Raw genomic sequence first — 269,211 nt, 5'->3', positions numbered from 1 at the left:
GGGACTTCTCCGCTCCTGCGTTCAGAAATTAGAATTAAACGTTTTTTCTCTAGCAACTCTTTCAGTTCAGCAGTTTCGTAATATTTCATTCGCTTCTCTGAGTCTTAATTCATAATCTTTACAATTTTTTGAGATTTACAGAAAAGAACATTAGCAGTATATTAGGCTTGGATTTCCTTCATTTGTTGTTAAGAGCCCATTGTCTTCCTAGCAGCGCGAAGGCTGCAAAATACAATTTTTTGTTTGTTTTAAATAGTAACTTCTTTGGAGGACGATTTTTTTTTCTTTTTTTCTTGTAAAGGAAAGGGACTTCTGATCAAAGAGAATTTTCTCAAATTCGTCATGAAGTATTTTTAATTATCTTCTATTTATCAAAGTAAGGAGTTATAATACTTGTTAAATCGATGACAGTCACTGAAGTTTTTGTTTTGTTTAGGTATAGATTTTATTTATTTTTTTAATATTTCTCTCAATGTAAGTGTAATCTAAATCCCAAGGGCCAGTCTGAGAATAATGCTTCCATGACACTCAATAACCTCACTGAATAGATTCTGGATTCTCTTACAGTTTAATTCTGCCACGTAGCTCATATATTAAAGTCAGAAGGAATTTAAGAGGCTGCTAATGGGGAAAGAGTGTGGGTGACAAGAAATATCCCGGACTGGATTCTATGCTAATATCGCCAATACTTTGATTCATCCGTAGGTGAATTTAAAAACCACATGGTTACTTCTCATATTTCTTTGCCTTCCCTTATCCTTGGTTATTCTTCTCTTCCTTCTAAGAAACTCAAGAAGCAAATAGCAAAGTAAAGTTGAGTAGAAAAGGTCTCTTTCCCATCATTTGACGTGTAACAAAAATAAGTGTTGCATGGTTTTGTTTCACAAAGTCACAAGAGGGAAAGAGGTGGTAAGTGAACACTATGTCTAAAATAAAAAGAAAGAAGAGATGATGTATAATGTCCAGTGGTAGAAACACAAGCCTCATTTGTAACAATCAACCAGACCAATCAACTGCTGGAACTGAGAAAAAGGAAATCAGAAATGTAGAAAGCTGTGAAAAAGTAAATATAAGAGGTCCAGAGGGCACAGTCAGGGTAAACATAACCCATTTAATTGAGTAAATGAAATTTTGTTCAGTATTATTATTAAAAACAACTCAATAACCCAGGAAAGTAAACTTGCTATTTTTGCTCAAGTTAATTTGTATATTAGAAAGGGAAAAGACATTTGGGATTTTCCCAACTGGTAATTGATGACATAGGTTTTTGGCACTGTTCAGAATACATGTTTAATAGAGTCTTTGCCTTTTGGAAATTCACAATCTAATATTAAATATAATCATGCCTCTGACATTAAAGTATTGAGAAGACTAATTCTTCCTAGCACACTGCCTTTACAGAGAGTACATGACTGGCATTAAAAAGCAGAGCATGTATTCACAAAAAATAATTACCAGTTTCATAAGCACCTATGGATTACAAGCCACCGAGAAGTCTAAGATTTTAAGAATTTATATTCCTGTATTAAAAATGTATGAACTTGACACCAGTGAAGTTATACGACCTGCCCTACGAGTCATTGCTTGTTCTTAGCCTCAGATATCCTGCCACAGGACACAGCTGGAATGTCAGGTTTCTCAGTGGCTGTGTTGCTTAAGAAACATGAATCAGATAATGGGTGTTTCATTCATTCAATTATTTAGTAACCATTTTTGGAACACATACAATGTGCCAGAGACAGTCTTAGCAATGGATTCAAAGATAAGAAAAAACATAATTACTGCCCTCAAGGAGCTCATTGTCTAGTGCAGTGGTTTCCAAAACTTTTGATCAAGTACCTCTTTCAGCTTAAAAAAAATTATTTTTGAGCACATAGCTCTGATATATGTATATGTATTTATTATTCATAAGTACTATCAAACTAATATGTAGAGTTAAAAACATGTCAAGTAGAACATTTCAAAGGATGAGAAATAATTATAAATAGAAGCACTGACTATCCATCTGGACGAAAATAAAATTGTATCTATATATTACATCATTTACCAAAAAATTAAATTCCAGATGGATTAAAAACTCAAGTGTAAAAACTAAAATATCAAAAATCTTTTAGGAATATCTTGGAGACCACAAGTAACAACATAGAAGTAGGGGAGACCTTAAACAAGACTGGAAACCCAGAAGTTAAAAAGTAAAGAAATGGACATATTTGACTTGTTTTAAAAAGCAATTTTTTTTGTCTGGCAAAAAGATACATAAGTAATGTCAATGGGCAACAGGTTTGGGGGTAAATTTGCAACTCACTGGGCAGATAGAAAGTAACATTCAAAAATCAGTTACAAATTGTTAAGAAGGGAATAAACAACCCTATAGGAATGTGGTAAAGAATATAAATTGGTATTTAATCAAGAGAAAATCCATGTGGGCAATAAACATGAAAAGATGCCTAAACTCACTTATAATAAGGGAATGCAAATTAAATTAACAATGAAAATAATCACTTGATGCTGATCAGAGTGGCAAAAATCAAAATGACACAGTTGCTGACAAGTAAGAAGAGGACTGTCAGATATTGCTGTGGAATGGAAATTATTACAACCTTTTAGAAAGCAATCCAGGGGCCAGCCTGGTGGCATAGTGGTTAAGTTCACGCACTCCACTTTGGTGGCCCAGGTTTGCGAGTTTGGATCCCAGGCGCAGACCTACGCACCACTCATCAAGCCATGCTGTGGTGGCATCCCGTATACAAAATAGAGGAAGATGAGCACGGATGTTAGCTCAGGGCTAATCTTCCTCAGCAAAAAGATGAAGTTTGGCAATGGATGTTAGCTCAGGGCCAATCTTCCTCACCAAGAAAAAAAAAAAGAAAGCAATCCAGGAAAATCTAGTATAACAAATATATCTTTTGATGCAGCAGTCTCGTTCTCAAGAATCTAAACTATAGAAGTAATAAAGCACCAGTATATAAAGATATAAGAACAAAGACGTTTATTGCAGCATTGTTCATATTGGCCAAAAAAACCCAAAACAACACCAACAAAAAAAACCCAACATCAAATGAATGTATATCAATAGTGGAATGTTTTAGTAAATGATGGTATATCTAGAGGCCATGGACTATTATGAAAAATATATTAGAAAGCCATTATGAAAAGGAAATTAGAGCTATAGGAAGAGACATTGAGGAATTTCCACAATGTTAAGTGATAAAAGTAAGATGCTTAAAAGTATATATATTGTGTTCTGATTTTTGAAAACAATAACAAATCATATCCTACACCTATTTATGTAAGTATATATCTTTGTATATTATTGTATGAGCATGGAAAATATATAGAAAGATACAATCTAGGTTTTCAGCATATATACCCAAATAGGTAGGATAGGAGGTGGGAGACTAGAAGCCTACTACACAAAGAAAGGTTAGAAATAAATAAACTAACTTTACTGAGAGGGTCTAAGTACAGTTTTATATATAATGTGATAAATTTGCCTTAAGTAAAGTCATACATGTAAATGTTATAAAATCTATTCAACAAAAATCTGTGTGTTTATAAAGCAAGAAGAGTGTTGAGCAGTTCCAGGGAACTGCTTTTGCAAGTATAAGAGTGACAAACTCAGGGTCACGGAACAGTTATGTCTGAGGAGGATATATGATAAGAGACAAGACAGGAGGCTGGTGGGGTAACCAGTGAGCCCTACTTAGTGACTCAGTGTCTGTAGGATCTCATTCAGAATAGCTACACGGTGCCATGTGGGTCAGACAAATCTGAGTTTGACCACTTGCTGGCTGTATAACTTAGTACTAGTCACTTTGCTACCGAGGATCTCAGTTTCCTCTAAAAAACAGAGATCATGGCACCTGCCTTCCAAGACTGCTGTGGGAATTAAATAAAATAAGTGAGAGCACCTAGCCTAATGTCTAGATGTTCCATAAATGTACATTTAGTCCCACTTCTCTCTGTATAAAAATCTACTGTCCAGAAAAGATCTGATAAAAGCTAATTTATAATGATAAAATTCATGAGTGCTTACTGATACTGGGGGGAAAAAGAAAAGAAATATCACTGGTCACCTTTAGAGAATTTGAAGGAACCAACTCAATTTTTGTGAAAACTGGTAAATAGAGAATCAAACCAAGCATTAAACTTGCCTTTTTTACATGTACTACACTTCAGGTTAAGAAAATAGTTGATGTGGAATAATCATTCTTAAAACTGGTACATATTAAGAAACAAGCATTCAACCGGCTTTTCTTTACAAACATGCCTCAAGGTAACCAATTAGCTAATAAATGAAAGGGAATGAGAGAACATCACCATTCTGCAAACCCTTAATGAGATCATAGATATGGGCAATGATCATCAATAGCTGTTAATGCTACCAAGAAGAGAAACATGAACATTATGTAGCTCTTGATGGCAAAAATTGAACCTGAATCAGATCAAGCCTTTATATCTAACCACCAGTTTACAGAAAATAAAAGGAGCCAAAGGGATTTGTTAAATGTCACCACAGGAGTGCAATCAGCAGAATCTTGAATGTGGGAAATTTTGACAGGCCAAAAATTTCAGTTTCTTCACCAAAACAAAACAAAAAAAGGATGGGGGGGCGCTATGTAGATTTCTAAGACACGTCCACCAAATGTAATGTGCGGCTCTTTTTAAGATGGTGATTCAAAGAAACCAACCGTAAAAAAATAAAAAATAAATGAGACAACTGGGTAAATCTGAACACTGAATTGATGATATTAAGAAACAAATATTAATGTTTTAAGCCTGATAATGTTATTATAGTTATGTTAAAAAAAACTCATCTTTTAATGATACACACTGAAATATTTATGGTTGAAATGACATGCCTGAGATTGGCTTCAGAGCCGGCCCTGATGACCCAGTGGTTAAAGCCTGAGGCACTCCACTTTGGTGACCTGGGTTCGATTCCAGCTTGGAAGCACACCACTCGTCTGTCAGTAGCCATGCTGTGACGGCAGCTCACATAGAAGAACTAGAAGGACTTACAACTAGAATGTGCAATTATGTACTGGGGCTGTAGGGAGGTTAAAAAAAAAAAGAGAGAGAGGAACACTGGCAACAGATATTAGCTCAGGGTGAATCTTTCCCAGGAAAAAAAAAAAAGAGAGATTGGCTTCAAAAGAATCAAAGAGTTTGCTTGTATGAGGCCCCAGTGTTCATTCCCCAGCATCTCTACAAAAAAAAAAAGAATCAAAGAGGCCAGGTAAGGGGCTCGCCTGGTGGTGTAGTGGTTAAGTTCATGCACTCTGCTGTGGCAGCCTGGGGTTTGCAGGTTTGTGTCCCAGCGAGGACCTACACACCACTTATCAAGCCATGCTGTGGCAGCATCCCACATATAAAGTAGAGGAAGATGGGCATGGATGTTAGCCCAGGGCCAATCTTCCTCAGCAAAAAGAGGAGGATTGGCAATGGATGTTAGCTCAGGGCTAATCTTCCTCACCAAAAAAAAAAAAAAAAAAGAGGCCTGGTACGGGTATGGAAGAAACCAGTAGCTATGAGTTGTTGATTGCTGAAGCTGTATGATGGATACATGAGGATTCATTGTGAGGTACTATGCTTTTTATTTTTGTGTATGCTTGACATTTTCCATAATTATAATTAAAAAAAAAAAAACATAAAAAAGAGCTGTGCAGGTCAGGGTCTAGCCCAAGAGCTGGTTTGTAGAAAGACATGTCACAATCTCTGAAAGGCCGTAATCTTTTGACCTGTTTGGATATACATCTTTTTGGATACACATCCATCAGATCACTTTGTATACTGATCTGAAAGGAAGAAAATAGCTTCATAACTCAGAACCACCAAATATACCCAAAAATGTATGATTAAATCAAAATAGCTTAACAATTCTTCATTGAGCACCATGGTAAAAACATCCATTTGCACGAATTTACATGACTGAAGCAGATTTAAACAGTACACTCTCCCCAAAGTATTTGCCTTTAATAGCGTTCAGAGCCTTAAAGCCAATGGGCCTGAACTATTAGGCATTAACCTGCATCTTTGTTTTGTTTTTTTTTTTTTAACTTATTTATTTATTTTTTGGTGAGGAAGATTGGCCATGAGCTAACATCTGTGCATCTTCCTCTACTTTGTATATGGGATGCCACCACAGCATGGCCTGATAAGCAGTGCATAGGTCTGTGGCTGGGATCCGAACTTGCAAACCCCTGGCTGCCAAAGCAGAGCGCATGAACTTAACCACTACACCACCAGTCTGGCCCCTAACCTGCATCTCTGAACTTTCACCTCAAGTGAGATGATGTTGGCCCACCAATTAGCTTGACCAGCTGTCCTGTAGCTGAACTTCTTCCAGACACATCCAGTCTCACACCTTGTCTTAAAGTGCCCCTCACATGGGCACTTCGCTGTCCTACCCAGTGGTCTTTTTACCAGCTCAGTTGTCTTGAATTCTAACTTAGGACCTCTTGAGGCCCATTTCAGTGTGTGATATTTTCTATAGACAGGCAATCACAGCTGGAGAAAAAGTAGAACTAGAGAGAAAGGGTCTTGATTACCAAGGAAAATACTGTGTGAGACTTGCAGATTAATCAATTTATCTCACCAAATGGGATTGCTGTTAAATTTGGGAAACATGGGGGCTGGCCACTGGATCACAACCACATGAGCTGACTGTATGTCCTTCATGGATATTATTTATTGGGCCCTTACGATAAACCAGGCATTGGTCTTAGTATTTTACAAATGTTACACAATTGGTCCTCAGGGCTAACCTTTGAGGTGGCTATTTTCCCCACGGTGCAGGTCAGGACATTGAGACCCAGGGAGGCAGACTGGCTTGCCCAAGGCCACACAGCTGGTAAGTGGCAGAGGCATATTTTGAATAAGGGCCTGTCTGACTTGGAAGCCCACATTCTTTCTACAATAGAATTCAGCCACACCATCTACCAACATGAACAAATGGGAATCTGAGTTAAACCTCTACGAGGAAGCTGGCCCACAACCAGCCTTGGTCACCTTTCTATTGCCTAATATACACTTTAAGAATGGATAAATCTCTTTGCCTAAATAATGGCATTATAATCCTTTAATTTCCTGTTAGGGATCTGGAGGCAAAGAAAGGTCAAGGGACTTTTTCAAGGCTACACAGTCAGTAAGAGAGAGCTCTGAGTCTTTCTCCTCTATTCAATAAATACTGCAACTAGCAGATGAAGTTTCAGTTATTCTAAATTCTGCCAAGAAAGCTGAGCCATTAATTTGGGTAAAGAACTCCAGGATCAGATACACTAAAAAGAAAAGAAAAAAAGAGTCTGTTTTCTTGTAAAATCCCCAAATGGGGATTGCCCTGTAACCTTCTATATTAGTTTCTAAACTTACCTATGCAGAATGATCACCCAAGATTCTGGGAAGGGGCCTGGACATATACATTTTTAAACAAGCTCCAAAGTGAAGTTTAAGAACCATCAATCTTGTGGAGGAGATAGAAATTGTATTAGTTACCTATTGCTTCCTAACAAATTACTCCTGAACGTAGCAGCTTAACACAATAATCATATATTATGTTGTAATTTCTGTGCATACGGAATCCATGTGTGGTTTAGCAGGCTGTCTCTGGCTCAGGGTCTCCCAAGGCTGCAGTCAAGGTGTCAGTGGGGCTGCAGTCATCTCAACGCTCAAGAGGCAGTCGATCTTTTTCCAAGTTCACTTACACGGCTGTTAGCAGGATTCAGTTTCTCATAGGCTGATGGCCAGAGGGCCTCAGTTCCTTGCTAGCTGTTGGCCAGAGGCTTCCCTCAGTTTCTTGCCACGTGGTCCTCTCCATAGGGCAGCTCACAATATGGCAGCTGGCTTCTCTCAGAGCAAGTGAAGGAGAGACCACAAGAGAGTAAGCAAGATGGAAGCCACAATCTTTCCAATTTTGGAAATGACATCCCATCACTCTTGGTGTATAGTATTCCATTCATTAGAAGGAAGTCACCAGGTCCAACCCACCCTGAAAGAGAGGATTACATAAGGGCGTGAATTGCAGGAGGCAGGGAGCATTGGGGGTCATCTTAGAGGCTGCCTATCTCAGAGCTGTAAACAAAGAATTAAAAAACAAGGTGGTGGGGCTGGCCCCATGGGGTAGCAGTTAAGTGCGTGTGCTCCGCTATGGTGGCCCAGGGTTTGGATCCTGGGCGCGCACCAATGCACCACTTGTCAGGCCATGCTGTGGCAGCATTCCATATAGAATGGAGGAAGATTGGCACGGTTGTTAGCCCAGGGCCAGTCTTCCTCAGCAAAATAGGAGGATTGGCATGGATGTTAGCTCAGGGCTGGTCTTCCTCACAAAATAAATAAATAAATAAATAAAAATAAAAAACCAAGGTGGTAATATATTTCCTAGCCCTGTCCACTGAAAGGCTAGACTCAATGACACCCCAGTAGCAACGAGTACACCCAGTACCTAAATCTTGGTTTTTAAACACCATTCCAGGACTCCTTAGAGAAATAGCTGACTCTAATGCTGGGGCAGGAAAAATAAAAGATCAGCCTGGAGCCTTGTGTAGTTTAAGAAAAAGGAGATGTTCCCAAAAAAAAAGGGACACAGGAGCCAACCTAAAAGAGCTCCCAATGGCCAAAGCTGGAACAATTTGAGCAACAAAATAAAAATCATAATATAAAATATAAAACAAAGTATAAAATAAATATACATGAGTTTTATAAATAAATGATTGAATATAAATAAATAAATGGAGGAGGGGAAGAGACGAATATTCCTTACAGGAGAATTCCAAATAATTTATGTAGATATTCCACTCCAGGAGTTGAAGCTCAATCTACTATTCCCCTCGAGTGTAGGCAGGATTTAGATACTTGCTTCCAAAGAAGAGAATATGGAAAGAGGGGGGAAAAAATGCAACTTTACAGTGGAGAAACTGGCAAACACTACCATAGTCAGGTGATTGTAGGGGAGCAGAATTTGCTACCCCAAAATGTGTCTCTTTGACTTTATTATTATTATTATTATTATTGCTGAGGTTTGCCCTGAGCTAACATTTGTGCCAATTTTCCTTTACTTTGTATGTGGGTTGCCGCCACAGCATGGCTGCCCACAAGTGGTGGAAGTCCGCGCCCGGGAACTGAACCTGGCCCCCCGAAGTGGAGCACGCCAAACTTAAACACTAGGCCATGGGCTATTTTTAAGAACAAAAGACTCAGGAAGAAACTTTGACCTTCCCCTTAACTGCCTAAAAGAATTTAAGACAGACAGCCTGTTTCAGGAAGGAGCTACCACCATAGATAAACATAGTATAATATGAACTAAGTGTGGTAGACAGGGAGGAACTTAGCAAGGGTTATTCAATCAAAGTCCTCTCCATGTCCCATGTCTTTGCAAGGCATGGAAAACATTTGTTTACCAAACATTTGCTTTTCCATCTCCATGTGAATTGCCTTCCTCCCCTTTGAAGTCCCAAGTCACTAGCCCCAACATCCTCTTTGGTCTTTAGCTGAAGATAGTATTAAGGTGGTGGCTTTGGCCATTTTGTCGAGTTACTCAGTTTTCCTGGGTTTCTCCCATGTATACATGTTATTAAACTTTGATTTTCTCCTATTATTCTGTCTCATGTCAACTTAATTCTTAGACCAGCAAGAAGGGCCTAGAGGGTAGAAGAATAGTTCTTCTTCCCCTACATGAGCAGGGTTAACATCAGCAGTAACAAGTCATGCTGATACCATGTATCCCCTGATGTGATGAGAAGGGCATCTCACCATGTGGTATTTTTCCCAAACCATATAATCCCAGTCTAATCAGAAAAACATCAACAGCAACTAGAAGGATGTGCAGCTATGACATACAACTATCTACTGGGACTTTGGGGGAAAAAATAAATAAATAAATTAATTAAAAAAAAAAAAAAAGGAAAAACATCAGACAAATTCAAATTGAGGGACATTTTACAAAATACTTGACCAGACTACTCAAAACTGTCATGGTGGGCCGGCCCTGTGGCTTGGTGGTTAAGTGCGCGCGCTGCGATGCTGGTGGCCCGGGTTCGGATCCCGGGTGCGCATCGAGGCGCCGCTTCTCCGTTCATCCTGAGGCCGGGTCCCACATGCAGCACCTGGAGGATGTGCAGCTACAACACACAGCTATCCACTGGGGCTTTGGGGGGAAAAATAAAATAAATAAAATCTTTAAAAAAAAAAAAAAAAAAGTCATGGTCACGTCAAGGTTATGGAAAATAAGGAAAGACTGAGAAACTCTCCCAGACCAGAGGAGTCTATGGAAACATGATGACTAAATGCAATGTGGCATCCTGGATTGGATCCTGGAACAGGAAAATGACATTAGTAAATCCTGAATAAAGTCTGGAGTTTAGTAAACAGTAAGGTACCAATGTTGGCTCCTTAGTTTTATAAAGGCATCATGGTAATGTAAGATGTTAGCATTAGGGGAAACTGGGTGAAGGGTACACAGGAATTTTCTGTACTATCTTTGTAAGTTTTCTGTAAATCTAAAATTATTCTAAAATAAAGTTTATTAAAAACAAAAAGTGAAGCACCTTGCTTACAGTAACTTTAAAAGCGTGATGACTGGAAGGTTTTCCCCTAGATTAGCTTCTGGCTCAGCACATTTCAAACTCTCTTTCTCCCTCACCAGCCACCCACATACTTCTAGCGCCAGGTGCCATGGGACACATCCATTGGCCCTTTGTGAGATAGAATAGAGCATGGCTTGGAGTTTTCCTGGAAGCCATTCCAACACCAGGAGAGCCAGCAATAACTTATTATGTAAGTGGCTCAAGTTTAACTTAACTCTCTTTCCCTTACCCAGATCCCAAAAATGCCCAGGGCCACTCTAGGGCACCTAGCATGAAGAGAAGTTGGAATGGAAAAAAGACAGGTCTTAACCAATTCCCGTTTGAGAGCTGCCTTATGACATCATTTTTTTTTTATAGAGTGGAAAACAACATAAGACCATGGGAGCTGCGTGCTAGGGTCCCTCCTTGGGTCTTGGTAAAGGCTGGTGCAAGTCATGGGGCCAGAGCACAAGCTTTATTAGCTTTGCAGTAAATCCACCCTGGAAAGATCTCAGAAGAAGAAAGTGAACTGTGCCAGAAATGCCGTCATCCTTTGCCCCCACCCTTTAGCTCAGAAGCTCCAGCTCTTTCATCAAGCCTCAGCCCAAGGACTCAACTCCTCCCGGATGTGTTCCCTGAGCCCCCCGGCGGGCTGAGGGCAGGTCTCCCAGGCTCCCTCCACACTTCCATTATAACATTTGGTCATACAGTTTGTGTTTCTATCTCCCTGTTAGCTTGTAGGCTCACTGAGGGCGTGGTTCAAGGCTTTTACAAAGCCTTGTACTGTCATAGTGGGCTCTCCAAAAGTCCTTGTTGAGTAAATGAATTAACGCTTTTGCTGAACGAGGAAAGCCCTCTCCAGGGACTTGGGCACACGGGATAATAACATCAGAGCTCGGGTGCCCGCCCAGTCACCTCTGGGATCAGTTACAATGGGAGGGTAAGAGAGACAGCCAATCAGCAACAGCCTCTTGAAAGGCCATACAGAAATACTGACAGGTTTTTCACTCTACTTACGTATCTTTTATCAGGCCTACACACGTTACCATGCGGAATATATTGCTAGCTATAAATGTAATGATCATATTTTCATGACAGAATTATTTAAAATCCAGAGTGTCCTAGAATATCCAACTATTAAAAAGCATGTGTCCCAATGAATCAGAGTAAACATGCTGGAACTGAAGACGGTAACTTAAAATCCCATCAGGCAGTTCGTACAACCCCGCACCCTCATTCCTCCTAAACTCAAGCACAGCCCTGATATGAGGTCCGCATAGGCAGATCTGCCGGGCGAACAAGTCCCTAGAGCGTGGGATGAAAGGGCTCAACCTGTGTTAGGTTAACAGGGCTTAAGACTCACAGCTCCTTTCAAAGTCATACACACTTGCGGCTACAATCAGAATGTGGGTCTTCCTACACACCTAGGGCATGAGGTTCACAAACAAAGTACTTCCCAGAGCAGAGAAGTGAGGACACAAAGCCAGGTCCGAGGGAAAGCGCACGCCCAGCGCCGAGCCCCGCGCGTGCGCACACTAGCTGCGACAGCGACCACAGGCGCGTGGGCCGGGGGCCTCGCCTTCCGCTCCCGGCTCTCAGTGCCCGCCTCCGGGCCAGAGGAAGCAGCTGATTGGTCAGTCTGGTCCGGCTCGGGGCGGAGATGCGATGATTGGCGGCAACACCCTGGGACAGCCAAGCTGGAAGCCGGAGTAGCTGAAGAAGGCACCTGGTTGCCGCGCGGCCGAGGTCAGTGGGGCTAGGGGCCGGGGAAAGCGGTTGGTGCGGGGTGGAGGAGGCACCCCCGGGCCTGACGGCGGCGGGAAGCCCTGGTAACAGTGGGGGCAGGAGCTGAGGAGCCCGGTTCGGGCTTGCGGGAGGCCGGCGGGCTCCGTGTCCTGGTTGGGTGTCTGCGCCGCGGCTGAAGGGAGGCGGAGACGTTCTCGGGCTGCCGGGGTGGCTCAGGGCCCTGGTGGGGCTGGAGCTTTGGCGGAGCGGAGGGAAGTCGGGCGACTTGCCCTGGAGGCTGGGACTCGCCCACCCACCCGTTTACCCCCCATCTCCCCCCTCCCCCGCCCTTCGGTCCATCCTCCGGCGCCCGCAGTTCGCGCGCCGGCCGCCAGGCGGCGGTCCCAGGAGGGCCGCCCTTCGCGGCGGTCCCCTTGGGTGTCGCGCTCTTTCCCGGGACTGGGCGGGCGGGACTCCGCGGGCGCACCTCCAGGAGGGCCTCGGGGATTCCGGGAGGAGGAGCAGACGTGCTGGTCGGCCTGCGAAGTTTCACTACTCAGCTTGCCTTGTGTTGCTGTTTCACTTTTCGCCCCCCACAACTCCCATTGTTTCTTCCCGACCATGACCAGGCTGTGCACTAAGCCCCAAAGAAGAGATTGACCTTTGGACTTAAAACACATTTTCTTGTGGAAATCTTCCAACTGTACAGAGGTGGAGAGGATGGTGTAAAGAACTCGGTGTACCCATCACCCAGTTTCAACAATTGGCCAGGCTTGCTCCTTCTCCCCGGGTTATTTTGAAGTAAATCCGAGACACATTATTTCATCTCTTTTACATATTTCTACGGCTTTGGCACCATCAATACTCATAGCTCTTTTCCTATCGTTTGCTTTCTGGAGAGGTTGAGTCAAGTAAGGCACACTTGAAGGTGTAGACGGTGCTAATTTAATTTGCGCTACAAAAATGTGGGCAGTTCTCCCACGATGCAGTTGCACTACTCTGTGCTCAGGTTTTCGAAATCGCTGAGAACAAAGGTACCGAATAATCTAGTCTTGGCAGTAGCGTTACTGCTTTTGAGCAGTAATAGTAGTATTGATAATTTCTATTTACGGAGTTCTTAGTATGTATGAAGCACTGTGAAATTGTTTCCGCCTATTAGTTGGTTTAGTTTTTACAACAGCCGTGTGAATCAAGTATTATCCCATTTTCCAGGTGAGGGAAAAAGAGGCTCAGAGAAGTTAAGCAGTTTGCCTCAGGTCACACTGCCGTAGAGGGGAGGGTGCGCCTGGGATTTAGGATGCTTATCCTGGTTACTGCAAAGTTCTTGCTCTTTTAACCATAATTGAATGTCCTAAGAATTGTAGAGTAAATGTTACTGCTGCAGAAAATTATTTTTATTGAGTTACAAATCCATAATGGAAAAAAAAAAAAACCCTGGAAATTTACAAGAGTACAATAGTAAGATAGGCAGTTTTGTTTCTTTGAAGAAGTAAAAGGTTAGTACAATTGAATTTCAAGTTATAAGCAGAGTATATAAGTGCAGTTCAATAAGTACAAGTGTTAAAATTTTTTTTCTATAGTATATAGCCAGTTAAAAGGGAAAGAAAAAGTGAAAAAATATACATCAATGCATAGTCTCTTTTTCTATAGTATATAGCCAGTTAAAAGGGGAAGAAAAAGGGAAGAAAATATACATCAATGAATAGTGTCTGCCTCCTTTGGCACTTAGCATACTGGCTATTTATACTGAATACTTTCATCTGTACTCTTCATCTTCTCAATCTTTACACTACTTCTAAGACAGAATCTTCACTCAAATTGTGTTAGAGGTGGAAGGATCTGAAAGGAGACAGCTGGGCTTATTCGAGGACAGTAGAGAAGACCTGTGAAATTGGAGTTCAGGATTCCTACAGTAGGGGAGTAATTCAGAAGTTTAAAAGTAAGATGAGACTCACTTGTGAAGGAGCTTGAGTGCCAAGTTTGAGTTTCAACTTGAGCAAAGATGTGACATGATCGCAGCCATCTCAGGAAGATAGTGATCTGGCACTGTCAAAGACGGCTGCACCTGAGTGAATTTACTGGTGAATATGGAGGAAATAGATGTAGGTCGTTCATGAAGTTATGGATATAAGGAAGGGAATGGCGGAAAAATAGTCTGAAAAAGAAAAAAAGACAGTGGCGCAGAAGTTGCTGGTAAACTTCAGTTTCCACAGGTTTGTTTTCTTAGGCAGTGTTGGTGATGAGTATTATTACTGTGTTACTGCTCTTTGAAATGTTAACTACTGCTCGGCTATTCAACTCTTCTTTTTTTGTTTATTATATACTGATGATACAAATTACACAATTTAGATAAGCAACGAAAAATGACACTGTCATCCAACCATTTAAGGGTAAGCCACTGATGATACTTGAGTGTATGTCCTAGACAGGGGATTGGTAAACTAAGGCCCCAGGGCCTAGAGTGGCCTGAGGCCTGTTTTTGTGTGCACCGTGAGCTAAGAATGGTTTTTACGTTTGTAAGGGGTAGGAAAAAAATTTTAAAAGACTATTATGTGACATGTGAAAATTACTATATGAAATTCAAATTTTAGTATGCATAAATAATATACATATATTTTTTTGTGAGGAAGATTGGCCCTGATCTAACATCTGCCAATCCTCCTCTTTTTTTGCTGAGGAAGACTGGCCCTGGGCTAACATCCGTGCCCATCTTCCTCCACTTTATATGGGACGCTGCCACAGCATGGCTTGCCAAGTGGTGCGTCGGTGCACGCCCGGGATCCGAACCGGCGACCCCCGGGCCACCGCAGCGGAGCGCGCGCAGTTAACCGCTTGCACCACCGGGCTGGCCTCAATAATATTTTTTTGGAATCCAGCCACGCTCAGTCATTTACGTATGGTCTGTGGCTACTTTCTGATTACAAGGATAGAGTTGAGCAAGTTGTGACTGAGACCATATGACCTGCAAACCTAAAATATTTATTATGTATTTTGCCCTTTTCAGAAAAAGTGCCAACTCCTGTGCTGGGCCTTTTTAATGAACGTGCCTGTACACATTTTTTACAAAAATGAGATTATAGGCAGTATTTTATAACCTGGATTATATGCTGACCATCTTTCTTTTTCAGACCTAAAACTATCTTTTTAATATCTGTTCAGTCTTTCAAGGTATGCATGAGATACCATTGTGTATTTAAGCGATCCTCTTGTTAGATGTTTTGGTTTCTTTTCCAATTTTTTAAGCTATTATTCATAATACTTAAGAGGACAGCTTTTTCTATTCAGATTTTTGTCAGTGTCAGATTATTTCTTTAGGACAGATTTCTAGGAGTGGAATTGCTATTATGTACATATGGCCAGGTTGCCCAGAGAAACATTGCACTTTGCCTGTGCCTTTACCAATATTAGGTTGTCTTCCTTTTCATCTTTGCTAATTTGATAGGAAAAAAGAGAGAACAGTTTTAATTAGCATTTATTTGACTACTAGTGAGATCGTTCAACATTTCTTCATATTTATTATCCATTTATGTTTCCACTTATGAAATGCCTACCCATGTCCTTTTCCTGGGTTTCCCTTGGGCTTCTGATCTTTTGCTTCTTGATTTGCAAGCACTTCATATTCATTAGGAATGGTAATCATTTGTTATAGGCAAGTTGCAAATAGGATTCTCAATTACTTACCTGTTCTCTCTTAAAACCTGCAGAGTGACTAATAAAATGAACTATGTGTGTCGGCTAGGAGAGGACTCAGGGCTGCAGTTTTAGGGACCAGCACACGCCACCTCTGAAACAACTCTGTCATTAATGATTGTTGCCAGCCAGTCAACCTGCAAGTCATTATCGCCAAATACGTCATATTGTATAAGTATTTGATACCATTTAACAGATTATATAACTGGATTTGACTGGTGTGAGTTGGTTGTGGATTAAAATGTAAAAAGTCAGGCAACTTAAGTAGGAAAGTTAAGTCTCCATGACTGAAAAAAGCATACATCGTAATACATTCTTTAATATGTAAGTATATTAATATATAAAACAGTATAACTAAGATTTTTTTTTCCTTTAAGAAATTTTATTAGTGACTTTTTGAAATGGAATTCTTGTATGCTGATGAGAACTGATTTGATATATAATGTGTACTGGCAATATAGTAGGCTAGTTTCCTAGAGAGATGATTTTAGATAAAACAGGAATCAACTTTGTACTTATTTTAGTCAAGGTATCTCTTTTTATCCCAGTCTGTGTGGGCTCAGATAGGGAGTGCAAGCTATAGTTTAAGTTTTTTAAAGTGTATTGAGAAAAATATCCTGAAATAACAAGCTTTGATTGTATAGATATTATTGCTTGCGATGAGGTTACATTTATTTTTATTTATTTATTTATTTTTTTTGTGAGGAAGTTCAGCCCTGAGCTAACATCCGTGCTAATCCTCCTCTTTTTGCTGAGGAAGACTGGCTCTGAGCTCACATCTATTGCCAATCCTCCTCCTCCTTTCCCACCCCCCCCCCCCAAAACCCCAGTAGATAGTTGTATGTGATAGTTGCACATCCTTCTAGTTGCTGTATGTGGGACGCGGCCTCAGCATGGCCGGAGAAGCGGTGCGTTGGTGCGCGCCCGGGATCTGAACCTGGGCTGCCAGTAGTGGAGCGCGTGCATTTAACCGCCAAGCCACTGGGCCGGCCCGAGGTTAAATTTATTTAATTTTTTTAAAACTTAGTTGATTTAAACTAAACCATTAAGAGCATCCAGATACGACAAAAATCATAAATCATAAAAATAACCCCATAAATCATAATGTGTGAAGTTGGGAAATACTGTTTCCTCAAAGTTTATATATTGTTAATGTTTATTATTTGCTTACATTGTCCAAAGTTTGAGTAATTTTTATATCTCTACTTTTTAGATTTCATTTATTTAGTTTAAAAAATGTTATTGGTCTTTAAAAATTATGTAAGTAGTATATCTTTTTGAAAAAAACCATATTAACAATACAGAAGTACATAATTGTAAAAAAGAAAGAGTGGAGGATTCCATCACCAGGCCTCAGACACAGCCAATGTTAAGCTTTGGTATCTTTTTAAATTTTTTTCTGTATGTGTATACATAAAATATCTACTTCACCACTATTTCTATGCTTTGTTTTAGTTTTTAAAAAATGGAATCATGTATTTATGTTAGCTTGCAACTTTTTTTCATTTATTTTTTATTATTATTTTTTTTTTTTGGTGAGGAAGATTGGCCCTGGGCTAACATCTGTGCCTATCTTCCTCTGCTTGATATGTGGGACGCCTGCCACAGCATGGCTTGATAAGCGGTACATAGGTCTGCGCCTGGGATCGGAACCCGCGAATCCCAGGCCGCTGAAGTGGAGCATGTGAACTTAACCACTACGCCACTGGGGTGGCCCCCTCATTTAGCTTTTTATCACGAGGTCCTTTCATGTATGGCTGTATCTTTTTTGTTTTAATGGCCATAAACCTTGGAGGAAGATCAGCCTTAAACCTTGGAGGAAGTTTGCCTCTAGATTTTCTCTTACAACTAATGCTTCAGTAAGTACCCTTACCAGCTTTTAAAAACTATACATCTTGGGGGCCGCATCCTACATATAAAGTGGAGGAAGATGGGCATGGATGTTAGCCCACGGCCCGTCTTCCTCGGCAAACAGGAGGATTGGCATGGATGTTAGCTCAGGGCTAATCTTCCTCACCAAAACAAACAAACAAACAAAAAAAAAACTAAACATCTTCATTTACAAAGGTATAATTTAATGAGTTTTGCCAGTAAGGCATTTTTTTTACACACATAATATGCAGGGGACAGTACTATTACACAGCTTACCAAGATCGTTTTAATAGTGAATTTTCATCACTTTGCTGGGCCCCATGGAAAGCACTTGTAGTCAGTGAAAATTATTGACTTCCAAGTAGTGTGTGTATTTGTTTCTACTGATGTTCAGAATCACTTAAGATATTTGAACAGTCTTTTCAAAAGATTATTTTAAAGTTGATGCCAGAGTACTTAATTCATTTGCATGGGAATGCTTAAAATAAAAATACTTGAAGGAGAAAATACCTATGTCATTCACTGTAAGGTGGTAGGTATTTCAGAGATCGTTGCATGAAAATGGCAGATCTTTAGTTCAAATGGCAGTTCTAATTTCTTTTATATTATAGTTTTTTTTTTTTCTTGCTGAGGGAGATTTGCCCTGAGCTAACATCTGTTGCCAGTCTTCCTCTGTTTTGTATGTGGGTTGCCACACAGCGTGGCTGACAGTGGTGTAGGTCCATGCCCAGGAACCTAACCTGGGCCGCCAACACAGAGCACACTGAACTTAACCATTAGGCCACTGGCGGGCCCTAACCTCTTTTATATTGTAGAGAAAGTTGACCTCTAAAAATGTGACAGAAAATGTCCTTCAGAAGTTTTGTTTTCATATCTAAAACCCATTAACTTGAAAGAATTTTCATTAAGTTTTAATTAGCTTGTGTTCTTAGACTTCTTATCTAAACAATTTTTTTGTTGAGAGATGTAGTATAGATCATGAGGTTTTTTTCATTTTTGGACCAAAACAATGGCACTTAGATGTAAGATTCTGTGCCGGGCCCTGGGAATATAGCAGTATACTTAATTTTGCATGAACCATTTAGGATAATGCTAAATTACTCCCAGTAAATTATACCCATAGATCGAATACTGTATCCTTGTTTTATAGTGTGGTAAAGTGTTCTGACTTAAAATCTCAATCCGACTGATATGAAATGTAGCAGTGGTCACTAGACTTGAATTTCAAGTTTAACTTCCAGAAAGTAGGGTAAGGTGTTGACATAAGGTCGACAACTTTTCATTGTCACAAGTAAGGACATTTTTAAAAAAATTAGGTAACATTTTTACACCAAAAAGGTAAGAAGATTATATTCTCAAAATAAAGGGCAGTGACTTTAAATTGACTAAGTTTTTGTTTTTCACTTCATGGTCCGTATTTTTCTTTTGTATCATCATTTGACACCAGAATGTAGACTATCATTTGAGATGCACTGATACGATTTACCTAATCTCTTAGTATTCTGAGAACAAAAAACCTTATTCTAATAATTTAGCCGACTGAATAACTATGAATGTTCTATTAATCTTCTTAGACTCCCCCACAGCCCCTATAAAATGGTGATACTCCTCTCTAATACTGTGAAGATAATTAATGGCCACTTCCTTGAATAGTTCCCAAAGACCTTATAAAAGTGGGCCCTACCGTATTGTTGTAGCTTTTAAAGTTTTTGTTATTTTAAATTTAATGACAACTTTGTTATTACTGCTAACGGGGTTATTGTGAAACTATTTACTGCTAATAACTTTTAAAATTATTATAACTGTCTCAAAAACATATATCTCATTAGTTGAAAGCAGTATTGTTATGTATTATCTTTTTTTTTTTTTAATTTTATTTATTTATTTTTTCCCCCAAAGCCCCAGTAGATAGTTGTATGTCATAGCTGCACGTCTTGCTGTATGTGGGACACGGCCTCAGCATGGCCGGAGAAGCAGTGAGTCAGTACGCGCCTGGGATTCAAACCCGGGCCGCCAGCAGCGGAGCGTGCGCACTTAACCGCTAAGCCATGGGGCCGGCCCTGTTATGTATTATCTTTGATTTGATTGCTATAAACTTGAATCAGTCCAACTATACACTATTGTATATTTTCATAGTATTTGTGGAGGGAAAAGAAAGTCTGTTTTCAAAGTTCATCTGTTTCTCATTTAGTCTTGGTTTTCTCTTCTACTGCCCTGCCAACCACCCCTCCCCACAAAAAGTAATTTACTATTTCTTTTTTTTTTTTTTTTTTTTAAAGATTTTATTTATTTATTTTTTCCCCCCAAAGCCCCAGTAGATAGTTGTGTGTCATAGCTGCACATCCTTCTAGTTGCTGTATGTGGGATGCGGCCTCAGCATGGCCGGAGAAGCAGCACGTCGGTGCGAGCCCGGGATCCGAACCCGGGTCGCCAGCAGTGGAGCGCGCTCACTTAACCACCAAGCCACGGGGCCGGCCCCTACTATTTCTTATAGTCTATGCTGGAGTAGACTAGACTAGACTATAAGCCTATGCCATTATCATAAAATTTCTAGAAGTTAAATTATATGTATAGTCATATAGTACCTAGAAAACAAAATGCAGACTGATTCTTAGCCATCTTTTCTTTAAACCTTTTTTATTTTGGAGTATAACACACATACAGTGTAACAGAAAAATGCACAAACGTAAATGTACAGTGCAATAGATTATCACAAAGCAAACATTCACGTAATGACCAGTGACATTAAAAAATAGAAAGTTGTTTGCACTCCAGAAAACTCCTTTATGCTCCCTTCCAGCTATTACCCACCCCTATCCAAAGGTAAGCACCATTGTAACTTCTTACGCTATAGCTTTGTTTTACCTTTTGTGCTTTTCTTAATGTCTATTGGATCTGTAGTGATGTCCCCTTTTCATTCCTGATACTGGTAATATGTGCCTTCTCTCTCTCCTTGATAAATCTCATTAGAGGTCAATCCTTTCTGTTAGTCTTTTCAAAGAACCAACCCTTGGCCTGGTTATACATCTCGGCCTTGGTAGTTCTCAGATGCTGTCAAATAGATGATTTATTTTTTCTTTTTTTATGAGGAAGATCAGCCCTGAGCTAACATCCATGCCAGTCCTCCTCTTTTTTTGCTGAGGAAGATTGGCCCTGAGCTAACATCTGTGCCCATCTTCCTCCGCTTTTGTATTGGACGCCGCCACAGCGTGGCCTGACGAGTGGTGCGTCGGTGCGCGCTCGGGATCTGAACCTGGGCTGCCAGCAGCAGAGCGCGTGCACTTAACCGCTACGCCACGGGGCCGGACCTAGATGATTTCTATATTTTGTCTAACTAGTTTACCTGTCCTCACTGGGAGGAGGATTTGTCTGAAATTATCTAGTTTGCCTGTAGATGGAAGCAAAATTCCTCTTAGATATCTGTTTACAATTGAGGTAGTGTAGAAGAGGCACTGGCCTGAGGCTTAGATGCCTGTCATTTAATTCAAATATGAGTTGAGCAACTGTTTTACACTGTGCTAACTGCTGGGATCACTGTGGTGAATAAGAGTTTTTGCTTTTAAGAGTTTTGCTCTTGAGGTCATTGAAGCACAGTGAAGGAGGTAGGCAGTTTAGGTGCATTGTTTTAATGTGTTGTGTAGGGGAATACGTACAGGATGGCCCTGATCCTGGTTGATTAGGAAGGACTTCTTGGAAAAGGAGAGGGCTAAGCTGAAGCAAAGGATTAGCAGGAGGTAGCTTGGTATAGGGCTGCAGGAGGGAGGTGGAATACTGCATAAAAGAAAGGTCCAGAGAGCATGTTGAATTTCTGGAATTATGTGTATGACTGGATCAAAGAGTAGAGTGTCAAAGATGTGGAGGATAGGAAAGAAGAGACTAAATGAGAAAAGACCTACTTCAATATTGAGAATGAACAGAAAGGGAACCAAAACTGGGGGGTAAGTAGTCTACTTTATACATTTTTTACAATGGTACAGGCTTAGAATAGCAGTAAGGGAGTGGAAAAGGAATCTGATATACTTAGGAGGGAAAATAGAGCTTGATTGACTGTAGACAATGAAAGAGAAAGGAATAACTGACGGCGTGGATGCCATTTTCTGAGGTAGGGAACATACTTGCGGCAGATTTAGGAGGAATGTTAAGGAGTTCAGTTTTGGATTTCTTTAATTTAAATGCAGACGGTAGAAACCGGAAGATGGCATTGATTGGAGTTAACGGGAGAGGTGAGAGAATTTATCTAATACAGGGTAGAGCTGATGTAATGAAACGTGTGAGGCGAGGGGGTGTAATCCTGGGCACTTAGTTGGAAGGAGGGGCAGGAGAGAATGGGGGACAGAACAGATGCAGATGCAGATAAGCTTACCACAGGTGGAGTGGCAGGACACTGAGGGATTTCCTGTCAGATGACTTCTCTGTTATTTGAAGCAGTATGCTTGGTCATCTGCTGAGAAATGATGGAGGAAGGGCTGGAGAGATTTGGATAGCATGGATAATGCTTGAAATAGCTGCTCTGGAGAATGGAAGGAGAGGAGTGAGAAGGTAAGGTTTTCCTAAAATACTAGGCAGCAGTGAGGGCCCAGTTGAGACTGGAGGTAGTACATTTGGAGCCACATCAAATGTGAGGTTTAGTAATTTGTCTACAGCCCAATTGTAGGAAATGTAGGCTTCTGGGTTCATCAAGTTCTGGCTTATAGAATAAACAAGACGGTAGAACAAGGAGTTGAAAAAACTGACAAAGCAGTGGTTCAAGTGATTTTTGGCTGTGTGGGGTAGAAGAAGGTGAAGGTGGGAAGGGATTGATTAGGTTGACAAAAATTGCTGGGGAGAAGAGACTGAAGGTCTCGATATGGTCAAAGGGGGTAGGTCAGAGGAGTATCTGAGTGAAAACTGGAAGGTGAGATAATTTGTTTTTTTTAACTTCTAGATTTTGTTTTTAAATGAAAAGTAAAACATGCTTTGTAGCTAAAGTACAAACCATACGAAGAAAAGTTTACTTCTACCCACTCTGGCCAGTTTTAATAGCTTGATGTTATCTTTCTATAAATAAATAGGCTGAGAATTTTTGTTTTTGTTTCACAAATGAAATGAAATTGTACTTATATATTACTCTTCCTGCATCATGTTTACACCATCAAGCCATTATATAGACTGTAACTCACTTTTAATAGATGCATATTTTATAATGAGTATATTGTAATACAATTAAGTTGTTTTATTGATGAACATTAAAGTTGATCCCAGTTTCATCAGTAAAAAAGCACTGCAGAAAATGCCTTTATACGCGTGTCTTTATGTTTAATACTTTTATTTCTGTGAGAGAAATTCCTAAAACTTGCATAACTTGGTCAGAAGTTATGTGTGTTTTTAAAACTTTTATTTGAAACATAACTTACATTAATAAAAGTGTGAAGTATATATCTTAATAAGTTTTTACAGGGGCCGGCCCCGTGGCGTAGCGGTTAAGTACGTGCACTCTGCTGCTGGCGGCCTGGGTTCGGATCCCGGGTGCACACCAACGCACCGCTTGTCAAGCCGTGCTGTGGCGGCGTCCCATATAAAGTGGAGGAAGATCGGCAGGGGTGTTAGCCCAGGGCCAGTCTTCCTCAGCAAAAAGACGAGGATTGGCATGGATGTTAGCTCAGGGCTGATCTTCCTCACAAAAAAAAAAAAAAAAGTTTTCACAGAGTAAACACACCCAAGTATCTATGTCAAGAAATAGAACATTGCCAGCACCCTCAGAAATCCCTCCCAGGCCTCCTACCAGTCACTACCCCTGTCTCCAAAGATAAAAAACTTTAAATTAAAAAAAAAAAAAACCCTAATCTATGATTAGCTTACTTTTAGTTTTGCCCGTTTTAGATCTTTATATAAATGGACTTACACAGCACTCTGTTCAATGCATCATCTCTGTGAATGTTAGAATCACCTAGCACTGGCAAGAATATAAGATATATTTATTGATTTACTAGTACTAATGAGGCTAAAGGGTAGAATTCCGTTTAGGGAAGGACTCCAAGTAGAGAAGACTCAGCTGAAGTCATAGCTGAGTGATATGGAATGACTGAAGTGTCCTTAAGTCAACCCTAATGAGGGGCAGAGGTGGTAAAGCAGTGCTTTCAAAGGAGAGTTTTGGTTTTTTTTTTTAAATGAAGGTATAATTTACATACAGCAAAATTCACTCCTTTTGGCGAACATTTCTTTGATGAACACAGTCGTGTAACCAACACCACAATCAAGATATAGAATAGTTCCATGTTCCCAAAGCTTCCCTTAATGTTCCTTTGTAGTTAACCCCTCCACTGCCAGCCCCTGGCAACCATGATCTGTTTCTTTGTTCCTTTAGTTTTGCGTTTGAGGAAGGGTTTTTAAAATAGCTTAGAGAAGTAATTGATTGGATTGCTTTGATATAACGTGTGAGAGAATAAGCAAGTGGGAACCCTTTGAAGCAGCATCTAAAGGGAGAACCAAGTTTCAGTTCAGGAAGGGAGGGGACATTCATCTTCAGACAGGGTTCCAGAGAGCACAGTGGAGAAGATTGGAGGAGAGGGTAACAGAAGGAGGCCACCAACTAACTGTGTGACCTCTCTTCTGTGTTTTCCTGTTTAACAAGGATCGTTTCCTTTCTTGAAATATCCTTTTTTTTTTGGTGACAACACCATTTTCATTGTTTTTGTACTACCTCTTTGATCATTTTTTCTGAGTGCCTTTTATTTTCTCTGCTTGTTCCTCAAGTATTTCCTGAGGTTTCTATCCTGGCTTTTCTTACTCTGTATGAGTTAGCTCATTCACTCTTAGGTTCCATCTCCTTTTTCTAAGCTGGTGCTCACTAATCTTTATTGCCAGCCCAGACTTGCAAAACACCACTTACTGGCAAAAATAATTTTTTTGTTTTTGTTTTTGTTTTTTGGTGAGGAAGATTGGCTCCGAGCTAACATCTGGGCCCATCTTTCTTTACTTTGTATGTGGGACACTGCCACAGCATGGCTTGATGAGCAGTGTGTTGGTCTGCGCCTGGGATTCGAACATGCGAACCCCGGGCTGCTGAAGCGCAGTGTGTGAACATAACCAGTGTGCCACCGGGCCAGCCCTGGCAAAAATGATTAAAAACTTTTTTCTTAAAAAAGCTATACACTTAAAAAACAAGCAAAAGACACTTCACAAAAGAAGGTATCAAAATGCCCCCAAAACGTGTGAAGAACCCACTAGAATTGCTAGAATTAAAAAGAGCAGCAATACCAAGTATTGACAAAGATTTTAGAACAACCAGAGCTCTTTTATTTAGTTGCTTGTGGGAATGTGATAGGTACAACAACCTTGGAAAAGTGTTAGTTTCTATTAAAGATACAACTATATATCTCTATATCTTATGTTGTAGCAGTTTTACTCCTGGGTATCTACTCAAGAGAAATGAGTTCTTATGTGTACCTTACTATGTTATGTGCAAGAATTATTTTAGCAACTTAATTTGTAATAGCTAAAAACTGGAAACAATCCAAATATTCATGAACAGTAAATTGTGGTATAATAATACAATGAAATACTACACAGCAATGAAGATGCTTCACATCTTCACAAATGACATAAATTAGTCTCACAGACAATGTTGATTAAAAGAATTCAGATAGAAAAGAGTAAATATAGCAGACAAAACTAATATATACTTGTAAAAGTCAGGATAACTGTTAGACAGGTGAGGCATGGATATTGACTGGGTAGAGGCCCAAGGGAGATTTTGGGGTTCTGGAAATGTTTTATATCTTGATCTGGGTGATGGTCACACAGGTTTATACATAAATAAAAATTCATCAAGATGGACACTTAAAATTTGTGCGCTTTTCTGTGTAAGTTATATCCCAACTTAAAAAAAGTGACAGATTTTTCAAATCCTACGTAAAACCATCCTTTTTCTCTGATCAGTTTTTTTGTCAGTCATTTCCAGCTTTGACATTATTTTTGGCCCTTTGCTCTTTTTATTCCCATTAACTCTCAGAGTATTATTCATTCTTAAAAGCAATAATAAATGTTGATGACATTAAAATGTATCTGTCTCACCAAAGTTCTAGTCATGACCATTTCATAGTTATCGCTAAATTATATATTCCTGCCAGTGCTTAAAACTCTATTACATACTTTCTTCTGTTGTTGGGGCCTGGCTCTTTTCAGTTCATATTTCACCCAGTGTCTGGCATATTTGTGGCACCTTTATTTTTCTCCCCATTTTCTGTAATTGTTCATAAAGTTCTTCTCAAAATGTAGGCCACGAACTCTTTGTTTCTGGTCCATGATGAGATGAGCTTACATCAGAATGTAAATCAAGTATATCGCTAAGTACACTGTTTTGTTTGGCTGGTTTTTTGTTTGTTTTTGGTGAGGAAGATTCATCCTAAGCTAATATCCTTTGGCGGTCTTCCTCTTTTTTTGCTTGACGAAGATTAGCCCTGAGCTAACATCTGTGCTGATCTCCCTCTGTTTTGTTTGTGGGAAACCTCCACAGCATGGCTGATGTGTGAAGTAGGTCCACACCCAGGATCTGAACCCCAGGCCGCTGAAGCGGAGCACGCGGAGCTTTAACTGCTCAGCCATAGGGCTGGCCCCTCTTCAGCTATGTTTTTTGTTTTGGTGAGGAAGAGCAGCCCTGAGCTAACATCCGATGCCAATCCTCTTTTTGCTGAGGAAGACTGGCCCTGAGCTAACATCTGTGCCCATCTTCCTCTACTTTATATGTGACGCCGCCACAGCATGGCTTGACAAGTGGTGCGTCAGTGCGCACCCGGATCCGAACCCGCAAACCCTGGGGCGCTGAAGCGGAGTGTGCCCACTTAACCGCTGCACCACTGGCCGGCCCCTGTTCAGCTGTTTTTTCAAGCAAGCTTGACTGCCTTGATGAGGAAGCAGCACATTGATTTATAGTCTGGTGCAAACTCCTTGCCTCATTGGAGACCAACATTTTCAGTAAACTGGTTTATACCATACGAGTTCACAATTTAATTCTATCAGATGTACAGTATACAGATGAGGAGAGGGGTGAGTGGCAGGGGTTATAGTGCCAGTGAGTGTAAAAGGACTTTTGTTGTTCTTTTTGACTTTCTAGCATCTGAATTCCTGTTCCATATTTCTGGAATTCCTGTGTGATTTTTGGTGGGAGGCAAAACCTGCTTGTAACTATAGCCAAGTAGATTCTGCCAAGCAAATGCCACCAGTATGGACAGCACCTCAGGAGCTAGTGAAACAGCAAAGGGGAACTGACAGACTATTCTGTCAGGGGTGGCAGTAGCAGTTTTGGTGGTATCTTCCCAGGACCGATTCTGCTGCAGTTTTGGATATCTTTCCTGGCTGTGTAGCCTATAAGTCAGGTTCTCCTAATATTGTTCTCTACTAGATATCTTTTCATAAATATGTTTTCTACTTAAATTAGCCACAGTAGGTTTTTGTTGCTTCCAACTAAGCAACAAAAATTACTTGAAAAAAATATTAAATATATTTTGGAAAAAAATACTTACAAAAATATTGTACTACTTATTCAAAACTGATCACAAGCAAAATTTGTTTTCTCTTAAGTAAATTTACGCACCAAGTTTGAAATGTTTTAGATTTGACTTACTTTGTGAGACATGTAGCAAATAGTAAAGATTCTAGATAATTTCATTTTAGTATTTGCATTTTAAAATTTTAGTGTGCTGTATGGACCATGTGCTGCTATGTATGCCTGAAGTGCTTGAAATGCGCATTTGGAGAGACTTTGCCGTCTAAATGCTGGGCTGGATGAAGCGCCTCGTTAGGATGCTTTTCCAGCAGGTTGGAGTAACCATGCAGTCGGTGAGTACTCAAAATCCAGACATTTAGATGTTTTAAGAATGTTTTCTGAGAAAGTAAAAGGAATCTATATATGACCAACATTTTGAATTCATTTTGTTTATGTACTATTTAATTTGCCTACATTTAAATTGTAAAAGTGAATCTTTACCCAGCTCCTAAGTAAGTGAGTAATTTTCTGGGTTACATTGGAAACTGAGCTATATTCATGTGACTGTTGAAAGCAATGCACTTGTTAGTGAGGAAGAGGCTTAAATATATCTAGAAATCATTGGCTAAAATATGTCTGACTAACCCTTGACAGCTCTGAATGTTGTAGAACTATTAATATTGAATGCTGTTATAATGTGGTTTATCACACAACTGTTTAAAGTAAAAGGTAAGTCATGTCTCCTAAAATATAACAACTATAGATATGAAGAAAAAGAATTACTATAATATGGTTATTCTATGCCAAAGATGTTCTGAACGTGACTTTTTTTTTTTTTTTTTTTTTGGTGAGGAAGATTAGCCCTGAGCTAACATCTGTTGTCAATCCTCCTCTTTTGGCTGAGGAAGATTGACCCTGGGCTAGCATCCGTGCCCATCTTCCTCTAGTTTATATGTGAGACGCCTGCCACAGCATGGCTTGACAAGCGGTACTTAAATCTGAGTCTGGGATCTGAACCTGCAAACTCTGGACTGCGGAAGTGGAGCACGCGAACTTAACCACTATGCCATCGAGCCAGCCCCTGAACTTGACATTTTTTTTGAAATCTTTTTTTAAAATTATTTATTTATTTATTTTTTGTGGGGAAGATCAGCCCTGAGCTAACATCCGATGCTAGTCCTCCTCTTTTTGCTGAGGAAGATTGGCCATGAGCTAACAGCCGTGCCCATCTTCCTCCACTTTATATGGGACGCCGCCACAGCATGGCTTTGACAAGTGGTGCATTGGTGCGCACCCAGGATCTGAACCTGTGAACCCCAGGCCACTGAAGCGGAGCACGCGCACTTAACTGCTTGCACCACCCGCCGGCCCCGGAACTTGACATTTTTGAAAGTGTTCTCTACTGATCCAATAATAGTTGTGCAAACATATTTTGTGGAATATTTTTTTTTCATTTTCAAATTCAATGTTTTGTTACTGGTAACATGGAATTAAGTTTTATTTATTAAAGATATGGTCAGGTTACATAATTTGAATATGGTATACTTTTTAATGCACTGCTTTTACTTTTTTGTTTTTATTTTGTGTCTTTTCGTATCCTCAGAGAAAGTTGAATGAATCCCCTCTTATGCCCCAAAGTTACATCTATTTTCTTTGGAGATAAAAAATAAACAACCAAATAAAATTACCTTTTTCATAGCTGCATAATTTTGAGAATATTAGCTTGAAGATAAGCAATAGGAAAATGGTTTGTAAAGTGAATAATATTTTCATCTTTTTCACTTACATCATGCTGTGGTTTAGTCGTGACTTAGTGCAGTGATACCACCTTTCTCATTCTTTGTTTAGCACCATTTGACTATGTAGTGTAGATTAACATTCTAGTACTGACAGCGAAAGAATTTCTTTTGCTTTCAGAAAGACAGGAAGCTTTTGTTATTTATGATTCTTAAAAAGTGAAGCTTTACATTTATGATTCCTACATATTTGCAGTTTTGGTAAAAAGTATAGTTTGGTGGAAAGATTGTAGGTCCTGGATTCAAACAGACCTGGATCTGAAATTGATCTCTGCCAGTTACTTGCTTCATCCACCAATTACAGATAAGAAGACCTGCTGCTGCAGAGTCAGCCTGCGGATTAAGTGACAGTGTCTGTAAAACACCTAGCATAGTGGCTTACATACCAATTACATAGGTACATTCAATATTGGTTAGTTTCCTATGATTTTGCTCTGTCATCCCCCGCCCCATGTCAGTCAAATGTGACTAGTGTTGATTGAGGCCAAAGTGCAGAATTCTGTCTCAGGAACAGATAACACACTTTATTTAGCTTGTTCATTTTGTTTAGCTTTGTTCATTTGGAGCTGTAAAATGGGTGCCTTTCATCAAAGAATGGACCAGGTGAGAGAGCATTAACTTACTCCCACTATGGTAATCACAGCTGAGGGCCTGTCCTACTAATAGCAAATGAACAAGATCATTTTTTTTATGTATTGAGGGAAATGTAATCATCAAATTTAATCTGTTAATTGAAAGTCTTTATAAAAACAAGTTTTTAAATAACATATAGCAGTTTGATCCTTTGGAGTTATTTTCCGTCTTATTGTCCAAGATCTCTTAGCCTGCTGCCTAAGAGTAAAAACATATAGTTTACCAAGATTTTACCTTTCAGCATCTGAAAATAAAAACTTTTTAGCTCCACCTTTCAATGATAAATACGTATTTTCTCACTGGTTTGATATATAAATGAACTTGGTACTGTATTTGAAAGTATTCCAAGAGCAGAAACTGCCTTCATCCTTGACGTATTTTATCTGCTTTAAAAAAAAAAAAAAGTACATCAGGGTTTTGTTTTTGCCATTAGCACAATTGGTGATGATGAGCTCTTGGTATTTTACTATACTGATCAGCACCACCGTAGTAGCTATCACTGACTGGCTTACTATGCCCAGTTCTTTCACATATATTATGTGTGTTCACTGGAACAGCACTTTTTTACAGATGAGGAACTGAGGTTCAGAGTGTTTAACAGACTTGACCAAAGTTACCTGGCTAATAAGTGGCAGAGCTGTAATGTGAACCCAATTCTGATTCTAAAATCTTTCCTCTTTTTAGTGTGCTTTGTTACCTCTTACAGTAGAAGGGGATGAAGACTTAATATTTATTAAAGACTTATTAAATATAAATACCTTAATTATTTAATGCTCATAGGCTCATGAAGTAGATATTGTCCCCATTTTGTAGATGAGGACATGGAGACGTCCAGCTTTATACAGGCAGTAAATGATGGAGCCTACCTTTAAAGCCAGGCCTGTATGCTGCCATGACTTCTGTGTTTTCTCTTCACTGCCTTCCATTTTGCCTCAACATTTGTTTGATTTAAAACCATATATTCACAAGTGTCCAAACTGTCTCCTCAGTCTGTTATAATATTTATATCTTAAGCAAAAATGTTTTTAAACGAGAGAAAGCAAGAATAATATGAAGCTAAGGTGATTCTGGTTAATCTCAGTATTTTATATTGAAAAAAGTTATAGCAAGTATCTAATTTGTATTAGTGATGTATTTCCAGTAATACTTAAGAATTATACCCTTGTTGTCCTTTTGTGCTTTGGAGAAAGAATGTGAATGTGGCTCGGAGTCTAGAGTAAGGAAGAAGAGAATTGAGGGAAGTGTTATCTTCAGTTGGAGATTTTGAAATTGAGTTTCATCTTCCTATCTCTACCCCTCCTCTTCCCAACACATACTTTTTATTTGACCCTGGCTCCCTTGGAATTAAAAATTTACACTCTGTTGGGTTCTAGACTCCCTGAAAATTTTATTAATGGTATGGACCTTCTTTCCAGAAAAATGTCATATATACACACAGTTTGGCATGGAATTTCAGGGGTATGTGAACCCCAGAATAAGAACCCTTGTGTTAATATTACATAGTTTATCTTGAGAAAAATGTGTTCCTTTCAAATTAAATTTATACTTTTCCCTCCTAAATGGTGCCTCTCAAATAAAAATATAGATTAAGGCAATCTATAACAAATGAATTAGCACATAAAGCTTGAGTGTAGTCATCATGACGAGAGAGATGACAGCTTCAGATTCCAGCCTCACACTTCAACACTTCTACAGTAGCTTTTCACAATGTTAACAAAGAACAAATTGCTTTCCTGTTGTCATCCTCCTCCTTGCTGTCATCACTTTCAAACACTGTTGCTAAATGTTATGGACTGTCATTACTTGACACAGGTGTGCAAACACACATACACCACATACACACACACACACACAGATTTATTATTAGATTATTTATCAGTAGTTCTTATAAATAAAGCAAAGCAGAGTTTTTCTGTTTAATAATAATTATTATTTAATTACTTCTTAATAGAATTGAATTCTTATTCTTAGTGAAATCTAATTGTCTAGTAATGACAGTCTTCTCCCTGCCCTCTCTTTTACATCTGAAAAAATATTAATGACAGTTTATCTTTAGAGGAAGTCTTCTCTCCAAACAAGCATACAGACAAGACACAGTTCAGCCACCAGTTAGGATAGGAGATGCATTGGGGCCACACAGCCGCCTAGTGCACAGATGGTGACTTTTCACTACCATCTGTTCATTGTTTCTTCACAGCCATTTACAATTTCTCCCCTTCCATGAGGGCTGAATGGAAAAAATAAAGTAAGACCTCGTTTAGAGTTTCTGGAAGTTAGCTGCTCTTTCCCCTCGCTTTTTTCTACAATCCCGTCAAGGTTATGGCTCTTCTTTCTAAATATTCCAGTCATTAGCTTACATAGACCCTTGCTTCATATTTCTTGGTGCTAAGTGCTTTGCAATTCATGAGTAACAGAACCACAACATTATGTTAGTCTACTGTGTATACTTGAAAAAGTAATCTCATAAAGCAATATGTCCTTTTATTTCCTTTCAATTTGTTTAAGAAGCCTAAACAGTCTACTTATTCCTTATAAGTAAAAGCTGAATCTTTGGCTACCTTCTCTTGTAGAAGGCACCTGGTATTCTTTCCTTCTGATATTAAGCAGATGGAGAGAGAATAGTTGAAACTTAGCCCTGAAAGCACGCATAGTGAGGAATGCTAAAAGCTGGCAGAAACATAGTTCCTGACCTTGGCAAATCCTTTCTAAATTTTTCTCTGTGAGTTTTTTGTCCTCTTCATCTCCAGTTAAGATCTTTGTTTACTGAAGGGGTTGGAGATTCACTTTAGACTATGTAATTGTCACATTGTGATGCATAAATAGCATTCCACTACCCCTACATCATAGGAGAGTTTTGACTTGTGACTGGATAGAAAGCTCAAGAAGAGAAATGACTGAATGGTGTAGTTACTATTGCCCTATAGCTTTACTTTTAAAAGATTAAGACCTATTAACATGTATAAGGTAAAGAGTTTGCTTAAACACTGTCTGTTTTAGTATTTGCCCATGTTATTTTTGTTGGCTTCTTATGTTGAATTTGTAAAGCTGTGATGCTTCCCATTTTCCTCTAGTCAGATGGTTCTCTTTCTCTTAGTCTTCACGTGTTATTAACACTGTTCGTGTGATAATCCTCTGTGTCGTCATTGGTGTGTATGATTTCCATTCCTGAACTACAGGTAATTCTCTTCTAAGCTTCACAGTAACTTTGCCTCTTATATTCTTTGTTTAATATTCGTATTTCAATACTGATGTCTTCTTATCTTTCTATTGACCAATTTTCCAATCTGTGCCATCCTTTTTATTTAAATTTCCAAAGCAAGAGTTATAGTTTTTGTTGATTATAGTAGCCAGTGTAGGTTATAGTACTTTCTGAGACTCTCCCAGGTAACAGTCAGTATAACTTTGAACATATTGATGATGAGCGTTATATAAAAGCTGAGGCAGGTGTCAGAGGTATTATATATACCCCCGTGATCCTCACTTTAACTCCTACTGTTATCCCTAAATGGTATTTGGTTGCTAAATTCTAGGAAGTCAGATTGCTTCTACGCTCATTTTACAAGCTGTGCATGCTTTAAAATAGTAAGGTCTACTTTGGAGCCACTACTGTTTACAATAACATTTGTTGCTTGGTCATACTGTTTATATTATGGTAATTCCATTCTTTAAATTAGAAGGGCCGTAGACTGACTTTAAAAAGGGTTCAGTGTCCATTGCTCAGAAGACATGCCATCTGATTTGGTACTGTTTATTTAGTTTTAGGATATAATCGAATGTTAAAGTTTAATGAATTAAGTGTAATAGTCATATCGTTCTCATTCTTCTCTTTTAAAATTGCTTTTAATAGCATACCACCTCTCTTTACCTCTTCTGTCCAGGCTTTCAAGTGTAGCACTCAAAACAGAGGGATAGTTTTTCTCTTTAAGGAAAGATCATGTACTTGGAGAGAAGTTCCAAGGTATAATCTGTAATAATTTAACCTTCTACGTGTGCGTTTTTTGTTTGCTTTTTTGCTTTGGGGGTTTGTTTTTGCTTTAAGCTCAGCATGATATCCTGTGTGTATTATGATTTCATCTGAGAAATTGTGCTCATTAGGGCCACCACCAGCCCATTTAGTCCCTTTGTGTAAATTAGGAATAGACACCTTTCCTCGGGGACAAAACCTCACGAGAAGATATAGTGCAACTGTGTTTTGGCCCCCACTCACCCTTGGCCAGACGTTCTTGTGTAGCAAACCAAGTGCAGCACCCTGCATGGTACAAATTCAGATTCTGGACTTTGTACTGATTTGGATTTGTTTTGAAAAGTCCATTATAACAAAAGTAGTTCATACTTTTAAAAAATTTATGTGTATATAAAATTCTAAAACTAAAAATATAGCAGAGGAGGTAAAATAGTATTTCCTTTGCAGAGCAGTATGCAGATCTAATGAAAATAAAATTTTTAGTCCAAATATAGTATTATTTTACAGTTATTAGTTATTCATCTATATTTTTTATGTAATGCCTTACATTAAACTTCATTGCGTTAATAACCAGCTATATGTATTCTTTAATTTCTAATTGAGAAATATTAGCTCATTTCCCATAACGTCTAGAGCATCCTGATCCCTCAATTAATGCGTCAGCATGTCATGCAAGTAATTGTCTAGTGCTTTGTATTAACAGTTCTATAAGTCTTGTAATTAAACTTTTGATTTTTCCTACTTCCTCAGATACTTTGGTCTGGGAAGCCATATGGTTCATCTCGAAGTATCGTAAGGAAAATTGGTACTAATTTATCTTTGATCCAGTGTCCAAGAGTTCAGTTTCAGGTACGGTATTTTATAAATTTCAGAATTTTATATTAATATGTGCATTAGAAATATAAATAGGTGAGACAGCTTTAAAAGTATCTTTTGAACCTCTTCCCCTTATTGATGCCACTATCAATAAAATGAAAGAGGATAAAAACCACAGTAAAGTCTTTCTAATTTTAGTTTCTCTGTGAAGTGATTATTCAACTCTTTAAGACATTTATCCTTCTTAAGAATACATATGCAAAGATTTAGAAGCATGTAATAAGCCAAGAAGTTTTAATTCCCAGGTGACCTCAAACCTAGGCCTTATATTACTTTAGGAGGCTTCAGGTACCACCATTATTTTCTTTAGTTATTACACCTTCCTCTTTGGACAGACACTCTGTTCCCCTAGTTTATTTTTAGATGTCTTTGTGGATGCCATGTAAGTTGCTTTCTCCATCCTTGGTTAAAAGCTTAGCATTAATTGTAGGAAACCATTGCCTTGGCAACGACGGTGTCAAGACAAAGGTAATTGTGGTATGAGTGATAGTCAAACCCTGAATTAGGAATACTTTGTACACTCAGCTCTTAGTGTTCTCTTCTAGCACCAAATCAGGAGCAGCTCTACTCTTTGCTTGCGGATAAATTGCTATTTTGTTGATTTGGGCTTTTGTTCCTTGTTGTTATAGTGTTAGACATGTAGCACATTTTTTTTTTTTTTTTTTTGTGAGGAAGATCAGCCCTGAGCTAACATCCATGCTAATCCTCCTCTTTTTGCTGAGGAAGACCGGCTCTGAGCTAACATGTATTGCCATTCCTCCTCTTTTTTTTCCCCAAAGCCCCAGTATATAGTTGTATGTCATAGTTGCACATCCTTCTAGTTGCTGTATGTGGGATGCGGCCTCAGCATGGCCAGAGAAGCGGTTCGTTGGTGCACGCCTGGGATCTGAACCCGGGCCGCCAGTAGCGGAGTGCGTGCACTTAACTGCTAAGCCGCGGGGCCGGCCCCTGTATCACATCTTTTTGTTCTTGTTTTTCAGTAATTCTCTACAGCAGTAATACAACAAAACCTTTCATTTCAACATTTAAGAGTATAAACCTCAGCAGATATCTATACCAATTTTAAATAATAGATTAGCATGTGAAATGTAGAAGATGTATTTAACTCATAATAGAAAAGCTCAAAAGTGGGCTTCTTTGATATTATGTCTTACTCATAAATCACTCATTCTGTTAGATAGAGGTAAAAATATGGTCCTGAGTAGGTGGTAGAAATTAGTGTTTGCTCAGGTTGACTAACAAGGTTGTTCATTGTTGTGCTCATAATCTTGCAGATTTTTTTTTTTAGGTTTTTATGAATGTTCATTTAATTTTATTCTCATTAGGTTACTATACGTGATGTTAGAATGGCAGGCCATTTTAATCCAAATAATTATTTGCATAATAGTAACCAAACATGAACAACAGAAATAATCTGAAAAAAAACTAAGTAAACATTTTTTTTTGTTTTTTGTTTTTTGTTTTGTTTGTTGCAGTAACATTGGTTTATAACATTGTGTAAATTTCAGGTGTACATCATCTCGCTTGCAGATTGACTGGCAAAACCTTTGTGCATCATCTAGAAATTGACAGATTGAAATTTTCCTTTTGTCTATTTATCTAGCTACTTGACCTAGTTGCAGAAGAACTTGCTTCAGCATTTGTATTCATGTAGCTGGAGACATGTAAAAGGACATGGAGATAGCTAGCATTTTGTGGTAGCAATTCAAATCTGCCTTGACAGTCAATGGGCCGAAGTACTAGAGCCAAGTATATTTCCTTGGAAGGATTCCCTTTCTCAGTGTTATCACTCATTTAAAAGGGTATGAGTGGAATAAGAATATTAGATTTAGTACAGCAGCTGCATTTGAAAAGAGGTGGATTAACATAAGGAGAGAAGTAAGGTAAGAGAAATATTGGTGACCTGCTTGAGAGTGTAGTGGAAGACAGGAGACATTTGTTTATAGTGAGATTTTTACTTCCAGGCAGTTTTCTAGCATACTGAGTCTTTTCAAATTCAACATCAATATTAAAACCAGTATTTTATCTGCTACTTAGATATTTTAAATCTGCCACTATTCCTCTGTATCTTCTTTTTTTTTTTTACTACATCTATCAGAAATATAAGAAATGTAGAGTCTTCAAAAAATATAGAGGATGGAGTTTAGAGTAATAAAATTAAAAGTGCATTTTTGCTATTTTTCTGGCTCATTGGGGGTTTGATTGATACGGAATGTGTTTGGACTGACTAGGCATCCAACATGAGTAAATACTACTGTAGAAAGTCTGGAACTGGGGAATCGCAGTTGGACCCAGGGAGGGTAGACACCATCATAGGGCCATATTCAGGAGACAAAAGTTGAAATGGATTAAACTTGAGAATAGGACATTCGTGGGTCAGCTCAGAAGCAGGAGTTAGGTAGTCAAAACCAGTCCTTCCGTTGTCCTGGGTGATTTCACTGTCCTTTGGAGGACCTGAAACTTAGCCTCATAGTTTCTTTATCTCCTCAACTCCTGTTGACTCTCACTTCCATTCCTTTTCTAGTCCCCACACTCACAGGCAACACCTCAACTCTGTCACCCTCAAAACAGTTTCACCTCTGAAATCTTAAGCCTCAGTATGTTTCTTCTAGATCACGCTGTCTTTTCACTGTTATCACCTGACCCATGTATCTGTGGACAAGTAAGACTCTTATATAAATGATAGGCAAGACGGGTGTGTTATTTTATGTTGTGAGGTTTAGACAAGGTAATCCATGTGAAGCCATGAGCCCCCAGTGTAATAACTGGTACATAATTAGTGCACAGTAAACGGGTGCTAGCGGTGGTGATTTTGTTGTTATTACTGCCTCCTTGCAGTTAAATAGCAAATTAACTTACTTGGTTCTCCGGTTCAACTCCCTGATTTTACAAATTGGGTGTCTGTATATTTATAAGGTCACAAATCAGAACACAGACCAACACATTTATCGACACCTTCATCCAGTTAATGGGCACAATGAATAAAATGAGGTAATAAATGTAAAAAAAGCATATAAAAGCACTCAGTGTTTCTTTGCTGTGTGATTTGAAGAAGACCTGCCTGTAACCTTGTGGACTTTATTGGCTTTCCCTGTACTTTATTTCGTGAGCGCTAGAAATGAGTTGGCTACTTTACACTCAAAACAGGATCTTTAGACCCTTCACATTTACTTTAGTTGAAGAAAAATAAGCTTCCTCTGGCCCTTTTATACCTTTCACATATGTACATTTCAACCTTGAGTCACAGCTACACACTTCTGGCCATAAGCATTTTGTGTGTTTGGATACTGTGACCCCTTGGAGGAGGAACCCAGATTAAGACAAAATGGGAGAATAGGTCCTTCTTTTTTTCCCTAGTTCTTACTCTAGATTCATGAAACCAAAAGGAAATTCAGATCATGGAGGAACTTGCAAAAGCAGTGAGCTCTGGGAGATTGGGAGGAGTGGGGTGCAGAGGTTTTGGTTTGCAGTGGTTCTCAACACTGGTTGCATATTGAAATCACCAGGAGGTTTAAAAAATAAAATATTAATGCTCAGGCCCCATCCTCCAAGGTGGTTTTATATGCCCATCCTCCTTGTACAAACATGGAGCTTTTAAAGACTATACGTCCCATTCAAGGCTTATTGATTCTGAATTTCATACATTTGTCTTTTGAAACCTCTTCAGGAGCTTTTTATACAGCTGCGGTTGAAGACTTTGGGCACAGATTGTGTTTTAGTATTTTGCTAAAGAAAGTTTTCTTTAAAGCAGTATCATAATTGTCTATTGGTGATTATGAAAGTAATCACTAAAACACCTTTGGGGTGCATTTTGATAAATTTTAAGTTGTATGAGTTAAAGAAAAACGTGGAATGTAAGTGCAGCTAATTGGGTTAATAAATACTACACTTAAAAAAACTTAAGGCAAAAACAATAGAAAAAGTGACCCTGAGTACTACACGTAAGGGGTGGGTGGGACTTGGCAGTGTGCTGCGGTAGTTTGAAGCCCAGCTCTGTAACTGACAGACCTCTGGGTAATTTAACCTGGAACACCTTTTCCCCTGTGGAAACTCTGCCCCAGGCTATTTTCTTGGATTGCTGTGAGTGGTTGTTGGAATTGATGGTTGGAGGGAATGTTCTGTAACCAAACAAGTAATGAATGAGATTCTCACAGAAGTTCACACACCATGACTAAATTTAGAAGTCAACCAGCTACCTTCACAGCCCATCTTTATTTAATCAATATACTTGAAATCCGTACATTGTGCTGGGTGCTGTTGGTCAGTGGTGAACCAAGCAGACGTACTCACTACCCTTGTGGGGATATGATTCAGTTTGTACTAAATGCCTTGAAGGAAAAAGTAGTATAGCAGCGAGGAGGATAACAGTGGTGGTCCAGGAAGGCCTCTTTGGTTGAATGCAGTTAAGGATTAGAAAGAGCCAGCCCTGCAAAGAGCTGGGGAGAAGGACAGAGGTGGGGGGAGTGTTGTAGGTGGGGAGAACAGTGTGTGTAGAAGTCCTAAGGCAAGATAGAAGTTATTGTTTGAGGCGCTAAGAGAAGGCCGGTCAGTCAGGAACTAGTGAGGTGGGAGACTTAGTGTGGGATAGTGGTCTCTGATGTCTGAGCCATCTGAAGATAAGTACCTGGATTAATACTAAAAATAATTGTTAAACTTAACACTTTTCTAGTTGCTATTTGATAATCTGGAATATGCTAGCATGTGATGTTATACTATATGTGATGTCTGTTTCTTGGTATTTTTAGCTGTAAAATGGCTGTTAAGCATAACTAAATTCAGATATGAGTATTGTATTTTATAAATTTGATACTGTGGCATAGTAATTTGAAGCCTAACTCCGTAAATAAGAAATGTTTGTGACGTTTTATTTATTCTTGGTAATTGGCCTCTTTAAGACCCGTTTCTCCATGGGGATACTGTTACTTACTTTCCTAGGTTAATTTGAGAATACACACACATTTCCCTCCCTCTTGTCTTTCTGGTCCCTTTGCTTTTGCGTTTTCCCTCCTAACCCTCTCTCTTTCCCCTGCCCCACTCTAGGTGTGTCATGAATAGAAAGTGTTAATAAATGCTCAGTTTTTAAAAAGTGACCACCTTACTTAGAAATGTTAGTGGCTGAGTCTCAGCTGGAATATTTAATTGAGTTTTCCATCCTTCAGACTAGTATTCTCTCCACGGGTATACCTCTTAGCTTATTGGTGTCACTGTATGTCACTATATTAAAATATAGAATTTCTCCTTTTAGTTTTTCTTACTATGGTAGGAATTGGTAGAAAAAGAGGAATAATTAAATTTGTAAGCAAAATTAGAGATTATTTTACTGTGTTGCTTTTAAGAGTATGTTTTGCATTTGGCTGTAAACGAATGGTGGTAAAATAGACTGAGTCTATTTACTGTTACACCCTTTTTGGCAAGAAACTGAGAGAATCCTAGTTCCTAGTACCAGTGTGTTTATTTTATGAAAAGTCACATGAGGACAAAGTTAGCTCTTCTAATATTTCATTGTAAGTACTTCAACTTTTATACAACCTTGGTATTTTTCTGTTACGCATTTTATTAAATGCGTAATCAATTTCCTTGGTATAGTTTTACATTATCAGAATATTTTAAATTATCTAAAGTTACTTTAGTAAAATTCTTGAAATATAATTGAATTTTGGATAATTAGATTGGATCAAATGTTGAATTGAACTTCTTAAAATAGTAAAAATACAATGCTACCATTGAATTTTTGCTCCGAGTGAAATGTTTTTCATACTTTCTGAAGGGTATTTGGATACTTACAAATCAGTAAGCACTGATTTTAAATTTAAATTCTATAATGCTCGTGATTTTGAAAAAAAAGAATTTTCTATTCCCTTCACTGTTTTTTCTTTTTGTTTTTTCCTACTAACAATAGCTGTGGTAGGACAGGACCTTGCTGGAACCTTCAGTAAGTTGGCCTTTTCTTTTTCAGACTTCCCATCAGTCAGTCATCCATGCATGTCAGTTAGTGGCGTCTGCATCGTACTTCCAAAAATTCCATACTGTCAGTCTCCTTGCCTGCACTGACTTCCCTGTAACTGAGACTTGACTAAGTGAATTGTCCTTCCCATTCCATGCTTGTGTTACTTGGTACACATTTCAGCAACAACTGAAATGGCCTTTTAAAGAAAAGATCAGTATTACTATTTTTTCAGTTTTATTTTGTCTTTTGAATAAGTCTGGTTTCCCCAGAGACGTTGTTAGGCTTCTTTTTTAGTGGCATAAATCACTGTTGTCGTGTAGATATGTGACTTAAATATTAAAACTACTTTGTTTTGTGGAGCAGGATGTCAATTAGGAATGATACAGATACTATCAATTCTGGAATTGGTTCTTGACAGTATCATCAACATTTTCATCTCATTGAGCACATGTTATACACATGGTATTATTTTGGTGATTAAGTATAGTCAATGCTTAGTAAGACTGCAGACTAAATCCACGGAATAATTTGTTTTTTTTTCAAGTTGGTGCAAAAAGCAACATTTCATGTTTAATATGTGAAGTATTTCAGATGTAAAATTGAGAAATGTTGTTTGATCTTCAATTACATTACTAAAGTACTCTGAAAAATTGCTATAAAATGGGTCAACTTTTATATTTTTGGAAAGTTCTTCTTAGAAAAGTATCATTTTGCTTCCTTTTATAAACAAACATCTGGGAAGAAAACAGCATTTTTGTAACTTGTATGGGAAAGTAAGGTCTTGAGGTCAAAACTAGATTTTGTCTTAACTATACCTAACTTCTTACCAACTAGTGACTGTATTGGAACAAAATTGTATTTTCTAAACAACGAGTTATAATCAGATTGGTCTTTATGAGCTAGCACCTTAGGAAGGCACCATTCAGGTTTTACTTTTATCATCTCTCACTTATACGAAACAGTTCATTAAATACTATATCTTCTAGGAGGGTCCACAGGGCTTGAGGACCTTCCTGTTCAAGAGTCTCTCCATAACCCCCTTAGAATATCCCTTATTATAATGTTATAGGAACATTAATAGACCATTCTGTTTTCAATAATGGGTAGGAACAGAATATTACCAGATTTCTCAGGCTCTTGAGATCTGATGTGATGCCCAGTCCAGTTGTTGTTTCATTGTATAAAATACCTGTTTACTATGTTTGTTTATTGACTTATTTGGGTAAATTTCTGAAACACATGAGGGAAAGGTACAAAAATCTTCTTTTTGATTTTTCTTTGGTCATATCCCTTGACAGTGTAGTTGCTGAAGCTTATACTTTTTTTCTTCTGACCACAGTTATTCCCCTAATGCTTTAAAACATTGGTATTTTGAAAGCCTTTTCCTGTTAATTCCATTATTAGTTTGTTTTTGTTTTTGCCCAGGGTTAGGTTCTTAAATCTCTGCTCTTCGAATACCACTTGTTTTCTGTCTTGCCGCTACCCCCATACTCCCTGAAAGCCATAATTTAAGGCACAGTAAATATTTGATGTTCTTAGTATGTTATTGTTAAAATGTCAGTTTGCCAATGCTTGTTTAATAAGTTGATGATGTTAGGTAATTATGATATCAGAATGGGTACACATACCAGTAGCCGATATGTTTAAAACTTTATTCATAATATTAAAGATATTTAAGTTTTTTAACTATATTAGTGTTATATGTTTGCATGGTATATTTTACATTTGAGGGAGAAGCGTTATAAAAGTGTAGCTTCCAAAAGCTTGATCTGGCAGTGATGGTATTAAGAAGGTCCAAACAAAGCATGGGTTACAGTGGAACCTTTCTGACAAGTATGTTAATAAGTAAATCTCTTTGGCCTTTTAAAATTTTTTCTTTAGCTAAAAAGTCTGCATTTTCTTTTTTGTTTAAACTTCACTTCAACTTTTAGGAAGTATTATACTTATCTGATAACTTTATTTTTATTTATTTATTTAATTAATTTTTTTTTTTGCTGGGCAAGATTCGCCCTGAGCTAACATCTATTGCCAGTCTTCCTCTCTTTTTTTTCTTTCCCTCCTCAAAGCCCCAGTACATAGTTGTATATTCCAGTTGTAAGTACTTCTAATTCTCCTGTATGAGCCACCACCACAGCATGGCAACTGACAGACGAGTGGTACGGTTCCATGCCCAGAACGGAACCCAGGCCACTGAAGCAGAGCACGCCGAACTTTAATCACTAGGCCATCAGGGCTGGCTCATGATAACTTTATTTGTAGATTATTGTTTATTGGCCATCTGGCTTCTGAGGCATTATACTTATAACAAAACTTTAATTTAATTGTTTACATTTTTTTAAAGGTAAATTTCAGAACTTGGATGCTTTTTCTTTGTTGTATTTATTTCAGAATATTCTGTTGCTTCATATATGTGTTTAAGGTTAGCTAGAGAATTCTGTTCTATTGCTGTTTGTGTTTTTTGTTCTTTAATATGGTTAATACTTTTATTTTAAAATCAAGAGATTTAAGGATTTTTTTTTTCGTGAGGGAGATCAGCCCTGAGCTGACATCTGATGCCAATCCTCCTCTTTTTTCTTTTTTTTGCTGAGGAAGATTGGCCCTGGGCTAACATCCATGCCCATCTTCCTCTACTTTATATGGGACACCACCACAGCATGACTTGACAAGCAGTGCGGTGGTGTGTGCCCGGGATCTGAACCTGTGAATCCTGGGCTGCCGCAGTGGAGCGCGTGCTCTTAACTGCTTGCACTACTGAGCCAGCCCCAAGAGATTTAAGGATTTTTTTAAAAATGTATTTTCAATGTTGTATAGCATGTGTATATAATATCCGTTTAAAAATATTCACATTTAGCACAGATTGGTCACTTGCTTGTTCTTGTTCTTATACTTTTTTTTTTTTTTTTACTAAATCTCTTTAGAAAAAATTGATTTCTAATGCTTAAATTCTAAAATTTTCTTAATATTTTAGGATGGGCAGAGTTTTTTTTTTGATCAATCTCGACCTGTAAAATAAAAATTGAGTCGTTAAATTATAATTCAGGGATTGTTATACACTATTAGGTAACAGTATGACATAAGTAATGGTCCCTTTCGAGGGGACTTTCAATGGAAATGTTAGAAACTGCCCATGTGTTTGTAACACCAGAGTTGATGATTTTCCTTAGGTGATTAAAAGTTTTCTTCTAACATTTTGGTGCCAGATGAAGACTTTCTCTATTTGTAATTTATAGCTTACCAGCCCTCCAACAGAATGGAGCCCCAGCCACGCAGGAGAGGATGCAGTGGTGTCTTTTGCTGATGTTGGATGGGTAGCCAAGGAAGAAGGAGAGTGTTCAACAAGGCAAAGGTTAGTATGGAAGTTATCAGAGTGAGATGCAATATATTATTTTAAAAGATGATACATTTGCAGTATTTCCTTTTATTAGCCTAATTTGATCTCTAGTAACTAATCCAGTTATTTTTCTTGGGTAGTCGTCGTCTTTTTTTTTTTTTTGTGAGGAAGATCAGCCCTGCGCTAACATCATGCCAATCCTCCTCTTTTTGCTGAGGAAGACCGGCCCTGAGCTAACATCTATTGCCAATCCTCCTCCCTTTTTTTTCCCCTTTTCTCCCCAAAGCCCCAGTAGGTAGTTGTATGTCAGAGTTGCACATCCCTCTAGTTGCTGTATGTGGGACGCTGCCACAGCACTGCCAGAGAAGCGGTACATCAGTGCACACCTGGATCCGAACCCGGGCCACCAGTAGCGGAGTGCACACTCTTAACCGCTAAGCTACAGGGCCGGCCCCTCGGGTAGTCTTCTTTTATGTTAATTTTAAAGACTTAGCTAGTATTTATAAAGTTGCTAGAGACATATAACTGTGTCCTAAATCCTTATGAATTACAGAATTCCCTGCCCTTCATAAGTTTACATTCTAATATGAGGAACCAGAAAGAACTATCATAAATATGCTTAGGTAAGTAAAGTTATTATCATGGTCTTATTGGGACAGAGGAATTAGTGTGGGTCATATTAGGGAATTTGTATAATTGTTGGAGCATGTTTCCTAAAAATTGTGAGTCAAGATGGGTTTTGATTCAAAGGAAACACTGTGAGAATTAGAGAAGTGCTTCCATTTATTTGAAAGAACATGAATAAATTGTTGACTACACTTCAATTTAATAAACAGTTATTCAGCATATTCAACTTTTCATTCTTATTAGCCATCAAGGATACAGAGATAAAATAAGACATGGTCCTAGCTTTCCAGGACCGGGTATACTTGGTGTGCTAGAAGAGATTAAAAAAGGAAATCGATGATATTGATACTGTCAAGTCTACTTAGTAAATATGGAAGGCCACTATGGTGAGGTTTAGGAGACAGGTTTAGCAAGGCTTCTCAGAGGAGAGGATGCTAGAGCTCAGTGATGAGGGTCAGTATAAGCCAATCAAATAGGAAGCCTGTATTCCAGGAAAAGTGAACAATGTGGCATGTTTAGGAAACTTCAGATGGCTCAGTGAGGCTAGAGAGTGGCAGAGAAGGGTAAGCTATAGAAGATGAATGTGGAAAGTAGGTCGAGGTTTAAAGGTCATACGTATTAGGCTAAGAAATCTAAACTTTTTCATGAAAGCATTGTAGAGCCATGGAAGAAACTTAAGCATATGGTCATATTATCAAATTTGTATTTTACTGAAATTTCCCTATACACAGTATGAAGAATAGAAGGGGGCCGGGCCAGGAAATAGGCCAAATAAGAGATGGTCCGAGTCTGACTAACAGAAGACAGAGAGAAGAGGGACAAAGTTCAGAAATACTCAGATGAATTGAAAAGACTTAGAAACTTTTTAGATATTGAGGTTAAGAAAGGAAGAGTCTAGAGCCAGCCCTGATGGCCTAGTGGTTAAAGTTCAGTGTTCTCACCGCTTCAGTGAGCTGGGTTCATTTCCCCATCATGGAACCATACCACCTGTCTGTCAGTTGCCATGCTGTGGTGGTGGCTCACATAGAAGAACTAGAAGGAGTTACAACTAGGATATACAACCACGCACTGGGGCTTTAGGGAGGAAAGAAAAAAAAAAAAAAGAGGAATATTGGCAGTAGATGTTAGCTCAGGGTGAATCTTTCCCTCCAAAAAAAAAAAAAAAAGAAAGGAAGAGTCTAGGATACCTCTCAGGTTTCTGGCTGGGATAGTTGTGAGAATGATGAAACAATAGGAATAGGAAAACAGATTTTTTTTTTTTTTTTTTTTTGGTGAGTGGGAATAGGAGGAGGTAGTCCAGTCTGAAATATGTTCTATTTGACTTTCCTATAGGAAATTGACATTGCTCTAGAAACAGTTTATGTAGTTACATGTTGATAAAGAATGCTTGCACTTCAACATGTAGGTATAGAATGGCTGATAATCAGAGTGCTCAGGGAGCATATATAAGACATGAAGAGCGTTGGTATCCTGGATACAGGCGTTTGGGAGTGAATCAGGACAAAAAAAAAAGAGAAAGAGAGGAACCATCCTTCCCCCCCACCCCCCAAAAGGAGCAGCTCAAGAGGCAGAAGGAGAACCAGCAGAGGGTGTTGTCAGGGAAGCAGAGGTAGGAGAGTTTCATGGAAGAGGGGAGTAAACTAGTCATCAGTGTCGAATACTTAGAGGCTAGGTAAATCAAAATACTAGCAAGTTTCAGTTTTGTTTTGCAGTTGGAAGATTATCATTGACTTTTAGCAAGAGTAATTTCATTTGAGTGGTATTAGCTGGATAAAATAAGAATCAAGTAATTCAAGAGCAAAGAAGGAATTTGATTTGACTGACAAGTAGAAGTGAGGACATAGCAATAGATGAGCACAGACCAGGTATTGCAGGATTAGCAGGTAAAGAATCTTTCTTTTTTTTTTTTTTTTTTTAAGATTTTATTTATTCAGCTTTTTCCCCCAAAGCCCCAGTAGATAGTTGTATGTCATAGGTTCACATCCTTCTAGTTGCTGTACGCGGGACTCGGCCTCGCGTTGGACGGAGAAGTGGTGCCTCCGGGCGCTCCCGGGATCCGAACCCGGGCCGCCAGCATCAGAGCGCGCGCACTTAACCGCTAAGCCACAGAGCCGGCCCAGAATCTTTCTTTTTTAAGAATTTTATTTTATTTTTTTAATTAAACTTTTTTCCCCAAGTAGTCCATCAGTTTGTCTGATTAGTTTTTTTAAAATTATCTTATTGAGGTCATGTTGGCTTATAACATTGTGTAAATTTCAAGTGTACATTGTTATGTAACAGTTTCTGTATAGACTGCATATGTTCACCATCAACAGTCTAGTTGTTATCCATCACCATACATATGTGGCCCTTTACCCCTTTTGCGCACCCCACCCTGCCACCTTCCCCAGTGGTAACCACTAGTCTGTTCTCTTTATCCATGTGTTTGTTTATCTTCCACGTTGTTGTCTTTGTCTGGCTTATTTCACTTAGTATAATACCCTCAAGGTCCATGTTGGACCAAGGTCCATGTTGTTGCAAATAGCACGATTTTGTCTTTTTTTTATGGCTGAGTAGTATTCTGTTGCATATATATACCACATCTTCTTTATCCATTCATCCATTGATGGGCACTTGGGTTGCTTCCATGTCTTGGCTATTGTGAATAATGCTGCGTGAACATAGGGGTACATAAATCTCTTTGAATTGTTGATTTCATGTTCTTTGGATAAATACTCAGTAGTGGGGTAGCTGGATCATATGGTTTTTCTATTTTTAATTTTTTGAGAAATCTCCATACTGTTTTCCATAGTGGCTGCACCAGTTTGCATTCCCACCAACAGTGTATGAGGGGTCCCTTTTCTCTGCATCCTCTCTAACATTTGTTGTTTTTTGTTTTGGTAATTATAGCCATTCTAACAGGTGTAAGGTGATATCTCATTGTAGTCTTGATTTGCATTTCCCTGATAATTAGTGTTGTTGAACATCTTTTCATGTGCCTGTTGGGCATCTGTATATCTTCTTTGGAAAAATGTCTGTTTGTATCCTCTGCTCATTTTTTGACCGGGTTGCTTGTTTTTTTTTGTTGAGTTATATGAGTTCTTTATATATTTTGGAAATTAACCCCTTGTCAGATATATGATTTGTAAATATTTTCTCCCAGTTGATGGGTTGTCTTTTTGTTTTGTTCATGGTTTCCTTGGCCTTGCAGAAGTTTTTTAGTTTGATGTAGTACCATTTGTTTTTTTTTCTTTTGTTTCCCTTGCCTGAGTAGACATAGTATTTGAAAAGATACTGCTAAGACCAATATCAAAGAGTGTATTGCCTATATTTTCTTCTAGGGCTTTTATGGTTTCAGGTCTTGCATTCAAGTCTTTAATCTATTTTGAGTTAATTTTTGTGTATGGTGTAAGATAATGGTCTACGTTCATTCTTTTGTACATGGCTGTCCAGTTTTCCCAATACCATTTATTGAAGAGACTTTCCTTTCTCCATTGTATGTTTTTGGCTCCTTTGTCACAGAATAGCTGTTCATAGATGTGTGGTTTTATTTCTGGGCTTTCGATTCTATTCCATTGATCTGTGTGTCTGTTTTTGTGCCAGTACCATGCTGTTTTGATTACTATAGCTTTGTAGTATATTTTGAAGTTAGGAATTGTGATGCATCCAGCTTTGTTCTTATTTCTCAGGTTTGTTTTGGCTATTTGGGATCTTTTCTTATTCCATGTAAATTTTAGGATTCTTTGTTGTATTTCCATGAAGAATGTCATTGGGATTCTGATTGGGATTGCATTGAATCTGTAGATTGCTTTAGGTAATGTGGACATTTTAACTATGTTTATTCTTCCAATCCATAACCATGAATATCTTTCCATTTCTTTATGTCTTCTTTGATTTTGTTCAATAATGTCTTATAGTTTTCATTGTATAGGTCTTTCACTTCCTTGGTTAAATTTATTCCTAGGTATTTTATTCTTTTTGTTGCAATTGTAAATGGGATTGTATTCTTGACTCCTCTTTCTGCTAGTTGGTTATTAGTGTATAGACATGCAACTGATTTTTGTATGTTGGTTTTGTACCCTTCAACTTTGCTGTAGTTGTTGATTATTTCTAATAGTTTCCTGGTGGATTCCTTAGGGTTTTCTATGTATAGAATCATGTCATCCACAAACAGTGAGAGTTTTACTTCTTCCTTTCCAATTTGAATCCCTTTTATTTCTTTTTCTTGCATAATTGCTCTGGCCAAAACTTCCAGTACTATGTTGAACAAGAGGGGTGAGAGTGGGCATCCTCGTCTTGTTCCTGTTCTCAGAGGAATGGCTTTCAGTTTTTCACGGTTAAGTATGATGTTGGCTGTTGGTTTGTCATATATGGCCTTTGTTATGTTGAGGTGTTTTCCTTCTATACCTATTTTATTGAGGGTTTTTATCATAAATGGATGTTCGATCTTGTCAAATGCTTCTCTGCATCTATTGAGATGATCCTGTGGTTTTATTCCTCATTTTGTTCATGTGGTGTATCACATTCATTGATTTGCGCATTTTGAACCATCCCTGCATCTCTGGAAGAAATCCCACTTGATCATGGTGTGTGATCCTTTTAATGTATTGTTGTATTTGTTTTGTTTTGTTTTGGTGAGGAAGATTGGCTCTGAACTAACATCTGTGCCCATCTTCCTCCATTTGGTATGTGGGATGCCGCCACACATGGCTTGATGAGCGGTGTGTAGGTCCATGCCCAGGATTTGAACCTGTGAACCCCTGGCTGCCAAAGTGGAGCATGTGAACTTAACCACTACGGCACTATGCCAGCCCCAGTACTGTTGTATTTGATTTGCTAATATTTTGTTGAGGATTTTTGTATCTATGTTCGTCAGTGATATTAGCCTGTAATTTTCCCTTTTCGTGTTGTCCTTGTTTGGTTTTGGTATCAGGGCAATGTTGGCCTTGTAGAATGAGTTAGGCAGCATCCCATCTTCTTCAGTATTTCAGAAGAGTTTGAGAAGGATAGGTATTAAATCTTCTCTGAATGTTTGCTAAAATTCTCCAGAGAAGCCATCTTATTCTGGATTTTTGGTTTTAGGGAGGTTTTTGATTACTGTTTCAATCTCTTTACTTGTGATTGATCTATTCAGGTTCTCTATTTCCTCTTGATTCAGTTTTGGGAGGTTGCATGATTCTAAGAATTTATCCATTTCTTCTAGGTTACCCAATTTGTTGGCATATGGCTTCTCATAGTATTCTCTTATAATTATTGTATTCCTGTGGTATCTGTTGCAATTTCTCCTCTTTCATTTCTTTCTTTCTTTTTTTTGTTTTGTGAGGAAGATTAGCCCTGAGCCAACATCCGTTGCCAATCCTCCTCTTTTTGCATTGATGTAATTAGGAGTTCTCTTGGCTTTGTATACTTGTATATCCAGTTCCTTCCCCAGGTTTCGGAAGTTATCAGCTATTATTTCTTTGAACAAGCTCTCTGCTCCTTTCTGTCATTTTTCCCCCTCTGAGATCCCTATCATCCTTATGTTACTTTTCCTAACTGAGTCAGATATTTCTTGACGAATTTCTTCATTTTTTTAAAATCTTAGTTCCCTCTCCTCCACCTGAAGCATTTCTAGGTTTCTGTCTTCAAGGTCACTAATTCTCTGCTCTAGAAGGTCTACTGTATTTTTTATGCTTTCTACATTATTTTTTGTCTCATTAATTGTATTCTTCATATCCAGAATTTCTGTTTGGTATTTTTTTTTCTTTTTATTGATGTTTTAATAGTTTTTAACATTGTGAAGTTTTGGGTTGTACATTTTTGTTTGTCCATCACCATATTTATGTCTCCCTTCACCCCTTGTGCCCACCCCCACCCCCATTGTCCCTGGTAACCACAATACAGTTTTCTCTGTCCATGTGTTGGTTTATATTCCACATATGAGTGAGATCATACAGTGTTTGTCTTTCTCTTTCTGGCTTACTTCACTTAACATAATACCCTCCAGGCCCATCTATGTTGTTACAAATGGGACTATTTTGTCTTTTTTTATGGTTGGGTAGTATTCCATTGTATATATATACCACATTTTCTTGATCCAATTGTCGGTCGAGGGACACTTAGGTTGCTTCCACTTCTTGGCTATAGTGAATAATGCTGCAGTGAACATAGGGGTGCATAAGCCTCTTTGGATTGTTGATTTCAGGTTTGTTGGATAGATTCCCAGTAGTGGGATGGCTGGATCATATAGCATCTCTATTTTTAATTCTTGAGGAATCTCCATACCGTTTTCCAGAGGCTGCACCAGTTTGCATTCCCACCAGCTGTGTATGAGGGTTCCTGTTTCTCCACATCCTCTCCAACATTTGTTGTTTTTTGTCTTGGTGATTATAGCCATTCTAACGGGCGTGAGGTGATATCTTAGTGTTGTTTTGATTTGCATTTCCCTGATGATTAATGATGTTGAACATCTTTTCATGTGCCTACTGGCCGTCTGTATATCTTCTTTGGAGAAGTGTCTGTTCATTTCCTCTGCCCATTTTTCGATCAGGTTGTTTGTTTTTTTGTTGTTCAGTTGTGTGAGTTCTTTATATATTATGGAGATCAACCCCTTGTTAGATGTATGTTTTGCAAATATTCTCTCCCAGCTGGTGGGTTGTCTGTTCATCTTGATTCTGGTTTTGTTTGTCTTATAGAAGCTCTTTAATCTGATGAAGTCCCGCTTGTTTGTTTTTTCTTTAGTTTCCCTAGTCTGGATGGGCATGTCATCCGAAAAGATTCCTTTATTACCAATGTCAGATAGTGTGTTGCCTATATTTTCTTCTAGGAGTTTTATAGTTTCGGGTCTCACCTTCAGGTCTTTGATCCATTTTGAGTTAATTTTTGTGAATGGCGATAGCAGATGGTCTACTTTCCTTCTTTTGCATGTGGCTGTCCAGTTTTCCCAGCACCATTTATTGAAGAGACTTTACTTTCTCCATTGTATGTTCTTAGCTCCTTTGTCGAAAATTAGCTGTCTGTATATGTGTGTGCTTTTATTTCTGGGCTTTCAAGTCTGTTCCATTGGTCTGTTTTTGTACCAGTACCATGCTGTTTTGATTACTATTGCTTTGTAGTATGTTTTGAAGTCAGGGATTGTGATACCTCCTGCTTTGTTCTTTTTTCTTAGGATTTCTTTAGCTATTCGGTGTCTTTTGTTGCCCCATATGAATTTTAGTATTCTTTTTTCTATTTCCGTGAGGAATGTCATTGGGTTTCTGATTGGGATTGCATTGAATCTGTAGATTGCTTTAGGTAATATAGACATTTTAACTATGTTTATTCTTCCAATCCACGTACATGGGATATCTTTCCATTTCTTTATGTCATCATGGATTTCTTTCAATAATGTCTTGTAGTTCTCATTGTATAGGTCTTTCACCTCCTTGGTAAGATTTATTCCTAGGTATTTTATTCTTTTTGATGCAATTGTAAATGGTATTATCTTTTTGAGCTCTCTTTCTGTTACTTTGTTATTAGCATACAGAGATGCAACTGATTTTTGTAGATTGATCTTGTACTCTGCAACTTTGCTGTCGTTGTTGATTATTTCTAATAGTTTTCCAACAGATTCTTTAGGGTTTTCTATATATAAAATCATGTCATCTGCAAATAGTGAGAGTTTCACTTCTTTGTTACCTATTTGGATTCCTTTTATTCCTTTTTCTTGCCTAATTGCTCTGGCCAAAACCTACAGTACTATGTTGAACAGGAGTGGTGAGAGTGGGCAGCCCTGCCTCGTTCCTGTTCTCAGAGGAATGGCTTTCAGTCTTTCCCTGTTGAGTATGATGTTGGCTGTGGGTCTGTCATAAATAGCCTTTATTATGTTGAGGTGCTTTCCTTCTATTCCCATTTTGTTGAGAGTTTTTATCGTAAATGGATGTTGTGTCTTGTCAAATGCCTTCTCTGCGTCTGTTGAGATGACCATGTGGTTTTTATTCTTTGTTTTGTTGATGTGATGTATGATGTTGATTTGCGGATGTTGAACCATCCCTGCGTCCCTGGTATAAATCCCACGTGATCATGGTGTATGATCTTTTTAATGTATTGGTGTATTTGGTTTGCCACTATTTTGTTGAGGATTTTTGCATCTATGTTCATCAGCGATATTGGCCTGTAATTTTCCTTCTTTGTATTGTCTTTGTCTGGCTTTGGTATCAAGGTGATGTTCGCCTCGTAGAATGATTTAGGAAGTGTTCCATCTTCCTCTATTTTTTGGAATAGTTTGAGAAGGATGGGTATTAAATCTTCTTTGAATGTTTGGTAAAATTCACTGGAAAAGCCATCTGGTCCTGGACTTTTATTTTTTGTGAGGTTTTTGATTACTATTTCAGTCTCTTTACTTGTGATTGGTCTATTCAGATTCTCCATTTCTTCTTGGTTCAGTTTTGGGAGGTTGTATGAGTCTAAGAATTTATCAGTTTCTTCTAGATTGTCCAATTTGTTGGCATATAATTTCTCATAGTATTCTCTTATAATCCTCTGTATTTCCATGGTATCTGTTGTAATTTCTCCTCTTTCATTTCTGATTTTATTTACTTGATCCTTTCTTTTTTCTTAGTAAGCCTGACTAAGGTTTGTCAATTTTGTTTATCTTCTCAAAGAACCAACTCTTTGTTTCATTAATCCTTTCTACTGTTTTTTTGGTCTCAATTTCATTTATTTCTGCTCTGATTTTTATTATTTCTCTCCTTCTGCTGACTTTGGGATTTGTTTGTTCTTCTTTTTCTAGTTCTGTTAGGTGTAATTTAAGGTTGCCTATTTGGGCTTTTTCTTGTTTGTTAAGGTGGACTTGTATCGCTATGAGTTTCCCTCTCAGGTCCGCTTTTGCTGCATCCCATATGGTTTGGTATGGCATATTTTCATTTTTGTTTATTTCCAGATAGTTTGTGATTTCTCCTTTAATTTCATCAATGATCCATTGGTTGTTCAGTAGCATGTTGTTTAATCCCCACATTTTTGTGACTTTCCCAGTTTTTTTTTTTGTGGTTCATTTCCAGTTTCATAGCATTATGGTCTGAAAAGATGCTTGTTATGATTTCAATCTTCTTAAATTTATTGAGGCTTGCTTTGTTTCCCAACATATGGTCTATCCTTGAGAATGTTCCATGCGCGTTTGAGAAGAATGTGTAGTCAGCTCTTTTTGGATGGATTGCTCTGTGTATGTCTACTAGGTCCATCTTGTCCAGTTTTTCATTTAAGTCTATTATTTCTTTATTGACTTTTTGTCTGGATGATCTATCCATTGATGTAAGTGGGGTATTAAGATCCCCTACTATTATTGTGTTGTTGTTAATGTCTCCTTTTAGGTTTGTAAGAGTTGCTTTATGTACCTTGGTGCTCCTATGTTGGGTGCATATATATTTATAAGTGATATGTCTTCTTGGTGGAGTCTCCCTTTTATCATTATATATTTCCCTTCTTTGTCTCTCTTAACCTGTTTTATCTTGAAGTCTGCTTTGTCTGATATGAGTATGACAACACCTGCTTTCTTTTGTTTGCCATTAGCTTGGAGTATTGTCTTCCATCCTTTCACTCTGAGCCTGTGCCTGTCTTTAGAGCTGAGATGTATTTCCTGGAGGCAGCATATTGTTGGGTCTTGCTTTTTAATCCATCCTGCCACTCTGTATCTTTTGATTGGAGAGTTCAATCCATTTACATTTAGGGTAATTATTGATAAATGAGGGATTAATGTTGCTGTTTTGTCACTTATTTTCCGGTTCTTTTGCATTTCCTTTGTTTCTTGTCCCATTTGTTTTGGACTGCCAATTCAGTTTGGTTGTTCTGTCTTATGACTCTTCTAGTTTTCCCTTTGTTTATCGTATGTGATTTTGTTTTGATTATTTGTTTAGTGGTTACCTTGAGATTTGTGTAAAAAATCTTGTGAATGAGATAGTCCATTATCTGATGGCCTCCTGTTTCCTTTACTAAGTCAATTCAATCACTTTCCTCTTCCCCTTCTAAGTCGTTCTTCTTATACCTTATTCCATCTTGTGTTGTGTGTATGTGTTTACAATGATGAGGTTAAATTTATTTTTGGTGAATTCCTTCCTTTGATCTTTGATTTTGGTATTTAAGTGGTTGCTAACCTATTCCGGTAAAGATCTGCTATTTTTCTGAGTTTGGCCACCTATTTTTCTCCTTGCTCCAAGCTTTGTATTCCCTTTCTCTTTTTTACAGGCCTGAGGGCCTTCTTGAGTATTTCTTGTAGTGGGGGTCTCATGGCCATGAACTCCCTTAGCTTTTGTTTATCTGGGAAAGTTACTATTTCTACATCATATTTCAAGGATATTTTTGCTGGATAGAGTATTCTTGGCTGAAAGTTTTTGTCTTTCAGTATTTTGAATATATCATTCCAGTCTCTCCTAGCCTGTAAAGTTTCTGTTGAGAAATCCACTGAGAGCCTGATTGGAGTTCCTTTGTACGTTATTTTTTGTTTTTGTCCAGCTGCCCTTAATATTGTTTCTTTGTCATTGACTTTGGCCAGCCTTACCACTAGATGTTGTGGAGTGGGCCTTTGCCTGTTGACGTATTTAGGTGATCTGTTAGCTTCGCTTACTGTTATTTCCTGTTCCTTCCCCAGATTTGGGAAATTCTCAGCTATTATTTCCTTGAATAGGCTCTCTGTTCCTCTTTCCCTCTCTTCTCCCTCAGGAATACCTATAATTCTTATGTTACATTTCCTAATAGAGTCAGATATTTCTCGGAGACTTTCTTCATTTCTTTTTAGTCTTAATTATCTCTCGTCTTCCATCTGGAGCATATCTGTATTCCTATCCTCTATAATGCTAATTCTTTCCTCCATGTTGTCAGCTCTGTTCTTTAAAGATTCCAGATTCTCCTTTATCTCCTCCATTGTGTTCTTCATCTCCATCAGCACTGATTGGTTTTTCTTTATGATTTCAATCTCTTTTGTGAAGAAACTCCTAATCTCATTGAATTGTTTATCTGTGTTGTCTCGTATTTCGTTGAGTGTTTTTATGATAGCTATTTTGAAATCTCTGTCGTTTAGGTTATGGATTTCTGTGTCTTCAGGGTTGGTTTCTGGGTGCTTGTCATTTTCCTTCTGGTCTGGTGATTTCATGTACCTTTGCATTGTGGTTCCTGTATTGGCTTTGTTTTTCCTCATCCTGGAAATATCTGGTTGCATTTTGCACCTGCCGCCACTGTGTTGGGGTAAAGGGCTGTGTAATCTGAGCCCCCTGCGCTCTGCCGCGGCTGTTTGCCCATCCGCCAGTCGCTTGGTCTGGTCTGGTTGGCTGAGCTGCAGGGTCCGTTTTGCGGGGGGGTGGGGGGGGCTCTCTCTTTTGCTCGCTGGGTCCCTGGTGTGGGGGTCTTCTCATTCGCCCCTCGGTATCTGCTCTCTGGGGTGCTCACATGGTACCCTGTAGCAGTTCTGAGTCCTCTGTGTGGGAGTTTCCCACTGGCTGAGAGGGCCCGAAGAGCTATGGTTTCCCCGCAGAGGGCCGCCCCTCCCCCCTCTCTGGGAGCCACGTGGACTAGGATCGCTGATCTGATGGGGAGGGAGAGGAGTTCTCCTTACCTCTCCCCACTTCCTCCGGGGGCCCAGCACGTTCCACTCTCAGATGTGCGGCAGTGTGGATCTTTCCAGTCTTGCTTTTTACTGTCTAGTATTCCGTTGTTGGTCTGTGACTATTCCTTTTGTTGTATCTTATGGGGGGGAGAGTTTACAGGAAAGCTCATTCCGCCATGACGCTGACGTCACCTTGGTATTTTTTTTTATTTTTAGAACTGCAGTTTCTTTGGTGAGGTATTCCTTCTGTTCATTAATTTTATTCCTGAGCTCATTGAACTTTCTTTCTGAGTTTTCTTGTAACTCATTGAGTTTCTTTATGACAACATTTTGAATTCTCTCTCAGTTAGATTGTAGTCTTCTGTGACTTCAGGTTTGGTTTCTGGAGAATTTTCATTTTCCTTCTGTTGTGCAGTGTTACTGTAGTTCTTCATGGTGTTTGAGGAATTGATCCTCTGCTGGCACATTTGTGGCAGTAATTACCTTTTCTTATTTGGGTACTGCTTTGTTTACTTTGGTTCTGGTCACTTGGGTCTCGTGTTTCTCCACTGGCTCTCTGTGGGCTCTGATGCTGCTATCCTGTGTACCACCTGTGCTGCTGTTCCTGGGTTCTCTTGGGGTGCTGGTTGCAGTGCTGCCAGGCATGCTGGGTTCAGGAGTGTCACTGTTGCTGGTGGGGACCTGGGGACCCAGGGACTTGTATACAGCTCCTGCTGCTGGTGGAGCTGGTGTCGAGGTTGCTGCCACCGGGGGCTGGGTCACCAGTTCTTCTCTGGTTCCTGTTGCTTCTGGTCACAGATTCCCCCTGCTGCCATTGGGTGGGGAGCATAGGGGCTGTCCTTTCTGTTTCCACCCATCTGCTCATATCTGTGTCCGTTGGCCGCTCTGTGTTGGCATGGGCTGAGCTGCAGCCACTCAGCGGGGTACCTTCGCACTCACTGAGCCACCAGTTGTCAGGGAGCATTTGCGCAGGCAGGACCACCACAGCATGGTGGGTGCTCCCGAGGGCTGGGCTACCACCACTCCGAAAGTGTTTGCACACCGGCCAGGCTGCCCCTGCCTCCACTGAGTTGCACTGGCTGCTACGTGAGTATCCACATCCTGGATCGCTGTCACTGGGTGGGGCGGGGGCTGCTCTCCTAATTCCACTGCTTCCTGGGGTCCAGTTCACCCATCTTCAGATGTAGAACTGCATGGCTCTCTCACGCATCCTGTTGTGCTATATAGGGAATCTTCTGTTGGTTAATGGATGTCCATTTAGTTGTAAGAGGAGAGAGACAAAGGGAACAACTCACTCTGTCATGATGCTGACATTACTCTTTTAGTTACCTTTTTTATTTTGAGATAATTATAGATTCTTCACATATAGTTGTAGGAAATAATACAGAAACATTCCCTGTACCCTTTACTCAGTTTTCTAGGGGTAATTCTGCAAAACTATGGTACTTGATCACAAGCGGGATATTGACATTGATAAGTCAAGATGCAGAACATTTCCATACCACAAGTACCCTCATGCTGCCCTGTTATGGCCACACCCAGTTCCCTTCCATCTCCAACTCCTCCTTAATCAATGGCCACCACTTACCTGTTCTCCATTTTCACAGCTTAGTTATTTCAAGAATATTATATAAATTGAATCATACAATATACAGCCTTTTGGGACTGGCTTTTTTCACTAAGCGTAATTTTCTGGGGATTCATTCAGATTGTTATGTATATCAATAATTGTTCCTTTTTAATACTGGGTAGTATTCCTTGGTGTGGATGGGCCATAGTTTGTTTAACCATCCACCAATTGATGGACATCTGGATTGATTCTAGTTTTTGGCTATTATGAATAAAGTTGCTATAAACATTTCTTCCCCCCCCCCCCAAAGCCCCAGTAGATAGTTGTATCTTATAGCTGCACATCGCCATAAACATTTTTGATGGCCTCTTATTCCCTTAGACTAAGTCGATTCGACCCCTGTCCTCTTCCCCTTCTATGTTATTGTTGTCACATCTTATTCCTTCTTGTGTTGTGAGTTTGTGTTTAACATGATGAGGTTGTATTTATGCTTGGTGCTTACCTTCCCTTGATCTTTGGTTTTATAATTAAGTGTTTGCTAATCTATTTTGTTAGAAGACTGCAATTTTTCTGGTTTTGACGACCTATTTTCCTCCTCTTTCAAAACTTTGAATCCCCTTTCTCTTTTTTTTCCTCAGGAATAAGGGCCTTCTTGAGCACTTCTTGTAGTGGGGGTCTTGTGGCAATGTACTCCCTTAGCTTTTGTTTACCTGGGATAGTTATTATTTCTCCATCATATCTGAAGGATATTTTTGCTGGATAGAGTATTCTTGGCTGAAAGGTTTTGTCCTTTAGAATTTTGAATATATCGTTCCACTCTCTCCTAGCCTGTAAAGTTTCTGTTGAGAAATCGGCTGAGAGCCTGATAGGAAATCCTTTGTATGTTATTTTTTATTGTCTAGCTGCCCTTAATATTTTTTCTTTGTCGTTGACTTTTGCCAGCTTTACTACTATATGCCTTGGAGAGGGTCTTTTCGTGTTGATATATTTAGGAGATCTGTTGATTTCATTCACTGGTATTTCCAGCTCCTTCCCCAGGTTTAGGAAGTTCTCAGATATTATTTCTTTGAACAAGTTCTCTGCTCCTTTTTCCCTCTCTTCTCCCTCTGGAATACCTATAATCCTTATGTTGGATTTCCTAATTGAGTCGGATATTTCTCGGAGGGTTTCTTCATTTCTTTTTAGTCTTAGTTCTCTTTCCTCCTCCATCTGGAGCATTTCTGCATTGCTGTCCTCGATATTGCTAATTCTTCCCTCCATATTGTCAGCTCTGCAGCTTAAGGCTTCCAGATTTGCCTTTATCTCCTCTATTGTGTTATTCATCTCTAAGATTTCTGATTGTTTTTTTTTTAATAGTTTCAATCTCTTTTGTAAAGAAACTCCTGATTTCACTGAATTGTCTGTGTTTTCTTGTATTTCATTAAGCTTTTTTATCATGGCTATTTTGAATTCTCTGTCATTAAGGTTATACATTTCTGTGCTTTCCGGGTTAACTTCTGGGTGCTTGTCATTTTCCTTTTGGTCTGGAGATTTAATATATGTTTGCATGGTGCCTGTTGGTGTTGGCTTACCTTTCCTCATAGTGAAAATATATGGTCGCAGTTTCCTCTTGCTGCCTCTGGGTGGGGGTCAAGGGCTGTGTATTCTGGCCCGCCTCAATCTGTGGGCACTCTTGTCGGCCCCTGGCTGATCTGCGGTGTGGCTGAGTGGAGGCTGCTGGGGGGAAGCGTGAAAACAGCTGGAGCTGGAGCGCAGCTAGGCCGAAGCAGCTGGGGCTCGGGTGTGGGTGGGTTGAAGCAGCTGCAGCTGAAGTGCCGCTGGGCCAAAGAAGCTGGAACTGGAGTGCACTGGGCTGAGGAAGCTGCAACTGGAGTGCACTGGGCCACAGAAGGAGGAATTGCAGCACTGCTGGGCCAAAGAAGCTGGAACTGCAGTGCGGTGGGCCGAAGTTGCTGGCGCCGAGTCAGCTGGAGCCTGCGCACAGGCCAAGCCAAAGCAGCTGGAGCCGGGGGGTGAGGGGGGCGGTCAAGCTGAAAGAGCTGGGGCCGTGGCACAGTGGAGCTGGGGAAGCTGGGGCTGTGGCGTGGTCCAGCTGGAGCAGCTGGGGCTGTGGCGTGGTGGGGACTAAGCTGCCGCTGCCTCTGGTGTGGCAGTGCAGGCTCGCCCCACTGCTGGTCGGGCCGGGCGCCTGGGGGCACTGCCTCTGGGGATAGGGCTGAACTGAAGTGCCGCTGTGCTGAAGCACCTGTTGGGCAGGCCGGGTTGGGGAGGGGTGCTTACTCTCGCCTCCCCGATCTCAAAGGTTTCTCGCCTCGCTGTGGCTCTCTGCTCTCCTGAGGGACTAGCTTGTTGAAACTACCCTCACAACAGTTCTGCTCCCTCAGTAGGGGGATCCCCTGGGGCTGTGAGGGGTCTTGAAGAGCACCATTTTTCACTCGGCGAGCCGCCCCACCCCCTCCTCTGAGAGCCGCATGGTCTCAGTCTCTGGGTCGAAGTCCTTAGGGAAGGAAGGGAGCTCCTCTTACCTCCTCCCACTTACTCTGGAGATTCCAGCACTCAGTCCTCAGGTGTACGGCTGCGTGGGTGCCTCAGACGTCCCCTGTGTTGTGTGAATAGCTTCTGTTGGAATATGAATATGTTTTTTCTTGTCTCTTAGTGGGAGAGAGTTCAATGGGGGAAGCTCACTCTGCCATGATGCTGACGTCACTCTCTCTCTCTTTTTTTTCTTTTGTGAGGAAGATCAGCCCTGTGCTAACATCTGCCAATCTTCCTCTTTTTGCTGAGGAAGACTGGCCCTGGGCTGACATCTGTGCCCATCTTCCTCCACTCTATATGGGATGCTGCCACAGCATGGCTTGCCAAGTGGTATGTTGGTGTGCGCCTGGGATCCGAACTGGTGAACCCCGGGCCGCTGCAGTGGAGCGTGTGTACCCAACCGCTTGTGCCACTGGGCCGGCCCCTATAAACATTTCTGTAGAGGATTGTTTTTTTTTTTTGGTGAGGAAGATTAGCCCTGAGCTAACATCTGTTGCCAATCCTCCTCTTTTTGCTGACTAAGATTGGCCCTGGGCTAACATCCGTGTCCATGCCCTCTACTTTATATGTGGGACGCCTGCCACAGCATGGCTTGATAAGTGGTGCATAGATCTGCGCCTGGGATCTGAACCTGCGAACCCCAGACCGCTGAAGTGGAGTATGTGAACTTAACGGCTGTGCCACTGGGCCAGCCCCTATGTACAGGATTTTGAGTGAACATAAGTTTTCATTTCTCTGGGATAAATGCCCATGAGTGCAGTTGCTGGGTCATTTGTGTCATAGGTAGTTGCATGTTTAGTTTTTAAGAAACTGACAGTTTTCCAGAGTGGCTGTACCATTTTACATTCCCACCAGCAATGAATGGCTAACCCATCTTCTCTGCATCCTCACAAACATTTGGTGTTGTCATTCTTTTTTTTTTCCTTTTTTATCATTCTAATAGGTGTGTAGTGATATCTCATTGTGGTTTTAATTTGCGTTTCCTTAATGGCTGATGTTGAACATCTTTTCATGTGCTTATTTGCCATCTTTATATTCTTTTTTGGGTAAAATGTCTCTTTGTGTCTTTTGCCCATTGTCTTTTCTTTTTTTGTTTTTTGTGAGGAAGATCGGCCCTGAGCTAACATCTGCCAATCCTCCTCTTTTTTTGCTGAGGAGGACTGGCCCTGGGCTAACATCCGTGCCCACCTTCCTCCACTTTATATGGTACGGCGCCACAGCATGGCTTGCCAAGTGGTACGACAGTGTGAGCCCGGGATCCGAACCTATGAACCCCAGGCTGCCGCAGCAGAGTGCGCGCACTCAACCGCTTGCGCCACCAGGCTGCCTCCCCCCCTTTTTTAAAAATTTTTGTGAGGAAGATCAGCCTTGAGCTAACATCTGTTGCCAATTTTTTTTTCTTCTTTGCTAAGGAAGATCAGCCCCGAGCTAACATCCGTGCCCATCTTCCTCTACTTTATATGGGACGCCGCCACAGCATGGCTTGACAAGCGGTGCATCGGTGTGCACCCGGGATCCGAACCTGTGAACCCCAGGCCGCCAAAGTAGTGTGCCACCAGGCCAGCCCTTGCCCATTTTCTCATTGGGTTTTTTCCCAAGAGTTTTTTTTTTTTTTTTCTTGTGGTGGAGAAGAGTGGCCCTGAGCTAACATCTGTGCCCATCTTCGTCTCTTTTATATGCAGGACCCCTCCACAGCACGGCTTGATGAGTGGTGTGTCGGTCCGTGCCCAGGATTCCAACGTGCGATCCCTGGGTTGCCAAAGCGGAGCACATGAACTTAACCACTATGCCACCAGGGCGGCCCCCAAGAATTTTTTATATGTTCTAGATAAGAGTCCTTGTCAATATGTGGTTTCTAAATATTTTCTCCTACATAAAGTAGGACAAGTAAATGCTTGTCTTTTCACCTATTTAACAAACTTTTTCACAGAGCAAATGTTTTTAATTTTGATTAAGTCCCATTTATTGACTTTTTCTTTTATGGATCATGCTTTTGGTGTCAGTATAAGAACTCGGTGCCTAGTCTTACATCCTGTGGATTTTCTTGTGTTTTTTTTTAAGTTTATAGTCTTATATTTTACATTTAAGTCTGTGATGCTTTGTCTGATTTTGGTGTCAGCGATATACTAGCTTCGTAAATTGAATTGGAAAGTGTCCATCTTCTATTTTCTGAAGAGATTGTGTAGAACTGGTGTTAATTCTTCTTTAAATGTTTGGTAGAATTGTTCAGTGAAGCCATTGGCCTGGAGATTTCTTTTTGGTGAGTTTTAAAATTATGAGTTCAATTTCCTTAATAAAGTTAGGGACCTGTTTTATTTGTTTCTTATTGGATGAAATATAGTAGTTTGTGCTTTTCAAGGAATTGGTCCATTTCATCTTAGTGGTCAGATTTATGTGTGTAGAATTGTTTGTAGTATTTCCTTATTATCCTTTTGATGTCTGCAGGGTCTGTAGTGATATCCCCTGTTTCATTCCTGATATTAGTAGTTTGTCTTCTCTTTTTTTAAGATTTGTCAATTTTATTAATCTTTTTAGAGAACCAGCTCTCTCTTTCTTTGATTTTTCTGTTTGCAATTTTACTGATTTCTGCTCCTGTTATTTTCTTCCTTCTGCTTGCTTTGAGTTTATTTTGTTCTTCTTTTTCTAGGTTCTTTAGGTGGGAGCTTATATTATTAATTTGAGACTTTGCCTTTTTCTAATAAAAGCATTTAGTGCTATAAAGTTCCCTCTCAACACTGGTTTAGCTGCGTCCCACAAGTTTTGTTATGTTGTATTTTTATTTTAATCCAGTTCATTATATTTCCTTTAAGACATCTTCTTTGACCCATGGATTATTTAGAAGTTTGTTGTTCGGTTTCCAAATATTTGGAAATTTTGCTAGTATCATTCTGTTATTGAGTTCTAGCTGGATTCTGTTGTGGTCAGAGAACACATAGTATATATTTCCATTCTTTTAAATTTGTTGAGGTTTTTTTTTAATGGCCCAGGATATGGGCCATTTTGGTTTATGTGCTGTGGGTACTTGAAAAGATGTATATTCTCTTGTTGTGAGTGGAATGTCCTCTAAATGTCAAATAAGTCCTGTTGGTTGATGGTGTTGTTGAATTCTTCTATATCCTTCCTGATTTTCTGTGTGTTCTAACAATTGTTGAAAAGGAGGTGTTGAGGTCTCCAACTATGTTTGTGGATTTGTGTATTTCTCCTGTGTGTTCTATCAGTTTTTGCTTTTCATGTTTTGGAGGTCTGTTGTTTGGTGCATACACATTTAGGATTGCTATGTCTTTTATCATTTTACTATTATATAAGGTCCTTCTCTGTCTCTCATAATTTTCTTTGCTCTTAAGTCTACTTTATTTAATATTAATATAGTCACAACTGTTTTTTGGTTAATGTTTGCACAATATATCTTTTGCTGTTCTTTTAGTTTCACCCTGCCTATATCATTACATTTGAAGTGACTTTCCTGTAGACTGTTGGGTCATATTTTTTAATCCACTTTGCCAATCTGTCTTTTAATTGGTGTATATAAACCATTTATATTTGTGTAATTATTGTTATGTTAGGGCTTAAGTCTGCCTTTTTTCCCCTCTGTTTTCTTTTTTCTACTTTTCTGTGGGTGACTTAAACATTTTTTAAAATTACGTTTTGATTTATCTATGTTTTTGAGTGTCTCTCTTTGTATAGTTCTTTTGATGGTTGATCTCAGTGTTGCATTGTGTATGCATAACTTACCACATTCTACTGGAGTTGCCATTTGACCAGTTCAGGTCCTCCTTTATGTCCCTGTACCCTCCCCTGTTTATAATATAATTTTCTTAAAAATTTTCTCTGCAGATATTTAGAATTACATCAGACAGTAAAATAATACTTGTTTCAATCACTAAACATTATTAAGAAAACTCAAGAGGAGAAAATAAGTCTCTTTACCCACATTTTTGTTCATTGTGTTTTTCTTTCTGCCTAATGCAGGGTTTCTCCTTTTATTCCTTTCTTTCTATTTAGAGAACTTCCTTTAGTTCTTTTAGGGTAGGTCTGCTTGCGATAAATTCTTTTAGTTTTCCTTCATTTGACAATTCTTGATTTCCCCAATCTTGAAGGATATTTTTGCTGCATATAAGGTTATGAGTTTATAGTTCTTTTCTTTTAGCACTTGAAAAATGTGCCAGTCTCTTCAGGCCCCCATGGTTTCAGATGAGAAAACTCTGTCATTCATGTAGTTTCTCCCCTGTGGGTAAGATGTTCTTTCTCTCTAGCTGCTTTATAAATTTCTTCTTTGTTTTTAGTTTTCAGAAGTGTGAGTAAGATGTTTCTTGGTGTGGATTTTTTGGGGTTTATCCTGTTTTGGGTTCACTCAGTTTCTTGAATTTTTAGGTTTTTGTCTTTTGTCATTATTTCTGTAAATATGTTCTTTAAGTTTTTTGCTATAATTGTGAGATCAGCCCTGTGCTAACATCTGCCAATCCTCCTCCTTTTTTGCTGAGGAAGACTGGCCCTGGGCTAACATCCATGCCCATCTTCCTCCACTTTATATGGGATGCTGCTACAGCATGGCTTGCCAAGCGGTGCGTCAGTGCGCGCCCGGGATCCGAACTGGCGAACCCCGGGCCGCTGCAGCGGAGCGTGCGCACTTAACCTCTTGCACCACTGGGCCGGCCCCTCTTTAAGTACTTTTTGAGACTTGCTCTCTTTCTTCTGTCCTTCTGGGACTCTGATGACACAAATAGTAGATCTTCTGTTATGGTCACACAGGTCACTGAGACTCTTCATTTTTTTCTAGTCTGTTTGCTTTTTGTTTTTCAGATTGGATAATTTCTATTGTTCTGTCTCCAAATTCACTGATTCTTTCCTCTGTCTTCTCCATTCTGCTTTTGATCCTATCTACTCTGTTATTTGTTGTTACTTTTCAGTTCTAAAATTTTCATTTGATTCTCCTTTATATCTTCTGTTTCTTTGCTGAGACTTTATTTTTTCATTTGTTTCAAGAGTGCTGGTAACTGCTCACTGAGGCCTGTTTATCATAGTTGCTTTAAAATCTGTCAGATAATTCTAACATCTCTTTCATCTCAGAATTGGCATCTTTTGATTGTCTTTTTTCATTCAGTTTGTATTCTTTCTGATTCTTGGTATGAGGAGTGATTTTTGATTGAAACCTAGATGTTTTGGGTATATGAAACTCTGGATCATATTTAAACCTTTTCTTTTAGCTGGCTTTCACTAATAGCACTCTGACAAGGGAAGAGTAGGTGCCACGTTGTTACTGCCAGGTGGGAGCAGAAGTCTGGGTTTCCCACTCGGCTTTCATTCACCCCCCCCAGGGCAGTGCTCCTTATTACTACTGGGTGGAGGTGGGAGCTCCAGCTCCCTGTGAGGCCTCCTGTGACACCATCCCAGTGGGTAGGGGAGGATGCCTCACTACTGGATGGGGTGTAATTCCAGGCTCCCCACCCTGTCTCCACTGTACCACAGGGAAATGGCATGCCTTGTTAAGTCCTTCCCTTCTCTGACACCATCCTGCAGGGTTTAAGGTCTTCATTACAGCCCAGCCAGGATGGAACTTGGCATTTGCTGCCTGGTGGATGTGGCATTTGCTGCCCGTTGTGTTTGGCTGGAGTAGAGCAGTTATTTTACATAAGTTATCTGTCTTGAGAGGCTGTCCCTCTCTTGCCTTTGGCTGAGAGAGCAGGCTTTTGTTGGGGCTTTTTTTTTGGCTGATCCATTGGCATTTTTGGGTTACCTATTATTCCAGCACCCAGTCTGCGATATATGAGGCAAAAGGAAAACTCAGGGAACTCACTCTTATGTCTTTTTTTTTTTTTTTTTTAGATCCCAAGGTCCCAGCCAGTCTGCCTTCTCTGTACCTTTCAGAGTATTGTTGCCTTTGTTTTCTATATAATGTGCAGGGGTTTTAGTTTTAGTTAGGAGGAAGACTAGGGAAAGGTACATCTGTTTCATCTTCCTGGAAAGAGAAGTCTCTAAGGGGCTTTTAACAGGTGTCATGTTTGCACTGGATGTGACATTATGAGGTAGCTATTATGGGGATTGTGATTATAGAGGAATTGAGTTGGCATAAGGGATCTGGATAATGGATTTTGTCTATGATGTTGAAAATAATTGGCTAAAGGGTCTTTGAAAAGGTGCCTGGAAGTACTCTAGGTAAAGATAATCTGAACTTGAACAAAGAAGGGAGGGAAACAGAGGAGACCCAGTTGGATTTGAATGGTACTCTGTAGGAGGAAGTTGACAGGCAGGTAGTGAAGTGTTCCCAGAATTCCGAGGTTAGTGACAGGTTAGTGACATGGTTCACGTGATTAGAAAAATTGGGCAGACTTCCTCTTTTGCAGTATGATACTGTATTGCTCTTTGCATCGATTGTAACAAAGTGTAGATATACATAAATCTAGATGGTTGGGAACGGTATTCTCAGTGTTATTTTCCTGTGGCTGATATCCTGATAAACAGGCTGACATGTCTGAGTCTCACCATCTTCCCATGAAAGGGAGCTTTGAGGAAGCTCCACTTTATCAGTTTCACATAACAAATAAAGTGTATTGTAGATTGATGAGGTAGCAAGTTTGCCATAGATTTTAAATAATAGGATAAAATAGGATGATGGAATTTTACTTTGTCTTGACAATTATTGAATACTAGTACTCTTACCAGGCAGGTTGAGTCTTTGTTCATCTGTCACTTTGATATCAATTGCATTTCAATGGGAATTTTTAATAACTTAACTTATAATGTGACTTTGATATTAATTGCATTTCAATGGGTTTTTATAACTTAAATTTATAACTATAAGTTAAATCTTAAAAACATAATATGAAATAGAGTACATTCAGGACTTACATATTGCAGTTTGAGTGTTTCTCTGCCTCTCACAGTTGTATTTGTGTGAAAGCTAGAGCTATTCAAGATATTTGTTTCTTATTTCTCCCTTGAAATTTATGTTGATGACATTTCTATAACAATCAGTTACAATGTCACAGTATTATATCTCTGGGAAAATAGCATACATATGAGTCCTTCATAATTATTGTACAAATGATTTTTTTTTTCAAATGCACTGAACTTCAGTTTTTCCATCTCTAAATTGGAAGTATTAATACCTACCTACCTACCTTGAGAGGAGAATTTTAAAAGATGACATGGGAAAACTTAGCACAGTTGCATGCACACAGTAAGACCTCCTTTTTTTTTTTTCTCTTTTCTATACACATTTTCATTTCCTTTTGAATTAACAGAATGGCCTAAGAATTGGAAGGAAACCTTCATTTTTATAAGAAGCATTGAGATTCTTTGAAAGAATCCATATAACTGATAATCTTGTCTAAGATAATTTGTTCTCTTTCATAATAGTAGCCTAAGGAGAATGTATAGTCTTTGGATATATACACAGCATAACATTTGCACTATGTATGATGAAATTAAAGACTGTAATCTCTAGTGGCTTCTAGTAGGCATCATAAACGTTGTCATCAAGTTTTTGATTGCTTTTGGAGTAGAAAGACATTAATTAAGGAATATTGAAATATTTCAAGTTTAACTCCACTTTTTTCATTTTATATTAATGTATTAATTTCAAGTTGTATTTAATTCTTAATTCTGAGTGCCACATAAATATCAGACTGAGTATTTGTTAAGTAAAAATTTATAGGTTCATAGGACTTGAAGGTATTTCAGGTAGCCTTTCTTCTTACACCAGAATGTTTGTAATCTGATGACTGGGATGAACATATTTACAAAAATCTATAGTATAAGGATAGTGAATAAAGTGAGACTGAAGACCTTAACTAAACATATCCAGCTTAAGTTTTCAAATTTGAATATTAAGTGTAAAATGGAATGTGCTGTTTTTTAAGGTGTGTCGGGGAAGAACCCCAACCTCATAGAGGATGACAATGAGTAACAAGACTCCAAAGGAAATGACTCAGCAAGCAAGCAGGCTGGCTTGCCACAGCTCCATAGGTGCGAGCGAGTGTAGACCAGGAGACTCAGTGGATCAGAGCAAGACGGTTTCCTACCCACAGCACAGCAACAGCAGGTGTTACTTGTGCCCATTTTAATCTTAATTATTTGACACTAGACATTAACTGATAATGTACATCAGTAAAATACTGCATTTAAGGGAGAAATGTCATTTACATTAAATACCACTTTTAGGAAGATCCAGCCTTTAAAATACAAAACAAGAGGTGTGTTGAACACAGCCTAGAACAGCTAATGCAAGGAATCCCTCTGTCATCCGGGCCTGCTGCCTTGCAGCAGTCCCGCCTGATTCCCACCAGAAATCCTCTCACGGATTGCTTCTCTCTGTTGGAGTGATTTCTCCAGTCACCTGTCTTTATCCAGCTACTTGCTCACTTGGAAAACTTCATATTTTCTGCCCAGCTCCAGGCTTTCAGGAAACTAAACTGACAATAGAGTGTATTTTTGTTCCTTTCTAGGCTATTCTCTAAACTAAAAAGGTGAGGGAGGGTCAATAAAAATCATCTTGAGATACCACCTTTCATAAACACTGGGCTGATATTTAAAATAATCTCAGATTTTGAGTTTTCATTAACTGTCAGATAAGGAGAAAGGACCCCAGAAGTGCATTATATTTCTTTGAAATAGTCAGTGGAACTTAAAAAGCCCTTCATATTTATGTAAGTTGTACTCCAAAAGTGGCTGCCCTTGATCCTAGCACTGAAAAGCTACGCGGGCTGGACAGTTCATGCACAGTGCCCCTATGAACACGACCTGTGCCCTCCTGCCAGGCACTTTGGAGCCAAAATCAAACAAACTACAGAGGTAGGAATTGCACCAGCAGAAGTTGGCCTGCAGAGAATGGTTTTAAGAAACACTTTGGCTGGGCCGGCCCCCTGTCTTAGCAGTTAAGTGCCCGCGCTCCGCTACTGGCGGCCCAGGTTTGGATCCCGGGCGCACACCGACGGACCGCTTCTCCGGCCATGCTGAGGCCATGTCCCACATACAGCAACTAGAAGGATGTGCACCTATGACATACAGCTATCTACTGGGGCTTTGGGCAGGGGGTGGAAAGGAGGAGCATTGGCAATAGATGTTAGCTCAGAGCTGGTCTTCCTCAGCAAAAAAAGAGGAGGATTAGCACAGATGTTAGCTCAGGGTTGATCTTCCTCACAAAAAAAAGAAACACTTTGGCTGTTTGTCTTCTGCTTTTGGGACATCCATACTTGATGCCTCTTTTTGTTGTTTTTGTTTTTATATTTGTGTTTGTTTCTTAAAATTTCTCTGAATTATACACAAAAATTCTAGCAAAGAGCATTTCTCTTAGTTTGGATTAATTCTGCTTCTATATTCTAGCTCTTAACAGCCCTCTCTTCTGAAAGAGGGCAAACAGATTGGTTCTGAGAATGAATTATTTGTTGACTTGCTTATAAAACGGATGTCTGTGGAAAAAGTGTACGGGTTTGTACTTTTAAAGCAAGGGGCATGTCTAAGAATTTTCATAGCATCTAAACTTTTTACATATGCAAGGAAGAACATTGCAGGGCAACACTTTAGGTTTTTGTTTTTGCTTCTTGAGCTCCTTTACACATTGAATCTCTGTGTCTTTGAGAAGACATGATCATTTCAGGATTACTTTCCTTTTTCAGCTTCTAAAAATCCACACTTAAACCTCCACGTTTCCTATAATTACTTTATTTGAACCCATGACCATCAGTAGTGTTTCATATAGAGAAATGCAGAATCTATATAATCAAGGTTATGAAAATAGTATAGACATAAAATACAGATGATCTGACACTGTTACTTGAATCATTTTGCTAAAGGCCCTGAACTTTTTTTCTTTTACCAGGCATACTGGTATTCAAGATTAATGAGTGCCTCGTCCTTAATTTTCAGTAAATAGGGGAAAAAAAGGATGAAATTTACCTGTAGGAGTTACAGGGAGAGGTAGAAGCTTAATTATTTTTTTTTAACATTTTAGTTACTGTTCAGTTTCCATTAATTTTCTCTTGCCATTTATTTTGGCCAGAAGATATTTTAAAGAAAGTAAGCTGTTCAAACAATGTCTTGTAGTTGATATCTTAATCCAAATTAACATATTATCTTGTTTCAATTCTGGATATTGAAGAGTAAATGTTCATAGCATTTGAAGATTGGTTTACTTGAACGATAACATTTTAAAACAAACATAAGCATGTAATACTTTTGGATCCTGTGATGTCTAGAATTTTAGGTGGGGATAAACTCTATTAAAGTGACCACTAGTTCTTGATTTTTTTTTTCCCCCTAAAGCCCCAGTAGATAGTTGTACGTCATAGTTGCACATCCTTCTAGTTGCTGTATGTGGGACGCGGCCTCAGCATGGCCGGAGAGGCGGTGCGTTGGTGTGCGCCCAGGATCCGAACCCGGGCCGCCAGTAGCGGAGCGCGTGCACTTAACCGCTAAGCCACGGGGCCGGCCCAACCACTAGTTCTTGAATGAACAGTATTATAACATCGTTTTTTGTTGAGTAGCACTAAAGATTCTGGTATCCAAAATTTAACTTTATTTGCTGTTATAATATAGACTTCATGAAATCTCTGCATCCGTACATGATATGAAAACAAACCGCCATCCTCACTTCCATCCCCAGATATGAGAATATTTATTCTTTTAGGTATGTTTTGATAAACAAAGCAGAATTCAACTTTCCTGGGAAATGGGGGTGGTAGAGATGAGTCTTTATCTGCGGGTTCTGTGTTTCTCTCCTCTCTGCTCAGTTCCCCTTCCATCCAGCTGGCACCCTCCAGATGCCCCTCACCTCTGATGGCCGTGGCAGCGGCATCCCATCCTCTGTCCTGAGAACACTCTGCTTCCAGTCACTCTCTTCCTCTGAGTGCACGGTCTCCGTTACTACCGCTCTTCCTTCTTTCTCTGTTGTTTTGAACACGTATGACACTTTAATTCTACATTTATTTGAGATTTCTGTATTTTATCCAGATCTCTTCTGAAGACTAAAATTCTGTCACTACTGCTATCCTACCTACCAGCAATTCTCCTAGTTCTTTCAAGAAGTATTTTTTTAAAAAACCGTTATTGTGTTCTGTTTTGTTAAAAACATAAAAAGTTACCAAGAATATAGTTAGGAAGGATATTAAATTAAATAAGAATATTTGACATTATATTGACACTAAATGTAATTATAAATATCTCCCCCCAAAAAACTTCATTCAATAGATTGACTAATTTCTATCTGCTTGTAACTTAATTTATTTACTGTATAGAGCTGTTTAACAAAATTACTTGACCTACCCTGTGAAAGGTAGGTAGAAATCAGAATTTAGCCTGTTGCATCAACAAAGAGCCATAAAAATTTTTTTTTCAAAATTTTAATGTCTTATTAAAATTATTTTCTTTATTGCAGATTGATTATAGCACATGCATCTAATCTCTAATTATATAACATAATCTTTCAAAGAACATATTAATATATTTAATCAAAACATTGGTGCTGTTCTGTATAGGAGTTTTTACTTTTGTTTAATCGTCATGTGCTTCTTTAGAAATGTCATCACCTGTTTCTTCCCAGTGTGGGGCTAAGAAAGTCAACGGTAATTGAAGCTTTGCAAGCCAAACATATTTCCCTATCCCACAAATATTCCAAATTAAATAAAATTAATAAAGTTAGTATTACTAAAGTTGGTTGCTAGGTAAGCTAGGGCTGGGTAAGAACTGGGACATTTATTCTCCAAATATTTTTGTTTAATAATGTTACGGGTGAAAAACAATTTGCAAGCATCCTCTGTGTATGTCCAATTATGTCCAATTAACAGGGCATAAATAAAATTAGATATGAAGAAAAACACCTGAATTCAGTGTGTAATATGAAAAGCTAAAGGTCCATGAATTCCCCCATTCAAAACACAAGGTAGAGTGAAGGTATTTTCACAGCTCTCAAGCAAAAAAAAATACCAATATCCAGTAAAGGAAAACTAAAATAGAATTTAATGTTGGTGAATGTTATAACAGTTAGGATTAAGTTTGACTTTATGTAACAGAGAAGCCTCAAATAATGGTGACTTCAACAGGATGGAGGTTTATTTTTCCCTCAAAGTAGCTTATTTCTCTCTCAAATCAAGAACATCTGGAGCTGACAGCGGCTCCACAGTGTCCTCAGCGACCCAGCCAGGCTCTCTGCCATCCTTAGCATTGGCTTCCATGTCAGGGTCAGCCTTTGGCCCTCTGTGACTCTCAAACTCCACTCATCACCTTGTACTCAAGGCTCTCAGGAGGAGGGAGGGGGGTGGGATAGAGCTGAGAGGACTTGCTTTCTCGTGGAGTCATCTCCCTTGAAGCAGCCTTCCTAGACGACTAACCCACATGCTGCCTACGTCTTGTTAGCCAGAACGTAGTCACATGACCACATGAAACTGAGGGAAACTGGGATATGTTAACTAACTTGATTGTGGTGATTATTTCAAAATGTATACGCTTATCAAATCATCACGTTGTACATATACAATTATATAAATACAATATTTGTCAATTATACCTCAATAAACCTGGAAGAAAAACAACGTAAAAGGCTTAGAGGCTGGGAAAACCTAATTATAGAAAATAGGAGGAAATGGATAAGTATATAAATTGACCTTGAAAAGAAATCTGAATTTTATTCTCAACCCCAAAAGACTTCCATTTGGAGCTACGGAGCAGTGCACATTGAATACCCCTTTTTTTACACCCAAGTGAAAATGAGACTGCCTATGTAGTGACTGCATGGGTTCAATTACAATGATTCTTTTTGTCTCCTTTTCAGTTTCTGATGCTGTATTAGGCCCACATTGTTGCAACATGTCTTACAGTTTGATGTATTCTATCATAAATGGAAAACACTATCATTGAAATGCAGAACCCAAGGCCCTGGGGAAGGGCTAATGCATTACTCTTGGGATTTTGTTGTCAAATACAACTAGTATTAGTTTACCATTTTTAAGAGTGTTAAAAAGTTTCTTCACCTTAGTTCAAAACAAAACATGAATTAGTAAAAAACATTGTTAGAATCTGTGATGGCTCCTGATAGTGTTGGTTTGTGCATATTCTTAGAGACTAAGATTAAGAATGATGGCAATGAGAAACCCAGGCTGGGGTGTATCTACATCAGGTTGACAAGTGCTTTGTTGAAACTTGTTTTGAAACTTATAGGAGGGGATTTGTGTAAGGACAGCCTGAGAAGTGGTTCCCAGATGTTATGTTCAGATTAATTGGCAGTGATGATTTTTCATATTCCCTTACAAAGCCTGTGACAGCCAACCTTCTGTCTTCCTTGCAGGACAGAGGTGAGGTCAAGGCAACCCCTTCAGGATGACCTTCCTTTCCTTGAGAAGCCCCCGAGCAGGCAGTTTTCCTTACCAAACCCTTCTCCAGAAGAGCCGCACCTCAAAACGACAGCACTGGCAAATGAGGAAGCACTGCAGAAGATCTGTGCTCTTGAAAACGAACTCGCTGCTCTCAGAGCTCAGATTGCCCAAATCGTGACCCAGCAAGAACAGCGGAATCGTGTTGCAGGTCTGTAAGCCCTACATGTGTTTTTGCCAGCAAACTGGAAATTAGGAGAATGCCAGTAATTTGAAAATTTATTAGCAAACAGCAGCCATTGGGGTTGTTAGAAAGCTGGGGGCAAGTCTTCTTTGCATAGTCGAGTACAGAACCCAGTCAGGTTTAAGGGGATTTTGTTTGTTTAGAACACTCTTGATGCTATCAGAGGGGATGACGAGTGAGTATATTTGCAAACCCTGGAATTCGTACAGTTGAATTACTGCTCATGTGACTGCTATGGGAAATGTAGTTGTCTGTGGTAATGGCACCATTCAGATCGGACATGAGGTAATCTCAAAACAGCCCTGGCAGGAATGAGTGCTGTTTACTTACCTGCATGTCCTGAGGGAAGTACTTGGCCTTTCTACCTCCCTTTCCTGCTCTAAAATGGGGATAATATTACCTATGTTATGGAGTTATTGGGGGGTAAATGTGGAAATTATATAAAATGCCTTTAGCACTAGTAGCTACTTAATAGTCATTTCTCTTCCTCTTGCCCAGAGGAGAAAGTGAATTCAGGTCCTCTGACTCCTGGTCTAATACTGTTGCTTTTATTTGTGTGGCGTTGTCACTTTGGAGAAGAAACCATAACCTTGAAATCCTAGTCCATTAACCTGTTGGCGAGTAGCGGTGGTTTTTCCTAGTGTTGTTCCCGAGTCCTGGCTAGGCTCAGTGTTAACCGACTCTGTCTGAAGGACGAGGACGGCTCCTCTGCCTGAGCCATTTTGCTTGTGCTCCTGGAGTTTAATGCGATCCAGCCTGGAAACCTCATCCACCCTGGGTACCGCCAGGACGGACAGAGAGCGAGTGCACTCGGGCACTTGAGGAGTAATCCGTGTTACTTAATGAAATTTTCCTGTAACTTTTTAAAAACCGGAAGTCCTGCCCTTTTCTTCTTTTAACTTTAAATTGCGTTTCTCTTTTGCTTTACCTCCCTCTTCTGGTAGACGAGGAAAAGTGCCGTAGATAGTGAGAGAATTTGGGGATTTATGTTAGATGTTCTTTTTATAATCTAAATCGCTTGAGTAAAACTTTTCTGCATCGAGTTCCTCTAATCAATATAGTTCACCCAGTGAACAACTCTCTAACCTCCAATTAAGCAGAAAGATGAATTTTTAGGTTCTTATTTTATAACCACTTTAACTCTTATCATAGTTGCTTCTTGTTTTGGAAATTAAGCATAACTTTTTTTTCTTCCAGAAATTTGTTCAACAATAAACCTAAAACTTTTCTTTCAAACACATTCAAGTCAATGCAGGCTTTTAATGCTTAATAAGTCTTATACGTAAATATACTTAAAATGAACCACAAGTTTATCAAATTTTTTTCACATAGTTACTATAGTACTAAGTTGTCAAACTGTGTATATATTGAAGATAGTTATTTAAGCAGAACAGACTGCTTTGTATTTCATCTAAAAGTAGTTCAAACTGTGCCACAGTCAGACTTCAACATTTGATATCACAAAAACACCCCTGTTAAGTTAAATGGAACTTTTCCATCTGGAGAGTTTGGGATTAAATGATACAGTGACTGAGATTCAGGCATTAGGAGTCTAACCAAGTAACTGAAACCTCCTTTCTACTTACATAACTGAGATTTTTTTTAAGGATATTGTTTTCAGGTATACAAAAGTCCTTAATATAATTTTACTTTTAAAAATATTTTATTTGCCTATTGCCATCAGGATTAAATTGATTTTTCCTTATTTCTGTAGGTGACTTAGATTCTACCACATCTGTGACCACAGCACCACCCTCTGTCCCACCCCCTCCTCCTCCACCCCCTCCCCCGCCCCTCCCTCCGCCAGGGCTCCACCAAAGTGTGTCTGCTATTGATCTGATTAAAGAGCGAAGAGAGAAAAAAGCCTGTGCTGGAAAAATGTTGGTTAAGAACAGTCCAAAGAAACCTGAAATGCCAAATATGCTAGAGATCCTAAAAGATATGAGCAGTGTGAAGCTTCGGTCAGTAAAAAGGTGAGATACATTTACCTTCTTTCTCACTTCCCTCGTTTTTTAATGTCTTCTAAAACAAAGTATTAGGCTTCTTGAGAACTTTGTTTTATAACATGACTACCATGAACAGTCGGTTTTTAATTTAAAAAAAGATGGGCCCCTGTGGCTCCTACACACAGTTAACTAAGAGATTGGCAAAATAAACATTTCCAGGTCACTCTTTAGTTTTTCCCCCATTGCATTTGAAACCCTTTCCTATAAAGTCTTGATTATTGTTGTCCAGTCATTCATTCAGTAAAGCTGTGTCGTGTACCTGCTTGTGGCAGTCACCAGGCCTGCGGAGAAGATGGAACTGTAATCACCCTGAAGGAGAGCATGATCGATGCTCTTGAGATGAACTGAGAGGCTATTTGTTGGGCACCTTTGTACTCTTTTACTGAGCCTTAAATCTAGGGTTTCCATCTCACTGCTCTCAGTGTCTGTCAGTCTCTCTATCGAGTTTCTGGGATGCTGGAGCAGTGCTGTCAGGGAGGTGAAGGCACACGAAGTACTCTGCTGAGGGATGCCAGCATACTGAAATGTCCCCTTGTTTCTCCTCCCTTCTCTAAGGCCGGAACAAGATGTAAAGCCCAAACCAGTAGATGCTACCGACCCTGCTGCCCTCATAGCAGAGGCTCTGAAAAAGAAATTTGCTTATCGGTATCGAAGCGATAGCCAAGGTGAAGTTGAAAAAGGAATTCCAAAATCTGAATCAGAGGCCACCTCAGAAAGAGTGTTGGTGAGTATTAGGTCAGACTCCTTTCCTGGTACAACGCGGTAGTTCACTCCATTGCTGAGCACCTACATTTTGCAAGACATTCAGCTGTGTCCTCTGCAAGATTCAGAAGGATGTGCTACAGGATTTAGTCCCTACCTACAGGTTGATTACTTATAGAAGAGCATAAAGAAGGAAGCAAAAGTTCACCCCTGGTTTCACTACTTAGCATTTCCAATGTCAGATTTTCCATGCTGTGTTTTATTTATATTTAAGTATAATGAAATGAAATTCATTATAATAGAATTTATGTCTGAGGACAATAGACATGTGGTGATATAGAAATTCAGCGTAAAGAAAGATCATTTTCTCTTAGGGCACCCTGTGAAGGTCTTCCGCGGAGGGTGAGACTTGACCTAGGCCTGGGGGGATGTGTGCTGTGTCATAGGTGCAGATTGAGCAGATTTCATGGAGGCTCTCCAGTATTAACTTTTGCATTCCCTTTATTCAAGTTACATCATGGGTGATGTGTGCTTATCTATTCCAGAGAGGCAGAGATCTTAGAAATTCTAGCATCTCTGAAACTCCCGAAACATTGAAAAAGAAACTTTGTATTTCCTTCTTTCACTCAAATAAGTAAAATTGGACTAAACGAGGGTCTTGCTAAGATGATTGTAGTTTTTTTTTCTAGGAAGTAATTTGGTTACGTCTTTGCCTTTCATTCTGTTGGTATGTCATGTTTAGAATAACCTGTCAATACGTAAAGATTTTAATATTATCTTGCTTCTTGGTTTTTCATGGAGAACATACCCAGCCTTTTGATCCATGACTGGGAGGGAGGAATATCATTACTGTTTTATGAACCAATATCTTTATACTTTTTGTTTCTTTCTTTTCTAGTTTGGGCCACACATGTTGAAGTCTACAGGAAAAATGAAGGCTTTAATTGAAAATGTTTCAACTTCTTAACAGACAATGAGCTGAGGAAGACTATCCTGCTTCAGCTATTGGTTTGTTAGGGCTGTTTGGCTAGTAGAAATCAACACGATTTAGTAAATACCTGAATTTTGTATTGAGTGGTGTCCTTTAAAATCAAGTTAGAGGATTAAGCAATAACAAAAGCATGCAAAGTTTGTGTTTGCTTTTTTGAGAAGGTCAGTTCTGAAGTTCTCCACGGCATATGTGTCTTCTGACATAACATGTTTTTAACATGTAGCCAGGATGTTGAGGTTTCCAGGCTTGAAAAAATTACGTAGATTTCAGAACAAAGGATATTTGTAGATGTGAGTTTTTAATTCTTAACACTAATTTATCTGTATGAATGTTTTATATGCATATATTTGGATATGAAACAGTCTGTGTACATTTAGTGATGACAGCAGTGAGGGTACTGTTACCGTCATTCCTCCTCAGTGACCACTTACTATTCATGATGGAATAGCTGGTATAACACGAGCTGTTGGAGTGAGATAGTTGAGATTAGAATCTTCTTGCCTTGAACTTTTATCTTAGATTCTCTCTCGCATTTTCTTGGAGAGGGGGTTTGAGTAGGAACCGGGTAGTGTTCACTGCTGAAATTCCATAGGCTTTCCTTTACGGGGAAGTCGAGGACCATGAAAGCTGCCTTCACCTCTGTGTCGCTCAGTGCGGAAGAAGAAATTGTGGTTTTCAAATAGTGAGGAATCAAATTATTGAATTAAATCTCTTTTTTAAGTAAAAATCAGAATGTACCATCTTTTTCTTTCAGTTTAATAAATGGCATCGTAAAGATGACTTGCTGCAAAGTTAATACTTCTGGAAATGTCAGCATAATGGAGTTTTAAAAGTTTTAATATTGGGCAGAGTAGTAGCTTTATAATGAACTGTTGAGAAAGGATTTCCTATAAGTTGTTTATCATTGTTCCGAATGCTGTTCTGTTGAATTACATTATGCAACGTAAACCTTAGGTGTCATTAGAAAGTGGACAACGGCCTTTCTCATCTAGGGCCTCTAAGGGATTGCTGTAAGTGACCGTTCTTAAATGTTTGATAAGTCTTCATGATTTTCTGTATTTTTGTTAAACTTAGGTGTAGTTAATGCCAGAATCTCCTACCATGAGTAAATATTTGCATTTATTATTTAAATCTAGTAAAAAATTAGTTGTACTTCCTGGGGGGATTAGGAGACGGGAAAGTAGATAGACATTCACTTTTAAGTTATTGAAAATATGTGCAATGTTCTCAATATTAGCCAATATTAGTTGAGGTAATTTACATGGTTTGGTTATTCAGCTTAAATTTGAACTGTGGCTTATTTTACGCATGTTGTTAATGTACATTGTTTCTAATTGTTTTATATGGTTTAAAAATTCTGCCTTTAAAAGAAATTCAGAAAATCCGCCTCACATACATATTTTGACCTAAGAAATTTATATTTGTATCAGTATTAAATTTTGGCCAGTGCTTCAACCTAAGGAAGTTACTGTTTTGAAATAAAGCCAACTTTTATTCTCCTTGGACCATAATGCCTATATATTATATGTTTTCTTTTTTTACAATAGGCAAGATTCTTTTATTTTGCATACGTAGCTTCTTAGGAATAATTTGCTTTCTGCATTTGTCAAGTGGAAATATATTCCTTAAGATCAACTATATCTCCTCTCATTCACCTTTCTCTTATAGGGATTTCAGCAGGAAAAGAGAAGGGCAGTCACTTGGGGTGCGTTTCCTCAGGGTTCCAAGCCTCTAAGCCACATCTGGGATTGGCGAGACCTGCTTTGCCATCTTCCTCACGCCCATCTCATCCAGTGTCTGTTCTCCCACCCAACATAATCCCTGAAGTGAAAGACTTTAAAAATAGTTAAACTCTACATTTTATAGCTGAGGCTCAGAAAGTTAAGTAACTGAAATAATGTTTTGTCTGCTGTGGTTCTGACTAGTCCAGGGGCTCCTTATCCTTCCACAATATGCGTCAGAGCACTGGACTTGGGGTTACATGCGATCTGCGTATGTGATCCTGGCCAGTCATGTCTGTTTTTAAAATGGGAATAATGCTCGGCTCAAAAAATTGTTGAGGAGTAAAGGAAATAATGATTTTGAACATATTCTATGAGCAGTAGAGTGCTAAATAAGTCATTACCTATGTCATCTTACATGGGGTCACTGTAGTTTCCAGTAGACAGATTTCTCCTAGGATTCATGGTCCTCGGTATCTGGAGGTGTCACCCTGTGCACCTACTTGCACAGTCTTTAGTTCTGGTTGTCTCCCCAGTCACAAGCCCGTTGGTAGAAGAATCCTGTCCTCTTGCTCTGTTAGCAATTCCTGAGTCTGTGTCTCAGTGGTGAGGAAGTCAACATGAGGTAACAACTACCAGAAACAAATACCTTGGATAAACAGTCCTGATAACTTCTCCAAAAATAGACGTTCTCTCTGTGGGTTAGAATCTGGCAGATAGAAGTTTAAACTTTCAGGAGTTAACCCAATAAACTCAGTTCTGAGATTGCCAGGCAGAATGAGACACTTGGCTTTATGACTGTCATTGTCACAATATTTCTCATCAGCCTTCAGCCATTCCTTCTCCTCTTTCCCTGTCTCATCCCAGAGATTCAACATTCTTCTGAGCTACCCCATTGAACCTATATCTTAAAAATCTTATTTTTCTTTGTAAACCTTGTGAGATGGCTCTTCATTGGTACTAATGGGGTCACTTGAGAACAGATAGGATAATAAAAACCACATAACCAAGTAAGGATTCAGAACTCTTGTATGTTTGTTTCCCTGAGACTGTTGTCCTTAGTCCACTTCATATAGGGTAGAAGCCTTAATGTTCCTACAGCTGGAGCCTGTCACACTCTTCTCCAGCCTCTTCTAAAGGTCACAGAGAACTCCTGTCATAAGGTTGGTGTGGAACATGAGTGTAATTTAGACCTTCTCTGAAAGGTAAATGATAACCCGAAGAGTGCCTCTCATCCCATACCAAACAGCCATGGCTTATATTAGAGCAGTCTCTCATAATTGCTTTTTTTTTTTTTTTTTAATTTTATTTATTTATTTTTCCCCCCAAAGCCCCAGTAGATAGTTGTATGTCATAGTTGCACATCCTTCTAGCCGCCGTATGTGGGACGCGGCCTCAGCATGGCTGGAGAAGTGGTGCATCAGTGCGCGCACGGGATCCGAACCCGGGCCGCCAGCAGCGGAGCGTGCGCACTCAACTGCCAAGCCACGGGGCCGGCCCTCATAATTGCTTTCTTCCTAGCTGGGAAAGCCTTGGGGAGAAAGGCCAAACTCTTCATAACAGGATTTTTACCGGAGATATAAAGAAAGAGCCTTCTGTTAATGTTGCCTAATGGCCATCCCTCTTCATTGGCCAGTCTTGCTGCTCATTAAAGGGTGAAAAAGGATAAGAACTAGAGGATGGTTGGGAAGTCATTCTGTAATACTGGTGTAGCAACAAGGGTAGAGAAGAAGTACGTAAGACACGGACCTTGGGAGTCAGGTCACCCAGATTCTCCTTAACCCAACCCAACCTTACGGCACACTGCCCAGCATCTGAAACCTCTGCCTTCCCTTCTGCAAGGGGGAATACCTGGTAATGCACAGACTGACTGGTCTGTGACCAAGGACACAGCCTTGATAAGCTGGTCCAATCAGAGTCTCTCAGCAATTTGAATAGGAAACCTTGAGAGAGAGAGGCAGTTGGTATTCAGAGCTCAAGGATGTCATGAGGTTCAATTGTATCCATGAGCAGTTTATACAAAACAGATTATGAGGAAATGAATTAGGCCATTGATTGAACACTTAACTATGTATCAACACATTATTTTACTTTTAAGAGACAGACATTTTACAGGTTAGGAAGCCACTCAAAAGATGAGGTAACTTGCCCAAGGATCCACAGCTAATACAAAAGACCCAAACCCAGGCCTATCTAGCCATAAAGACACTTTTTAAAACTATACTACATCATACTGCCTTTCTAAGCAGACACTGCAAGGTAGAGAAGAGACAGAAGAGGCGCAGGAGTGTGGGAGAAGCAGATTCATCAAGAAGCTACGTCTCAGAATGATGAGACCCCCGTTTCTGCTTTCTACAGCCCTCACGAGGGTTTGTCTCCATTGTCATGAACATGAATCCTCATGATAAAGCCCCAGTGATCCTGAAGTAATCTGAGTGAGTCTCTGTTCCCTTTAATGGAAAAAGCTAACCCCTATCTATCTTGTGGTGATTCTTAGATGGAAATTCAGAAGTTCTGTTTTCTGCCAATGTCCAATAGGAACTTTAAACACACTCCTTTATGATACTTCCTTCAAAAAGTTTAGAGATATAACGTTTAGAAGTTTCAGCTAAGATAAAGGAACTTGGGATATCATGCAGCCTCCTGACTGTTTATAGGACATGGCTCAGCAGTAAAGCAACACTTCAAATTTATGCTCAAAAAATCTCATCTAAATGTATGCATAGCTTAAAGATAAATGTTGTAATACAAGATGAAATTTCTTAAAGATAAATGTTGTACTATAAGATGGAATTTCTAAACAAAGACTATTGATGGGGCCAGTTTAAAGTTGCAATAGACCAATAAGTCACTGTGCTTCAGTTTTAAATTACATCCAAAAAGGAATCTAATATTAAAAACAGGGTTGTTTCTCTCTTCCCCCAGCATTCTACCAGACTTCAAGATAGGTTTCAGGATGACTTAGAAAGTGTAGGTGTAAAAGTAAAAAATGTTATTGTGATTGATAAAAGTATTTTACTAAAAGTATCATACTGAACATCTAAGACTATATTTTAAAATCAAATTTGAAAGCCAAATGATTTTACCATTCATGGATGTTAACAATAATGAAATTGAAGAATTATCAGAAATGGTCGAATCATTAACCAAACAATTCATTCTCCTAAACAACACCCCAACACTTTGCATTCATTCTGTACAATACAAAAACCTGCTATATTATGTTACACTTTTCACACATCATTTTGTCACCCAAACATTCTGAGAACAGAGACCATGTTTTATAATTTTTAATACCTTTATTACAGCCAGTGCACTGCTCTGCACACAATAGGAACTCACATATTGCTTGCCACATGACTTCAGCATAGAGTAGTTCCAATTTCTCTTAATGATAAACTGACAGCTAAAAAGAAAACACATTAATACCAAATTAATTTGTTCAACAAACATTTATTGATGGCCCAATTTACACTAGCCTTATGCTGAGCACAGGAGACAAGATGGAGGAAACCTGCTGTGTGTCCCCCATCAGCTCACCCCTAAGTAGTGGTCATTCCATCTGTAGACCGTGGACCCTTAGGGGACTTCCAAAAGACTCAGGTTGCCTGCAGATCCTTAGCAAGCAAGGAATGGCTGACTGGCTTGCACATATCTGTACAACTATATGTTTCAAATGTATGCTATGCTATAGTGATTAATCAGCACATTTATTTAAATACAATACTGAATGCATATTAGCTGTTGGTCATTGTATATTTTCCCAAGCAGGAGATCCTAATTGGGAGGGGATTGAAACAAAATAATTTATACATTAAAAAAAGTATACATGAAAACATTGTAAACCTCTGATGTGAAAGTTTTAAGAAAATTTTGAAAGCTTTAAGAGCCAAGAAAGCATTTTGGAAAAAGAGACCATTATAGGAATCTTCAAAGAATTACTAGCACCTCTAACCTGTACCTCAGGTACAAATATGTTTTCCCATGTTTGCAAAGGACATAAAATATTTACTTCTTTTATACAGAGGATCTTTATAGGGGCCGGTCCCATGGCTTAGTGGTTAAGTGCGCACGCTCCGCTACTGCCGGCCCGGGTTCGGATCCCGGGCGCGCACCGATGCACCGCTTCTCCGGCCATGCTGAGGCGGCGGCCCACATACAGCAATTAAGGATGTGCAACTATGACATACAACTATCTACTGGGGCTTTGGGGAGAAAAAGGGGGGAAAAAGGAGGAGGATTGGAATAGATGTTAGCTCAGCGCTGGTCTTCCTGAGCAAAAAGAGGAGGATTGGCATGGATGTTAGCTCAGGACTGATATTCCTCACAAAAAAAAAAAAAAAGAGGATCGTTATAAACCATCACATTTACAGAGTACAAATATTGATGAGGAACCAGATTTTTTGTTGTTGTTAAGCTAAGGCTTGCCAAAACTTTCTCTCCAAGGACCTTTACCTCCAGAGCAGAGGAGATGTCCCCCCACTAACATGTTGGGCCTAGAGCCCCACCAAGGGCTGCTACATGCTCAACAATTCTTTGAAGTCTCCTGTTTTATCTTAAAATTCTTGTGAATTTTGTATTCTGTTCCATAATATTTAATCATTTATTTTAAATGTGATCTTCTAAATTACTGAACTGTTTCCTCAAATCCTTCTAGAAAATCAGTGTTCAAGGAGTATAGGTCATATTTAAGAAGCAGGGCTGTGATGGTGAGTCCCACATATACATAACAAAACACAGCTTTTCAATGGGTTTATTATACGTGTAGGCAGGAAATGGGAGCAATGCTGAGGTGTCGCCCCTTGAGAATGTGTAAATAAAAAGCTAATCCTCTGAGTATCAGACAATAAGAAACATATAATGGATCAGAGCAGAAGTAAGCAATCGTACACAGGCAGATGGAGCCCAGGCAGGCTCAATTGAGACAAGGCGGAAGGTACTGACATATCTACTGGATGTGCCAACCCGCAGCTGATGTGGAGAAGAAATTACTGGCCGAGTCCAGGGGAAGAGAGAACCCTGGTCCACAAACATGAGCATCAGCAGGTATATCCCCATGGGGAGACAGATGCATGAGGCAGCTTGCTTCCCTTGCTCAGAATCCATGCTCACCAAGTAACCGGCTGATCATAATTTGGCTTCCCAAGAAGATTTGCCTAAAGGGAAAGAATGATTGATAGTTACATTTCTCATTGCAAATTAAAATATTAACACTTTTTAAAAACATCAGTTATTGTAAGCTTGGTTAATGAGAGTTTGCTATGAGAGTTCCACTCTCCATGTGCTGACGTACTTGGTCTGTGAGCTTGTAAAGATCCTTATGAGACTCTGGATGCATCATTTGCCAAGGTGATGCCACCTCATATAAGTGGCCAGTTGACCTTCCCCAGGTGACACTGCTCTGCTACCATCAGACTTCTGTACCCATGCTGTCCAGTATGGTAGCCACTAGCCACATGTGGATACTGGGCACTTGAAATGTGGCTAGTCTAAATGGAGATGTTCTGTAAGTGTAAAATACACACTGGATTTCAAAGACTGTACCAAAAGAATGTAAAATATCTCAGTGGGTGTTTTTTATAATGACTACTTATTGAAGTGATAAAATATTTTGGATATATTGGAATAAATATTATTAAAATTCCATGTTTCTTTTTCCTTTTTTTAATGTGGCTACTAGAAAATTAAAGATCACTTTCATGGCTCATATTATATTTCTATTGGACATCATTCCTCTATGCAAATAATGACAATATGTTTGATTTAAAAGTCTGCACTATATCCCTTCTAATGAACTGGACTTGAGAAGATAAGAGGAGGAATCCCAGTGGTACCTTACGCTGATATCAGTCAAGTAGAATTAAGTGGCCATTTCTTATTTCTTTACTTTAAAAAGGCCAATACATGTAGTATTGGAAGAGGTACTGATGTCTTATGCAGTTCCCAGCTGTGGGAACAAAAGGCTTCGGAGTCAAGAGGCCTGGGATCAAAGCAGACCTCTACGTGTATGAGTCAAGACTGAGCAAACTATGTAACTGGGGCCTCAGAGGTGCAGATAATAGTGGATAACCCCACAGGACCGTGCCTGTACCCAGCGCTGCCTCAATAAAGATCTGATGAGTGAATGCTAGAGCCAGGAAGCTCACTCTGATTTCCTAGTAATTTAGCATCATGATTTCCAAAGGATTGAGTTATAAGGTAAATATCAAAGATAAAAATATGAAAAGATAGGTTTTTATTCATCAAAAGTTAACAGCAACAGGCACATATTAAAATGAGTATGGCAAAGCCTTTTACAAATGGCTTTACACTCAAGCTTTCTCCCAAGAAAATGGCTGTTGCAACAAACTGTAAACATAATTAATAAACAGTCTTTTACAGTAACAAGGGAAATACAATTGAACTAAAAGAAAGCACCGGTTTCTCTTAAAACTAGATTACAGTTGTGCTTACTATACATAAAACAATTTAAAACAAATTACAAAAGTGGAATGTTTTAAGTTTAAAATTAGTCCTTAGATTTTGTCCTAGAAAACATCTGTTCACATCAAAAGGCCCATCAAAGGGTAACGTTTCATCAAAGGGAGGGACAAGAAAACAATGCACTTTTATTCAAATCAAAACAAGAGGTTTGGTCACTTAGCTTTGTGCATAGTTTAAGGCCACTGGAGCAATCGGTCACGGCTCACCTACCCCCTCCCCCAAGTGCGGCTGCTTACTATGTCACATTCCAACATAATAAATAAAAGCTTACATTTCAGATCCTTTCCCACATGGATAAATATAACACATGCACAGTCATACATGCACAGACATGCACGCAAACACGCATCCATACATCCACACACAACATACCTCTCACCCACTGCAGCGAAAGGGACTTTAGTACCCTTGCTCTGAAGGACACACTTCCCCATCCCACTTTATTTCAGATTGGCAAATACCCTGAGCTGATTATGGTGTTTTAAACATTCCACCTTTTTCTTGCATGTGCAGGTCAAGTGTACAGTAGTGAAAACAACATGCAATGTCTCCACTGCAGAATCATAATACAGCTAGGACATTGGTGTTCCTCCCCTCCCGCCCCAAATTAAAAACCAATAGTTAAAAAATTGCATTGCCAACAGCACTGGAGTGAAAGCTCGGCGGAACTCGACGGTAAATGCTCAGTTTCCAGTGCACGAAATAAAACCATAGCAAATGGGAGGCTTTGGTGGCGTCCAAAGAAGAAAAAAGGCAAACCAGGGGAAAGAGCTGCAGGTTAAAGTTTGATCTTTAAAATTCCTAGTGGTTCCTTCACAATCATGCTCCAAGGCAAATGGGGAACCAGGATTTCAGAGTTGATTTGTAAACATCGAGTCTTGCCGGAGGCAGCAGAGGCTGGGCACTTCACATTTCTATTTTCTCAGAGAGAACTTAGTGGAAGGTACAGAGACACAATGTTGCATCAGACTGGTTCAATTCCAAGAGATTTCTGCTGAAAGGTTCAGTTCAAGTTTCAAGGCTCGAGGAAGAAATGCTTTGAAAACCACATGGCACACGGCAAAACTTCCTCTGTTACTCTCTTCAGATTCGCTTCTGCTGGGCTTTGCGTATTCAAGGTTTCACACGAAAGCCAAATGCATATTGCTATATGTTCAGGTCTTATGATTAAAAAGTGGGTTCAAATGATCCAACAGAGGAAATCGTGGAAATAAATAATGCTGGCATCATTCACTTGGAAACCTTGGCAGTCAAGAGTAAGTTCTCTCACCTCAAGACCCCATTTCACATTTCTAAAAACCTCCAGGAGGCAGTCTGTCCCACTGATTCTGGGGGTTATGATAACTGATTATCCTGAGGTAATAACTGTGAGTTCAACTCCTCAAATGCAGCATCAGTGTCCTCACTGCTGGACTGTTCTCTCTGCAGTCCCTTCCAACTGGCTTTATTCAGCCCCACATGTCCGAGCATTGTCTGGGATAGCCTTGTATTGGAAAACCTGGCCCATTCTGTGAATAAAGGCTCCACTAGATAAGTCATAAAACCTTGAGAAAATAAGAGAAAAAAGGTATTAACATATGTTCCAAAACTTTATCTTTAAAACATCTATATGGTGTTTACTCTCTTAAGTCCTATTCCAATATTACCTAAATCTTATTTTTCAAAAGACTCTAATATGTGTGTGTAAATTTACATATCTTCTCTGAAGAATATATTTAAGTAACTCAATGGAACTTGAAATAAAGGTGAACTGACAAACATATTAAATCTTTTCTGATGATTCCTCTCAGGTGCATAAGCACATCCTTTTATTTAAGCAAACACACAGTGGCCATATCAATTCTGAGGATAGCAGGGCATAACAATTTGCGGGATGGTTCCAGTGCGACAGGTGGAGACTACGAGGGCGTCTCCTCCAGGACTGTGGGTGACGAGGCCGGAACTGAAGCGGAGCTGGTGGCGGTTTACCGCGTTATCCCCTTAGGGATGGTACCCTTCACACCTGGTCATGATTACCGCTGACAGTTTTACTTAACTCAATTTATAAAGGGAAAACTCATGACAAAAATTATGAGTCTAAAAAGAACAGAGGAGATTAGTTTAAACAATTACTAAAGTGAATACCAAAAGTGTACCAGGGTCTTACTTTATAAACAACTTACATAACTGATCTCCCTTAATTCACAGTCAGAAAAAGACAGTGAGTAATTTCGGGATTGTGTGCATCTTTAGGTGATACAGCACTCAAGTGCACACTATATCTGATTTAGGATTACACAGTATCTCATACAAGTGAAAAGAAGCCTCCTAGAAAATGCCTTATCAATCAAATCATATATATGAGGAAAAACAAATAACATTATCTTCCTAAACTTTTGATCTGTTAAGGACAGGGAAAATGTACATTCAAATTTTAATCATTGCTTGTGTAACAGTTTTAAAATTTTCTTCGCCTCCAGAACTTTTTCTTGGCAGCAAAAAACCATGTCAACCACAGACAACTTAGGTTCCATTTAGCCAACAAAAAAATCTCACTGAAATTAAACCAATTAGCACCACTACTTTTAATTAGAAAAGTAATATGGTCTGATGGCTGATTTTTTTTTTTTTTTGGAAGACTGGCCCTGCGCTAACATCTGCTGCCAATCTTCCTCTTTTTTACTTTTTTCTCCCCAAAGCCCCAGTACATAGTTGTGTATCATAGTTGTAGAGCTGTAGCTCTTCTACGTGGGACGCCGCCTCAGCATGGCTTGATAAGCAGTGAGTAGGTTTGTGCCCAGAATCCGAACTGGTGAACCCCGGGCCGCTGAAGTGGAATGCACAAACCCAACCGCTACGCCATCGGGCTGGCCCCTGACGGCTGAATTTTTTTTTGTTTTAACATTTAATATGCTTTTTATTCTACAATAGTTTCAGATTTACAAACAGAGCCATCTTTCGATATTGTTTCTCCTCACCCCTATATCCTATTAGCTATTAGTCACCAAGAGCTGTGAGTTCTACCTCTGAAATCCCTTGTCACCTACTTCCCTTTTGAAAAGGCCCTCATTATCACCTGTAATACTGCAAAAGCCTCCTCTCACCTTCCAGTCAGTCCCTGCTGCCAGCATTAGCTTTCTCTCTTTTCTTTCATTTTTTTTTTTTTGTGAGGGAGATCAGCCCTGAGCTAACATCCATGCCAATCCTCCTCTTTTTGCTGAGGAAGACCGGCTCTGATCTAACATCTATTGCCAATCCTCCTCCTTTTTTTTTCCCCCAAAGCCTCAGTAGGTAGTTTGATGTCAGAGCTGCATATCCTTCTAGTTGCTGTATGTGGGACGTGGCCTCAGCATGGTTGGAGAAGCGGTGCGTTGGTGCACGCCCGGGATCCGAACCCGGGCCGCCAGTAGCGGAGTGCGTGCACTTAACCGCTAAGCCACGGGGCTGGCCCCTAGCATTAGTTTTCTAAAGCATGAATCCAGTAATCTTAAAAACAGTTTAATCTGCTAGCTCTCTACTGCCTGCAAGATACATTCCAAACTCTTTGACAGAGCATGTAATATGTCTGGGCCTTCCCTACTCTGATCTTCCGTGCGGCCTCTCCTCCCTAACTCACCCCCATTCTAGTCCCAGTGAACTGTTTATATTAACCAAGATATATCTTCTTGCCCTGATGGCTGAATTTTTTTAAGTGTACAAATCATGGTATCTGAAATAGTACACTAGTCCCCCTATCCGCGGTTTCACTTTCCAAGGTTTCAGTTACTCACAGTCAACCACGGTCCAAAAATATTAAATGGAAAATTCCAGAAATAAACAATTCATAAGTTTTAAATTGCACTGTTCTGAATAGCATGATGAAATCTCTTGCCTTCCCCCTCCTGGGATGTGAGTCATCCCTTTGTCCAGCGTATCCACACTGTAGATGCTACCGCCCCGCAGTCACTTAGTAGTCATCTCTTATCAGATTGACTGTCATGGCATTGCAGTGCTTGTGTTCAAGCAACCCTTATTTTAACCCAACCATCAACATCGTCATGGCTCGATGATCCAGGATCACCTGAGGCAGATGATCCTCCTCCTGATGTATTGTCAGAAGGTCAGTAGTAGCCTAACATTACATCCTAATGCCTACGATTTTCATCTCACTTCACCTCATCACGCAGGCATTGTATCGTCCCACATCATCACAGGAAGAAAGGAGTACAGTAAATAAGATATTTTGAGAGAGAGAGACCACATTCATATAACTTTTATTACAGCATATTGGTTCATTTTTAGTTATTGTTAATCTCTCACTGTGCGTAATTCATAAATTAAACTTTATCACAGGTATATTTGTATAGGAAAAAACACTGTATATATATATATAGGGTTTGGTACTATGCGTGGTTTCAGGCATCCACTGGGGTCTTGGAAAGTACTCCCCGCGGATAAGGGGGAAGGAACACTACTGTAGTTGTGATATCGAAAATAAGGCTTTCTTTTCATTTCTTTCCTTCTTTCATTTCTTCCATTCCCTCCACACATATTAACTGGAAACGTACTGTATGCCAGGCACTGTCCTAGGGTGGCTGGGGATGGAGCAACGAGTAAGACAGACAAGATCTGCCCTCAAGGAGTCATATTTTGGTGAAGAGAAAGAGGTAACAAACATAGAAAATGCCAGGACTGCAGTCAAAGAACACAGCAGCTTTCTGGCAGCCATCCTCACACCAATGTGTCAGGCTGGACCAGCCACCCAGGGCCCCGTGTCTTCTAGGTGCCATGGTTAAGTCATGAGTAGCTGGCGTTTTGCACCCAAATGTAGAACTTTACTATCATAGGTTTTACAAGATTCATCTTATTTGATTCTTCCCATTGATCCAACTGGTTGAGAGCTTTTGGATCCTGCCTCTAATATCCAACAAATTAGCTATTGCTTTTGGCTCTATGTTAACCTAAAATTCCTTTTAGGTCTTAAGTACCTGATAGAAATGAACAGGCCAGGCCCAGGGACACGGCCATACGGCACCCTCTCGCTCGGAGGGCAGGACTCAGCTGCTCAACCACTTGTGAATCCACTTAACTGGACCAGCCCGCGGGCCTCTATCTTAGCTCCAGAGATCCCACAGGACGCACTGCCTTGCTCTTATCCAGAACATGATACTCTCTTGTTCAATGAAATTAGTATTCCTAACAAAGAAGGAAATCAGGTTAATTAAACATGACTTCTATGTACTGACCCTATGCTGGCTCCGAGTAATCACTGCTTAGTGTAGTATTTATTCTGATAGTCACATGATTTATCCCAGAAATAGAATCTTTCCAAGCCCCAGTTTACCTGGGATGTGAGATCAGAAAGAGCCACAGCTGTTAACTGTATAAATTGGGCAAACACCCTGAAAAGGAGAGGAGCAGTACTTGTCTCCTAGGGTGGTTCTGAGGAGTCAGTAGATGGCAACTCACCATTTATCTTCTCCCTGTCGTTCTGATGACCCAACTGTCCAACACTGACAAAATCTATAGACTGAGATGAACAGTTTAAGGGATTGAGCTTCTTTTCCCTTTTAAAATTGCAATTTTTTAAAACCTCATTTGCAAGTTCTCTCATTAATCTCCGGAATAATTTACTCAGGCAAAAAGACATTTAATAGCTACTTTAGTAGCTAGAGTGAGTTGACTACCCACTCACCTATCTTCAGTTCAATTCCCTTTTGCCCATATTTCATCTATTCTTCTGCATTTGATTATTCTAGCTGAGAATCAGGGCAGAGCAGATCTATTTTTTTGTCTTATTATCCTCCCCTCTGCTAGCCCCTTCTGCATCCCTGACCGGTGTGAGCCCTCAGAGACCTGGCGTCCCCGCACCTGTCCTATGGCCTATGCCACACTCCTCTGGGCCCGACTCTCCATCTTCTCTACTTATCCCCCTGCAGTCACATCAGTTACCACCCACTGTCTTCCACATGCAGATCCTTTGCAATTACAATGTAAGAATTATATTTCTGAATTTCTGACCCTACAGCACAATCCTCTTCTCAGAGTATTATGCCATGGTATTGTGCTATCTTCTGAATTTCTAGAAACTTTATCTTTCTGAAGACTGTGTACATATTTCACTATGTTCAGCCTACCCCTCAAAGGCCTACTCAACACCAGTTACCAAAATTACATTCATCCCTCAATACCTTGCTGAGTCATGCCCCCACGGTCCCCAACTTTACACTCAACCCCCCACATGCCCAATCTTGGTCAACCTCTCCTATGCTCTTTTCCAACAAGATGCACAACTTTAGTCATGGCACACTTCATTATGCTTTCCATTACAGTTATGGTTCACTCAACAAACAGTTCTCAAGTACCTCCTGCTTCTAGGTGCAGTGCTAGGCCTCAGGAATACATCACCAAAGGCAAGGCAAGGACCTGGGAGCTATGTGACACATATCTAGTGCTCTGGAAGAGGAGTGACTAACTCTGCCTGGAGAGAGTGGAAGGCGGCTACTGGAGGAGGTGACACCTGAGGTGGATCTTCAAGAAAAAGGAGTCTATTAGGCAGATGTGAAGAGCTGGCGAGGCACAGAGAGTGAAGGGGCAGCGTGGATTTGGGGAATGCTGAAGAGCCCAAGTTGCTGTAGCTAACTGAGGGGGATGTTGTTGGGAAGAAGACTGAAGAGACAATTCAAGGCTCAATTACAAGAGGCCTGTGCAAGATGCTGAAGAATTAGATTTAATCAATAGGCAGAGATAAAAGAGAAAAGTAACCAGTGGTAGAAACTGGTCTTCATATTATGATCATGTGCAGGGGTCGCCTTTTTCATTTTAAAACAGCAGTCCCAGAATTATGCAAAAGAAGCTTCTACACGGGCAAATCACGTATTCTTTCAGTTTTAGAATAGAAACCAAGTATTACCACCTGCTCTGCAAAATTATGCTTTTTATGACCTAAAATCGAATGAGAGTAAAGTATAAGAGCCAAAAAAAGGAAAAACATGGGTAAAATTTCTTAAATTATTTGAAAAATAGAAATGAGCCTAATTTTAATATTTATATTTTAAATGTATATCTCTTCTTGACAAAATTATTATCAGCAGCATTTTCTAACCAGTCATATCTAAGTAGTTTAGTTACCAATCTGGATGTTGGCAATAGATTCAGTCTGACGATCACAAAGTGGACTCACACCCAAATGATACTTTTTTTCTATATCTCCTAGAAATGAAAACGAGAGAGAGAGATAAAATTATTACTGTGGAACACACCTGTTGGTTAATTAAAGCCTTCCTCTTACTTGTAAACTCCTTAGGAAAAACATTAACATATTTAATCCTCATGAGAGAATGGCTTCTAAATTTGTTCTTGTTTATTTTTCTATTATTATTATTATTATTATTATTATTATTATTATTAGTGAGGAAGATTGTCCCTGGGCTAACATCTGTGCCACTCTTCCTCCATCTTGTATATGGGACGCCGTCACAGCATGGCCTGATGTGCGGTGCATGGTCTGCACCCAGGATCTGAAACTGCAAACCCGGGGCCGCCTAAGTTGAGCATGTGAACTTCACCACCACGCCACTGGGCCAGCCCCATTCTTTTTTAAATGTAAGTTATTCACACACAGAAAAGGTTGCCAAGCTGATATCCTATTTTTGATGGCAGAGGTAGAAAACTTTTACTAGGTGTTTCCCCAAGACTATAATTCTGTGTGCATTTTAATTTAAATCTTAGATTTCTAAAAGGAAAGTGCATGTAATGAACATCCTTGGTTCCTGGCTTTAAATCACAAAATATATCTTACACGCTCATACTGCCATGCCATCCACACATGACAAGCACAGAGCAACGTCAGGGAAATCTTTCTGTACAGCAGAATTTCCAACCTGATCCGTCAGTTCATCAACGCACATACACATCTGGTCACCACAAAAGAGAACAACTAATTTTCAAAACAGATGCTCAATTTGTACATTATTGGTTATACGTACATCTATTGCGAATTGTTGCTAAAAATATCAAACATCCACTGCTAGACTCCTGTAAATGGCTGTTATTTTATTCATATGATGCTAAAAATTGGACTGAAGCGATTCTCTCAATACGCTAACTTGCCTTGATGGAAGAATTCCTCTGTTACTTTTTCACTCCACTGCTTGCTTAATTCCCAGGTCCGACATGGGTTACAAATATCAGCACATTTCAAAGCCATCTAGCAAGCAAAATATTAAAATTGTTTTAAGAAAAAAAGTAAAATTTCAATTGTACTAAGTTTAAATTAATAGTGGAAAAAGAACACCTTAAAAACAGAAAAAGAAAATATTGCAACAGAAAATTCATTGTCTTTTATATTAATTTTATGATGCCATTAGGGCTACCGATCATTTTTGCAGAAATGCTGAAAGACTGCTAACCTAATTTATACATGCTCGATAATACCGAAGAGGTGAGCATAAGGACCAGATTAACCATAAAGCTACAAATAAATCATCTAATTCTCTCTCATTTTTTAGATGTGAGAACTTATTAAAATAAAATGCTGTTTGTTGATTGAGACCCAAATCTTGCAAAAACTATTTATGTTAGAAATCTTGAGTAAGAAAAATACAAAAGCGACGGTACTTTCCTAGGGAACAGATTCACCTTCTGGAAAGTGTTTTACTAATGGAAGGAAACTCCACAGCTTTCCCTCAAGATTTAACCACTCTGAAAACTACACTAGAATATTTCATTTTTATTCTACTAGTCACATGATTTGATCTAAAAATAGAATCTTTCCAAGCCCCATTTTACCTGTAAAACCAAATGCCTATGTCTGGTGTCTTCCAGGTGTAAGTCGCCTCTATCCAAATGGGACCTAAACAACGACAGATACTCGTTTTGGCGACTGATGTCTGTGGCTAGTATCAAAGCACCTATCTGAGTCTCCATCTGTTGCCTGGAATTAGAGAAACAAAGAGAAAATACAAGACTTTCAATTAAATAGTTACTTCTTGATTTTTTTTTCTTAAACTTAATACTCAGAAAGCTTTATGCAGCCCTAAGATATTCTAACTGCCATTCAACTATTAACCTATCACAAAAAAATAAATTTTAAAGAATGCATAAAAAAAAAACTACTAAAATAATCAAAACTAAAACCACGAAGAGTTTGTAGGAAAATACTACCAATAAGCAAACATTCCAAAAAGAGTGCCTTTATTTTGCCAGCCAAGGTGGAATTATTTGCCTAAAAAAAAAAAAAACCTATATAAGATTAGTATGTTGTTTGAGAAAATTCTTTACTAGGTTGTGCTGGGGATAAACAACTTTGGTTTGTTTTTTGGTGCCTGAGATCTGAAAGGCAGAAGGAAAACTCAAATGGAGGAAGAATGGCCCATTCAACAACTGGCTCCTGTCGACATTCTGACTAAGATGCCTGAGGAAATTCCACCAAATGATTTAAAAAAGTTCAGATTCAACTATACTTTTAGGGTCAAATTTAAGAATCAATTATCTGTATGAATATCTAAGTTTTCTAGAAGGGAAATGGTAACATGCTAACACAAATAACAAATACATTATATCATTTAAAAAACTGTCTCAAATAAAATAACAAGAGAAATAAGCTTAAAAAAAATCCTGCCCTTTGTTTCAATGGGCTGTAGCAAACATTATCTTTGGATAATGATAGTAAAGAGCTGTCAACAGATTAAAAGGCTCACAATATTGAATATTAAATAAAACAAACCCTAAATAAAGAAAGCATAAAAAAGAATGGTATTACATAACATTCCTTATTTTCAGTTTTTATTTTTATTAAATCTGAGAATTCAACAGGGTTAATCACCAAATGCAAAGCATGATGAAAAGGGACAAGGGACTAAAGAAGCCAACATTTTAATCTGTCTTAATCAAGAAAAAGAAAATTTATATATTATAAACACTGCATGGTTTAAGCAACTTTTATATTTCTACGACAGCAAGAAACAATTTTACTTACCAGAAGTATTGTCATAACTCCAAATGGTATCCATGAATAAAGATTTAAAAAAATAAAAAATAAAGTCCAGCTTTTTTCTTATGGTCACTATACAAAACACTTCAGTTTTTTTATAAAGTTGTTTTAAATTATGAAAGGGAAGAAGGAAAGAACAAAGATAGTAACTTAAATTTTAATACCCCAAACATATTTTTATGCCTCACATTTTCTCTGGAATGAGATGATGTACACCCACTCCCACGGTTCTCTTAAGTGCATCTCCCGCAGTGAGGCCTCAACAAAAGCTTCCGTTTGTGGAGGAGTGATGAGCCATAGTGGGCTCACTGACATCAGTGCTGCGGATCAGGCTTTCAACTGCCCTGCCTCACATTATCTTTCCTAAAAAATTAGTATTTTCTGTTCCTTCCGTTCATTATTTTATCCTATAGTTCTAGAAGTGACTCCAGGATTACACTATTGAGGATATAAAGCATTCTTTTTACTTCTTACAGTTTTGAAAACTTCCTGGAATAGATTTTAATGAATCTATTTATTATACAAAATGTTTACTTTCTGTCAAATTTACCTTTACACCTAGAACTTAAGGTTTTATTCAAATGAGTATAAAATGGAAATATGTAATACTACTTATATAAATAAGCAGTAAACTCTGACTGAGCCACTGTGTATTTGGAGTGAATTTTATAGTACTCAAATCTATGGAATAATCTTTCATAAAAATTCACTAAAAAAATACTACTGACTGTACTGCAGAATAGGTTTAAAATACTAAAATTTTGATATAAATTTGTAAAATAAGATAATTTACCCATTAAATTTAACAAAAACTGAAAAGTTTGGAACACCTGAATATAACATAATTTTTAAAACTTTATAAAATTGTTTTGCCAAATTAATTTCCATAGTTCATAACAAATTAAATTTGTCTTAATCCAACCTACCTGCTTTCTAATGGCATATGTGAGAATAAACCGGATTCTCTCAATAATCCCACTGCAGATCTCCAGTGGTGATTTTCCAGTACTGAGGTATTCTACAAAAAAGGGGATATCTGAGTTATCTAATGGTAAGTCTCTTTCTGAACATAAAGAATTATGTGTAAGCAGTATTACTCTGGTTAAAATTCTAACACTCATTGAGAATTTGTTTACTACTTTCACTTCTTTAAAACATGAAACATTTTCTAGAATTCAAGAATACTAAATTTTGATGATAAAATTGCACTAACCTTGTATAAAGTTGCCAAGTAATGGTTGGTTTTAATAAGGAAAGGTTGGTTAACACCTGGATGATCCAGATCATGAGTGGCAGCTGCAATTAAGCTCAGCAAGACATCCCAAGGAGTCACGGAATTGGCAAGCTGAAGTGAGACAAAAGAATAATTAGTTACAGACATATTTGAAATAAACTCTGAACCATCACAATAGTTTTGAATGAGCCTCCAATGGCAATGTTGACAGCCTCCTGCCCCTTCATGTTTTTCAGGTGACTATTCATCAAGGCCACCAAACACCCCTAGGTGCTGGCCTCGTCACAACCCTGGGGGCAGACATGACTGAGTCCCTGGCCACATGGAGTGTATGGAGCTCATCCTTATACTGTCTCACTTGAAACAAGCTTAGTTAAAATGGTAGCTGAAGTATAAACCATCTTTTTGAGAAATAATGGCTTTAAAACAACAAATGCAGGTTTGCATATTTTTATGACTGTAGCCACTATCAGAGTAGACCTATGAAGTGTTTTTTTTTTTTTTTTTTTTACAAATTTTATTGTGGTAAGAACACTTAACATGAGATCTACCCTCTTAGCAGATTTATTTTGAGGAAGATTGGCCCTGTGCTCACAGCTTGTTGCCAATATTCCTCTTTTTTTTTTTCTCCCCAAGGCCCCAGTACGTGGCTGTGTGTCATAGTTGTAGAGTTGTAGCTCTTCTATATGGGACGCCGCCTCAGCATGGCTTGATGAGCAGTGAGTAGGTCCACACCCAGGATCCGAACCCTCGAACCCCGGGCCGTCGAAGGGAAACACAAGAATTTAACTGCTACGCCACCGGGCTGGCCCCAGCAGATTTTTAAATGTACAATACAGAAGAGCTATGACTGAGGGTGTTTATTTATCAACAAATTGGTTACTGGATTTCAATTAAGAATCTAAAATGCAAGGTTATTTCTGAGGTCCTAATGTTTAAGAAAGCTACTGAGTAATCATGGGGCAGTCTATGTCCAGTCTGGAATAAAACCCGCTCCAAATGAACAGATACATTCAGGACAGCAAACAATGTATTCATGTCAGAAAAAGTAATCTTGCAAACTAGCAATTATAATTTTACTCTTAATAATTATTACTAATCTTACTTATAATAAATAAGTTTATTACCTGACTGAAATTTTCAATGATAAAAAATGACCACCTTGAGTATATCACCTGCTTTTCATCAATCACCTCTCATTTCCTAGCCAATTTCCACTCATCTTTTAAGGCCCAACTTCACTGAGCATCCCCCTGACCCCCCCGCCAACTAGTTCTCTGCCTCCAGCCCCTTTCCCAGCAAATGATTCGTATTCCTACAGCACTTCTCACGTCCTGCCATAATAACCCTCGGGAAGGCATTCTTTTATTTAGATTTACTTAGATTTATATATTTAGATTTAGATTTATATCTATATATTATTTAGAGGGCAATGCTCTCTAAATTTGTATGATCCTGTGCTCTAACAGTAAAAAATTTTGAGCATACACCACTTATATAGGTATACTTACTTACAGATTAGGATACTGGACTAACATACATTGCACATGATAAAACAAAGATGAAAACTGAAAATTTTAAAAATATGAGATAAAAAATAAATTTAGATTCAAATTCTAATGTTTTCTTTCTATGCCATGATGGACCTTTTTCCATCCTCTCTGTCAAGTTCATCTCAGTCTGAAAAAAATCACTGTCTGAGGGCTTGAATCCCCTGGAAAGCTGGAAAGCTGTAAGCTGTGTGCAGGCAGAGAAGGTGCATTATTTATTTTTATACTACCTATAATTGGTCTATGGAGAAACTCAATGAATGGGGAGAAGATGGCGAGGAAAATTATTTCCTCTTTAGGATATGCAAAAGCACTGAGAAAATAACGACTGTGAAAGCACCGCTTACTAATCGAGATGAGCAGAAGGCCCGCTCACGGAGCATCCTGCACAGACAGCGACCTCCCCTCCCTGACACACAGATGTGTGCCTGTGGCTGTGGCTATCTCACGCTCATGTAGTTCATTAAGCAACATGCAAAAGCTGTATCTGTGTGATAACTAAAACAGAGTGGAAGTGGCAGAAAAACAGACATGTTCCATCCTAGAATACAATAATCCTGAATTAGACTTGTTAAAAAAGTTAAAGACATCAAACAATCTCAGGTAGATTAAAAAGAAACCATTAAAAACAGAAACATGGGGCCGGCCCGGTGGCGTAGTGGTTGAGTTCGTGCGCTCAGCTTCTGGCAGCCTGGGGTTCGCAGGTTTGGATCCTGGGCGTGGACCTACCCACCGCTCAGCAAGCCACACTGTGGAAGGCATCCCACACGAAGTAGAGGAAGATGGGCACGAATGTTAGCCCAGGGCCAATCTTCCTCAGCAAAAAAAAAAAAAAGGAGGTTCAGCAACAGGTGTTAGCTCAGGGCTAATCTTCCTCACAAAAAAACCAAAAAACCCCCAGAAACGTGAGAAGAAGCCACGGAAATTTTAAAAGTTCTTTGAAGGGAAAGTAAGTTCTAAGTTTGAAAACAGATCACATATGCAAATAAATCTGTAAAAATGTAACATTTCTGTTTGTGAAAAAATCTTTCACCAGAAAGCAAAGTTTATGAGCATTATAACAAAGACAAGGAAGTCAATGACAATAACACAACCTTTTAAAGTAGATTAAAAAAAAAAAAGGAAAAATGTTAATTCCATTCCTGTGATTCTATCTGGTAATACCCGACAGTAAAGAAGAGCTGTGTGAAGAAGAAATTGCAAAGCATTTAATGTCTATGAAAGTCAGACTTCACTTGTATCTGCAAAGCTATCAGCAGGGTCCTTTTTCAGTAAGATAGAAAACCAGTGAGTGGTGGGTTCTCCCGTGTTCAGTGAAAAGCTTTGCTGTTTTCACTGTTGCTATGTGGTGCTATCAGGCTGAACTGGAACAAAATTGTAATCTGTGTAAGTTCAGCCTTGAGGGCATAAAAAATAAATGTCCTACTACAGTTAGAGCTGATGCATGTACAGAGTGGGAACTTTTCCCTAATTCTCCAACAATTTCTTGGGCTTCAAATATTTCTTTTTTTCACTTAAGGAAGAGTCCAGGAATTAGCTCTTACATATAAATCATAAGATATAAAACTGAAATCAGATTTCTCACTAAATACTGTATTTAAGCCTTTCAATTTACTATTCCCTCTGCACCTGGATTTTTCTACGGCTGGCTCCTTCTCCAATATTTACGTTCAGTTTACGTGGTTTCCACCCACTCTATGTAAAGCTGTAAACTCTTGCCATCCGCCCAGTCACCCTCCAGCACATTACTCTATTTAGGTCTCTTCAGAGCAGTAATTACTACAGTTATGTCAAAATTCTATTTATCTGTTCAGTGACCGTCTTCCCACTGGGATGTAAGGTTTTTGAAGGCCAGGGCCTTTCCGGTCTTACTCACCACCAGATTCCTAGCACCAGGAACACGTATTAAAGTAATGAAGGAAAACACTCCCAAAATGTGATGCCACGTGAAGGCCCAGGAAGGAAAAGGGATACAATCTTAAGGCTTTTTTTTTCTTTTTGGTGAGGAAGATTAGCCCTGAGCTAACATCTGTGCCAGTCTTCCTCTATTTTTTGTATATGGGACGCCTGCCACAGCATGGCTTGATGAATGGTGTGTAGGTCCGCGCCTGGGATCCGAAGCTGAGAACCCCAGGCTGCCGAAGCGGAGCACACGAATGTAACCACTTGGCAACTGGGCCGGCCCCCTTAAGGCTTTTTTTAGAATTCATTTTTAAAACACTGAGTGACTCTATTTTTAAATGTTAACCATGATAAGGGAGAAGGGAGTTGTTGCATTTTAGGGCTTAGTGATTTTATCTGTATCCTTAATTGAAGCTTTAACTAAGAGTTCACTGAGTACGTTAATGATGAAAAGTGCTTAAGTATTATCAGAGCCACACAGGCAAAAAGTATTTAAAATAAGAATTATCAGAGCTACCTGCGCAAAAAGTGTTTAAAATTAGTACTACCAGAGCTGCATGGGGAAGAGAGTGTTCTGTTCATTTTTATCCACACCCCTCCCGGTCCTGGGCATCCTCCGTCCCTCTTGCCTGGCAACACCTCCATGTCCTTGCCCCGGGCTTCTTGTCGGGTGTGGCCAGTGGGAGATGGGAGGGCAGGAGGCTTCACGGACGTGTGGACTAGGCTAACCTCCTCTGTGTTCCAGGGAACATGCGCTTACCTCCATGATTCCATCTACCCGGCTGTATGGTGATTACTTATCAATTTCTCCCACAAGACTCTTGGACAGAGGCTTCAGGCTTGGCCAAGAGTTTTTTAAAAGTTTAATTTAAAAATCAGGGCACTTGGGAACATACATTTGTCAAAACTGTACACATAAAATGTATGCATTTTGGGGCTGGCCCCGTGGCCTAGTGGTTAAGTTTGGCACTCTGCTTTAGCAGCCCGGGTTTGGTTCCTGGGCGTGGACCTACATCACTTGTTGGTGGCCGTGCTGAGGCAGTGACCCACATACAAAAAACAGAGGAAGATTGGCACAGATGTTAGCCCAGAGCAAACCTTCCTCAGCAAAGAAAAAAAAGTATGCATTTTATTGTTGCATGTAAGTGATACCACAATAAAGCTGATTTTTTAAAAACAGTCATGATATATATACTTTAAAAATTGGGGCAATTTTTACGTATTCCACAGTCTCTTGAAAGATCAGAAGACTGGCAACCACATGGCTGTATTTTCAAGTTGGCATGAACTGGGACAAACTGGTTTAGTCAGCCTGCTTTCCTGGATCTAGCTGGAACTAAGATCCCAGGAGAGAAGAATTTAGAAGTAGGGCTATGGGTGGCTAAGGGTAGGCAGATGTAATTTTAAAGCCTCCAGGGATAGGAAACGTCCATGGGCAAACATGGCTTTTGTTAACATCTGTAGCTGATAATTCCAAATCTGTATCTCCAACTCTGATTTCTCTCCTGTACTCCAGACTCTCTTGTCCGACTCTCTCTTAGACATCTCCACTTGGACACTGTACAAACACATTTAACTCCATGTATCCAAAATGGAACTCATCATCTCTACCAACCCTACCCCCAAACTTGCTCCTTTTTCTACATTTCTTCTCTCACCACAGACTTCTACCTTCTACTCAACTGCCTAAACCAGTCTTTATCGACTCCTCTCCCTATTTCATCCCCTCAAATGCATTCAAACACCATAACCTCATCATTCTAATTCCCAAGAGATCTCACAAACCATCTACCTTTCTCCCGCCCCAACGCTACTTGCCTAGCTAAGGCCACCATGCTCTCCCGTGGAGCAAGAAATGGCTCCTGATAGGTACTCATGTTTCTGGGCTTGTCTGATCTATTTCACTCCTCAGCCAGGACAGTTTTCTGAAGTCTCCTGCTTCCCCACCGTAGCTCCCTATTCATTCGCTGAACCAGATTAACGCTGTCCCTGCCCTCACGGAGCTCAGCGCAAGTGCCAAGTGTCTGCACACAGCGTTCCTGCTTTTGTGTGGTCTGGCCCTCGCCTGGCCTCCTCCAGCCGCTCTCTCCACAATCACTCCACTTCTGCAGTTGCTGCACTTACACCCACATCTGGAAACTTGATGCAGCTAGATCTCATGCTTGTGAAGGAAGCCTCTGATTTTGTCAAATAGCTAACTTAAGGGAAAGTATTTGAAAGTAAATCACAGGAATTTCCTCAGGACTTTCACCTACTGTAAACGTCAGCATCTTACCTTAGGTTCTTTTAAGTAACAGTGCATGGCCTGAGTTACATCCGCAGCGTGGACCGCATTGTGGTAAGGGTTCTGACTGTGGTAATCTTCTTGAATCATAACTGCATCAAAGAAAAAAGACCCTACATTTAGTTGCAAATGGGAGGCGTGTACAAGCACAAGAACTGTGATAATTACGAGTTTTCCACTTATACCTCTCATGTGGCTATTACAGTGAGCCGTTCAGATTCAGAGAGATGAGCGTCCCCTCATAACTCACATATGTTCCCAGAGAATTAATACCATTTCGACTCCTAACTTGTTTGAAACTTTTTAAACTAGAAGGTATTCATGTCAAAATTATAAAATAAATATTTCTTTTTTTTCTTTTTCTCTTTTAAAATGTGACCCTATCATTGTGCCAAATTCCTCTGACCCTTTTTAGTTTAAAAAGAGTTTCTCAGTTTAATAAAAACAGTACAATTCACTCAACAAATATTTATTGTGCCAGGTACTGTTCTAGGTACTACAAATTCATCAGTGAACCAAAATCTTCATGGAGCTAAAACAGTACAGATATTGGGGTAGAGGAAAATGATCCTATGTGTGCATCATCATGAGAGAGGCGAGCTTCAGGTCTGGAATTAGGTTTTCAGTGGTAGGGATGGATCTTCTGTTCATCCTGCCTTCTTTGCTCAGTGTCTGCTATGCTATCATGAAAAAGCAGACGAGGATTAGGGGTAGAGCTGTCCCCTCACCGTCAAACCTGCGCTATGGGCCCAACAGCACCACAGTCTAATCTAGCAAAGCGAGGCTACTCTAGGGTGGCGAAATGTGACTCACTGGTGAGTGGGAAAGAGCATCAGAATTCTGTATTTACTATGATCCCATCCTTTAAAATAGCCCATTAACCACTCTTCCTAATAGCTATTTTTGCATGTGTTTTGTAATTTATATAATATATTGGTACAGAATTACAGGCATAAAAGTTATAAATAAATATGCATTAAAAGTTTCTCAAAAGTCCTAGGTAATAAAGTTATCTTAGTTTGGTACTTAAGAGGAAAGAAAATATTATCTTCTTCCTTAAATAATGGTAAGAGAGAATTCTCATGCTATTAATTTTTTTCTAACATACTTCTTTATTTGGTGAAATACATTTTTTTCCTGGCACTGCAGTATTAAATATCATCCTGCACATTTAAACATATTCAAAATAATCTTTAAAGTTTACTGTCAAGAGATTTCCAGGATCAGAAAAAGAGGAGACCTAAGTGCAGTGTACCTGATCTTTTAAAGTCTAGCCTTCAAAAATTTAGAAACAGACAGAAATTGTGCCATCTTTGTCAGGAAGCTGAGGCTGATGTAAGAGACTGCAAAACCGTCCCCATTCTTCACCAGCCCCTCCCCAAGGCTTTGAGGCTTTGCAGCCCCCCTGCCGCAGGGTGCCGTTCAGCTCCGTCCGACCTGCTCCAGCCACCAGGACGCAGCAGAAGTGAAGGTGGGCAGCGCTGAGCCCGGGCCTCTAGGGGTCTGGGCACACCAGCTCTCTCGTGGAAACTGGCCCCTGCTCTTGGAACAAGCTTGGCTTGTTGTAAAATAAATAAATATTTTTTTTTTGTTTTTAATGTGACTCTATTACGGTGCCAAACTCCTCTGCCTCCTTTTAATTTAGCAGGAGACCATGCAGAGCTGAGACAGGTCAGGCCCAGTGTCCCAGCCAAGGCCTACAAAGCCACCGTGCAGCTCACCTGTTGACCACTGCATGTGCATAAAGGAGCTCAGCCAGACCACAGGCAGCAATCAACAGCCCCACAGACTTGGAGCGCAGGAGATGCATGTCGTTTCCAGCCACTAAATTTGGGGTGGTTTGTTCAGAGCATCGACTAACCGATATAACTGATACAAAATTTAAACCAGTTCTTGTATAAATCTTACCACTGTTAAACGGATTAGAATCACGTACCTAAAAATCTACGAAGTTTCATCATATCTAGATGGAAGTACTCAATTAATCCATGAAGACTAAATAAATGAAAGGTTAAACTTACTAGACTATTTCCTAAAAAGAAAGAAGAAGACATATTAGTAGGAAATACAAGGTAACATGATTGCATTGTGCTTCCAAACATGGGATTTGAACATAAAACATGGAGAGTGCTAATCCCTACTTTTTATCTGTCTAAAATTTACATCTTCTTATTTTACCAGTTATGAACTTTAAATATCACATCTTTTTTCCCATTCTAAGAAAAAAATGATTTTTTCTTTCAGTTTTCCAAAACCAAAGAATGGGAAGATAAACATTTCAAATAGATTAATTTTTTAAAAAGACACCAAAATAATTAGAATTGATAGAAAACTGTGAAATTTGTAGCACAGTGAATAAGTTAACTCAACTTCCCAAAGCCCGTAAAACACGGCTGTACTCAACCTCCTCCTGAACATCCCCTCCACCTCTCTGCTTTAACTGAAGAGGGTGTCCCAGAGCAGACTGCCTTGGCTGCAACCTTGTTGGGTGGAGGTTGTGTTGATTCTTAAACATACAGGGCTAGGAGGAGGGATCAATGACCTCCTCAAGATCAAATTCTGAACTCAACCACTTGCCTCTCCCATACTTGCAGCAGAAAATCTGAGAGGTGCTGGAAGAAGAGGGACAAAAATCACAAAACTAGGCAGAATTCTATGGTCAACACTACCCAGCAATCTTATTATGTTTTTCCAGTGAAATGGTTCTTACACTTTTTAAAATGCCTGTTTTCAAGCCTTCTTTTACTCTTCTCAAACTTGTGACATACTCACTTCCCATTCACCTTCTCATTCTCAACAGCCTCGTATTTCATAGAAAAAAAATACAAGCCCTCAAGTTTCCCTGTCTTTCAAAAGCTCTTCCCTCCACCCCTGCACACCTTCTCAGGGACCTTCCTTAGTCTATCAGATACATCTACCAATGCGTCACCCCCAATCAAAACATCCTTCCCTCCCTGTACTGTCTCAGTAAGCATCAGCACTCAGACATGCTCCAGATTCTCTTACGTTTGAAACAACAAAGAATCTCCGACTCCCTCAGCCCCTCCAGTTACTACCCTCTCTCCTCCCCTACACAGCTGAGTTTTCGGAAGGTCATTGCATGCAACGGGGATTATCTGCACCCTCAGCTCCCACTCCCTTGTCACTGACAACTGCAGTCACACCAAGTATAGACATTAAATTTGGAAAAACTACCACTTTCATAATGTTTAGTTTTCCCTTCCAAGGTATAACTCTCCAGTTTTTAGACCTTCTATTATATTTCTCAAAGTTTTGCAGATTCTCTCTGTTATATGCTATATTATTTTAACAATTAAATAGACTTTATATTTTAAAGGGTTATGAGCTCATAGATTACTGCCAGCATTCAAACAATAACATAAACTTGATTCTAGTATTCTTTAAAGAAATCTATGATTCTTATAAAAATGTATGAAACACCTAACTAGTCCTACACTGAAAATTTATAGTAATAATATTTATGAAGGATTATAAAGGACTATTGGGCTAAACTCATTATCCAAAATTACCTAAACAATTGTCAACAGAAGCCCACGGCTGAGGAAAAAAGTAAATTAATTGGAACAGTATTTACATGAGCAACATTGGAAAGGATGTCGCAGGCCAAAAGAGATTCTTTTTAAAAACTACTTGACATATCTTCAAAAGGGAAGAAAAAAATATTTCAAATCTTTTATTTTTAAGAAATTAAATGTTAAAATGCATACTGATAACACTACTGGTACAGACATGAGCCCATGTGGTCTGGAACCATTTGTGAAGAACTGAGTGATATTTCTGTTATTATTGCTGTAACAACCAACTTTTCTTTGGGTATATACATAGATATTTCAGAATGTATATTCAAACAAACAATCTGGTTAAAAAATGGGCACAGGATCTGAATAGACATTTTTCCAAAGATGACATACAGATGACCAACAGATACAAGAGAAGGTGCTCAACATCACTAATCATCAGGAAAATGCAAATCAAAATCACAATGAGATGTCATCTCACACCTGTTAGGATGGCTATTATCGAAAAGACAAAGGGGGGCTGGCCTGGTGGGGTAGTGTTAAGTTCGCGTGCTCCGCTTTGGTGGCCCGGGGCTTGTGGGTTTGGACCCCGGATGCGGACCTACTCACCGCTTATCGAGCCATGCTATGGCAGGCGTCTCACACATAAAGTAGAGGAAGATGGGCACAGATGTTAGCCCAGGGACAGTCTTCCTCAGCAAAAAGAGGAGGATTGGCAACAGATGTTAGCTCAGGGCTAATCTTCCTCACCAAAACAAAACAAAACAAAACAAAACAAAACAAAACAAAAGGGACAGCAAGTGTTGGCCAGGCTGTGGATAAAAGGGAACCCTTGTGCACTGTTGGTGGAAATGTAAACTGGTGCAGCCACTATGGGGAACAGTATGGCGATTCCTCAATATATTAAAAATAGAACTACCACATGATCCAGCAATTCTGCTTCTGAGTATATATCCAAAGGAAATGAAAACACTAACTTGAAAAGATATCTGCACCCCCATGTTCACTGCAGCATTATTTATAATAGTCAAGACATGGAAGCAAGCTAAGTGTCCATTGATGGATAAATGGATAAAATATGGTGTGTACATATACACAAACAGAGGAATATTATTCAGCCATAAAAAAGAATAAAATTTTGTCATTTGTGACAACATGGATGGACCTTGAAGGCATTATGCTAAGTGAAATAAGTCAGATAGAGAAAGACAAATGCCATATGATCTCCCTTACATGTGAAATCTAAAAAAAAATGAGCTCATAGACACAAAGAAACAGATTGGTGGTTGCTAAAGGTGGGGGCTGGGAGGTGAGTGAAATGGGTGACGGGGGACAAAAGGTAAAATAAATAAGTCATGGGGATATAATGTACAGCATGGTGACTATAGCTAATACTGTATTACATATCTGAAAGTTGCTATGCGAGTAGATCTTAAAAGTTCTCATCACAAAAAAAAATTTTGGAATTGTGTGTTGTGACAGGTGTTAACTAGACTTATTATAGTGATCACTGTGCAAGATATACAAATATAAAATCATTATATTGTACACCTGAAACTAATGTAATGTTACATGTCAATTATACCTCAATTAACTGAGTTAACTGTAGTAAACTGAACAGATATGTATCACCATCCGTAAAATCATAGGCGGGTAGTTAACCATGGCTGGTTTCTACTAACCCCTAACATCAACCCTAAGAAGAAACCATTCAGCCATCTCCTCTACAAATCCAGTTTAAGGAGTGAGGTGATTAAAGGGAAGTAAAGTGCTGAATTAAGCAATGCAGACCAGTGGCTGTTACTTCTGCCCACCTTACATACTGTCAACTCACTCTACTTTCATCACCAGGCCCCCTGACTAGCAGAATATGTACTTTTTAAAACTAAAACTTAGAGAACAATCAACTATTTCAGTGAGTGACAAGTGTCCCCGTAGACTAAGAACAGGCTATGAGCTGTTAGTTTATATAAGGCTAAACCTTGAAGGTGTTAAGGGTGGCACTGTTTTATCTATATTTATCTTGAGATAACAACTAGAGTAACATTCCTGCTGCGTTAGGAAAGGGGAGTCTCCCAGGTCTAGAAGCTGAGCCACCTGATATTTCACTACCTGCATTTTCAAAAAGGGGACGGCTGAAGGGAAGGACAACTGTGCAAAAGATATCAGAGCCTTTCCTGTGTGGACAGCCCAAAGTGCGGGAAGGGGGAGGAACAGAACATTTAGTAGCCAAAGGACGAAGGAGAGATGGAAGAGGGATGGAAAAGGGGACACATAAAAAGGCAGGGAAGCAGGAGGGAGGCTTTGCTGATTAAGGCAAACTTCACCGTCTACAATTTTGCCTAAGATTAGTCCAATTTATTCTCTGTCAACAGTGTGTCGACAACGAAAAGGTATATACAAAGCTATTTTCACTATGCATGGACACACAGCTTAGAGGAATAATGCAGTGATACTAAAAAGCTAGACCCACATTGATTCTCAAGATGAATAAAGATGTATTTGCTTGTCCATTTTCCATATTTGACTTCCTTACAAAAGGAACTTCATTCCAAAGTAAAATAAGAAAAAAAAAGTGATTTCAAAGTATAGCAGTGAACCACATATTTATTTCATCATTCTGAACAGTCAGAACTGACTTCCTTTCAGTGTATTTTCCACTCTGCTTCACTTATTAAAACGATATTTAGACAGAAGAGGCAAAGTGTAGTCAAACTACATGTACCACCAATTTTTTATATAAAAATGAATCCCAAAGAGAATCCTGTTCCTGTTCCCAAAGAGAATAAAAAAACATGAAACTTTCCCCCAAAATAAAACTCAGGAGGGGGTAAACAGATCGGAATCTCTTATTTTTTTCAAACCATTCATACTCTCTGTAGATTCTTATTCGCCTCCTAAAGAAGCTACAAGCTCTTCCCCACTGGACCACCACCAAGCAGTGCCAGAGGGAACCACTGCTGCTGATCCTAATACACCATATCTCTCAAGTGTGCAGAGAAAGAAAAGCCTGAGAACCATAACTCTAGCAGAAAGGATCTCTCTCAAAAGTCGTTAATCTACCATGTATCTGTGGCTATCAAAACTGGAATACAATGTCAGAAGATGTCATTGCAAATGGCCACAATTCAAAATAAACCAAAAAAGAAAAATCAAGAACATAACGAGATAATAATGTTCACTTTGGATTATTAATAATAGTAACATTACTTAGGGATGGCCAAGTGATGATGATTACTTTTGATTACTGCTAACAGTAATAATCAAAAAATAAAATTATGAGATTAATTCTCTAGGCTTATAGATCAGTCACTATAGAAGGGACAAAATGATGCTCCCTTTGCCAGCAGAGGGCTCATAACTTAAGTAAATGAAAGCAACAACCCACCAGCTGGCTGTATCACTGCCGTAATCTAGAGAATCACTGCAGTAATCTAGAGAATACATTAACTTGAGTAAGTCAAATTCTTCACTTACCATTTGTTAGTCTATCAAATAGAAAGATATCAAAATTCCAATTTCCAACTTTTCCCAGCATACACTGAAATGAAAACCAAACATTCCTACTGTAATTTAATTTCAATAACATTCTCTGTCTTTTGTAGATAATCCATAGAGAAGTTAATGAAAATGGAAAGTGACTGATTTATTTTAAGAAATGCTAAGTATCATTCTCCTTTCAATCATGACCTTTCCAATTGGCTCCAAAAAATGTCCAAAGGGATAAACTCCATTTGAAAAACCAAGTATTATTTTGTTTTTCAATTAATGAATACACAGGTAAGGTTAAATGTTTCTTTCAATTTATTTCTATACTTCCGAGAACTTTCAAGAATTCTAATACAATTTAACATCACAGAAGTGTGATTCATACAGTGCACACTCTAGAAACTAGATTTTAAAAATAAATTATAATAGCTGAGTACTGAGTATAACTCCAGATACTGTTAAAAGTGCTTTACTCACTCTCACTATTCACACCAACACTATCAAGCAGCCGTTGTTTTCAATCCTCATTTATAGAAGGGGAAACAGGCAAAGAATGACTAACACACTCAGCAAGAAAGTTATAGAGCTGGAGTCTTAACCCAGGTGGTCTGACTCTGGAACCTAGGCCCTTGACATCTATACTATACTATGCTTAAATTATTTGTTATTCATTCTTTTAAAAAAATACTCCCAACTTACGAGTATTTATTTATATTCTTTAAATATCCTTATAAAATAATTAACAGCATTTGTTACATTTTTAGGTTGATGTGTACTTCAACCAAGTAAATAAATCCTGTAATGACCCAATAAACCAAATAGATTATATTTTTACCCCATATACTCGTAATGTGAAATTTGTGGACTTTATTTTCAAGAAAAAACTTTTATTTTGTATTCAAAACCTTACTGCTATATACATTTATAAGAAAATTGACATGAGCAACACAAAGATATTACTAGTAGAGATTAATTATGATAGTACAACCAATCATACACAGATCAATATTCTCATTCTAAAAACAGAACTTGTGAACTTTTAAAGAAAGCATGAACACTTTCCATTGATTTCTTTTATTAAACAGGAAAGCAAATTTTTTCACTTTAGTGTAATTATAAAGTACCCCAGCCCTATCCACACACACTTAGAAAATCTGGCCTGTAAATTTTAAGTCAAAGAATAATTTAAAAAATATTAGAAACCTAAGATTATTAAAAATTCTCATTTGGTCAAAAACAAGCTCATCTAACCTCCACCTTCATTAAGACATTTCTTTCAAACTATATAAAGAAAATACTGCTCACATTCACCAAGTTTAATGTAAAAAAGTCTAAGTCCTCAAAACATTTTACTGATGCAAGAAACTATGAAAAATCATTTGACTGAAAGTCCCAAGATCTAACCTCCCGTACTGGGTTTACTTCTAATCAGCTGGGTGAGTGCAAGCAAGTCCTTTATGCTCTTCAGGCCATCGTTTATCTATAGAATACAGAAATTGGATGGGATAATCCATAATATTTTCCCCAGCGTTAAGATTCTGTGTGATCTATAGTTTAACGTTCTATTGATCTACTTGTTACTTAATGCTACAATGAATGAAAACATTTTCATTATTTTAGTTACTTCAGAAATTTCCCTTGCTCTGCAATACCTAATTATAAAATGAGCACCTGCTCTAAAGGAAAAACCTGAAAAATGGGCTCAACTGATTTTTGCATACAAAAAAAGGCTCTATAAATCAGTACCATATGGGAAAAAAAGGCTTCATTAAACTTATCATAAAATTAATGTTTTCTTGAAAAAGCTATACACACCTTGGCTTGTCCATTATAATCATCATCTAAAATGTTTAGAGAATTTGAAACGGTAGTACCACGAAAAAAGCGTGAAGATCTAAGATACCGCTGGAAACTTAGTAACCTTCTGATATTCCTTGCAGACACAGAAACTTCAATTTCAGATTGAGCTGAAATAAAAGGAGTAAAAGGTGAGTATAGCAAGTTAAATCTGCTCATATACCATCTTTGTAATACCCCTTCTAGTTACACACAAGTATTTTTTTAAAAAAGTAATTAATCATTATACTACATTTCTAGGAGAGAAGAGGTACTTTCTTTGAATTTTCAATTAAAGAATTAAGGATGAACGGATAAACAGCCAATTTTGACAGCATTTAGAAAGCTGATGAGGAGTGTGGCTGGATTAATAATTTTTTTTTAACTTTCAAGAATTATCACCTCTCACTCCATTGCTTCCATACACTATATAAACATTATGCAGCAGAAAGACAACAGCTAGAAACTACCGATCATATTGAGAAGACAGGTCCCAAGTTATGTATGAGCCTTTAACTACTACTCAACTAACACAACTCAAATCCTAATGAGGTATCGCTTTGAATAGTTCCTTAAGATAATTTTCTTTAGAGGAAAAGGAGATGAAATGGAGAATAAAGTAGTTTAGTGCTAAAGGATAGGGATAAAAATTCCAGATGATAAAAAACCTCTAGAAAAGATGTGGTTCCACATCAGAGACTGATATGTTCTCTTTCAGTAAGCCTAACAGAGCCATTTTTCCCCTCTAGTATTAGAATAAACCAAAGTTTCTTTGTGCACCAGGTGAAATAACAGACTTGGGTTAAAAGCTATCTCATAGGGACCATATGTTATCTTTAAATTCTAGAATCAAATTAAATTCAGTGAAATGTTCACAATATAAAACATATGAAAATAAAGACTAAGGATCAACAAATCACCACCTCTCAACTTCCATTAACTGAAAATCACCAGGTGAACGGCAGGTAATCAAACATATTCTCTCCTGTGTGTCCAGTCACTAACTGCTCTATGAACCTTTATTACCCTGTGTTGTCTTATCTATAAAATAGCAGGAATAATATCTAATTCAAAGGGTGCTGGATTAAAGGAGATAATGCATACATGAGTCAAACATATAGCAGGTATTAAATTGTTGCAATGCAGATGATGATAAAATTGATGTAGATGCCACTGCTTGGAGGTATGCTTCTAGGTAATCATCCTAAGTTCCAAATCTGCTCATGTCGCTCTAAATAAAAGTATTAATTGGCTCCTCATCATCTTAAAATGAACTCCATCTCCTTTACCTGGAAGAAAAGGCTTCACATTTTAGTTTCTGGCTCTCTGCGGACTTGACTCAGGTGTCACCTTCCCTGGGAAGTACACTTGAACAGAACTAAATGCACACTCTCCATCTAGGAGAGATGGGAGGCACCTCCTCTAGGTTCTCAAAGCTCCCTGTGCAGACATCTATCCGACTACTTCTGATATTGTATGATAATTGCTTATTCATCTGTCTCCTTCAACAAACGACGACCTCCAATACAGACATGAACTATTTTTTTCATCTCTATTCCAATGCCTAATAACAGCGCCAGGTAGCTATGTGTAAAATATACTGAATAACTGTTGAATAACTGCATATTATTTTTGAAATATCTGATTATTTTGACATTCCCATATACTCACATAAGCCAGAAATAAAATAATGCACTGTTACATGGTTTACTTCCCTCAGTTCTCATTCCGGTGAGTCTAAAATAGAAAGTGTCTAGAACAATTGCGGAGTTAAATTTCTGATCTATATCAATGTAACTTACATTAAAAGGGCTGGAACCAAAATGGTAAAACTATTACTACTAAGTGATTATGAAGTCCTGCCCCAAAATGATAATCTTTTTCTTAAAGTTTCTGTGTATCCTTCCCTTAGTTTTTTGATCAAATATATGGAAACATCATCATATATGATTTTTCTACTTCTTTTACATAAATGATAGCATAATTATACAACCTTTTCTGCATCTTGTTTATTAACTTATCTTGGAGCTCTTTCCCTATCAGTACATAGAGACCTTCCTCATTCTTTTATAAGGTTGTAAAGTATTCCATCATATAGATGAACTATAATGTAACCAGTCTTCTACTGAAGGGCATTGCTACAATTTTACAGTTTGCCAAAATACCTTCATTTTGTTAAACATGCTTATATTTCTATCACCTGATTTGTCAGGTTTGGAACTCATCCTTTTTTGTTACCACACATGAGGAAATCACCCCATATCCCATCTTCTTTCCCTTTTCCTTTTCCAATGTTTGTTAGTTATCAGAGCACATTTTTTCACTCTAATCCCCACTTTCATCTTCAATTCTAGAGGTTTAGCTCTAGAATTAAATATATTCAATATTGCACATCCTTTTACTGTGGTTTCCCCAGTTATCTTGTGTTTGCTTAGGTTCATCTTTTAGCAGTTTCCTCAAGAAGGCTCATGAAAACAATATATCTCACAAACAATATATTCTTGAACGTTCAAAGCTTTTTTCGGTAGTCTTTGTATTTGAAGGACAGCTTGACTAAATATAAAACTCTCGGCTCTCATTTTCCTTCCTTGAATTTATTCGACAGTATTGATTCATTGTCTTCTGGCATTGAGATCTGCAAAATCTGAGGCAAACCTGCTATTTCCCCTCTCAAAGTGACTTGGTCTTTTTGGCATGGCCACCCACAGAATTTATTTTTAAAGTCCAATGACTTTGCTAGGATATATTCCAATGTTAACCATTTTGGGTCATTTTCCCCTTGTAAATGGTGTGCTCTTTCAATACGTAAATTTAACTCTTCTGTTATTTCTGAAACATTTTCTTGAATTATATCTCTAAATATTTATTCTGTTCCACTATTTTAACTTTATTATTCAGAGAAACTGTCATGTTGAAACAACTTTACTTGTCTTCTATACCTTGCTTCCTCTCCAATTCTTTTTAACTACTTATTTGTTTTGTTTTGTTTGCTTCTCTCACTTCTATCCACTATGCCCATGACATTGTTTAGTGCATATTCTACCTTGTGCTCCTAACAAATGCCTTCATTTCTGGGATATATTTGGGTTCTACTATTTCCTGATTCTGAATGTACATGTTTCAACTACCTTGGTTGTCTTGTCTTATTTATTATCTATTCCCTGAGTTCTTGAATTTGTGCTTTACAGTGAAGCTATTGCTTCATTTAGTTTTTTAAGTGTGCAGTAGAAAATTTGACCACAATCTTCATCAGTTCAATGGCAACATTTTTCTGTGAAGTGCTCTTCAATCATTGTTAAGTTCTGCTGCTCTCTTCCAACTGTTTTGCCTAACTTGATTATCTGATGTGCCAGTTTCTTTTTTTAAACAGTCATTATTGAATGGGCTGAAATTTTCTGGACTAATCCTTTACACCAAGTTCTTAATAGGGATGGAGGCGAGGTCTTAGGAGAGGGCAGAGGAGTCCTCTCAGCTTCACTACTCAAATGGTTCTCTCCTTCTCTGCCAAAGAGACAGACTGCCTCTGCTCTTCCTCTAAATTGGGCCCAGGGGGACTGTACCTACTACTGCTTAACTCAGACCACAGACCAAATGTGGCAAGTAAAATATTTAACTGTAGTTCAGGGTGAGCCTCCTTTAAAAAAAGTTTACTAAGACTTCTTTTGTGGCCAAACATATCACCTATTCTGGAGAATGTTCCATGTGCATTTGAGAAGAATGTGCATTCTGCTGTTGGGTGGTGTGTTCCATGTATGTCTGACAGGTCTAATTAGAGTGTCATTCAAGTCCTCTATTTCCTTATTGATCTTCTGTCTGGTTGTTCTATTCATTATTGAAAATGGATATTAAAGTCTCCATTATTGTAGAACTGTTTCTCCCTTCAATTATGTCAATCTGTGCTTCATATATTTTGGGGTTCTGTGGTTAAACGCATATATGTTTATAATTTATATCTTCTTGCTGGATTGAAACTTTCATCAACGTACAAAGTCCTTCTTTGCCCCTTGTAACTTTTTTTTGATTTAAAGTCTACTCTGACAATAATATAGCCACCCGGCTCTCTTTTGGTTACTATTGGCATGGAATATCATTTCCATCCTTTTACTTTCAATCTCCTTTTGTCCTTATATCTAAAGTGAGTCCCTTCTACACAGCGTATAGATGGATTGCATTTTTTTTTTAATTCTATCTGCCAATCTCTGCCTATAAATAGAAGAATTTAATCTATTTACATTTAATGTCATTACTGATAAAGAAGAATTTACTTCTGCCATTTTGCTATTTATTTTGTGTATGTTTTATGTTCCTTAATTCCTCTATTGCCTTTTTTTTGCATTTAGTTGATTTTTTTGGTAGTGTACAGTTTTGATTCCCTCTTCTATCCTTTTCTGTATATTTTTAAAGTTATTTTCTTAGTGGTTACCTTGGGGATTACAATTAACATCTTAAACTTATAACAACCTAATTTGAATACCAGCTTAATGTCAATAGTGTCCAAACACACTGCTCCTATAATCTCCATCTCTTCTCCTTTATAGTCATTGCCACAGATTGCATCTTTATATTGTGTGCCCATTAACAGATTTACAAAAGAGTAGTTACAAACCAAAAGTACAATAATACTGGCTTTTACATTTACCTATGTAGTTATCTTTACCAGTGTTCTTTATTTCTGCTATGGCTTCAAATTACTCTCTAGCGTTCTTTCATTTCATCCTAAAGGACTCCTTTTAGCATTTCTTATAAAGCAGGTCTACTGGTAATGAACTCTCTCAACTTTTGTCTGTCTGGAAATGTATTAATCTCTTCTTCATTCCTGAAGGATAGTTTTTCCGGATATACAATTCTTGGTTGACAGGCTTCTCCCACCCCTTTTCAGGATTCTAAACACATCATCCCACCCCCGTATGGCCTCCAAGGTTTCTAATGAGAAATCAGCTGTTAATTTATTGAGGAATCCTTATTTATGACAAGTTGTTTCTCTCTTGCTGCTTTCAAAATTCTCTTTGGGTTTCAACAATTTGATTATAACGAGTCTCAGTGTGGATCTCTTTGAATTTATCCTGCTTGGAGTTCACTGAGCTTCTTGGATATGTATACTTATGTCTTCAATGGATTTGGGAAATTTTCTACCATTATTTCTTCAAACATTTTTTTTCTGCCCCTTTCTCTCTTCTCTTTCCTGCTGGGACTCCTATGATTCGTATACTGATACACAGTGATGATTCCCTAACGGTTTCTTGGGCTCTGTTCATTTCTGTTTTTTTTTTTTGTCTGCTTCTCAGTCTGGATAATTTTAGCAGTCTTACCTTCAAGTTCACTGATCCTTTCTTCTGCCTGCTCAAATCTGCTGAATCCCTCTAGTGAATTTTTAATTTCAGTTACTGACTTTTCAGCTCCAGAATTTGTTTGGTTGCTTTTTATAATTTCTATCTATTTAGATTCTGATTTTGTTCACATAATGCTTTCCTGATTTCCTCTAGTTCTTTGTCCATGCTTTGTTTTAGCTCACTGAGCATTTAAGACCATTGATTTAACATCTTTGACTAGTAATTCTAAAGTCTGGGCTTCTTCAGGGATGGCTTCTGTGAACTTCTTTTTTTGTATGTATGAGCCATACTTTCTGGTTTCTTTGTATGTTTTATAGTTTTTTTTTTATTGCGAACTGGACATTCTGAGTATTATACTGTAGTAACTGGAAATCAAATCTCTCGCTACTCCAGGACTATTTATTTTGCTTGTGGTGTAGCCATCTGTTTTGTGACTTTTTTTTTTTATTTTTGCCTTTGCATTATTTTTGCCTTTGCATATCTATTTGCCTTCGTTTATTCCTTGTTGTCTGTGGTCACTGAAGTTCCTGTTCCATTATCTCTACATTCAGCCAGTGACCCAACACAAATTTCCTTACATGTCTGGCTCCAAAAAGAGGGGTGGAGGGGTACTAATTCTTTAAATCTTCTGGTAGATGCTGTAGCCTCTGCAGCTGAAAGGGCCAAAACAAAGTCAAATGTCTGTGCCTATGCCTCATAGATCTGCTAGACTTAAACACTCAACCCCAAATATTTGGAGGACAAGGTCCCCAGTGTCCATCTTGGCTTCAGAAAGCCACTTCAGGAACATGGGCCACTATCCTCACAGGCCTGGGGGCTGAGGAATGGGGGATGATCACTGGTTCACGCACACTGCCAAGCATAGCCTCTCCCTTCATCGAGCACTCCCCAGTTGTTATAAGTGTCCAATCAGGGTTCAGAGGCCTGAAATAGTTGATTCTGGGGTTTTTTTTTTTTTCCCAGTTTAGTGGTTGTTTAGTGTGGAGAGGCCAACCCCTAGAACTTCCCACTCTGTCATTTCAAGTGACATCTGCCCCTTTTCTTTAAAAGGTGTGTTTTTCCTGGTCCTTTCCAGGAGTAGCTGCCCTAAACCTTCTCTTCTGCTCAACCTAGGTTTGAGGATGGGGAGGGCTTATCTGTCCAGAAACAACCATTGTTAAGTCGGGCATGCTAGATATTTTTCTATGAATTATTTTCTATATGAATGTGTACACATAGTTTTTCTTTTACCCAAGACAGTGCAGACTTTTTTTACTTAAAAATTCATGAACATGTTTTCAAGTCAATAAAAACAGTTATCTGTGCCATCACTTAGTAAGTCATGTATTGTTCTAAGATATAAAATTATAATAATTTACTTAATCTTTTTGCTGTTAGGCTGTTTCTAACTTGTTTCGTTTTGCTTTGTTTCTGTTTGTTTGTTTGTTTTGCAGGGAAAGATTCACTCTGAACTAACATCTGCTACCAATCTTCCTCTTTTCTTCCCCCCCAAAGCCCCAGTGCATGGTTGTATATCATAGCTGTAAATCCTTCTAGTTCTTCTATGTAAGCCGCCACCACAGCGTGGCTACTGACAGACGAGTGGTGTGGTTCCACACCCAGGAACTGAACCCTGGGCTGCCGAAGCGGTGAGAGCACCAAACTCTAACCAGTAGGCCATCAGGGCTGGTTCTGTTTCCAACTTTTATCTTTCTTACAAATAAGTCTATAATAAACATTCTTATAACTAATTCTCTGCACATATCCTAACTGATTCCCTTAAATTCTCAGAAGTATAACAAGCACATAGGAGTACATTTCAATGGCTTCTAAAACACACTGCCAAACTGCAGAATAAGTTTTCTAAAAGAAAATTAGAGAGCTTTCCAGAACTGTCCTAGAATAGCTTATAAAATCTGATCTAAGAAAAAGGATTAGTAACTATAAATCAAGGATGAAGCATCACGAGATCATCTGATGGAAATTTTTAGTTCCTTCAGGTTTGCCCCCATCCTCCCTCCACCCCCACACACATACACACTGATTTATTGTAATGATTAGAAGGAAAACTCTTATATTAAAAGAAGCAAGTAGAGGCCACTACAGAGAAGAAAGGATATCATGTTGAGTAAGTAGTATCATTTAGGAAAATATAAAAGGATACATGGGGAACTGGGAACAGGTAAGAGTGACTATGAGAACTTAACTAGTACTTTCATTTGCAAAGTTACTAGAAAGCTCACCCTCTGACCATATTACATAAAATCTGACCCTATTACCAATATTCTCATGTCCTCATTCTGTAACATGAGACACACCATTATTTATTTCACAGCATCATACATGATAGATTAAAATTGTCTTTATTAAAGTCTGGCTTCTGCCAGGCTAGGACTATTTGTTTTAAGTACCCGGCCTTTTCTAGTTTACATGGTTACCTACATTCCAATCCAGCTTAGAAAGTCAACCGGCTCAGTGAATTAATCAAATTACTATTAAAGAGCTGTTGGCTGTGCTGGCTCTCTTCTAAAATATCACATTACCTCACTGTGTGACCATGAACAAACTAATCAGCCTCCACCAAAACTAAATGAGCGTTGTTACCTAATGATCATGGGAATGACTTCCAGTCATCCATTCTCAGCTTCCCTGAGCCAAAAAATGAAGTGTGGGACAGCAGGCAAATTCAAAACAGAGGTTTTTCTCTTACTTTTCCCTCATATTAGAAAAGTAGACAGGAAATGTAGGCAATACGTTAAGGAAACAAAAGGCCTGGAGAAACAATGCGTCTTGAGCAGCATTTCTTCCAACTCTCCCACAGACTCTATCATTCAAACGGCACAGCAAAAGGTGTCACTGACATTTAGTTATTAGACAAAAGAGGTTTTTAACAAAAAAGCCTTTGGATCTTGAGACTTGACCGCTACTTGCTTTAATGGTCCACAAGAGGGAGCTCTGAGTCACCATATCTGCCCCCTTAAAACCAAAAAAATTATTTAGATGCATATAATCAAGAATTTCTCTTGGAGATTGTTTTAAAAAAATTTTAATTTTGTGCCATAAGGTTTTAACTCTAGTCTAGGGCAAGATCACGTTGAATGATAACCAAATAAAAAATCTGAAGACATGCTATATTCTAACCTCTTTTTTCCTTAATTTTCCTCAAAAAGAATAGGAGCCATATCTGAAAGCTTGTTGTCGATACTGAATAATTACATTTATGGGATAAGTCTTCTTGGAAGAATTTTTACATTTAGCACGTGTGGATAAATAGGGACAAAAATAGCTAGGTCCTCAGCAGAGCAGTGGTCTTCAGTAGAGCAGCACGTGCTGACACGGAGAGGCAGGGCAGCAGAGCGGATAAGACACGGTGTTTGGAGCTACACGCCTGAGCGTGAATCCCAGCTCTGCCACGTTTACTAATTTTGTGACACTAGGAAAGCTATTTAAGGTCTATGATCCTCAGTTTTCTCACTGTAAAACAGGCCTCACAGGACTGTTATAAAAATTAAACGAGATAATGCAGGCAATATGTCTTTTTGGGCAAAGAATAAACATTTAACATTAACGGCTATAGCTACTGTTATAGAGATCAAATTTTTTTTATTGAGGTATAATTGACGTGTAACATCATATTAGTTTCAGGTTTTTATTTTTTAATTAATTAATGTTTTTATTGAGGTATAATTGACATATAACATTATATTAGTTTCAGGTGCAAATATTTTTAAACACCTGACTTCATACTATTTATTTTAACAAAACCAGATTTATTCTTCATGACAGCATAGCTTCATCCTGAAGACCACTGCATACTTTTACGTGCTGCAGAAATAAATGCACACATTTAAAAGACTTCAAAATATGCATACAATCTCATTACTTTAAAATATATAGACAGTCCATGCCTTATTACAAATCAAAGAAATAAAGGAGCTGCCCAGATCAATGTTAACACGAGAATAAACTGTATAAACAACATTCTTTCTCTTAAGCAATTCTTATAATCTTAAGTTTGCAAAATGCAATGTTCACTTTGACAGGATTTGATAAAATAGTCAATATAAAACCCCTTTAAAAGATTACTCTTATTATAGTTATGGATTAGGCATTTCCACCCTTCAGAGATGGGTCTGTGATAGGATGGATCCCTCTACTGCTTAAACTCAGGACTTGAACATAGCTCCTTATTCATTACATTCTTAATTCCCTTATTGGTGAGCTGAGAAAGAGAGAAGGAAAAGAAAGTACACAAGGCCTTAATGTGTAACATACAAAATGAAGCCTAAAGTTAAATCTCCAAATTCCCCAATGTTCCAAAGCATAAGCAGAATCAAACTACCACTCAATTTCTTAAGATTAAGGTCCAAACCATATCAGTTCCCCAATTAACGCTATGAAGTTAGAGAAGATATCTAGGAGACAGAATACTCTATTCTTTCAATTTGGGACAAAGAAGAAACAAAAATCGGTGGTTTTCAAATGCAAGTATTTCACAATCACCTGGAAACTAGATAAGTTTTTAAAAATACACACACGTGGGGCAGAATGCTCTGTTTCCTAATTTGATTCAAGACAGCAGAGCTCACCCGTACAAGCACTGCTTGGTAAGGGGATTGTTATATGAAGCAGGTAGGAACATTCATGATGAAAAAGAACATGAGATTACTGTTTCCTGTGATAGCTCCACGAACTATTACAGAAATGTTGTTTTTGAAACAACCAAATATGATTTCAAGACAAATGAATGATTGGGAACAAACTAAAATTTAATAGAAACTCTAGACAAAATATGACCTTAGTCTACAATACTACAACTATAAGTAGAGGCTGGCATGCTCATGTTTGAGAGAGAGACTAAATCACAAATGATGGATAGCCACTGTAGCAGGTCAAACAAATAATGGCTGAAAAAAATACGCTTGTAAATAGGAAAGTAACAACCAGGCAGTATAGAACGAAAGATAACAAGAAAAACATTTTAACAAAGAAAAAGTCATGGCTAAGGGAAATGCCATGCAACAATTTTTATGCTTAAAGTGAAGAAGCAGTAAAAGCTTCCAAATATAGTAGGATCTACCCATGTGTGGGAGTTACTATATGTTAGAGACAGAGATCATCTAAGACAATAAAATCAGTATGACACAAGCTTTTAAGCTCAAAATACACATAGAAACAGATGTTCTTTCTGATCATATAACTAAGTATGAACAAGTATCCAAGTCTAGCGCAGCCCTGTCAGGAAGACAGGAAACAACCCCAAATCAAACACACATGAGGATCTAAGGGAACATTTACGAAGAATTTTGTATGTTTTGACAGTGGGTCATTATAATAAAGACAACATGAGACATTTGATTCAACAGAAAGGCAGCAACCAGCCCAAATTTTAATTTAAAATACAGATTATTTCTAGAGAACTACACATGGGGACCCTATAAAATCTAACTAGTAGAAGACATACGGTTTGAGTCAATTTGACACAACAAGAATATATTCAATCTCTACTATGAGCCAGAGGCTACCAGAGACCACGAACAAAAAGATGACGACTAAAAGCCTTAAGTTAAGAGCTCTTAGGCTACAATGTAAATATCCTGAAAGGTTCCCTTGCTGCCCTAATATGGGGTAGAGTAAAGCGCTAAAATGAATAAAAAGCTCAAGATAATGGGCAAAACACATTTACATGGAATGAAACATTACCACGTGCCAGGAGTAAAAGAAAATGGAAAAAACTGCACTTGTGTGGATGTGGAAAAACTGTAAAGAAACTTGTATTACATCTTGTCCAAAGTTGGCAGAGACCATGCCTTCCAGTCTGGATGACGTCAATGAGCTTTGGTGGAGTCCATGAAAAGAAGCAACTGTCAAGCTGGCAGTTTCCATTACGTACCATATAATAATCATGCCAGAATCTCTCAAAAGAACACATCAGCTTTTCTAAGTGCACATGTGGAGCAGAACTATAATAAAGCCTTTACGTTCAAAGATATTAGTATTTATTATTGTATAAGCTAAAAATAACGTATAACTAAAAGAATGATTTATTAAATTTAGGGACATAAATTTAGAGCAAACAAGAACTGAATTTTGACAAAAAGTCGATATGGAATTCAATGTATTAAGTTCAATTAATTTAAGACTCAAAATATTATATTTCAAGACATCAGGTATATGGCCAATTGAACAGAAAAAATATCAGGGGCTTTTAATCCAGCCTACTGACAGTAAGCCGAATTACTCAAAAGGAGGAAAGTGAAATGAGGGAGTCTCTTGGTTATCTGTACAGACTTGAGTGAAAGCACAAACGTGAGAAAGCCTGGGGAGAAGGTGTCACATTAAGGAATGATGCTGAGGAGCACAAGAGCCCACGTTAGGGAGACACAAGTCAGGGAGACACAAGCTTGGGGGCACCTTCAGTTTAAACCACTCTACTGTCAGCCTAACATCTCTGTCAGCCTCTTGCTTTCTCTAATCAATCAATGCCTCTCTCCCCCTTCCTCTTTCCCCTTATTATCTTTTCCTTCCAATTTGTTAGTGCTCACTGTTATTCTCAAACTTAGAATTTTCACAACACAAGGTCAAGAGACTAAATAGGTTAAAATTAGTTGCAGGAAGGACATCAAGAATCAGTTTATTAAATGTTGGAGGACCAGAAACCTGTACTTACTGGGAATGACTCCCAGACAGGGCAGGTCTGAGGGGTGGGGTCTCTTACAAATAGGGCGAAAGCTGAAGTAGCTCAGTGGGTCCTGACAAGTGCTAACGCCAACATCTGCAGTGTAAATATTTGTCAGAAACTAATCATCTGCCGACATAAAAACCGGACCACTAAATCTGACCAACCCTAAAAAAAAGGTATAGAAAATTATCACACACTGAGAAGAGCCAGCTAGCTTATCTGCTGGTGATCCCGCAGTCCTCACCACCGTTACAGGAGTCCATGTTCAGCTTTGGGGGACAGACAGGGACAAAGAGGTTAAATAAGAAGCACCAACCTTAGCTCTCTGCTCCCTAAATACGTAAGCAGAGACTAGCGCACTGTGACTGTGTAGGGATTAGTCATCAACTCCCTCAGCTGCACGACCAGAAACCGAGCTCTCTGTTCAGTACGCCACCACACACCTTCGCGCAGGTTACATAACAACTCCTGACTAACGCGAGCATCTGAAAATTTTAGCAGTATCTTCAATGAGCTAAGATCTTCCAAATTTCTTAATAAACACAAGTCATTCATATAATTCCTAGTGATACATATATTCTACTTAAATTGCAAAATGGACACATCCCAGAGACGAAAATATTACTTTGAAACAATACTCCAAGGAATGTTTCTGGTCATCCAAAAATATGTTAACAATGAGTTCCTTAGGTGAAAAATCCCTTTCTCAAACTCATAAACTATGTAAATATGTATGATATATATTATCTTTTGTGCTATAATATAAAGATAGATAGAACACAAACAAATGTAAAAGAACACTTCAGAAAATCACCTTAGTGGGAGATGATATCTGGGAAAAGATTTTGATTTTTTGTCCCATAGAACCAAGATAACACCTGATAAATTCACAGAGAAGTTAGCATGACTGTTTCACTAAAAAGGTCAGAGAAAAAAAAAAAAGTTAAGAATGAAAGCTTCTGTAAGATACAGCCATTTCAGGAAAGATTTAACTTAAAAATTATAGTAGAATTTATTGATTAAAGCAGAATCATTGCAACAACGTTCCCCGACTAACCCTGACTGCAGATTTACACCAGATCTTTGAGAAACTCTTCTTGGCAAAGAAGATTCACCATCATCAAGATCCCTCCACTCTCTGTAACCATGAACACAAGTAAGTTTCAAGCCATCTTCCCAAAGTTTGAACTCTCTCAGTTCTTTATAAACAGCCACTAATACCAATTAACAAACAAATATGTAACATGATTTTTAATAGTGCATAATTTAATTACCATACTTTTAAAACTTTTTGTTTGGAAGTCATTTCAAAACACAAATATAAAATACAAAAAGCTGCAAAACTAAAACCAGCACAAGGAATGCTCTTTATCACACACCCTTTACTCAGATTTGCCATTGTTAACATTTTATTCTATTTGCTTTATCATCCGCACCGTGTGTGTGTGTGTGTACCTGATTCTTTCTCTGATCATTTCAGGGTAGGTTATAAACATTATGGTCTTTTACCCCTAAATACTTCAGTCAATAACACCACAATTTAATACATTTTCTAATTATAAAAAGGCCAAAGTGAACGTCTTTGTACATACATTAACATTTATATATGAGTATTCCCTGTGTACACATTTCTAGTTTGAAATCAAAGAGAAAAAAATATTTAAAATTCTTAATGCAGGCTGCAGAGCCGCCCTCTAGAAAACCTGTAACAACGTGAACTTCTACCACCAGCACCTTAGCTGATCATTTGTTTAACTTTCTAAATTTGATGGGAACTTGTTTAGTAGTGAGGTGGCACATTGTTGCTGTATTTAATGTATTTCTATATTCAACTGATTTTCTTCTTTTGCCTCTTTAAACCCTTTTAGAAAGACCCAAAGTCAGAACTTGCTGCAAAAGGCCTACGACAAATCTTGTTGTGAAGATAAATTTATAGGCCTTAAGAGAATAAGGATTTATGACAAAAGACAATTCAAAAGACGAAAACTGAAGGCAGAAAAAACTGTAATATCTACATAATAAAATTACTGTTGAGGTCCTACTCGTTAACTTTGGAGCCTAGACTTGTTCCCTAGTGGCCAGCTATCTTGAGGGGAATGTATCTTGATACTGGTAAACCCAAACACTGTTTATAATAAACCATATATATAAAAAACCTTAAAAGAAGAGTTCAATATTGTAGTGTAGATCTCTAATTTCTAGGTAAATTTAGTAAAGACAATTATATTCAACATGGAGAAAATCATAATGCAGAAATTAGTTAAAACTATTCCAGCATCTAAATAAACACCAGCAGCGCCTCAGAGATAGAACACATAGAAGAAATACAAAATTATAGACAAATAATAGTTATAATAAATATACTAATAGTATACTATATGCTTTTAACCTGTTGATATGCATTTCCCCCTATATTTTAAGCTTTCCCTCTCTTTAAGAAAGACTCGATCCTGGGTACAGAGTAGAGGATAGACTGAAAGACAGAAACCCTGAAAGTAAGGACAGTGGTTTAAGAGAATACCAGAATAAGCCCAGACAGTGGTGATAAAGGTCTGAATCAAGCAGGATAACAGAGAAGGAGGACAGAGAGGAGAGGAGGATGACAGCTCTTTTCGGTTAGAAAACACATGGGGTTTATTGCAGAAAATACACTGGATTTAAGCAATGAAAGAGCAGAAAGAAATGAGCTTAATACACCTATCCAGAATTTTGTAATCAGAACATCTAGAAACTATTTGAACTTCAGGATGCAAGTTTTTGTGTCGCTGTGAAAAATAACACCTTATTTTGAATTATATACACGGGAGAGTGCACAGCAAGCTCTGTCCCTCTGAAGGGTTAAACCCGTTCTGCAGAGTTGCAGAGGGGCAGCTGCCTTGGCCAGCGTGAAGAGCAGGCCTGAAGACGGCTCATAGGAGGTTTGAGTCATAGCAGGAGCACGTGCTCACTCCCTGATCAGATCACATCTCACCAAACAGATTAGATTAAAACTTTTTCTTTTAAGAACTCTGAGTTGTGTGATAAACAGAACCTACTATTCCAGTAAGGAAGAATGATTCATCTCGTCTCTAATAAAAATACCCTCCAAATGATATTATCATTTTGGGTTAGAGAGATATTCTTGTTTTGTAGCAACTACAGGATCAGTTCTACAGTGACAGTCAATTTCCAACCACAACCTAGAGTCTTAGACACTTGCCATCTTTGCAAACAATCAGCATGATGAGGTGGAGGGGAGAATCCGCTGCTCTGAGCACCTCCACTGCTCTAAGATCCCACACTACAGAGCTTCCACATCGGGAGACGAGGCAGGGCCGGCCCCGCGGCTTCGCGGTTAAGTGCGCGCCTCTGCTACTGGCGGCCCGGGTTCGGATCCCGGGCGCGCACTGACGCACCTCTTTTCCGGCCATGCTGAGGCCGCGTCCCACATACAGCAGCTAGAAGGATGTGCAGCTATGACATACAACTATCTACTGGGGCTGTGGGGGAAAAAAAAAATGGAGGAGGATTGGCAATAGATGATAGCTCAGAGCCGGTTTTCCTCAGCAAAAAAGAGGAGGATTAGCACGGATGTTAGCTCCGGGCTGATCTTCCTCACAAAAAAAAAAAAAAAAAAGATCAGGACAGACGTGTAGATCCCCAAACCCAACCTAACATCCTCAAGCCTGGCACTGCTTCACTGTTCCCAACCATTCTTTGTCATTAGGTTTCATTTTTTATCCAATGTGAGCACCTTTAACTCTTAGAAGGAATATTTCACCCATTTACCTTTATTATCATCACCAATATCTTTGCTCTCAATTCTCTCATTTTGTTTTTAGATTTTATATTATTTGCTCTTGGTTTTGTAATGACTTAGAATGCATCCATCCTATTTTAATTCCATTAGAGATTACCTCTAACAATTTGATCATGTCCAACTTTTCTCTTCCACCAAAAAGTCCCATTATGTTCCCTGTTTAAAACTTCTAACATTTTATAACAATTACATTTTTCAAATATTCTATTTTACTAAATTTAGTGAAAGACAGGGGGTATACTAGAGACTCCCAATACAACTGTACTTTTCTTTACAACGTCAATATTTGAACTGAAACCCTTTTACTGATATCCTTACTCATAGCTAATTTTTATGTTACAATATTTACAAATAATTTTATTTAAACTTTTCAATGAGTAATACATTCACATGAATCAAAACTGCAAAAGGATCTACAACAAAAAGTTTCTTTCTCTCTCATGTCCTCAAGCCACCCAGTTTCCCTCCTGAAAGCAACCAAATGTTACCAATTTCTAACGTATTGCCACAGAAAAAATTACATATTGAATCATGCTTGCTTCCTTCCCTGAAATAAATGCACTAAGTCTGGAGCATTATTCTTTTATGCTGTTGGAATTCTTTTTGCTAAAATTTTTTCAAATATTTTTTTCACGGACATTTACAGAGAGAGTATCAATACTTGCTTCTTAAAAGTTATATTTACTTTATAAAAATAACTTTGAATGATTCTTTTTCTGCAACCTGAAAGAATTTAAAGAGCTTTGGAACTAATTATTGGTCTTTTAAAGATCCTGAAGAATTTGTCTGTAAAACCTCAGAAGCTCATGCTTTTAGAGAGGTAACTCTTGTGCAACTTTCTCCAACATGCTGGTTTTCAGAACTCCTTTATACTCTTAAAATTATTGATTGTCCCAAAGAGCTTTAGTTGATGTGAGTTATAGCTATCGATATTTACCATTACAGAAATTAAAGCAAAATTTTTAATACTTATTTATCATTTCATTTAAAAATAACATAAGACTTCTGGTTTCTGGATCTATATATAAGGAGCTTAGAAGCTACCACTCCATCCTAACAACAAGTAAAAAGCTGAACAGACTGAAAAATGAACAACTATTCTAGGATCCATAAGAGAGGAGAGGACACAGGGCAATCCACCGCCCTCAAGATTGGAAAGACCAACAGGCAACTAGAAGGAATAACAACTTACCAGAGCAGAGATTCACAAACCGAAATCTCCTTGGAAACCAGTGCCAGGGTAGGGAAAGCTGAACTACATAACTGACGAATTTCTGGAGGCTCAGTGTGGACAACTCCAAGAGTTAAAAACTCCAGGGAAACCCAGTCATGGGGGAGCACAACAATTTTGTGAGATGTACCTCCAGGAGCTTGACCACAGTCTGGCCAAAACTCACACAAGAAGAAACAGACGATCTGAATAGGCCTATAGCTATTAAAGAAATTGAATCAATAATTAATAACCTTCCAAAACAGAAAATGTAAGGCCCAGATGGGTTCACTGGTGAATTCTACCAAACATGTAAGGAAGAAACTATACCATTTCTCTACAATCTCTTTTATAGGGTAGAAGCAGGAGGAATCCTAACTCATTCTATGAGGCCAGGATTACTCTAACATCAAAACCAGACACAGATATTATAAGAAAAAAAACTACAAACCAATCTCTCTCATGCACATTGATGCAAAAATCCTCAATAAAATTTTAGCATATCAAATACAAAAAAGTCTAAAAAGAATTATACACTATGACCAAGTGGGATTTATCATGGGTATGCAAGGCAGCTCAACATTCAAAAACCAATTAATGTAATCAATCTCATCAGACTTGAAAAAAAAAATCACATCGTCATATCAATAGATGCAGAAAAAGCATTTGACAAAATCTAACACCCTTTCACGATAAAAACTCTCAGTAGGGGCCGCCCCGAGGACTAGTGGTTAAGTTCAGCGCTTTCCGCTTTGGAAGCCCGGGTTCAGTTCCCGGGCATGGACCTATACCACTCTATGGCAGCCATGCTTTCGTGGCAACCCACATACAAAACAGAGGAAGATTGGCACAGATGTTAGCTCAGGGCAAATGTTCCTCAAGCAAAAAGAGGAAGATTGCCAATGGATGTTAGCTCAGTGTGAATCTTGCTCAGCAAAAAAACAAAAAAACAGAATGTAACCAGGGGAGAGAAGTCAAGATGGCAGCATAGGCAGACTCTGAACTCACCTCCTCCCACAGACACAGCCAATTTACAACTACTCGTGGAAAAATTACCCGAGAGAGAACTGAAAACTGGATAAGAGGAACTCCTGCAACAAACGACAATCCTAATTGAGGTGGAAGAGGCAGAAACTCGCTTCTGGAGAGAAAAAACGCCGCCTTCACAAGCTGCCAGCTTCATGGCCGCCCAGGAGCAGCCCACAGGTCTGCAGCCCTCCCTGGAGGAGCAGGCCCCTGAGCCGGGAGCGCTCCCACTGTGGGCGTTTTGTGGACCCAGCACAATCAAGACGAGTGGCATAATATCTGACTTGGCCTGCTACTAAAACATTGGGGAGTACTCCCAGAAAAGCTGGTTCACAAAGAAACTAAAACCAGCTCCTGAAGGGCCCACACACAAATTCACCCATTTCAGAAAGCAACCTAAAATCACGAGAAAGAAAGGTGCACAGTGCTTTGGTGAAAAGAGACTCACCTGATAGAGTCTGAGTGCATCTCAGTGAGAGGTGAGACCTCTCCAGGGACTGGGACATTGGTGGCGGCCATCGTTGTGGCCTGGTGTGGGCGTGCTGACACAGACACTGGCAGACACCATTGGAATTCTCCCAGGGGCCTGCTAGCCCAGGGTCTGCCCCACCCACTACAGCACAGATTTAATCCAGCTCAGCCAGGGCAGGCAGCCCACTCTAGGGACTGGCCCCATCCAACAAGCAGCCCTCAGGCAACTTGTGGGCCTGCACAGATTGGTGACTGGATTCTCTGCAGGCTGGCAACTGGGCCCATTTCAGTGGGGCAGGGCATGCACAAGGACCAGGTGGAGAGTATGGGGCGGTGGTGGAGTGTGTGGGGCTCCCGCCATGGAGAGATTGGGTCCACTTCAGGAGGTCGGGGTGGCCAAACGGGGCAGGACTGTGTTGACTGTGTGTGTGGACCTGTGGGCGGTGGGGCTTGTCAGCTGCAGAAGACTTGTGCTTCTCAAAGACCCACAGAGGGGGTTCGCCCAACCTTCCACAGCCTGAAACAATTGGGTGCTCCCATGCCTGAGGCCAGCCCCACCCAGCTGCAATCCTCAGAGAGCTGACAAGAGACCTAAAGGCTTGAGGCTTATAGCAATTGTAAGCCCCTGAGCCTAACAACCTGCCACGCTGGGGGCCTACTCACTTAATAGAAATACGGCAATAGGAACGTGCTATTAGACCTTGCAGCCAACTGTGCTGAGGCTCCCCACACCCAATAAAGAGACTGAAGGGCCCACAACAACTACAAGCAGCTGAACATTACAACAGCTGGCCAGGAGCATAGCTCAGCCTCCCTGGGCACCTACAGGGAGAGCAAACACGCCACAACAGAAGGACACACATAGCCCACATAGGCATCACTCCTGGAACATTCAGAACCGAGAGAAGCACACTGCGGGCCTCATAAGGCATCACTTATATAAGGTTACCTATCCAAGAGCAGGAGACGCAGCTGACCTACCTAACACATAGACACAAGCACAGGGAAAGAGGCAAAATGAGGAGGCAAAGGGATACATTCCAAGTAAGGGAACAGGGCAAAACACCAGAAAAGGAACTAAGTGAAACAGAAATGAGCAACCTACCTGACAGAGAGTTCGAACAAAGAGTGTTAAGGATGCTCACTTATCCTAGGAGAAGAATGGATGAATTCAGTGAGAATGTCAACAAAGAAATGGAAGATATAAAAAAGAACCAATCAGAAATGAAGAATACAATACTGGAAATGAAAAATTCACTAGAGGGACTCAAAAGCAGAGTAGAGGATACAGAAGAACGGATCTGCGAGCTGGACGAAAGACTAGAAGAAATCACCCAAGCTGAGCAGGTAAAAGAAAAAAGTATTAAAAAGAGTGAGGACAGTCTAAGGGACCTCTGGGACAACAGCAAGCACACTAACATCCGTGTTATAGGTGTCCCAGAAGGAGAAGAGCGAGACAAAGGGGCAGAGAATCTATTTGAAAAAATAATAGATGAAAACTTCCCTAACCTAAGGAAGGAAACAGACATCCAGGTACAGGAAGCACAGAAAGCCCCAAACAAGATAAACCCAAAGAGGCCCACACCAAGACACATCATAATCAAAATGTCCAGAATTAAAGAGAGAATCCTAAAAGCCGCAAGAGAAAGACAAGTAACTTACAAAGGAAACCCCATAAGGCTATCAGCTGACTTCTCAGCAGAAACCTTACAGGCTAAAAGAGAGTGGCACAATGTATTTCAAGTGCTAAAAGGAAAAAACTTACAGCCAAGAATATTCTACTCGGCAGGGTTATCATTCAAAATGGAAGGAGAGATAAAAAGTTTCCCAGACAAGCAAAAATTAAAGGAGTTTGTCACCAAGAAACCAGTACTACAAGAAATGCTAAAGGGACTTATTTAAGGGGAAAAGAGAAGACCACAAATAGGAAAAATTATCTATTTCCAGGACATGAGGGTAATGGATACAAATGCACAAAAAAGAGGTTAGATATGATATCAAAAACATAAAATGTGGGAGGAGGGTAGTTAAAGAGTAGAGCTTTCAGACAGAGGTCAAACTAGAGAGACCATCAATTCTGTATGTGTATCCCATGGTAATCACAAACCAGAAACCTATAATACACAAAAAACTAAGAGAAAGGAACCCAAACACAATACTAAAGAAACCCATCAAACCACAAGGTAAGAGAGCAAGAGAAGAAGAAAGGAACAGAGAAGGACTACTAAAACACTGAGGAAAAAAAAAGTTAAAAAATGGCAGAAAGTACATACTTATCAATAGCTATTTTAAACATCAATGGACTAAATGCTCCAATTAAAAGGCACAGGGTGGCTGACTGGATAAAAAAACAAGACCCATATATAGGCTGCATACAAGAGACATACTTCAGACCTAAAGACACTCACAAACTGAAAGTGAAGGGATGGAAAAAGATACTCCATGCAAATGGCAATGAAAAGAAAGCTAGGGTAGCAATACTCATATCAGACAAAAGAGACTTTAAAAGAAAAACTGTAAAAAGAGACAAAGAAGGGCATTACATAATGATCAAGGGAACAATCCAACAAGAGGATATAACACTCGTAAATATCTATGCACCCAATGTAGGAGCACCTAAATATATAAATCAATTATTAACAGACATAAAAAGAGAAATAGACAGTAACACAATAATAGTAGGGGACTTTAACACTCCACTTACACCAACGGATAGATCATCCAAACAGAAGATCAATAAGGAAACACTGGCCTTAAATGACACACTAGAACAGATGGACCTAGTAGATATATACAGAACATTCCATCCAAAAACCTCAAATGCACATGGAACATTCTCCAGGATTGATCACATATTAGGCCACAAAACAAGTCTACATAAATTTAAGAAGACTGAAGTAATACCAAGCATCTTTTCTGACCACAATGGTATGAAACTAGAAATCAACTATAGGAAGAAAATCAGAAAAGCAACAAATATGTGGAGATTAAACAAAATGCTACTGAACAACGATTGGGTCAACGAAGAAATCAAAGGAGAAATCAAAAAATACCTGGAGACAAATGAAAATGAAAATACGACAGGCCAGAATTGATGGGATACACCAAAAGCGGTTCTAAGAGGGAAGTTTATAGCAATACAGGCCTATCTTAACAAACAAGAAACATCTCAAATAAACAATCTAACAATGCACCTAAAGGAACTGGAAAAAGAAAAACAAACAAAGCCCAAAATCAGCAGAAGGGAAATAATAAAAATCAGAGCAGAAAAAGATGAAATAGAGACTAAAAAAACAATAGAAAAAGTTAATAAAAACAAGAGCTGGTTCTTTGAAAAGATCAACAAAATTGACAAACTTTTAGCTAGACTCACCAAGAAAGAAAGAGAGAAGGCTCAAATAAGTAAAATCAGAAATGAGAAAGGAGAAATTACAACAGACACCTCAGAAATACAAAAGATTATAAGAGAATACTATGAAAAGCTATATGCCAACAAAATCGACAATCTGGAAGAAATGGGTCAATTCTTAGAATCATACAACCTTCCAAAACTGGATAAGGAAGAAATAGAGAATTTGAATAGACCAATCACCAGTAAGGAGATCGAAACAGTAATCAAAAACCTCCCCAAAAATAAAAGTCCAGGACCAGACGGCTTCCCTGGTGAATTCTACCAAACATTCAAAGAAGACTTAATACCTATCCTTCTCAAACTCTTCCAAAAAATTGAGGAGCGGGGGGGAGCTCCCTAACTCATTCTACAAAGCCAACATTACCCTGATAGCAAAACCAGACAAGGACAACACAAAAAAAAGAAAATTACAGGCCAGTATCACTGATGAACATCAATGCAAAAATCCTCAACAAAATACTAGCAAATCGCATACAACAATACATTAAAAAGATTGTACACCATGATCAAGTGGGAATTATTCCAGGTATGCAGGGATAGTTCAACATTCGCAAATCAATCAACGTTGCTGGAAGAAATTGAAGACGACACAAAGAAATGGAAAGATATTCTGAGCTCTTGGATTGGAAGAATTAATATAGTTAAGATGTCCATACTTCCTAAAGAAATCTATAGATTCAATGCAATCCCTATCAAAGTTCCAACAACACTTTTCATAGAAATAGAACAAAGAATCCTAAAATTTATATGGAACAACAAAAGACCCCCAATAGCTAAAGGAATCCTGAGAACAAAGAAAAAGGCTGGAGGTATCACACTCCCTGATTTCAAAACATACTACAAAGCTATAGTAACCAAAACAGCATGGTACTGGCACAAAAGCAGACACACAGATCAATGGAATAGAATTGAAAGCCCAGAAATAAACCCACACATCTATGGACAGCTAATCTTCGACAAAGGAGCCAAGAACATACAATGGAGAAAAGAAAGTCTCTTCAACAAATGGTGTTGGGAAAACTGGACAGCCACAAACAAAAAAATGAAAGTAGACCATTAACTTACACCATACACAAAAATTAACTCAAAACGGATTAAAGACTTGAATGTAAGACCTGAAACCATGAAACTTCTACAAGAAAACATAGGCAGTACGCTCCTCGACATCGGTCTTAGCAACATATTTTCAAGCACCATGTCTGACCAGGCAAGAGAAACAACAGAAAAAAATAAACAAATGGGACTACATCAAACTATAAAGCTTCTGCACAGCAAAGGAAACCATCAACAAAACGAAAAGACAACCTAACAATTGGGAGAAGATATTTGCAAACCATACATCTGATAAGGGGTTAATCTCCAAAATATATAAAGAACTCATGCATCTCAACAACAAAAAAACTACCAACCCAATTAAAAAATGGGCAAAAGACCTGAACAGACATTTCTCCAATGAAGATATACAGATGGCCAACAGACACATGAAAAGATGTTCAAAATCACTAACTATCAGGGAAATGCAAATTAAAACTACAATGAGATATCACCTCACGCCCGTCAGAATGGCTATAATTAACAAGACAGGAAACAACACGTGTTGGAGAGGATGTGGAGAGAAGGGAACTCTCATACACTGCTGGTGGGAGTGCAAACTGGTACAGCCACTACGGAAAACAGTGTGGAAATTCCTCAAAAAATCAAGGATAGAACTACCATATGATCCAGCTGTTCCACTGCTGGGTATTTATCCAAAGAACTTGAAAACACTTATCCAAATAACTTGTAAACACCAATGCGTAAAGATACATGCACCCCTGTGTTCATTGCAGCGTTATTCACAATAGCCAAGACTTGGAAGCAACCTAAGTGCCCATCAAGGGACGAATGGATAAAGAAGATGTGGTATATATACACAATGGAATACTACTCAGCCATAAGAAACGGTGAAATCCAGCCATTTGTGACAACCTGGATGGACATTGAGGGTATTATGCAAAGTGAAATACGTTAGAGGGAGAAGGTCAAATACTGTATGATCTCACTCATTAAGTAGTAGATAATAACAACAACAAACAAACACATAGAGACAGAGATTGGATTGGTGGTTACCAGAGGGGAAGGGGGGAGGGAGGAGGGCGAAAGGGATAATTAGGCACATGTGTGTGGTGATGGATTGTAATTAGTATTTGGGTGGTGAACATGAGAACATGATGTAATCCATGAAGAAATAGAAGTATAATGATGTGCACCTGAAATTTATGCAATGTTATAAACAAATGTTACTGCAATAAACAAAAAATTAAAAAAAAAAAACAAAAAAACAAAAACCACCTCTCAGTAGATTAGAAATGCAGTCACATGTTGCTTAACAACCGGGACACGTTCTGAGAAACATGTTGTTAAGCGATTTTGTTGCTATGTGAACATCACAGAGTGTACTCACACAAACCTAGATGTATAGCCTACTATACACCTAGGCTATACAGTACTAATCTTATAGGACCACCATCATATAGGCGGTCCATCATCGACTGAAACGTCATTATGCAGCACACGACTGTATAGAGAACTCTCTCAATTTCATAAAGAATATTTACAAAAACCCTACAGATAACATACTTAATGCTGAGAAACTTGAAACTTTCCCACTAAGATTAGGTACATGGCAAGGATGTCCCCTCTCACCACTCCTTTTCAACATCATACTGAAAGTCCTAGCTAATTCAATCAGACAAGAAAGGAAATAAAAGGTATACAGATTGGGAAGGAAGAAACAAAACTCCCTTTGTTCACAGACGACATAATTGTCTATGTAGAAAATCTGAAAGAACAAATAAAAAAACTCCTGGAACTAATAAGCAATTATAGCCAGGTTGCAGGGTACAGGTTAATATAGAAAAGTCCATTGCTTTCCTATATACCAGCAATGAACAAATGGAATGTGAAATTAAAAACACAATACCCTTTACAGTAGCACTCCCCAAAATGAAATACTTACATATAAATCTAACAAAATATACACAAGATCTACATGAAGAAAACTACAGAACTTGGATGAAAGAAATCAAAAAAGAACTAAATAAATGGAGAGACACTCCATGTTCGTGGAAAGGAAGATTCAACATTGTCAAGATGTCAGTCTTCCAAACTTGATCTATAGTTTCAATGCAATTCTAGTCAAAATCCTAGTAAGTTATCCTGTGGATATTGACAAGCTGATTCTAAAGTTTAAATGGAGAGGCAAAAGAGTCAGAACAGCCAACTCAATATTGAAGGAGAAAAACAAAAGCGGAGGACTGACACTACCTGACTTCCAGACTTACTATAAAGCTACAGTAATGAAGGTAGTGTGATATTGGTAAAAGAACAGAGAAACAGATGAATAGAACAAAACAGAGAGCCCAGAAATAAATCCACCTAAATATAGCCAACTGATCTTTGACAAAGGAGCAAAGGCAATACAATGGAGCAAAGAAAAGTTTCTCCAACAAATTATGTTCTAACTGGACATCCATGTGCAAAAAAATGAATCTAGACACAGACGTTACACACTTTACAAAAATTAACTCAAAATGGATCATAGACCTAAATATAAAATACAAAACTACAAAACTTCTAGAAGATAACACAGGAGAAAACCTAGGTGACCTTGTGTATGGAGATGCCCTTTTAGAAACACAAAAGATGACATCCATGAAAGAAATAATTGATAAAATGGACTTCATTAAAATTAAAAATTTCTGCTCTGCAAAAGACAATGTCAAGAGAATGAGAAGATAAGCCACAGAATGGAAGAAAATATTTGCAAACACACATCTGATAAAGGACTATTATCCAAAATACACGAAGAACTCTTAAAATTCAACAATAAGAAAACAAAAAACTTGATTAAAAACTGGGCCCAAAACCTTAGCAGCCACCTTACCAAAGAAGATATACAGATGGCAGATAAGCACATGAAAAGACGTTCCATAGGGAATTGCAAAATTAAAACAACAATGAGATATTGCTATGCACTTATTAGAATGGCTAAAATCTAGAGCACTGATAACACCAAATATTGATGAGGATGTGGAGCAACAGGAATTCTCATTTGTTGCTGCTAGGAATGCAAATGAAACGGCCACTGTAGAAGAAAGTTTGGTCGTTTTTTACAAAACTAAACATACAGGGCGAGCCTGGTGGCATAGTGCTTAAGTTCGCATGCTCTGCTTCGGTGGCCCAGGGTTTGCCGGTTAAGATCCTGGGCGCAGACCTACTCATAGCTCATCAAACCAGGCTGAGGCGGCGTCCCACATAGAAGAACTAGAAGGATCTACAACTAGGATATACAACTATGTACTGGGGCTTTGGGGAGAAATGGAAAAAGAGGAAGATTGGCAACAGATGTTAGCTCAGGGCCAATCTTCCTCAAAAAAAAAAAAAAAACCCACACCAAAAAACAAAAAACAAAACTAAACATACTTTACCATATGATCCAGCAATGGTGCTCCTTGGTATTTACCCAAAGAAGTTGAAAACTTATGTCCAAACAAAAACTTGCACATGGATGTTTGTAGCAGCTAGTGCCAAAACTTGGAAGCAACCAAGATGTCCTTCGCTAAGTGAATGAATGAATAAACTGTGGTACATCCAGACAATGGAATATTATTCAGTGCTAAAAAGAAATGAGCTATCAAGTCATGAAAGACAAGGAGTAACCTAAAATGCATATTACTCAGTAAAAGAAGCCAATCTGAAAAGGCTACATACTGTATGATTCCAACTACATGACATTCTGGAAAAAGCAAAGCTATAGAGAGACCAAAAAGATCAGTAGTTGCCCAGGCTTGGAGGGAGAAGGGATGAACAGGTAGAGGATTTTTAGGGCAGTGAAAATACTCTGTATGATACTATAATGATGGATACTTGTCATTACAGTATTTGTCCAAACCCACAGAATGTACAACAGGCAGACTGAACCCTAATGTAAACCATGGACTTTGGGTCATTATGATGTGTCAGTGTGGGCTCAGCAATTATAACAAATGTACCACTCCGGTTAGGGATGTTGATAACAGAGGAGGCCATGCACATGTGGTGCAGGAGATATGTGGGAGACTTTCCTCTCAATTTTGTTCTGAACCTAAAACTGCTCTAAAAAAATAGTCTTAAAAAAATAACATAACAAACCCATAACATGTTAACATAAATAACATTTTTATTTTTAAAAACCTACATTTTCCTAAACAAAAAATAAAATTAATCAGAAGAACGTCACTGTTTTACATTTTTACAAATCTCTTTAATGTCTGCAGATATCACACATCATGTAGCCTCTGAAAAACCCCACTACACCTTGAACCACCCCAGCTGAAGATCAAGACACTGGGGAGCACAGACAAATTAAACCTGATTTACTAACTTTCAGAATCATGAGCATAAAAAAAGGTTGTTGTTGTACACCAATAAGTTTTGGGGTCATTTGTTACTACTGAGGGAGGTAATCCTCCATAGAGGCCCCAAGTATCCCTGCACATTCTTGCTGGGTGTGTCAAGAATGCCAAACCCTGACCAATCTTTACCTGGGCCATTTCTTAGGAGCGTGTTTGCAGCTAGCAACCTTGAAGGACAAGTAACATTTTCCTCTAGGACAAAGAGTAGTCTTACCATAAAAGGGGTAAACTCCCCAAACTCATTGTTTCTCAGATGTGTGCACATTATCCATATAAATCCCTCTGTGTTGCCTCTGTGGGACGTTGCAGGAATGGGGGTGGGGGGAGCGGGGAGGGGCTGCAGCACGAGAAGAACTGACACAATATGATGTTCATGTTGCTTGCTGTGCTATGAATAATAAAGTCCTTTGTCTCTGACCCAGGAGTCTTGTGTCTTCTGTCAGCATCCATGAAGCAGTAACAGGCTAACTTATTCGTTAGTTTACAAGGTAAAATCTCAGACCCCTCACAATTCTTGACAGGTGCAGAGCAATAGATAACTGGAACATATTCCATATGTCCTTTCTGTATTTTCTACCTTTTGCCTCATTGTGTTTCATTCTAAATATTTTCTTCTGACCTATATTCCAATCCACTAATTCTTTCTTTATTTTGGTCTTACTTTCTGTTAAAACATGTCCAATGAGTTCTTATTTAAGGTATGGTATTTTTTAGTCTTAGAATTTCCATTTGGTTCTTTCTTTACCTACCTACCTATCTCTCTATTTCAGTTTTCTACTGAAATTCTCAAACCTGTCTCTTTTTTTCCATCAACATAATTATGTTTAGTTATTTTAAAGACCATGAACAATAATTCCATTATTAGAATTCTCTGTGGATATTTCTATTGTCTGTTGTTTCCTCTTCATTTTTGGTCACACTGTCTCTTCCTTATGCCTTTTTTTTTTTTTTTGTGAGGAAGACTAGCCCTGAGCTAACATTTAATGCCAATTCTCCTCTTTTTTCTTGAGGAAGATTGGCCCTGGGCTAACATCCGTGCCCATCTTCCTTTACTTATATGGGACTTATAAGTAGCGCGTTGGTGTGCGCCCAGGATCCGAACCTGCAAACTCTGGGCCGCCAAAGCGGAGTGTGCACACTTAACCACTGCGTCACCGGGCTGGCCCCATCCTTACACCTTTTTAAATTCAGTGCATGATATTGCATATAAGAAATTTAGAGGTAATTTAAGACTTAGGGTAATGTCACCTTCCTCCAAAGAGAATTAAGATTTACTTCTAGCAGGTAGCTTGAGGTACTAAAGTCACAGATCACCTTATTCTAATCATTGACTGAGATATTTCAAAGTTGGGATTTATTTCTAAAGTATAGCACTTTGGGGTTCCAACTTAAGCATAGAGAGTTTGCCAGGACCAATCCTCCAACCTTGGTGATCTGCAAACACCTATTTTTGTTTTTCTAGCCTTACAAAAAATTTTTATTGTATAAGTTTAAGGCATATAGCTTTATAATTCAACATCTGTATATACTACAAGGTGATCACCACTGTAAGACTAGTCATCATATATCACCATACAGTTGACCCCTTTCACCCACTTCACCCACCCCCTAATCCCCTTACCCTCTGGTATCCACTAATTCGTTTTCTGTTTCTATGACTTTTTGTTTTATTTTGTTTTTTTCATTTGTTTTTTTTAGATTTCACATATGAGTGAAATCATACGGTATTAGACTTTATCCATCTGACTTATTTCACTTAGCATAATACCCTCAAAGTCCATCCATGGTGTCGCAAATGGCAAGATTTCATTCTTTTTTATGGCTGAGTAGTATTCCATTATATAAATATACACAGCATATCTTCTTTATCCATTCATCCACCTGTGGACCCTTGGGTTACTTCTATATTTTGGCTATTATAAATAATGCTGCAAGGAACATAGGTGTGCATATATCTTTTCAAATTAGTGTTTTCATGTTCTTTGGATAAATACCCAGAAGTGGAATTGCTGGATCATATGGTAGTTATATTTTTAATTTCTTGAGAGTCGTCCTTACTGTTTTCTGTAGTGGCTGCACCAATTTACATTCCCACCAACAGTGCACAAGGGTTCCCTTTTCTCCACATCCTTGCCAATACCTGCTATTTACTGTCTTTTTGATAATAGCCATTCTGACTGGTGTGAGATGGTATCTCATTGTCGTTTTGATATGTATTTCCCCGATGATCAGTGATGTTGAGCATCTTTTCATGTGCCTACTGGCCATGAGAAGTGCCTATTCAGTTCCTCTGCCCCTTTTTTTTTTGGTGAGGAAGATTAGCCCTGAGCTAACATCTGTTGCCAATCCTCCCTTTTTGCTGAGGAAGATTGGCCCTGGGCTAACATCCATGTCCATCTTCATCTACTTTATACGTGGGACGCCTGCCACAGCACGGCTTAATAAGTGGTGCCTAGGTCCGCGCCCAGGATCCGAACCGGTGAACCCCGGGCCGCTGAAGAGGAGCACGTGAACTTAACCACTACGCCACCGGGCTGGACCCTCCTCTGCCTTTTTTAATCAGATTGTTTGTTTTTTTGATATTGAGTTGTATGAGTTCTTTATATATTTTGGATATTAACCCCTTATTGAATATATCATTTGCAAATATCTTCTCCCAATCAGTAGGTTTTCTTCGTTTTGTTAATGGTTTCTTTCACTGTGCAAAAGCTTTCTAGTTTGATGTAGTCCCATCTGGTACTAAAGTTACAGATCACCTTAATCTAATCATTAATTGAGCTATTTGAAAATTGGGATTTCTTTCTAAAATATAGCACTTTGGAGTTCCAACTTAAGCATAGAAGGTTTACGAGGACCAATCTCCCAACTTTGGTGAGCTATAAACACCTGTTTTAGTTTTTCCAGCCTTAAGTGTCCATCAAAATCTCTGCTCAGCTTCTGATCCACCTTTCCCAGAATCAGCAGATGCTACTAAGGGGAAAAGTAGCCTGAAATGCCAGGCCTCTCACTCCGCCTTAATAGCATTCTGATACACTCAAACATATGTCTTTTATATTTTGCCCAGTTTTTCTAATTCTTTAATTGGAGTGTTAATCTAAATAATTTATACAACATTACCAAAAGTGGAACTCCTCCAAAACAGATTTAATGTGTTTAATATTTAAGGGTTTTAGAAGTTTTATTTTTTCCCTTTTCTCCATTATGGGTCAGACCCATACAATACTGTTTTCAAAATACGCATTCTACCAAATATCTTTAAAGGTAATGTGTATTTTCAAATAAACCAATAGGATACACCTTGTTAATTATAATACCTTTATAAAATGTCATTTGCACACAAACATTTTATTTGGAGTAGTGAAGACAAAACATTCAGAATAAAACAACTTTTTAAAAATATATATTTTTTAGGGGCTGGCCCCGTGGTATAGCACTTAAGTTCTTGCGTTCTGCTGCTGGCGGCCTGGGTTCGGATCCCAGGCGTGCACCGACGCACTGCTTGTCAGGCCATGCTGTGGGGGCGTCCCACATAAAAGGGAGGAAGATAGGCACGGATGTTAGCCCAGGGCCTGTCTTCCTCAGCAAAAAAACAGGAGGATTGGCATGGATGTTAGCTCAGGGCTGATCTTCTTCACAAAAAAAAAAAAAACCCAAAAAAAACATAAATAAAAAAATATATATTTTTAAAGAAGAAAAAAAATATACTAAAGTAATTTCACATTTAAATTAGAAAGGAGAAGAAAAACAACATCAGCTTTCATATTCTAATACTTTACAACTCTAATTGCCTCTAAACATTTACAAACATTATCTAGGAATAAAGTATCATTTATCATGATCCAGTGTTTTTAAAACATTCCAAACACAATATGTTTTTTTTCTTGTATTCCTTTTCCCTTGGAAAAGTATGCAATCTTACGAAGATGTGAAGTTTACTGAAAGTCTCAGAGATATATTGTGCCTGCCAACACTTACCATGAAAAATACGAAAATCAATATATGGATGAGAACCTCTTCTTTCCGATTCAAATCCTGCTCGACTCCTTACGCGTACATCTCCTGTACAAAATCGAGAATAAAATATTAGTTTAGAAGGCTGCCATTTGGGAATAAGCTCCTATATGCAACAAAGGTCTATGTGGTATCATACTCATAAGTAATGGCTCACTAATGATATATATGGAATAAGTAGTTAAGAGTTAATTTATTTGAAGGGGTTTACAAATTTTCAATACTGAGTTGTATAGCTAGATGAGTTTTTTTTTAATCTACCCCTACAATAATAATAATTATTATCTAAATTTCAAAGTTAGATTTCTGAAAGATGATTCAAGTGTATGATAATCCAAGCTAATATCTCATTACTCACATGGAATTAAAAAAATCCTCAGCACAAAACTTTAAAAAGCCACAGCAAGAAGCAAATATTTATTAAGTGTCTACTCTGTGCCTAGCACTATACTACAAGCTATAGGGGTATGAAAAAATAGAAAATACATTATCTATTCTCAAGTAGCTTATAATTTTTAAAAATGTAACAGAAAAGTTAAATGTTAAAGATTTGTCTTAAATGTTTAATTTGATCAATCTTTTCCTCTCACTGACAGTGGGTATACCTAAGGCCTTTAGGCAGGTCTTAAACTTTGGTCTTTATAAGTTCAGTATTGTTTCTACATGTATCCATATGACTTTCAGATCTGCTTGTCCATACAGCAACATAACCACTGCAGCCATGTACCAGGTACTCTTTTTGTGCTCTATAGGCATTATTTTATTTAATTCTCTAACCAACTCTGAGAGAGAGGAATTGTAACCTCCATTATACAGATGCAGAAACTGAAATTTTGAGAAGTTAAGTAGCATGCCCAAACCACAAAGCTAGTGTAAAGGGTGAATCAGGATTTGAAACTAGCTCTGTTGGCTCCAAAGAAAGCACTTTTCCCACTATACAGTCATGCGTCACTTAACAACGGGGATATGCTCTGAGAAATGTGTTGTTAGGCGATTTCATCATTGTGCAAACATCATAGAGTGTACTTACACAAACCTAGATGGTACAGCCTACTACACACCTAGGCTATATGGTACTAATCTTATGGAACCACTGTCACTTAACATGATCCATCATCGGCTGAAACGTCGTTATGCGGCATATGACTGTATTTCCACAGCCTCCAAGATCATAACCTTTAACTCTTCAGTTCCTATCCCCCTGCTCATGCAATTTCACTTGCCTAGAAGGCTTTCCTTCAAGGCTCAAGTCATCTACCACAAGTCCATCCCACAACGATTAATCACTTCTCTCATGTGGTGATTCCCTCACTCAGCAACAAATGTTTACTGAGCACCCACTACACGTCAGGCACTGGAAATATAGCAGTGAGCCAAATACATACAGTCCTTGTCTTCATGAAGTTTATCCTCTCACAGAGTGAGACAAATAATAAAACAAATAAATAATTTCATTCTATGGGCAACGGTAATAAGTAACATGGAGAAAACTAAAGCAAGGTGAGAGGAATAGGGAGGGAGGAGTGATTCATTAGTCTGGTCACAGAAGGCCTCATTGAAAAGGAGGCATTTGAGCAGGGACCTGAAAGAAGTGAGACAGTGAGCCATATGGCTATCTGGAGGAAAAGGTTTCCAGGCATAAGGAAGAGCAAGTATAAATACCCTGAGAGGGGAACACGCTTGGCACATTCAAGGTCAAGCAAAGACACCAGCATGGCTGGAGTAAGGTGAGTGAGAGGAACCGGTGAGAGGTGAGGTCAGAGAGGTGGTAGGGCCAGATCATGCCGAACCTTCATGGGCCATTATAATAGCTTTGGCTGTTACTCTAACATAGAAAACCCCTAGAGGATTCTGAACAAAGGAGTGAGACTGATTTAACTCGTTTCTGAAAAGGTCCACTCTGAATGCGTAGACTAGAATCAAGTAGAAGCACATAAGTAGATGCAGGGAGACAGGTAAGGAGCAACTGCAATAAACAAGACGATAACTATGGCTTGGGGAGAGAGGGATATGGGATATGGGGAGATGTTGGTCAAGGGGGATCAACATTTTTTAACCTCAGTTATGCAAGATAAGTTCTGGAGATCTAATGTACAACAATATGACTATAGTTAACAATAAAAAAATAATAATAACTATGGCTTAAATTGGGATGGTAACAGCACTGGGGTAGTGAGATTCTGGATATATTTTGAAGGTATCCGCCAAAAGGATTTGCTGATGAGGTAGACATAAAGTATATAAGAAATAAGAGTCAAGAATGACTCCAAGGTTTTTGATGTGACGACCAGAAGAATGGAGTTACATTTTCTGAGATGGCAAAAGCCTGCAAAATAAACAGACTTGGGGAAGACAAATCTTTTGTTTAATAGACATGTTAAACGTGAGGTACCCATAACACACCCACGTGGAGATGTTCTACAGAGTTAAAAAAATATGAGTCTAAAGCTCTGTTTTAAGGAGAGCAGAATCCTGAACATGCTTATAGAGAGAGATGGAGACAATAAAGAGGAACAGGCTGAACATCTGTGGGGGAAAAATATGTACTAGAGTAGAATGGAACTGATGCAGGTAAGATACACAAGGTAACTAAAGAGGGAAAAAAGGAAGAAGAGCAAAAACAAGACAGTGGACAACACTTAGGCTTAAGAGTATGAAAAAGAATTAGTGAAAGAGGCAAAGTAGTGAAGAATAGGATGGCTCATTATCATAGAAGTTGAGGGAAGAACTCTGAGCATGAAGAGAGTAGTCATGGAAGACTCCACTAAGATGAGTAAAAGTACCTACTGGAATATTAATAGTACATTTTTAATAGTATGAATTAAAGTAGAAGGGATCAAGGAGTGTGTGGATGAAGAGATAAGTCTGGCAAAGAGAGGGCGAGAGAAAGAAAATTGTACACATATACACACCTAAATTCACTTCACCTTGTGGACTTGAGTAATACATTAAAAGTTGAAGAACCGAGACTAGAAGAAGATAAATGGTCTTCCTCGCCAGCCGACTGAGAACAAAATACATCCAGTGACAGGACTATCTGATGAGATATTTCATAACCTCATCTTTGTCCACGTTAGCATGGACATCTCTTTAGTATTTAGCAACTTTACAAATCTAAGACTCTTTTGATGAAGAATACTCAGGATGCATTTTAAAATTGTGTGCTAATGACAGACTCCCAGTTACTAAGCCAGAGATTTCTCAATTACCTATAACTCTAAAATGCTGCTCTTTTCATCACATTCAATATTGGTTTACAGGCTCTAAACGTCAAAGTAATAGATTATTTCTGCTGCAAACAGTAATGAAAAGCTACATAATGAAAGATATCTCAATCTCAAATAACAGATGATAACATTAACTGATATTGGTACAAAATAAATAATGCTTACCTAGCATACGAATGTACAATGCAGTCTGATCAGAACTGTCATAGGAAATAGCTCCACGCCTCTAGAAAAAAACATACACACATTTTTAATGCAGGACAATTAAATGTGATACAAAATTCAATTCAACAAATATGTATTTATTTGTGAAGCACTGCACAAGTTTGATGTACAAAATGAAATTAGATAGAGCATCTGCTCTTGAAATCTCTAGTTGTGAGGAAGACAATTATAATACAATATGCTAAGCACTACCATAAAAGTGGATAGAGTGAGGAACATGCAGTAGAGGGAAATTTAATCTGTCGGAGTAAGTCAGACAAGCCCACTTGGGGAAAGACCTTCTGCACAGGTAGACAGAAGAACAGATATGGTCCAACTCTTTACTATTTCCTTCACTTAAACATGAATGAGGGGGCCGGCCCCGTGGCTTAGCGGTTAAGTGCGCGGGCTCTGCTGCTGGCGGCCGCACCGACGCACCACTTCTCCGGCCATGCTGAGGTCGCGTCCCACATACAGCAACTAGAAGGATGTGCAACTATGACACACAACTATCCACTGGGGCTTTGGGGAAAAAAAAGGAGGAGGATTGGCAATAGATGTTAGCTCAGAGCTGGTCTTCCTCAGCAAAAAGAGGAGGATTAGTGTGGATGTTAGCTCAGGGCTGATCTTCCTCACAAAAACAAACAAACAAACAAAAAACACGAATGAGAAAGCAGACAAACAAGAATCATCAGACATTTGAAGAAACCCATTAGCTAGAAATAAATGGAACAAAATGAAAAACCAAATGACCCAGAGACTGGCAAGAAATGAGAGAATTTTTTTAAAAAATGTAATTAGTGTACTCAAAGAAGATCTGAGAAGACACTGAATCTATAAAACAAAACACAGGGTGCCGCTGAAAGACAGCAGATTTAAAAATACATTTTTGTATTTAAAAATAAAGTAATATAAAAATGTATCTTGAAACATTATTCATAATAGCCCCAAACTGGAAACAACCCAAATATCCATCAACTAATGAATGAATAAAGTGTGGTACATCCATACAATGGAGTATTATTCCAACATAAAAAGGAATGCTACAGCATGGATGAGCCTTGACAACAATATGTTGACTGAAAGGAGCCAGACACAAAGAACCACTAGGTATGGTTCCATGTATATGAAACACCCAAAATAGGCAAATCCATTGAGACAGAAAGTAGACTGGCGGCTCCTTAAGAGTTGGGAGAGTTGGTGGGAAATGCGGAGTGAATGCTAATAGGTACAGGGTTTCTATCTGCAATGATGAAAATGTTCTCAAATTAATCGTGGTAATGACTGCACAACTCTTGAATATACTAAAAATCACTGAATTGTACACTTTAAATGGGTGAATTGTATGGTACAAAATTATATCTCAATAAAGCTATTATAAAAAATAACAAATATTACAAATATAAAATATAATTACTAAAACAAAAAAAAAATGCAAGAGCTGAAACACCCTCAGCAAGTTCTGCCAACTCTACCTTCACACTCATCTCCTCTATCTCCACTTCTTCATTCTGTCTCAGACCACAGCATCTCTCATCTGGACTCCTGCAATGTGCTGCTGACTGGTTTTCCTGCTGCATCTCTTGGCCCCGCCATCCACTCTTTGCATAGAAGCAAGAGTGAACATTTCAGCTACTTCTCAAAATCCTCCAATGGCTTACCACTGCACTTGGAATACATTCCAAACTCCAAGCTCTGATTTCCTAGGTCCTCCCGTCCTACCACCCTCTCCTCACCACAATGACCCAGGCACATAGCCTCCTTGCTTTTCCTCAACCATGCCCAAAGGTACAGGCTTTATACTTGTTATTCCCCTGTCCAGGGTCACTGCCTCACTGTTCCCTTATCTCTCAGGTTCTAGATGAAACGCGATCTCCTCAGAGAGACATTCCCAGACTGCCAAATCTAAAGTCACCTGAGAGTCAGCCTCCTCCACAGCTCCTACCTCTGTGCTCTACAGCACTTAGCTGATGCCATCTTGTTCACTTGTTACTAAAATAAACAGCTCCATAAGAACAGAAAACACGCCTGTCATATTCCCACGGTACCCCCGACCCCTAAAACATAGCTCTTATTTAGTAGATTCTAAATAAACGAATAATAATTTATAAATAAATTGATGAATAACAGAATTGATAGAAAGACAGATTTAAAAATCTGGAAGATAAAATTGACCAAACTTCCTATTAGAATCTAACAGTAGCAGGGACTTCTTCCACGGCTGCATCCCCAGATCTAGAATAATCCCAACGTTTATAATAAAGCCTAGCACATTGAAAGTAATCAATAATATCAGTTGAATAAATAAGCAAGAAAGTTATTTTACTTTTTTTGCTTGAGGAAGATTAGCCCTGAGCTAACATCTGTGCCAGTCTGCCTCTATTTTGTATGTGGGTCATCGCCATAGCATGGCTGACGAGTGGTGTAGATCCCCACCTGGGATCTGAACCTGCGAACCCGGGCCACCGAAGCAGAGTGCACCAAACTTAACTACTACACCATGGGGCTGGCTCCAAGAAAAGTCTTTTAAAATAAGGAAATATAGAACTAGTGCCATGGGATATTAATATATAAAGTAGTGTGACACTATGAAAAAACAGACAAAATAGTCGATAGAGAATCTAGAATCAAATCCAAGAATATACAGTGGTTTGTATATGACAAATATGGGATTTTAGATGTGGGGAAAATATTGATTATTTAATTAAAAACATTAAATAAAGTGGTTGTTATATGGAAAAACATAAAGCTATAATATTACTTCCTACTCCAAAGTATATTATACATGGAACAAAAATTTAAATGTAAAAATTAAGGCATGAAAATATTAGAAGAAAATATGACTGCATTAAAAAAATCTTAAATAGGAAAGACCTTTCTTTTTTTTTTTTAAATTTTTACACTAGATAGATGTCTATTTTTTATTTATTTATTTTTATTTTTTCCCCCCAAAGCCCCAGTAGATAGTTGTATGTCATAGTTGTACATCCTTCTAGTTGCTGTATGTGGGACGCGGCCTCAGCATGGCCGGAGAAGCGGTGCGTCAGTGCGCGCCTGGGATCTGAACCCGGGCCGCCAGCAGCGGAGCGCGCGCACTTAACCGCTAAGCCATGGGGCTGGCCCGGAAAGACCTTTCTAATTGTTTTATAAAATCCAGAAGTCACGAAAAAATGGATCAATTTAGCCACTTGAAAGTTAAATTATGTATAGTAAAATATATCATAAACAAAGGCATCAAACCAAGGAAAATGAGTTCAACAGATATGACAAACGGCTAATTTTTCCCTACTACATCTAAAAATGAAAGGGAAAAAAAGAAGTGCCTTAAAAATCAAGTAGAAAATGATTAATAATGGTGTAGAAAAATAGGTAGGACAAAAACATACTATTCACAGGGAAAGAAATAATAAACCAATAAACTCTAAAAAAGATGCTTGACTTTATTAACAAAAGAAATATACATTAAAGCAATGAGATCACATTTTTACATATCAGATTAACGATCTTCTTCCTTCACAAATCTCTGGCATGAGATTTACAACTCAACATACACCTACAAATCTCAAGAAAAAATAATCATGTTTTTTAAAATTACCATAAAGAAAATTTACTTTATTTAAAGTCCACACTTAGTATCCAAAGTAATTCCCCAGATCATTAAGTTATTACCTCAACACTTATCATTTAAGAGAAAAATATCAATTAAATTCTTATATAGTTTCATGTATCCTTAAAAAAACAAAAACAATAGTGCATGAAATATAAAAGGAACAAAAGTTTGAAACAAAAATAAAATTCATTTTCAACACTGGTTGCCTCCAGGGAGACTGAGGGATACAGGGGTAGGAGCACGACTTTTCAATGAATATCTTGTGAATTTTGTAGCATGTGTACTCATTATATATTCACAAAACAAATCAAATTAAAATGAAAAAAGTAAAATAAGAATTTACTACAAAGAAAGCTACAAAGAAAAGCATGACCTCAAATCCCAAGGGACTAAATCATACAGAATACACTCCTGGCATTATGTTTAAAGTGTCTTCCACCAACAGAATACTCTAAGGAAGCCTCCTGCAGTGTTTCATGGTAAACTGTTTATTCTGGACCAAAGAGCCACCGTAATCACTTGGTATTAAAAGGCACTGCTCACACCTGCTGTTCTGATCCCCACCTCAAGATATTTAACTTCTTAGATGACAGGCTTCCCCTTAATACCACTATATTAAGAGGAAAACCTAGTGGCCTGGAGAGAGCATATATGGAAATACATATTTCTATCAGCACAATCATATTAATAAAACTACACATATCAGGTAATAGCCTGTTATGGTCAATATCAATCAACCCGCTAGTATCTAATACCAAGTTGGACAAAGATTGTTAAAACAAATTTTAACCTGTTATCTCTAATAGCCCTCTTTAGGAGAGTGGCTGGCTTTTTTTTTTTTTTTTTTAAGTACCAAGGGTATTTACTAAAATAGCCACTAATCATAAAGGTAAAATCTCACTTCACATATTAACAATTGAGAAAGATTGACTAATATCAGCTCTCTGTTAAATAGAATAGTATAAGTCAAAAAGTGGCTAAGGAACATAATCTAATTTATAACTATAACATACTAAATTTATTTTAAGGTAGTCATTCTAGACTTATTTATAGAGGCACTAATTTAGATATTAAAATGGTAGGGTTTATATTAGTTAATCATAAAGAAAACTTGGCAAAAAGGGTAGAACTCAATTGTAAATATTTATTACTTAGGGATGTGCAAAATATTCAATATTCTATTCTATGAATATTCTGTTCATTATTATTTTAAGTAAGTCTAGTCCACAAATACTTAGCTTAAATGCAGTACTAAACCACAAGATATAACCCTTATGAAATAAATCCAAATGAGACAAAAAATAATGAACTTTAAAATATATATCTGAACTCATCACCAAATACATCCTCAGTGATAATTCGTTTATCTATCTCCTCATGGACTGAGATTAAAATTATTATTATTAAATTCTCTCACTAAACAATCTAGGTAGAATAATCTGAAGTAACTCATTTTGGAAAAATACACTATAAATTATGAATTGTAACAATAAAAATTTGATTTCCACATTAGACTTACGTTACTTTAAAAAATAATTATCTGTGCTTTATATGCCAACACTGCAGCACAGACTTAACATATTTTTTAAAATTATCATTTAAAAAGCCATATAGTATAAAATTCTATTTTTAATACAAATAGTAAACCAAATTTAGTCAAAAGTTTGTGTCACACTGTCAGTCATAAAACACTCTGAACTATGATCCACATTCCCACCTCACCTCACCAGTGAATGGAAATAACTGAGAAGCTTCCACTCGTGACTTTTCTAATCTAGCCATCCTGGGAACAGCTTGTAAAGCAAACCAGCATAGGTCAAAACATGGGCGAAGCTGAGCTAATCAGAAACTGACAGCCACAGCACAAAGTTAAATTGTAAGGTTCCAAAGGACCCACTGCCACGCTAACAGTTCTGAGCGCCCTGGTAAGACACTCACCTTGAATCGGGTTGAATCATTCTTCCACAAAAGCTTTGACTTACAAGGTAAATGACCCAAGACGCAAAAGTTGTTCCCAATATTATACAAATAATACACAACTTTTAAAGACAGACATGTCTTAAAACGGAGCAAAGATATTTTAATTGCCATTGTTTTTGTCTTGTTTAAGCTTTCCTCTAAAATGATCTATCATGCAAAAGCACGTGTATTTCCCTTACATGGTAAAAGTAATAACATATTAACTAATACCTGCTGAGCTCCTACTCTGCCGCCAGAAAATGTTCCAGGTGCTTTCATACAAAATCTCACTTAATCCACACAAGACCTCAATAAGGTAGGTATTACTGGCCCCATTTTGTGAATTAATAAACTGATGGTCCAAGGACTTAAACACAGTAGCACAAAAAATTTTTTTGGTAACATTACCAAAAAATAGTAACATACTACAAAGGATGAAGCCCGAAGTTCTGAAAGCAGTTTTCTCTGATGTAGCAAAATGAGCTTTTTCAGAGTGTATTCATCTTACATATGCTAGAAAAACATGCTCGTGTTTGAGTGCCTATTCAAATATTGTATCGATCCACTGAATAGTAGTATCCTTCCCATTCTTCTTCCCTATGGAAACAATATAATTTTTTTAAAAATCACAAACTTAAAATATTAGCATTCTTTTCTTTAAAAACAAACTTTTTGGTGGAAAAAAGTGTCTGAAAATAACTGAAATTCAACTAATGCATTATTAATATTAACTTGACCTTCATTCAATAACTTGGCAAGCTAATCCTTTAAAAACAATAAGTTAGGGCTAGTCCCGTGGCTTAGTGGTTAAGTGCGCGGGCCCTGCTACTGGCGGCCTGGGTTCGGATCCCGGGCGTGCACCGACGCACTGCTTCTCCGGCCACGCTGAGGCCTCGTCCCACATACAGCAACTAGAAGGATGTGCGACTATGACATACAACTATCTACTGGGGCTTTGGGGAAAAAAAAGGAGGAGGATTGGCAATAGATGTTAGCTCAGAGCCAGTCTTCCTCAGCAAAAAGAGGAGGATTAGCACGGATGTTAGCTCAGGACTGATCTTCCTCACAAAAAAATAAATAAATAAAAAAATAAAAAATAATAAAAACAATAAGTTAACAGCTGTCAGTGCAACAAAATTCATTCATAATTTATAAAACACAAAGATTTTAAAAATTTGAGTACATCGTTTTCCTTTAAGAGAGTTCTTCAAGCATATTCACTAAGAAACAGGACCACTTCAAGCAAGAGACAACTAGGCTTCAAATGTTATGCTTAAATGCGAAAAATTATATATCAGGGATTAACATTTTGCTTGAAAAAGAAATTTAACTTTATAGAAGCTTTACGCTGCTTAGCAAATAGTGATGACCTTATAAATTTTAAATCAATCCCCTTTAATTTCTTAATACAGGAAGAAAAAAGCTGCATGGTGGATGAAAAATATACTCATTTTTACACAAGTATAGAAAAATAATCTCAAATAGTATAATCTTAAATATTTCCTTAACTTTAGTTTTAGACTCTCGTCCAAATGGCAAATGGCTAGCATCTATCAAGCATTCTCAGCCTGATGTTTAGAATTCAACTTCAAAAACAATAGATATATAATAATCTTACATTTTTTTCAATATTTTATAAGTAAGGCATACATTTCAGCAGCAGCCCGACCTTAAAAGAGAACAAGTATTTAGTTTTTAAAAAGTTTATAGTTGTTTAGAAATCCTCAATAATTACACTTTAAATAGATAATAAACTATAAATTTAGTAAATTAGTATTAATTAGTAAATTAGTAAATTCTTTATCTCCAAAAGAGAATGTTTAAAATATGCACACTAAAGTCTAAATTGTTTAAGAATTTTATAATCTTAAAAGTTGAACTTCTTTAATCATAAAAACTTCTTTAAGAAGAATGATACTGAGGAAAGCTACTTCGATACCAGGGAACGATACCATAAAAAGCCCCTAAGGAGGAAAAAGGTGGGAGAAGAATAAAAATTATATGCAGCAATTTTTAGCTTTTTGGCTGACAGATAAAACTCATACCTCTTTTAATCAGAGAAATAAAAACTGAAGCAAAAGGAGAAGAAACTCAACTAGCAAATTCATTCCTACCAAATATAAATACTAATGACTAACGTCACAATCCTAAAAATAAAGATGGCCTACCTTAGAAGCGATCCACTTGATAAGAACCAAGGCTAGACACCAGATCAATGTAATTCCCATTGGATCAATCAAAAGCCCGCTGCATAATCTCCCTCCTCTCCCAGCAAGCAATGAGCAAGGAAGACTTGATAGGAGTTTGAAAATAACCAGCTGTCCTGAGGCAGAAGAGAGGGGACAGTGACTGCCTGGAACCTCAAGCAGCTGCCTTCAAACAAGAATCACCTGACTCCTCCGAGAATGCGCTGCCAGCCGGCCTTCTTACCCAGTGCGTGCCTAATGCCACAACCAGGGGTGGGTAGAAGTTGGAAGAGGAAAGGGAAAACACCTTAGTGAGGGCTGACCTAACAGTCTCCCAAACTGTAGACGCAACAGGTCTCAGGCTAGCCCCAAACACTTCTACAATCTTAGTACTAACAGAGTGCTTTGAAACAACTTTCAAAAAGTGTTCGGCAGTACTGAAAATTTCTGTCACATAGACCAGCTTCACAGGTATAATGTCCTCGCATTCAAAAACATCAACGCATTTGATTCTGTCTTTTCAGCTTTTAACACTGAATTTGTTTAACTTTTTATTTCCATTAGAGCTAGGGTTATTTTTATGAACGTTAGAGGCTTTCATAAATATTGTCTGTGCTATTTAACATAATTCTCTCATTTTGGATTTACTGACAAAGGCCAGTCTAATAGCACATTTTCAAGCCATTAAAAATATATTATTTCCAAGCCCTAATTGCAATCTAGCTTATATTAAAATATTTTTGGTACACGTCTCATTCTTCTCTCGGCTGTGAGTGAGCTCCGCAAAGTGGGCCTATGTTCATCCATCTTCCTGGTCTCTCACAGCAGCCAGCAGGCTGCAGGGAGAACTGCTGAGAAAAAGCCTTTCATGAAACTTGTATTCAAGTATTCATCAAATATTTATGAAGCTGCTACTATGTACCAGGCCCTGGGCTAGATGCCAAGGGCATAATATCACTGAGTCAAAACAGACAGGCTCCTGCCCTTGTGAAGCATACAGCTTAGTCCCAGTCTCCATGAAACAAAGTCTGCAAATAAATACAAAATTGCAACTGTAACAAGTACGATGAGGCTGAGATAGGACCTGCCAACAAATCCTGGCTCCGATCTTGTTAAGAGATGAGGGACTTCCCAGAGTCCCTGAAATGTCCCTGAGCTGAAATGAAGGAGCAAGAACATGAAGAGGACAGGAAAAACTATCTTCGCAGACTCAATAATGCACGATGGCCCAGGAGCAGACAAAAGCAAGTAGGGTAAGCAAAAGAAATGGGAAGAAGAGCAGGGGAGGCTGGGATGCAGACATGGGAGCGCCACAGCGGAGGCCCCATGAAGGTGTTTCGTCTTCATCCTAAAAGCTCATCCCAACCTGAAGAACTTGAACTTTAGCTGTGCCAGCACTGTGTCGAGTAAACAAAGTCATCTGATTGTCACCAGCACACAAATCATGGTTCTAAAATATTTAAAAAGCCCTAATAGCTCAAATACTGCTATTTTCATTATCCAATCTTCAATACAAAGGACTTATTTAAAAGAAAAGTTAATTCTAGACCTGTCAAAATAAAGCATAAATTAAATTTACAGTCTAAATCAAAATTTTCCTAAATTGAAGCCATTCATAACACACAGCCATAAATTTCTCACTACACTTCATCCATTATACATATCTCTTCTTGCTACTGAACTAACAAGCTGTAATGCTAATCCCTGCACAAACAGAGATAACTTTTTTATTTTCTCATGAAACTAGGTGTGACATGAGATTGTCAGGGTCTTTGATTACTCTCTGCATTCCAGTAAGATTCCAGTAACCAAACTCAAAGGATGCCCAGGAATAGAACAGAGCAGCAGCATGTATATTAGCCCAATTCTCAGGAGAAATGCTGGTGGTCATCTGTAAGGGGGCTGTGTAGCCTGGGCTAGTGGCTACAGTGGGCTCAAGTTCATTATCTGCTGCTCTAGCCTGGGCTGCATACTCCAAATTAGCCCACTACCACAATCTTAGCCTCTTCTCATCTTCGCAGTTCCCCTCCAATCAGCTGCTTAAAAGTCAAGTTTTGAGAAGCAAATACAATGTTGTTATTTTTGGTACAGTACTTAAATATTCTTATAAACATCTTTTTGGTTAATGGTGAGCTCAAGAACCTGCACTTTCTTTTAGTCTAAAAGAGAAGGACTGAACGGTAGAAGAGGGAAAAAATCAGAATTGAGACAGAGAAAAAACAAAAAAAGACAGTGAGAAATGCAGTCCCAAAAGTTCTCTCATTTAAATGAATTTCTGTTGAGATTATTTCCACCATCTTAAAACTCAACTGGGTTTGGAGTCAGGAGGCTGGGTTTATTTCCCAGCCTTAATGACAAGAGCTGAGTGCCCCTGAGCAAGTCAGCACCTCCAGTGGCCTTATTTTCCTCCCTTTCACAGAGTTAAATAACATCTATAAAAGAATACCTAGCTCATTCATAGTAGGCTCTCAATAAATTTTATTTAAGAATCAGAATATTTAAGGGGCCAGCCCGGTGGTGCAGCAGTTAAGTGCGCGTGCTGCGCTGCGGCGGCCCAGGGTTCGCAGGTTCGGATCCCAGGCGCACACCCACACACCACTTGTCAAGCCATGCTGTGGCGGCATCCCATATATATAAAGTAGAGGAAGATGGGCACGGATGTTAGCTCAGGGCCAATCTTCCTCAGCAAAAAAGAGGAGGACTGGCATCAGATGTTAGCTCAGGGCTGGTCTTCCTCACAAAATAAATAAATAAATAAATAAAAAAGAATCAGAATATTTAAGACCTAAGAATGATAATGATCTAACCACTCTATCTCTGCTCCAACCCTAAGCTTAACTGAAATCACAATGGCCCATGAGGGGAACTTGTGCTGGGCTTGCCTGAGAAAACTTTCCTAAGAAAACTGTTCTGAGCCCAAGCACAGCTAGGGTCTTGGCTTTCATTTTTCACACTAGTGAATAGGTTGGCTCCCTAAAATGGTTTCCCCAGCATCCTCCTCTTAAATTTCCACTACATGTCTGACACTGAAATACAGAAACAATCAAGACACAATCCTCCCAGATCAGAAAATTTCCTATTTGAATAGAAATAGCTATTGATTCATGCCTAAAACCATAGATTCTTCTTTGCTAATGACTTGTTCACATCACTCGAATCTTACAAAAACTCAGGCAATACAGTTTTTTCTTAAAACAGTACATTTAACTTTCTGAATGGCATGAACCTAATGGCTTTATAACTTTTCCTTATTTTGAGATATGAAATATTTACTACTAATTTATCTTGATAAGTTACAAGGCCTCTTTTATAATAAAAAATTTCAATAAGATGAAATAAAAACAAAAGCTGTTTTCCAATTAGTATGAACACTTCTTTATAATATTATGTTTATTTCTTAGAAAATTCTCCTAAAAATTAATCTTTCCAGATCAAATCATGTAATTTACTATTCCATAAAGAAATAGTTGCCTTTTTTACACTAACGTATTCTTTCACATTAACATTTCCCACCTGTCTCAAAGCCTTGGTGAAACATGGCAGGGTAACAAAAAATCACTTGATTATACTAGAAAAATTAATGCACAGGATAACTAAACTTTCAAAAACATAATTTGATACTATAAAAAGAAAGTATAAAACTTTTTACCTTTCTGGGGCTTATGAAACTAATAATTAGGGTATTAAAAGCAGACCTCACTATTTGAGGAGTGTGATCAATAGAAAGAAAAGATATGACTTTGATCATTGTGTCTCAGAGCAGTAATCCAAGTGCAAATTTTATCCCTGGGGCTCTCTGCCACCCACAGGACAGCTGTCAATCTTGGCAATAGCCTTTAGCTATCCATATAGAGACTCAGCATGTCCCTCTCCTGACCAAATTAGGCCAACCTCATCTGCATTGACATCAGTGTCTATAATTTTGGAATCTCGTTGACGGAAATAGCCTATCCCCGAGTTCTTCATACAAATGTAGTGTCTGTAGAAAACCATAACCAAATTTATAACAGAAAAATGTGAGTACTGCAGTCAAAACCCTCCAATTGTGCTTTTATCATTCTGAATTCCAGCCAATTTTAGTAACAAATAATAAATTAGGGTGGGTTTTTTGTTTCTTTTCCTAAAATACACATATCAGGACTTATTATTTTTCAAATGGTATGAATTTCAAGACATACGAAACTGACAAAAAAAATTAAGCTTTGATAACTAACAAAAATTATTTTAAAACTGTGGTAACATGAAGTTTTACCAGTTAATTAAGACCTTTGCATCATACTGACAGAGTTCTGAATTAAGTTTTCTGTTATATGGTGTCCTAGTATTTGATGGCAACGGAGTTGTGATTAGTCATAGTATGAAAGAGGTAATAAAAACACCTTGACATTTTACAAACATTCAAGTATTCTGGTCCAGAAAACTACATCTTATGATATTAAAAGAAATTACAGACTTGCTTATCGAACCACTGTTCCTAATATTTTAAATATTATGGAAAAGTAGAAATGGCCACAATTTCCAGAAGGGAAAAAAAAAGTGGTGTAGATTCTACAGCTGCAGAGTTTGGACTTAGAAGAGGGGCATACAATGTGTATAATGTAAGTGTAAGGCTATACTAGTATATCAGACCAGGAGAATGTCACAGACGCAGGACACCCTAATTTCAGCAAGGCTGCACACGAAGTCTCTGGTGCCATCATCAGCAACAAAACAGAGCAGTGTGAGCCCCATACTACAGTTAGGTGGACTCCTGGCTGACTGAACAAACATACCCAGAGATAAGTACTTGACAATAAACTAGTGGAAGAATTCTAGAGGTAAGTAACAGAGCTCTGCATTTGACCTTGTCTTGTTCCACAGTTTATTTACTGGGGGGCAGATCAGACAAATGCATATCAAATCTGCATATAAAACACAAAGGGTAAACCAGCATACTTAATTACAAAATAAATAAAGAATAAAGTTCGCATTTTTAGATAAAATAAACTGCATGTGTGTAGAACAATGAAAATGGCTTTAAAAAGTTTCCTTAAAAAAAAAAAGGCCAGAATGTTTAACCTCTAAGTTAATAAGAGACAATGAGTAAAGGCAAACTTAGGAGGCACTGATAAGTATGCAGATCAAGGATGCTCCACTATTCTTAATACAGGCCACATTTATAAGACTGAGTTCAGTTCTGAATATTACACTGGAAGACGCACACATACATGACATTTTAAAATTCAGATAAGGATAATATATAAAGAATAGTTTTACAAACTGAGATACTTCAGGCAAAGAAATAAACAGAGGGACAGAATAAGTGTTAAACTGCTACAAGATAAAATAACCAAAGGAGTTCTGCTTTATTCTGGGAAATTATAGAAGGTGGAAGTAGGACCAATGGACAGAAGTTTATGGAAAACAGCATTTGACTCAATATTACTGTCTAAGAACTTTCTACAATTTTTAAGAACTTTCTACAATTAGAGCCATGTAAATTGCAAGAAACTGCCTCAAACTAGCCTCTGTTAAGGATGTTGTGGGGCAGGATAGAACAAATGACCTCTTCAAGGTCTCTGCCAATTCTAAGATTCCACAACACTATAATTGACTCAATTTAATAACCAAAGAAGCCTTTCTAAGAAAGCTACTATTATTAAAGGCTTTTCAACGGGAAATGCATCCACCACCACACCCCACAGACTTAGCCATATTGACTTCTTCAAAGCTATGAGAACAACTAAGTGGTTACCGGTATTTATCTTAAAAGATACTTTTTTAATGAGAACTATTTGTAGGTAAGGAAAAATCTTCACTTCTAAAAATAATATCATGAACAAACTGCTACCTGTGGGCAAATATACATCAAAATATTTATAACATAGATACTAAAGAAAAAAAATACTAATCTCTCCAGAGATCGGACAAATTTAAAAAGAAAACTTCTAAATAAGGATGGCAACTGTCAATAATTGCTCCCCTCTCCAAACCAATCTGAGTAGAAGCACAAAGAATTTCTGAAGTGTACTTGAGGCATGCTGAATTGAACAGTACTATTTCACATTCATATATAGTATTGCAAAGAAGAAAGAAAGACAGAGAAAGAGATTTTGAGATCTCCACTGTGTTAGGCATGAGGGATATGATGTAAATGAGACAGAGCCCTTGCCCTTACTTAGTTCAGATTTTTGGGGAAGCTACAATCAATCACAATCACAAGAAATTACAACTACAAGCAAATGTAAGATGCTATGAGTACCAAGTGTGACACCTAACCCAGGAATGGGCAGTATCAGGAAGACTACCTGGGGAAAAAGTGACATGTAATTTGACCCTTAAATGATCCATAAAAGTTTGTCATACAAGAAGCAGAGAAAAGAGCCCCAGGCAAAAAAGCAGTATGCGCAAATAGCAGAGGTAAGCAAAATCAAGGCCAACTAAAAATATAAACAAGGTTCTACAAATGACAGGGTAACTGGTACTGGACTAGCTAGGCCTCCCATCATGAATAACTAGAAAGCAAGGCTTTTTATATGAAACATATGAGACACTGTTTTCAAATGTCAGACACCAAGTAATACAGGACTTTGATCCCTGAGACAAGGGGGAAAAAAACAAAAAACAAGGAAGCCCTATAATTGTCCAGGTCTCTTCTTGAAGGCAATTACCAAATCCAGAACGAGAGCACAGCAGTCTCACAAAGCTGAAGACAGAGACTAGAGTTCAGGGAGGCTGAGGCACTTGGCATTTGCAGGGCTGAGTATCAGAGTAAGAGCTGTAAATATAACGGGCTCCAAAAGTGGGTCCCCTTGAGTCTCGGGCTGATACTAAACGAGGCATGTGTAGGATGAGATTCCATGAGGCTGGGAAAAGAACAACTACCAGAGAAAGAACAACTACGGTGGAGCTGGGAGACATCTGAGTCCCAACCAGCCACAGCAAAGAGCTCTCACAGAATACCCAAGACATTTCAAAGAGACCCCAGAAATGCCACACCTTAGGAGAAGGGCAGAAGTAGCCCACCAATGTAGAAAGTTCTGTTGGACAGCACTGTCTGGACCCACACTAAAAAAGCTTAGAACAAGCCTAAAAGAATCAGGCTGATCTACGAGTAATTGCTTGCCAGATCAAAACTCAACACCTTTTTAAGTATGAAAAATCAAAAATTACAAATTAGGAGAATAAACAAGAAAATGTCACCCCAAAACAAGTGTGAAAAACAGTCAATAAAAACAAACCCAGAAATGATCAAGATGATGGAATTAGTAGATAAGGACTTTTAAAATGTTACTGTAAATATATCCAAAGATTTAGAGGAAAAAACGCATACTATGAAAAGAAGAAATTGAAACTTTTTTTAAAAAAATGGATCACTTATAGCTGAAAAATACAATATTTAAAATAAAAAATTTACAGTTGGGATTAACAGCAGACTAAACATTATAGAAGAAGAAATCAAGAGAAATTACCTAAACATTTTCCAAATTTGATGACAACTATCAATACATATGTCAAAGAAGCTCAATGAACCCCAAAATAGGAGAAACACAAAGAAAACCACACCAAGATACAACACAACAAAATTGCTGAAAACCAACTGATACTAATACCAAAGACATTACAAGAAAAGGAAACCAAATCCCTCATAAACAGACACAATTTTTTAAAGAAAATATTAGTAAATCAAATCCAAAAATATATAAAAAGGAAATACATTATGACTACGTAGAGATAATCCCAAGAATCTAAACTTAGTTTAATGTTTGAAAAAATAAATGTAATTCCACATATTAATAGACTAAAAAGAAACAAATCATATAATCATTTTAATCGATAAGAAAAAGCATTTAACAAAATTCAATGCCCATTTATGATAAATACTCTTACTAAACCAGGAATAGAAGGAAACTTTCTCAGTTGATAAAAGATATCTACGAAATGATAAAAAATATCTTCCTCAGTTGAAAAAGACATCTACGAAAAATCTACAGCTATCATCATACTTCACAATAAAAAACTAAATGCTTTTGCCCTAAGTTCAGGAGCAAGGCAAAGGTATCTGCTCTACCACTTCAACATGGTATTTAAAATCAGAGCCAATGCATTAAGGCAAGAAAAAGAAACATAAGGCATACAAATTAGAAAGGAAGAAGAAAAACTGTCTGTATTTGCAGACAATATGATTGTCTATGTAAAATCCTAAAGATGCTACAAAAGAACTACTAGAACTAATAAAGTTTAGTAAGGTCACAGTCAATATACAAAGTCAATATACAAAAGTTAATTGTATTTCTATATACTAGCGAAATATGATTGGAAAATAAAAATTTTAAAATACTATTTCCAGTAGCATCTACAAACATGAAAAATTTAGGGACAAATTTAATAGAATATGTACAAGATCTGTACAATGTATAATACATCTTTGAGAGAAATTAAAGACCTAAATAAATGGAGAAATCCCATGTTGTAATGGGATTGAACTGTATTTCCCTAAAAGATATGTCGAAGTCCTAACCCCCAGTACCCGCGAATGTGACCTTGTTTGGAAACAAGTTCTTTGTAGACATAATCAAGTTAAGGTGAGGGTATACTGGGTTAGAGTGGGCTCTAAATCCAATACAACTGGTATTCTCATAAGAAGAGGGAAATTTAGACACAGACACACAAACACACAGGGAAGAAGGCCATCTGAAGACGGAGGCAGAGACTGGAGGAATGCATCTACAAACCAAGGAATGCCAAGGATGTCCAGCAACCACCAGAAGCTAGAAGAGACAAGGAAGGATTCCTCCCCTAGAGCCTTCAGAGAACATGGCCCTTCAGAGAACATGAACCTTAATTTCTGACTTCTAGCCTCTAACACTGTGAGAGAATAAATTTCTGTTGCTTTGAGCCACCCAGTCTGTGATACTTTGTTTTGGCAGCCCTGGAAAACTAACACACGTTTATGGATTGGAAGGCTTAATGTTGTTAAGATGTCAGTGTTCCCCAAATTAATCTATAAATTTCACACAATCCCAATTAAATTTATAGCATGCCTTTTTTGTAGAAATTGACAAGCTAATTCTAAAATTTATATGGAGGCTGGCCCCATGGCTTAGCAGTTAAGTGTGCGCGCGCTCCGCTGCTGGCGGCCTGGGTTCGGATCCCGGGCGTGCATCGACGCATGCTTCTCCGGCCATGCTGAGGCCGCATTCCACATAGAGCAACTAGAAGGATGTGCAGCTATGACATACAACTATCTACTGGGGCTTTGGGGGGAAAAAAATAAATAAATAAAATCTTAAAAAAATAAATAAATAAGTAAAATTTATATGGAAAAACAAAAGACCTAGAACAGCCAAAATTTTGAGGGGGAGGGGGAAAGAGCAAGATTGGAGGACATACACTACCCGATTTTAAGACGTATTTTAAAGCTACAGTAATCCAGATAGTGTGGTATTTATATAAAGGCAGACATAGATCAACAGAATTGAATAGGGAGTTTAGAAACAGACCCACACTTATGTGGTCAATTAATGTTTGACAAAGGTGTCAAAGTAATTCAAGGGAAAGTATAGTTTTTTCAACAAATGGCACTGGAAAAACTATATAACATACAAAAAAAGTGAACGTCACCATGTAATTTCACACTATACAAAACACGCTATACAAAAAATTAACATAAATCGTGTAACTAAACATAAAGGCTAAAATAATAAAATTTCTAAGAAAAAGTATGAGAATATATTCATTATCTTGGGTTAAGTAAAGATTTCTAGATACAAAAACTAATCATAAAAGAAAAAATATGTTAACTGGACTTCATTATAATTAAAAACTTCTGCTCTTTGAAAGACAGTGCTCATATGTGAAAAAGCAAACCACAGACTCAAAGAAAACATTTGCAATACATAAATCTGACAAAGGACTTGTATCCAGAATATATTATACATATATTAAAAATTTATGGGGCTGGCCCGGTGGCGTAGTGGTTAAGTTCGCACACTCTGCTTCGGCAGCCCGGGGTTCACAGGTTCAGATCCCGGGTGTGGACCTATGCACTGCTCATCAAGCCATGCTGTGGCAGCATCCCATATATAAAGTAGAGGACAACTGGCACGGATGTTAGCCCAGGGCTAATCTTCCTCAGCAAAAAAGAGGAGGATTGGCAACGGATGTTACCTCATGGCCAATCTCCCCTACCAAAAAAAAAACCTCATACCAATGAGAAAAAGATAAAAATTTCAATTAAAAATATAGTCTAAATATTTGAACAGACAAGTCACCATAGAAGATATACAAATAGCTAATACACACGTGAAAAAACGTTTAACATGTTTAATCATTAGAGAAACAAAAATTAAAACCACAGCAAGATACCACTATACACCCATGAGAATGGCTAAAATTTAAAAGACTGACGATATCTAGTGTTGGCAAGGATAAAGAGCAATCAGAACTCTCTACAAAAGAAACATGTCCAAAAAATGACCTGAACTTGAATGTTTGTAGTAACTTTATTTGTAATAGTCAAAGCTGGTAACAACACAAACATCCATCAATTTATAAATGGGTAAATAAATTGTGGCATATCCATACAATAGAATACTACTCAGCAACAAAACGAAACAAACTATTGATACATGCAATGGCATGGATAAATCTCAAAAAACATTGTGCTAAGTAAAAAAATCAGGAAAAAAGAGACTATATGCTGTAAGATTTCATTTATATGAAGTTCTAGAACAGGCACAACTAATCAATAGTCGTTGTCTGGGGCAGGGGCTGGGGGGAACAGATTGCAAAGGGATCCAAGAGGACTTTTTGGGGCGACTGAAGAGTACAATATCTTGATTGGGGTATTAGTTGCATGGGTGTACACCTCTGTTAAAACTTATCAAACTGTGTAAAAATTATACCTCAGTAAATCTGAATTTCAAAAACAGGAGCAAAATCTATCCCTTCCCACCCACAAAGGAAATTTAATACAGTTAGAGTGTAAAGCAAAGTTGGGAATGGTGAGGGGGTTGAGACTAGAGAAGTAATAACGACTTTGTCAACAGTACTAAGGAGTCCAAATTGTATACAAAGGACAAAAGGAAACCACTTAAAGGATTTATTTAAGAGAGTGATACATAAATTATATTTTGGAAAAAATACTTTGGGTGCCAGTGTGTGGAATGGATTAACAGAGTGGAAGACTTCAGTCTTCAGGAGATCTGTAAGAAGGCTGTTGCCCTAATCCAGAATGAGCTGATGGCCCAGATTAGGGTAGTGGTCATGAAAACAGAGAAAGGTGCTGGGATTCAAGAGACTGATTTGCTTTAATGTTTCAGGAGAGGGTTAAGTGCCCCAGGGACAACTAAATGGAAGTGTTCATTCAGTAGCTGGGCTTGTGAGCCTCACGGCCCTGAAAGAGAGGCGGGCTGGAAAGAGGGATTTGGGAGTAATCCTCGAGTAGTCAAAACCATATGGTGAGTAAGATTATCCAAGGAGAAAAGAGAAGATGAAAACCAAAATCTTTAGGCTCACAACAGGAGACGACTGGGAGGGCAAAAGGCCAAAATTCGCAAATGGTAACTATTCACACTAAATAGCAGCCCCCCCCATCTATCTGTTTTTTCCTCTCTCACACGTATATACAAATAACATTCCTTCCCCTCTTAAACCTCAGTAACGTTAAAGTCAGTAAGAAACAGCTTCGAATACAGTACAAAAAGCAAGTGACAAGAAGGCCACTGCTCAATGAATCTCAAACTGAATCTCCTTTTAGGGCTTCAAGTTTCTTCCAGACCTAGGCCAGAGAAAGAACTCTTGGTTCAGCCCCTTCCCCCAGGCTAGTCTCCTTTAGTTCCTTTAGGACATGAAAGCAAGATATAGCAGATAATATTAAAAATTCTTCCATCCAGTTCTGTAATAGTACCGATTCGAAAGAAGCAGCCAAGAATAAACTGTAGCTAACCAAGACAAAACCTATTTCCTATTATTATTATTTACCAGGTGATGTAAATGAATCTGTTAGTAAAGTCTCTGAGATCACTTCCAACAGTGGACTAGTTTAGAGAACTGACCCTACCATTGCAAACAACTGAAAATGCTGGAAAATATAGAAAATATCTACTGAAATGAATCTATGAGATGGTAAGAAAATACAGAATACTCAGGCAAAAACTAAGGCAAGTGGCTGAACGGGGGCTCTGGGTTTTTCATAACGTCATGCGTATATGAAACAACAAAAGACCAAAGCCCAGGGTCTGGCCCAAATGTTAGAGCACCTCCCAGTAACTATTACTAATGGAATACAATGAGCAATAATAATTACATTCTATGCTCATTTTAAAAAACAGCTTGAATCAAATCATATGCAATTTGACAACCATCGGCTAGGAGAATGTAATACAAATTTGTGCAGGTTGGCAAAAAGATTGTCACCCTTTGGATTTGCCACCATTTTGGTGAACTTAATTGCAAAGGCAATTAAGACTAATTAATGCTACCTTAAGGAGCTCTAACTAGAACAATGTACAAAAAGCAGTTTAGCAAGGTTCAGAAAAAAGAACTATTTTCTCTTAAATTAACACCATTTGTTTACATTTAATAAAATGAAGCGAACACGAAAGTTTCTGTACTTAGCATATATAATTATAATGCTAATTATAATGCTTTGTTTAAAATAGAATAGACAAAGAAAAAGGCAAAAATAACTCTTAATTTGCATTGAAATACATGGTACTTCTTGTTCAAAAGAAATGCATTTATAATCAACACTACAAAAAAATCTAAAACTTAATTTATATTATCTAACATCAACAATAATCTCTCACTAAAAAAATATTTTCTTCATAGAGACAGAAAGTGGAGTAGAGGTTACCAGAAGCTGGGGAAAGAAGGGAATAGCAAGTTACTGTTTAATGGGTACACAGTTTCTGTGTCACATGATGAAAAAGTTCGGGAAATGAATAGTGGTGATGGTTGCACGACATTGTGAATGTACGTAATGCCACTGAATTGTATATTTAAAAATGGTTACAACGGCAAATTTTATGTTAGGTGTATTTTAGCACAATAAAAAAATACATCGGAAAAAATACTGTCATTTAATTTTCCTTCAAGTTTAGAATTCTCTTAAGTCTGAAATTCATGCAAACAAATATCCTCTTAAAATTGATTAAGCACAGGGGAGCACAGGCTTTGGGTCATGTGATCATGGATTCAAATCTGAGGTCTACCATTCCTAACCATGGAGCCTTGATACAAGTTCCATTCTAAAAGCCTGTTTCTTCCACCCAGGTAATGGGAAAGTATTTGGACACAAAGTCGTAGTAAGGATTAAAACAGTTATGGTATGCATCAAGAGAATCGAGAGAGGTCACCAAGGTGAATTCTTATCCAATGCTCTGACATAGTCCAAATAAAGAGCCATAAACTAAAATTTACAAACCTTTTAAAATCACCTAACACCCTTTAACCAGTGCTTTGATAATATATTCAGGCATATCCAAGACTCGATTCAAATACTTTCTAGTATCTTTCCCCTCTCTACAGAGCAGACATTAATCAACCTAGCTCCTATTTAAACTGCCAGTTTCTCTAAGTTACAATACGAGATAGTCATGGAATTAAAAAAAACACAAAAACAAAAACATCTAACTTATTCACTAAGTAAAAGTTTGACCGTAATGCTCCCCTTTTCAAATTTTTGTCAGCCATTACCCAGTGGTAACAGTCCATTCCTTTTCACTGCATCAATAACAAGCATGCGTTTAACAGTGTTAAACCAGCCAGACATTGGCCCAAGTGGTTCAGAGTCTACATCACAATTTTACTCTTTTAGGAAATCAGACATAGCTGGCATAGGCGGCGTTTAATCTCAAGTGTCAAACAGTCTGTGCACCCCACATGATGAGTTATTCTTCTGATATCCTGTATCGTATGTATGCGTGTGTCTGCGTATATATTTTTAAATTATTATTATCTGTATATTATGATATTTTGACATCTTAAAAAACCTTTCTGGCTGGGGAAAAACTGCCCCTTCCAGGGCTAGCCAAATCTTAGAGATAGCAAAGGGCCAGCCAGGAGCAAGTCCAAGCCAGAGCCAGACCTCTATCAGACTCCTGCATCCTAAGAGGCCTTAATCATTCCAGCGCCAGGTATCAGGCAACTAGGAAACACTCCTATAGCTCAAAGCCCACCAAAATTATTCAAATTAGCCAATCCTAAACGGTTCACTTTGCCCTGCCTCGAGTTTCTCTCGGAAACCCCAGTAAAGGCCATGGCCTAATGCTTTCCCCTCACCCCTGTCTCCCGCCTCCTGACCACCCACCCCAGTGTTTGCAGGTGGCCCTGTGTGGTGTGCCGTGCTTCCTGTCTCTAGGCCCTGTGAGGATAACAAACTTTGTTTTTTTCCTGAGTCTTTCCTGTGTCTTCTCTCGTGGCCGCACCTGACCATCTCATAAAAGAATACAAAACAGATCCACTGATTGAGAAAATACAAAATAATCTAACGCTGTGAGTTCAGCAGTTATGTTTAAATGAATTTTATTTAATCAGTCACAACAGTATCTACTCATATTTGAAAAACACTGGTACATATGTGTATGAGATTTATTTTTTTAAGTTTACTATTTCAAATACATGTGGATTCATGAATCCCTTGTCAAAATTCTCCTGGGATTTGCCATTATCACTTGGGAACCACTGGCAGAGGATGATATGGCAAGGTGTGTGTGTATGCATACCCCTCCCCCTTCCCCTTCTTCCCCACCCATGACTTGCACACTTATGGAAGAAATATGCCCCATTCAGCACACCATCATATCACCTAAAAAAAAAGCTGATGAAATTGGGGAAAAAAAGCTGACATAAGAAAAACTGAGCCAAAGCAATCCTGAGAAAAAAGAACAAAGCTGGAGGCACCACAATCCCTGACTTCAAAATATACTACAAAGCTATAGTACTCAAAACAGCATGGTACTGGCACAAAAACAGACACACAGATCAATGGAACAGAACTGAAAGCCCAGAAATAAAACCACACATCTATGGACAGCTAATCTTCCACAAAGGAGCCAAGAACATACAATGGAGAAAGGAAAGTCTCTTCAGCAAATGGTGTTGGGAAAACTGGACAGCCACATGCAAAAGAATGAAAGTAGACCATATCTTACACCATACACAAAAATTAACTCAAAATGGATTCAAGACTTGAATCTAAGACCTGAAACCATAAAACTCTTAGAAGAAAACACAGGCAGTACACTCTTTAACATAAGTCTCAGCAGCATCTTTTCGAATACCATGTCTACTTAGGGAAGGGAAACAAAAGAAAAAATAAACAAATGGGACTACATCAGACTAAAAATTTCTGCAAGGCAAAGAAAATCATGAACAAAACAAAAAGACAACCCACCAACTGGGAGAAAATATTTACAAATCATATATCCGACAAGGGGTTAATCTCCAAAATATATAAAGAACTCACACAACTCAACAACAAAAAAGACGAACAACCCAATCAAAAAATGCACAGAAGACATGAACAGACATTTTTCCAAAGAAGATATACAGGTGGCCAACAGGCACATGAAAAGATGTTCAATGTCACTAATTATCAGGGAAACGCAAATCAAAACTACAATGAGATATCATCTCACAACCACCAGAATGGCTATAATTAACAAGATGAGAAATAATAAGTGTTGGAGAGGACGTGGAGAAAAGGGAACCATCATACACTGCTGGTGGGAATGCAAACTGGTGCAGCCACTATGGAAAACAGTATGGAGATTTCTCAAAAAATTAAAAATAGAAAAACCGTATGATCCAGCTACCCCACTACTGAGTATTTATCCAAAGAACATGAAATCAACAATACAAAGAGATCTATGCACCCCTATATTCACTGCAGCATTATTCACAATAGCCAAGACATGGAAGCAACCCAAGTGCCCATCAACTGATGAATGGATAAAGAAGATGAGGTGTATATATATATATGCAATGGAATACAACTCAGACAAAAAAAAAGACAAAACTGTCCCATTTGCAACAACATGGCTGGACCCTGAGGGTATTATGTTAAGCAAAATAAGCCAGACAAAGACAAACACTGTATGATTTCACTCAAATGTGGAAGATAAACAAACACATGGATAAAGAGAACAGATTAGTGGTTACCAAGGGAAAGGGGGTGGGGGTGGGGGAAAGGAGTAAAGGGGCACATATATATGGTGACCAATAAAAACTAGACTATTGGTGGTGAGCATGACGCAGTCTATACAGAAACTGATATATAAGAATGTCACCTGAAATTACACAATGTTATAAACCAATACGACCTCAATAAAATAATTAAAAAAAGACTGATATGATTTTTAAAAAACCCTATATGATCAAAGTTAAAAGGGGACATACCAAAAAGCACAAAATAGTTAACCCTCTCATCAAATTGCATACACAGCACCTTATCATACACCCTCTACCTACCATACAGTATGATATTTTTTATTACCAAGAAGATAAAGAAAACCACTTAATATTTGTCTTTTATGGCACAAATTTAACCCTATTGTCTCATTTTCACCCTAATACATACCCTAATTCCAACCAAATATTTTACTCATGATTTCCTGAACACAGCCTGGACATAATCACTGCCAGACTTGCACTCAACTCATTTCCTCAATCTAGAATGCATTTCCTCCCACGTGGGAAAGTCATGGCCATTTTAACACCTCCAACATGTGGCTGTATAAAGAGAAAAATGAAATCCTGTCATTTTGGCCATCAGAATAGCATATTTCAAGATTTACTGGGGAAGCTTAAAAAACAACAAACTAAAATAGGTAATTTGATACAGCTGAAAGTTTTAATTCATTCTATGAACAATTAAAAAGCAGTCAGATAAAGTGCAGGCAATTTACAACTGACAAATAAAGACACATTTAAAGAGCTTCTGTTTAAAACCTGGAATACAAACCGGTACCACAGTAGCTTTGCCAATTTGAGGTAACGTTTCAAGTACATTTGATTTTAAAATTGTGACTCCTGTTCACTGAAAATTTCTAAAGTGTCGAGCAGAAAACAATTTTCAAAATTAGACAATAAACACTAATTGGAAGGTAGATATCACCCTGTATATAAAAAAGTAAGATTTAGTTATTTACTGTATGATTATACTCGACGACTTATATGAGTCTTTCTTACACTATTGTTTGGGTGTAAATTGATATAAGCTTTCTGGATGGTAATTAGGCAATGTTTATCAAAAGGCTTAAAACTACACCTAACATTTTAACTATCCATACCACTTCTAGGAATTGATCTTAAGGAAATTATCAGAAGGGACTGATTAGCTGATTATAAAAAATATGGAATAAGAAATATGGAATACCTACAATCATTTAAAGTGAATGCTATAAAACATAAATGTTCAAACTGTTTTCAAACTAAAATTTAATTCTTGGATACTAGTTAAAATTTGTAGTAAAAACAATGCACATATTCCATATGTAAACACACAGAGACAGAAAGCAGACTACCAGGTGCAGGGGCTGGGGGAGGGAGGGGTGGGGAGTCACCGCTAATGGGTAGTTTCTTTTTTAGGTGATGAAAGTGTTCTGAAATTAGATAGTAGTGAAGGTGTGCAATATTGCACAACTTTGTGAATATACTAAAAACCACACTGTACATTTTAAAAGGGTGAATTTTACGGTATGTGAATTGTTTCTCAAAAAAATGCACATATTCAAACATTTAAAAATTTTAACTCTTTGGGGACTCCTACCAAAATATTCATTTATGCTGCCAGATTAACATGTTTTTACACAAATCCTAACTTAGGCCATCGTCTGGCATCTCTGTGTATGTATCTGAATATTTTATACACGTGTTATTGATCAGCAAAGTTTGGCCTCTGAACTAACCTTCTCTTTCTTCATTTGGGCCTGTGTATGATTCCGGACGTAAAACTGTGCTCCACGAGAGCAACTAAGCTCCAGAAACAAATGCCAGGCAAACTCAGATGCATCTGCTCAGGATATATTTTCATTAAAACAAACCAGTTTTATACTAACAGATGAACATGTATGAACACCTTAGGATTGTATATTATAATTTTAATGCTTAGTGTAACTCTGGTGTACTTTTCTGACTTTTATATTTGTGACAAAATGGACAGCATTGTAGATATTACTACTGATATACATTGAAATACACATTTTCAACTATTTTTCCTTCAAATTTCTGGATCATTAATTTATTTTTTATTTATTTATTTTTTTTAATTTTATTTATTTGTTTTTTTCCCCCAAAGCCCCAGTAGATAGTTGTACGTCATAGCTGCACATCCTTCTAGTTGCTGCATGTGGGACACGGCCTCAGCATGGCCGGAGAAGCGGTGCGTCGGTGCGCGCCCGGGATCTGAACCCGGGCCGCCAGCAGTGGAGCGCGTGCACTTAACCGCTAAGCCATGGGGCCGGCCCTAGATCATTAATTTAAAAGCATTCTGAAACTGCAAGGGAAACTTTAAATACTGATAATATTTTTTTAAGTTTTCTTGAGATACAGTTTGCAAACCACACAATTCACCCAGTTAAATACACAATGCAATAGTTTTTAGTATATTCATAGGTATGTGCAACCATCACCACTTTTAATTTTATAATATTTTCATCACCTCATGGGAAACCCCATACCCATAAGCAGTTATTCCCCATTCTCCCTCTCTCCAGCCCTGGGCAACTACCAGTCAGCTCTTTGTTCTTATGGAAATACATTTTCTGGATATTTCATATAAATGGAATCAAACACAATGTGACCTTTTGTGTCTGGTTTATTTTACTTAGCATGTTTTCGAGGTTCATCCAACTTGTAGCATGTATCAGAAATTCATTCCTTTTTACTGTTGAATAACGTTCCATTATGGATATAACACTTTTTGTTGATCTACTCAGCAGTTGACAGACATTTAGGTTGTTTCTACTTTTTGGCTATTTGAAAAATGCTGCTATAAACATTCACGCATAAGTTTTTGTGTGGCCCCTATGTTTTCAATTCTCTTAGGTATATACCTAGAAGTGAAATTGCTGGGTCATTTGGTAACTCTATGTTTAACATGTAAAAAAATTTTTTTTATTGATATCATGATAGTTTATAACTGTGAGATTCCAGTTGTACGTTATTTGTCAGTCACCATATAAATGCACCCCTTCACCCCTTGAGCCCACCCCCAACTACCCTTCCCCCTGGTAATCACCAAACTGTTCTCTCTGTCTGTGTGTCAGTTTATATTCTACTCAAACTATGTTTAACACTTTGAGGAACTGCCACATTGTTTTCCAAAGTGGCTGCACCATTTTACATTCCAAATAGCTGTGTCTGAAGGTTCTGATTTCTCCACATCCTTGCCAACACTTATTATTATCTGAACTTTTTTATTCTAGCCATGTCTAATTGTAGGTTTTGTTTTTTTGTGTGTGTGAGGAAGATCGGCCCTGAGCTAACATCTGCCAATTCTCCTCTTTTTTTTACTGAGGAAGACTGGTCCTGGGCTAACATCCGTGCCCATCTTCCTCCACTTTATATGGGATGCCACCACAGCATGGCTTGCCAAGCGGAGCATCGGTGCGCGCCTGGGATCCGAACTGGCAAACCCTGGGCCGCCGCAGCAGAGCGCGTGCACTTAACCACTTGTGCCACCGGGCCGGCCCCTCTAATTGTGGTTTTGATTTGCATTTCCCTGATGGAAAAGATGTTGGAGCATCTTTTCATGTGCTTATTGGCCATTTATGCATTTTCTTTGGAGAAATGCCTATTCAGATCCTTGGTCCATTTGTAATTGAGTTATTCATCTTTTTTATTATTGAGTTATATAGAGTTTCTTGTATATTCTAGATACAAGTCCCTTATTAGATATATGAGTTGCAATTACTTTCTCCCATTATGTGGGTTATCTTTTCACTTTCTGGATAGTGTCCTTTGAAGCACAAAAGTTTTTAATTTTGATGAAGTCCAATGTATCTATTTTTTCTTCTGTTGCACATGCTTTTGATGTCATATGAAAGAATCCTTTGTCAAATCCAAGGTCATAAAGATTTACCCTACGTTTTCTTCTAAGAGTTTTATAGTTTTAGTTCCTACAATTAGGTCTTTGATCCATTTTAAGTTATAAGCATCAACTTCATCCTTTTGCATGTGGCTATCCAGTTGTTCTAGCACAATTTACTGAAAAGGCTATTCTTTCCCCATTGAACGGTCTTAACCCTCTTGTCAAAAATCAGTTGGCCACAGACACAAGGGTTTACTTCTCGACTCTCAATTCTATTCTATATTGATCTATAGGTCTATAAAATAACTACTTAAGATAAGTACTATAAGCATAGGAGTCAGTACCATACTGTTTTGATTACTGTTGCTTTGTAGTAAGTTTTGAAATCAGGAAGTAAAAGTCCTCCTATTTTGTTCTCTTTTAAGATTGTTTTTTGCTATTCTGGGTCCCTTGCAATTCCACATAAAATTTCAAATCATCTTGTCAATTTCTACAGAGAAGCTGAGACTCTGAAAGGGACTGCTGGATCCACAGATCAATTTGAGGAGTACTGCCACCTTATCAATTTCAGGTCTTTCAATCTATGAACATATGATATTTTTCCATTTATTTGGATCTTCAATTTCTTTCAACAATGTTTCGTAGTTTTCAGAGAATAAGTTTTGCACTTCTTTTTAAAATTTATTCCTAAGTATTTTATTTTTAATGCTATTGTAAATGGAATTGTTTTAATTTCATTTTCAGATTGTTCATTTCAAGTATATAGAAATATAATTGGTTTTTCTATATTGATTTTTTATCTTGCAACTTTGCTAAACCCATTTATTAGTTGTAATAATTCCTTAATAGATCCCTTAGTATTTTCTATATAGAAGATCATGTCATCTATGAATAGAGTTTTCCTTCTTCCTTTCTGATCTAGATGTCTTTTCTTTTTCTTGCCTAATAGATCTGGCTAGAACTTCTAGTACAACGCTGGAATAGAAGCAGCATGGACATCCTTGTCTTGTTCCAGATCTTATGGGGAAAGCATCCAGTCTTTCACCATCAAGTACGATGTTAACTGTTGGTTTTTCACAGATACCCTTTATAGAGTAGAGGATCTATTCCTAGTTTTCTGGGTGTTTTTATAATGAAGGGGTGCTGGATTTTGTCAAATGCTATTTTTTTTTTTTTTACATCTATTGATATGATCATGTGGCTTTTATTATTCTACTGACATAGGATATAACATTAATTGATTTGGGGATATTAAACCAACCTTGCCTTCCTGAGATAACCCCCCTTGGTCATGGTATATAATTCTTTTTATATGTTGCTGGATTCAGTTTGTTAATATTTCATTAAGAATTTTTGTGTCCCTATTCTTAAGAGATATTGTAGTCTCCTTTTCTTGTAATGACTTTGTGGGGTTTTGGTATCAAGGTAATATTAGCCTCACAGAATGAGTTGAGAAGAATATTGTTAACATTTGCAATTTTTCTGGATGAATGAAAACTTTTACCACACAATAAAAATAAATTAAATATTGAAGCTTATACTACAACTGGAAGTGCCATCTACAACTCCTGTGCAGTGGACACTGTTGGCTGTACAATCAACATCCAACCCTTCTTCCCTCCTTGCTAAAAGAAGCAAAATTTTGTTCAGGTGTCTGGGCCGCCATGTGCTTTAAGGGAGTGTGGCTGCAGCCTCAGATCTGAAGAGTGGGCCCTGAATGGTCCAAACCAATCATAATCATTCCATCTCTCTTGCCTGAAACTAGTTTAGAAATGGCCATGTGAAACAATCAAGTGTGACAGGGAAATCTGCTGGGGAAACCTCATGGAATGGGTTTCTTTGCACTTAAAATGATACAAGAGGGAAGAGACAGCCCTTTTCTTCCTCTGAAAGTTGTCATTTCTGGATACATGGAACTATTAAAGCCACTTTGCAACCATGATGGAAGCTAGTGTGAGGACAACTCCAACATACGGAAGATAGCAAAACAGAAAAAAGAATGTGGGTCAGCGATGATGATATTGAGCTGTTGAATTAACCAAATCTGGAGCCACTCAACCTTAAGTCTTCCAGGTACGTCTTTTGTTGGAGGAAACTGGAATAAGTTTTTTGCTACCTGCAACTAAAAACACTCTAGCTGTATAATCAGCGGTGTGTTGGAGCCTGCTCACACTGGCTCTAGACAGCCAATTCTGCACAATTCCTTCAGTAACACTGCACTGATAGCTTCAAATCAACAATGGTAAAAGTAAGTACACTACAGAAATCAGCACACACCACAAATCAGGGCTATTTTTCCTTCAGCGATCCAGTTGCTTTGAACATTTAACAGCATACCACTGGATACAACCCTATTTCAAATTTTTCTGTTCATCAAACAAACCTTTTTATTCTCATAATAAAGTTATAAATTAGTAAAACAAAAATTTTACCAATAACATATTGCATATATTTGGGTTTCTAATAAGACTTTTTTAAGAAAAAAGTCCCTAGTATCTGAAATATTGCTATAAAGTATTTCATAATATGAAAAATTACTGACAATATATTGTAAACTAAGAAAATGATTCTAAAACATTATGTACACTAATAGAGAGAAAGAGAGACTATATTTAGATGGATAAATACTAGGATTGTTGAGCTAGATACCAATATGTTCACATTGTTATCTCTGGGTGGTAGGATTACAGATGAATCTTATATTTTCACCTGACAATTTTTTCCCTAAATTTTCCATCAAGAACATGTATTACCTGAGTAACAAAGAAAAATACAATTCATGCTTTTAAAAGGAAGAAATTTAGTATTTTTTTTCATGAGCACAAGAAGACACTATTTTTTCTTCCATTTGCGTCTATGAAGAGCATATACAGTCCTTCACAGTTAGGAAGGTAGCTCCAGTTCTTAAATTGGGTGATTCTGTGCTACTATCTATAGTATAAAGTCATAACCCTGTTCTCTACCGCAAGATGTTGTAGGCATAAACTGAATTATAATATGCATTATAAGAGCAGTGCTGAATTCTTCACACATAATCACTTTGAAAACAAAATCTGAGCCAAGATCTCTCCTATTTTGAAATATACATGTGATTCGATTCATGAAATTGCATTAACTCTATTCCTAAAGTTAATGAAGTAAAGGAGCATTGCCTGTGAATCAGAAGATTTGGTTTCTAGGTCTAGAGGTAAACCTTATTAGCCATATGACCACTGGCAAGCAGCAATCTCTCTGAACCTAAACCTTCTCATTTTTTAAACGGGGCTGATACCTACCCATTTCTCTTCACAGGATGAGATAAGGCAGATGAAAGAACTATCAAGTGAAAGATGGTATTATATGTCACCACATCATTACATACATATCTTAAGTCTTGTAACAATTGTACTTTGTTCCACTGTGGTACAAAAGACAGCCTTATAACCAGAAAAGCATGATGCCAGTTTCCCTGGTAACAAGTTAACTTCCTCATGCTTTAAAGATCTTTTTATTAAAAAAAAAAAAAATCTCTTTTCTTTGCTGCTTTACTGTTTTTAACTTGCTTGGAAAAATACAAGGATGATATCAACAGAACACTATTACGACAACATGACACTGGATGGGGAGAGAAAGCTATAGATTATTTTCAGTAAGGAATATGGCTGCAAAAGTCCTATACAAAATACTAGCAAGTAGAATCATTAAAAGAATAATATATCTTAACCAAGGAAGGATCATTCTAGGTCTAGGTAAGTTAATATTAGAATATTTACTAAAGTAATTTACCAAATTAGTAGATCAAAGGTGAAAAACTTTTAAGTATCTTAACAGACACGCAAAAATGCATTGGAGCAAAATAAACAATCTTTCCAAAATAAATATTCCTAACAGGGTGAAGATAAAAAGGCAAACTTATCATTATTTGCAAGTGATTATGAAATAAGAAAAACTATTAGAAACAATAAGAAAATTCAGTATGCAGCTGATTACAAAATTAACATACAAAAATCAATTGTTTGCCTAAATACAATCAGTTAGAAAACATAATGAGAGAAAGGACTCCATTTATAATTGCAACCGAATAAAAGTAAAGCTGGATATAAACAACAAAGATGATAAAGGGCTTCACGAAGAAAATTTTGATCTCTATCGAGGGATGTCCAAGAAGACTGGAATAGGAAGATTCAGTACTAGCATGAGAGCAGCTTTATCAGTCAGGCGCCCAGCAGGAAATTGCTGGCACACTCAAACGAGTAAGTGAACAGAAATTCATGAAAAAACTATTTACTAAGGTCTAGGTAGGGTGAAGCTCCCAGGGGTTAGCAATAGCAGGAAGCTGTTACCACTGTTACTATGAGACCCTAGTGAGGACTCGCACTATGGAAGGAGAACCACCTGGCAGAAGTGCGGGCTTAAGGTGGACAAACACAGCCCTATAGGGTGAGGGGCTGGGAAATGTACCCTACTCTCTCTTCTCTCCCACCCCTCATCTCCGACTAGACCTCCCATTGGCCAATCCAACAAGAACCCAGAGGGCAAGAGAGCCCAGAAGATGCATCCCATAGAGGCCAGCCTCTTGAGGTACAGAGGAAGAGGGAGAGAGTGGAGAATACATTTAAAGGGGCAAAAAGAATATCCAGCATAGCAGCTAGTCTCTTTTGACTGTTTATTCTATGCCAGGCACTGCTCTAACCACTTTATTTGAATTAATTCTAATAATGCCTATTTGCTCAAACTACAATTTCAAACTATTCTAGTAAAAATACCAATAAGATATTTTATAGGTAGTGAGAGGAAAGAGGGGAGTTTTTGACTAATGACATGCATGCAGGTAGGGAAAAAAAGAGGGGAGAACATTATCAAATATTAAAATATTGTTAAGCTATAATAATTAAAACAGTTTAATCCTAGCACAAGAACAGACTGATCAATGAAACAGAATAGAGTCCAGAAATAGACCAAATAGATGCAAGAACTTCACATATGGCAGAGGTGGCATTTCAAATCAATGGGGTAAAGATACACTATTTGATAAATGATTTAGGGGAAACTAGATAGTAAGTAGAGGGAAAAAGCTGGATCTCTCTGCCTTATTCCTTACACCACAATAAATTCCAGATGGACAAAGATCAAAACATGAGGAAGAAACTGTGGAAATAGAATTATCAAAAGAAAATGTAAAAGACTGCAAAAGAATACAAGAAAGAATGTATTTATTATCTTGAAGCATAGAAGATAATATTGTAAGTATGACATAGAACCAGAAGCCTTAAATTTCACTAAATAAAATATAAAACTACAAGACAAAAATTATCATAAAAGTCAAGAGATTATATAAAATATTAGTAATATTGTAATAAGACCATTTCCCTAATATTGAAATATTACTCTTATAATACAATAAGAAGATATTTTACATAATTTTTTAAAATACAAATGCCATTAAAATAAACATATGCATAGTATCACTTATAATTAAAGAGAAGCCAAACAAACCTAGTGGGACAGTTTTTATTTTAACCTATCACATTAGCAAGGATTAAAAAGACTGATACTACCTCCGCGCCAGTGAGTGTGTGGAAATGAGATAAGAAACAACAGGTGTCCTGCGTTACTCAAACTCTCGCTACCCAACTCAGGAATCAAGACAGATTAAATTTTCAAATGAACCCCTCATTATCCAGCCTGTCCCTACTCTGGCCATCCAAACCTCAGGAACTAGACAGATTTGGATAATACCACACCTCTCACTATTCAAACTCACTGTACAAACTCTCACTGTTCTAATTCAAGAAAAAACCTGGACAACAAGGAATCCACTGAAGGTGTAAGGAGAGTTTTGTAGTGAGAATGTAAACTGACGTAACCCTTTTAAAGGTATCAAGATTGTAAATACATATAGCTTTTGACTCAAGTTCTTTCCCTTCTAGAAATGTATACCACAGACAAACTCACATGAGACTGTAAAGATATACGTACAGGATATTCACTGCAGCATTGTTTATAAGAGCCACAAAAAAATAGCCTAAATATCTTGATTGGCAGGGACCTGATTAAATTACAGTACCTCCATACAGTGGAATTCATGAGTTCCTAGTTTTCCAAAGATGACTGATACTGGGAAAAGATCACTTAGCGAATTCTTTTAAACTAAGGACCAAAATGTAATTGTAGATATTGAAAATGATAATTGATTTTCAAGATTTTGACTTGAAAAATAAAACAAAAATATAAAAAACAGGTTTAAGTTATCCTATATTTAACAAAATTTAATTTATAATTTCAACTTTCAATTGACTATTTTTTAGTGTAATCTTTTCAATAAAATTGTATGATAACACAATGTAACACATCCTTCATGTTTTTCTCTTTTGGGACAACACAAAGAAGATCTTTTCAAAAGTACTGAACGGCTTCATCCATTTTTCCTAAGTGCCTCTCTTTAATCATTTGCATCAGAAGTCATTGTAATCAAATCAGGCTCCCTTAAAAGCATCTAGTATATCATCATCCTTGATAATTTTCTCTTCAATTGTCAGTCTGTTAACAGCTTTGAGTTCTTTAATATCACACCCATGAACTTCATAAAAACCTGCATGCTTTGCAAGATATGCAATTTTGGTTTGCAACTGATTTTATTGTATTTGACCAATAAAAATGTTAACAAAGGATCAGAAGCAATATTTGGGTGGCAACTAACTTTAAAAGTGGTGCTTTATTACTAAAATTTTTTTCTTCTGATAACCACTCTAGTAAAACAGATACTAAGCAGTCATTAAAAGACATATCTACTATACTGATACGAAGATGTTCAAGATTTACGTATTTACAGAACAATATGTATAATACAATTCGACTTGCTTAAAGATGATTTTCACATGTATACGTATAATACATATCAAGATATTGATATGTGAACAAATTTTTAGGAAAAGCATTCAAGAAACTATAAACATTGCTTATCTCTGGGGAATTGGTAAGGAGAGGTTTCCTTGAAGTGCATTTTATATCCTTTTGAATTATTTAATTTTACCACAAGGAGGTATTACTTTTACGAAGATGATGATGTAACTAAGTTTCAAATTAAGTACACAGTAATGATAATCTGTGATTCCAGCTTCCAGGAATTTAAACTAAGTCCCACTTTATAGAAGGTATTAAATTTAGAAATCTCAAATACCAACTAATTAAAAACCATTTCAAAAGACCTTCTCATGCAACACCAATTACCCTAACAATTTTTTCCAAATGTAATTACTTTAGACAGAAAACTTCTATCCCATTATCCTTTAGAGATAAACAGGAAGAATAGGTTTTAATGTAACAATGAATCAAAAAATTCATTGATATGTTTCAGATTTCACATTGCAACTGACCTTTACAAAACTACCACTTCAGTTTTGGCATCATATCAAAGAAAAACATCTACAATTGTAAGGAAAACCTACTAAATTACACCTCCCTTTCCCAACTACATCTGAGTGGGGCCAGATTTTCTTCATGTACTTCAGCCAAAGCAACATAGTGCAACAAGTTCAATGCAGAGGCCTATATATGAGAATCTAGCTGTCTTCTATTAAACCAGACACAAATGAGACTTGAAAAGAGTAAATCAATGCTACTCTTCTCACATTTTTGCTTTGGAAAATATAGTTTTTTCGTTTATAAAAATGTTAGTTATGTTAACATGTAATTGGTATTACTGTTATTTTCAAATGAATAGTATTTGAATTTTTTCTCAGTTTTATTTTCTAATACAAAAAATATCAATACATAACACTCATATAAGCAAAAGCTCTCTGGAGTCTTCAATAATTTTTTGGAGTAGAAAGGAGTCCTGAAACCAAAAATTTTGAGATCCTATAGACCAAAAGGCAAACAGCTGTGAACAATTTGTTTATAACTAGGATGAATAAACTATAACATGGTGGGGGTGGAGGGAAATGAAACGTTACAGATGCTAAATTTGTTTTTAGATAGAATTCAATGCTTTTTTAAAAAGTTAAGAAATGAGAGAAAATGTAATTAAAGTTTTTATATTAACCTACATATTTACATTTCCAATGTCTTCATTTCTTCCTGTGGATATGAGCTACCATCTGGGGTCATTTCCTGACAACCTTAAGAACTTGTTTTAGTATTTCTTGTAAGGCAAGTCTGCTTGCTACAGACTCTCTCCGTCTTTACACAGGAATGTACTTATTCCACCTTCATTTTTGGGTAGTTTTGCTAAATATAGAATTGTTCATAAGACAGTTTTTTTCTTTCAGCATGATAAATAAATGGCAAGCAATAGGATATATTGGAGCATATGAGGAAGCCATTTGGTGTAAAACTAATTCGGCCTGACCTTGTTTTTCCAAAAAGAGCCTGTGGCCTCCTAACGTTCATTGTGGATCTGCTTTAAGCAATTAACATGTCCCAAAGAGAAGAACAAATGCCCTTAAGACAAGGATGCAACTTCCCCTACATGGGCATTTCCTTAAGGATACCATTTCTCCCTAGGCTATGATTTGATTGCTGTGCTCATCCTGTGACCACCCAACTCGAAACAGACCTGACACCAGCCACGCCCATCCAGACAGCAGACCTGCTACAGGCTGTGTCCATCAGTCGCTATGCTGACAGGGCAATCTGGCAGGGTGATCTTGTGACTACTGTAAAAGGGACATTGCAATCATATGTGATACGTGCTCTTTGACGGTATACAACAGCTCTGTACACCCCAACTCTTTGGTGTCCTCCCTTACTTGGGGAAGGAAGGCCCCAGGCTATATGGTCCTCAAAAGTTGGCTCATAATAAACTCACCCTAATTTTGCTTTCTAGATTATGGATTATCTGCGTCGACAAGCATTTTGGATATGTCATCCCACTGCCTCTGGCCTCCAGTGTTGCTGATGAGAGGGCCATTAATCATACCGATGCTTCCCTGTAAGTAACGGTATTTTTCTCTCGCTTTCAAGATTTCCTCTTTCAACAGGTTGACTATGCTGTGTCTAGGCATGGGTCTCTTTGTTTTTATCTTACTTAGGTTCACTGAGCTTCTGGATGTGTAGTTTAAAGTTTTTCATCAAATTTGTAAAGTCTTCCAAAACGCTATTATCTGCACCTTTCTCTCTCTCTCCTTTTGGGACTCCCATTACACATATGTTGTATGCTTGATGTTTTCCATAGATCTCTGAAACTCTTCATTTTTCTTCAATCACTTTTCCTCTGTTTTTCAGATTGAATCATATCTATTGGCTTGTCTTTAAATTCACTGATTCTTTGTATTGGCATCTCAAAACTGCTACTGAGCCCCTCTAGTGAATTTTTCATTACAGGTATTGTATTCCTCAAGTCTAGAATTTCCATTTGATTTTTTTTTTTTAACTTTTTACTTTGGAATAAATTTATTTACAGAAAAGTTGCAAAGACAGTACAGAGTTCCTGTATATGCTTTACTCAGCTTCTCCTAACGTTCATATCTTACATAGTCATGGTACATTTGTCAAAAGAAATTAACATTGGTCCAAAATTATAAAATATAGACTTTATTCAGATTTCACCATTTTTCCACTTATGTCCTTTTTCTGTTTCAGGATCCAGTGCAGGATACCACACTGCATTTAGTCATCATGTGCCCTCGGTCTCCTCTAATCTATAATAATTTATGTTTTTCCTTGTTTTTCATGACTCTGACAGTCTTCAAGAGTACTGGTCAGGTGCTCTTGTAGAATGATACCGAGTTTCACTTTGTTGTTTTCTCATGATCAGACTCAGGTTAAAAGTCTCAGGAAAGAATATTACAGAGGAGAAGTACCCACTCATGACATCGTATCAAAGGGTGGTCCTTCATTTTATTTATTTTTTGGTTGTTACTGTTTTTAATAATTTCTATACCCTGAGAATTTCCATTTGTTGACATATTGTTATACTTTAATTATTTAAAAATGGCTTCCTTCAGTTCTTTTAACATATTTATAATAGTTGATTTGATGTCTTTACTAAATCCAACATTTGGGGACATTCCGAGATAATTTTTTTGGATCGCTTTTCTTCCTGTGCACAAGTCACACTTTCCTGTTTCCCTAGATGACTTGTAATTTTGTTGTTCTTAAACCAAAGGATTTTAGATAATATATTGTAGCAACTCTGGATTCTGCTTCTTTCCTGCCTTAAAGGTATTGCTGTTGTTTTGTCTACTTCTTTTATTTTTGTCTAGTATCATGCCTGGGCTAAATATGTGCACTCTGTCTCCCCACGGTATGCAATCACTGCTCAGTTTTGTTTTTTTAAAATATAGTCTTGTTTTTATTTTTAAGCCTGGCTTCCTAGGGGTTGCCCCTTTGCATAACTTAGTGGTCAACTTGTGATTGGACAGAGGACATACTCAAACACCTCGAGCCTGTAAGGCTCCCACCTCTGCTGATGGATATGCATATAGGTAGGGGAGCTCATTCGAAGTTCAGTCTGTTCTCAAGTTTGCCCCAGGTTTAGCTTCCATAGGGCCCTTTCAAGTCTCCTAGGTGCAAGCATGCAACTTTAGGGTCAGTCAAAAGTATGTGAATACTGTGGACCTTCTCAAGTCTTCCCTGTGCTTATGTGTAGTCTCATCCAGGATTATATTTGCCCCCAACAGTATTGGGACCCTGGGCTATTTTAGCTGAGCCACTGGCCCTCCCTTGCTCCCCTGAAAATTCACACCACAGAAAATGCTACTTGGTATCACATACCACTCCAAAGAGCTGAGTCCCCTTCAAGCTGAGGTCTTTATGGCCTGCTTCTTGCTGGTAGAACCTCCATGCCAATGAAGCTGGGACAGAGTGGGGTGGGATGTGAGTAGCCCCAAGCTAGAACGCCACAGATTCCCATTTTTCTTACTCGAAGTTCAGCAGCATAACACTTATCAAGGTTTTAATAACAATTGGCCTTTGGTCGATCTCCAGAGTACCAAAATGGTTGCTTTAAAAAAGTAATGTAGAAACAAAAATTCTATTCAAATGTTCATACCGTTTGGACCAGTAATCCCAGTTCTATAAAAAGCATCCTAAGGAAAGAACCCAAAATATGGAGAAAGCCGTGTACAGCATGTTCCTACAACGTTATTTCTCCCTTACAGCTAGGTGTAGCCACATGACTAAGTTCTCACCAATGCAACGTGAGTGGAAGAAATACCACAACTTCCTGCTCACCTCCTCAATGATAAACTGCCCTGAATGTCCTCTCTTTCCCCTTCCCACAGGCTGAAGTGTGGATTGGTAGCAACTCACAGACACCCATAAGTGGATCCCTGCCTTACTTCATGGAATGGAATCACTTCACCAGCCTGTGCCTATTTCCTGGCTATTGCATGATGACAAAATAAAATGTCATCTTATTACTAAGTAACATTACAAATCTGTATTTTAAAAAGTAATGCATTCCAAAAAGCTACAAAATTAAATGTACCCATTCATCACAGCTACCTTAAATATGTATGTAAACATGGTAAATACATAAAAATAATGTTATGGTGGTGGGATTATGAATAATTATTCCTTTTCAACCTTTCAATAATATTCTTTAAATTACTTTCATAACTTTAAAAGCTGAAATTGTTAATTAAATGTTTTGAAACCATTTTTCAATCTGTTTTTTAAGAATCTTAAAAGAGTGAAAAACTGTTTCAAAACAGATTTAAGCAATTTTTATCCTATCCACCATCATACTGGTATAAAACGTGAATCCTCTGGTCAATGCTCAAACCCAAGGTGCTTGGTATGCAATCTGGCCATTGTGTTTTTTCTTTAATAAAGGAAGAATTATCTACTCATGTTCCTCGAGGGCACTAACTAGCAGCCTTAAGCAAGTAAGACTGGCTCCATATAACTAAATAAACTTTCTCTACGCTTTTGCTTCATCTTTTATATTTGTATTTCTTAGAGAAAACAAAGTCTCAATGCAAGGGGAGATACGGGAACCTGACCAACCAGAAGCTTTATGCCATTTCTCACCCAGCAGCTTCCCTCCACCTAAAAATCTGTCTGAAGGATGAGGCCCACCCAACTATGAAAAGTATAGCTTTTAGGGTTAAAGTTCCAACCCCTAAAAAACAAGAAACTAAAACAGCCCAGCCCAAAGAAAGCAAAAGAGAGCTGCTAAAAACTGTACTGCCCTCTCATATTTGAAACTATACAACCTCTCTAAAAATGCAGCTAATTTATATAGTACCTTGATATTTCCAAGCCTCCTAATAATTCAAGGTTTGGATAGGGGAAATGTATAGAACTCCACAAAATATAACTCCAAATTTGTCTAACTATAGAAAGAAAAAAATGAGAGGTGACCCTGATTCCTTATAACAAGACGTAGAATGTCATTATTTCTAGAGCTACCCTGTCCAATGAGAAAATCACTAGCCACTTGTGGTTAGAGTACTTAAAAATGGTGCTGGTCAGAACTGAGATATGCTCCCCAAATATATAAAATATATTTATATATTTAATACTGGTTATATGTTAAATAATATTTTGAATATAGTGGGTTACATAAAATATATTAAAACTAATTTCACCTGTTTCATTTTACTGTTTCAAATGTGGCTACAGGAAAATTTTAAATTACATTTGAGGCCTGCACTATATTTCTATTGGATATCACTGGTGTTATACCTGAGCAAACCAGTCCAGTTTCTAACGAGCAAAACTTTATAACCATTTTCTTCTGATTTAGTACTCTGTAGTTCCATTACTTTTATGCCAAAAACAAAGAGGGTGTGTTGACCTAGGGTTACGTCCCCCAGGGTGTTGAAGATAAGGGCTGCCTATAGTCATCTGGTTACTCAACAACAGTGATCTGGTCTATTACGACAAAGCAAAGCCCCAGGAGAAATCCAGAGACCTTTAAAAAGTCCTTCAGGGTTGGAAACCTGTCCCTCATTCTGACCATGTCACTTACCAGCTTTATATGCGGGAATCTGAATACTAATACCACTTCAAGAGGCTCTCCAGAAATCCTTTAGTCATCAAAGAATTAATAGTGGCCATCTTGAGATAGCATCAGACACTTTAAAACAGAAATGACCGGATGGCACGGCAGGGTATGAGGTGGCATTGTGGGAAGGGGAACTAGGAGGGAGTGTGGGAAGAGCAGAAAGCTGGCCTCAGTAGGACTGGGCCACTGACAGGACTTCATAAAGATCTGACGCACTTTTTACATTTGCTGAGTATCTACTTTGTGTGAAGCACTGGGCTGAAAAGAGCTGAATCAACAGTGTCCACTCCTAAGGAGCTCATAGTCTAATCAAACTGAAGTCAGGACAGATCAGTGTCCAAGGTCAGCTATTCTGAGAGTTAATCTTGGGCTCTAACCTTAAGGACCAAGATCAGTATTGGTTAGTAAAGTCAAACCAGTAGACAAAGTGGCTAGTGGACTCAGGAGGCAAGGAAGGTTAGGGTTAAATGGGAATCCAGGTATTCTAGAGCTATGATGAATGGACTCCAAGAATTCTTTGAACGGTTACATACCCTTCTGCATGGCCGTGTGTGTGTGTGTGTGTGTGTGTGTGTGTGAGAGAAAGAATTCATAGCAATCAACAGATTCTCTGAGGCAGAGGTCTCCAAACGTGCAATGCATTTATTTATTTAGGAATTATATACATTAACTTTTATGCACTCTATGCAACATAAATAAAATTAGGATCTAATACAATAAAATTAAAAATAAATATAAATAAAAGTTCTAAAATTTTTTATATCTTCAATGGCTCTTCTTGCATAGCCCACTTGAATCCTGCTCTAAGGTGTCCTAACATGAAAAAAAAAAAAAGGAAATTAAAAAACACTGCTGATGGGGAAATAAAGGGAAAACCTTGACAAAGTTATTAAAACTACACCTCAAATGGAAACAAGCTGAGGCCGACCACAAAAACTCGTGCAGTCACTCCCAGAAAGTTTCTCTGAAAATGAATTTGGAGTATTTTCATTGTGAAACAAAGAAAAAATGAGAATGCTGGTTCTAAGCATTTCAGGTAGTCTATGTTTTGCTTTTATCTTCAAATTGTCCTCTTTTACATTAATATTATAAGCCAATAAAAAATCCTTTTAAATGTAAGATAAATTCTCTTTAAAAATTTAAAGATTTTAAAAAAGCTATCTAAAATAGGTCCTATTTTCCATTTTTCTTACTATGAAATTTGAAGTATTATCACAAAATTAAAAATATTTATTTGAGGAAGAGAGACTGTGCGCCAACTGCTTAAGCAGTGGGAGTGCTCTGGTAGTACATTCAGAAGTCCTCAAGTCATTCACTTCAATATACTTGCCCAAGCATAAAAATTTTTTCCTCCAATTCCACATTCTCAGTTCTAGGAAAATATTTAACCTGTCACTACCCTCCTTTTACTATGTATTAAAAATATAAAGAGATAATTAGCAATAATTTGTTATTGACAATTAGTCCACACAACTTATTAAAATGAAAAAGATCTTTATCAAATTAGTTTGTTTACTAATATGAAAACAAAAAGTTTACATGTGAATAAATTTAAAATATCAAAAACTTATATTAACAGTAAACTTACTCCCATGATTACATCATTAAAGAGACTTACGATTTAGCAGTATAGGTAGAACATCATTTTATTCAAAATGGCAAAAAAAATGGAAGTTTGCCACAAATATGACAGAATGTTATCAATATAAAACAATTCAAAAATTCATTTAAAATATACTGAGTTGATAACAGAAAAATAGGCAATGGGATAGAGACAAGTCATAGAAGACAGACAGTAGGTAATTAATAATAAACATATATTCCAAGTTTGATATCAACAAAAATCCAAGAAATAGAAACTAAAAATACCGATAAGGCATGAAAAAGCACTCACATGCTGCTCATGGAAATATAAATTGGTATCATCTTTCTGGAAAGAAATTTGACAATATGCTTTGATCTAGTAATTACATTAGGGAACAATTTCAAAATTTAGAGAAAGATCTATGTATGAAAATGACATCACAATATTTTATTTCTACACAGAAAAATATTGGGTGAAAATGTTCTAAAATGTTAACAGTGGTTATCTCTGGGTGATCGCCTATGGATGGTGCTTACTTTCTTCTTTATATTTTTTGTATATTCCATGTATTTTATAACAAGCACATATTAACTTCAATCCAAAAAAAAAAAATCAAGTTACTTTTTAGAATTCTTTTTAACAAATATCACCCAGTTCTTCTTATAGAAACAAATAATAAGTGTTTGCTATTTCTATTTCAAATGGACAGGGCTCCTATTCTAATTCTGGGTTTTTACCTCCCACTCACCAAAAACATCAGCCCCCACACCAGCACAGCAGAGAGGAGCTCTAGTCAGAGAGAGATCTAAGTTCAAATCCTAGAAACACCATTTACAGCCGTGTTATTTTGGGCAACTTTTCTAAACCTCAGTATGTTCTTAAATAAGATTACATAAATTTAGAGATTAAGACAGCTCCAATACCACAGAGGGCAGCTCAGAAAGCATACGAAGACGAAGGTGGATTTTGGGGGAAGGCAGTACGTGGGACTATAAAATGAAATTATAAGAATACAATTTGGGATTCATCCCAAAGAGTTATGGTGACATATGATCTGACACGATAAGCACAAGACTAAAGAGTAAGTTTTTCTTCATTCTTCTGTATGGAGCACTTTCTGTGTGTTGTACCCTAGGGACACAGCAGTGACTAGGTTAATGAACATCTCCGCTCCTGACCACACATTCTATGGTGGAAGGGCTGGGCAGTAAAGTGGAAGTGGAAGCCAGGGAGAGACAGATAAATAAATGGAGTTAGTGTCGTGTGCTATAAATAAAACAGAACAAGGTTAATAGGACAGATAGGGGCAGGGATGCTATTTTAAACAGGGTGGTCAAGGAAGGTTCCTCCGCAAAGAGCAGGCTGAGACTCGAAAGAGAAGGAGCTATGGGAAGATCTTGAGTCTGAGGGAAGAGCAAGGGCAAAGTCAAAGATGGGAACAAACCTGGCATGTTTGCAGGCAGCAAGACGACCACTGTGAAAGGAGACGAGACTGAAAAGTTAGCAGGAATCAGAGTCTCTGGGGCCTGAAAAGGCCCCATCATGAAAAGGACTTTGGATTTTATTTTCACTGTGATAAGAACCCACTGATGTTTTCAGCAGGTGGGCGTGACCTGACTGCATTTTAAAAATTACTTTGACCAGTCTGTGGAGAGAGCATTCTAGTGACAGGATGTTACTGCAGCAGGCCAAACACGCCTTGTACTAGGTAGGACTGACAGCACTGGTGGCGGCCGAATCAAACAGAATTCCCAGAGGCTGATTTCAGGTATATCTTTCAAACCAAGCACAAAGGTCTCTCTTTGTAAGAACATCCCTGGTTCTCCCACCTCCACTGTACCACCACTGAACTTCAGACGTTACCCTAATGAGAACATGTATCAACATGTACTGCAATTATGTATTCACAGAGCTGTCTTTCCTACTGGACCTAATACCAAGAATGAAGCCAGGAAACATGTCTTATTTGTCTTTGACACACCTAGCAGGGTGCCTGGCACATAAAAACTGCTCAGTAAACGTCTGCTGACTGAAAGAAAAAACAAATACATTTGAAACAATCAAAGCCATTTGTATTAGTTTCCCAGGGCTGCTGTAATAAAGTACCACAAACTGGGTGGCTTAAAACAACAGAAACTTATCCTCCCTCCGTTCTAGAGGCTTAGAAGTCCAAAATCAAGGTGTCGGCAGGACCACGCTCCCTCTGACAGCTTTCGGGGAGAATCCTTCCCTGACTCTTAGTAGTTTCTGGTGCATCCTGGCAATCCTTGGCGGTCCTGGCTTGTAGCTGCATCACTCCAATCTCCGCGCCATCTCCACATGGCCTTCTTCCCTGTGTGTGTCTCAGTCTTTGTGAGTCCTCTCCTCTTCTTATAAAGACATCAGTCATTGGATTTAGGCCTGCCCTAATCCCGTATGACCTCATTTTAATTACATCTGCAAAGATCCTTAATCCAAATAAGGTCCCATTCTGAGGTTCTCAGTAGACATGAATTTTTGGTGGACACTACTCAACCCACGACACCATTCAATATCACAATGGATTGCCTTAAAAAGTGGTCATCTTCTCATCCCAAACATGTTCAAGCAAAAGCTGAGTAGCCAACATCGGGACGTTCGACAAGAGATTTCTGTATTGCCTTTGCGTGTCCTTGAAGCTCTTTGGTTTCAGTTTACTCATCTGTATGTTGAGGGGACTGATTTCTAGTCTCTTCTAACATTAATGTTCTATGATTCTGAGTCAAGCTTTCTTGAGAATTCTTTACAATTTATAAATATGTTATGCTAATATAGAGACCCTCAGATATTTAAATAAATTAAATTATAGCAGAAAGTTTACCTTCCCAGCTCTGAAGTAGGCAAAATATTTTTTGTTAACTATCCGCCACCACATTCACTTATCTTCATTTCTCCATTAAAAATGCAGCATATTCCGCCATACATCAAACCTCTATACTTCTATTTTAATAAACCACTTTGAATATCTACTGTGTGCCAATGAATAACCCACTTCTGACCCAACTACTTGTATTTATTATTAGCTAACTAGACCTCAGTCTCTTCATAATTTTAAAATTCTACTTAAATGATAGTCTACCTAATAGACGCAAGTTATTTTTTTTAGCAGGAAGGTTTCAAAAAACAGCTTTATTGATTTCTCTGCTTACAAAAATGATATATTTTTTAAAAAATCACAAAAGTACAAAGAAAGTAAAAATTACCAGAAACTCCACTACCCAAAGATAGCCACTGCTAACATTTTGCTGAGCAACCTTCCAGACTTATATGTATTCATACACTGGTGTATGCAATATCCTTCATGTTTTCATTCACAAATACAGATGTTACGTAGAAAGTTACAGATGTACGTAGAAAGTTACATTAACAGGCTAATATACATGCCATTTAGCAACTAGTTTTTTTCCCATTCAAATTGTTATGTATATCTTTCCAAGACAAATATGGATATATGGCATCATTTTATTGGATATATTTTATGCTGAATTGCAATACCGTAATTTAACCAATCCTCCAAGGATGAGCACTGAAATAACCTACATATCCATCATTACTAATGTTGCAAATTGTTACCAAAATATCTATGTACACGTATCTTAGCAAATTTTTGCAACTGCCCCTTTGGACAAATTCCAGGACTACAGAAAATATAGTATTCACATTTAAAATTTTGATTTGTATAGTAAAGACCTACTGCCCTCCAAAAAAGTTTAATCAAATGATGCTCCCAGCTCCATATTTAAGAATATCCACTTCCTCACACTCTGCTAACATTGGATTTTGTCCATCTTTGCCAATACGAAATGTTCCCCCCTCCAAAAAAAAATTTTTTTTTTTTTCATTTCCTTTATTACTAGTGAAGCTGAACATGTTTTCCTACAACTCTATTTCTTCCTGGAACTGCTTGAGTCTCCTGCCAATTTCCTACTGAGTAGTCTTATTTTTTCTTATTTGTATTGCCCTATTAAAAGTAAAGAAACCTTCAGGAACAAGGCAAGGATATCCCCTCTCACCACTCCCTTTCAATATCATACTGGAAGTCCTAGCTAATGCAATAAGACAAGAAAAAGAAATAAAAAGTATATAGACTGGAAAGGAGGATATAAAACTGTCTTTGTTCACAGATGACATCATTGTCTATGTAGAAATTCCAAAAGAATCAACAAAAAAACTCCAGGAACTAATACACAATTACAGTAGTGGCCCCTTATCCATGAGGTGTACATTCCAAGACCCCCAGTGGATGCCTGAAACCACAGATAGCACCGAACCATATATATACCATGTTTTTTCCTATACATACATACCTAAGATAAAGTTTAATTTATAAATTAGGCACAGTAAGAGATTAACAACAATAACTAATAATAAAATAGAACAATATTAAGAATATACTCTAATAAAAGTTATGTGAATGTGGTCTCTCTCTCTCTCAAAATACCTTACTGTACTTCTTCTTGTGATGACGTGAGATGATACAATGCCTACGTGATGAGATTAAGTGAGGTTAATGACACAGGCATTGTGATGTAGCGTTAGGCTACTACTGACCTTCTGACAATATGTCAGAAGGAGGATCATCAAGCCATGACGACGTGGATGGTTGGATGTCAGGAGCAGATGATGTCGATCGATGGTTGGAGATCCAACAAAGGGATGATTCACATCCTAGAGGGGTGGGGGGGAAGCGGCAGGAAGGCATAAGAGTTCATCGTGCTACTCAGAATGGCACGCAATTTAAAATTTATAAATTGTTTATTTCTGGAATTTTCCATTTAATATTTTCAGACCTCAGTTGACCACGGGTAACTAAAACCACAGAAAGTGAAACCGTGGATAATGGGGGACTACTGTATAGCACAATTTCAGGATATAGAGTTAATATACAAAAGTCAATCACTTTCCTATATACCAGCAATGAACAAGTGGAATTTAAAATTAAAAATACCATTTACATTAGCAGCCCAAAAACGAAATACTTAGGTATAAATCTAACAAAATATGTACAAGATCTATATGAGGAAAACTACAAAACTCAGATGAACAAAATCAAATAAGAACTAAATAAATGGAGAGAGATTCCATGTACATGGATAAGAAGACTCAATATTGTCAAAATGCCAGTTCTTCCCAACTTGATCTATAAGTTCAATGAAATCCCATTTAAACTTCCAGCAAGTTATCTTGTGGATATCAACAGGCTGATTCTAAAGTTTTTATGGAGAGGCAAAAGACCCAGAATAGTCAACTCAATATTGAAGGAGAACAAAGTCAGAGGACTGACAATACCCAACTTCCAGACTTTCTATAAAATCTACAGTAATCAAGACAGTACGGTATTGGTGAAAAAAATATATCAACAGAATAGAATAGAGTGCCCAGAAACAGACCCATAGAAATATAGCCAACTGATATCTGACAACAGAACAAAGGCAATACAATGCAGCAAAGACAGTCTCTTCAACAAACGGTGCTGGAACAACTGGACATCTACATGCAAACATGAATCTAGACCCAGACCTTACACCTTTCACAAAATTAACTCAAAATGTATCAGAGACCTAAATGTAAAATACAAAACTATAAAACTCCTAGAAGAAACACAGGAAAAAACCTAGATGACCTTGAGTATGGCAATGACTTTTGAGATACAATACCAAAGGCATGATCCATGAAAAAAAAATTGGTAAGATGGACTTCATTGAAATTTAAAACTTCTGCTCTGTGAAAGACAATGTCAAGAGAATGAGAAGGCAAACCACAGACTGGGAGAATATATTTGCAAAATACATATCTGATAAAGGATTGGCATCCAAAATATACAAAGAGCTCTTAAAACTCAACAATAAGAAAACAACTCAATTAAAAAAATGGGCCAAAGACCATAACAGACACCTCACCAAAGATATATAGATGGCAAATATGCATATGAAAAGATGCTCCACATCAGATGTCATCAGGGAAATGCAAATTCAAAGAACAATATGATACTGCTACACACCTATTAGAATGGCTATAATCCAGAAGACTAACACCAAATATTGGCAAGAATGTGGAGCAACAGGAATTCTCATTCAGTGCTGGTGGGAATGCAAAATAGTCCAGGCACTTTGGAAGACAATTTGGTGGTTTCTTACAAAACTAAACATACTTTTTCCATATGATCCCACAATCTTGCTCCTTTGGTATTTACCCAAAGGAGATGAAAACTTACGTCCACACAAAAACCTGCACGTGGATATTTGTAGCAGCTTTATTTGTAAGTGCCAAAACTTGGAAGCAACCAAGATGTCCTTCAGTAGGTGAATGGATAAATAAACTGTGGTACATTCAGACAACAGAATATTATTCAGTGCTAAAAAGAAATGTGCTACCCAGTCATGTAAAGACATGGAAGAACCTTACATGCATATTACTAAGTGAAAGAAACTAATCTGAAAAGGCTACATACTGTATAATTCCAACTACAGGACATTCTGGAGAGGGCAAAACCTCAGAGACAGTAAAAAGATCAGTGGTTGCTAGAGGTTGCAGGAGAGGGATAATTAGGTGGAGCACAGAGGATTTTGGAGGCAGTAAAAATACTCTGTATGATACTATAATGATGGATACACGTCATTATAGAGTTGTTCAAACCCACAGAATGTACAACACGAAGAGTGACCCCTAATGTAAACTATAGACTCTGGGTGATGATGATGCATCAATGTAGGTTTACCAGTTGTAACAAATGTACTCTGGTAGGGGATGTAGATAATTGGGGAGGCTACGCATGTATGGGGCAGGAGATACATGGGAAATCTCTGTACAGTCCTCTTTATTTTTTTAGAGCAGTTTTAGGTTAACAGCAAAATTAAGTCTTAAAGTTTACTTTTTAGAATAACTTCATTGTTTTTCTTAAAATATGTGTTCACTATGAAGAATTCAAGCAAAAAGTAAAATGAAGTAAAAAAACTACCAAAAAACTCCACTATCCACCATTTCACACAGACTGAGCACATAAAAGGCTAGAGTGAGCTCTCTGTATAACAGGAATATTAACTTTTTTAGTCCCCAAAGTGAAAAAGGCTTTACTCATAAGTTAATTTTAAAGTACAGGTGAAGTATGTCTTTCTTTATAAAAGGTTACTCCTGTTAAGTTGCACATCAATCACATTTCAACAAACCAAATAGTATCTTCCCAACTGGCTCATTATACTTTCAATAATGGTTTTGCTTTATCTCCAATTAAGCAGAAGTAACTCAAATATATTTTAGAATTCAGTGTTTGTACTCTAACTTTTTCAAATAATCACTGGTCTATAAACAGATGCTTAAGTCTTAAAGAAGTCTTGCTACTCAAAGGAATAATTTTTAATAAAGAAAGTAAGTTACTTAAGAAGTCCTATAAATCAATAGATCCTATAGATCAATCTTTTTATTAGGAAGCAGGAGATACAGTCAGAAAAGCAACCGATTCAAAGTCGGAAAAACTAAGTTTAAAGCTTTAACTTCTCCACTTTCTAATTGCGTGATCGTGGAGAAATCAATCAGAGTCTTAACCATCAAATCTTTAAAATGTTGAGGATGAATTAAATTATTTATAAGGTCGCTTTCAAGCATTAACATTTTGATTCCATTCCCATAGAAGGTCTAGAGCGACTAAGCATGGAGACCCAGGATTAGAGCAATCAAAAATTGGGGAAAAAATTGATGTATAAGGTATTATTTCTGTATATCAATGGAGAACAGTAAAATACAGCAACAAGGTAATAACAAGGTGGAACATAGTAAACCAGTGGTCTACAAACTGGGTCATGCATACACATCCTTGGAAGTATATGAGCATGAAGACTTTCAAGGGAATTGATTTCTAGGTTCTCAACTTCCATATGTACAAAGTTCTAGAACCATTCTAACACAGCACATGAGTTTCCATTTACTTCCTCTCCCCTTTCCTCTCTACCCCTCTGGCACACCATAAAAGAAAACTAACTCTCAACACTTCCTGAAACTTACTGCGGAGCTGAGGTCTAACAACATCTGAAGAGCCAAAAGGAGAGTTCAAAATATTACTGTCGAGAAAGTTAATTACTCCACAGACTTGGTATCCAACTTTTTTTCAAGTCAAAGGGTCATCAATTCCTACTTCCATGAAAATGGAAAGAGAACCAAATCCAGTTGCTACCTGACAAAGCATTAAAAATAATTTTGATTCTGGATCACTTTGTTTTATGCATACAACTCAGAAGAACGGGTGCTACTGCTAAAATAAAGCACTTTTTATTACCATTTACTAAATTCATGAATGAGATTTCTCAATACTTTCATTATTAAAGTAAAAAAGGAAGAGAATCAATGTAGAATCCCATCTTTTCTAATAATATAATGGATAGACAAAATAATTGAAACAATCAGCCCCATCCCATCCCACTGAAAATGCGCTTCCAATAAAATTTTACTTTTTTATTTAATACTTATTAAATTTTATAATTCACATGTTTTGATTGATCGTCTACTGGCTATCATTGTATTGATAACTCAGTCCAAAATAAATTTGACACAGAGGCTTATGGACATAGGAAATTTTAAGATGTTTTTAATTATAATTGTTTTTGCACAGAACTCAGAAGAACTGAAAGACAATGCTAAAATAAAGCACTTTTTATTCCTATCTACTAAATTTATGAATGAATTTACTTACTTTTGTTGTAGATAAATGCTTTCAAGTATAAAAGAATACAGTAGGATAATAATATAGAGACAGTAAAATGGAAATAAGAGTTCAAAGAGAAAAATAAGGAATGTAAAAATTCTGTTACAATTAAGAGTTTGTTCATATATTTTTTAGAAGAGATGACGGGGGATATCAAATTGTTAAAATTTCCCTGGATATATTTAAAATCGTGATTTAAGCAATACACCAACAATTCCGTCACTTACAAATAATGAAACATAGAGGAAAAATTCTACATGTGTGAGAAGATACAAAGTTTTTTGTTATTTTTCAAGTTCTTTGAAAGGATATATGAGTAAAAATGTTTGAAAATCCTTATAGTAAAAGTCAGAATACGTCACTAGTGCAACCTTCCTCCTAAGATACTGTCTGTTGGACATCCCCACCTGGATGCTCCCCAGACACTTGAACTCCACATATCCAAAGTAAACATTATTTACTCCATCCCTCTCCCACACACACACATACACAAAAGAACGAAAAAAAGAAAAAGAAAGTAAAACCTATCTCTTCTTCCTATCTATATTTTTGTTACTAGTTTCATTATCTGGTCTCCCAAACTAAAAAGTGGGAAGTTTTTTTTTATCCTCCAAATCAAATCAGTTCCCAGGACGTAAATCCTGACTTTATCTCTACTCCTTCCACGCTGCCATTGTTCAAGATCTCTTCACTGGCTGTCATCAAACAGCTCTTCTTCAAAACAGTAACTATACTTACATTGACTTCCCACCATCTCCCATGGAGAGTGAAACTACTTTATAATTATCAGAGCTATACAAAAATACCTGTTGTGCATATAACAGAGTTACCCAAAGAATTATAGAATCATGAAGTTGGAAGGAACCAGAAGAGTCAATTCCCTTGACAATATCCTTATCCAAATATCTTTCAAGCTCTTGTGTCAACCAACATTGATTGGGAATTTATAATCTCATGAGGCAGCCTACTTTCTGGATATTTCTGTCAGAGATTCGGGCCAAATACAACTTGTTTGACTTTTTCTAGGATTATTGTGTTTTAAAGAGGAGATTCACGTTAAAAGAAGAACATTGGTAAAATTACATAAAATTCTAAACAAAAAAATAAAAATCACTTATAATTTCACCATCCAGAGATAGCTTCAGTTGGCATTTGGGGATAGATTTAGCTTTTTCTTCTTTTTCCTTTTTTTTGACAAACATGCTTAGTATGTAGATATGTATATATTTTGTGATTTTTAAACAAAATTGGGATAATGTGTAGATACCCTGTTTCGTTTTTTTTCTGTTTAATTATATTGTAAGCAATTCCCCCATGCAATTAAATATTCTTCAAATTCTTCAAAGTATTTTAGTGGGTACATAATATAGAAATAATAAGAAATACTACAATTTATTTAGCCATTTGTAAACTATTTATGTTATTATATATCCTTTAAATTCTTCAAAGCACTTTAGTAGTTACATAATATAGAAATAATAAATACTATATATTCCATAATAAGAAATACTATAATTTATTTAACCATTTGTCAATTATTTGTAATTTCCAATTTTTCATAGTGATAAATATGTAATGAATATCCTTGAAGATTAGTCTTTAACTACATTTGAAGATTAATCTTTATCTACATTTCTAGTTATTTGCTCAGGATAGATTCCCAAAAGTAAATTATCAGGCTAAAGTACTAATTTTCTAAGTATCACTTTTTTGATTCAACTGCCCAATTACTTTTCAGAAAACTTAAAGTTTATAATCCTACTAGCATTGCATAAGTGTAATCTTCAAGCTATACTTACTGTCAAAAAAATCTGTCAATCTGAAAGCAAAAATCAGTATCATTCTTTTAGTATCCATTTCTTTGATTCTAGTGTGGTTAAACACAAGATCTCCCTTTCTACTTCCCTAACGTTTGTACCTACTGGTCCTTATTTTACCCTCTGAGGTAACAAACATCCTTTTCCCACGTGGTAAAAGGAAGTAAAAGAGAATGCATGGGCTTTAGGGTCAGAACTTTCCAGAGTCTAATCCATTTCCACTACCCAGTTGTGTTACTTTGGAGAAGCAACAACTTCAAGCTTGTATCTTCTCCTGTATATTAGAGACTGCCCCCACAAAGTAGGAACAGGGAATAGCAAATGAGAACAGACAACCAATCAAAATCTAAATTAATCCTCTTCTCTTTCCTCTCACTCACATGGCAGTCCTTCATGGGAAGACAGCAGTGTTCTATCATCTCTCACCAACCACTCCCCCACCTCCATTCCCACCCCTCAGGTCCAAATCCTGAGTCATCTATTCACCAGACTAAATGTCTCCAACTTCCTCAGTCACATATCAAACAACATGGTTGCACATCACCTCAGTACCCTGGTCACTCTCTTCAGAGTATGATTTAACTTAGTCATGTCCTCCCAGAATGTGCCATCTAGAACAAAATACTCCAGATAAGATTTAAAAAGACCAGAGTGAAGGTTATCATTCAAATAATCTCCTCAAATCATCAAATTATTTTCTTTATCCAGATTCATGAGCCAATCAAATCTATAATCCATAAACCTAAAAGCCTAACTATATTCCAGTCACCTTCACTGATGAGGCAGGCCAGTAAGCTGTGTGGAACATGACAGGCCCTTCTTGAAGTTCTTGTGATGCCTCAGGCAAGCGACTTAACGTCTCTAAACTCAGTTTACTCCTTGGTAACAATGGGAGTAATATCACTTATAGAGTTTTTGTAAGGATTAAAAACCTCAATTATAGTATCTGACAATGTAGGAGGTACTCAAGGAATGGAAACAAATAATTAAAATTATTACTGAAGCAAGACTACCGCACCTTTACTAAGCACCATTTGCCAAGTACTTTACATGGTCCTGACCTAGAGTTTGGTCTACTCAAAACTCAGAAGAATAGAGTAGGCTTTGCTGCAACTTAGTAACCCAATTAACAATTTCTTTTCTTTCGCAAATTCTGCCCTGCCTTCATCCTCTCCTTCTCCCTCTAGCCATCGTCTTCAGAAAATGAAGAACCATCCCTACCAGCAGGTGGAGGCATAGAGCAGTAATCCAAAATTCCTACTCAAAATTATAAAGAGGAGATGCTTCTGATGTCAACCACAAAATCAGCGGCACATGTCACTTAGGAAGGTACCTGCCAGCAGCCCAAATGAAGCCCTGCAAGCTTAGAAGGCTCACCTGCAAATGCAGTTTTGTTCCTTTATTCATACACTGATCACACTCACACCTGAACGTAAATATGCAGAAGTATCATTTATTTGTGAATAACCTTTTGAAAGGCATATTTGGCAACAATATAAAAATCAACAAAGTCTAGTTCATTTTTAGGTAAGAAGACACCATTTAAATGTGGAAGAGAATAAACATTCAATTTTCTCTCAATTCAAATTAATCATAAAAATGAGCAATTTGTAGCCAGAATAAAAAAGTTTTGATTTGTTTTTAAATGAGAAGATTAAAAATTAGGGGGCCAGCCAGGTGGTGTAGTGGTTAAGTTCACATGCTCCACTTCGGCAGCCCGGGGTTCGCAGCTTTGGATCCCAGGCACGGATCTATGCAGTGCTTATCAAGCCATGCTGTGGCAGGCATCCCACATATAAAGTAGAGGAAGATGGGCATGGATGTTAGCCCAGGGCCGATCTTCCTCAGCAAAAAGAGGAGGACTGGCAACAGATGTTAGCTCAGGGCTAATCTTGCTCACTAAAAAAAAAATTAATTGTTCAAGTTTTCTGGAGGGGCCAAAGGGAACGTCAGACTGTCCAGATCTGAAAAGATCTTCAGTCAAGAGATTTCTCACAAAATTAGAAATAGATTTTACATAAACACAAATGTGATACACACACTGTCTTTAGCACAGAAAGAATATTAAATTCCTTAAGAGGATCCGCATGCAGTGAGGGGTTCTTTATCACCTAAATTTCCTAGGTGTCTTTAGTCTAACTAAATGACTATTAATGATCCTAGACAAAACTCTGAATTAAACTAAGCTTTGTCCACTTCTCCCTTTTTCAGCTCTTTTCCCAAACTTGTCTCTATATCCATCCCCAGAAAAGAGGTCAATTCTCTAAAACTGCTCTGATCCTTGAAAGAGAGAAAGAGAAAAAGAGAGACAAAGAGAAACGGTAAGTGAATTGAAATTTACACTAAAGTATTAACAGAAGTCTTATCAAATTGCCTGAAAGAGAATGGATGGTACCTCTCCCTCTCTCCACCCAAAGTGAGCTCCCTAATCTTCCTAACTCATGTAAAAGGCTTAATACTTTACCTCTTACAGGACATTTGTGTTTAAAAAAGAATTTTTGAGTAGACAGTATGTACAACTGATAGAACTCTAGGCATAGCAGCAAAATCTGGGTATAGGTCTAAAACCTCTCAAATCACATCCATAGACTAAACATGTTCCTGATGACAACTTATAAACTAGTAATTTGAACACCCTACTCCTCAATCAGAACTACACTCCAAATACACTATAAATGTACATTAGTATTATGTTTGAGCATATATTTGAAGTATACTATAAATACATATTAGTTCAGAAGTAAAAACCAAAACATGGTAGTAATAAATTTAAATCAAAGTATGAAGCATTTCTGAAAACAGAAAAATGAAACCAAGGTCCCAACAAAGCAAGCGTTTTGGGAGTGGGCAAGGAGGAAGGTCTCACGAACAGAAGCACTCCCCTGAGGGTATCCCACCAGCATTCACACTATCCCCTGTACTGGCCTCTGTAGGTAGATTTTGGTACCAGTAATTTGGAATAATGCACATTTACAAACCAATATTAGATAAATAAGAGCCCTTATAAATGAGCACAGGATATGCAAATGAAATTTCACAAAAGAGGAAATGCAAATGCACAAAAAATACTTCAGAAAGTGTACACTCTTGCTTACTACAAGTTATCACAGTGCATCTACTAAAGTAGTAAAATGTTTATAAACTAATGTTTATTAATCATATATTTGTTATAATCTAATAATATACGATTGGAGATGAAAGAGATATGATCATTTATCTTAGTACTGTAAAAGAACAGAGCCTTCTGAGAAAGCCAAAAAATATTCTTATCTCTTGACCCAAACTAGTGATTCCATTCTAAAGACTTTGTCAAACATGCATGAAGGTATTAAGTGAAGTTTTGTGTACAACAGCAAAAACCTGAATGTAACACTAATGTTCAACATTCGGAGAATGTTGTTACTGATAGAGCAACATGACATCACTATGAATGATCATTAAGCAAGACCATATACATCTTCTCTGACAATACAGTAGCCACTAGCCATATGTAGCTATTTAAATAAAATTGAATTTAAAATTCAGTTCCTGGGCGGGCCCCATGGCTTGGCGGTCAAGGGCGCGCGCTCCGCTAGTGGCGGCCCTGGTTCGGATCCCGGGCGCGCACCGACGCACCGCTTCTCCGGCCATGCTGAGGCCGCGTCCCACATGCAGCAGCTGGAAGGATGTGCAACTATGATGTGCAGCTATCTACTGGGGCTTTGGGGGATAAATAAATAAATAAATAAAATTAAGAGACGCTTTGAGCCTCCTTGGAAAAAACTCTTAAAAAAAAAATAAATAAATAAAATAAAATTTCAGTTCCTCAGTTAAACTAGCCACATTTCAAGTGCTCATCTAGCTATATACGGCTAGTGGCTATTATACTGGATACCGCAGAGAACATTTCCATCACCACAAAAAGTTCTGTTGGATAGTGCTGGTCTATATAGCTACCTGAGCCGTCCTCTCTCCTCCTCTTCCTACATGCACCCATTTATCTAGAAACATCTGCTTAACCTTCAGGCCTTGGCCTAAGCCTCAACTACTATGGGAGGCTTCCCCTGATTTACCCAGGAAATTTAGGTATACCTTCCTGTAGTCTCATTACACCTTAATAATTCCAATACAAAAATTCATCACATATAATCATACCATTTTCCCCACCACTAACTTTTATCTGAGGTGCTTTCAACTCTTCTGGTACATATAGAACCTTGACAACTTATCATATACCAAGAACACTGCTAAAGACAAGAGAGATGTACACTATGACTACTGGTGAAAAATGTTTATGTATAAGGAGAGTAATGCATAGGAAAAAAAACTTGGTTAGGTTGGCAGGCTCACAAGTGTTTTTTTAATTACCTAATTCTTTACATTTTCTCAGCACCTAACACAAGGAGCCTCAGTCACAGAAAGTGTTCAGTAAATATTTGTGGAATAGTTTCTGTATTAAAAAAAAAAAAAAAAAAAAAAAAAAAAAACACCAAAAGTGAACCCTATGGACTCTGGGTGATAATGATGTGTCAAAGTAGGTTCAACAGTTGTAACAAATGTACGACTCTGGTGGGGGAATGTTGATAATGGGGGAGCCTATGCGCGTATGGGGTCAGGAGGTATATGGGAAATCTCTGTACCTTCCACTCAGTTGTGCTGTGAACTTACAACTGCTCTTAAAAAAATAAGGTCTATTAAAAAAAAAAAGATACAGATGCTAAATTAGAAATCAAATTTAGCTTATTATGATATTAAAAACATATGTACATGGGCCGGCCCTGTGGCTTGGTGGTTAAGTGCGCGCGCTGCAATGCTGGTGGCCCGGGTTTGGATCCCGGGTGCGCATCGAGGCACCACTTCTCCGTCCATCCTGAGGCCGAGTCCCACATACAGCAACTAGAAGGATGTGCAGCTATGACATACAACTATCTACTGGGGCTTTGGGGGGAAAAAATAAAATAAATAAAATCTTTAAAAACAAACAAACAAACAAAAAAACATATGTACATATGTTTACATGTTAGATCCCAAAATTTTGTTCAGTATTAATACATATCATAGATTCATGATAAATTTTAAAAATTAACCTCAAATTTCCAACCCAAATAAGATGTTTCCAGTGCATAGAAAATCTGATTGAAATAATCCCAAGTGCAGTGCCTTACCATGCCATCAATGCACTAACTCATCTTTCACACTTACTGTGAACAAGCCAGTTTCTGCTCTCACAATATTTTTTTCCAAATAAGAACTTTATTCTCCAAGACAAATCTTGAAACTCAGCTATCAACAATGGATATCCCAAAATGGCAAAAACAAGTTTCTTTTATTATCCTTATTTTTCAAATAATTCAAAAAACTGGTATTAACCATTTAAGAAAGTAGTACACGACCTGGTTTAAAACAAAAAGTTAACGCCTCATTTACTTGGCGTCCTTGGGAGAGTTGGTTCCACATAAATGAATTTTCCAGATAACTCACGCTTGTCCATTTAAGCACCAACATAAACTGCTTGCATGGAGATCTTTTTTTTTAAAAAAAGTACAAATCTTTCAACTTTTAAAAACAGACTCTGTTAAACATTATTTTGACTAATAATTATTGTGTTGTACAACACTCAAGCCCCTAAACTATACGTCCCTCTGGCGCCTTTTTGAACGTTGTTGGCTTGAAGAGTTTGTCTTCTGATCCCTGGCTTTCAGTGCGTCACTGTCAACTTTTGCTGCCATCAGTGTGAACCTAACTTTAGCATTCTCCCATCCCTCCTCCAAATTTGCTGCTACTTAGAAGACAAGTTTATCAGAATTTTGCCTAAAACACACAGGCTTTGAGAGGATCTCCAAATCTATTTTGATTGCTCAGAGTCTTCTGCTTATTTCCCGAATCTGTTAAAGTCTGCAGTTACAAGTTCCAAACCAAGTTTTGGATAAATGAGTTACTGCTATACCTTGATGAAAGTCCTGATAGTTTTCATATTTAAAATTGATGCTCAGTCAGAGATAACTTCATTATTCACTCATTCAACAAACATTTATTAAGTACCTACTATGAGCTGGGCTCCAAAATTATGGTGAAAATAAAGAACTGAAGATTGCTAGTTTTGAACATATTTTAAAATAGAAAAACACTAACAAAAATAACTTCTAAACTGTGCCTAAAAAAAAGAAAAACTTTTTTTTTTAAAGTCGTTTAAATGAAACTACAAAACTTTTTATAATTTCTGTAGCTTTAGAGTTAGGAGCTAAAGATCCAAGGGTAAAGAAAGCTTTTGATTTAACCAAATATTTATTTTATAGAGCTCTAAATGAGATTCCAAGATTTTCTACCTCTTTTTCTTCTATCACAAATTCCCAACTAGTCCTAAAGAAATCACTGTCAACATACGCTTTAGTATTAAATGATACCCATTTCAGCATTGTGCTAAGTTTGCCATCATTTTAATCATGTCAATGTTGAGCAACGTTGATCTTAAAAAGTGTTAATTCAGGAAAATTTATGTCCAAATTTTCAGAAGTTCCTATATACCTGACTTTGGGGTATGGAAGTTTTTTGAAAGTTTTAAGAGTCAGTAAAATACAGTATGACTCTACAATATTTGCTTTATCTGCCACAATCATATTTTTTAAATTCCATTACCCATTTACACCTAAGGCTAGAAAATGAGTCAAAAAGGAATGGGGCTTAAAATTGGCCTCTGTGGATTAATTAAGATATCAGGTAAAACCCCCGGCATCAGCCTTACTCGTTTTAATTCCCCTGGAATCTCCCTTCTCATTCATTTTCTCCTCAGGGAGCACAAGAAACTTCATTTGTATTTTATAATGTTATAAATGATTAGTGATTGCTTATTATTTAGACTGAACCTGGAAATGGGTATAAGTCATGTGCCTGCTGATCTAAGAAAGTAAAATAATATTTAGAAGTGAAAAAAGTTACTACCATTAAAAATCTTTTTCAGCGGTGCTTTAATATCTCTTCAACACTAATTCTGGAAACTGAAAACACTTTAAGCAGTACTAAAAAGGCTAACCTAACTTTCAAAATAACAATGCAGTATTATTTAAAATGTTACTTAACGTTATACTAATTTTTACAAGTTGGTTCTGCCCTCATTAGCATACCACCCTGTCCCAAATACAGGCTCTTGTTTTAAACAATTTAGGTAAAGAAGCAAATGACAAATATTTACTGGACACACAGATTAATAAGCAAAATCTCTACCAGGTGCTATCTACACTACCTGTAAGAAAAAAAAAAAAGAAAATACAGACCTGGCTCAAGATATTTACAATATAATTGAAGAAAGAAAAATATACTCCCATAAAAGATACTAATATTAACCAATAGGGAAAATAAATATATTTGAATCAAAGCGATCACGAACATGTAACATTCTGGCAGCAGAAATGGAAGGCACTCAGTTTAAACGTAAACAAAATTCTTTTTGCCTATTTTAAATCTGGCCTTCAAAATCAACCAGAACTAGGGAGTTGGGCCAACAGCATCACCATAGAAAAAAACGAAATTCTCAGGAGCAACTGGTATTGGACCATTCGAAACAAAGTCTTCCTGTGAGTACTCATCAGTAGCTTCTCTCCTAAAATCTTCTTACCAAATTAAAAACAAAACTGATTCCTGGCTATCAACTTTTTGGAAACCGAAGCTTCAGGGAAGCCCTCTCGATACCTGTTTCTCTGATATCACTTCGGGTCCAAGCACAGAATCGAAGGAGTCGGGGAGAGCAGCAATAGGGAGCCGGCCTATTGTTCGGAGAAGCGCAGGACCATCCGAGCACTGCGGGGCGCGCGGGAGCCGGGGGAGGCGAGGCGCGAACCCGGCACAGGTGGGGCGCAGGGAAAGGTGGGGACAGGTGTGCCCAGGGCCACAACTAAGGGAGAGAGGCCCAACTTCCAGACCGAGACGTCGAGATAGGGAGGAAACAAAGTCATTCCTGAGGCTTAAGCTGAGCACGGAGGGGGCGGGCCTGGGGAGTGTCTGAAGGGCTCCCAGAGCCTGCCCGGTGGGGGCGGAGGAGGCCGGGGGACTGAGGGTGTGCAGCCCCGAGGATAAAAGAAAAGACTCTGGAATCGGGGCGCCAGCCTAGAAATGCCCAAACAATGGGCAATGCTGGGGCTGGGGTGAACGGCGAGGACGGGGTGTCGCGGAGGTGAGCCGGGTGGCAAGAGGGAAACAAAAGAGAGAAGCCCCCAAGTGCGGGCCCCTGGCGGCGGCGGCGATTACCTGAGAGAGCTGCCGGGGATTGGGGCAGCCGAAGAGCGCGGAGCTGGAGCTGAAGCTGATGGCTCCTCGGCGGCTGAGGACGTGCTGGGGGACCGGCCTGTCCAGGGGCAGCACCGGCAGCTGGTAGCATACTTCCATTGAACACGCCCGCCCTGCCCCCGCGCGGCGCCCGCCCTGCCGCGGCCGCCGGCCCCTGCGCTGGGAAGGGGCCGCGGCTCGGGGGCGCCGGGCCGAGGCGGGGGCAGGGCGGGCGGGCGCCGACCCCGGGCCGGGAAGCCGCGCTCACGCTTCCCCTACCCCAACCCTCCGCCCCGGCCGCCGGCGGGAAAGCGCTGCGGCGGCCGCGGCGACGGTTACGAGAACCGGCGCGCGCCCGGCTCCGGGGTGAAACGGGGGCGGCCCAGGCAAAGTCGAGGGGGAGCCCCGCCGCCCCAGAGCTCTTCGGCCGGGAGGAGCGGGTCAGCAGAGCAGGAGAGGAGCAAGGACACAGCCAAGCGGTGCAAGTAAGACGGCTGGAGCCAGCGGCGAGACTCAGGGCGCGCGGGGCTCGGGACCAGCCACCAGCTCGGGCCGCCGCCGCCGTGCTGCCCCTCCCCTCCCCCGGAGCCTGACTTCACTCCGCCGCCGGCGCGAGCCCGGCGTAATTCACACTTTGCAGCCGCGGACCGTGCGCCAACCACGGCCGCCGCCACCGTGACGTCACGACGCCGCGCCGCAGGCCCCGCGCCGCCGCAGCGCCCCGGGAGACGCGCTAGCGACGGAGGGGTGGGCCGCCCTCTCCTGAGCCGCACACTGAGGAGTTCTGTCATCGTCCCCTCCCGCCACACACCGCTCTCCTCCCCACGCACCTCACCTCGCAGGCCCCTCGGCTCTCTCCCCCATCTGCCCCAACCCAGGGCGCGTGCGCACGAGGCCCCACCGTTTGGGGACATTCCTCTTATCGCTCAATTCGAGCGCGCTGAGGGTGTGGGATGGGCTCAGTCTGCGCGAGAGGCGCGATTTCGGCCTTGCGACCCCAGAAACCCAAAGCGCGCGGCGCGCTCGCGGCGCTCAGCCCTGACCGCGGGGTCACCGCCGGGTCTCCCTCCTTGAATTCCCGTTCTTGGGCTTCGCTCGGGACCGCTGTGGCAGTGACGTCAGCGGGCCGCGCGGGCACCCCTCCCCGCTACGTCACTGCCAGTCCCTTGGCGGGGCCGGGCTCCGGCGCTCCTCGGGCAGGTGCGAGCCCCGGGGCTGTCCCGGGCCGGGAGGGGAAGAGGGGAGCCGAGAATGCGGGAGTGAGGAGGGGGTGAAGGAGGTGGAGGGAAAACACCGAGCCTGAGAAAGAAGAAGTGAGAGTATGCCCTGGAAAAAATTAGAAAGAACGGATGATAATGAAAAGACAAAGGAAACAAGGAGACCGCGTGCCCTTTTACCAAAAGTGTTTTTGTTTGTTGGCTTTGATTTTCAGAAAGCAGGAGAAAGTAGAGAGCTCTTGACCTGGTTTGTAAGCTGGATCTGTAATATGCAGGTTCATTTTGTCACATTATCCTCAAAACTGTCAAAGCTTTTCAGCTGCAACCCTTTGTTTCAAATGCATTCCAGCCTCTGGGACGTCAGCCTGAACAAACCTCCCCTACTGGCAAAATAGTTGATTTGGCTCTGCTCTCAGGGCACCCACCCTTTCACTCATTTTCTATGACTAGCCACTGGCAAGGTGGCAGGTCTTTGAAAGTTCTGCATAGCCATACTGATGAGATCAGGTATCAAATGTTCCCGATCCCATAAATCAAGGAAAGTCTGCAAGACCTTTTATCATCTTTCCATGGCGTCTGTGTCTTTTATATCACTTAAAACTTTCTACCTCCTCTGCGGGTGTTTTTCTACTTGTCTGCTCTCGACTATTAAAAGAAACGTGACTTCCACTGTGGTTTCATGGATTTTGTCTTCACTAAGTGGTAAGCTCCCCTTTAGTGCAACAACTGACCCAACTCATCTTTGAAACCCTAATTACTCCCACAACATCTAGTAGATGTGTTGAGCATCTAGTAGATGTATTGAGCGTCTACTGTATGCAAGAGATAAAGCTGAGCACTTTCTCCTATTTACCTGTGACAAAAACCCTATGAGGTAATAGTATCTAAATTGAAACTAGGCTCAGGGAAACATAACTTGCCCTAGATCTTACACAGATAAGTGGCAAAACTAACTTCAAATAATGTTTGAATTCTTTGTACGTCTAACCACCCAGCCAGTATATGCCAAATAACTGTATCACATTTAATAACATCTGAGTCTCAGTTCACTTAAATCGTGGAATAAGACTCAAGGCACTAACTCAACAATACATCTCCCTTCAGCAAAGAGGGAGCTAATATTTACTATGCATCGTCTGTGAGCCATGGAAGGTATTCTACATACATAGTTTAACCCTGCACGGTACCCATGTAAGTAAAAATACGATCCCAGTTCTACAGATGAGGAATCAGTTTCCAAGACCAAAAGTCATTTGTGCCACCCAACTCAGAGACATGCATTTCCACCACACCACGTGGTATCTCAACACCAGAACTTCAACAGTTTTCAGTGTTCTTTACTATATTGGGGAGTGTATTAGTTAGGGTTCTCCAGAAAAACAGAACCAATAGGATAGAGAGAGAGAGGGAGAGAGAGAGAAAGAGATTTGCTGCACGTGTGCCTCGTCCAGAATGCAAAGAAGCTGGAGGAGCTTCGGACCCTGCTGCTGCCACTTACAAAGGAGGTGAGTCAGCACATCATGTGCAAAATCGCAGTGATGCCTGGGACTTTGCATGGACCTTCCAAGTGTAATGGCTGGTGCTTCACATCCACTTCTTAAATCTTTTGCAAATTTCTATTGTGGCCGACCAAAACCAAAACCATAAAAGGAGGAGAATTCTGGGAAATGTAGTTCCAGGTTAGCTAAGTTAGTACAAAACCACCCCAGTCCAACTCTTGTCAACTTCACATCCATACAGACTTTTTTTAATTGTATTTAATTTTCAAATAAAGACCATAGCAAAATCATGCTTCTGCCCCTATGATGCAACTCTCTCTCATACAACCCAAAACAGCTCCCTCCCTCCCCAAAAGAGTCTTTGAGTGATGTTCATTCCTCTTCCTGATGAGTCACAGTATACCTTCGCTATCCTGTAACTTACATACTAAAATATAAGGTTACCTGCTATTAACACATCTGAGAGGAATGGGAGAGGGGAAAAAGAAAATAATTGGTTAATATATACACAAATGTGTTCATATCAAAATGAGGGAAAAACGCTCATAACTATTACAATCCTTGTATCCGCAACTGGCAATATGATCATAATTACTGTTTATAACTACTTTCTCTTCCCTTACCTATTTCGTATCCCCTTTGCCTTCAGCAAGCGTTTCAGCTGATAATGGTTCCTTGCTTTGTGGGGCCACCCAAACTTTCATTCCTGAAGGATCTGGGCCATTAGAGGTTCTACTTCTATTGAGTTGTTGTAGTTTTCTGTTAACTCATATCACAGAGCATGGGAGTACTAAGTACTAAGAGGCACCCCCAAAGAATCTCCTGCATTTCAGACATTTTCCTCCCTTCTTCCATTGTGGAGTAACAACTCAAAATCTGCTTAACAGTCAGGATCAATCACTCCAGGTAGTAGAGTAACCCCCTTCTTTGCATGTTGGTTAAGTAGCATGAGGACCCCAAAATGGCCAAGTGGCAATCTCAATTTCTGGTTTAGTTGGACTCTTGCTGTGTACCCTGGTGGAAGCACTCTTCTTTGGGAACTAAGACTTCTGGACCAGGAGGTCCCAAAGTAGCAGGATTGGGAAGCAAAATTTTGCATGTGATTCACTAGGGGTAAAAGTGAGAGGATCCACTCCCAGCCCCATGCCTTGATTCCTGGACCACGGATATATATTTAGATTTAGAACATATGCCAAAAACTGGAGAATATTATCCTAGCCACACAAGGTGTTGCCGCCCAGATGGAGCGACTACTGAGTTTTCAAAAGGCCATTCCAATGCTGCACATGGATGAACCTTGAAAACATGCTAAGTGAAAGAAGCTAGATACAAAAGGCTATATATTGTATGATTCCATTTATATGAAATATCCAGAATAGGCAAACCATAGAGACCCAAAGCCAATTAGTGGTTGCCAGGGACGGGGAGAGGGAGGAATGGAGAGTGACTGCTTAATGAATATGTGATTTCCTTTTGGGGTGATGAAAAAGTTCTGAAACTAGATAGTGATGATGGTTGCACAACATTGTGAATGTACTTAATGCCACTGAATTTTACACTTTTAAATGGTTAAAATGGTAAGTTTTTGTCACCAAAAAAAGCAAAAGGCCATTCGATCATCCTATCAGGACAACTACTTCAAGGTAATAGGCAACATAATAAGACCAGTGAATACTATGAGCGTGAACCCATTGCTGCCTTTATTTGCTGTAAATTGAATTTCTTGGTTAAAAGTAATGCTGTGTGGAATAGCATGATGGTGACTAAAGCATTTTGTAAGTACGTGGTGGTTTTGATAGAAGCATTGCAAGCAGAGAAGGAAATTCATTTCCAGAATAAGTATCTATTCAGTGAGATAAAAGGGCTGCTCCTTCCCTAATGGAAGTAGCCCAATGCAATGTACCTGATGGCTGGTGGGTACCTCCAGGAAATGGAAGCTTAGTCTTGGAGTCTGCTGTTGGTAAGTTATGCACTTAGCAAAAGCTGTGGCCAGACTGGCCCTGTTGAGTGGAAATCCATGCTGCTGAGTCCACATCTAACCTCTATCCTGCCACCATGGCCACTTTGTTCATGAGTCTATTGGGCAGGGCCGAGGATAGATGGGGGAAAAGGCTGACTGACACACGCAGAATGTATCATTTCGTCCCCCTGATTATTATGATCATCCTCTAATGAGATTCCTCTTTGGAATCACATGAGACACAAATATCTTCACACTCTCTGACCATTCAATCTATCCCCACATATGCCTTCTCCAGACCTCCTTGTCACCAATTTTCCAATCATGTTCCTTCCAAGTTCCAGACTATCCAGTCAAACGGTGAGACACTGCCCACGAATCAGTATGATCCATACATCTAGCAATGTCTCTTTTCAGACAAAATGAACAACCAGGTACACTGCTCCAAGGTGAAGTTTCCCCTCACCACCTTCAGGACCACCCCGAAGAGTGGCCATAATGCTGTAGGTATCCACATTCTGCACCATAAAATATAGAACTATCTGTGAGTCAGTCCTGAATATTTTTCTTCTGTCACTCAACAGGACATAGGGGGCTCCCCATGAAGGCTTAGATGAAACTGAGAGGGAGGAGGCAATGTAGTAGAAGTAACAGTGATGGGCGTCTGGGCCACTTGTTCAGACAATTTGCTTATGCCTTGAAAGACTGCTTGAACCTGGTCTCATGTATACCATTTCCATTTAATAATGGAGTGCTGCTGAGCACAACCAAATTATGGTTTGCTGTATCAGAATACATCTTGGTATCTTATGGGGTGCTTGGGTCACAAGGTAATTTGATAGCTCATGGTCAAGCATTCAGTTTCTACTAGGGCCCAGTAGTAAGTCAGAACAATTTCTCAAAAGGGAAATAATAGTTATATAGAGAAGATGACATAGCTTTGCACCCAAATGGCAAAAGCCTGCGTAGACGCAATTATAGAGGATTACCAAAGGCTTCATATAGTATCCCTCACCTATCACAGACACCTTAGCACCATATCTGCTGCATCATATGACCCAAGTGACAGAGAAGCATGTATGGCTTCCTTATGGTTCCTTACACAGTATGGTAAGTATGGTTCCTTACACAATATGGGTTCCTTACACAGACTTCTCTTGTTCTGAGCTCCACCCAGCCTTTAATTTTTTTTTATTGTGGTAAAATATACATAATATTAAATTTACCATTTTAACCATTTTTAAGTGTAGAAGTCAGTGGCATTAACTACATTCACATTGTGCAACCATCACCACAATCCATCTCCAGAACTTTTGATCATCCCAAAATGAATCTCTGTACCATTAAACAATAACTCACCATTTCCTCCTCCATCCAGCCCCTGGTAATCACTATTTTACTGTCATCTCTGTGAATGTGACTACTCTAGGTACCTTATAAGTGGAACTATATGGTAGTTGTCCCATCATATCTTCCTTATTTCACTTAGCATAGTGACTGCAAGGTTCATCCACATTGTAGCATGTGACAGAATTTTATTCCTTTTTAAGACTGAATAATTTTCCATTTTATATATGTATTTGGTTTATCCATCTTTCAATGGACATTTGGGTTGTTTTCACCTTTTGGCTACTGTTAATAATGCTATGAAGATGAGTATATAAATATCTGTGTGAGTCCCTACTTTCAATTCTTTTAGATATACATCCAGAAGTGGAATTGCTGGATCATATGGTAATTCTATATTTAATTTTGAGAGGAACTGCCATACTGTTTTCAACATCAGCTGCATATTTTAAATTCCCACCAGGAACGCACAAGGTTCCAATTTTTCCACATCTTCGCCAACACTTGTGTTCTGTGTTTTAATAATAGTCGTCCTAGTGGATGTGAACTGGAGATTATGGTTTGATTTGCATTTCCCTAATGATTAGTAATATTGAGCATCTTTTTGTGTGCTTATTGCCATTTGTGTATCTTCTTTGGAGAAAAATCTATTCAAGTCCTTGGCCCATTTTTGAATTGGGTTGTTTATTCATTGTTGAGTTTTAGGAGTTCTTTATATATTCTGGATATTAATCCCTTATCAGATATGTGATGTGCAAATATTTTCTTCTATTCTTTGGATGATTTTTTCATTCTCTTGATATTGAATTTGATGCCCAAAAGTTTTGAATTTTGATAAAGTCTAATTTATCTATTTTTTCTTTTGTTGCCTGTGCTTTTAGTGTCATATCCAAGAAATCATTGCCAAATCCAAAGTCATGAAACTTTTCCCCCTATGTTTTCTTCTAAGAGTTTTATAATTTACATTTAGGTGTTTGATTCACTTTGAGTTAATTTTTGTATATGGTGTAGGGTAAGAGTCCAACTACGTTCTTTTGCGTGTAGATATCTAGTTTTCCCAGCACCATTTGTTGAAAAGACTTTCCTTTCTCCATTGAATGGACTTGGCACCCTTGTCAAAAATCATTTAATCATGTATGTGAGGTTTATTTCTGGGCTGACTATTCTATTCCATTGGTCTATATATCTTTATGCCAGTACTATGCTGTTTTGATTACTATAGCTTTGTATAAGTATTGGAATCAGAAAGTGTGTGAGTCCTCCAACTTTGTTCTTCTTTTCCAAGATTGTTTTGGCCATTCAGGGTCCCCTGAGATCCCATATGAATTTTAGGATAGATTTTTCTATTTCTGCAAGAAATGTCATTGGGATTTTGACAAAGATTATACTGAATCAGTGGACCACTTTGGTAGTATTAACATCTTAATATTAAATCTTTCAATAATGAATATGGAGGACTTTCCATTTATTTTTGCCTTCTTTAATTTCTTTCAGCAATGTTTTGTAGTTTTCAGTGTACAAGTCTTTCACCTCCTTGGTTAAGTGAATTCCCAAGTATTTTATTCTTTTTTATGCTATTGTAAATAAAATTATTTTCTTAATTTATTTTTTGAATCGCTCATTGTTAGTTATAAAAAAGCAATTGATTTTTGTAAGTTGATTCTGTACGTGCAATTTTGCTGAATTTATTTATTAGTTCTAACAGGGTTTCTTTTTGTGGAATCTTTAAGTTTTCTACACATAAGATCATGTCATCTATAAACAGATAATTTTATTTCTTCCTTTCCAATTTGGATGCCTTTTATTTCTTTTTCTTGCCTAATCACTCTGGCTAGAACTTCAATAACCATGTTGAATAGAAGGGACAAAAGTGGGCATGCTTGTCTTTTTCCTGATGTTAGAGAAAAAGCATTCAGTCTTTCACCATTGAATGTGATGTTTGCTATGAGTTTTTCATATATAGCCTCTATTTTGTCCAGCTAGTTGCCTTCTATTCCTAGTTTGTTAAGTGGTTTTTTGTCTGAAAGAATGTCAAATTCTATCAAACCCTAATTCTGCATCAATTGAAATGATAATGTGTTTTTCCTTTATTCTGTTAATGTGGTATATTACATTGATTTATTTTCAGATGTTGGACAATCCTTGCATTCTAGGAATAATCCTATTTGGTCATGGTATATAATCTTCTTAATATGCTGCTGAATTCAGTTTATTATTTTGTTGAGGAGTTTTGCATCAATATTCACGAGGGATATTGCTCTATAGTTTCCTGTTCTTGCAATGTCTTTGTCTGGCTTTGGTATCAGAGTAATGTTGGCCTCATAGAATGATTAGGAAGTGTTTCCTCCTCTTCAATTTTTTGGAAGAGTTTGAGAAGGATTGATGTTAGTTCTTCTTTAAATGTTTTGTATAATTCACTAGTGAAGCCATCTGGTCTAGGACTTTTCTTTGTTGGGAGGGTTTAGATTACTAATTCAATCTCCTTACTTGTTATGGGTCTATTTAGATTTTCTATTTTGTCATGATTCAGTCTTAGTAGGTTTTCTATTTCTAGAAATTTCTCCATTTTATCTAAGGTTACCTAATTTGTTGGTGTACAATTGTTCATAGTACTCATAATCCTTTTCATTTTTGTGGAATCTGTAGTAATGTCTGCATTTTCATTACTGATTTTAATAATTTGAGTCTTCTCTCTCTTTTTTTAAAGTCATTCTAGCTAATTATTTGTTAATTTTGTTTTCAAAGTACCAAATTTTGGTTTAGTTGATTTTCTCTGTTGTTTTTCTAGCCTCTATTTTGTTTATCTCTGCTCTTATCTTTATTCTTTCTTTCTTTCTACTAGCTCTGGGTACAGTTTATTGTTCTTTTTCTAGTTCCTTAAGGTCTAAAGTTAGGTTGTTGATTTGAAATCTTTCTTCATTTTTAATGTGTTTATATCTATAAATTTCTCTCTTAGCACTGCTTTTGCTGCATCCCATAAGTTTGGGTCTGTTGTGTTTTTGTTTTCATTTGTCTCAAGACATTTTCTAATATCTTTTATGATTTCTTCTTTGACCATTGATAATTTAAGGATATGTCATTTAATTTTCACATATTTGTGAATTTTCCAGTTTTCCTTCTGCTGTTGATTTCTAGTTTCATTTCACTGGAGTTGGAGAAGATTCTTTGTATAATATCAGTCTTTTTACATTTATTAAGACATTTTGTGGTCTAGCATTTGGTCTATCCTTGAGAATGTTTCATGTGCACTTGAAAAAACGTGTGTTCTACTATTGTTGGGTGGAGCATTCTGTATGTGATGTATGTCTATTAGGTCTAATTCATCTATATTGTTGTTCAAGCCATCTATTTCCCTATTAATCTTCTGTCTGGTTTTTCTATCCATTATTGAAAGTGGGGTATTGAAGTCCCCTAGTATTATTGTAAAGCTGTCTATTTCTCCCTTCAATTCTGTTAATGTTTACTTCATATATTTTGGATCTCTGATGTTTGGTGCATATATGTTTATAATTGTTATATCCTTGTGGTAAATTGACTCTCTAATCATGATATTATGTCTTTCTTTTTCTCTTATAAAAGTTTTTGTCTTATAGTCTATTTTGTGTAATATTAATATAACCATTACAGCTCTCTTTGTTTATTATTTGCACAGAATATCTTCTCCTATCCTTTCACTTTCAATCTGTTTGTGTGTCCTTAGATCTAAAGCGAGTCTCTTGTAGATATCATATAGTTGGATCATGTTTTTTCTAATCCATTCTGCCAATCTATGCTTTTTGTTTGGGAAATTTAATCCATTTACATTTACAATAATTACTGACAGGAAAGAACTTATTGCCATTTTGCTATTTGTTCCATGTGTCTTATAGCTTTTTTTGTCCGTCATTTCCTCTATTACTGCCTTTCTTTGTGTGTGTGTGTTTTTTTTTTTGTGAGGAAGATCAGCCCTGAGCTAACATCTGTGCTAATCCTCCTCTTTTTTGTTTTGCTGAGGACGACTGGCTCTGCGCTAACATCTATTGCCAATCTGCCTCCTTTCTTTTCCCCCAAAGCCCCAGTAGATAGTTGTATGTCATAGTTGCACATCCTTCTAGTTGCTGTATGTGGGACACAGCCTCAGCATGACCGGAGAAGCGGTGCGTTGGTGCGCACCCGGGATCCGAACCCGGGCTGCCAGTATCAGAGCACGAGCACTCAACCACTAAGCCATGGGGCCGGCCCCTCTTTGTGTTTAATTGATTTTTTGTAGTTGACATATTTGGATTCCCTTCTCATTAGATATTTTCTTTGTGGTTACAATGGAGATTACATAAGTCATCTTAAAATTGTGACAATCTATTTTGAATTGATACCAACTTAACTAAAGTCACACACAAAAACTCTACTCTTTTACAGCTCTCCCCCCATTTTAGATCATTGATGTCACAAATTGCAGCTTTATATATTGTATACCCATTAACATAAATTAGTAATTATTTTTTAGGCTTTTGTCTTTTAAATCCTGTAGAAACTGAAAAGTGGACTTACAACCCAAAATTATAATAATACTGGTTTTTATATTTGTCTATGTATTTACATTTATGGGAGATCTTTATATCTTCATATAGCTTTGAATTGTTTTCTAACATCCTTTCATTTCAACTTGAAGGGCTGCTTTTAACATTTCTTGTAGGGCAAGTCTAGTGGAATGAATTCCCTCAGCTTTCCTTTATCTGGGAATGTTTTAATTCCTTCTCATTTTTGAAGGACAATTTGCCAAATATAGAATTCTTGATTGACAGTTTTTTTTTCTTTCAGTACCTTAAATATATCATCCCACTGCCTTCTGGCCTTCAAGGTTTCTCCTGAGAAATTGGTGGATAATCTTATTGAGAATCTCTTGTATGAGGAGTCACTTTCCTCTCATTGTTTTCAAAATTTTCTCTTTTTCTTTGTCTTTCAATTGTTTGAATATGTGTCTCAGTGTGGGTCTCTTTGGGTATATCCTATTAAAGTACGTTAATCTTGGATTTATAGTTTCATGATTTCCACAAACTTGGAAAGTTTTCTTCCATTATTTCTTCAAGTAACCTCTCTGCCTCTTTCTCTCTCTCTCCTCCTTCTGGAACTCCTGTAACAAATGCTTTGGTCTACTTGATGAAGTCCCATAACTCACTTAGCCTCTGTTCACTTTTCTTCATTCTTTTTTTCTTTCTGCTCCTCAGACTTGATAATTTCAAATATCCTGTCTTCAAGTTTTCTGACTCTTTCTTCTGCCTGCTCAAGTCTGCTGTTGAACCCCTCTAGTGATTTTTTTCAATTCAGTTATTGTGTTTCTTCAGCTTCAGAATTTCTATTTGGTTTCATTTTATAATTTCTACCTCTTTGTTGATATTTTCATTTTGTTCATATGTTGTTTTTCTAATTTCCTTTAGTTCTTCGTCTGTGTTGTCCCTTAGCTCTTTGAACATATTTAAGACAATTGTTATAAAGCCTTTGTTTATTAAGTGTGATGCCTGTGTTTCTTCTGGGATGGTTTCTGCCACTTTAATTTCTTCCTTTGAATAGGTTATGTTTTCCTATTTCTTTGTATGCCTTGATTTTTTTTGTTGTTGTTGAGCATTGGGCATTTGAAAAAACAGCCACCTTTCCCAGTCTTTGTAGACTGGCCTTGTGCCAAGGAAGTTCTTCACTAATTAGCTGAGCCTTAGTTCTAAGCTTTGGGAACAGCCCAAGAGAAATCTCAAGATCTTTTTAGGTCTTTTCTGAGCATGCATCTTGCCTGGGCCTGTGTGTGGCTTTTTTGTTTCCCTCTGTACATGGCTACTTTTAAATGTCTTAATTTCCCAAAGTGTCTCTCCTTGGGGCCTGCACCCATAATCTCTTAGCCCAAGTGTCTGTGACCCAGTGTCCCTTCAGTTTTCCTAAGCAGTGCCCACTGCTTCTTCCTGCTTGAGATCCAAGTTAGACAAAACAGAGACCAGTCCTTCAGGCAGCTTTAGGTAGGTTAAAATGTTGAAAATAAGATCTGCTCTGCTCCCTGTGGCTTATAGTTTTCTTTTTTTGTAGTTTCTTTCTTTGTCTTTGGTGTTAGGGTAATACTGGTCTCATAAAATGAGTTGAGAAATAATCCTTACTCTTCTATTTTTTGAAAGAGTTTGTATACAAGTGGTATTATTTCTTCCACAAATGTCTGATAGTGTTCACCAGTGAAACTATCTGGACCTGGACTGTTCTTTGTGGAAGATTTTAAATTGTTAATTCAATTTCTTTACTTGATAAAGCTTATAAAGTAAACTCTATATATTCCCAAAAAATAGTCCCTAAGGTATATCCCCAAAATATTAGAAGTGGTGGGGTTGTGGTTTTTCCTTTTCTTTTAAAATGTTTTCTTGATCAATTCTATTTGCCAGATTTTCTAAGATAAAAATATATTATTTTATAACAAAAATTTATTTGTTAAATATATAAACTATGAGTAAAAATAAAATGTTTATAATGCAGTGATCAATGTTTAATGAAATAAAGGTCAATTTAAGGAAAATTTCACCTGAGGGTTGGTTGCTCTAGACTGTTGAGTAACTCAGCACTAATTGACCAGCACCTTCCATGATGGTGCACTAATGAATAATCTGTCAGAGGACTTCTGGCTAAACACAGCAGATTACATCCAGGCATTCACCAATGTTTCCCCCCCAAACCCTACTAGGTGACATTGAAAGAAGAAAATAAGGCATATATCCAGAAGGACAAAGAGAAAAGGAGGGGAAATAAAAGCTGACAAGTTCATCTTTTAGAGATTGAAGGCAGATGGACAAGTTGTACATGTTGTAGCAGAACAGAAACCTAAAACCTGAGCTTACAAATGCATAGGACTACATCCAGCCAATTCCTGCTGAAAAGACCCAGACTAATCTCAGAAATTAGAGGCCCCAGCAGTGTGGAAGGCTAGGAGGCAAGTGGGCTGAAAAAGAGAGGGATCAGTTGAAGTTCTTTACAACAAGTGGCTAAAATCCCAGATCTCCTCCCCAACCCTGTGCAGACAGGTAACTCACTCTCCTTCACCTCCGCAGAAGATTGAACCAAACAGCCTCTGGACTTGGGTTTGCCAGACAGAGCTGAGGGTGGGGTTAGAGTATCATATGAAAAGTGGTGGGATAAATGAGAATCTGTCTACTTGTTGACAGCCAAGTTTATATCCCAAGGCAAGAGCTTGTAAGATTCCTCTTTTAGAAAAGTGGACCTGCCCAAGGCAAAAGTTTTACAGGTGTTATCATTTTGGAGTCCGTTAACCAAATAAGTAGGTCCACACATACGTCGAAGGTAAGTCCTACCCATGTACATGGAGCTTACAAATAGCATATCAGTATCTTATTTTTAAATATGAAAAATCAATCAAACATTACCAGAATTTGAGTAAATCCCATAGCATGAGAGACAATAAAAACAAACAGAAAAACAAACAAAGGAAAATAGAAACAATACAGAGAACTTCCCTCCAAAAAACCAATAATAACCTTAGAGAGATGAGAAGTTATAATATATAAGAACAGGATGATATAAAAAGCAGAAATAAAATAGTTCTTTAAAATTAAAAACTATGATAGCAAAAATTAATATTTAATGGATGTTTTTGAAAATAAAGTTGAAGACATCTTTCCAAAAGTAAAATGAAAAATTAAAGACACAGATAATGTGAGAAAACATATTAAAATTGGAGTCCCAGTCCAGGGGATTTAACATCCAAATGAGGATGGTTTCAGAAAGTAGGTGTTGAGAAAATTGTAGGGAAGAAATTATTCAAAAAAATTCGGCAGGGCTGAAGGGCGCACATTTCCAGATGGAAATAGCCCAGTTTGTGCCTAGAATAATGGATAGAGGAAAGACTTACACCAAGGCATGTTGTGAAGTTTCAATAAAACAAGGACAAAAATAAGAACTTAAAATCTTCCAAGGAGTGAAAATAGAAATAGGTCATGTACAAAAGACCAAGGATCCGAATGACAAAGGCCTTCTCAACAACAAATTAGGAGCTAGGAGACAATGATATAAAGTCTTCAAAATGGTGAAGGAATTTGACTTCCCACCTAGGAATCCATATACCTGGCCATACTATCAATTCAGTGTGAGAGTATAATAAAGATATTTTTCAGACATTGAAGAACTCAAGTATTTAGCTCCCATTGCATCTTGTCTCAGGGAGTGATTATTATAGGGATGTGCAAGAAGAGGGTGGAAACCAAGAAAGGGAAATATTGGGATCCAGTCAATGGATCTTCAAGCACAGGAGAGAGGGAAAGGGAGCCCCTAGAATGATAGCCCCCGGGTCACAACCACAGAGAAGACCTAGAGAGAAGCCAGACCATGTGGAGCAGAAGTATGGGGGCTCTGAGAGGAAAGTGAAACTAATAGATGACCTGAAGAGGCTGAACATAGTAAGGGAAGCTCTGGCAGAGTTTGGGAATAAATTTATTATTACTATACATACAATATTAAACAAAAAAAAAAGATTCAATTACTAACACCAAGAAAAAAAAAAGCTTGTAAAAGAAAATAAACTTAATTATCATAAATTATATGGCTCTTCTATAAATAATAGTTACATATTCACAATAATATAAGCAGTGAATACTGATTTAACAAAAATATGGTTTATAACTAACTATATTGAGAGGTAGAAGAAGATGAAAAGTATGTTTGGGTGGTATTAGAAAGCTAAATTTTCATCTTCCACAGTAAAATAATAATAGATAATATTTCAAATTGAGATGTGAGTTAATAATAGAGAGCTAAATATTATAAGGAACAATTAAAAACAGTGAACATTCTTGTCTCAGCAGGGCAGGAATTGGTAGAGTATCGAGATAGAACAAGAGGCTGCTAGGTTTATTATAACATAGTAGAACTATTGAACTCTAAAAACTGTGAACATATATTATTTTTCTCAATGAAAAATTAAAACAGGGGCCGGCCCAGTGGCATAGCGGTTAAGTTCGTTCCTTCCACTTCGGTCGCCCAGGGTTCGCAGGTTCAGATCCCGGGCTCAAACCGATGCACTGCTTGTCGAGCCATGTGGTGGCAGCGTCCTATATAAAGTAGAGGAAGATGGGCACAGATGTTGGCCTAGGACCAATCTTCCTCAGCAAAAAGTGGAGGATTGGCAATAGATGTTAGCTCAGGGCTAATCATCCTCACACACACACAAAAAATTAAAATAATTGTAGTGGGTTGAATTATGTCCCCCAAAAGATATGCTGAAGTCCTAACTTCTGAGTCCTAACTTCTGACATCTATGACCTTATTTGGAAATAGGGTCTTTGCAGATGTATTGAAGTTAAGATAAGGTCATATGGGATTAGAGTGGGCCCTATGCTCAACAACTGGTGTCCCTATAAGAAGAGGGAGATTTAGAGCCACACGTACACACAGGGAAGAAAGTCTCTATCTCTGAAGATAGACTGACGTTGGAGTAATATGTCTACGAGGCAAGGAACACCGAGGACTGCCAGCAGCCACCAGAAGCTAGGAGAGAGGCGTGAAACAAAATCTCTTCTAGAGCCTTCAGAGGGAGCACGGCATTGCTGACATCTTGATTTTGGACTTTATGCCTCCAGAACTGTGAGAGAATAAGTTTCTGTTGTTTTAAGCCACCCAGTTTGTGGTAATTTGTTACGGCAGCCCAAAGAAACAAATACAATCATACTACTCAATTTCTGTGTGTTTGAATTGGAGCAGAAGATGTTCCACAGAGGGTCAATTCTTCTAACTTCATTTCCACACTCGAGGTTAAAAACAACAACAACAAAAACTAATCAAGTTAGCAGTGTTTTTTTAGGGCGCAGTATAAAACCCATCTGTTCAGTTAAGGGATGTGGGAGGACTGGCAAATGTGAAACACAAATTTTGGTCTCTAGTTATAAATATTTAAGTGGATGCCTGTCTCAGGTTTATTTTCTGTTTTTAAAAATACCATTCTCGCCTGCAATCTCTGAAGAAGAATAGTTATAAAGAACAAGGGTCCCTTTCCTTCACACCCCACACAATAAGAATGTAAAATGTTGAACAGAATGAATATCACTCAGAACAGCAAAATCTTTTACAGTGGACCTGAAAACTGATTACTAAACTAACACGTATTCAAGTTAGTTTTCCAACTAACAAGTATCTCTGAACATGTTAACTATCATTTTATATGAAATAGTAATAGATTTAAAGAAAGTAACTGTATTATTTACATTTCCTACACTTTTGATTCCATTGCCTTGTCTTAGGGTCCAATATCATCTTAAAAATAGTTCAAGTAATGAGATATTTAAGATCTTAAAGCAGTTGGTTACAGGGTGTTACGGGTTGAATTGTCTGCTCCTTCCCTCTTGCCCAGAAAAAGATATGTTGAGATCCTAACCTCCAGTCCCTCAGAATGTGACTTTATTTGGAAATAGTGTCATTGCAGATATAATTAGTTAAATTAAGATGAGGTCATACTGAATTAGGATGGGCCCCTAATCCATTACTTCTGGTGTCCTTACAAGAAGACAACTATGTGAAGGCAAAGGCATAGGGAAAACGTCATACGAAGATGGAGGCAGAGACTGGATTGATGCATCTACAAGCCAAGGAACACCAAGGATTACTGGCTGTCACAGAAACTAGAGAAGAGACATGGAACAGATTCTCCCTCAAAGCACTCAGAAGGAACCAACCCTGCAGACACCTTGATTTTGGCTTTCTGGTCTCCAGAATTGTGAAAGAATGAATAAATTTCTCTTGTTTTAAGCCACCCAGTTTACACACCATAACATAAAATTTACCGTTAGCTATCCAGCTTGTGGAAATTTGTACAACAGCCCTAGGAAATGAATATGCAGGACTTTCACCAAAATTATAACACCGAGGGGGAGGGAAGTCCTTTAATATTTTTTCAATTCTAGTTTTTTCATTCATTATTTATTCACTAAATATTTGTTGAGTGACCACTACTACTACTACTGTTGAGTGTTAAGCACTCTCTAGGCAGTGGCGATAAAACGAGAGAGAAAGGCCCTTGCCTTTATTAAGTGAAAAATCTATTGGAAGAGAATAGCAACATACAAATAAATACATAACATAACACAACACAACATAAGCTAGTGTTAGGTGCTATGAAGAAAAATAAACAGCGAAATGTATTAGAAGGTGGTATATAGAGCTCATGGAAGGCCTCTTTGAGAAGATGGCGTTTGAGCAGAGACCTGAATGAAGTGAGGCAGCAAGCTGGGCAAGGATTGGGGGGTAGGGAAGAACTTTCTTGATAGAGGGAACCGGTACAAATGCCCAGTGCAGGAATAAGATCAATGTAGAGGGAACCTACTGATTGAGAAGCAGAGAAAGGAGATGAGACCAGATCAGTGTAGAGCCCCTGTAGACCCGGTTAAGCATCTGGATTTTATTCTAAGTGCAATGGGAAGCCATTGGAACTTTTTGTTTGTGTGTTTAATCAGAGAAGTGACATTATCTGATTTATACGCTTTAAAGATCTCTCCGACTGCTCTGTAGACAATGGTTTCCAGATGAAGAATGGAAGCAAGGAGATCAGTTAAAAAGCTTTGAGCAACTTTGGAGATGGTGCTATGCAAATTTATATAGAACAAATTTATAGATAACCACCTAAGCCTATAAACAGCATCCCCTTTTCGAGTTAAAAATCACAGTAGTCATGAGGTTCTTGCCCATCCTCTGAACTTCTTTAGATTAGAAACTGGTAGGAGTTTCTGAATAAACCAGTTAATATCCATTTGAACATCTTATTTGCAGCTCAAAAACTTAAAATAACTCTAAACTTAAGGGATAAAAGTGAAAGTACTATTGAAAAATCTCAGGATTAATTTTTTTAGGTAAACAAATTATATAATATAATTAAAAATTTACAAGATGTAGCAAAATAAGTTATACATATTAGCAGTATCAAATAAAAACTTTAAATGCAACTAAAATAATTCTACTTATAGTATTTAGGAATCTCAACATTGTCTAAGAATCAGTAAAAGTTCACAATTCTTAGAGTGAAAGGAGTCAGTATTCAAGATTCAGTTAAGTTTAAAGTGAAATTTGTTCATTTGGGAATAAATGAATATAATTAGTAATAGTGGTCATTGGCTTAAGAAAATAAAACGATTAAATATCCAAAGTCAAAGCTTTTAAAAATTTTCCCAGGACAAACAACTCACTTCAAAAATGGGCAAAAGACTTGAGTAGACATTTCTCCAAAAAAGATGTACCAGTGGCCAATAAGCTCATGAAAAGATGCTCAACATCGTTAGTCATTAGGGTAATACAAATCAAAACTACAATGAGATACCATTTCACACCTATTAGGATGGCTATTATCAAAGAAACAGAAGATAACAAGTGTTGGTGAGGATGTGGAGATGTTGGAACCTGTGCACTGTTGGTGGGAATGTAAAATGATGCGGTCAATGTGGAAACGGGTTTGGTGGTTCCTCAAAAAATTAAACATAGAATTATCATAAGATCCACCAATTTCACTCCAAGGTATATACCCCAAATAACAAAGCAAGGACTCAGATAGATGCTTGTACACCACTCTTCAAGGCAGCATTATTCACAATAGCCAAAAGGTGGAAACAACCTAAATGTCCATTGATGGATGAATGAATATACGAAATGTGGCATATGCATACAATAGACTTTATTTAGCTTCAAAAAAAAAATGAAATTCTGATACCTACTATAATGTGGATGAACCCTGAAGACATTATGCTAAGTGAAATAAGCCAGACACAAAATGACAGGCATTGTATGATTCCACTTACATGAGGTACCTAGAATAGTCAAATTCATAGACACAGAAAGTAAAATAGAGGTTATTAGGGGCTAGGGGAAGGGACGAATGGGGAATTATTATTAACGAGTACAGAGTTTCTGTTTGAGATGATGAAAATGTTCTAGAAGTAGTGGTGATGATTGTGCAACACTGTGATTGTACTTAACGCCACTGAATTGTACACTTAAAAATGGTTAAAATGGTAAATTTTATGTTAAGCATATTTTACCAGAATAGAAAGGGGCAAGACATGTGCTATGAAATTCATTGCTTTAGCCAACTACTCTCTGAGCCCTAGAATAAAACCCCCGAGGAGGCAGGTCACCACAACCTCTTCAATGCTCACAGTGGTTCTATTCTCAGACAGGGGGTTTGATAAAGCATGACTGTGGCCTCCCTTCACTACAAGTACCAGCGCTGGTGATATATCTCACTAGAGTTCCTATTATTCATTTTTTCCCCTCTATTTTATTTTTCTGGAAATCCTTGGAAAAACTTTTCAGATATTCTATGATACTTGCTTTTCCTGTTCATTTCAAATATTCTCACAGTTGACCAAGCAAGATGGAGTCATTTACCAAGTTGAAGTTTGCACAATTGTCATGATTTTCCTTAACACTTTCCATATGCTGATTTTTAAATTTAGATTGGGCCAATTGTACAATGACATGAATGTTGTTAATAGTGCCTAAATACTTTGTTGGCAACAATATGCCTTGACAACTCAGCTCTTGTTTTTGTTTCCTTGATTTGAGCAATCTATCCAACCCCATCAGGCAAAATACTATAATGCAATGTACCTGCTGGCAATTATGAAGTCAGCACCACAAGTAAAATTGTAGTACACACATGGGAAGACAAAGGACCAGACAAGCTGTAAAACAAAAAAAATTACTAACAAAACATTTTTAAAAAGGAGTGCTTTACCAAAAAAAGCCCCCCAAAACAAACAAAAAACCCCCAAATGTCTAAAAAAACTCTTGAACAAAGCCACAAGAAACCAGTTGCTTTTACTTTAGATAAAGTTCAGTCACATGAAAGAGATAACTAGAAGAAATGTTTTTCTCAATCTGTGGAGACTTTCGTCTGCCAAATAATCCTCAGACAACCCTCCCTCACTCCATTGTGTTTAAGTGAAATTACAAAACTGTTCACACTTATAATAAATGCGGCAATGATGAAGGTTCACAAAGAAGTAGAAATAAAAATGTTTGCACATGCATGAATAAAAGTGATCAGTGAAAAAACACGCCAAGCGTTCTGGAAATAAGTGATCAGAAATGGCAGTGAGGGGAGAGAATGCTCTGGCTTCTGCAGACCTCACATTACACAGGAGTCTTTGGAGTTACTCAGATCCTCAAAGCCCTTATTCTAGCATCTTAAACTTCTATTCCCACGAATGCCTTGCCCTTTCATCTCCATGTATTTGCTCATGCTGTTCTCTCTGAAATGAACACCTACTCCTTCCCACCCAGCTCCCAAGCTCCCCAAGTCCAAATCCCATGTATCCAATAACCCAGTTCAAATCTCTGTCCTCAATGAAGCCTTTCCTGAACTCCTCAGCTGAAAGAAATCTCTCTCTCATAAAGTCCAGTAAGACCGTCTGTACTTCTCTTGAGGCACTCCCCTTTCTGCATGGTACTCTATTTATTTATGTACATATATGATCTCTCTGGACCCCTAAAGACAGATGTTCTCCAAAGATCTCTGTTGGACCCTCTTCTCTTGTCAGTCTACACTACATCACTATCCCTCCGCCATGACCATCTCTCCACTGCCTCACAATCTCTTTACTTCTATGAACATGACTCCAAAATCTCTATTTCCATCTTCAGTCCTATGGTTGTCTCACGTTTAAGTCCCTCATTTCTGACTGCCTGCCAGATTTCGGCACCAAGTTGCCCCTTTAAACTTTTGTAGATTCTCTAAGTCTACAATGGAAAGGACCAGCTTCCCTGCCCAACTTTCTTCCTCTGTTCTCCTTATGTTAATGACTGCCTTTCTGGTCACCTGGGTGTAAAACTCCTTGCCCATCTTCCCTGCTCACATTCAGTCAGTTACAAAGCCTTGCCAATTTCATTTATGTAATATTATTGTCATTTCAACCGTTCTCACCCCATTTCCCTTTCCCCCAAACTCGAACTACCATCTTATCCTGTCCACCACTGCATTCACAGTATCTAGATGGTGTCTTACTCAAAGTGGAAAATAAGTAAATAGATATGGAAAAAAATTAATAGTAAATTTTCCACCCAAATGTCTTTGCTCATGCAATTCTCTTCTTTTGGAATATTCTTGTACCACGTTGCCAATATCTACACTATTCCTCAAGGTACAACTCAATTGCTCTATCTTCCATGAAATTTTCCCTAAAGGACAAATTTTAGATTTTAGATTTCTGAATCAGTCAGGATACTTGGTAGCAAACAACAGTAGCCAACTTTGATCATTTTAAAGAAAAAGAGCAACAAAAACAATTTATTGACTAATGTAGCAGAAACTCATAGAACAGATGGGAGGCTGAAAAACAGGCAGGGTAATCTGTAGGCTAGACAGAAGCATATGGCAAGGATGCCACCACCTTTTTTGTCACCATACCCCACTGCTGCTGGATCTAGGAGTCAACACAATCTCTTCTCACCATCTTTCATCTTTTGTCACCTGCTCAAGATTCAAAGTCCAGGGTGGGTACATATATTTAGCTAATCCCAGGGTATATGTCCACAGGGTTCAAGGACATGGAATACCTGACTCCTTGACTTTCATAGGAGGTGGCAAGACTCTGCCTCTCCTAAAGACTCATATAATGGGGCAGTCTCTATATTTATAAGAGATTCAGATACTGGGCAGCAAAATAAAGCAATAAATGTCTACTACCCTGTGCAGCGGCCATGTCTTAACTCCTCCACTGACTGTACGTCCCACAAAGGCAGAATTCCTGACTAGCTCATTTTTGTATCCACTGCAGTTCCTAGAAAAAGCACCTTGCACTTCTAGTTGAGAGAGCTCTTTTCTAATTACTTTGTCGTATCTATTGTGGAATAAAATGAAATCAGAAAGATCCCTATGAACAAGATGGACTCTGTGTGGCTAACCAGGATGTAAAAACAAAATGGAGTCAAGCAACCATGACCAAACCGGGATGCAGTCACCTACTCTGTTTTCAGAAAAACCACAGAATACACTCAAGCTTTTGACTCTACCAGAGTTCCTGATTTTACAAAAGTCCCTAACAGCCACCTGGACCTAACCAATAAAACTGTGACCTGCGCCAACCAATCAGGACTAAGCAGGATTGCATACCTCGTTTGCACAAGCAGACCTGAGTGGGAACCTCTGTAGGAACTTGTTCTATCAAAAACAGCCTCACTGAGCCCTACTTTTGGTTTGCTCCTGAAGGTTTCATCACCCCAGTTTGCAAACTGTATGAGCAATGAAGCTTTCCTAACTAAATTCTTGTGTTCCAGAGATTTTTGTTGACACTATCTGGATTTAAAGTTTCTTGTTTAATCTATTCCATGCCACTTTAAATTTTTCAGATTTTAAACATTTCTATGTTTTCTGTAAAAGTTTCATAAATATTTGTCAAATAAAAGAATAAATGATGCCGTTTTTAAAGCAAAGAAGCCACAGTGTTTTACCTACATTATTTCATTCACTTTTGACCAGATTGTTAGCTTTTTTCCACTGTAGCATTTAATACATTTATGAAAGCATTTAAAGCTAATAAAACATTTAAATTCTGTTCTTGAAAGATATACCTTCAGTTCCTCACTTAACCATAAATCTTTATTATCTGCTTTCAGTTCCAGAGTCTAAGCAACTCTACTTTATAATTTTTCTCACATTGAATTTCCATTTAATGCACAAGAGAGCTAGCAATAAAAAAAAAAAAAAAAAATCAGTCTTTTTCTTCAGCTGTACTGTGTTTCACTTAATTTCCCGCTTCTCCTTGTTGAAAGTGTTTGTAATTACCTTATTATATCTACGTTGTTTTAAAGTTTTTGAGTTTAAGCTACTCTATAACACCTTAAAATTTTTCAGATTTATCGAATTTCTGATATCCTCTTTAAAATTCTATCTTTTCTAGCAGCTTTTATGCTATTTATGAGCAGAGACCATTTCTTGTTCATTGAGTACCGAGCATACACAAAATATTTGTTGAACAAATTGATTAATAAGAAATGAGAAGTACAACTTAAGGAATTAGATATGCCTGAATCAAGCACATCAATGGTGGCAATTAGATTCATGTTGTCATCATTATTACAATGTAGTGCAGGGGTTCTCAAAGTGTGGTCCACGGACCCCAGGACGTCCTGGAGACCCTTTCAAGGGGAGATCTAAAAGATCAAAACTATTTTCATATGAATACAAAGATATTTGTCTTTTTCTCTGTGTTGACGTTTGCAACGATGGTGTGAAAGCGATGGTCAATACAACTGCTGGTGCCTTAGCACAGAGCCAACTGTACTACAAATCACTGCATGCTTCACTGTTATGCATTCACTTTTTAAAAATGCCAATTTTAGCTTATGCACATCATTGAAGCAAAAATTATTAATTTCATGATATCTCAACCCTTGAGTCCATACCTTCTTCATATACGTGTGACAAAATGGGAAGTGTGCATAAAGCACTTGTGCCCCATGCCAAAGTATGCTGGTTGTCTCAAGGAAAAACACTTCAGCCATTGTTTGCATTGTGATCTGAAGTATCTGCTTTGTTCATGAAACACAACTTTACTTGAAAGAATGGCTGACAGACAACCTATGCTTATTAACACTTGGGTATTTGACAGACATTTTCTTTATATGAAGTAGAGCCTGTTGCTTCAAGGAAAACAACTGGCAATTATTTGTTGTCAATGATACATTTCAAACTTTCAAGTGAATACGAGAATTTTGGAAAATCTTGTCCACCACCATCAGCTAATCCTTAAAGATTTTTCTGATCATATCAGTGCTGTTATTAATGGATGTATTCTTTTTTATATTATATAATGGAACGTGCCAACACTTGGAAAATCTGTATGATAAAATGAACATTTTCCAAATGACTAGTGCAGGATTTACAAAAGCATGCAATGGTAAAATGATCCATTCAAAATTGAAGATAGTCCAGTGGATTTTAATGTAACAGAGTACAAAAAATTCATTGATAAGATTTCAGATTCCATACTGCTACTAACCATTATGAAATTACCATTTGTCAGGGCCAGCCCAGTGGCATAGCGGTTGAGTTCCCGAGCTCCACTTCAGTGGCCCACGGTTTGCAGGCCCGGATCCTGGGCGCAGACAGATGCACCGCTTGTCAAGCCATGCTGTGGCAGTGTCCCATATAAAGTAGATGAAGATGGGCACGGATGTTAGCCCAGAGCCAATCTTCCTCAGCAAAAAGAGGATAATTGGCAATGGATGTTAGCTCGGGGCTAATCTTCCTCAAAAAAAGGGAAAAAAAAAAAAAGAAACTACCATTTGTCAAGTTTGGGTGTTGAATCAAAGAAAATTATCCATAATTTCATAAAAAGGCTGTTAAAATACTCCTCCCTTTTTCAACTGCATGTGTGTGTGAGGCTAGATTTTCTTCACATACTTCAACCAAAACAATATATTGCAACAGTTTGAATGCAGAAAAAGATATGAGATTCTAGCTGTCTTCTCTGAAGACAGACATTAAAGAGATTTGCAAAAATGTAAAACAATCAACTTTTTTCACTATTTTTTTGTTTTGTAAAATATAGTTCTTCACAAAAATGTTATGTTAATATGTAATAGATTTTGCCATAGTTGTTTTAAAATTAATATTTTTAAAATTTCAGTTTCTAATATGGTAAATATTGATAGATAAAAACAAAAGCTCTTTGAAGTCTGTAATAATTTTTTTGTTATTGAATATGACCTTTTGGTATTATTTTTTAAATTAATAGACTTTTATTTTTAAAGCAGTTTTAGGTTTACAGAAAAACTGAGCAGAAAGTATAGAGTTCCCACATGCTCCCCCACCCCTACATACATACACTGAGTTTCTCTATTATTAACATCTTGTGTTAGTGTAGTACATTTGTGACAAATGATGAACCAATATTGATACAATATTATTACTCGACGTCCATAGTTTACATTGAGGTTCGCTCTTGGTGTTGTGCATTCTATGGGTTTTGATGAATGTATAATGACATGTATTCACCATTACAGTATCACACAGAATAATTTCACTGCCCTAAACGTCCCCTAAGTTCCACTTACTCATCCCTCCCTCCTCTAAACCTCTGACAACCATCTATCTTTTTACTCTCTTTTTCCCTTCTCCAGAATATCATACAGTTGGAACCATACAGTATGTAGCCTTTTCAGATTGGCTTCTTTCACTTAGTCATATGTATTTAAGGTTCCTCTGTATGTTTTTGTGGCTTAATAATAGCTCATTTCTTTTTAATCACTGAATAATATTCCATTGTATGGTTGTACCTCTGTTTATTCATTCACCTATTGAAGGACATCTTGTTTGCTTCCACATTTTGGAAATTATGAATAAGCCTGCTATAGATATTTGTGTGTAGGTTTTTGTGTGGATATAAGCTTAGAACTCCTTTGTGTAAATGCCAAGGAGTGCAGTTGCTGGAACATATGATAAGAGTATGCTTAGTTTTGTAAGAAACACCCAAACTGTTTTAAAAGCAACTGCCAAACTGTCTTCCAAATTGATTGTACCATACTGCAACCCCATTCGCAGTAAATGAGAGTTCCTGTTGCTCCACATCCTCATCAGCATTTAGTGTTGTCAGTGTTTTGCATTTTAGCCATTCTAATAGGTATGTAGTGATATCTTGTTGTTTTAATTTGCAATTTCCTAATGACATCTGATGTTGAGCATCTTTTCATATGCTTATTTGCCATCTGTATGTCTTTGGTGAGGTGTCTGTTCAGATCTTTTGCCCATTTTTAATTGGGTTGTTTGTTTTCTTATCGTTGAGTTTTAAGTGTTCTTTGTATACTTTGGATACCATACAAAGTAGAGGAAGATGGGCACGGATGTTAGCCCAGGGCCAGTCTCTCTCAGCAAAAAGAGGAGGATTGGCAGATGTTAGTTCAGGGCTGATCTTCCTCACAAAAAAAAAAATAAATAAATAAATAAAATAAATTAAAAAGTTATGCCAAACCCAAGATCACTTAGATTTTCTCCTTTGCTCTCTTCTAGGAGTTTTATGGTTTTGCATTTTACATTTAGGTCTATGATCCATTTTAAGTTAACTTTTGTGAAGGGTGTAAGGTCTATGTCTAGATTTATATTTTGTATAGGATGTCCAGTTGTTTCAGCACCATTTATTGAAAAGACTATCCTTTCTCCATTGAATTGCCTTTGCTCTTTTGTCAAAGATCAGTTGACTATATCGGGCTCTCTATTCTTTCCATTGATCTGTCTATTTTTTGCCAATACAACACTGTCTTGATTATTGTAGCTTGATGGTAAGTCTTGAAGTCAGATAGTGTCAGTCTTTCAACTTTGTTCTCCTTCAATATTGTGTTGGCTATTACGGGTCTTGTGCCTCTGCATAGAAACTTAGAATCAATTTGTTGATATCCACAAAATAACTTGTTGAGATTGCGTTGAGTCTATAGAACAAGCTGGGAAGAACTGACATCTTGACAGTGTTGAGTCTTCTTATCCATGTACATGGAATATGTCTCCATTTATTTAGCTCTTTGATTTCTTACCTGAGTTTTGTAGTTTCCCTCATATAGGTCGTGTACAAATTTTGTTAGATTTATGCCTAAGTATTTCATTTTTTTGGTGGTAATATAAATGGTATTGTGTTTTTAATTTCAATTTCAATTATTCGTTGCTGGTAATTGAAAATGACCGCTTTATTTAACATTTCTTTCTTATTCTCTAGAGTTTGTTTTTTCTCCTTCAATAACTTTTTAAAATTGAGATATAATTGACATATAACATTAGTTTCATGTGTGCAACATAATGATTTGATATTTGTATATATTACGGAATGATCACCACAGTAAGTCTAGTTAACAATATTTAATACTTTTTAAGAGGGTAAAGTGTCCTGAGGTCATAACATTTAAGAACTGCTAGTGTTTTGGAATGAGCATGGTCTCTGGAGCCATGTGGAACTAGGTTTTAATTCTAGCTCTAGCACTTACTTTCTCTCTCACTATGGGGAAGTCACTCAAGTTGTCTCAGTCTTGATCTGCCTGTAGGTAAAATGGGATAAAAATAATAACTACCTTATAGGGTTGTCTTTAGGATAAACCTAATAATATCTGGAGTACCTCGCATGGTGCCTGGCACATAGCAGCAACACAATTAGTAGTACCTATTGTTATTCATGTTTTTTTGACCTGGTAATTCTATACTGGAGAATAAACCTCAAGGAAATAAATCCAAAGGTGGGAAGGGAGTGGGTATTTAAACAAAAGTGTTTGTATTAGCACTTCTAACAATAGTAGAAAACTGGAAACAATAAGGGACAAGACAAACACATTATGCTCTAACAATACGATGGATTATGTAATCACTAAAACTGACAAGTATATAGATTAGGCTGATTTGTGAAAATCGACATACGAAAAAAATGTAAGGGAAAAAATATTAAATAGTGTGTAAACCTCATAACCATAACAAATGCAATTTGTAAATTGACAAATATTGGAAGTTAATTTGAAGTAATAAAAAGAGAATTTAAGATTCATTAGCCCTTTTTTTTGTAAAATTGCTTACATTCATGATTTTTAAATGATAGCAAATTCTTTATTGTTTAGTATTTTTGGAGTGTTTCTGATAATTATCCCACAGTCCTTCGTGCATTGAGCTCTTTCTGAAATTTAACTAAATGTATGCACATCATTTGCACTGAAACTGTTACAAAGTTGTCCCTGAAAGTCCATCATACATAGCAAGTGTACATCTTCTCTTGTAAATCTGCTATTACTATGAGCCCTCTTTGGAAATATTTTTGCCTTGCTCTTTCCTTTCCATTAACACATGGGAAAACCAAAAAAGTGGACCAGGGTCTACATGAACTCCTCCTGGCTTCCAGTCTTCTGCTTTTCTTCCTGTTGCTTCCTAATAGCAAACATTCCTTCGGACGTTTCTAAACCTCTCGTGACGTCTTGCTCGCTTTCATGTGACAAAGGGTGTTAAGTCATGGAAAAAACACTGGAATAGAAGTCAGCAGTTCTGAGTCCCACTGTTGTCACTAACTAATCATGTAGTTTTAGAAAAGTTTTTCATCTGTCCAGTCCTCAGTTTCCTCATCTGTGAAACAAGATTGGATAAATGGTCTCTTAAAGTTCCCTTCCAGCTTTAAGAATTCCCTGAAATCTATGATCAAAATCCAGAGTACGTCCTGCATCTCTTAGCAAAAAGTAATTATGAGTTCTGAAAATATTCGTCATGATTTTTCTCTTCTATCTTTTTCTTGCTCTTGCCTAAGTATTGCTGCCTCTACTACGTTATTCTGATCAGACTTTTTGCCTTCCCAGCAATATCCTGGATCTGCTCTCTCAAATTCCCTTCCTAACTTAGATCAGTCATCTGCTCAAAAACCATTCTCATAGAACAATCTCGGCAAGGCAGGATAGGTCAAGATTGATTATTCACATATTATAGTTACCCGTTTATTGAAGTCATTTATATGAGCTGGGTACTTTGTTAAATGCTTTGTAAACATTATCTCATTTATTTCTCACAACTATCCAATGAGGTAGGTATTTTTATTCACATTTTACAGATGAGAAAACAAATTTAAAGAGGTTTAGTGGATTGCTCAAGACCACATAGGATTATTTTCTCTAACATTATTTAAATTAGACATAAAAGACTCCAACTATACTGGCCATCTTTCTAAGCTAGGCTGCTTAGAAACACCTGTCTGGCTACCATATTTTGACCTTGCAGTATCCAATCATGACCAGAAGATATCCATAAGACCTACATTACAAACCAAACTGGTTTCCTTTTTGCTTCAAGGAAAGAGTTGCAGTATTGCTGATAACAGTTATTGAGATTACTATGGCAGATCATGTCATCTGTTTTCATCAGACTGCCTTTAACTCTAAATTCCACTAGAGCAATGGTGATTGGTATACTTTAAACACTGTCTTTCAAAATGGAATCTTCGAGAAATGGCACAGCAAAATTCTCAAGAGTAACCTCCTCTCTACCCTTGGGAATTCATTCCAACTGCTGATTTGCCAGACCCATGGTTTGGTGGGCTTCAATATAAAGTTTCTTTCAAAGAGGGCTCTGTTTTTGGTGGGAAGGGGTTATTGTTTCTGTTCTCTACTTCTAGAATGTACTTTGCTTTGATTTTGTGAATTTTACTTTCTTGACTTGATTCACATTTTGGCCAGTTAAGATATTTTTGGCAAAAGTTCCATTTACAAAAAATTACTATGCATTGGAAGTAATATTTGAATAATTTGTGCTTACTGCTTTTGAAATAGAATTCAATGCCATAAAATTAATTATTTTAGTGGAAAATAAAAAGCCATCGAAATTGTCCCTTCTACTAAGCAGCCTCAAAGTAGTTATTATCTCGATGAAAAGCAGATTCTCACTCATCAAAAGTTAAGATATTTCAAGGTACAACAAGATAATTCTATGAGAGAGAATCTGGTGACTATTACGTGCATAGATACTGCTTTTTCAGAATCATGCCACAAGCAACTTCCTCTCAAGGACCTTCCCATGGGGGCTAATCAACCCTCAATTATTTTTTCACCACCTTCTCCTTATTTTTCTCCTTCAGCAATGCTCCTTTTCCTTACCCCATAGGTAATTAATTTCCTCACCTAATTTTTTCCCTGTTTTTTCTTTTCCTGAGGTGCTTTCCTACAGTCCCTCCCCTAAGTTTTCTTTCACATTGTCAGATTATCAATATCAAAAATCTCCTACACTTTTTCTTACTAGTTCATCTCTTTAACTCAAAAATTAGAGTGTGTAGAATAATAATGTGTAATGTTTGGGGGAACATAATAGGTAGAAATCTTTGGAATGTTTAGCTTTTATTTTATTACTCATTAAAGTAAAAGAGAAAGGAAATAGATGGCTTACACTGGAATACTGCATGTCAAAGACTGCTAAATTAAAAGAAATTTGAATCTTTTATTTATGTGATATTTTTCTCATACGGAGCTTAAAACTCTTTTATGTATTTGCTCTTATGTACAGTTTTGTAAAGAAGTTCTGGCTTAGCATCCTATCTTAGAAGATTTTGGGAGATCTAGTCTCTACAAGAGGCAACATAGGCAACTACCATGGAAAACAGTTTGGAGGTTCCTCAAAAAGTTAAAAATAGAACTACCATATGATCGAGCAATTCCACTTCTGGATATTTATCCAAAGAAAACAAAAACACTAATTTGAAAAGATATCTGCACTCCCATGTTCACTGCAGCATTATTTACTATAGCCAAGACTTGGAAACAACTTAAGTATCCATTGACTGATGAGTGGGTAAAGAAAAGGTGGTGTATATATCTATATCTATCTATCTATCTATCTATCTATCTATCTATCTATCTATCTATCTATCTATATAACAGAATATTATTCAGCCATTAAAAAAAGTGAAATCTTGCCATTTGTGACAACATGGATGGACCTTGAGGGCGTTATGCTAAGTGAAATAAGCCAGACAGAGAAAGACCAATATTGTATGATCTGACATGTGGAATCTAAAAAAAAATCCCCCCGAAACAAAAAACTGAGCTCATGGATATAGAGAACAGATTAGTGGTTGCCAGAGGTGGTGATGGTGGGGGAGGATGAAATGGGTGAAGGGGGTCAAAAGGTACAAATTTCCAGTTATAAAATAAATGAAGATGTAATGTACAGCATGGTGACTAGAGTTAATAATACTGTATTGCATATTTGAAAGTTGCCAAGAGAGTAAATGTTAAAAGTTCTCATCACAAGAAAAAAAAATTTTGTAACTATGCATGGTGACAAATGTCGACTAGACTTATTGTGATGATAATTTCACAATATATACAACTATCGAATCATTATGTTGTACACCTGAAACCAATATAATGTTATATGTCAATTATACCTTAATTTAAAAAAGTGTCAATACAGGGTAAAGTCAGATCTGAAAAGTCTCAGCTTTAATGACAGTTTCTCCCTGTCACAGTCTTTAACTGCTTACATAGCCATAGCATTAACCCAATTTTCTGGTCCCTCAGAAAAGAGAGAGAGAAGAGATAACTCGGGAAAATGATGATAGATAGCTAGATAACTAGATAAATGATAGATAAATAGAGAGGAAGGAAGAAAGACAGGAGACAGAAAGAGAAAGAGAGAAGACAGAAAGAATAAGAGAAAGAAAGGAAACCTAAAAGTGGTGCTGCTCTAAGTGTATCTTCTTTTTTTTTTTTGTAGTTTTTTGTTTATTGCAGTAACATTGGTTTATAACACTGTAAAAATTTCAGGTGTACATTACATCATTATATTTCTATTTCTGCATAGATTACATCATGTTCACCACCAAAATACTAATTACAACCCATCACCACAAACATGTACCGAATTATCCCTTTCACCCTCCTCCCTCCCCCCTAAGTGTATCTTCTTAACAAGAGATAAAACCATCGGAACTGTTTCAGAAACAGACAAGACTTGGGAGGCACACTACAAACTGCTCTGAATCTTTTGTGATGTCACAGTTCTGTTAATTCATGAAGTATGTTTTAAACCTGGTTATCATTCCCCTGTCCCAAGTCTTAACTCTTGATTAAATACAATTAAGCATTTAGATGAAATAACACTCTATTTCTTAAATTCAGAATCAGACAAACACTTTATTAAGGTGGTACGATATCATTTTTACTTCTTCGGTGCTGTACTCTCTTTTCTAACCCTTAAAGAATGAAATTGATTATTTATCATTTTACAGAAGTCTTGCAAAGTCCTCCAGCTTACTGATGGCTCTCTAGAACTTGGAATTAAGGCTATATGGCCTCTATTGTAGACAGCCTTCACTGGGAACAGACTCTGTCTTTCTCTTTCAGAGCTAACAAGTGAAAAGAAATTTCTGGGGCAGTTTGGGGGAGAGGGCTTAGCTGTTTATACTCTAGTCCTCTTGTCTTGAGAGATGTTAAGTTTATAAAATTATTTCTGTTACTGCTTCCTTTGTAGTGAGGTATTGAAATAAATTCCCAGGTTTAATCTTTCTTTTGAGAGCACAGCTACTCTCTTCCTCCAGATGCACAGAGGTCTCGTCACGACGCATCCTCTGCCAGCAAAGGCGGACCACACAACTCTCTTTTCCTAACCAGATAATGGACCCATTTTCAAACCATTGTACGGAGATGCTGAGAGAATGAGATTAAAAAAGTTTTTGAAAATTAATATTACTCTCTCACCCTTGAAGCACTCCACTTATTATTATTGTTTTTGCATATTACTTTCCAGTCCTGTTGATAGGTAAATATAGTTTTATGTAGTTGCAATATCAGATCTTTTTTCTTAAAATAATGACATTATTTGAAAGCTCTATTTTCAAAAGCCACTGTTGCTGTTTACCTCCATAGGTGACATTTAGCTAAGCCTGTGTTCATAAATATCAAGTGTGAAGAGCTGGAAAGGAGAGCGTTGTGATTACATAATCTTGGCACTGATTACTAAAATCTCTAGCATGTTCTCTGACCTTCCCAGTTTGACCTAAATTTCATTTTGTGCTCATGTTTTAATGTATCCCACCCCTAATATTTCATTCAATCTTGTGGGAAAATAAATAGATATAATATCTGACATTTTAAGGCACTATATAATAAAGCTTTTTAAAAAAAGCAGCCAAGAATTGCTTAGCTTATTTACAATAGACTGGCAAAGCGTTGCCATGGAATAAGTGACGTCACCAGGATAATGAACGTGAGAAAATTGTCTGGAGCGTCACATTTACAAAGGAGAAATAAAAAGAAAAGGAAAGCTTTAACTTGCCAGGAGGTCGAATCTCCTAGGAAAAGGAAGTATTAGGTACAGTTGAAGTTCTATGATTTTTCTAATTTAGTGTTCTAAGGATCATCAAAGCTGTAATTTTTATCTAGAGACTGCTGCAAAAGAAGTGTTGGTTTTCTTAGCTTAATTGCCTGTTACAAATTCAGATTTTATATATTACTTAAGCATATTTGCAAAATTCTGTTATACTCCTATTCAAATAGAAATGGAAAAATTACTCAAGAAGAACCTAAAAAAAATTACTAGAGAATAAATATTTTGGTGAGTTTTCTATGGTTTTTTCAAGGCATTTTTAAAATTGTGTCACTGCTTCTTTTCTGCTCTCTCGAGTGGGAAAATTATAACATCTTAAATACTGAAAGGCTTTGGATAGCCTGTATGATTTATAGAGGGCATTAAAAGGATAGTCCTCAAACCTACAATATTTGTCATTCATCTTTCTCTGAGAACAAATTTTCATCCTTCTCTCAGATTGTGTCAAAGATTCATGATGAATGCCTTAAGAAGTCATCTAATCACGCCTGCCTTTGGGTACAAATAAGCCTTGCTCCAATCCATTATGTAATCCCTACATAATAAATTTTATGGAGGGAGCTAACAGACTTTTCTAGTACTGCCTGTTTTCCTTCTGGTTGTGTATATGCAAACCTACCAGGCTGGCATCGGATTCTACACCTAGATTTATTTTAGGGCACTCGGTCAGACCCGTCCTAGGCATAAACTGTCGAGATAGCACGGTTCATCTTTGATGTTTTCCGTTTCTTCTGTTGGGGCCTCTTTTCTTCCAGGCCTGACCTGCGGCCCTGCCCACCTCACACCTATGATAACAGCCCTGGGCTAGCCATCATGGCGGGCTGGCCGAGCTGGCACTCAGAACATTCTCACTGATTGAGCCTGGGTTTCATTTCCATAGTATTTGTTCCTTGTTCTGTCAAATAAGTCATTTCCCTTCATTGTCCCCAGACAATTCTATTGAAGATTCCTGAAGACTCAGGGGAATATAGCTCCAATTGTAAAGTTTATTGACCTTGAGTAGACAAAGTGAAAGTTTTTTTTTCTTCTGGAGAAGCAGACTCTTGTAAATCACGTGGTTTATTTCCGTGTGGAGTCGTATATGCCTCTCCGTGTGTTGCTCACAGGGTGAGCATTCAACAAGTGAGGCAAGATGGGACCAGGAGCAGATTGATTGAGGCTGGGAATGCTGAAGCTTCAGGTCCCATTTTTTGCACAGGTCTGTGCGAGGCTTTGGGAAAGGCCTTAGCAATGTGTTCACAAGTCATACGTTTTTGCAAAATTTGTAAAATAAAGATATTTTAGCCACTCTCACTTAACTGTACGCTTTTGCCTTTTGCCGTCCCCTCTGTAGTGCTTGCCCTTGTATTGCATATATTGGAGTGGCTGTGGGTATCATAGGATCCTGGTAAGGGGAAGGAAAGTTAGTGATACATTTAGTTTAGGTTTTGTAGGATATATTTATGTGGTTTGCAGTCATTTCTGTGATTAGTTAAATTATAGCTAGGTGTCCTGGTGAAGGAATAGCTTCCAGGAATACTTCTAGCTTCCACTATGCTGACCCACCCAGCATCTTGACATAAAGGTGCAAAGCCAAGGTTTATACAACATGAATGGGTCCTATCGCACCTCTTACCAGGATTGTGTAGGTAAGTGGTGGAAAAACGTGTTTGGAATATCCTAAGCTAGTCTATAGAAAATTCTCCCAATGTCAGATGTATAAAATTGTAAGCAGAGTATTCAGTTTGCTTTGAAGCCTAGGCATAACCGTGGCCTTCCAGTTGGAATATATATGATGATGCAACATCTACAGTTATCAGCGCACGATATATGTCTTTCTTTTGTGATGGAAATTGTGTGAAATAGAATTGATCAAAATTCTTTAGGGCACAACCCTGTAGCAGTACTAACATCAGCAAGTATGTCTGTATATGAGGCTGTGATGATTCATGCATCCCAAACCTCGACATGTAAAACAAATTTGGATCAACTATATTGCAAGAAAGGCTGAATCACTTTTCTATTCTCTTTATAGAAGACGATATTACAAACTAGCTGTTGTATAAAGCAGCTACTAAAGAGCATTAAACTAAAAAAATGTAGAAGAAAAGTATTATAATGGTATGTCAGGCAGTTAATTAATAAAAATATTATGTAATTTTCCTGGCATTTGTATTACTTATGGAATTTGTCAGCATTTAAAATTTTTTTAACTTATTGTGATTTCTATTGTCATTCTAATGCTTTACCTAATTTTGCATTTGTGATATTTTTATTCTTTTCTCTAAAGAGGGCTCCCAAATTATGTAAGCTTCTGTCTGTACCAAACCTGACCTGCCTCTGAACAGGATGAGATGAGCTGAGTCAAGCTGATCCCTGGCATCTGACACAATGAGCTAATCAAATAAGAAATGAAGTTAGTAAGAAAAGGTAAAAATAGTCAAGGTACTATAAGCTACAGACGGAGTAGAATTTTTTTTTTTTAACAATATCATGTTTTCTGTTGATGAATATGATGGGCATAGGTTTAGATGAGATTACTTAGGGGAAAGTATGTGACTTGGTTGTATATTTAAATTTTTACTGCATTTATTGAACTGTACTTCCTCTCTCCCATTTCAAAATATCCTACTAGTTGCTTAGCATTGGAGGAATATTAATGTTAAACATTTTATTTAAAGCCTACTTTTGGAGTTTTTTTGCCACCTAGATTTTTTTAATGGATTCTTCCATTTATATTAGAAGAATTTTCTCTAAACCACGCAATCCCAAAACATATATAGTAAGGTATTCAATGCATTGCTGAACTGAACTGAATTGTCTTCCTACCTACTTATCCATGGCTCTGTCAGGGGGAGCCTACTTTTCATCTCAAGTGTATTACAAACTCAGCTCCTTAGAAAGTGTAACTAGTGTCAAGGACGTGCCAAGCTACAGATTATCACAGTGTCCTAGAACCAGTTTTCTTGGTGTTGCCTCTATAAATTCTTGTTATGATGATGAGTTAATTCTCACTCTTCATTCCAAAGGTCTGCAGTTCTGGGGCAAGCAAAGGCACATCGTTGGTGGTAGATTTTTGTCTCTGGAATTTGCATTCCTTGTTATCCTTTTGAGATCGGGGAGTTTCTGATCCTATCTATCCCAAACACATACTTGAAGCCCTCATAAAGTGTTATTCACTCTTGTTGGCTGCCTGTTGACTGATTTTCATAATGAAGGTCATGGCATCGCTGGAAAAGAACGCAGAAACTCGATTCTACTTCCACTACTGCTTGAAGTTTTACCATTTCATTCTTGAGTTATACCATTTTTTCTGGAGTTTTTATTATCAGGTATTTATTATCATTCTCTAATATAAATCTTATAGGCAGTATATAGTTGATTAGTGGTATTTACTGGATTAAGATCCTGTTCTGTCTGCTTCTCGCTCTCTCTTTTACTTGAGCTCTGCTAAAAAACTCCTAGGCAATTTTGCTTAAACTGTAAAGAGGCCAACATAGTCCTTAGAAAATCAAATTATGGAAAACAGACTGTATCTGTCATGTTTTCTGCATATATTAATGCAACATGGGTGTATAAAAATATTACATCAAAAAAGTTTTGAAAGGATATATAGAAGATGCATTTGGCTTCACTTTTTAAAAATTTCTTAAATTTTCTCCACTTTAGGAATTATATTTAACCCACATGTTGGTTTTATTGCCATGAAGTATTTGAAATTAGTTAAATCTATTGTTTTCTTTGTGCCGGGAGAACAACTCAGTAGAAGTTTGTGAACTGCTAAATCAGTATGAATGATTTTCTGTAGACTAAGCGTCACATCAGATCAGAAAAATCAGTCCTCAGAAGCATGGCAGCGAATCTGCCAAATGGCACAACTGGGTGCCTACTTGAGCTTATCAAGTCATAAACTGTGTTCAAGGATTGCGGGGAGAATATGATCTACCATATCTCTATTGCATTTTAATCACAACAAAACAAATTTCTTCCAGCTAAACGCTCCATAAACTGAAAACACTGATAATGCTACACTTTTATTCAAACATTCCAGCAAATCATTAGCCACTGTGTAATACTTGCCACAGAACACTCAGATTCTATTTGGCCAAGTTCAACCTTGCTAGTATTTTAAGTAAGTTTTTATACACATATAATATTATAAATGTGTTACCTAGTGTCAATATTATATATACATATATATATATTACATGTATATATATATGCATGTATCCTTATGCACACAAACGCTTTAACCCAAGTCCCCAAAGAATTAACAAAAGAACTAGAAATCAGAAGACATGGATTTTCTCATTTTGTCTTTTGATATTTTTGTTTTAATTATTAAAGCAATACATATACATACAATACTCATTTTAACAAGAGGTGAATATAAAGAAAAAAGTTAATAGCGTCTCCCCATTTCCTTTCCTAACTCTACCTTCTAGTAACCAAGAGTAACAATTAGTTAGGTATTCTTCCATATCTTTCTCTAAGACGACACAGCTCTGTAGATCAGACTTTGCCAGTGACTAGCTGGGACATAGAGCATGAGACTCAAGGCTTCAGTTTCCTCTTGCTAAAAATAAGGATGATTCAAAACCACAATGAGGTACTACTTTATACCCATTAGGATGGTTAAAATAAAAAAGACAGACAATAACAAGTGTTGGCAAGGATGTGGAGAAATTAGAATCCTAATACGTTGCTGATGGGAATGTAAAATGGTGCAGCCACTTTGGAAAACAGTTTGGCAGTTCCTCAAAATATTAAACAGAGTTACTATATGAGCCAGCAATTCTACAACTGGGTATATATGCAAGAGAAATAAAAACATATGTCCACACCAAAACAAATTTCTTAACATCATTATTAGCTATTGCCAAGAAGTAGAAACAACCCACATGTCTGTCAACTGATGAATGGATAAACAGAATGTGGCATATCCATACAATGAAGTATTATTCAGGCATAAAAAGGAATGAGGTACTGATAAATACTACAACATAGATGAACCTTGAAAACATTATGCTAAATAAAAGAAGCCAGTCACAAAAGACCACATATTGTATGATGCCACATACGTGAAATGTACAGAATAAGTAAATTATTAGAGAAAGTAGATTATGGTTGCCAGAGCTAGGTTATTGGGCTTCCCCTACCCTGAAAAATGTTCTATAATTAGATTCTGGTAATGGTTACATAATTCTGTGACTATGCTGAAAACCACTGGACTGTAAATTTTAAATGGGTGAATTTTATATTGTGTGAAATATATCTCAATAAAGCTGTAAAAAAGAAAAACAAGGATGTTTAACTTATTTGCTCTCCAAGTCTCTTTAGATTATAAAATTCTCTCTTATACAATGTGAAGACACTTCCACGTTCTTTCCTTATTTTTGTTGACAAATTCATTTCAATATCAAGTTCTTAACCTGCTTATTAAATCCATTACATTTTCCCTATTCTCTAAATTCTCTTCATGTTTATGCTAAAATTTAATATTTAACCTATGACATGAATATCAATCTTTAGTTACGACAATATAGTATCCAAAATATCTCGGTGAAGAAAAAAAAAAGTGAGTTAACAGTTGTCATAACTAGTGTCTTTCTGGCTTTATATACACAGTTGGGCTTGTTACGCATCCTAATAATTGATGAGAGTCAAGAAAGCAAAATATTGAACTAATCCTGTTATGTATGGGATATCAAATTTCAGTTTCTGATATTTTTAGTAAAATTACCATATTTTGTAGCATCAACAACAAATATACAAATAAACAAAGAAACTTAAATCAGTTGTCATGTTGACCACAGCAAATAGCCAACAAATGTATCATCCTGTTTAGACCTTCCGTGGTTGCTCCAGGATATCTGGGGGAAGTGGGTGGAGCTTATGGGCTGCAGCCTGTCTAGAAGGGGGAGGAGACTAAAGACTATATTTGCGTAAAATCGAGGAAACTTCAAGTGACCATTTATGTCCACGTACATTAAAGAAAGGTGGAAGTTAATTAGGGTAGGTCAGGGGGAGGGGGCTAAAGCCTCTCTCACCCTTTTCTTGGTGCTGGCACTGACTTAGCATTTTCTTAGTACTAGAAATAATTTTCCCCTTTCCTGTACTTCCTATGTAGAAAACCCCCCTATTCATACTCAGAAAAGGCAAACCTGAGCATGACCATGACTCCTAGATGGTGGCCAACTGGACCAGAGCTGGGCCTTTGATTCAAAATGAGCTAATAAGACTCTTCTTGGAACTGGGACAAGAGATTGTGTCGGTTATCTGTGAGAGTATATGTATACATATATATATATATATATATATATATATTTTTTTTTTTATTGCAGTAACATTGGTTTATAACATTGTATAAATTTCAGGTGTACATCATTATACTTCTATTTCTGCATGGATTACATCATGTTCACCACCCAAATACTAATTACAATCCATCACCACACACATGTGCCTAATTATCCCTTTCGCCCTCCTCCCTCCCCCCTTCCCCTCTGGTAACCACCAATCCAATCTCTGTCTCTATGTGTTTGTTTGTTGTTATTATCTACTACTTAATGAGTGAGATCATACGGTATTTGACCTTCTCCCTCTGACTTATTTCACTTTGCATAATACTCTCAATGTCCATCCAGGTTGTCACAAATGGCTGGATTTCATCGTTTCTAATGGCTGGGTAGTATTCCATTGTGTATATATACCACATCTTCTTTATCCATTCATTCCTTGATGGGCACTTAGGTTGCTTCCAAGTCTTGGCTATTATAAATAACACTGCAATGAACACAGGGTACATGTATCTTTACACATTGGTGTTTTCAAGTTCTTTGGATAAATACCCAGCAGTGGAATAGCTGGATCATATGGTAGTTCTATCCTTAAATTTTTGAGGAATCTCCATACTGTTTTCCATAGTGGCTGCACCAGTTTGCACTCCCACCAGCAGTGTATGAGAGTTCCCTGCTCTCCACATCCTCTCCAACACATGTTGTTTCCTGTCTTGTTATTTATAGCCATTCTGATGGGCGTGAGATGATATCTCATTGTAGTTTTGATTTGCATTTCCCTGATAGTCAATGATTTTGAACATCTTTTCAAGCGCTTGTTAGCCATCTGTATATCTTCTTGGGAGAAATGTCTGTTCAGGTCTTTTGCCCATTTTTTAACTGGGTTGGTAGTTTTTTTGTTGTTGAGATGCATGAGTTCTTTATATATTTTGGAGATTAAGCCCTTATCAGATGTATGGTTTGCAAATATCTTCTGCCAGTTGTTGGGTTTTCTTTTCATTTTTTTGATGGTTTCCTTTGCTGTGCAGAAGCTTTTTAGTTTGATGTAGTCCCATTTGTTTATTTTTTCTATTGTTTCTCTTGCCCTGTCAGACATGGTGCTTGAAAGTATGTTGCTAAGACCGATGTCGAAGAGCATACTGCCTATGTTTTCTTCTAGAAGTTTCATAGTTTCAGGTCTTACATTCAAGTCTTTAATCCATTTTGAGTTAATTTTTGTGTATGGTGTAAGGTAAGGGTCTACTTTCATTTTTTTGCATGTGGCTGTCCAGTTTTCCCAACACCATTTGTTGAAGAGACTTTCTTTTCTCCATTGTATGTTCTTGGCTCCTTTGTCGAAGATTAGCTGTCCATAGACGTGTGGGTTTATTTCTGGGCTTTCGATTCTATTCCATTGATCTGTGTGTCTGTTTTTGTGCCAGTACCATGCTGTTTTGGTTACTATAGCTTTGTAGTATATTTTGAAATCAGGGAGTGTGATACCTCCAGCTTTTTTCTTTGTTCTCAGGATTCCTTTAGCTATTGGGGGTCTTTTGTTGTTCCATATAAATTTTAGGATTCTTTGTTCTGTTTCTATGAAAAATGTTGTTGGAACTTTGATAGCAATTGCATTGAATCTGTAGATTGCTTTAGGAAGTATGGACATCTTAACTATATTAATTCTTCCAATCCAAGAGCACAGAATATCTTTCCATTTCTTTGTGTCTTCTTCAATTTCTTTCAGCAGTGTTTTATAATTTTTGGTGTACAGATCTTTCACCTCTTTGGTTAAGTTTATTCCTAGGTATTTTATTCTTTTTGTTGCAATTGTAAATGGGATTGTATTCTTAATTTCTCTTCCTGCTACTTCGTTGTTAGTGTGTAGAAATGCAACTGATTTTTGTATGTTGATTTTGTATCCTGCAACTTAACCGTATTTGTTTATTGCTTCTAAAAGTTTTTTTGGTGGATGAGGGTATATATTTGACTGAAGTAAGTCACAGCTTAAAGTAAAGGGAGACTTAGAAAATCAGTCTGGAAAAGTAAGTTGGGGTCAGATTGTAGAAGACTCAGCATGACAAATTAAGGAGTTTGTGTTGTATCTTAGAAGTAAAAGCGGGCCGGCCCTGTGGCTTGGTGGTTAAGTGCGCGCGCTGCAATGCTGGTGGCCTGGGTTCGGATCCCGGGTGCGCATCGAGGCACCACTTCTCCGTCCATCCTGAGGCCGAGTCCCACATACAGCAACTAGAAGGATGTGCAGCTATGACATACAACTATCTACTGGGGCTTGGGGGGGAAAAAAATAAAATAAATAAAATCTTAAAAAAAAAAAAAAAGACGTAAAAGGGAAGGATTAAAAGTTTTCAAATAGGAGATTGACAAAAATAAAGTAACGGTCCACAGGAGAAGCTGAAGAGAGACAGACACTGGAGATAAATCAATGCAGAAGACAAAGTAGAAAAGTAGTAGATTACCTAGGAGGGGTTAAAGGAAAAATTGCCTCGTCCCACCTTCCCCTCCATTAGAGAGGAGACCTCCACATATGAAGATGGCCAGAGAGAGCAAAAAAAAAGTTGAAATTCCTTAAAAAGAAAGAAATGAGAGAGGAAGCAAGGGCCACATATTTCAGCAGTTTTCAATGTCTGTTAGCCCTAGAGCTGTTTCTTCAAACCAATCTTAAAGAGAAGCGTAATATGTAAAATGAATGAAAGTGGAGTTGCCCTAATGAAGGTTGGGGTGTGTGTGTGTGTGTGTGTGTATGTGTGTGTTGGTGGTGGTTGAGATGTGTTGCCTTGGGGTTCTCAGTTTCCTCTATGAAAATCAATGACGTTTCTTATCTCATTTGGCCTCCACATCAGTGGGGAAGGCATTTCTATTGGTCCTAGTTTAGACTTGAGGAAAATGATTTAGAATGGCTTAGGGATTTATTCAAACTCACACAACTAGTATGAGGCAGAATCAGGACTAGGACACAGATTTTATGACCCCAAATCCCTTGTTCTTTCTGATATACCACTCAAAATGCCTTGTTCTTTCTGCTACAGCACACTAACATTTTCCTTGACTAAAGGAGTTTCTTTGAAGAACCAGTAACAACAAAAAGAAAAGAAAGATTTGGGGAAAATATGTGGTACTTAATAACTTAGTAAAACCAACTCATTTATCTTATCAGAGGCCCCAAAATGTAGTCCATCTTAGGAGGGAGTTGCAATCCCATAGCATCCATAGCATCTTTTTTTTTTTTTTTTTGTGAGGAAGATTAGCCCTGAGCTAATATCTGTTGCCAATCCTCCTCTTTTTGCTGAGGAAGACTGGCCCTGGGCTAACATCCATGCCCATCTTCCTCCACTTTATATGAGACGCCACCACAGCATGGCTTGACAAGCGGTGCATCGGTGCGTGCCTGGGATCCGAACCCTGGGCAGCAGCAGCAGAGCACGTGCACTTAACTGCTATGCCACCAGGCCGGCCCCTCCTATAGCATCTTTTACAAAATGATTTCTTATTGCAAAACATGATTTTTCTTCTTTTAGAAGAGACAGGCATTCCTGGTGGGAATGTAAAATGGTGTAGCTGACATGGAACAGCAGCATGGTGGTTTCTCAAAAAATTAAACATAGAAAAGTGTATGACCCAGCAATTCCACTCTGGATATATACCCATAAGAATTGAAAGCAGGAACTCAAAAAGATAATTTGTACACCAATGCTCATAGCAGCACTATTCACAAAAGCCAAAAGGTGCAAACAACTCCAAAGTCCATCAACAGTAAATGGAATACACAAAATGTGGTGAATATATATAACAATGGAATGTTATTCAGCTTTAAAAAGGAATGAAATTCTGATATGTGTTGCAACATGGATGAACCTTAAAGACATTATGCTAAGTGAAATAAGCCAGACACAAAAGGACAAATATAGCTTGATTCCACTCATATGAGGAACATAGAATAGTCCAATTCATAGAGACAGAAAGTAGAATAGTGGTTACCAGGGGCTGGGGTGGAGGGCATGGGGAGTTATTATTAGTTAATGGGTACAGAGTTTCTGTTTGGGATGATGAAAAAGTTCTAGAGTTCTAGAGTGGTGATGGTTGCACAACAATATGAATGTACTTAATGCTAATGAATTGTATACGTAAAAACGGTTAAAATGGTAAATTTTAGGTTCTCTCTCTTTTTTAATTTTTGTTTATTGCAGTAACATTGGTTTATAACATTGTATAAATTTCAGGTGTACATCATTCTACTTCTATTTCTGCATAGATTACTCCATGTTCACCACCCCACTACTAATTACAACCCATCACCACACACTTGTGCTGAATTATCCCTTTCGCCCTCCTCCCTCCCCCCTTCCCCTCTGGTAACCACCAATCCAATCTCTGTCTCTATGTGTTTGTTTGTTGTTGTTATTATCTACTACTTAATGAAGGAAATCATACGGTATTTGACCTTCTCTCTCTGACTTATTTCACTTTGCATAATACCCTCAATGTCCATCCATGTTGTCACAAATGGCTGGATTTCAGGTTCTATATTTCACCACAATAAAAAAAAAAGGTGGAATTTTGTCCCTTGTTGCCTTCTCTACCACATTTAGAGTGATTTCTTGGCTTCCATGATCACTGTTTTAGTTAAAAAGCAAGGGAAACTTTGCTTTTCCTTCAATAGACAAGTTGTTGTTCTTCTTCATCTTTAATTTTTCTTAGCATTCTTGGCAAACCCTCAAATGAGTGATCATCAAACCTGTATAATTAAGAAAGATTCTTACTAGATTTTTCTACAGTAGGAATATGCTCCTTATTTCTGGGTCAAGAAATGTTAAGTGAAATCAAACAATAAGAAGTCCTTGACTTGATGTCCTTCTTCCAAGAAGCATGGAGGCCTACTGAGATACATCCCAATCTCATTCTGATGTGGACAGCAGGTTGATGGCATTAATAAACTAGCCTGATCGTTTAGACCCTTGCTACTTGTGAAGTATGGTCTACGGACCAGCTGTGACAGCATCACCCAGGAGCTTGTTAGAGATGCTTAATCTTGCATCCCATCCCAGAGCCACTGAATCTGATTCTGCATTTTAACAAATCCCCAAGTGTTTCCTACACACGTTTGAAGTCTGGGAAGCAATGATATACACTACTTTCTTAAATGCAATACAGAAGCTTTTTTCTTCTTGGAGAAAGAAAGCTAAAAGTAGGGAACAAGTGTTTACTGCAGATCTGCTCTGTAATAGACACGATAGTATGAGTCTTACCAATGTAACATCATTTAATACTTATAATAACAATAAAATAACTATACTTAAAATAACAATAACAATTTATTGCTCCCAATTAGCATACGAAAAAACTGAAGCTCAAATGTCCCATCGTCACCCAGCCAGGGTGTCCAGGACTGGCATTTGACGTCAGGTGTTTCCAACTCCAAAGCTTTTTTATTATACCAAGCTATCTTTTAAGTATATGAAAGAAGGCATTCTAAAATCTTTTAGAATGAAATATGACTTAGGAATTCCACTAAGGAAAACATGGCATGACTCAGAATCATAAAACTATCACCATTGAACATTTATTTTATCCTTGCAAAGTGCTTTCCTTTGCTAATCCTCACAATAACCATGTGAGGCAAAAATTATCTCCACTCTGTAAATAAAAAAGCTGAAGCTCAGAGTAGCTAAAGGTTTGTACACAGTCATAAAGCAGTGAGTCAGAACCGGAATGAAGGTGAGAAACTTCACTGTTAACAGCCAGTACTCTGACAGTCAACTCTCTGAAGTCATTTGGATACTTAGAGAGCCAAGGTAACTCTTTTATAGTAGTTGACTGTTGTAGTTGGGAGCCAGCTGGCTTGATATTTGGGGCATTCAACTTTCCTTAACATGACTAAATGAAACCACGTGGAACCCACCCATTGGTTTTGCCCTGCACTATCCACCAATACGTATTAATTTATCAGATCCTGTGACCAAATCCTTAGAAGAGTGTAGTCTACAAGGCTCAGCATGATGTGTTCCTCGGTCTTCCTGCCTATTCTCTCTCATCTTACCTGACGTGTCTCCTGGCTCTGGATGTCCACCACCCTGGCATTCTCTCCTCGCTTCTTAGAATAGGCTGTGCCCCTTCCCAGCTCAGGTCTTTTGCATAGGCTATCTCCTTGTCTTCTAATGCTCACTCTCCTCTTTGCTTGGCTAACATTTATTTATTCTTTCTTCAGGTCTCAACCTTCATTTCACTTCCTCTGCAAGGCTTTCCCTAACCACTAGTGTAGGTCAGGCTCCCCTGCTGGACACTCTCATAATCCCCTGTACTTCTCCATCATGCCACTTGTTACAAGTGTAATCTATGAATTATTTGGTTAATTATTTCTTCTTCTTCTTTTTTTTGTGAGGAAGATCAGCCCTGAGCTAACATCCATGCTAATCCTCCTCTTTCTGCTGAGGAGGACCGGCTCTGAGCTCACATCTATTGCCAATCCTCCTCCTTTTTTTGCCCCCCAAAGCCCCAGTAGATAGTTGTACGTCATAGTTGCACGTCCTTCTAGTTGCTGTATGTTGGACGCGGCCTCAGCATGGCCGGAGAAGCGGTGCCTCGGTGTGCGCCCGGGATCCGAACCCAGCCTGACAGTAGTGGAGCGCGCGCACTTAACCGCTAAGTCACGGGGCCGGCCCTACCACTAAGCCACGGAGCCGGCCCTAATTATTTCTTCAAGGTATAACTTGCCCTACCAAACTGAGATCTGAGAAGGCAAGAACCATATTATATTTTATACTACTCTCTCCTGGCACACATGTCTAACACATAATCAATGTCCAAAAAATATTTGTGGAATAAATCAAAGGATTTCAATAATACCTGTGAAAATATTTTCATAAACTGTAAAATTTTATATAAATGGTATTGCTATTATCATTATTTGTAGTCTGATTACTTGAAATTTATCTTATATTTTTAACATTGTTGCTAAATAATGAATTAGTATGTGTTAAATTAATTGTAATGTATTTTCTTTTATTTTATTAGCTGAGCCTAACTTTGGCTCACCTTGTGGTTTTTTATGACGTGCGTAGGAAGGGCGACAGTTAACTGAGAAAAGGAAGGCAGATTTTCCTTCGACTGCGGCAGAAATCCTAACTAGGTGGGAAGGCTCTAAATTCCTCACCTGACCTCTTGCCCATAAGACATGAGTCAAATCTAAGAGATTCACACTCAAACCAGAAGCATGTTGGTAATCTTTCTCGTACTACTTGTTCCCAGGAGAAAGTATGTGTTTGCAGACAAACGTGTTTGCTTTTTTTTTTTGTCAAAAAACGTAGACCACGTTACACAAGATGCTTCCAACTTCTGCCATAGTTGCCAAGATATTAAAATAAATTCCGTGCCCAACATTATCTCTTCAAAGTCTGGTATTCTCTACTTCTCTGTTCTTTTTAAATGACTTCTGTTTTTTTCCTGATTGATTGTCCTGTTTCACATTATATTAAAAAGTCCCAAATCCTTTTGAGCAGTAGGCGTAGTATACATCTTAAAAAAAAAAATCATAGCCTGAACTCTCAGCAGTTCAGGAAGTAATCACATTTTAAAGGAGGAGCTGACAAAAATAAAGCAATTATCTTCACTACAGTCATGGAATTAAGACACTGTGTCATCCAGGTTGAAGAACTATATAGTGCATTAAGCTTTCCTTAGCATTCCTCAAATTAAAGTCGTATATAACTCCCCTTTTGACTAAGATGAGGATATCTTTACCACAGAATCTCTAAGACTAGTCGTTATTTTTTGTTCATGGTATAAATTCAGCAATGTGTGAGAAAGCACTTTGTAAACATGTTAAAGTGTTTAGTAAAGGTTCTACCCAAGTGTAACGCTATGGTTATAGTAATTCCTGCTCTATTTACATAAAAAATCATTTTAGATCTTAAATGTATTGAATCTTGAATATTGAACCTGGGCATTTTGAGCATCTTAAGTAACTGTGCACTGGCTTCTTTCATTTTAAGCAAATAATTTTTTGCAACCAAAATAATAATGATAATATCTAAGATTTATTAAGAATTTATTATATGCCAGGCACTGTGCTAAGAAGCTTATGCAAATGATCTCATTTAATCCTCCCAATCCTGTGAATAGAACCATTATTATTTTCACCCTCATTTTAAGATGAGAGGAGAGGTTAGGTAACTTACTCAAAGTCAAGTTTGAAGTTTGTTAGATATAAACCAAGGTAATGTTCACAGCGTTTAACAGTAGCTATAGTAGTTCTATCCTTGATTTTTTGAGGAGTCTCCATACTGTTTTCCACAGTGGCTGCACCAGTTTGCACTCCCACCAGCAGTGTATGAGAGTTCCCTTCTCTCCACATCCCACCATATGATCCAGCTATTCCACTGCTGGGTATTTATCCAAAGAACTTGAAAACACCAATGCATAAAGATACATGCACCCCTGTGTTCATTGCAGCGTTATTCACAATAGCCAAGACTTGGAAGCAACCTAAGTGCCCATCAAGGGACGAATGGATAAAGAAGATGTGGTATATATACACAAAGGAATACTACTCAGCCATAAGAAATGATGAAATCCAGCCATTTGTGACAACATGGATGGACATTGAGGGTATTATGCAAAGTGAAATAAGTCAGAGGGAGAAGGTCAAATACCGTATGATTTCCTTCATTAAGTAGTAGATAATAACAAAAACAAACAAACACATAGAGACAGAGATTGGATTGGTGATTACCAGAGGGGAAGGGGGGAGGGAGGAGAGCGAAAGGGATAATTCGGCACATGTGTGTGGTGATGGGTTGTAATTAGTATTTGGGTGGTGAACATGATGTAATCTATGCAGAAATAGTAGTATAATGATGTACACCTGAAATTTATACAATGTTATAAACCAATGTTACTGCAATAAACAAAAAATTTAAAAAAAAACAAACAGTAGCTATAGCAAGGACACCCAACAATCAGAATGGACACCAACCACAGCCCTGCAGCAAAGTCCAGGAGACCAGTAAATTCCCTTTAGTTCCTGGATTATGGGCTGGTCCATGGGTTGTGGGAGAGGGAACAGATGGGCGGGGGGGGGGCGGAATTTAGCTGAATATCAGCTCTGAACATCAAACAAGACATTTGCAAGAATGTAGTAAGTGGATAGGGTATGAGACTGAGAATTCAATTCAGCAGATACCTTACTCTGTGCCAGACACTGTGTGAGCCCCACGTGGTAGAACAGGAATGAGGAAAATATGATCTCTCATCCCAAGGGGCTTGGAATTGGAAGACCTGAGATTTGGTCTTGGTTCTGATTTTGGGAGCTGAATGACCTTGAGAAAGTCACTAGCTTCTTGCAGCTTCTTGAAAAAGGGATTAATTTTCTAATCAGTAAGACTCAGGGGAGGCAGCAGGGTGATTAATCTTTATGGAGCCTTAAATCATTAGTGACCACTTCTAAAAGATGTGCACCTTCCTTCACATACATATCATGTTGCATTTAGCTGATGTTTTCTGTTTTGGTGGCACTGTGATAGTCTGAATTTGAAACTCTGCAAGGCAGTAAAATTGATTTGAACTGTTAAATAATTTAGACCAAGTAGACCCTGTACACAAATATGTAATTATGTGAATTGCTGTTATTGATGTTGGAATGTAACTGTTTACCAAATGAAAGCTAAAGGTGTTCTCTAATTAAAGTCTTTTAAATTCATGCTGATATTGGTACAGTTGAGATGCCATAATTATGTTCAAATGAATTCTTGGTGCTTCAGGGAACATGCGGCTATAGAAAATAATAATGTTGCTATAATTATTTTCAGTGTTTAATGATGTAATGGTTTATGCAGTGTCAGTGTTCAGATGCAACGGGTTGTTAATGATGTGATTATTGAAAACAGTGAACTATGTTATCATTAAAAAAATCTTCTGTGACTGGACAATCTACTTTTTGTTGTATTATGCTAAAGCAATATTTTTTCACATGTTGGATGAAAAATATCATGTATTGCATTCATACATGGTTCATCTATATGAATATGCTGGGATAGAATTTTCCAAGTTTTACACTTAATGCACACTTAGAATGCACACACTCTGGTATTTACGCATCTTCATAGACAACACATATTTCTGAATATTGTCAGCAACTGACATTCTGGTAAGTGGAACAACAGAAACTAGGGAGATGGGTAAAAGAAACAAAAGATTGACATGACATCTTATTTCCCAGGACGAATTTCTTTCTTACCTGTAGCACTGAGAGAGCGTGCTACGCCACACATTTGTTTTTTTATTACTCTAAGGCCTGAGTGAACTATATTAATGAAAGCTTCACGAGACCACTATGCCTGCTTAACTACTGAACTAGACTGCTTTGTCCAAATCACCAAGGCACAGATCCCTTGGAGCTGGACATTTGCATGTTCAGAATAAGGAGAGTAAAGAAGTCTTCACTTCGTTGTGTGTGAATACATCCATGGAGGGGGACACTCAGTTTTGCTTGTCACGGGACAATTCATGGTATAGTGCTGCATATGGCAAGGTTGGAAAGTGTTTAGGATCCAACATAAGGTGGACCTGGGTTCAGATCATGGCTCTGAAACTTATTAGCTGTGACTGTAGTCAAGATACTTATCATCTTCAAGTCTCAGGTTCTTTAGACCAAGGTTTCTCAACAATGGCACTGTTGACATTTTGATAGTGCTTTATCGTGGAGGAATGCCTTGTATGTTGTAGGATGTTTGACATCTCTATCCACAATCAAAAATGTCTCCAGACATTGCATGTTTTGCTGGGGTACATCACCCCTAGTTGGAACCAGTGCTTCAGATGTTAAATTATGGATTGTAGAACCCACTTTTTAAGTGTGATAGGCAGAATATAGCCCCTGAAGATGTCACATCCTAATGCTTGGAACCTATGAATATGTTACCTTACATGGTAAAGGAGAATTAAGATTGCAGATGATGGAACTAACGTTGCTAATCAGCTGACCTTTAAATAGGGAGATTATCTGGATTATCTGGGTGTACTCAATGTAATCACAAGGGTCCTTAAAAGTGAAAGGGTGAGGCAGAAGAGGTCAGAGTGATGTGATGTGAGAAGGGCTTGAATTGCCTTTGCTAGCTTTGAAGACGGATAAAGGGATCCACAAGTCAAGGAATGTGGGCAGCCCAGAGACTATGGAAAAGGCAAGGAAACAGATGCTACCAAGAGTGTACAGGAAGGAACGCAGCCATGCCAGTGCCTTAATTTTATCCCATTGAGACCCATGTCAGACTCCTGACCTACAAAACTGTTAGATAATACATTTGTGTTGTTATAAGCCACCAAGATTATAGCAACTGTTATAACAGCCAAAGAAAACTAATACGGTAGGGCTATTGTGAAAATTATGAGATAATGCATATATATATATTATTGCCTGACAAATAGTAAGCTCAACCAATGTTAGTGATTTTTTTTTATTATTTTTGGAAAAGGTTTGGGTCATAACACAGTCATCTTCAAGTTTTAATGGTGTCCCGGGCCTTTTAAAAGGATCCATAGGTTTCACGCAACATGTTATCTGGACATGTCACTTGTTCAACTGTAGCAAGAAATCCCTCACTCTGCCTTGGTACTCATGCTGCTGTTTGTGTGTTTCAACCTACAGTTCTGTGCTCTATAATCCCAGCTCTCTGAGTCCTTGACCCCACTCTCCTCCAAGGTCTTCCTTCCTGTGGCCACTACTCAGACACGTGCCTTTGGCTCTGGTCCTTGGAGCTCTCTCTTGAGTTTAATATTTTTCTTGTCATCTGGCTCCAGGCCAAAGAGCTGTATAAGGCATGTAACCCTTTGTACCAAACCCGTTGTAACCACACAAGTTGTTTGAGCCCACCAGCCAGCCTCTTTTCTAGGGTGGGGATAGAAACACTGGAATAGCTTTGTTTTATGTATTTTGATGCTCTGTTGTTTGGTATCATTACATTTAGAATCATTATGTCTTCTTGGCAGATTGATCCTTTTATCATTATAAAACATCTCTCTTTGTCTCTAGTAATTTTCTTTTCTCTGAAGTATACTTTATCTGATATTAATATAGCCACTAATTCTTTTTTTTCTTTTTTTAAAAATTTTTATTTATTTATTTTTTTCCCCCAAAGCCCCAGTAGGTAATTGTATGTCATAGTTGCACAGCCTTCTAGTTGCTGTATGGGGACGCGGCCTCAGCGTGGCCAGAGAAGCGGTGCGTCCGTACGCACCCGGGATCCCAACCCGGGCCACCAGCAGCCGAGCGCGCACTTAACCGCTAAGCCACAGGGTCGGCCCCTTTTTTTTTTTCAAATTAATGCTTGCATGATACATTTTTTCCCATCCTTTTGCCTTTAGCCTACTTATATAATTGTATTTGTAGTGAGTTTCTTGTAGACAGCATATTGTTGGATCACATTTTTTAATCCACTCTGCGAATCTCTGTCTTTTAAGTGGTACAATCAGAACATTTACATTTAAAGTAATTATTGATATGTTAGGGTTTAAATATACCATTTTATAATTTGTTTTCTATTTGTTTTCTGTTTCTCGTTCCACTGTTTCTATTTTTATCCTCTGGTGGGTTACTTGAATATTTCTAGGATTCCATCTTAATTTACTTATTGTCTTTTTTAGTACAGTCATGCACTGCATAATGACATTTTGGTTAATGATGGACCACATGTATGACAGTGGTCCCATAAAATTAGCATCATATAGCCTAGGTGTCTAGTAGGCTATACCATCTAGGTTTGTGTAAGTACACTCTATGATGTTTGCATAATGTCCAAATCAACTAACGATGCATTTCTTGGAATGTATCCCTGTCGTTAAGCTACGCATGACTTTATATCACTTTATATAACCACTATTTCTTAGTGGTTGCTGTAGGCATTGTAATATACACATGTAATTTATCACAATCTACTGGTATCAATGTTTTCCCACTTTGAGTGAAGTAGAGAAAACTTACCTCTCTTTAGACCTCTTTCTCCTCTCTGCTTTTTATTTTTTATTTTATTTCTTTTTATTTTTTTGTCGAGGAGATCAGCCCTGTGCTAACATCTACCAATCCTCCTCTTTTTTTGCTGAGGAAGACTGGCCCTGGGCTAACATCTGTGCCCATCTTCCTCTACTTTATATGGGACGCTGCCACAGCATGGCTTGCCAAGCGGTGCATCGGTGTGTGCCCGGGATCTGCTTTTTAAATATAGTTGTCCTAAGTGTTACAATACATTGAGCACCACATCAGATGGTGTTATAATTTTTGCTTCCCCCATTAAAATGATTTAAGAAACACATGAGGCATAAGGATAACATTGGAATAGACTGAGAGTCCATAGGTAAACCCTGACATTTATGGTTAATTGATTTTCAACAAAGGTGCCAAGACAATTCAATAGGGAATAAAAAGTATTTTTAAACAAATAGTGCTGGGACAATTGGATATTTACATGCAAAGGAATGAAGTGGGACCCTAATCCTGCAACATATACAAAAGCTAGCATTTCTCCAAAAAAGCTAGACAAATGGCCAACAAACACAGGAAAAGATGCTCAACATCATTAATCACTAGGAAAATGCAAGTTAAAACCACAATGAGATCCCCACTGGGATGGTTATAATAAAAAAACTCAGATGATAATAAGAGTTGTCAAGAATGTGAAGAAATCGGAACCCTTGTACATTGCTGGCAAGAATGTAAAATAGTCCAGCCACTTTGGAAAATAGTTAGGCAATTCCAACTATTTTAACTCATTGTTAAATATGAGTTACCATATAACCCAGCAATTACATTCTTAGGTATATACCCAAGAGAATTGAAAACATATGCCCATGCAAAAACTTGTACATAAATGTTCATAGCAGCATCATTCATAGAACCTGAAAACTGGAAATAACTAAATATCCGTCAACTGACAGATGGATAAACAAATGTGGTATATCTGTACAATGGAATCTTATCTAGCCATAAAAAGGAATAAAGTACTGATACATGCTACAACATGACTGAACCTTAAAAATATTAAAGTCTGTGAAAGAAGCCATTCACAAAAGGACATGTATCATATTATTTGATTTATATGAAATATCTGGGATAGGCAAATCCATATAGACAGAAAGTAGATTAGTGGTTTCCAGCAACTGAGAGGTGGAAGTGGGAAATAGAGAATGACTGCTAATGGGTATGGGGTTTATTTTGGAATGATGAAAATGATCTGGATTTAGATAGTGGTGATGGTTACATAACTTTGTGTATATACTAAGAACCACTGAATTATACACTTTAATAGAGTAAATTTCTAAAAAATTTATGAGGATAATCTATTGTAGTTAACCTTATTTTTATCCCTTCTGATATTTTTTCATTCCTCTCTGAAGTTCCAAGCCTTCTTGTGTTATCATTTCTTTACTGTTTAGAGAACTTCCTCTAGCTATTCTTTAAAGGTAGGGTTTTTTAGCAAACAAATTCTTTAGTTTTCCTTTGAGAATGTCTTCATTTCCCCTTTACTCCTGAAGGATATTTTTGACAGATGTAAAATTCATGATTAAGAGATCTTTTCTATCAGCACTGAAAAACGTAGTGCCAATTCTTTCTGACCTCTGTGGTTTCAGATGAGAAATCTGCTGTCATTCGAATTGGTGTTCTCTTTTAAGTAGTATTGTGTCAGTTCTCTCTGGCTGCTTTCAAGATTTTTTCTTTGTCTTTAGTGTTCAGATGATTAATTATGATGTACTTGATGTGAATTTTTTTAGTTTTATCCTATTTGGGGTTTTCTCAGCTTCATGAACATGTAGGTTTATATCTCCTCAAAAACTTTTGGGGAAGATTTTAGCCTTTTTTTCCAAATACTTTTTCAGTCTCTCTCTTTCTCTCTCTCCCCTCTCACTCTGGGACTTCAATGTCTCTCCCCTCTCATTCTGGGACTTCAATGATTCAAATGTTAGCTCTCTTATTATTTTCCCACAGGTTCTTGAGACTGTTTTTTTTTTTTTTTCCCAATCTATTTTCTCTGTTTTTCAGATAGGGTAAATTTTATTGATCTGTCCTCAAGCTACTGATTCTATTCTCTGTCCTCAGTCTTGGTCCCATCCACTGAGCTTTTTATGTTATGTATTTTCAGTTCTGTAATTTTTGTTTTTTTAATAATATTTTTTGTTCTAGATTTTCTATATTTTCATTTGTTTGAGGAGAATTTGTAACTACTTTTTGAAATATTTTTATGATAGTTGCTTTAAAATCCTTGTCAGATAATTCTAACAGTGTTATAATGGGTAAACAAATGCAATAAATGGTATTGAATGAACAGTGTTGTCATCTTTTTATTGTTTTTTCTCATTCAGGTTGTGATTTTCATGATTATTTATATAATACGTGATTTTCAATTGTATTCTGGGCATTTAGGGTGTTATATTATGAGAATCTAGATTCTATTTAATCTTCTTTTTAGGCAGCAGTCTCCCTTTGAAGTGTAGCATGAGATCAGGTGGGTGTGCATGTTAGGCTTACCTCTGAGCCCCACTGACAGCTTTCCCAAAGAAAGTAAGGCACCTACCTAGTTATACCATCTTGTTGCCTCCAAGCTGGGGAGAGAGTGTCAGCACAGCTTTCCACCGGCTTCTATAGGACGTCCATACTGTCAAGGTCAGAAACCACAACAATTGACACAAATTTCAGTACTTCCTCCTGGTCTCCAGCTCATGTTTGTGGGATCTAGCTCGTATTTGCTCTCCCCAAACTTATGTCAATGGTCCCTTCTGACTTGCCTGCCCTGTAGACTTCAAGCATCACCATCAGAAGCAGAGACAATAGATTAGATTGCAGAGATTTATTAAGCAGCTGCACAACTACACAATGTCAAACCGCTATAACCAATTCTCTTATGTATATATACATATGTCCTAGTGGTTCTGCCTCTCTGGTTGAACTTTGATAAACAAAAACCAATACTTCTTCATCAGTTTCCCGCAGATCTCTCCAAACTGGGCTTTCATCATTTTAAGCAATAGTTTGGAAAATCATTTAAAAATCATTACTTTTTAAGTAAATGTTTTATTTTAGAATAGTTGTAGATTTATAGAAAAGTTGGGACGATAGTAAAGCGAGTTCCCATATTCCCCACACCTTAGTTTTCCCTATTTTTTTATAACAGCTTTATTGAGATATAATTAACATACCATACCATACCATTCACCCATATAAAGTATACAGTTCAATGGCTTTTAGTATATTCAGAGTTGTGCAACCATCATCACAATCAATTTTAGAACATATTTGTCACCTCCTCTCAAAAATCCTCTACCTATTAGCAGACACTCTCCATTTTCCTCTCTCCTCCTCAGCCCTAGGCAACCGCTAATCTACTTTCTGTCTCTATGGATTTTCCTATTCTGGACATTTCACATACTTGGAATCATACAATATGTGGTCCTTTGTGACTGGCTTCTTTCACTGAGCATTATGTTTTCCAGGTTCATTCATCTTGTACCAAGTGTCAGTATTTCATCTCTTTTCTTTTTTTTCCCCCTCCTCAAAGCCCCAGTAGATAGTTGTATATTTTAGTCACAAGTCCTTCTAGTTCTTCTATGTGAGCCGCTGCCACAGTATGGCTACTGACAGATGAGAGGTGTGGTTCCATGACCAGGAAATGAACCCAGGCCGCCAAAGTGGAGCGTGCTGAACTTTAACTACTAGGCCGTCAGGGCTGGTTCTTCATTTCTTTTTATTGCTAAATAATATACCATTGTATAGATAGGCCAGATTTTTAAAAATCCAGTCATCAATTGATGGACATTTGGGTTATTTCCACTTTTTGGCTATTATAAATAATCTGCTACAAATATTTGTGAGCTAGTTTTGGGTGGACATATGTTTTCATTTCACTTGGGTATATACCTAAGAGTGGGATTGCTAGGTTTATGTTTAGCATTTTGAGGAACTGGCAGACTATTTTCCAAAGTGGCTACACCATTTTACATTTCCACCAGCAATGTATGAGTTTCCAATTTCTCCACATCCTCACCAACACCTATTATTATCTATCTTTTTTTTAATTATAGTCATCCCTCTTGATTATAGGGTATGAAGTGGTAGCTATTGTAGCTTGGATTTGCGTTTCCCTGATGGCTAATGATGTTAAGCATTTTTTCCTGTCTTTTGTTGGCCATGTGAATATCTTCTTTGGAGAAATGTCTATTCAGATCCTTTGTCCATTTTTAATTGAGTTGTCTTTTTATTACCGAATTGTTAGAGTTCTTAATATATTTCAGATATAAGTCTCTTATCAGGTATATGATTTGCAAAAATTTTTTCCCATTTTATGGGTTGCCTTTTCACTTTCTTTCTTTTTGCTGAGAAGACTTGCCCTGACCTAACATCCACTGCCAATCTTCCTCTTTTTGTAGGTGAACCGCTGCCATAGTGTGGCCACTGATAGATGAGTGTTATAGGTCTGTGCCCAGGAACTGAACCCGGGCCACCAAAGTGGAGCACACCAAACTTAACCACCAGCCCACTGGGGCAGGCCCTCTTTTCACTTTCTTGATGGCATCTTTTGAAGCATAAAAATTTTAATGTGGTTGCTGGCCAACTTATCCATTTTTTCTTTTGTTATTTGTGCTGGTGACATTATTTTTTAACTAAAATCCTGAATATTAACCTGATTTCACAACACCTTCACTGGCAGTCAAATCATTTGGAAAAAAACAAAATTTGTAATTTTCATAAAATTGGTATCTTATTAGGCAGAAAAGCATAGAGAGGCTGCAGTATAAGTTGAGGGGGAAGTCAACTGAAACTACCCCATCATAGCTACACTCACAACAGATGAACTGAGAGCATGTGTGCAAGGCACCATAAATGTCTGTTATGATCTAACCCTTCCACCACTGAGATATGCTCGACTGCTAACTGATTCTTCAAGATGGGGGCTGGATGTAATCTCTAAAATAAACCAGACTTACAATGGGAAGGTCAGTGAAACATGCCATAGTACCTCTTTCTACAGCTGATTCCAAGACCATAAATGATGTTCTTTATCTCCCTCCTCCACAACCCATTTTATATTTTCTTACTCTTGGCCAGTATTGCAACCTCTCTAGATTCCTTCCTTGGTGGGATGACCTATACCTTCATCTCTGAGGGGACTGAGGCCTTGGTTGCCTTACTCTATCAGACCATAGTTACTGCATTTGCCTGTTCATTGTTATTTACCGGGAAGGAAAGCACCTAGGGATGCTCTTATGAGTCCTTTGAGTTACAGGCTCTTGCCTGACCCATAATGTAGCAGAAACTTTATCTCTTTATTATAATCAGAGTTGGTTATCCCCGCAAATAGAGTAACTCCTTTCTTTGCCTATTGGCTCATGAACATGAGGAGTACAAAGTGGCCAGTCATTAGTTGTAGTTCTGAGTTCAGAGAAACGTTATTATTGACCTGGTGAAAGTATTCTTTCCTCCCTGGGAACGAGGACCTCTAATCCAGCAGATCCCAGGGTTGCAGGGATGGGAAACATAAATTCTGCAAGTGGGCCCATGAGAGTAATGCTGAGAGGAGCCAATCCCTTGTTTCCTGGACCTGTGTAGTGCACTTGTGAGGAACGGGCACCATATATCACGCATTTGATGAATGCATATATCACATCCTGAAGGACCATGTGGCACCCCCAGGGAACATTGTTTCCAAGCTGGCACCTTAACCAAACCTTTCCAAAGATCTATAAGGCTGATGATCTGGGGAATGTGGTATATGGTAGGATCAGCGCATCCCACGGCCATATGCCCACTGTCACATACCCTTTTGCTGTAAAATGTTTCCTTTGGTCTGTGGCAGTGTTACACAGGATGCCCTTGTTGGTAAAATACGTCCTATAAGCCCTTGGAGAGTGGTCTTGTCAAAAGTTCTACAGGCAGGGAAGTCACACCCTTATCCAAAGTACCTGTCAAAAACTAATTACTGCCTCTTCAGGATTGAAAGGATCCAAAATAATCAATTTATCCCAGAGGCTAGTTGGTCTTCTCAAATGGTACTACATTGAGAACACAGCTTTGGTCTCTGTTGCTTCCCAGTTCAGTACTCAGCAGCGGCAACAGCCAGGTCAGCCATGGTGAGAGAGAACCTGTGATGTTGAGCCCATGCGTAACCTCCAACCCTGCCACATGGCTACTCTGTATGTGAGCACATTGTGCAAGCACTAGTCCAACCAAGAAGAGTTACTCAGTCTACCTGGTTGTTGAGCATTTGCTCTGCAGTGGGTGTTTTCCGGTAATTATTAAAGCAAAAATACAAAGATCCACACTCTTTGTACCCACTCCCAGAAATCCATCCACGTACATCTTCCCCAGACCTTCTTGACTCTGATTTTCCATTTTTGCTGCTTCTAGGACCCGATTAATCAGCCAAGCCATTCACCATTGCCCATTACCTTATTGGAGTGGGAGACAATAATATAGAAAACATTTAGGGGAATTCTCTGTAAAGGGGAGCAGAGACTTGGGGCAATGGTTGGAGAGAGAAAAGGGATCAAGATAACTTTTTTAAGTTAAGAGGAAATCAGAGTGTGTCAATATGATGATGAAGATAATCCAACAGAAATAGAAAACTATGATGCAGCACGCAGAGAAGAGAATTACTAGAGATGCATTCCAGTAGCCTTGACATGCATTGTAAGTGGCAGTTTATTATTTAAGGACAAATTATAATATACCTTAACCATTCTATATAAATTTAATGGGATTATGCAAATTTATTATTCAAGAAACATATATTAATCATCCTCTAGGAGCTAAGAAAATGCTATTTCTAGGGATATAGAGATAAATAAGAATTTCTTAAGGAATTCACAATGAGAGAGATGATTGTGGAAAAAGTTAATTGCAATTCAATGTGAGAAATGCCATAATAGAAGCATGGAATGAAGAATCTTCTTTCTGATATCTTATGCCCCCAATACTCAAATAACTGTTTAGAGATATAGTCTAAGTGTAAAAAATATACAACTAGTTCTTTTTTAAAATATCTTTTATCTGCTTTTTTTGTACTTATAGGGGAGAATCAAAAGAGAAACGAATTCTTTTTAATTTGTTCTTTTCTTACAGCAAATGAATAGAGAGGTGACGTAAATGTAAATGTGGTTATAAAAAGTTACAATGATGATAATTGGTACTATCAGTTACAGATCCTGACAAATTGCTGGTATGTAGAATCATAAAGATAATTGGCAGAGGAACATTATAAAATCAGATACTGCCTCTCTAGGCGATTATTAGAGGGACATAGCATCAGAATAGAGAAAATGAAACTGATTTTATTTGAGCTTTACCATCTTTCACTGAGCATATATTACACACAAAACTGCATAGTATTTGTCAATTTCTAGAAGGTTTACTTTGAGGAGGAAAGGAGAGTGCAACTCTGGGAAGAAGAAAGCCAGAAAACATCTTTACATTTTAAAGAATTGTTTCATATTTCTCATAACTATGCCACTGACATGTAATGCTTCAGAGAACGTGGACCAGGGCAAACAGAGCTGACTCTGGGCCATAGACAACAGTGGCATTTGGGAGTAACCAGAGCTGCTCAGAGCCAAACCAAGACCCCTATTCTTCCCCACATCCAAGCAATCTCGTTAAACCGCTGCCATGTCCCACACAAAGTATACTCTCTTAAAGCTTTTAAAATTGAAATAATTTTCTTATAGTCTTCCAATTTTATTAGGTATAAACTATTATTTTTGTTCTCATGATATAAATTGTATTATATTTAGCTATATAATTATATGAGCATTGAGACAAGTTAGAATTGACCAATTGTCACATTATATTTTGTAAACTTTTAATTAGATGTTTTAAAATTTTGGAGCCAGTATTATATTTTTTTCACGTCTAAAATATATTAGAGGCCCTTAAAAATGTGATAACCCTAGGTACTTTTCCAATAATGCCTAGTATACAAAATTTAGATGGTACATAACAAAAAACATGGATTCTGGTGGAATTCTTTTCCTTTTTCAAGAATGTCCCTCCCATTGCAGGATTATAAAGTTATTCTATATGTTAATTGATCTGGAATTTATTTGTATATGGTGTAGGGATGAAACTTTATTTTTGTATATGTGTATATCAAATTACCTCATCTGTTTAATTGTAAATGGATTATTTGTTACAGTGACTGCTTTGGTTTAGAAAGCCAATCAGCTGTCAGGGTTGTAGAGAGAGGTCAAGTGCTATGGACTGAATGTATCCCTCCAAAATTCATATGTTGAAACTCTAACCTTCAATGTGATAGTATTTGGAAATGGGGCCTTTGGGAGATAATTAGGTCATGAGGGTAGAGCCCTCATGAAGGGATTAGTGCTCTTGTAAGAAGAGACTGGAGAGAGCTTGCTTCCTCTCTCTCTGCTCTCCTCCATGTGAGGAGCCAGCAAGAAGATGGCCACCTGCAAACCAGAAGGAGAGCCCTCTCCTTGATCTCAGACTTCCCAGCCTCCAGAACTGTGAGAAATAAACTTCCGTAGTTTAAGCCATCCAGTCTAAAGTATCTTGTTCATAGCAGCCGGAAATGACTAAGATATCAGGTAAGGGAAGAGAGGGAACACAGATGAAATACAAGTAAAGCTTGAAAAAAAACGATTCTCCTTTTCGCTTTGTGGAGAAAATACTAGTCATTCAAATGTCTCCATAGGATGTTATATATATTTATATATTATATATTATCAAGTTATACTGATTACAACTGATGACCATTTTGTAAGAGATATCTGCTTGGTGGCAACTAATCAAAGAAATTCTAGGTAAAAGGACAAATCCGAAAGCCAGAGCTCATCAATTTTTAGTTTCAAGATGTCAACGATCTCTTCTCCACAAAAGAGCTGCATGTAAGAAGCATGTCTCAGAGAGACACGTCCCAAAAGGATCATAAGATTTGAAGTTCAAGTGTATACGCAATCTGATCTCCAGACCTGGGAGGCAGCAGACTTCAGCGAAAGCCTTCTCCGTGAGCTTTACGGCTATCCATGAGAAAGGGTCCGAGGTGGGCTCAGAGCAGGAAGGAAAGAACCTGCTTCCCTGAAGGTCAGAGCCTACCTTAAAAACTGCTCAGAGTGGAAGTCTCAGGACTGAACAAAGAGGTGCCTGTAGGACATCAGAGGGTGAGAAGAAAGTGGGATCTCTGGCTTGCTCTTGCTGGGTGGCCGTGGATTGGCTATGTTCTCTGGCAACCCTCCTCAAATTGCTGCTCTCTCTGGATTCTGGCAACCATGCCTTCAACACCTAGAGGTGGTAACAGTTCCCTGCAATTGCTAGCACCAGGGTTCTTCCCCATCTTTTGTTGGTTTCCCTAAACCCTGCTCACACCTTTATAAATAGACCAATTATCAATTCTCCTTAATTACTCAGTTGAGTTGCGCTGTTTCCTGCTGCACAGGAAATGGAGGGAAATACCCATTCTGAATTAGATGATTCTCCTTACAGTCTCTGGGGGAAGGGGAGTGCAGGTTTACTTTTAGTTCACTCTTACTCCGAGGGTGTAGCTTTTGAAGTCCCAGCCTTATGGAGGAGGAACACCAATTAGACTCACCTTAACTAGAACCTGGGCTTTGGCTCTTGTTCCCCAAAAGACCTCGAAAACTGAAGGTCGGGTTCATCAGATTCAGCAAGGCCAGCTGCTCCACTTACCTTTCTGAGTTCCAGCCTCCACTGAGGACTTGGCCTGAGAATTTTTTTCTTCCTTATCAGCTCATTAATGCTTTTAAGAAGATGATGTTTTACTTTTCATCCAGGACTTTCAATTGTTTTCAGCGTATAGCCATCATATTACCAGAAATGGAAATCCTCTGTTATTTTCTTTTATGGCAGATGAGAATTTTTTTCTCTCTTACACCCTTTTCCTCTCCTCCTTCCATCC

General features: G+C 38.0%; 2 protein-coding genes across 7 annotated transcripts; one reads left to right on the top strand and one right to left on the bottom strand.

Moving 5' to 3' along the window:
• Positions 1–12,165: 12,165 nt before the first annotated feature.
• On the top strand, positions 12,166–78,867 carry MTFR1 (mitochondrial fission regulator 1). 2 transcript variants are annotated; one of them, XM_087420509.1, is made up of 8 exons: positions 12,166–12,305; positions 27,520–27,662; positions 34,453–34,551; positions 43,756–43,871; positions 73,395–73,630; positions 75,378–75,636; positions 76,225–76,393; positions 77,270–78,867. In XM_087420509.1, the coding sequence occupies exons 2-8, from the start codon at positions 27,597–27,599 to the stop codon at positions 77,336–77,338; spliced, it is 1,014 nt and encodes a 337-aa protein (XP_087276635.1). In that variant the 5' UTR covers positions 12,166–12,305; positions 27,520–27,596; the 3' UTR covers positions 77,339–78,867. The 2 variants fall into 2 exon arrangements, with proteins under 2 accessions (XP_087276635.1, XP_087276636.1); XM_087420510.1 differs by lacking the exon at positions 34,453–34,551.
• Positions 78,868–85,295: 6,428 nt separating this feature from the next.
• Positions 85,296–208,239, bottom strand: PDE7A (phosphodiesterase 7A). Of its 5 annotated transcripts, none has more exons than XM_087420505.1 (14): positions 207,180–207,381; positions 153,876–154,030; positions 146,100–146,160; positions 142,672–142,755; positions 111,332–111,483; positions 109,505–109,568; positions 104,425–104,520; positions 102,480–102,580; positions 96,732–96,863; positions 96,445–96,536; positions 94,315–94,459; positions 93,637–93,733; positions 92,656–92,736; positions 85,296–87,110 (listed from the first exon to the last, which is right to left on the bottom strand). In XM_087420505.1, the coding sequence occupies exons 1-14, from the start codon at positions 207,307–207,309 to the stop codon at positions 86,902–86,904; spliced, it is 1,599 nt and encodes a 532-aa protein (XP_087276631.1). In that variant the 5' UTR covers positions 207,310–207,381; the 3' UTR covers positions 85,296–86,901. The 5 variants fall into 5 exon arrangements, with proteins under 5 accessions (XP_087276631.1, XP_087276630.1, XP_087276633.1 ...); XM_087420504.1 differs by having other exon boundaries at positions 153,876–154,025; XM_087420507.1 differs by lacking the exons at positions 153,876–154,030; positions 207,180–207,381 and adding an exon at positions 208,028–208,239.
• Positions 208,240–269,211: the final 60,972 nt, after the last annotated feature.

Source organism: Ceratotherium simum, chromosome 31 (genome assembly GCF_057802395.1).
Source record: "Ceratotherium simum simum isolate JZ-2026a chromosome 31, ASM5780239v1, whole genome shotgun sequence".
NCBI lineage: Eukaryota > Metazoa > Chordata > Mammalia > Perissodactyla > Rhinocerotidae > Ceratotherium > Ceratotherium simum.
Note: the sequence above shows the minus strand (reverse complement) of the source record. Positions and strands in the feature narration are given on the sequence as shown.

What these genes read in the sequence shown, in the direction of transcription:
- MTFR1 (XM_087420509.1), top strand. Translation starts at nt 27,597, where the DNA reads ATGCTGGGCTGGATGAAGCGCCTCGTTAGGATGCTTTTCCAGCAGGTT. An exon ending in GTCCAAGAGTTCAGTTTCAG is followed by an intron (nt 34,552 to 43,755) that starts GTACGGTATTTT and finishes TGTAATTTATAG; the next exon opens with CTTACCAGCCCTCCAACAGA. An exon ending in CCACCTCAGAAAGAGTGTTG is followed by an intron (nt 76,394 to 77,269) that starts GTGAGTATTAGG and finishes TTTCTTTTCTAG; the next exon opens with TTTGGGCCACACATGTTGAA.
- PDE7A (XM_087420504.1), bottom strand. Translation starts at nt 207,317, where the DNA reads ATGGAAGTATGCTACCAGCTGCCGGTGCTGCCCCTGGACAGGCCGGTC. An exon ending in TCAAGTGGATCGCTTCTAAG is followed by an intron (nt 146,161 to 153,875) that starts GTAGGCCATCTT and finishes GTTTTTTTCTAG; the next exon opens with AGGCGTGGAGCTATTTCCTA. An exon ending in ATTTGATAGACTAACAAATG is followed by an intron (nt 104,521 to 109,504) that starts GTAAGTGAAGAA and finishes CTTTCTTTTTAG; the next exon opens with GAAATAGTCTAGTAAGTTTA.